The 204,826-nt window shown below is 50.9% G+C and overlaps 1 protein-coding gene across 5 annotated transcripts; it reads right to left on the bottom strand.

Moving 5' to 3' along the window:
• Positions 1-628: 628 nt before the first annotated feature.
• Positions 629-202,769, bottom strand: TSPAN9 (tetraspanin 9). Of its 5 annotated transcripts, none has more exons than XM_042945530.1 (9): positions 202,692-202,769; positions 197,900-197,965; positions 83,691-83,770; positions 4,956-5,147; positions 4,507-4,581; positions 4,080-4,181; positions 3,300-3,431; positions 2,786-2,869; positions 629-1,147 (listed from the first exon to the last, which is right to left on the bottom strand). In XM_042945530.1, exons 3-9 carry the CDS (start codon positions 83,751-83,753, stop codon positions 1,076-1,078), a joined length of 720 nt encoding a protein of 239 aa, XP_042801464.1. In that variant the 5' UTR covers positions 83,754-83,770; positions 197,900-197,965; positions 202,692-202,769; the 3' UTR covers positions 629-1,075. The 5 variants fall into 5 exon arrangements, with proteins under 5 accessions (XP_042801464.1, XP_042801463.1, XP_042801465.1 ...); XM_042945529.1 differs by lacking the exon at positions 202,692-202,769 and adding an exon at positions 201,526-201,655; XM_042945531.1 differs by lacking the exon at positions 197,900-197,965 and having other exon boundaries at positions 202,692-202,744.
• Between the last annotated feature and the right edge of the window lie 2,057 nt (positions 202,770-204,826).

The following is a 204,826-nucleotide window of genomic DNA, read 5'->3' as shown; positions in this document are numbered from 1 at the left end:
ACTCCGGTGCCAGCAGAGGGCAGGAGGAAGGAAGGACGGGAAAAAGAAAAGACTGCTCATCGGTGAAGCAGAAGGACCCACAACGGCCCTGGCCACGTTCCTGGCAAAGCACTTTGCCGGCCCCCCATGGACCCCCAACTGTTCGGGCCGCTGGAGCCAGCATCAGCAAACCTATGGCCCCCGGGCAGGGTGCCCCTCCACGCTGCTCTGTGCCTTTCTGTTGCACACGCCTCATCCAGGCTCCTATGCCACCGACGCGGGCCCCGCACACCCTGGCCCACTCTCCCTCCCACTCAGTGCGTCCTGAACACAGGCCTGGTGCATCTCCCCGGGGACTCCTGAGAGCTGCACAGTGGTTTGTCCTGATTGAAACCTGACGGGACATCCTCTCTCCCCGCACCTGTCCCCCACCCTCAGGAAAAAAAAAAAAAATCAAACCATTACAGAAATCAACGCAGTAAAAAGTTATAAATCAGAAAGCTAACCCTAAACTTATCTGGAAGATAATATTCCTGAATAATCAGAATCAGAGTAAAATAAAATAAAAAAGTTACACTGTAAGGTATAAAAAGCCTGGGCAAGATGCTCCTGGGGGCCTTGCCCAGAGGCAGTCAGACCCCCGCCCCCCCCCCCCCCCGCCAGCTTTCCCATGGATGGCGGTGGGCACCTGTGGCTCTGTGGACAGTCTCTCCACCAGGAGGGAGCACTCTGCACCCCACCCACATGGGGACCAAGTGTCAGCGTGAGGAAGGGCAGAGGCAGAAACGCATCAGTGCTGGAGGGCTCCTGGAGCATGAACCCGGCCCACCCTGTCTTCTTTGGCAAATACACAGATGCAGGAATCCAGGCGCCCCCAGCACCCAAGGTCTCTGTGTGCCTCCTCCACGCCTCCTCCTCCCTGGCCCTCCACCCACCAAGAAGGCTGAGGCGGGGTGGGCTGGGGGAGGGTGGGCTGCGGGGGGAGTCGGGTGCAGGGGTCAGCAGTCTGGAGAGCGCGGGCAGGCAACACAAAGCTCAAATCTTCTTCCCTGGCACAGTGTCTGCGTGGGGGCTGGGGTGCTCCCGGCCAGCCCGCTCAGGCATCGTACTTTTTACCAGTCCGGTGGATGTGCTGGAAGAGGGTCATGGAGAAGGCCATGCCCAGAATCTGAAAGACATGGGGGAGAGGGTTTTGGACAGAAGCCCCAGGGCAAGCGGGGGTACCCACCTGTGTGCCTGAAAATCACTGGTGGACGGGAGCCAGTGGTGGACAGAATAGGTCACACACAGCTGAGCTCAGCCCCTCAGAGCTGTTTGTACAGAAGATCATAAACCTCTCTGAGCCTCAGGAATCTGCCCATTTCAGGGTTCTGTTGTGAGGACCCAAAGCACAAAGGACCCGGCCCTAACTGGTAGCTACCACGGGACTGAGGTGGGGGCAGGAAGGGGACAGGAAGGTTAAAAACCCAAGCCGAGTCCCTCCGTTCGGTTCTGGAATACACGACATGGATACACCCAAAACGGTGCAGCCAGTGTGTCTTCACCACCGATGTGCTTACGACAACATTAACACTCCTCTGTGTTCCCTCAACTCCTGAATCCTGAAGGGGGTGGTGGCCCAGAGCAGTGCAGGAGGAAGCCAGCCTGGGGCCTCACTGTCACTATGGGTAGCATGCCGTGGGCACACACCACAAAGCTAGGGACCGGGAGACGCTGCGTGCCTCTCGTGGTTTGGCGTAACTGGAGGAGACCCTGGCTGGTGATGCTCTGGCGTTCTGGTCCAGGCCTGAGCAGTCAGCTGAGAGGTGCTCTCCTCTCAATACTGAACAGCATCTTGCCCCCGTGTGCTCATCTCACATCAGAGCTCTGCAAAAGTGACAGCGGGCTTGTCTGCTGAGCGGGCTTGTCTGCTGAGCTTGGATGAATCAGACACGATCAGACCCCAGACCCAAGAGTTTAGGGCAAGAAAGATACAAGATGTCAGCCATCTTCCCGTGGACCAGCCAGTCAAGTTCAAGCGCTCCAGGGAGAATCAGGCACTGAAGACTCTTGCTCGCCTCAGGTTGGAGCCATACATAAATGGACCAAGGACGGAGCCCGGAAATGCGCATCCCCAGAAAGGTCAGGGGACTCTTGCTCCCCACCGGCCATGCCACCTTCATCTTTAGGAAGGGAGGCAGGATTCCCTCCTGGTCCCCCTCCACCGTCTTGCAAAGCGCAGCTGGGCACCGAATGCTTGCTAGGAACAGCTCACACCTACTGAGCACGTCCTAGCTGCCTGGTACTGCTCTACACCCTGTTCCACGCATGGGGCTCACTTCATGCTGAGAAGTGGCGTGATGATCATGCCCATTATGCTGATGTGGAAATTGAGGCACAGACGCTCAGCAACCTGCCCGGCTCATATACATTTAATGGGTGCCAAGGCCAGAACGGACACCCAGGGAGTGTGAACACCTCAAGTGTTACCTGAGGACTTGGGTTCCATTCAGTCCTAGGGCAAGTGGCCCCGTGAAGTAGGGCAGGCGTGTTGTCAAGCAGACCCACACAGGGGATCTGCGCGGTGCCGGCCCCAGGCCCCAGGCTCGGAACGGATGCCCAGGAAGCAGAGCCCTACTGTGCCTACGGGGTTGGGACAGGCGTTGGGATGGAGGCCTCAGGACAGAGCAGAGCAGGACAGTGCAGGGGCTCCAGGCTGCTGGGATCAGCTATTTAGTGCGTGTGTGTGTGTGTGCGCTTCGTCTTCCACCTCTGGCTTAGGTCCAGCTGGGAGCTCGAGCTGCGAGGCTTCCAACAGCCCTCTTACCTGCATGATAAGGATGCACATCCCCACTGTGCCAAGCACATGCTTATTGTCATCAAACCACGTCTTCACCTTTTCATAGCAGCCCTAGGGAGCAGGACCAAAGGTTAAGGCACCGCAGGACTGTGAGTGCCCCTTCCTGCCCAGCCCCCACCTCACGTCCCCTTCTGTCCCTGTCCTTGCTCTTGTCTCCTGCCCCTCTCTGACCCTCAGCCCCAGTCCTCTAGCTTTTGAGCAGGCCCCGCCCCTCCCCACCCAGGGGTCCACCTACAGGCTCCCACTGCACGGCCTCTGACCCCCACTCAACCTCCACCCTCAGACACTCCCGACTGCAGGCCCAGCCCTCCCACTGGCCACCGGCCTTTTGGCTTCGGTCCTGCACGTCCCCCACCCCACTTTCCGTTAAGCCAGTTTCTTCCTGTCCCAGGCGACCCTCCCCTGCAGGTGTCCTCTTGCCAGATTGTCCTCCACACCGGCTTCTGGGAGGGGGACCTGGGGAAGCAGCTTCCAGACTCACCGTTCTCCACAGAGGGGTGGTGGTGTTGCGCCCACAGCCCTGGGAGTTCTCCATGCAGCAGCGGTCGGGCACTGTGTTCTCCCCCAGCACCGGGTACCAGTCTGTGTAGTCGGTGACGCCACAGCAGCGCATCTGCAGGTGGGAAGGCACGGGGTCAGACACGTCACTGCCTGCGGGCCTCCTCTGTGCCTCCCCCTGCCTAGACCATCCTGGCCCCACGAAAGCTGCCTCCCTGCGGTTCAGCAGAGGAGAGACAAAGGCCTCCTTCTTGGGGCCTCAGCTGGGCCCTAAAGGGAAGTGACGGCCCCTTCCTGGAGGCCAGAATGCAGACAAGGTAACACCCACCTGCCACTCTGAGCTGGGCACTGGACACCAGGCAGGAGTGCTCTCTGCTTGCCCACCACCCTTCTGCTTTGTGGATCGTCCCAAGCTGGCTGCCAGCCCCTTCCCAGGGCTTAACGAGGGACCTCTGGGCTATACTGACTCGTTCCCCTCTTAGAATCAAGGCCTTCCTTCCTGACCCATAATCAGGGCAACAAACTCTGTCATCCATGCCAAAGCTTCAGAAAAGAAGGGCCTGGATGATCTGCTCTTCTAGATTATCTGTCCTCCCTGGTCCCCTGTACCCACTTAGGTACTCGCCACCGCTCCCGCTCCCGTGCCCTGCTCCCCCTCCTTCCCTCAGCTGCATGTCCCTCTCCAGATGCATCCTCAGTCACCCAGGGTGAGTCTGAGCCACGCCCCCCCACCCCCCCCGCCCTGCCAGGCCCAGCCCCTCACCTCAGCCTGGATGATGTTCCAGGCGTTCTTAAGCCCCACGTTGTTCTCTGTGTTGTACAGCAATAGTCCTTCTTTCAAGTCCTTCTTGGCGTTCTCATTTACCTGTCGGGTAGAGGGCAGGCCCCTGAGTCCCTTCTCCGAGTGCTCCACACAACTATGCTTGAATGCTCCCGGTGATGGGGAGCTCACTAATGCCAGAGGATTCCTAAGACTACACAGGTAATAAACCCCTCACACTCCCCTCAAAGTCACCTTCCTCATGCTCCCCCCTACCAAAAGCCTTTCATCTGGACCTCTCCCAGCTCTCCTGCTGCCATTCTCCTTCCTCCCTTCCTCATAGGTACTCTCTGTCCACGCTTCTCCTCTGGCTTGTCCTGACCCCAGCCCACTGCCACCCCACATGCCCCTCCCTTCCTGTAAGGCCTACCTTGTCCATGTAGACAAAGAAGAGGATGAGCAAGATCAACTCTGCTAGGAGGATGATCAACAGGACGATGAAAAACTGCAGAGAGAGTGTCGGTGTGGGCACACGGTGGTGGTCACGGCCAGGGATGGGGTGCACACAAGGGCTAGGGGAGCTGGGGACAGGAAGCACCTAGACAGGGCTTCCCAAGTATGGGAGAGGCCAGCTACGGCTCCTGAGGAGTCCCTGATAGCTAAGGGAGGCAGATGAAGGAGACAGCCAATCAAGGAGTGGAAGGGACAACTAGGGTCGGGATACGCGATTGTGAGGAAGAGGGGTGTGATCGGGCAGAGAACATCCTAGAAGCAGTTTCTGTCGGGCATCTAATAGGCTGGCGGTTGTCTCAGGCCTTGCCTGTCTCCGTGACCCGGATGCAGGGAGTTCAGAGGGCTGCGGGTATGGAGTTCACTTACACTGAGAAGGAGGCACTTGTTTTCCTTGATGGCCCCCAGGCAGCCGAGGAAGCCTGTCACCATGACAATGGTGCCTATGGCGATGACAAGGTTGGCTGCAGACAGCGAGGGGAAGCTGGGGGAGAAGGTGGCAAAGTTGCCTTGGGACACAGATAGCCAAATGCCCACTCCGAGCAGCCCACAGCCACAGAGCTGGAGAGAAAAGAAAGCCATTAGATCAGCACCGCTTTGTGTTCATCTCCACGGAACCCAAAAGGCTGCATGTCCCCACCTCCAACTCTGAGACTGGGAAAGGGGGAGAATGGGGCTATAGGTCAGATAGGGCCATGGGCCTTAATCGTGTCGGCTCTGAGGCCCAGACAAACCCTCAGCCTCTCCACGTCTCAGTCTCCGCATCTGGCAAATGGCACCCTGCCAGCTTCACAAACCTCCTAGGGTCACTGTGAGGATCAAATTTTAAACGACACAGGCAAAATCCTGTAACAAACACTGACGGTCCCAGACACACATGAGTGGCTGTGGTTACCCCACTTGTCAGTGGAGAGGCCCTGGCATTCAGGAAGGAGTCCGGGAGGAGGAGCGCGGTGCCCAGGGAAGGTGAGTAAAGACTCGTCTCTGGGGCCAGGAAGACTCTCTGAGTCCGGTTTCTCAGGGCCAGGCCTTCCGGCGACCACGTTTTCCTGCCCTGTCCAGCAGGGCCATTTGCCCACTATTCTCAGGAGCCTGAAGAACAAATTTCCCACAGATGGAAGGTGAAAGGAACTCAACGGGCTGGCCGACGTGCAGGCTATGAGAATCCATCACTGCCTTCGCCTTCCATCCATGTGAGCCAGCAGCCCACGCTCTGGCCCCGAAAACCGACTCTCCTCCACGGCCCCCCTGGGCCCGCGACGCCACCGCTTCACCTGGGGACGCTTGGGTTTCACTGGCTGTGGGTCTCCACAGCTGCCTTATTTTATGCTCCGTATAGCTGACACTCACCCCGCTCCCTCCGGCAGCTCTGAGGAAATATGCGGAGTCTGAGGAGCCAATCAATCTGTCAACCGATATTTATTGAGTACCGAAGGCTGCGGCATCCTGTGCCAGAAGAGCCACAGCCACTTTCGAGACCTGCCTTCCTGGGACCTCTGTGCTGCATAGACAGGAACAATAAAAAAGCAGCATCGACCCCACGCAGTATACACTGGTGCCAAATAAATAGTTCAGGAGTTCTCAGAGGAGGCAACCACTGTCCTGGCCCAAGATGTCAGTTGGAGGAGGCAGTCTCTAGAGGACGGCTGGACCTGGGGCAGGTGGGGGACCACAACATTCCACGCAGGGCAAAAGCATACACGTAAGGGCTCAGGAGGTACAGATGTGGATCTGACACCCGGCTCCAGCTTTTCCTGGTAGTGCGACCTTGCAAACTCCTTTTATGCCCAATGAGAATGACACCTTCATTCATGCCATATGACACCCTCATATGCCCAATGAGAATGACACCTGCCTTCACCTTCTGGACTGTTGGGAGAATTTAAATGGAAGAAAGCATGTGAAGTGCATGGCCATGACCAGGTGCTGGTCTCCGAAAGGCATTTGCTGAGCAGCTCCCATGTGCCCGGGGCTGTGCCATGACCCCAGGAACCAAGCACATCCCCGCTCTCGAGCTGCTCCGGCTTCCGAGGGGAGACACAGATGGCCCAGCAAAGACAAGGCGGCTCACGAGTAGGGGGAGAGCAGTTCTCACATGCATGCCTGGAGGTTGAGGGGGAGAGGCACAGGCTGCCCCTCAGGGGTGGCATTTTCTTCCCTCATGCAGTCCACAAACCCAAACAGAGCACCCATGTAGTAAGTGCCAGGGCCCGTTCTGAGTGCTGGGGTGGAGGTGGTAGCAGCACAGGCAACCCCCCTCCCCGCCCCTCCCTGCCTCACTCACGAACAGGCTATTCTTACAGAGCACACGGATGCTACATAAGCAAACAAGTGATAGAATCTCAGGTGATGGTACATGCTATGAAGGAAAATGAGGATGGCCACGAGTTAGAAAGTTTCAGGGGACAGAGTGGTCAGGGATGGTGGCATCTGAGTAGGGACCCAAATAAAGAGGGGAAGTGGTGGAAGGATGTTTTGGATAGAGGGAACAGCAGGTGCAGAAGCCCTGAGGTAGGACTGAGCCTGGCCAGCCCAGGGAGAAGCAAGCTTCCCAGGTGGCTGCAACAGAGTGGAGGAGGTGACAGTGGTGGGGGACCAGTAGGTGGGGTGGCAGGGGTCAGATGAGACAAGACCTTGCAGGCATCACTTAAGAAAACCAGGGTGGGATGCCCCTAGGCCTGGAGAGTGACATGGTTTATATTTCCAATAGATCTCTGAGACTGCTGCTCAGAGAAGACCACCAGAGAGCAAAGGCGGAAGCCCAGGGCGCAATCAGGAGGCCACGGCAGGGATCAGGCAAGAGCTGGGGGTGACCTACACCAGGTGGCTCTGGAAGAGTGGTGAACAGCGGTACAAGGAGGTTTATCTGTAAGGTAGGATTGACAGGACTTGCTGGGATTTAAAAGATGAGTAGGATTTTCATAAATGAGGAACCAGAAAGGTGACCCAGATAGGGCATGATGGAAGAAGTGCAGGCATTCCCATGTATTATTAAGCCAGAGATGGTTTAAGGAGCCGGGGAGGAACAGGAGGAAGTGGAGCAGGTTCCCGGGTCCCCCACACCATGGAGTGGTCCTGCACCTCCTGCACCTGGGAGCAGTCCCAGTGGAACTACATCAAGGCTCCCCAGGTATGGGCACACTCAGGCCTAGAACACCCAGCCAATGGGGTACCCGCCAAGCTTTGCAGGGGGGGGATGGTTGCCACCACCCCTGTAACCACTAGGTGGCTCTCCAGGCTGGGTCAGAAGCTCTGAAACTTCCATCCAACTTCTCGTACTGACTTTTTTTCAATCTGGTCAGTTCCTATACTGCCGTCTCAATTTTTCTTTCATTAATCATACCATGGAAATTCATGATCTTCATGCTGAAGATTTATGGCTCTAAAAGCCAGAGCCTGGAATGATTGAGAGGAAACCCCGTGGCTGCCAGGTCACTCACTGCAGGTAGAGGAGCCTGTTGTTAAAGAGACCTGGCTGTGGGACCCCCGGAGCGGCAAGATGCCGTTACCACCCTGCATTGGGGACACCAGGGCCCCCAAGACCCTCCTCAGTCACAGTGCAGCTTTTTCTGGAAGCCAGTGCCCACTGGGCATGGGCCTGGCGGGGGCCCTCTCTACCTCTTTTCTCTATCTCCCTCCTGGGGAGAACTGCCAGGAGGTCCAGGAGCCCCTCTCTGGGAAAACCTCAACAGTTCAGAAATTCCCAGGACCTGGTCATCCCTCTCAAAATGGTTCTATGATCTTGCTTCATATTCTCTGAGTTGGTCGGCAAGCTTCCCAAAGTCCCACCCAGCAGCCTCCCTCTACCACGGTAAGAGAACAGCACTGTGGCTCTGTCCCCATGCGTGCTTCCTTTCCCACTTCCTGTCTGAGGTCCCACCACGCCCCAGGCTAGACCCCAGGTGAGACCTGCTGCCTCCAGGTGGGGCAGTCCCCACACACAGCGTGTACTTAAGCCCTGGGGTGAAGGGGGCTAGCTCAGTGAATGAGGCCTTGTGGGATCTCAGTGCACTCAGGGACAAGAGCCTCCAGGTGGGAAGAAAACATGACCAATCAGGCCCTGAGTTTACAGATTAGGACAGCAAGGCCACGGCACTGCCAGGCTGGACCCAGACCTGGCTCCCTGGCCCGCCTTTGGTGTGGAGCCCCTCCGTACCTGACGCCAGGAGACCGGCCAGTGCATGCCGAGCCTGGGCCGACCAGTAAAAGGCACTGCCTTAGCCCCTGCCTCAAGCCCAGTCCCAGCCTTGCTCCCCTGCCTGCCTCTGGCCTGTTTTTCAGCCCAGCCGACATAGAGCTGCCTGAATCCTTTTTCTAAGATGCTGCTTTCATCATGCTGCTCCCCTGTGTGACCTTACAATTCTTTAGCTCTCTGAGGCCCAATTTCCTTTAAAATGTAGGATTTGGACTAGAGAATTTTTCAGGTCCCTGCCAGCACGGGCTTAGCCAAGCCTGAAACATGATGCTCTCATGTCCCTACCCGGTCGTTCTCAACCCAGAGTGATGTTGCCCCCCTGCAGACACCTGGCAACATCTGGGGACACTTGTGGCCATCACAACTTGGAGTGTGGGGCTCCTACTGCTGTGTGAGTAGAGGCCAGGGTTACTGCCAAACAACCTATAATGCATAGGACAGTCTCCCACCACAAAGAACTACCCAGCCAGAAATGTGGATAGAGGTCAAGAAACCCTGCCCTAGCCCCTTCCCCATGCCAGGGGTCCACCCTCTGGCAATCACCTCCAGGAAACAGCCATCACAGAAAGAACCCAGTGTATTCCCTCCAAGAGTGGGGCAGCGTCCTAGTTCTGAAAGGGACAGTAAAATGTGGGAGGAGTGGAGAGCTGGCCAGACTCTATCCGGGGAGCTGGTGAGAACCAGGGCAGGAACAGGGAGAGGTCAATGTCTGGTGCATGGCAATGGGCAGGAGGGAGGGGATGACAGCAGAAAAGGTTTGCTGGGCAGGAAGGCAAGAAGACAGACAGGAAGCCAGAGCAAGGGGCAGGGGAGGGAGCGGCAGGCAGGGGAGGGAGTGGCAGGCATGGGGGGGTGGGGGTGGGGAGGAGCACTGCCCCATGTGGACGGTGCCCAGCACAGGAAGGAGACAAGGTGTGCAGTGCCAGAGAACTTAGCTGGTGGCATTCAGGAAGATTCCCTTCCCAAAGCAAAGGACCGTCTCAGCTAAGATGACCGAGCTACAGTCAAACCCAGGGCAGGAAGAGACTCCAAGGACTCAGGGAACCAAAATCTAGCCAAGTCAGCACCAACCAACCTGAGGTCACCAGCCAGACAGACCTGGTCATCAACCCTCGCCAAGCAGGGGGGGATCCAGTGACCACCCTGAATAGCAAGCCCTCCTGCTCCCTGCCCCCTCCCCCAACCGAGGGCATTTCTAAATATTCTCAGTTCAGCGCTCCAAATAAATCCACATCCAAATGTGAGAAAACAAGTTCCTATCCTTGCGCTTGCCTGTGGCCTGGATCTCTGTGAGGGCAGGGATTTGGGTCTGTTTTGTTCACTGCTAAATCCCCAGAGCCTAGAACAGTGCTTTACCCTTGGCAATGCCTTGGGGTATCCCTCCTATGGGGCTCTCCTAAGGCCCTTCACGGACTCTGCAGAGGGAGAAAGTGCAGGCCCTTTCAGGGGACCATCTCAGGGTCTTCCTGGTCACCCTTGGGCCCATCGGCCTGATGCACAGCCAGTAAACTGAGGCCCAGCCATGCCACAGCCATATAGTGAACAAGCACTCCAGACTTACTTCAGTTATGAAGCCTGTTGTAATTAGCTGAATATCCCCGTGGCATTTTTCTTCATCTTCAGTTTGAATCTTATTGATTTGTAGTTTCAATATATGTTTCTGCCTTGTGTCCTTATGTATTTTTCATGCAGGCATCCCATTTCTCTGGGGTGGGGAGTCCTGTGATTTCCCCTTCAATCCAACCTCCCTCCTTAGCTTCTACCCCTGACTCAGAGCACAGGACAGCCACTCCCTGTGTCCCCTCCTAGCTGCCAACCGTCTCTGCCCCGTGCAGGGGTGGCCTTCTCTGGGGGTGACCTCCTGTGCCAGGGCTGGGCCCAGAGCAGCACATCGGGGACCTGCCCAGCCTTCTGTACCAACTTGTTACCCGCCCCCCGCAACGAAACACCAGCACTTTGGGAGTCAGGCTCACTCTCCTCCATTCTTCCTCTGGGAGGGCCCAGAACACGCCTGGGATACTTCATAAACATTAGCTTGATGGATGGATGGATGGATGGATGGATGGATGGATGGATGGATGGATGCGGGTAGGAAGGCCTGAGAAGGCCACAGCCTGGAAACAGGACCAGAACCAGACACACAGACCCACCTGAATAAGAAGCCCCCCACACATCCCCTTGTCCCTGTTCCTAGAACCCCCAAGTGCCCCAAGTTACTCCCAACTCAGCCCCCTGAACCCCTTATTTGCCTGTGTGAGTCATCTGTTTGTCTGCCCCTCACAGCCTCATGTGTCTCTGCAGAACCCCCCCCCCCAACCCCCCCTGCCCCCTGCCAGCCTCATCCCCTCTGCTTTGCAGGAGCTTTCCAAACACTAGGTCTCAACACTCCCCAGTGCTCTCTATGAGCCAGGGCCAAGTGCAGCGTTTAATGGCATTTAATAAATTAGTGGATGTGGAGAATAAAAAAGAAAACCAAAATGACTTTAATTTCACAGCCCGACGTGCAGCTAGTAATGGTCCTGCCTGGTCCTAGGAGAAGCCGTCCTGCCAAGAACTGCATCACAGGGAAAAGGGACAGGACATCAGCACCAGGAGTGGGGCCGCTCCAAGGGGCCTGCAGCTCATTCAGTGTCACAGCCATAAAGGGGGGGAAGGGAGGGAGCCAGACAATGTCTTTGCCAAAGTCACCCGGCAGGCAGGAGGATCAGAGCGCAGAGGGGAAGTGGCCACTCAGCGAGAAGTCTCCTTTGTGAGGCTGTCCCTGGTCCCCACAGACCAGCCCCCGCCTGAGCACCCCAGGGTCGTGGCGTTCAGCATCCATCAATAGTCAGTACACGCCATTCTGTCTTTGTCCAATTCTGGGTCCTCAAGAATTCTTTCTTATTAACTCAAGAACGCACTTCCTTGTGGCTGACACGCACATGCATCAGTCCTAGCTTTGCCTAAGCAGCCACCAAGAACAAGTGTGGCAGGCTTTTAAATATTGGAAGGCCTGTATCTCACGGTCCTTTCCCAAGTCTTCTGGTCTATTCAAGGGCTTTTACAGCTTTGCCTCTGAGTCACCCTCCACTGCTCATCCCTGTCCCACACTCAAAATCAGATTCCAGCTACTGAGGGGATAGCACAGAGTACAAAGATACCCCTCTCACCTCCTACATTCTGAGTCCTATACTTCTAGTAATCCAGCCGAAACCCCCACTGGCTTGGCAGGCAGCCCCCCATGGTTTTGGCTCACATAGAGCTTGTGCATAATTTAAGGTGAAACAGCAGGACTCATCGGTCATTCTTTTTTTGACCCCACACTTTTCTCTCAAAGCCTCCAATTTCTTCACATCTTCACCTCGCAGCCCCCAATATCACCAGCTTACATAGGTGACAGGGAGATCACACCCATATTTCTGAGCCGAATTCTCCTCCAAATAAACATTACATAAAGCATTTGCATATCTAGAACCCAGTTACATTTTGATTATCACAGAATGAGGTTATTTTCTCAGATGGTTCTAGGAGAGAGCATTTAAACCTGGCCAAGCTTCAGGGATGCTGTGTTTGGTTTTGCTGCAAGACTCAGAGGCTGACAGACCTCTTAAATTATATGTTTCAAGAGTCCACTTCTCTCCAGAGAACTTTGTGGAGACACTGAGACCGTGGTAACCCCTTGTTAGGGGGTTTTCTGGGGACAACTCACCAGAACCCCCCCCCCCATCAGGTCAGAGTGGCCACGGGTCCTGTCATAATACCTCTTGTGCCCTCGAACCCTAAGATGTACATGATGATGAAAGAGTCCGTGATGAGGGAGACCTCACTGGAGACTTTGAGGACAGCCCCTGGCCACCCTTCCAGGGGTGCAGGCAAAGATGCAGTCACCAGCAGTCCTGGCCCCCAGCCGGCTGCACATAGGGCTTGGGGTCCTCCAACCCCAGCAGGGGAGGAGGCTGGCTTCGCTGAAGCACTGCCCATGTGTTTGGACTTCCTGGCTGGACCTCAGCACAGAGGGCATGTGCCCTGCCCAGGGGCTCACTCGAACGAAGGCATCTGTGGGACTCCAGGGTGACCAGCCCTAGGGGCAGGGAGAGGCTGGGTCTGTCCCCAGGCTCCAAAGGCTCCAGAGGGTGCTGAGAGCAGGCCTAGTCCCTGATACAGCTGATGTCTAGAGAGCAAAGGGCAGGGGCTAGAAATGGGAGGGAAGGGGATGTATCCACCTGGTGCTCCCCCAACACAGCCCCTTTAAACTCCGGTCTTCTGCAACCACTCCTCTGTCTGGGAGAAAGGCTTGCAGAGCACCGTGGCTCACCTCCCCCACCTCCACCTGCACCCCAGCCCCTGAGCCCTCTGGACGCCTCTAATCTGACGGCAGGTCCCAGATCAACTTTCTCAGGTGCTAGCACTCCTCTGCCTTCTCAAACTGAGTGGGGGGAGAGGGGGATGAAAAAGGATGTAGAGACAAGCCCAGAACCCCCTCAGAGAGTCCAAAGTGGCCCTGAGGCGGCCAGAAGGAAGCCTGAGGAACAGCCCCCAGAAGGGCCATGGAACGATGTGTGGCTGTGATGCCAGAGAGCGGTGGATGACACAAACCGCCGCCAGCCTTGTAAAGCAGGAGTGATCACTCACCAGTCCATAAACATCGATTCCCACCTCCAGTGCAGCCCTCCCTGGGCAGATGGAGCGCAGAGACGGGGGTGCTGGGGGGAAGGGACACTCAGGAGTACTTGTAGCCAACGTTTCCCAAGCTGACCCCAGCCCATCCGACTCCCGCTCATTGCTGGCAACGGGAGCTGGAGGCCCTGATAGGGAGATTCTGCTCAAGGACACAGACAGATTTTGCACAGAGACCACGCAGGTGTTTCATGCCCCTCTCTGGGAGCACACAAAAGGAAGCAGGCTAAAGGCTGAAGGGACAGGGGCATGCACAAGAGGGAGGCTAACAGTCCTCTGTCCCCGGCCCCCTCTAGAGGCTCTGTTCCCTGAGCTAGCTGGCAGGGTGCCCTTGGCTGGGACATTGGGGCGGTGGGGGGAGGGGGGGTGGAGAATGACCCTTGGACATGTCTTTTTCCCAAACTCCGGAACTTGTCAACACTCAGTAGGAAGCAGCTTGGAGCCTGAGGCCACCCACACCCAGTAACACACTCAGTCAGGGTGCCAGTGTCAGAAGGGTGCTGTCTATGCTGGGGCGGGGATCGTACATGTAGCTCTCCTTTCCTGCACCCCCAGAGCCATGACTGCCTGAGCTCCCGGGCCTGGAGGGGACCCTCGGGGGACACAGCCTGGGATCACAGTAGGAGACACGGCCTTAACTCCCAAGGTTGCTGTAAATTGGGAGGGAAGGCGCCAAGGACTCTGAGTAGCTCGTTAGAGGAGTCTGGAGAAAGGATTTTCCAATCACCAGCATATTTTCTCCTTCCTGCATTTGCTTTATCTTATGCCTCTGGGGAGAAAGGCCCTTCTGACAGCATCAAAGTGTGGAGAAGTACGTGAAGCCAGGTTGCCGTGGGAGGCAGGAATGGGCTCAGGAAACCAGCCTTCAAGGATCACAGTGATAGCGGTGGCCACCTGGGCTTCTCTGAGAAGGCAGAGCGGCCAGCAGCCTGGCTCTCGGGACAGCAGGCTCGGGGACAGTGATGTGCTGTGCAGCTCTGGCCAGCCACCTGGCCTTTAGAGACGATGCTCCGCTAAGACAGGGAGAGAAACCAGCTCCCCAGCACTTGGAGATGCAGAGAGGATGAATAGGATTACACCTGCCGAGCACTTTGTGTTCCTTGGAATATAAATATCGCACAAGGTGCTGGGCTATTATTCAAACTCCTTGGAAAAGGCAGGGGAGCAGGACAAGGATCCCTTGAATTCCTATCACATCTTTCTGGCAAAGAGCTCAAATGAGACTATAACTCATCCTGGAGAACGGGGAAGGGGGCGGGGACCGTTCTCCTGTCTAAGGAAAGTGCCCCCACCCCCACCAGAGGTGAAGAAAAGCCACACAGTGGAAACATGTCCATTACTGGGGCCTCTCACGCAACGAGGCTCATCCATTCTGCCCATCACTAATGGACGCCCTTTTAATAATCTTCTACAGCTCAAGTTCAGCAAATAACACTCTATAATTACACATACAGATATCCGGAAAGATCGTGGCTGACAACCAGGTCCATCTGTGGCCCCAGGACAGCCATCCACATACACTTCCGCTGTAACCCTGGGACGTGGCCGACACATGACTGGTCTTCTCTCCAGGGATCCTGTGCCCACAGCCTGATTATTTACACTGCCAGATGGGAGCCGTGTCCACCCAGGCCAGGATTTGGCATTTCTGACACGCTTTGTGGGAGACATGGGCTGGTGACAGTCGGGTCCCTCTGCCAGAGATGGTGTCAGCGCAGCAACCTAAGTGACCACCGGAGACCCCTCCCCACTCTGTGCCAAGCCCTGCCTACCTCTTTGTCCTCCTGGCAGAACAGGAGACCACAGCCCACCCTACTATTATTCCACACGTGCACACAATTCAGGTGACTCTGCTGACAGCTGCCTGTCCAAGGTCAGAGAGCTCATTTGCAGGGGAGCAGTGCCTTACGCCTCACCCCTGCCCCCGCCCCGACCTCCCTGCATTAACTCTTTGATACTGTGCCACTGCAGCCAGCAGAGCATAAGCACTCATGAGCACTGACCATGAGCCAGCACAGTCCCAACTGCCTGGTCTCGCCTGCCTCGTTTAACCCTTTCAACCCAGTGGCAGGGAGCAGGGATGCTATATTTACTCTCCCCATTTTACAGACAAAACAATAAAGGCACAGAGAGGCTAAGTGGTGAAGGAACCCAGGAAAGCTGACTCCAGAAACCATGTTCTGACCCACTGTGCCCCACTGCTCAGACCTAGGTCATCCCAAATAAGCCGTCGTCCCCTAGACACGTCTATCTGGAGAAAGGAAGGCTGGTTGCAGTGCTGTGTGTGAGCGAGGCTCTGTGGCCTGGAAGCCTACTTGTGCACTGGGAGGGCAGGAAGAGAAAAGGCAGTGACGGTGGATAATGGCAGTGGTGACAGGGTGGCGTCCAGGGTGACGATGGTGATGAAGACAGTAATAGTACCTATGAGAATGCTAGCATTTATTGACCCCATATTACATGCCAGGTACCGTGTCAACCTCTCTCCCCCAAAACCATACAAGGTAGTTACTATTATTTCCCTCCCCACCAAATTCGCATATGGGAAAACTAAGGATCAGCGATTAAGCATCTTGTCTAAACTCACACATGGGGTTGGCAGGCCTGGGATCGTAATTCAGTGTGATGTGACTCGGATTCCTATGACTGAAACCTCTCTGTGCCTCCTACAGACCTAAGAAAAATCCAAGACCTCATTTTATGAAAGCTTTTCAACAAGTTTCTAGCCCAATCTGAGTCAAGGCAGGTGGCAAGGGGGTGCTGAAGGGGACACACAGCCCCAACAGCCTTGGGAGGAGTTGTTACCCCACTTCATAGATGAGGACATTGTGGCCCACAGGAGTCAAGCCCTCCTATCACACAGTGCCTGGAACCAAGCTGCGTGATACACAGGGATACAAGGAGCATCTTGGCCTGACCCACCAGGAAACAGAGCTTCATGATACCACATAGTAGCGATTCAAAGGCTGTCCACTTTTTAGACAGGAAAAACACGGAGGGCCTGATAACCTGCTTATTGAGGCTTACACATCAGTCTCTCACCAGGTGCCTCCAAGGTCTCTGCCCTGAGCTGGACACCGCACTGGCCACGGCCACATACGAGCCAGAGATGGGTCACTGCCCTGGGAACAACCAAGCCAGCTGGACCAGCAAGTCAAGGTGATAAAAACCAGCCACAATGTAGAACCACACCGGCCAGTGTTGAGTGTCGGGTCAGGGAGGGCTGTGCACAACTCTGGCCTTGGAACCAGGTAGACTGGGTTCAAATTCTCAGTGCCCTCACCTACTATCAGACCGGGGGTAGTGGGAGGAGTCTCTGAAAACAACGTTCCCACTGCTTGTTTTTAAATGGGGGATTTGTGGTACCTACCATGAAGTCGTAGCTGGGATGAAATGAGATTCATGAAAATAAACTTCCTAGCGTGCCACGTACAAAGCTATAAACGGGAGTCATGATTAGTATTTATGGGCTGCAGTCCCCATTCACCCAGGTTACCGAGACCAGGCGGAGCAGCTGTAAGCCAGAAGCCAGCGGCGAGAGAGGTGGAGAGTCCTGCCCAGGCTGCAGCCCTGCTGTCCCCAGGCCCCAGCCCCACCCCTGGCCGGCCTTCGTGGGCCGTCCTCCTCCAAAACAGCACAGCACGTCTGCCCAGACAAGCTTTACTCACCCTGCCGTCCTGCGGCTCCCCAGCCACCCATCTCCGGGAGGCAGCTCCCTTTCCCGATGTGTGAGCTGCTTTCTTTTGGCAGAGAGCTGCTGCTGTCTGTGCTCTGGACCGTAAAACAAGTTTTCATCAATAAATTAAGATAAGCGGAAAGCCAGCTCAAGAGGGGGCGGGCTGAGGCGGGCAGGCAGGCGGGCGAGAAGTCGCTCTGTGACCCAGAAGGGACCAAAGTAAATCCAAAGCAAGACTCGGGCTCACGGCCTCCTCTCCCCAGATCCCAAGGGCCCCATTTGACCCAGACTTCTCAGAGAGGGGGAGACAAGGGAAGTCACCGTGCCTCTCTCGGGGCCCATTCCATACTCGGGGCGGGTACGCAAGTGTCCGTCACAAGTCAAGTCAGGTTCTCAGCAATGCTCTGAACCAAAATAATGATCTAAGTCACTGCGTTAGACAAGCTAAATCTAATCAGGTGCTGGCCTGCCCCATCACTAGCAGTAGAGAGCCACCTCCGAAAGGAAAAACATCGTTCTCGCAGAGCTTCCCCACGCCTCCTCGTGAACCGCTAGGTCCCTCAAACTCACCTTGCACACATCTACCTCCACGCCTTACTCACAGCATCTTCCCCTACCCGGGAAGTCTTCCTCTTTTCATCTTTCTCTATCCAACCCAGGGCCTTCGAGGCTCAGCTGATGCCCACCTCCTCCTCCACGCTGGCCAACCCCACAGGGACCACACCTAGCATCCTGCAGTGGCTCGACGGTCTGACAACCCATCAGCCTTAGGACCTTCTCCCATTTGCCAGTGCTGACCTCTGCCAGGTGTGTGTTCCTGCCCACAGCGGCGGCACAGGCAGGCGTCTCCCACCTCTTTGTGCATCTCCCTGGCAACGAGCTCAGTGTTGGGCACAGAGAGGTCCTCGTTTATCAACAGCCAGGTATGGACAGAATGAGCTCAAGTGAAGCAGAGACGTGGGAACACGGAAGCAAGGCAAGTTTTCGACCCCAACAGGAGTGCCTCCCCAGACCTGGTACACAACCCCCTTCTGTCCCTGATGCTCTTAAACAGGCCAAGCATATGGCAGGAGACGGGCCAGCTGTCTGTCCAGCACCACACACAGAGAGGTGCATGGCTCTGCCTAGGCTTATGGGTCAGTCGACAGGTGAGCCTTTAGACCAAGCGGGGTGACGAACCCGACCACACGGCACATGCCACCGTGCTGCTAAGGGCTGCGAACCTCCAGCAGGTAGATTCCTCCCCGGAGCCTCTCAGCTCCCTCACTCATAACACAAAAGGTTGGACTTGATAATATCCCAAACCCCTTCCAGCCCTAAGATCCTGGGATTTCACTTCTGCTCAACCCTCACTCTAGCTGTGTGACTTAGGGACGATGACTGCACATTCCGTCCACATTCCGGGGGAAGGGGCCAAGGGAGGGAGAGCGCCAGGCCCTGAGCTGCGCCTGAGAAGTGGTATGTGATTTACGCTCACCCCATGATCTAAACCCCCAGTTAAGGAAACGGACGACCCTGGGAGAGACCTGCTCTGGCTAGGGTCCCCCAGTCAAGGGCCCAGTCGGATGCCCATTCAGCACCCTGCCTCAGGAACCCGCCATGTACATATACCCCCGAACAGTGGGAGGAGGTGGCAAAGTTCCAGGCCACACTGACATTAAATCAAGACTGCTAATTATACCCCAACCTGGACATAAATCAGAATCGATTACTTCTGAGCTCAGGCGCTTCCCATACCTGGAAGGAGCAGAGTAATGTGAGGGCTTTGATCAAGTCTGGGCTGCGGGGAGGCCTGGTTCTAAAGCAGATCCCAGTGGGCCCTCCCTCCTCTCTCCCACCCCTGCCACACACGTGCGCCTGTGCACACAACACACACACACACGTGTGTACACACACACAGATACACACACACACACGCACACACATACAGAAGCACTCCCTCCACCAAGACCTGGAGGGGGCAAATGATACCATTTTATAAAGAGCAAACAGAGGGAAAATAACCTACATGTGAAACTGTGAGTTGGCATGGGGTGCTGAGAACAAAATTCAGCCAGTGGAAAAGAAACATATTGACAACAGCAAAAAGAAACAATTACTACGCATTTTCATAGAGATCCCAAGGAATAAATTTGCTCTTGCTTTTGCTTATTCAACAGAAAAAAGAGAACGAGCGAGCGAGAGAGCAGTAGCCAGAGAGGGGTGAGGACACAGCAGAATGCAGGCACTTGCACTTTGCGGTTCCACATTTCCCTTAAGCTCTCAAAAGAGTGTTTTTTGAGATACAGGCTGACACAGGAGTCAAAAGAAATAGAAAAAATAACACTGTAAGTGGAGAGGCTTAGGGTGCTGCCTCCAGGGGCACCCACTAAAGAGACACCCTCAAAATAAGAGGGACAGGTGCTGCTTCCATTCATTTGGCAAAAGCAGAAGATACTTTAAAAAAAAAATCACTGGAAGACAGAACCTTTAACGTCCGTGGCAACAGCTGCTCAGGGGAGCCAGAGCCTGGCTTCACGTCAGGAAAATTCTGACCTCTTTGCAAAAGCGAGCCCCCAGGGTAGCCCCACAGATTCCACCCCTTCTGCAGAAAGCAGGTCACCACAGACCCAGAGAGGAGCGGGGCTGAGCCAGCACCAGAATCGCTTGTGGGTGGGGGGCTGGTCCACGTTAGGACTCACCAGTCTCGTCCATGAGCATGACACTGAACGCTGGAAACACTGGACGCAGGTGAGGACCGTGCACCTGCACCAGGCACCTACACTGCCTCTCGGGTCACAAATGCCCGAGACCCTTTGCTCTCACAGAACAATGGTACCTCTTTTCCATGGCCTGCCCACCATCTGCTGAATCAGCGCATCTGTCCTAGGCTCCTGCAAATGTGCTTCTCCACCCGTATCCCTGCCTTGGGGATGTGCGTCCTTCACCTCTTCTTCCATCCCAGAGTTAAACTTGGACCTGTGGGGCGCCTGAGGGGCTCGGTTGGTTAAGCATCTGACTCTTGATTTTGGCTCAGACCATGATCTCACAGTTCGTGGGATCCAGCCCCACATCAGGCTCCGTGCTGACAGCGCAGAGGCTGCTTGGGATTCTCTCTCTCTCTCTGCCCCTCCCCCTCCTTCTCTCCCTCCCTCTGAAAATAAACAAAAACAAAACAACATGGATCTGTGTCCAGCAGTTACGAGCACAGGCTGTGGCGTGAGTACCTGGCTTCTGAATCCCAGTTCTACCCCTCACCAAATGTAACTGGACTGGCTGACCTCTGTGACTCTGACCCCTTGTATGTGAAATGGAGAGAAGGGAGCTGTCTCCGAAACAAAATCCATGTAGTGTGCACCATATACAGTGGTTGTGAAAATTAAACAGAACAAAGCTTGTAAAGCTCTTAGAACAAGAGCACGGCCTAACATCATAAAGGTTTACCACTGTCGTTGCTACCCTTCTGTGTCTCATCCATCTCAAATCCTTGGACCACATCCCTGCAAATCTCCTGCATCCACCTCATCTCCTCCACACCCGCAGCCCAGATCTGCTCTCACCCCTTTGGCTGGAATCCTGGGAGGTGCCCCTGTTGGTCACCCCACCTCCTCTCTGTCATCACAATCTACACACTCTGCCTGGCGCCCATCGTGCCTCACGTTCCAGCCCCTGGAAGGCTGCTGCAGCCCATACCACATGGCTGGAACTCCTCAGCAAGGCGTCCATTCGAGACCTCCTACAGGGTCATCTTTTCATTATTTGTGCACCACTATCCCCTACAATCCGAGGTACTCGTCCCTCTGTGATATACCCCACGTCGTGGGCCTGTCTCTTTTCTAGCTCCTCCCCCACCAGCCATGCCCTTCCCTCCACCCCCTACCACTCCGCAGTGCCAATCCTTCCCATGAAGGGTCCGTGACCTCCACTCACCCTTCCGTGTCTGTGCACTCGAAGCACCTGACAACTCGCGGTACCTAACACACTTTGCCCTGCAAATATTCACTGTTTGTTGGCTTTGCCCAAGCCAACCTCATTTTGCATCTCCTACAGTGCCTTGCATACAGTAGGCTCCCAAAAGGTGTCTTTTCAAGTTGGAACTATGTTTTCACAAAGGCAAGCTCCCAGCAGGATGGGACGGAGGTGGTACAATTTGCTCTGTGCAGCTATCAGCTGGTACTCCGGGGGAAAGGGTACTTCCACTTACACTGTCCAGGACCGTAACGGCCAAGCAAGCCCCACCTCCATGAAGACCAAATACACCCAAATTCTTCAGCAGCACAGAAATGTCCTGTCAAATGCAGCTACGTTGCCATCCGTACCCCAACGCACATGACCACAGGGATTACCAACGGCCTTCCTTTGTGTGCCTCGTTCACGCAATCATCTTGCTTTCTCTCCTTAGTCATTAGTAGGCACGAACTATGCCAGGAACCATGTCCAGCAGCACTGAGCACCTCCCAGGATCTCCAAGTGCTCTGCCTGAGCACTGGGGCGGGAGAGGACATCCCCTCTCTGGGCTCCAGACTCATGCAGCCACTCGCCTTCTTGTTCTCTCCATCTGAATGTCTCACAGGCATCTCTCACAAAATAGGTTCACAGGAGAAATCCTGATGCCCAAGTCACAGGGAACCTGAGAGTCCCCAGTGACTCTTTGCCCTACCTGGTGTCCCACACCATCCGTCACCACGTTCTGCCACTTCTGCCCCCGATTTCCACCTCTGGTCCATCCACTTCTCTCCATCACCACTGCTACCATCCCTTCTTTGAACCTCTGCGATCATCTTCTGCTTTCTCAGCAGTCACTCTTGCCCATCTATAACCCATTCTCCACAGAGTAGCCAGAATGGTCCTTGTTCAAATTTCCAAGGTCCCCCCTCGTGGGCAGAACAGATTCCAAATCCTTCCCACAGCCTACAAGACCCTACGTGATCCGGCCTCTGCCTTCCTTGCCTGCTCTGTGCTCTGCTCCACTCACTGGTCTCTGTTAGTTCCCAAGGCGCACCACACTATTTTGCATTTGGTATTTCCTTTGTCCAGAATGTTCTTCCTTAGGTAGTCATGTGGTTGGTTTATTCTTACCCTTCGAGTTTCCCTTGTTTCCTTCCCATCTTGTGTGGCAAGCTGTTATTACTTTAAGTGTTTGTTTTTATTGTCTGTTTTCCCTACTAGAGTATGAGCTCTATGAGATAAGAGATCTCTGACTCGCCCCCCATGTATCTCTGGGGTGCCGCACTGTGCCAGGCACATGATAAACGTTCAGTAAATATCTGCGGACAGGAGGGACAGAGGGAGGGAGGAGACCAGGATTTGGAAATCCTCTGTCCTTGAGAACATTCCTCAGAAGTAGCATTTTGTATACATGGATTAAGCTTCTTGGCACCCCCGAGATCCTGGGAGCAGTAGCAGCACACGGAGTGGCAGGACACAGAAAAGGCCACAGGATGTAGAAAGCTGTGGCAAACAAGAACGAGATGGGACACAGGCTGGAAAGTCAATGGACTTGAGTGAGTTGAAATCTTTGCCGAGGCCATGCAACCTTAGGAAAGCAACTTAATGTCTCCAGGCCTGAATTTCTCACCTACAAAAGGAAGACAACACTGAACTTACAGGGTTGTGTAAATATAGTGCCTGTACAGAGTGGATGCTCACGTAAAATTATTTTTCTAAGGACTCTAGGGGTTCAGACCGCACACACTTTTTTTTTTAATTTTTAACGTTTATTTATTTTTTGAGAGACAGAGAGAGACAGAGCGCAAACAGGGGAGGGGCAGAGACAGAGGGAGACACATATTCCAAAGCAGGCTCCAGGCTATGAGCTGTCAGCACAGAGCCTGATGCAGGGCTCGAACCCACAGACCATGAGATCATGACCTGAGCTGAAGTCGGATGCTTAACCGACTGAGCCACCCAGGCGCCACGCCCTGCCCCCCCCCCCCACCACCACACACACTCTTTCTAGTTAAATGAGTCCCATCTTCCTGCTCCCTAGGCACTGGGCTGCCTATGTGTCACCATCACTCATGCATCAGCCACCTTATCTCAGGATCTCGCCTAAAGGACAAGAGGCAATGAGGAGTGATTGGTGAGGCTCCTGGAGAGCACGCCACACTGCCCACGGAGATCAGATGCATTCAGATGCCACAGAACCTCTGCCGGAGTCACCAGGGGAAGCCTGCTCCCGGAAAAACCCATCATTCTCTGTCTGCAGACCCTAAGGAGCAGGCACTGGGGCGCCAGGAGAAAGGTCATGGCGTGGGGTTATCCAAAAATGTTTGGGATCTAGGGTTACCCCATCTGCTTGCAGCCTCAGTGGGAGGGCGAAGAAGGAGGATAAGAACCAACTTGCCTGACACCTTGGTCTCAAAAACCAAACAGCGGCTCAAAAGCCAGGGAAGGGATCAGGCTCCCTCCACCCTTAGTCACTTCTTGAAGGAGAGGACAAGGTACCTGCCCAGACCAAAAATGCTCACTGAGGTCTCCCTCCCTCTAGGAGTGGAGGGCCTGCCTTCTCCTCCCCCATCCCAGCAGAGAGAACACCAGGGAAATTGTGAACCCCAGAATATATCCCCGGTGGAAAGAACATGTCCTGGGCCTGCAGCACTCAGATGCAAAATGAATCTTGCCAAGGCTCTCCCTTCCTGACCCCCTGACCCTGCGGGCTGGGACACCAGGGTGCAGACTGAGACCAAGAGAGTGGCATGCGGCACCTGCAGATGGCTCAACTCTCAACCAGCCCTTGAGACCCCCTATACTTGCCATCACCATCCCAGCATCTCTCTCAACACTGCCCCAATTATTCTAAGGCTGCTTTTTTACACCATGTCATTTCTATGTTCAGGGGCTCACTGGCTGCCCCTGCCTGTGTGAGGTGCCCAAACCCTCTGGCCTAACAGTCAAGGTCCTCCACAAGCTGAACACAGGCTCATCCCCAGTGTACCCATTGTCAGCCATTTCACTCATCATCACCCAAACAGCCCCTGTCCAGAAGGAAGATCCTGCTTCTCCTGGGTCACCCTGCAAGACCAGCTAAGATCCTGTGCTTTCGGAGGTATCTTTCTCGGGTAAAGAGCATGAAGAAACAGAAGAATAAAATCCAATCCTCTCTGTTTCCGGGCACCTGCAGTATTAGTCCTCTTCCCGAAGCCTCCTGACTTGTCACACGTGGTGGTTAGAAAGAAGCCATCACAGCAGGTAGAAAGGGCATCGGAAGGGGACAGCCAGCAGGCAGGCTCCAGAAACCCTGCTGAGATGCCAGCAGAGGGGAGCCGGGTGGTAGCAGTGGAGGGGCCTGGCTTTTAGCAGGAGAGCTTGTTGGGGATAATTTATTCCCCCCGTGTCTCAGCGGGTTTCAGCTAGTTGAGTTTATAATGGAACAAGCAGTTGCTGTTGTTCTTGGACGCCACGGCTCTGTGATGGGGGAGCGAGTGCTGCACAGATACAGCAGCCATAAAGCAGAAGACGGCCCGTTGGGGGCCATGACACTCCACAGGGACCAGGTTTTACAGTCCCAGAAAGAGGAGGTTCCAAGAAATCCATGAGCATGGCCTATCCATCACAGAAGGAAATAGAGCGGCACCCGTGGCTCAGGGAGGGAAGCGGGTCAGACTTGGGGAAGAAAGCTGGGCCAGAACCCCATGCAAGTGAAGGGGAAGGAACGAGTACCTCCGTAGATGGCAGCAGAGAATTGCCCACCCTCTGCCCTCAGAGTCCCCTGGCAGGGGGGTGGGGGTGGGTAAGGGCCAGAAACTTACTCTTACTCTGCAAATAGGGTAAGGCATTGTGCCTCTGGCCGACTGGGTGGGAACAGGAAACCCCCAAAGCCCAGTGCACTACAGAAGGGGAGTTTTGTGCTTCTACTTATGAGAGTCATTGGAAATTTGGTGGCAGGGGTCTCCTAACTCATCAGACTTGTGGGGGCCGTTGACACACAGGCTGTCTACTAGGCGTCTTCCACCCAAGTCACCGCAGATACTCAGCGAAGCCAGGCTCCCCAAGAGGGGAGAAGTAGTTGCTGTCCTCATTAACCACAGGGCTGTCCCAGAACAGGCCTCTGTGTGGATGGCCTGGTTGGAGAGATGGTCACAGGGCAGAGTCTATTCTGTATTTCAGGAAGCAGCTCTCTCTGGGATGGCCTTATCAAAATCCAGCTCTACTCTGTTTTAGGCAATGTGGAACAGTCAGGACTTTGGGGTTCCTCTGCAGTCCCCCTGAAAGGGTTAACCTGGCCTCAAAGTCAAGATCAGGGGCGCCGCTAGGGAGCTTATCTGACCTCCTGAAGGGATTAGCACCCCGCTCAAGAAATGCCAATCAGCCAACAGGGCCGAATTTAACCTCGTCCATCCCTCCTAACCCTAGCCAGGGCACTCTCAAAATCGACGATTACGCTACAGCAGCCCGTCATCCACTATTTATAACCCACTCGCCTTGTGTGGGGAACCAGACACCTCCCGTCACAGCGAGGTGCTGAGCACCAGGCCTGTGGCCTTGGCCTCAGGGACTTGGCCACGCTGGACCCCTGTGGGAGGGCCTCCCCAGGTTCCGAGTGGCCCTGCCCCATCTCCTCTGAGACACTGAGGGCTGCATTCAACAGGGTCCTTACACTTCCGGCACAGCTCCCTGGGGAGTTCCAGGTCCCCTACTGGATGGGGCTTGACTCCCTGGCTTCTCACTAGCTCACTGCTAGGCCTGGCGGTCCTGCCCCCATCAACTGCCGCACCACCCCGCCCCCGCAAGTGTTCTCCTCCCTCCTTCTCACTCCTTCATCACCTCCCTGGCTCCTGACCACCCTGCCAAGGGGAAGCAAGGGCAAAACCACAAAAGAAGCGGGAGTGGAGACACTCACATAAATAAGCCTTGAGGGCGGAATGGGTCTAGTTCGGGGTACACATCTCCCCACCTTCTGTAAAAGAGGTGGTAAATGAATAATGAACTGTGGCCCATCCAGACAATGGAATAGCTTTCAGTGCTGAAGAGAAACGAGCTACCAAGCCATGCATGAAGAGACACAGAGGAGACTTCGATGCATATCACTAAGCGAAAGAAGCCAATCGGAAATCACACTGGATGGTTCCATACGTACTGCATGATTCCAACCATATGACATTCTGGAAAAGGCAAAACTATGGAGACAATAAAAAGATCAATGGTGGCAGGGGGATGAACAGGTGGAGCACAGAGGATTTTTAGGGTAGCAAAAATGCTCTGTATGATACTACAATGATGGATACGGGACATTATATGTCTGCCCAAACCCACCGAATGCACACAGCCAAGAGTGAACCCCAAGATAAATTATGGACTCTAGATGATCACTGGGTCAATATAGGTCGAGTCTTGACAAAAAAAAAAAAAAAAAAAAAGAATTTACCACTCTGGTCAACGACGTTGATAATGGGGGAGGCTGTGGCATGTATGGGAGGCAGGGGGTACACGGGAAACCCCTGTGCATTCCTCTCAATGTTGTTGTAAACCTCAACTTGCTCTTAAAAAAAAAAGAGGTGGGGCACCTGGGTGGCTCAGTCGGTTAAGTGTCCAACTCTTGGTTTCAGCTCAGGTCATGATCTAGCAGTTCGTGAGTTCAAGCTCCACATCAGGCTCCACACTGACACACACACACACACACACACACACACACACACACACACACACACATACACACTCACTCACTCAAAATAAACCTAAAAACGTTAAAAAAAAGAGAGAGAGAGAGAGAGAGAGAGAGAGAGAGATGGGTGACCAACTAACAGCCCTGCCTGCAAGGATGTAACTAGCGAGAGAAAGATGGCCCTTCGGTTCAAGGAAACAAAAAACAGCAGATGCCCGTGCCTCAGAGATACAAAGGGGAAATCCCGCTTTGTTCCTATGTGGTCCACACGTCTGCTGAACCTGACTCTCTTCTCTGGACCCACGCTATTGCTAAGACTTCCCAACACCGCCATATCCTCAAGGGTTCGTTTATTTGGCTGCACAAAGATTTTATCTTAAGCACGTTTACCTAAATGGTAGTTTGCTTGAACTCAAGGGTAACCTAAAGAGAGAGGTTCCACGACTTCTGGGTTATGGGGCTGGATGCCCCAAGAGGTTCCTCCTGCAAACTAGTCATTCCCATCCTTCTGCCACCAAAAAAAGGGAAATCCCAAGGGTGCTTCTATGAAACCCAAACAGCACCCCTCCTGTCCTCCCTATACCGGCCTACGGCAGCCACATCCCCTTGGGGTGGCATGGGGACAGTCTTGCGAATATGGTGGCAGAGGGCTGAGCGGGGAGAAAGTGCTAGAGAAAAGTTTAATAATAGAGCTGGGTTGGGCACAGCCCGTTTCCTTTTTCAGTTGCCCTGACCGGCTGCTCCCATTACGCGATGCGGCTGTGGGCAGGGCAAGTCAGCTGCCGTGGAGATTCAAACCCAGGTCAGCCCAGGGGCCACGTCTCCTCAGGCCACCTCTGCGAAGGGTCCACATGCTGCAGTCAGATGAGGCCCATATGCACAAACTCACTGGGCTCGCCTAACGCAGTCTCTCTATAAAAAGCCCGGAGCTGGCGGGACAGACAGAGCCAGGCCGGAAGCCCCAAGGTTGACTGTCCTGCACCCATCGGCCCTCTAGCCCAGCCACGTGCCTCACTTCTCATTGTCTCTCTTGACTGCAGACGGCTATTTTGGGCTCTGGGGGACAAAGGGGAGCTGATGACTGCAGCAGGAAGCCCACATGGTGGGCAGGTTGGCGTCAGAACAGCTCTCCTGGCGGCGGGACAGCTGCCGCCCTCTCTCCAGCCTCTCCCCTGTCCCCTGGAAACCAGCAAATACAATTCGCTCAACAGTCAACACTCATGTGCGCACAGAGCATCCGCTGCGCAGCAGTTACAGATTGCAGAGAGAGACACAGGATACACGTTTGTCACCATCGATGGGTCATTAATGAAAAGGGACTCGAAATCCATACTAAAAGAACAAGACTGGGGAAAGGTACACTTGGAAGCAAGACCCTTAGCAATTTTCACTTGCCGGACCTGTGAAATGGGTTTGCTAACAGTACCTCCTTCAGGGCTGTCACAAAGCTACAGTAAGGTAAGGCACAAAAAGCACTTAAAGCAGTGCCTGGTACCTAGTACACGTCCCACAGGCACTGGGTAATGTCATCGTCACTGCTGTTTTTATCGTCATCAGATGGATAAGACAGAGCCAAGTCTTTCGCTTTAGCTCTCTTTTTGGTGGAGAAATGTGCTGAGCATTTGGTCTGAGGCCTGGGGCTCAGGCACAAGCTGGTTAAGAAGGTAGCTGTGGACCCGACCAAGGAGCAGGGCAAGGCCGAGGACCGGTGTCCAATTCTCTGTCCCCCATTGTCCTCACCTCTAAAATGAGAAGACCCCTCCCCATTTAGGCCTCCAACATAGGGGTGGGGGGGCAAGGAAGAGGGTGTCTAAGCACTGAAAAGGCATGGAGAGGAGGCTTGAGTCCTGAAGGCAGTCAGCACCTGGTCCAAAGAAGGCAAGGCGGGGGCTGACAGAGGAGTGGGCCCTCGCCAAGCCTGAGCTTCAAAGGTCACCCCCAATGCCACCATTTAGGGAATAGGCCTATGCACTAAGCTCTGGGCTGGGTGTGTCAGATGCATTTTTCGACTTAATATCACACCTGTCCAAGGACGTAGGGAGTATTATCCAAGACTAACTAGTGGGGTCAAGCTCAGTCCCCAGCTCTGTCTGACTCCATAGTCCTTACCCCTCCACTCTCCTGCTGGGCATAGAGTCGCCTGAGAAGGTTTCTGACATCACAGATGCCCAGAAACTGCCCTGGACCTATGCATCAGAATCTCCAGGGCTATAACCACCCATCTGCCCAGCCAGCAGTTGGCTCCACTGGGCTGAGGCAGAGTGGACAGATATATCCCCAAGGATGTGCTGTCCCTTGAGACTTGACATGCCGTAGCCCCTCCCTACATACCCTCTAGAATGAACACCCTGTCACCACCACCACTGGCATCCTAACCCCATGATAGAGTTCCTGGGGCAGCAACCAGATTCTAAGCCTCACCTGGTGCCCTGTGGACCTCTGCTGGAGAAGGACCATTTCCTACCTAAGCTGATCCTGGGCTGATCAGTTGGCATGTCCTCTCCAGGCTTTGGCACCACCACAAGCACTATGTGTCTATGATGATGTTCTATGAATTCTATGCAGGCTCTGGAAGTGCCAGCAGCAGCCACTGCAGTGGCCAAGCTCATCCAGCACTTCCTTGTGGCAGGCACCCACCCTTCAGACCCATTAACCCCTCACACACCTGCTACAACCGATGAGGTAAGTGTCATTATCATCCCCATTCACAGATAAGAAGCCGAGGCTCACAGAGGTTAAGAAACTTGCCCAGTGAGAAGCTCACCAAGTCGAATCTACATTCTAAGATCCTGAACGCCAGCCTCTATTGGATCTTTCATGAGTGATTATTGTTACTTCATTCATTGAGCCAGTAGGCAGCCTCATAAGTAATTGAACAGCCTTTACTGCCTGTTTCTATCATCATTTTATTTGGTTTTCTTAGAAACTTGGGTCTGCTTCGAGTAAGTTTTGCCTGGTGGGGAGGGTGACTTTGGCAAATGAAGCAGGATGACAGGCTCCAGAGATGTCCCAGATGTGTTGATAACCATTCTCTGAGGTCACAGGAGCACTTTGAGAGGAAGGGCAGAGCCGTGTGAGCCCCCTTTTTCCAGATGGCAAGAACAAACAGGGTGATCAAACAGCTTGCCCATACACAGCCACAGCAACACAAGACAGTGGACAAACCGAGTCTCCCAACAGCAGTCTGGGGCTCACTGTGTAATCGTACAAACCCTCTTCTAGACTGCCCCGAAACAGCCCTATTTCCCATCCCCTGTGCCCTCCCCACAAGACAGTTGTCCACTGGCCCATGGAGGGAGAAAGTGACAAGCCCCCACAGGGGAAGGGTCCTCAGCTCAGCCTGGAAGGTACCTCTCGGCTCCCGTTAGTTTAAAATAGGCCACGAGGATGCCTGCCAAGATCCAATGCTCTTGGCAAACGGGAGGGTTATATTTCTGGCTGCGCACGGTGAAATGCTGGACCAGGGAAGGCTTCCCAAACCAACAGCTGACTCCGGCTGTGATGACAAGACGATCCTGAGAGAGTCGGCTGGAGCCCAGCTAGCTGTGGGCTCCCTGCATGTGTACAGTAGGGGGGCCCCGTCCCCACCCCCAGAGCTCTGAGAGCACGGGGACGGCTATGTAAGGGCATGGGGCTAGGGGGAGCCCAAGGGGACTGGGATTTCTGCCTGGCCCCATCAAGAGCTCACGCACACACAGGCATGTGCCCACACCTGCCACGGATGAACATTCCTGCATGCCATTCCCTGGCCTGGAATGGGCTTCCCCATTTCACTGCCATCACCATACCCTGCAAACACCACTCTCATCTCACCTGCTCCAGGAAGCCTTGCCAGAGGCTCCACCTCTCCCCAGCCACACCAGCACCAGAGAGTGTGAAAATCATGTGGCCCATGAGGGACGGGTGTAGGAGCCAGAGGTGTGTGGCTGACATGTGGCAGGGAACATGGGTACAGGTTTTAAGTACAAGAAGGCCATGGCTCACACTGTCTGGACGTATTCCATGAAACTCTGCAGCATAGAACGGGGACCCAGAATTAGAACTTACAAGGTAAAAAGCAATCCCTTAGCCTCACTTGCCCAGAGACCCAGAGCTGACCAACATGGTGGCTGCCACTGTAAGTCTGGATGGAGACTCCACGGCTACCTGCTAGGAACCTCTGCTCCAGGGGCTGTCCCGTGAGTCTGCTGCCATCCCAGTCACTTTCCACTTTGTGTTTCCACATTAGCTAGAAGCTTCCCAGAGCAGGGTCCTCTTCCCAGCTTAGCTCCCAACTCTGAGCCCAACAGTACTCAAGCATGGTGCTAAGTAGCTGCCCTATCCCAGGGGACAGCCAGCTGGTGGGGGGGGGGGGGTGTCAAAGTGGGAGGCCCCAGGCAGCCCAGGGGATGGGGGCTGAGAGGCCACTGTCCTCCGTGTCCTTGTACTCTTTATAACTAAAGGCATCCTTTTCAACAAAAAACCTACACACACACACACACACACACACACACACACACACCTAGAAACTCATCAAAAGGTGAACAGTGGTTATCTCTGGATGATGATATTATGAGTGATTTTAATCTATGCTGTTTTTTCTCTATTTTTTCCATTAATCCCCAATGATCACATACTAATTTTATAACCAGAAATAAACTTTTTAAAGAAGAAGCAACCTCCTTCTCCCCTCTCAGATCCCCAACCCCATCGTTAGTTGAGAGTGGCCATTCAGAGACCTTGACCCTCCTTTTTCCCATACCGCCTGGGACACTCACACATACCAGGGAAGGAAGTCACGAAGCAAGTGGATTTCATCATTGTTGGGAAAGAAACAGCACTAGACTTTCCAGTCTCTCTGGTACTGGATGCCTGTGTGGCAGCATGCAGCATATGGTGCATGCTCCATGTTACTTCCTTCCCGTAGTCCTGGAGGTGGCCTCTGCTGTTGCTCTTTACACCAGCAAGGCTCCCTACCCATCTCCAAAGACAGCCTTCGACACTTAACATGCCTGCAACCTCTTTAAGGAACCTATGATGGTACGGAGCCCACAACCAGGCTCTAACCTCAGCACGGGATGGTACCAGGCCACACCCGTTATTGTGCTCACTCCCAAAACGCAGATAGGAAAGAGAGAGATAGATGACAATGAAGAAAGGGAGCTGAGAAGGAAGGGGAGGCTGAAAGGAGACAATGGATCACGGGTTGGAGCAGGATGCCATCCCCACCTGCCACGCTGTCCACTTTGCACCACCTTTAATCCCTCCCGGGCTCCAAGCCCCTTCGCCGGGCAGGTCGCCGTGCCCATCACGGCCATGAACCTGGCCGTCCCCAGGCCTGGCAGCCTGTGATCGGCACAGAAGTTCGAGAGCCGAGCACTGCATACTTCGGACGCTCCATCATAGCACCCGAAATGGGTTCTGGTGTCACAGGCGTGATGCCGTGAGCCAGCCAGGCTGGCATGGGCCATCTCCACAAATGCTGAGAAGCTGGCCTCAGCATGGGCAGGCTGGGTTCCGGAGTGGGAGCAGAGACAAGGCTTCCCACTAAAGGTCTGAGCCACTCCAGGCAGAGCTGAGGGAGGGGCACCAGAGCCTGGCCCTCAGCATGCCCAACTCTAATGGGTGACTCACTTGCACACATCCAACACACCAGACACCACAAGAGGCAAGTGAAAAGGTGAGGCATGAAGGCAGTTTCTAAAAGCAGTGAACTCCTCATTCTAGAAACACAAAGCTTGCAAGGATTACATCAAAGTTTGCAAAATCCTGAAGGACAATGACAGAGCCAACACAGACCTGTCCAACAGATCCCAAAATAGAACCTCGGGCATCCCTTGAAGCTTAAAAAAAAATTATCTGAGGACAAATAAAAGTCAGTTCAGCATTACACATGGGCAAAGACAAGGGGCTCATTACCATGCGGGGTGGCACTGGACAAAGACATGGCTAAGATCAAGACAGCTCAGATAAACCCAGGGGTGACAGAACCACAGCAGGCCATTAAAGGAAGCAGGGAAGCTGGGCGCTCATAACCTTCACAGACGGCAGCCCTGTGGCAAACACTGCTAGATGAGCCGCTTACCTGGCATGGGTAGCCCTGCCCACATGCCCTGTGCACTATCAACACCACTCACCGACAAGGTGTGGCATGAGAGGAAGGCACAGACGTCCAGAGTTCAAATCCTAGCTCTAGCACTCACTTGAAGGTCGAATAAATTACCTAACCTCTCTGGAGCCATTCCCTCGTTTGCAAAATAAAGATAAGGATATTTCTGTGTAGGTATGATCTGGATTAAACCAAATAACACATGTGAATCCCGAGGCCAGTGCCTGTCATGTGGGAGGTGGGCAGCAAATAGCAACAATCCATATTCACTTCGCCAATATATCAGATGTGGTTCTGCCCACAGGAACATCAGGTGCGTGCATAAATAACCTAGCATGAGTGCAAGTTGGTAAGGATTGTAGGAGAGAGAGAAAGTGGAAGAGGAGTTCAGAGGTTCTACCTGGAGGAGTCAAGGAAGGTTTCACGGGAGAAGAGAAATGCACTTGATATGGAATCTTCAAGGAAAAGGGGATAGGCTTGTAATGCGCACAGATAATTGGTATGGAAAGAACTGTGGGCAGGAAGGAAAGCGTGAGCCACACAGCAGCATAGGAAGGCAGTAGAACAGGAAATGACATCTGAGTACTTTCTGGGGTCACCCAGGGTGCTGTGTGACAGGTGGCAATGGGGACCATGAGGGGTGGTCCAAAGGATGCTTGAGATCATTAAGAGAGTGACTCCAGGTTGGAAGGTCCAGGTGATGGAGATGGGGAGCATGGCCTCCGCTGAATTCTGAGTGCTGGCACCTTGAATGGGAGTGGAGAGAAGGCTGTTAACATGGCCAAGGCACTAGGAAGAAGAAGCCAGCAGTTGTGAAACCAGTGGTCTAAGAGAAACTGAGGATAGGAAGATCAGAAAAGACCCTGATGAGTGGGCAAGGGATGCAGGGGTCCTGACCGAGGGAAGTGGCAATACAAATGGACAGGTGGATGACGGATGGGGAGGGAACAGGCAGAGTTTCTGGTCTGACAGCTGGGCAGGTGGTGGGACCTGATACCAAACCAAATAACATAGGACAAAGGAGGGCTTCTGAAGCAGGAAGACGACATTAGTTTGAGGAACCAGTGGAAGGTACGCGTGGAGACACCGGAATGCAGTGGGAAGCGTGGTAAGAGAGAGCTGCAGACCTGGCACCAGAAGATACGGCTTAGCCACGTACCCTGTAGCCTCAAAGCGTTATCAGACAAAACATGACTTAACTGTGTTGTGCCCGAGTTTTATCATCCAAAACATGAACAAACCATTCCCTCTGGGGGCTTATTGTAAAGAGCAGACATAACGTATGTAAAGACACACCGTAAACTACAGAGCACTTGGTACACGTGAGATGTTCTTATCAGAGTTCATAGCCAACACCAAGAGGCTAGACAACTTTGTCAAGGGAGAGAGAGAAGAACAAGAGGGAGGAAGGACCAGAGGTGTGATTTTCAGGGACATCCGGTCAGAGCAAAAAGCAGCCCTAGAGAAAGCAGAGAAGCAGAAGACAAACCAGGAGGGTATGACATCTCAAATGTCAAAGAAAGAGTGTCTTATCTCCAAAGGCTACTCACCGACCTCCCCTGCAGCCCATGTCGATGCACCCATGCTGCCAGCCCTGGCCATCACTGCCCAACATCCCACAGGGAACAGGTGCCCTTAGTCCATCCTGAACAGGAGGACAATATCAAAGCTGAGTAGAGTGTGTGCCACATGGAACTGTGGCACCTTGAAGGACTAACCACTGCAGATATAACTATGAGGCGTGAGTCCCAGGGGTCAGACAGGTCAGAAAAGAAGCATTCAGCAGCCACTTGCTCCCCCATTACAATGAAGTGGCTGCTGCTCAAATGTGCAGAGCCGAGCGCATCTGTGGGAGAGGGGCTGTCACTTCATTGAGAGACGGTCTTCTACCCCAGCATCCTCCCTGCCCCGCCACAACGCCCCATAGGCACACATGCGCTGGACCCGCACACTGCCCCATTCTAACGACGGGAACCGATGGGCGGTGGGGCTGGAGGAGGCAGGGCATGTGCTCCTGCGAGGTGGTGAAGGAGCTTCTCTGTGAGTCTGGGAGCCAGCAGTGGGAAATGAATAGCCCAGAGGGTGGTCCACAAGGGAAGCAGCAGTGAGGACACCATCTAGTGGGCCGACACCAAGACTGATGGAGAGGGGCCTGGGCAAACACCAGCGTGGTAGCTCACCGGGATCTGAACCTTCCAGACCAGCCGGTCCTTAAAACCAGACAGCCACAAGAGAAGAAAGATGACAGTGGGGAATGAGGTTGGGGTGCTTGTCTGTGGAATGGAGCACCCCATTTCTCTCTGGGTCTCTTTCCTCCACCACATCTGTCTCTGAGGAGGTTTTGAGACCTTGTCAGTCATTTTGGCCTGACACTCTCTCAGGCCTCCCTGTGCTTCCTCTTGCTCTGAAGGCCTAGAGAACTGAAGCAGGAAGGACCTCCAGAGGGCTTCTGGCCCCATCTCCTGCCTCCAAACTGACTTACCCCCCCACATCACAGATGATGGGCCACCATTACTCTTTCTGCTGGGGATAGGTGGGCCAGCAAATCCCATCAGCTGTACCCAGAGCAAGTGAATCTCTTCTCTCTGAATCTGCCTTTAGCAAACTTCACTGGCCTCTGTCGGATTGTTTCTGCTATCTCTCACTGCTCATGGCCAGGCCTAGGTGAGGTCCATCATCATTCCCAAAATGCTTTCTCAAAAAACTCCTCAGCATTCAAAGCAATACACATTTCTTGAGCACCGTCTAGGAGCCCAGCACCTAAGACACTCCTTTTCTGTGTTCTGGACAAGGCCACACCTTCCTTCCACCCATCGCCTAGGACCATGCTCTTTTCTGATTACCCTCACCCCCAGGAGCCAGAAACACACTGCTGACAATCCTGGAAGTTGTCCCACTTTGCCCACAGAGCAGGCTCGACTTCTTCACCTGTGCCCTCAGGAGCACAGATACACACACCGCCAAGCCCCAGGGCCTTCTCTGTGAGCTGCTCTGAGCTGGGCTGGCAAGGATGGCCAACAGCACTTGAAGGGGGGATCAAGGGAAGGTGCCTGGGTTGTTCTGAACAGCCACCAGGCTCTAGTTTTGCTCTGCCCTACCCCAAATGAGGCTGTTATGAGGCCCAGAAATTGAAGGGTCATGGTCAGGAAGGACGTGGGTGTACCGACTCAGATAACAGGGGTTTGGAACAACTGGCCTGTTCCCTGGCACTGAGAAGGAAATAGACTCAGGATCCCAAACTTTTCAAATGGGAAATTTTCCCAGTTGACCATGTGCCTTCCTCCCTCTCCACTACAGGGAGCATTCCCAACAGGTAAATTGGGTTCAAGCCCTCTGTCACACAGTCCTCCTACCTGCCCCCCCCACCCAGGATGGCTGTGATGAGCTCATCAGAATCCTATGAAGGGGGCACTGACACTGGGAAGAGGAAGGGGGCTAGGCTGGGGGTGGGGGTGAGCAGCCCCCATCCTCCCTAGACTTTGAGGAGAATGCCCCAGGCTGCCCCGCAGAAACTCTTCAGCATACAAAACTGGAGCACCCCCACCAATCACAAGAGTACACAAGACAGACAAAGAAACAATCCCAATGCCACTAAGCTTCGTGGCCCCACCCCTTACACCTCCATGCCATGAGCAAAGGATGTTTGGGGTGAGGGGAGATGCAGCCCAGGCCTCCACCACCCACCCCTCTTTTGACTGTTTTGGCAGCTAACATACTGCAAGGAAGCAAAGTAGGGAGGGTGGGGGAGCAGGCCGCCCTTTCCCTACTCAGTTGTAGGCGGTGGGGGCCCCGAGAGGTAGTCCATGGTTATATGGCAAGTCAAGGGCAAATGCTGTCCCATCTCACTCCCCTTCCTTCCAACACAACTAGGCTTCCACTCAACTTGCTCCCCTCCTTTGAAACATTCAGAAGTAGTTTGGGAAAAACAAAATTGAAAAACATTTCTCTTGGCAAGACTCAACTTTCCCTTTCCATTTTCAGGGTGGAAGCCCAGGAGCAGTTCTGAGGACATCCGTCTGTCCTTCCTGCACCCCCTGGGCACCTCCCTTTGGCAGTAGCTTGGGAACTGGAAATGGACCTGGCACCTTCCGGGGCTGTTCCACCGGCTAGCAGGTGCAAGAAACGTGCCTTGGTCCAGGCATCTGCTCACTCGCTTGGCCGCCTCAGGACGGTCCTATCAGAGTGGTGCTGAGTTCCAGAACCAGACGCTGCCAGTGAGAAGCAGAGGAGAAGCACCTGCCAGGGGTTGGAGGGGGGCATGGATGGTACCTGGGACTCAGGGAGGGCTGTTCTCCTCCCTTCAGTAACACCTCAGCCTGCTAGGCTGCAGCACACAGATGTGTCTTTCCCAGAAGCCTGGATGCCACGGAGTTGAGAAAACTAAGGCACCAAGAGGGAGAGAGACTTGGCAGAAGAAGGTCTTTGAAACTCCAACAGCACGCTGCTGGCTACTGAGAGACAAAGCTGGGTCAACTGTCCTCAGGAAAGGGAGGGAAGAGCCTAGCCACACTCATAGAATGTTCCAGAGCCTGGCTAGGGTGGTACAAACCTAGTGAACCACACACCCTCCCTTCTCTGCTGTAGAACTCCAGCAAGATTTGGCTCCACTAACCCTTTCTCCTCCATTACTCGGGCTCTCACACCCATGACTAAAGACACCATCAACCAGATGGTCCCCTTCAGGGGAGCCGCTGGGGGCTCACCATCTGGTAGGACCTGCTGCCACTGATGCTTGCTGTCTGCCTACAGCAGAGGGACCAATAGGGCACAGGGGACGCAGGAGCGCCTTCTCCCAAAGTGGACCTAGCCAGGTGCTCTGCAGAAGCCCCAGCACACACCGCCAGGAGCCTCTCCCCATCTTTGTACCTTGTGCCTCCCTCTGGGGAGGGCTGGGAGGACCGGGACCCAGCTCCAGAGCTATAGCCAGCAGGACCTGGCCCCCTCCCCGGCTGGGGCAAGAACCAGCGGCAGGTGGCTTCCAGACACCTCTTTGTGGGAATGGCTAAGGAGCTCTGGGGGGTTCAAGGAGAGAAAGGAAGGCCCAGGGTGAGGATGAGACCTGCCTAAACTCACTCACCCATGAAGACCAGAATCCCTGTGGCTGAGTCTAATGGAGAGGGGACAGCAGTTTGGATCAAGAAAGTTGAATCACAGACAAAGTAATCTTCCTGCCCCCCGGGGCAGACTATTGAGGTGAAAAAAAACACATCACTGAAGCATCTGTCCCCTTGGAGTACAGTGTGTGGGGCAAAGTGCCCCGGACAGGCCCTGCTGCTAAAGCTTACACCCAGCAGGCACAGTAGGCAAGCTGGGAGGGCACAGCCTTGCCCGGAGCCCAGGTACAGCAAACAGAGGCCACACTCCTTTCGACTGATTAGCCAACACCTGGCCAATAAACCTTCGGTTCTCAGGGGTGCAGAGCCAGAGGGTATGTGGGGACAGAGGAGCCCTCTCTGATGGCTGGCAGGGGTAGCTCAATCATAGAAGGCTTCTCAAAGGCAGCGGTCTTGACCTCAGTTACCTCCTGCACCCGTGCCATCCACCACAGGCCATGAGGCCGCGCTGTCTGCCCACCAGACAACCTGTATCAGAGGAGACAGGAAAGCAATGGGGCGTGCATGGCCCTCTTCAGCCAACCCTGGGCAAGGAGGGCCCAGAGAGAGGGGGCTGGAGGGGTGGAGGCAGGGCCCGCAGCCTAGCTTCTCCCCCTCTCTGGTGCCCAGGACTGACGCCGTCTTGGCTGTGATCTGGTCCTGCACTAAGCGGCTTAGCCGCCCTATCTCCTCAGCTCAAGGCTCAGCTGTCTGAGGACGAGGGGAGTGGAGCTACCCCACAGGAAGTGAGTGCCTCCAGCCAGACAGAGCTGCTGTGACCCAAGCCACTCTGAAAGCCAAGCCAGTCACTCAGCTTCTCTGAACCTCCTATGTGCGAAAGCCCCTCCGTCTGGGGCTATAGCAGGAGCACAACAAGGCAGGAGGAGCAGAGGCCCAGCATCGTGCCTGGCCCGCGGGAGATGCCACATGGAAACATCCGAAGAAGCCCGGGGACTCGCCATGTTCCTACCGAGGTCCTGGTTGGATGCCCTGCCTCCAAGGACAGGCTCACACTTCACTGGTGGGCGGTGGGGGACATACACAGGGTGTGGGGAGCAGCCACCACAGAGGGGCACACGATGCCCAACGGTCAGTGTCGCTGGAAATCCTGTGAGGAAAGGAGGGAGCACAAGGGGTTCTTGGGGATCACACGCTGGGCACCCGGGCCCAGGGAGAGCTCACTCAGACCTCATGGCACATCCGGGGTACAGCCGGGGCTCCCTACTACAGCAACCTGCCCCTCCCTCCAGGGCGTAGGCAAGCGCCAGTGGTCAGCAGGCCTTCTCTGCACAGTCCTGTGCCATAAGCTGAGCACATGGAGAGGGGCAGGAATAGTCCCCGTCCTTGGGAGGGAGGAAGACAGCTGGCCATAAGGGACTCAGCCCAGAGCTGATGGTGGGAGCTCAGGCAGGCCGTGCCCTGCTCCCAGGAGTTGCTCCCCACCTCTAGACCAGGAGCTGCCCTCGCTAGTCGCTAGGATGGGGCGAGAGGAAGCTCAGCGCAGAGGGGCTGGCTGGGCGCAATCTCAGGGCATCAGGCCACCAGGCAGAAGGCATGCCTACCCCAACCCCCATCCAGGGAAAGGCAGGTGGCAGGTCCCCTCCCAGGCTGTCCCAGAGCAGCCATCTCCTCCCCACTCGCTCGGGGCTTTGAATAAGCAGCTCCTAAGAGCTGGGGTCAATGTCATCTGCAGGTTTCTCCCTGCTGCTGAGAAGCAGTCCTGTTGGGATCAAATGAATAATGTGCCCCAGGGGACGGAGGAGGCCCAAGAGGAGGACCCCTGAAGCTGGCCTGAGGGACACCAGAGGTGGCAAGACGGTGGGACAGCAGAGCCCCACTTGATTCGACTACTCCCTGCCCGGAAGAAGGTCTTCAGGAGAAGAGGGGAACCCCTCCTCCCCAGGGCCAGCAGCGCCCCACACACTGGAGCCCCAACTCTGAGCAGCTGCCTCACAGAGGCCGGTGCCCTCCACTGCTCTTCGTCAGGACGTGGCCCCGGCTAGCAGCATTCCATTCTATCCTGGGCTGGGTGACACAGCAGAGCCCCAGGCTGGCAGCCCCACTGGGCACACCCCGAGGCCAGCACCTCCACCCAAGGTCAGGGCCTGTCACAGGCCTGCAACCACACCCACCGAGCAGACCAGGACTGAGGCGAGCGTGTTGGCCAGAGCTCTAGCGCCCCATGTCACCATTTTACAGGCGAGAAACCGAGACTCAGAAAGACAAAGATGGTCTGAAAACTATGCCACCCATACCACCTTGACCATTTCTCTGGATCTCTGTTCCGTGATGTCCTTCTGGTCCTATGCGGGCACATGTGTACACATACGTGCCCTTAAAATTCAGGAGCTTACTATGTACACACTGCCCTTTTTACAGTGTGTGAAGTACGGTATGTTGCATTTTCCCTGTGTCGTATTCAATAATTCCAAATTCGCTCACTGCCAGACGTATCACACGTTATCTGTTCCCCTAATGTAGGACGCTCAAATTGTTTCCAGCTCTCCTTTACTACAAATTGCTCTCTAATGAACACCCTCACACATATTTGACAGCATTTCTATTTTCTCAGGATAGATTCTTAGAAGTACAGCCCCTGATCAGAGGACAGGGCCGATTTTAAGGCTCTCCATACCCCCTGCAAGCTTGTCTAGCGCAAAGGCTGCATCACCTTACACTCCCCCCAGCGCTGTATCGTATTAGCAAAGAGCAGTGTGAAAATCTGGGCACATTTGAAACACAAGAAAATAGCATACTATTATTGTCAGAATTGGGATTTCTTTCATTACTAGTGATGTTATGCCTTCTTTCTCATGCTTATCGATCACTAATATTTCTTCTTACACAAACCTAATTACGGCAAAAGCCAGCAAGCCACAATTCTCAAACGTCCATGCCATTTCAGGGTTATTGTTATAATATATCAAATACATATTCCATCACAGGAGTTCATATTATGCTCGTATTTAATACCACGGTACAGTAGAGACAGGCACGAAGCAGTGTAGAGAGCACCAGATCTGAAGCCAGACAGTCCCAAGTTTAAATGCCTACACCCTCAAGCACCCACTGGATGACCTTGAGAACGTTATTTAGCCTCCCTCAGCTTCAGTTTCATCTGCTCTGGAAGTAGAACGTGGAACCATAGTAACTACTTTTCGGGGTCCCCAGGCAAACCAGGCAAGGTAATCGGTGTAGGACCGCACCCCAGTGGGTGCTCAGCGGGAAGCAATAGCTACCACGTGGATGCTACTGAATGGCCCAATACGCAGAGTGCCCATCCTCGATTATGGGGAGGAGAAAGAGAGGGGCCAGTGATACTGGGCTCCACTGCTCTGATGCTAACTCCCAGCGTGGCATTCCAAAGCAGGACTTCCACTAGCTACACTTTACAAACAGGGCCCTCATCCTTTGAGGGTTATCAGTGGGAAAGCAAGGGAAGAGACCCAATGACCCTAGCTTTTCCTCTCCAGGAGACAAGAAAAAAACTCAGTGTCCCAGTAAGCTTCAGAAGGGAGCAGGAAGTGATCGCTCTCCTACTTGGGGGGTCCCGGCTCCCACGTAGAGGGCTCAGTTCTAATGGAACAGAGCAGCAGGGAGGAGAGATGCCTGGGGGGTGGCTGGCCCGAACTGCTCTGGGTGCAGGCTGGGGCTGGCTGCAGCTATCGCTACCTACCAAGAGGGGAAAATCATTAAGCCATCCTAAGACACAGCCTTATGGCTTAGATGCCTCCCCTCCCTTCTCTAAAGGTTGGCAGCGGGAATGTCTACTCCACAAACCTGGCAGCTTACTAATGCCAGGAAGCCCAGAACCTCCTTCCTGCTCCGCCTCTCACCATGTAAGTGTCATCCTGGGGCCACAGACAGATGAGTCTAACCAACCCAGACACAGGCAGGTGGGGAAAGATGCCACCAGCCCATCTGGCAAGAGAGAGCAGTCAAATCTCCCCTTTAAGCAAGAAAACAAGGCTTTTAATGGGCAAGCCCTCCGCCCCCACCAGAACACTGAGCTACCCCAAAAGCCATGAAGGGGCCAGGTAGAAAGCAATTCTGATGTATCTGCCCACCTTAACACCCTCAAGAGGCAGTGCAACAACAGATAAGAGCAAGAGCTTTGGAGGCCTATGGCCTGGATTCAAATCCTGGTTTCCTAGCTGCCCAGCTGTGTGAGCTTAAGTATGTTACCTGGCCTCTCTGAGCCTTCACTCCACATCCATAAGATGGCAATGCTGACAGAATGGCCCCCACAGGAGCGCGGTGAGGACTGAGCGAGGTAAAGCATGTGAAGTGCCGAGAACAACATCGGACGCATTACAAGCACTCAATCAAGAGGCGGGGAGTGGAGATTACAGAAAACGCCCTCCGCTCTCTTTGTGGGCTGTCCACTTTCCAGATGACCATGATCCTGCTGGGGCTGCTACTCTAGGAAGAGCTGGCCTCCTGCCCTCCCACCTTGTCCACACCACCCACACCTCAGCCTGCAGTGGGGCCTTCTGAATCCAAACGCACCCCTCAAAGGGTTCAAAAAGCACCTATGTGTGAAATGATAGGCTACCTGGCATCCACTTTAAAATACTCCAGAAGGAAGAAGAGGTGGGGAGCAGCAGGCCGTGGAAGCTGCGTGATAGGTACACAAGGGTTCCTTACACTATTCTATTTCTGCACCTGTTTGAAAATGTCCACAATGTAAAGTCAGAAGGAAACAGGAACTATTTCATAACACCTGGCCCCACTCCGTCAGACCTCGTCTCTGTACCTAGGATCCTGGGGATGCCCTCCTTCTGCACACCCTATCATCAGGTTTCTCTTGCCTTTATTCCTTTTGAAAACTTCCAAACTCCTAGCTGTTCTCCTCCCCCCTGCCCCCACTCAGCCCCTTCCTTCTCTCCCTCCTCTGCCCCTCCCTACCAGTGGCTGTCAGAAGGCCCCGATGACCCTCCAAGAAGGCCACATCCAGGGCAGCGGACTCTGAACTGGGACATCTGGGTTTCAGCCTCAGCCACACCATGGTCTGTGCTGACCTATACAACTAACCTCTGCCCACATCAGATCAAATGGACACTCAGCAGTGACAGCAGGCAGATTTTTAACAGTCACTGCTGCTACTTTGAAAAGGCAGAAAAGAGTCCCCAGCCCGCTTCTCTGAGTCTGCTCATGGGCATGAGACTCAGGCAGTGGAGCTGTGATAAGGTGATTTCCATGGCAAACACTCCTCACCCACAGAGGGGCTATGGAAATGGGAACACAGGCACTAGGGCCATATTAACAGGGATAAAAACGAAAACCGAGAGAGACGAGAGGTGCATTCTTCTGCAGACATATAGGAGTGTACACCTTCACAGATGATAAGCTTGAGGCAGGGAGGCAGCGTTCCTGGTAAGTGTGGACCCCTATCACTCACTCCCTATCTCAGCTGCCTTCTAAGCCCAGGGTTTCTTCCTCCTTTTCCTCCCAGGATGGCAGGAATCAGTCCTGGAAAACAGGCTTCTAGGATCACAGGCTGAATCAGAAGCCCTCAAGTCTAATTCCAGGCCTGTCCTGCCATGTGGGTGACTGTGGAGAAACTCCCCTACCCCTCTCTATGCATCACCTGACCCCTTTGGGGAGTACCATGCCTCTGGGGCAAGTGGAGAGAAAACACAACAGGAGACACCTTGGGAGTCGAGGTACTACACAAGCAGAGGGGCCAGGCTGTGTGCCCAGGAGCTAGTCACCATCAGTGACTCAGGTTCCCCAGGCGCTAAGCACCAACTGGCCCGTCCGCTGCTGTGGTCAAAATGGCCTTGGCTGACGTCTCCCAGGGCATCCACACACTGCCCCACTACGGCCTGGGCTTTGAAGTAGTAATAAACTTCACCTCTGTCTTCTGAGTAGGGCAATGAGGGCATGCAACTTTGCCCCAGAGCAGGGGATAAAAGGACAGTTGGCTTTAGGTCTAAACCCAGAAGTCCTGACCCCCAGCCAAGGCTCTCCCCAGGAGACATCAAAGAGCTGACGTTGTTTTCTGGGAAAGAGCACCATTTGGGGCTCGGTTTTCCTGCTAGTGAAGTGAAGGAGCCAGTCCTGATAAGTCAATGACATTCACAAAGGGCACCGTGGGAACAAACAAAAGCCACACACCACAATTCAGCACAAAGCAGGCTGGCCCCCGGCAGCTGCAGACTGTGCTCAGCCCAACATGTCCTGGGGGTGGGGCAGGAAGGATCTCTGAGCCGTGGCCAGGCAAGGAGTTTGCCCTGCCCGCCAGATTGAGGGAGGGAGGCAAAGTGAGAACAGCAAAGGATGCAGACTCAGGACGCGGGTTCAAGGCTCGGCTCAGCTCAGCTGCTTCTAGCCATCAGCCTGAGGCCAATCGCTCCGTTTTCTTACCTGTGAAATGAGAAGAATCCATCTTGGCTACAGGAGAGAGGCAAGCGCCGCGTAAACTGCGAGCAGCATGCAAAAACGAGGGAATATTCTAGACTTCTTGAGGATGAGAGGGGAGGGGAGAGGAAGAAAGGTGGGAAGACAGAGGAAGTCAGAGGAAGGGTCCCCCAGTGGAGCTGAGAGTTTGAAGCCCGACCTGCTGGCTTTACCACCAAGCCCTTTGTCATCGCAGGAAACGCAACCTGCGGCAAATATATGCATTTGCCGAGTTCATAAACATGATTAAAAAGGTTGTTTGCAAAGTTCATACAGGGGAACGAGCTGCAGATGGCAGCGGTAATGCCCTTCCGCAGCAGGCAACAGCTGGCTGCGTGGACTCAGGACAGCTGGGGGCAGGGGGCAGTGCTGATGCCAACTCTTGGCTTTGGAAGCGGAGGGTGCACTGACCCTACCGTCTCTGGGACTGGGGATCGGGGACCCTTCCAGAAAGTGAAACCCTAAGCTATAAAACTGCCATGCATTCCAGAGAGATCAATCAAGTTTTCGGTTCCAGCCGAAAGAGGAGGGCAGCTCAGGGCCAGACAGAGAAGCATGTGAGGTGAGGAGGCTTCTTCAGGTGGGACACAGCCTGGCCGCTCTGGCAGCCCAGCCCCTGGGCTGTCCGTGGCAGGAGGCAGTTAGCCGATCTGAGGTCTCTCCCTGCTCTGAGGCCAACAGGCCTCCCTGGTATGAGGAGAAGGGGTTGGAAATGCAAGGGACCAGAACCTTCTCTCCTGCTCATGGCTTTTGCAGAGGGCTTTGTAGGTCACGTTTCACCGAAGTAGGCGTCAGCCTACCTGTGTTTGATGGTGAGCCACCAAGAGGCAGGGTCCCAGGACTATCTGTCCCTGGCTTCCTATGTAAGCAGCCAACATAGACACTTTACGAATGCAACGAAGGAGACAACACTCATGAGGATAATATGATGAGCCCTTAGCCCCAGTTCGAGGTGCCCCCTCTCTCATGACACACCTACTGCCTCAGCCCCTTTCCCCCACCCACATTCAGGAGCAGCTCCACCTGCCCCAGGAAGCCCTCCCCGATGGGTCATCCGTGGCAGCCCTCACACCGAGCTGCTCTCATGCGCGCTGCAGCTTCATGCGCGCCTGTTGGACAACCGGGGGCCCCCGTGGTCAGCGCCCCTCCTGTGTGACGTTTCTCAAATGTTCCCTGCAGTAGGAGGAACTCGAAGACTTCCATGACTAGGTCCGAGCATGCAGAGCTGTGTCCCTGCACATCACTATGGGCCCTCTGCCTCCTGCTGAGCTTGGAGAAGAGTCATCCGTCTGCCACCAAGAATCTGCCAAGGGCTGGACTCACAGATGATTCCCCTACAAAGGTTGGGGAGCACACACCCAGGCTTACGAGTCTCTTCTCTACCCCCACCCCATTTTTTCCGGTCCCAGAAAGCCCCAGCTAATCTCTCAGTGAATACCATGGGCTGCATCAGATTCAGAGCCAGCCAACTGCATACCAGGCGCTCTTCACATATCATCTTCTTTACTGAGAGAGGCAACATGGCGGTGACGAAGTGCACAGGGGCCAGCTGGGGATGAACGGACTCTGTAACCACCAACTGTGTGACCTGGGACAAGTTACCTGACCTCTCTGAGCTGCAGCTGCCTCCTCTGTAAAAGAGGTCCCCATCACCACTCTCTCACATTTGCTGCCAAAATAATGTTTGTAAAGTGTTTACAAAGTGTCTGGCCCTCTTAGAAAGCACCCAATAAATGGTAATTAATATTACATTATTGCATCAGTCCCCTCAAGGTATTACTGTCTTCTCTCTACCAGAAAAGAGAATAAAGCTCAAGATGTCAGGTTCAGAGTCACAGAGTTGTTGCTAAGGAGACAGAGATAGGGATTTGAACTCAGGTCTTCTGACTTAGGGCGCACTGTTCTTGCAATACGATGGGCTTGCAGAGAACACTAAAGGTACAGAGAGGCAGCAGGGTATGCCTGGGGAAGGTCACAGCTTCAAGTGACAGGGACCAAGTAGCCGGGGCCCCTGAGTCGGGTACCTGCACTCCTGACTTCAGCAGCCCCCTGAAAGATGAGCCTCGGCAAGTCTTCAAGAGGCTTGGCTGGCATCCCCCAAGTTAAATGCTGCTACAGCAGCCAGGCCAAACCCCCAAAGCTGATGAGACTGGTACCTGCTCTCCCCACATAGGAAACTGGGAAGGTGCAGCCAGCTGCCAGCCTTCACACATGATGGGAAAGCAACAGTTTCCAACACTCTGGCTGCTGGGCAAACCCAGCTCATAGGGGTACTACCTTCTCCATCTGCAAACAGCCAGCAATGACCAGAGGGTGGGAGATGGGATGCAGTGGGCATTTCGCAGACGACAACCCCCTCGATGGGGAAAACCACACACATGCACCCGTCACACCCAGTCTTGCCAATCCCCTGAGACTCTGGTGACATTAGACACAACCTCAAGGAGAATAGGCACGTTCACAGACACGCTCTCCTTTGGCCTTCTGGGCCACCCCGGGAAGTACATACTTTTGCCCCATTTTACAGATGAGGAAACTGGAAAACATTAGGCGATTTCCCCAACGTCATGCAAATAGTAAGGAAAGGGTTAGGATACAAACGCCACTCTTCAGGTTCCAGGCCAGGATTCTTTCCAGAACAGCGTGCTGTTCATTTGTCCTCCTGTTTATTCATTATTCTCCCTTTGTTCCACTCATTCCGTCATTCACTTGCCTACATTTCTGACCCTCGAGGTCATTTATCCACTGCTACCTTCTCCTGTTTCCTGAGAAACAGTGGGAGACCACGGTGATGTTTTCCTTTCCTGCAGACCTGCCAGGAATGCCCCCTTCCCCAAGCCTTACCCACAGAGCTGTACACAGCCAACAGCGGCTGGTCCCATAGTAAGAGCTGGGGATAGCGCAGACGACTCCATGCTTCATCCCTGACTGCAGCCCTGGTCTAGAACCGGCCCCTCCACTGCACAATGAAAAGCCCCATACAGACGTATTTGAACCTTCCAGAAATCTGGCTCTGTGATTGGTATTTTGGGAGGGGGGCGTGGAGTAAGGAAAGGGAAAGGCAATGGAGCCAGTCACCCAGCTCACAGGCACATGCATGTGGCTGAACTGGATCCAGCCAATTAATTGGGCAATTAATGACAGTATTTACTGAGTACTCACCACTGTGCTCAGGGCTGCAGGGGGCACCAGGTACTGGGAGACAAAGTTCCTACCCTCAAGAGACTGGTTGAGGGAAGGAGGCACACATATCTGGAAAGAGAACTGACCAGACAGGAAGCACCACAGTCTCAGCTACAACACAGACATGTAGAGCTACTGAGAAATTCAGAGGAAGGTAAGGCACCTGCAGCTGGGGACAGAAAGATTTCGTTCAGACCATGGGATATCATAGGGGAGATGTAGAAGGATGGCCAGGATTTAAATCTGGGATGGCATGGAAGGAAATTACCCAAACTAACCTTCTCAACACCACAGCTAATGCAAAAGACTGCCTTGATCTTTCTTTCCCCAATCTTAGCTAAATATTTCACCTTTTTTATATAGGCACTTGGCAGAGGCTCCACGATGGGAAAGCAGAGCAGTAAATTAGATCTGTGAGAACATCTCAGCCACACACAGACACACACTGGCACGCGCGCGCGCACACACACACACACACACACAAGCTCACACACTCCATTCATCCCCACTCTGTTGTGAAGTGACTGCCATTCTCTGTAGCCTGCTGTGGGCTCAGACCTGGGGCTGCTGGAAAAAACCTGGCTCAGGCCACTGGCTTTGGAATTATCCCCTGCAGAGACCAGGCTGCTCACCTGACCAGGACAGGCACAGCCTCTCTACCCCAAAACCCCAGAGAAAACCACACCTGATCGGGACTAGCCAGGATGGCTCCTTGCTTTGAGATCCGATGGTTCTAAAAAGAGAAGACTGCCCTTGCCCCACAACCCAGCACCCAAGCCCTAGGATATGCCCTGGAGACACTCCTAGACACACACCTGGTCAGGAATGCTCACCGCAGCTTGCCCCTGCCAGCCAAAACAGGTATCAAAAGACAGACTACATAGTCACACAGTGAAATACTACAGAGAAGGGAAAATGAGCAAACTACAGTTACAAACATAACACGGGTGAATCTTGGACACATAAACCTGAGTAAAAGAAATGCAAGCTACATACAGCATACCACCATCTCGTACAGCTCAAGTGCAAGTAGAACTACAGAGGTTATGTTTAAGAATATGTATCAGTGGCAACACTACGCAACCAAGGAGAAAGAGTGATAAGAATGCAATCAGAAGAGGGGTTCCCTCCAAAGGGAGAGGCCAGGGGCACACAGGCGGGACGAGCAATGACCAGAGGCAAGGCAATGGTGAGGTCGGGTGGTGGGTTCAGGGGTGTCCCTCCTATTAGCCTTCATAACTTACATGTATATTTTGTCTTTATCAAATACTACTTAATAAAATAATCGAATGAGCTTGCTAGCTTAGGCAATTAATAATTTAATGTGGCTGTGGAAGCTCAAGAAGTCAGTGAGCCAATCTGCCGTTGGTCACGTAATGACACAGAACAGCGGGAGCGGTGGTGGGGCTGGGCAGAGGGCTGCGCACTTGGCCAGCAAGAGTTGGGGTTTGGAGCATGCGGGTTCCCAGCCCCTGCTCCTGGGCGCACCCCCTGGGTTCCTTCTCACTGCTCCCACATGGGAAGAGGAGTCAGAAGCATGAGGAGCAGCAGGGGTGTGCAGACTGCAGAGGACAAGACGGGAGGGATGGGAACAGCTGTCAGCACAGGAGAAGGCCAGCCACAGAGAAGAGGAAGGAGAACTTCTCTGTGTAGCTCTGGGGAACAGAGCAGGGCCAATTGGAGAGAATCAGCCACAACTAACGTGTCCTGGAAGGGAGCGAGCAGTCCGAGGAGGTGGTGAGTGTCCACCGCAGGTGGCCACATGGAGAAGCTGGAGCTGGGCTGTCTGCCCCTGCTAAGGGCCAGGGCCGCCCGAGAGAGAGCATATGAGCACACGGGCCAAATGCCGCTCCCAGGACCAGGGAGGGCTGGATGTGTCAGTATCATGTGGGGCGCTGGCTAGCCAAACCACTCCCAAATTCCTCCTTCAGACCAACAAGGTATCTCCACAGGTGGGAACCCCAAGTCCAAAGTTGCATAAACTTCCCCAGCCACTCTGATGCAACGCTAGGCTCAAAACCACCAGATTTAATGTCCTTTAAGAATCCTTTTAGTTCAAGATTCTGTGGACCAACTGCACCAGTGGTCTGGAGCAGGGAGCGGGCAATCAGGACAGGGGATGGGCTTCTATGTCTCAGTACCTCTGATGATCCAGCCCAGATCCCTCCACTATAGGCTTCTTGCCTCTGGATGGAAAAAAACAAAGAAACAAAGTTAAACTGGCTTCACAGCATCTGGCTGTTGGGAGGATGTTTAAAAAGTAAGTAAATCTATCTATCTATCTCATGGTAAAAAGAGATACAAGCTTATAATGGAAACTGGGGATTGGGAGAGATGTTTTGAGAGGAGATGGCACACATTTCCTGGGATTTACCATTACGTGTGCCGGGAGCAGGTACTTGGGTATACAGGGCACTCTGGTAGCTGAAAGCCTATGCCCACTTCACTTACAAAGCTCACCATCCTGAGGCCCATAAGAATTGTGCCAAAAAGAAAGATCCAGGAGTGCACCTAATGACCAGATGGCAGGGGCTTCTGGAGAAGCTGGGACTGAGGTCCTGCAGATGCCCAGTCCCCTCCCAGCGTACATGTAATTGTGCTGTTGCACTGGAGATGAGCAGGATGCTCCCAGGTGGTTCCTGGCCAGAGGCAGCCCAATGCAGAGCCAGCCCCAGGCTCAGGGAGCTCGCAGTGCCGGGGGCGCAGTGGCCAACTCTCCCGGCTGGGCATGCATGCAACAGTGGGTGGAAAGGCAGTGGTGGGAGGAATCTTGGAGGCCAGACGGCCCCCAAAGTGAAAGGCCCTGCCCAGAGCCAACGAGAAACCTGACCCGGGAGATCATCTGAAGGCGCCGCCCGCCCACGGCCTGGAGCGAACCCCATCCAGGCTCCAAAGCGAACATCTGTTGTCCTGGCACCAAGGCTGGCCAATTCCACGTGAATTTCCACCCTCCCCACCCCTACCAGCTCCAGTCTTTGCCCCTTGAGGTTGACCTCTTTAGGGTGGGCCTGGCATGGGGTATACACAGGTCAGGTTGTAACGCGTGGATCTGGTGAGCTCTCTCCAAGCTCTCACCCATGGCATCTCTCCCTGGTGAAACGGGGCCAACGCGAGGGATTTTGCCCTAGCCAAGGCCAGAGCGAGGCCCAGCTTGGGAATGCTGTCCTTGCTGACGCCCCATCTCACATCGTGTTTAGCATCTGCAGTGGCAGCAGCAGAACCAGAGTCTTCCGTCTGAAGGAATCCGGAGGGGCGGTGCTCTGATGGAAATCCCGGGGGCCAGACAGGGGAGGTGTTTGGCCCTAGGTCACGGAGCCAGGGAACCTGGGACTGTCCCTGCTTCCCTTCCCTCCCATCTGCCTCTCCCATTTCTACACCTGCTGTCCTGTTGCTTCTGCAGGGATAAGAGGCTCCACAGAGCAGAGAGAGAAAGAATGCATGGCATTCCCTGGCGAGAAGTTAAAATGACTTTTAAAAACCCACAATCCTTACACACTCTCTTGACCAAGCACTGTCCCCAATTCGAGGTGTCCTTCACCTCCCGGACAGGCTTATGGAGGTCAGGCTGCGCTCTGATAGCACAGAGCCCCCCGGCCCCACCCCATCACTACACCTTTAGGCAGGGAGGAGTGCACAGAGACCCTACTGGCTTAGGGCCTCCAAATAAGGCCAGATAAGGCCCAAGCCACCCTAAGGAGTCTCTAGGGTGACTAAGGAGTAAGCAAGCCTTTCGACAGGTTGGCACCTGCTCAGGGAACAGAGAACCAGGAGCAGTGGCTGAACAACGAAGAAAAGAGGGGTGCACTGGGGATGAAAGGAGAAGGTGGGGGAAGAGTTGGCAAGATGGGCTGGAGGGACTTCTGCCACTGTTCCCAGAGCAGCTTGGGAAAAACTTCATGGACCGAGAAACCACTATTCCCCCCCCATTTTAGAAGACTATACCCAAAGCGTTGAGGAGCATTCAATAGGCACCTACTATTTGCAGAGACAGGTGCAAGGCAAAATGCCTTAGTGTCCTCTAGAAACACTTAGTTCTGGGCATGAAGGGAAAGCCCCGGTGCACGCAGCACTGCAAAAGAAAGGGCTGCCTGGCTCCGGGCAGTGGGAGAAGGGCCCAAGAGGGAAGAGATGGTGAGACATGGACAGGGGAGTCAGGCCCACAAGGGACAGGGAAGCTGGGCTGCAGGACTACGCATCAGAACACACGCAGGAAGAGCTGGGACTTGACCCTGCCTCCTAATCTTCAAAACTGGTCATCCTCCCAGACATCCTGGGATGTCTGCCACCCCTGCCTGGGTCCCAAGCATCTCTAACGGAAGCCCAAGCAGGCTCAGGGCAATCCTGAGGGCAACTGGGGGTAGGGGTGGGGAGGGGCCCAGGTGGTGTGGAGGTGGAGGCAAAGCAGGGCCCCACAGGGCAGGTGCTGGGAAGGGTGGGAACCATAGGAAGGATGGAGAATGAGGATGGAGGATGAGAATAAGGAAAGGAACCACACTCAACACAGTCAGGTCCCAATCTCCCGCTCAGGGACCACAGGAGGCAAACTCATCTGGCCCAAGGGAGACAGGGCTGGCTCTGATCTTCGCACAGAGCAGACGGTTCATGAATGTCTTTGCAACAGAAGCGGGTACAACAGGGCCTGCCTGCCAGAGCAGAGGCTGCAGAGCTCCATCTGCATCCCACACAGGCTGAACCTGGCAGGAGGGAGATGCCACCACGAGCCTGCTTCCCCCCTCTTTCCGAGGTCAGCAAAACTCAGCAGGGAAACTGCACATAGCTTGACCTTGAGGCAAAGCCCTCCACACTCTTCCAGCACTGTGCACAAAGTTTTCAATCTGGTGTGGCCCTCACTGCGTAAAAAGTTCCTAGTGAAAGCCCCTTGCCAGCAAGCCCCAGACAGGAATACTGCAGAGTGCAATTAGGCCAGGGGTAAGGAGAAAGTGTCTGATCAGCAGAGCAAGACAACCGTGGGTGCTTCCCCCCAGTCCCCCAGTTCCAGAGTTTAAGGATGAGAGGAAAGGCAGAGCAAGGCAGCATGCCAAGGGCAGGTTCAGGGTCAGAGACACGCTTGAGGGCCAAGCCACGATGCCACAGCACGATGAGACCCAGTGTAGGAGTCACCTTCCCCGTTCTACTGGCTGTCCCCTGCTGAGAGGGCAGGTACAGATCCCTGGCCTCTACCATCCCCTAGGTCTAAAATGGGACCAACCTCCCTCCTGTGCCCACTGCACCTGAGGATGCCCGGGGTAGTGGACTGACACACCCATGTCCCAATCTCCAAGACCTGTGAGTGTGGCCTTATTTGGAAAAGGGGTCTTTGCATGTGTGATTAAGTTAAGGATCTTGAGATGGGGAGATCATCCTGGATTACCCTGGTGGGCCCTTAAATGCACTGCGAGCATCCTTACAAGAGAGAGGAAGAGGGAAATTAGACATACAGGGGAGAGTGTGACATGAGGGTGGAAGCAGAGACTGGAGTGCTGTAAGACAGAGAAAGAGGTCAGAGTGATGCGGCCACCGGCCAAGGAATGCCAGCAGCCACCAGAAGCTGCAACAGGCAAGGAAGAGTTCTCCCCTAGGGCCTCCCAAGGGAGTGTGGCCCTGTGAACACCTTGATGTGGTCTTCTAACCTCCAGAACTCTGTGAGAATACATTTCTGTTGTTTTAAGCCACCAAATTTGTGGCAATCTGTTACGGCAGCCACTGGAAATCCTGGAAGGGAACTGTGGTAAGTTTCCATCAAGAAACCTGCTTGGGTAACAACCTGTGCCCAGGTGGAGAGGTGCTGCCACTCAGGAACAGGCCCTGTCCCCTAGGAACGGGCCCTGCCACCTGAGAATGGGCGCTGCCACCAGGGAACGGGCCCTGTCCCCCGGGAACGGGCCCTGCCACCTAGACACAGGCACTGCTCTACAGCTCACCAGCAGCCAAGGCTCAGGGCTGGTGCTAGAGCCAGATGCTCTCCCTGCCAGGGGGACAGGGTGGAGGGAGCATGGCCTCCGGAGCCCAATGGCTTCGGTATTACCTGTGTGATCCTGTTACCTAACATCTCTGAGCTTTAGTTTCCTCACAAAAGATGGGGCTGTACTGGTATTGTGTCCCAAGGTGGTTACAGAAACTAAATACTGTAAATATTGTGAAATATTTTTTACTGTCTGTTGAGCACTTAGCACAGCACCTAGCACACAGTAATTGCTCGGTAAATATTAGCTGCCATCGTTATATCCTTGAAAGGGGGCATGAGGAGCAAAAGGGCAACGTATATGAAGGTGTTTGCTGAACAGGGAGGCACTACATGAGTGGCAACTGTTGTCAGGTACTGTAACTCGGCAGAAGTCAGGCTCTTTAACACCGCAGCCCACGCGAGAGGGACCAATCATCTCTGTTCACGAAGAACCTCACCTCCGCTCGTCTTCAAGCCCACCAGGGCACCAGGCGCCACCTCATGCAGCTCCGGTGCAGGGAGCAAAGGGGTGCGTGGAGAACACTGTGAGACGACACGGCAGGAGGGAGGTTCGGGGTGGGTCTGGCCCACAAGGCGGCCTGCTGCACGGACACTCGCCCACTGGAAAGGGCTGTGTCCCCTCAGGCCTCTGACCTTGGTGTCTCAAGGAACCCAGGAGCACACAGGCCATGGAAACTATGCACAAGGAGCTTGTCAGGAGGCTGAAGCAGCCCTCCAGCCCCTCCCCCTGCAGTACAAAGAAGCCCAGACTGTGTATCCTTGGGGGACACATTCAGGCCCAGAAAAAAACCCAGGACACATGCGTGGCAGACAACTTCTAATGCTGTTCTGGGGCTCTCAGTCTCCCTGTGTTGGTTAAAATTACTGTTGGCCTCAGCTCTCACATTTAATTTTTCACCACTGAACAGTCATTTGGATTTGCCCATGGTGGTGTTTCTCATAGAGTACAGATAGTACAGGGCTCAGTGTCCACAGGGAGAGAGCTGCAGACTAGGGTTCCATTTTGGCCTCCGCCACCCACCCAGGCCTGCTGGGGAAGTGCTTGGTGTCCCCCTCAGCCCCTCAGTATCTCACTAATCAATGGGAAGAGGACCTTAGCCCCCTCTATAGTCAGGGCCACCATGTGGAAATCCTCAGAAGGATTCAGGTCACAAATGAGGGGGGAGCCCTAAAATCTGAACACACCTCCTCTTTACCTAGAGGTGGAGGCTTGGGACTCTCTACCTCTAGGTAAAGAGCAGTCAGTGTTCTACCCAGAGAGAAGGAGAGACTAGGTGATCCCTAAGGTCCCTCTTGAGCAGAGGAGTCAAAGGTGGGCCCTCCTAACGCTGCCGACATGTGAATCTGACCTTTCAAGAGCTGACTGCTCCCTAAGAAATATCCTGGCCAGTTTTCCTTGAACTTGTGGACCAACTGGGAACATTCCTCCTTTCAAAGCCCAAAGACCAAGAATGGAAGGTTATCTCCTCTGGCCTATAAAGAAGTTTCTCCTGCTATGTGCAATTCTGGGAATAAAAAATAACCTCCTTTCTGATCCCGCCATCCCCCTCCCATACCACCCTCTTCTCCTCACATACAGATTTCCTCCCCCCAACACTCAGAGCAACCTCCTGCACCCTCCCTCACCCATTTACACTCTGCTCTGGTGCCCCCCAGCACTGACGTCAGCAGGAGAGACAACAGAACAGCGCCTCTGACCCTCCTCCTGCCCACCATCCACACTGATGGGCCCTGTCGTAGTTTGCTGTGGTCAGAAGAAAGGAAAAGCAGTTCCCAGCTGGCTCCCAATTGGGCCAGTGGGAAGGAGCACAGAAGAAATGTCCCTCTGGGTCCCCCGAGTACAAGCTTGTTCTATGAGCTGAGAAAGAACATGTCTACCTTTCCCAGGGATTAAGCCTGGTAGCCCAGGACAAAGGAGTGGCCTGGTCACAGCCCGTCTGATGAGCATAGCCTATTTAAAAACAATCCCCCTGCTTCCCCAGACTTAAGGCAATCACTCTGCTCCTGTCTTCCTGTTATTGTAGAGAGGAGGGGGCTGTTTTCCCACCTTTTTAAAGCTCCGGAACCAAGCATGAGTCAGGCAGTGTGCAGGGATACATTGCTCATCTTCTCATAAGGATGCAACAGGCCAACATCCCACAGAGACCTGCCCTGCTCACAGCTGCCAGCAAACTGCCCCCAGACCGGCACCACACACACGTGACTCCTGCTCTGCTCGGAGCTGCCGTGCCCATCTTGGGTGTGACACCCTTCCCACCACCTGGCCCCCACTTCAATGGAAGGTGCAGAAAGTGCTGCTGACCTCCCCAGCCCAGACTCCCTTCACTGCTGGGTAGGCCTGCAGGCCGGGGAGGGCCCAGGGATGCGAGAAGTCAAAGCCCTGTGTGATCTGAGGTCACTCACTTCCCTCCACCTTGGGTGCAGATGAACGCATTCCTAGAGTCCCCAACATTAGGCTGGGTGCCTCTCCTGGGTGCCCTGCACAGAACTAGTAAAAGGTGACACACTCAGCTGTGATTGAGTGATGGCAAATGATTGCTGAGGTCCTGACTGCCACATGGGGATGAGCATCACTCCCCATGGCCGCCTTGTGAGTTTGACCATCACTTGCCCCCCCGCCCCCAGCAGCCACTCCCCCCCCTCCACAATGGGCTGATCTAAGGCAGACCTGCTTTCACCAAACAGGAAGCATGCTGCTAAAGCGAAGCTGACAGAACTGGGGAATCTGTCAGGGGGCCTGCAATGACGTCAAACCAGACCCGACAGCTGTCATTCCCCCAGCCCATCACGCGGCCATCCTGGCGCAATGCGTGTCTGTGACTGAGCAGGCACTCGGCCTTGTCTGAGATGCAGGGCTGCTCAGAGCCATCCACGTGGATCCTGCCCCTCCAGGCACAGCCTCCCCAGAGACAGGGTCCAGAGGCCGCTTCTCCCCAGCCCAGGGCTGGGACAGTGCAGAAAAACAGCCCTGAACCAGAGCCTGAGCCTGGGGTTCTAGTCCTGCCTCTGCCACCAACTTGCTCTGATTCACAGGCCAAATGCCTTTCCTTCTCTGGGTCCTAGCTCCCTCGTGTGTAACAAGAGAGGGATGGGCTCGCTGAGCTCTTTCCCTCCCATAGCCTGCAAACTCCGGGGCTCAGAATTTCACCTCCCTGGCTTGTGAAGGTGCCTGGCACACCACCTGGCAGAGCGGTGCAACCTCGGTGAGGCCCAGCCACTCCCAGTAGAGAGCCTCACTGTCCCATTTATAAGTGTGCAAGGGTCCCAGGGAAAACCAGGTGCTCCCAATGAAGACAGTGCTGCCTGACACCTACCATACAGAGAGATGGACAGGCCAGGTGCACACATTCAGCCAAGGGTGGAGTGAGTAGGTTGAATTTGAAGCAGTGGGGACTCTGGTAAGATAGGAGGAAGAATTTCCTGCCTGTCAATTAGAAAAACTTCGCTTTCTTTTTTTTCAGAGATCTTTTTAAGTAGGCTTCATGCCCAGCACGGAGCCCAGCACAGGGCTTGAACTCACAACCTGAGATCAAGACCTGAGCTGAGATCAAGAGTCAGATGCTTAACCCACTGAGCCACCCAGGCATCCTCTTTCAGAGATCTTGAGCAATAGTTAGTATGGGTTCTACTCTAAAGAAGCACACACCCACCTACAGATAGAGAAACAGACAGGTAGCAGTTTTCAGCCTTGGCTACACATGCGAATCCTTTGGGGTCTTTCGATACCCAGATGCCCAGGACAAACCACAGCGCAATTAAACCAGACTTTTGGAAGACGGAAGCCAACACCATTATTTCATTTTCAATCCACTGTTCAACTCCAATGTATGAAGAAGACTGAGAAGTGTCCTGACGTCTGGCTGCCTCATCAGTACCGGGTTAATCATTCTCCTAACAAGCTACTCCTGCCACTAGTGCTATATCCGTGCTCCAGCGTTAAAGTGCTCGGACTCCCATTCTCTTTCCAAAATTTCATAACAGTGTGAGAGCAGTGCTATCCCCCCAGGTGAGGGGACGGAAGTAAGGATAGGAACTGCTAGGGAGGCAGGGTGCAAAGTGACAAGTGGGCCTCACTAGTACATTTTTTTACTCTAAGGCAAGACAGACATGCAGACACACACACACACACACACACACAGACATGCACCCACATATAGGCACGTACATTGATACACACAGACAGGCACATACACATAGGCACGTACACACAGGCAAACATGTACAGGCATACTCACAGGCACACACAGACACACACCCACAGGTGCACACACACAGGAACACACACAGGCAAACAGGCACACAGACACAAGCACACATGCAGACACGCATCCACAGGTGCACACACAGGCACATACACACAGGCATGCACACACAGGCACACACACACACACACTCAGGCACATACACACAGGCAAACAGGCACACGGGTGCACATACACACAAACACAGGCACATACAGGCATGCACACACACTCAGGCACATACACACAGGCGCGCGCACACAGGCACACACACATGCAGGCACATACGCAGGTACACACACACAGCACATACACACAGGCATGCACACACAGGTGCACACACAGGCGCACATATATACTCACGCACATACACAGGCGCACACACTCAGGTGCACACACACAGCACATACACACAGGCATGCACACAAACACACAGGCATCACATACATTAAAGCTCTTAGGGCTGTTGCTCCAGGCCTAAAGCATCACAGCAGCAAAGCACACAGAAAACATGCCACAAAAGCTAGGGGGGCTGGAACAGACAATGACACAGACGAGGGCCCCATCCCACACCTCCATGGGACGTCAACATGAGCATTCCCAGGCCCACTCCTGACAAATCCCTTCGTGACATGTCTCCATCGAGAACTGGCCATGCCGGGGGAGGGCTTGGCAGTGAGCTGTGTTCAAATTAGCCAGGGAAAGGGCGCGGAATTTCACTGTAATTGGTCATGTTTGTTCCAAGGATGACGACTACAGCACATTTCTCATGTTAATGTCGTCCAACTACCCGTGTACTGCAATTACTCTGCATCGATTTTAAAGCCGACTTAGCACAATAGCAGCTTCTAATTTGTAAGCAAAACCTCAGTGGCATAAATCAAACTGTTAGAGGCAACGCCACCGTCGCATGCTAATGGGGAGTTAATAGACAGGGGAGGGCAGCTGGGGCACCGGGCCCCCGCGGGTCCATCTCCACCAGGTGCCCACGCTCCACCTGTGTGTCTGCCTTGGCCTCCATGTGCATTTCCGGGGCAGCTCCCCAAGTCTGAATAGCCAGAGCTGTGACTAATGCCCCCCTCTGCTCTCAGCTATAGGACAAAACCCACAGTGCAGAGAAGTCAGTTGGTCCTGTGTCCCAGCATGAGGCCTGGGGATGACTTAAGGAGAGAACTATAAATTGTGGGAGAACAAGGACCCAGAGGCCAGCATTTGGTGAACTTGACTCTCTGGTCCCTACTACCAATTAATATTTCTTGAGGACCCACTAGAGAAAGGGCCCTTGGATTTGGCACGCTCTTGGCAGGAATGTGGGCCTCCAGAGCCAAGACACAAAATGAGCCATCCATCACACAGGACCCCACACACCATCCGATCAGATCACCTTGGTGGCATCAGGCTCAGGAGATACAGCCAAGAGCCAAGACCCCTGTGACTCCTCCCAGATACAGATCCATGGGGTGCTGGGGTGACCTATTAGCCTGGCAAGGGACAAGCCCTGGGCCTGGAGACTTGTGCTGGTAAATGCCCAGGAGGAACTTTTGACCTCTCCCTTTGCCACCATCATCGTCCAGCCTGGGCAGGGTTTGGAACCCACCAGATGCTTCTGCTCCCCACTGTGGAAGTGCAAGTTACACCAAAGCCAAACAGGCCTCACCTGGGATGGAGCCAGGGCCCTATGTGCAGGAAGTGGGGGTCCCCACTCACACACCCTTCTCTTCCCAGGACAGTCATAGCTGTGCCCCTCCCTCCAGCGTCTTCACAGAGCCAAGCCCAGGCTGTGCCTTGGGTACAGGAGAAGTTCGATAACGTTAGAGGAAGAACTGTCAGGAAACGACAGCGCAGAACCCTGCACAGCTCCAAGGAAATGTGTTCATAACAGAGCACCTGAGACAGCTGCTCACTTTCTTTCCAATATACTCTCGTTCGGGGTTCTTTCAACCACACATTTTATGGTGTCAAAAGAAAGGCTTCGATTAGGTGCTCAAGTAGATTTAATATTTCTCTTTAATACAAAATAATGTCTCAATATGTCAAGGCAGTCTAGTATGACAAGGTAGGGACTATGTTCCATCCCTGTTTTTGTCTTTCCCGGAGCAAGTATGTGTTTAAATGAATGAACAAACAAGGGGAAGAGCTAGCAAAGGAGACAGTGAAAAATCTAGAGAGCGGTCCTAACAAGAGATCATCCTCCCACCACCAACAGTGAAGGGAGCCCTGGAAAGCTCTGACTGTGTGTTCATGGTGGTAAACTAGCCCCCTCATCCCCAGGCTTCTCTCTCCCCTCCCCCACCCATCGAGAGCCAGCAAGCCTGCAAAAGGTCGACCTGATACCAAGTCTCCAGAGCTCTCCTTGCCCCAGAGCCATAAAAGGTAACTTGAAATATCTCTTTGAATCTTTGGAAAAGAGCAACGGGTGAAGGATGGCTCCAGAGTCAAGAACCGTCTCACAGGAAAAGGCCAGTGCATCCCTCATCTAAGATCTATGACCAGCAAGGCCCTGTCCTTTGAAGAGCAGAACCTGGAAACGGCCTGCCCTTCCCACCTGAGGCCCCTCGGCTCATGGCCTGGTGTGCCACCGTTGCCTCATACTGAGACAGCTCCACCAGGCAGACTAGGAATGTCCCCCACAGGCCAGGAGAGCAGCGCTAAGCTCTGCGCTTGGGCCCTCCTGCCCATCCAAGGAAAACACATCAATACCAGTTTCTTCTGCGGATATCCCCCATACTTCCCACTCCCCAGGAAACGGCCCAGGTTAAGCCTATCAACAAAAGCATCACCTCTGGCTACTCCAAAGAAACACCTCTGCCCACATTTGCTGAGCTACTCTGTGACACAGCGTGTTCTCCTGGAGGGATGGACGAAGTGAGGCTCAGCCCCTGGGGCAGGGGCACCTGTCACGTGGGTTCCCAACCATGAGGCCCGCAGTCTACCAGCGAGGTGCCACCCTCCCACCCCAGACCCACTGGAGAGCATGTGGGGCGACACCCCGGGTTTGCTGATCCTGGCAGCTTTACTCGGAGTCATACTTCCTTGGTCTATTACCAGCCTGGAACAGAAAAGGCAATGCAGGTATCCCCCTACTTTCCTGAAACTTTGCACTGTGCCACTTTTACACAAGATGTACATTAATACCTGTTTTCGCTGGCTGAAAGAAATCCGAAGAGGATTTTCACTTTACACACATACACACACACACACACACACACACACACACACAGAGCAAAAATACCACTCAGCGTTTGTTTTGCAGCCAGCCATTATAGAGGTGGCACACACCCTGAGCTGTGAGAGTGGCCCCACCGAGTTCTTTCCCTGGAAACTATACTCAGCGTCTCAGCACCAAGCTGCCATAGCTTTGAACTGTATCTGTGAGCATCTGTGCTTTATCTCCACTTATTTTGTGCCTCTGTTAGCTAGATGTGCCTTAAGGTATCAGAAAAGCCTAAGAGAGGTTATTTTTTGTATCTGGGAATGCTCAAAAATTATTTCCATATAAATTAATGGTAATTGCTTCTTCACTTTACACCATTTCTGCTTGTGAAAGGTTTCATAGGACGACTCTACTTTTGGATAGCAGGGGAAACCTATTTGGTGGTTAGGAGCAAGGAAGGCTCTGGAATCAACCAGATAAGGGACAAGGGAGGCGAGGCGCTCAGACCACAGCCCAGCACAGGTGAGCTCCCAGAAGTGGGGGCTGCACAGATAACTAGATTCAGGCCTAGTCCAAGAAACTTCCTTGATTTATTCCCTCTATTTAAATCATCCCTTCTACCTTCCCTCCATTTGTCCCTACTCCTCTATATTCCTAAAGCCAGAGTGAAATATACAAAACTTTAGAGTCTTAGAAGAGGTCTCAGTTTAAGAGAGCTACCTGTCCAGCTGATCCTTTGCTCCTGGCATGAGAGGTATGGACAAGTGTCCCTCCATTCTCCTGAAGGTCAGTCTTGGTCAGGTGCCCAACCCAACACAGGCACTGCGGTTGAATAAATGCAGTTCCCTCTGTAGGTGCTACTCAACAGAGGCAACGTAATAATGATAATAATAATAATGACAATAATAATGGAGACAAAGTAGCAGGAGCTATCCTTCCTTGTGTGCTGTGCTGGGACATTCCCTGTTCTCCCCCCTCAACAACCCCCTGGGGCAGGCTGTGTGTCACGGTCAGTGTTCACAGTGGAAACAAAGTGAGTCCAGAGAGACTAAGGAATCTCATTAGATCATCGTCAAACTGAGGCTGTGACTCTGGGCTCATGTCCCCACCACAGCCACTAGACCATCTGCCCCCTGGCCTGCCAACAGGAAGGAAAACCACCTGTAAAATCCTTGTCCCCAGCACATCACTCTCCATTTAAGGCCCGTGCTTCGCAACAACAGAACCTAGACAGCCAGGAAGGGTGGCTGTCTGTCTGGCTGAGTGGCCCTGACAGCCAACACGCCCACCCTGGCTCCCTGTGCCTCTGGATCCCTCCTTTGGGGGTCCCAGCTATATTCCAGGACATGGATTGCCAGGGGGTGAAGGAAGAAGAGAAATATCAGGTTGTTTTTTTAATGACCCAGATTCCAGCCAGATGCATTTGTTATTGGCAGCGGAGAGCCAGCGGAGCTAAGAACACAGGCAGCTGGCGATGTCTTAATCACTGCGGAGAGGAAGGGACAGGCAGGCTCAGCCCCTGGAGCTGGCTACCTGAGGCTCTCTGCCCGCGTCTGCCCCGCCCCTCCAGCTGTCCCTGCGCCTTTTCCTTTTGTTCCCCTTATTCCTTTTCCTCTCCGTCTCCCTGCTTAGGTTCTGCTTTTGTCTTTCTTAAGTGGGGCACCCAGTCTCCCCATAGGCATGCCTCGGCCCCACCAGCAAGGCCAGGTGGGACATCTCTGCCCACCCAGGTCCCTGGCTGGTCTGGCTAATGCAGACCCCAGGGGCCTCCTCCAGGGCCTTCTTTTGTGAGCTCAGTAAGAGGTTTCAACTCTAGTTTAAACATTGTGTCCCTAGAGACCATCCTAAAAGCATAGAACAGCCCACCTTCGATTTTCTCCCCCATCTCTGGCTGAGAGAGCTCCAAGCACTCAGCAGCTGGGAACCCGTTCCTCATCTGTCCATCTCTCCCTGCCCTGCAGGAGGCTGGGGGAGGGGGAAGGGGCGAGAGGGACCGAATGACTTGCCTCATTCCACTGAGGAGAAAGCCAAAACAAAGCCTAGAGAAAATAAGGGCCCAGCTGAGGAAGTGGGGGCTGAGAACAGAAACAAAACACCTACACCCTAATTCTGAACACATGTTCCCTATTTCGCTCTGCCAAGGAATATGGCTACACTACCCCAGCCAGCATCAGCTGTCCATACGAGCCTCACCTGACCTGAAGACACCCATCACATACCATACAATGGGCTAAACCCTCTTCATTCAGTGCTTCCATTACTCCATGAACCAACCTAGAGAGTAGACCTATTATTGTCCCATTTTACAGATGAGGAGGTCAAGGCTCAAAGAGTTAAGCATCTTGTCAGGTCCATACAAATAGTAAACAGTAATGCCAAGAGACAAACGCACTGCCTCCAGAGCCAGTGATCTTTACACATATTACCTTTCACTTCCCAAACCAGGCAGCCTGAGAAGCCTGGCAGAAGGGAAGGGGCAGGGAATCGCATGCTGGGAGGCAGGAGTGAAGGGTGGCTACAGGGATGCAGACAGGGGCGGCTGAAGCCAGGGGCAATTAGTCTCTGTGGGGTCTGATTTTCATCTCCCCTCCCAAAGGAAAAGACCTCTTCCGATTTCCTGACATAAGTGAAAGGGAGAGAAACATGTCTGCACAGGAGCACAGTGTCTGGAGCGAGGCTTACCCCTCACTCTCCTCTCCTCTCAAAGACCACTCTCCTCTCAAAGACCAGGCCGTCCGCCACACTCAAAGACCAGGCCCCTCACTGGTGCCTCAGTGGTGCAGACAGACAGTCATCAGGGACATCAGGTGCTGGGTGTGGTGTTGTTTTTACTCCTCCCCCACCTTCCTTCTCCCATCACCTAGAATGCAGAAGCTAAGTCCAACCTCCGACTGAGTCCGTGGACATCTCCATCAGGGGACCTATGACTGCCTCCCCAGAAGGGCTCCCAGGTGTGCCCTCCCTCCTCAGTCCCAGCATTCAATGTCAGGAGGCATCAAGTCAGGGGCAGTGTGGAAGGTTCGTCTACTTAGTCATCTCCTAAATACAGCGAGGTGAAGGGAACCTGGAAGGGAGAGAGGTGTGAAGAGAAGTTTGGGAACACCAAACAGAAAAAGACAAGGAAAAATACTCTAGTAAATTAAATATAAATAGCAAGGCAAGAGGCTGCCCTCTGAGAGGTGTCTCTCAGCCCTCTGCCCCCTTCCCCACTTTCTCCAGCCCTTTCTCTAACCACGTTCAGAAGTCCACTCTGGCAGCTTTGCCTTCCCCAAGATGGTGGGCCCTTCAGGTAATGGCCTGGCCTGGAATTTCACAAGGGTCCTGGGAGCCTATGGTAGGCCCAGACAGAAGCAAGGGGCCACGGGTGTCTGTGTCCAAAGGCTGGAGGTCAGGGCCTTGGCAAAGGAAGTGCACACTTCCCCAGGACACCTGCAGTTCTGTGGAGAAACCAGCCCACAAGTCTACTTGGGAAGCTGAGAAGGGTCCACGTAGCCTGGAAGCCAGGCCACATCCTGACTACACGTAATTCAAATGGGTTACCATGCCCACTCGGGCACTCTGGGTTCCAGTGCATTCCATGACAGCCAAGAAGGCTTTGTTTATTCCCCATGTGACTTGGGCCTTCAATATAACCCCTTCTCTCTCTACAACTCAGTCTCCCTAAAAGCAAAATAAGGCTGTTGACACTCTGGTAAACCTCCCCGAGGAGAAAATGTCCTTTGGGAGACAGTATACAATACTGATCACAGGGAGGACTGAAGCTGCCCAGACCCTTGCCTCCAGGCCGACTCGCCTTAACCAGGCTGAGCGTGGGGTGGGTGGGGGTAGACATCTCTGGCGGAAGCAAAGGAACTGCTCACATCTTCGGTGTGCATCCACAGTGATGTGGGTGAATGTGAGCACTCTGCTCGTGCCCTGCCCCCAAAACCTACTTCCACATCTCCATGCTTAAAGCAGAAACCAGTAGGCTTTGTCCCTCAGAGGATGATTGGCCTGGCTTGAGTATCCCCACAGGGCAGATAAGCCCAAGCAAATTCGCTCAAACTCCTGTCAATCAAAGTGCCAGACTTACAGGCTCAGAGACCAGCCCCACAGGCCAGTGGGGGAAGGGCCTCCCCAGAAGATCCCCGGCCAGCACAAGATTCTTCCTTGGCAGAGCTGAGGACACCACAGCCCTGAGAAAGGGCAAGGCAACGGACAGGGTACGCAGTGGGTCTGACGGATCAGCCACTGAGAAAATGAAACCAGCTCTCTGTGATCTGGAGACACAGGTCATCTTAGTGAACCCCTAACCAAAGGAACGAGCCTGAACAAGCCACACAGAGCAGTCCTAGATGAATCTGGAGGGGCATTTGTAGTTCCTACCCAGACAAGCCATTTTCTCCGCACTGACCTGCTACAGAACTTTGGGAACGCTGGAAGGGGCCCCCTCCTGCCACCACACTCCCTGGACAGTCATGAGTGGGCTTGCCAGGGCGTCAAGTATGGTGGGATGCCTTGGCAGGCAGCCTGCAGGAGCCGGAATCACGCGCTTTAGTCACACACGTACGGTGGCCACCTGGATGGAGAAATATGTCCGGGAACAAACCACTGTGCAACTTTACGGCCCACTCGGAAACGGGAAGGCAGGAAGGTGGTGGCAGAAACAGACACAGAGAGCAATGGGCGTTAACAAAAAGAAACGACACAGTAATCCCAATTTACAGAGCGCCACCCTACACAGACTTCAGAGGACTGTCTCAATGTACCCGCCTGACAGTTCTTTGACAGGTTCCTTGACCGGTTGGCCAGCCAAGTATTCAGGTTTATCCCCATTTTACAGATGAGAAATTGAAGTCAGAGATCGTCACAAGGGGAGCCGTGGCAGAGCTGTGAGGGGCACCCACACTCCTGGTACAGGCTTTTTCCATGCTGCCCCAGGGGCCTTCTAACAAAGTCAGAGTAAAGGACAGGCCCAGGGGCTCTGGGCCAGAAGGGGAGATACAGCCGGAGACGGCAAAGAGCACCCAATGTGTGCGCTCTCCAGTTGAGGACACCCACCCTGCTGACCCTCACACCGCAAGGGGAGGGGCAGACCGGTTCCTGAATTCATGATTAAGCAGCCCATTGAAGGGACAGCATCCCCAGCTTGGAGCCTTGAGTTTAGTGGGGTTGGTGGGACTGCTGTTTGTTTTCTCAAAGGGTGGCAGCTGGGGGCACAAGGTAGGGCCACGGGGCAGGGAGGCAGCTGGTGTTGGGACTGCCCCAGATAGAGGTGGGCGGTAAAGAGGGGAGAGATAGAGGCGGGAGGCATCTTGGTGCCAGGGAACAGCGAAGACACTGTTCAGGGGACTTAGGGGAACACAGGAAGGGAAAAGAAAGCTCTTCCTAATGATGAATGCTGGAGGGCGGAATTGGAACAATTGTAATTAAGGCTTCTAACAATAGGATGGGAGCCGAGACAGTTCTGTGTGTCAAACAAGGTGCTGAGCTCCTCTCCTGCAGTGAGGGTGCTTAATAAAGCGGCCCACCCCTCATTACCTGCTTGGTGGGTGACAGCCCTCTCGGGTGGGGGTGGGGGCCAGGCAATACCAGCTGACTGCTGTGGCTGGCCCCATCTCCTGCTCAGACCCAGCCACGACCCTGAGGCGGGAAATGGGAAGCAGGGGAGATTCTCTGCCTGCCACTGAGCAAGGAAACCAAGGTCCAGGGAGTCAAAGCCCATTGGGGAACATTCCGTCTGGAACCCGGGAGCCCCTGTGCCTGCACCCAGCATGTGAGCCTCCAGGCAGAGCAGAATCTGGGGCAGTTTTGTGAGCTTCAGGCAGCGAGTTCCAGCACACCAAGGACACACCCGGCCCTGCTAGGTGGGTCCTCCCTCACTCTGGACTGTTTCCCCACTTGTGAGATACAAGGAATCCTCCTTGTTCCCTCACTCTACCAAGGCTACTGTGAGGAAAGGAAAATAAGGTATCTCAAGAATCATCAGCTCTTTAAAAACACAAAGGGAGCAAAAGAAATGTGTAAAAACGCAGGATGTCAGAGCCCAAAGGGACCCCAGAGATGAGCTGGTTCAAGTCTGTCATTGTCCAGATGTGGGAACTTAGGCCCAGAGAGGGGGAGTAATTTGTCCAGGGTCACACAGCCAGTTAGCAACACAGCCGGAACTAGAACTGAGGTGTTGGCGCCCCATCCCCTGCTCTTTCCCGCTCTGCCACCTTCATCCCAAAAGCAAACTGAGAATTAGCTGGTGTATGTCTTGCGCGAAACGGGATTCCAGCATTTCTACAATGGGGAGGAAATGCAGGATCCATGGCTGGACACACCAGAATTTTGCAGGCTGCTGGAGGGGCCATCCAACCTACCCTGCCCCCCAACAAGTTCTGAGGAGCCCCCAGCCTAAAAGGAAGAGAGAAATCAGCAATGCCGAGAATCTTGTCAATCTTCCTCCTACAGCTCCTGATTCAGACCCGCCACCCTCTACAGAGCGGCTTTTATGAAACACGCACTTTTCACACAGACTCCCCTCCTCCCACCAGGCAGGCTGAGAAAGGGGCAGATGAAGGGGGGCTTGAGGCAGAGAGAGGGAAGGGGGGCCTCGCGCCCTTCTCTTTGGCTGCCATAAATGGTAACAAATCAAGCACCTTGTGCACTCAGCTCTTCCAACAGCATCAACTTCCTCCCCCCCACCACCCTCCTGAGGGTCCCCCAACTTCCTCCCCACCAGGCCCCCAGGCCTCAGGGACCGGTCATGGCGGGTGTCCTAAATGGCTCAGACATCACAGAGCTCTGGCCCAGAACCCAGGCTGACACACTGTCACTCTGATTTGGGTCTCATGAGCTCTTGCCCACAGGCAGGGGAAGCCTCCCTTGAGTGGGTGGGGGGCACAGTCAGGCCTCAAAACACACCTGACCTCCTGGAGAGAACACACTGGGGGCTGCCCCTCAGTGAATGGAGCACAGAAGGCTCTGGGTCCTTCCGCCAGCCACCGCAGTCTCCTTAGACCCCCCTGCCAGTACAGCCGGGTTCACCATGTCCTCCACACCTCAGGGTGCTACACAGACCTTCCACCCAACGGTCTCTACACTCTGCCAGGTACCACCCAAAGTACTGATTTTTTTTTTTAATTTTTTTTTTTAACGTTTATTTATTTTTGAGACAGAGAGACACAGCATGAACGGGGGAGGGGCAGAGAGAGAGAGGGAGACACAGAATCGGAAGCAAGCTCCAGGCTCCGAGCCATCAGCCCAGAGCCCGACGCGGGGCTCGAACTCGCGGACCGCGAGATCGTGACCTGAGCTGAAGTCGGACGCTCAACCGACTGAGCCACTCAGTCGCCCCCAAAGTACTGATTTTAAAGGGGTCCCCAATGATCAGCAAACTTCTCTACCAAAGCAATTCCTTGCCCACCACAATCTGGCTCAAAACTCTCTTGCATTAGCCCCTTTCTCTGGCTTCAAATATCACCTCATTTTTCCTGCCCTCACCTCCTCCATCATCCCCACCACCCCCTCTGCTCATCCAGAAGCCCTTTGCCTAGCTGTCCTCTTGCCCCTTCCCTGCCGTCTCCCCAGGCACACATCTTCCATCGCCTGGGCCCTCGGGTCTTCTCCTCTCTGCCCTCAGATACTCCCTGAGGTGCCTGCTCTGCTCAGAAGACAGACGGCAGGTGCTGGACACGAACATCCTGACACCGCCCTCCATGGTCAGGACAGCACTTAGCATCGTGCGGGGCACGGCAGGTACTCAATACGTACTGTCCCTTCCATCCCAGGGAGGTGCCCTGATGCGCACCTGTTGGAGGACCACCTTCTCCTCCACGCTAGCCTCATTCATCAGGTCTGTACACGTGGCCACAGGGAGCCTGAGGGCTAGGTCCTGCTCCAGGCCCTCATCGTGCTGACCACATTCAGGCCTGCCTGAAAGGCCATCCCGCCTCCTCACCGTGTGGCTGAATACCATTCTTTTGTCAAGGATCAGCTCAAGTGCTGTCTCTTGCGCAGAGCCCTTCCTGTCCACCTGGCCTTACACTGGAACCACTTGGGGCTACCACAGCTCACACTTTCCGGAAGCCAAGGCAAACAGGAAGCACGTTTATGTGATTATGTAAGAATATATACCATTTATAAGTGCCCACTACACGTGAGAGGCCATGCACAGGAACTCTGATTGACATTAGTTATTCAATAAGTCCCCACTGCCTTGTAATACTGGATGGGGAGCCCACGGGTCGCACACTGATGATGTCCACAAAATGCACGAAACTTGGTCTGGCTGACTGCACATGTGGGCTCCCTGTGGCATGCTATACTGCCTTATTGTACACCCTTGTGACAGTAGTTGGCTCTTCCCAGCTAGACTACAAGCCTCTCTAGAGCAGGAACAGAGGGAGTTCTTGTTCCCCTACAATGTGAAGCATGAGGTTAGCAGACCATAAGCACAACTCAAGACTCACTGGCTGGTCACGGAGAACACATTTTTGGGAATTCAGAGACTTAGGACTTAGGACTTAGGACTCCAGGGCAGTGCTGAAAAGTAGCCGCAGCACCGTGGGCACACCCTCCCTAGAGCATCAGCAGGCCCTTCCAGCAGACCCAAGGGCACTCACCAGGGGTGGGCATGGAAAGGGGCTGACACAGTGGAATCCATATGCATGGTTTGCTGGGAGATGCCTCAAAGGCATCTTAGCTCTGGGGAAGCTGGAAAACCAACCTACCTACCTACCCCTGAGCAACTCAGACATACCAAGATGACACAGCCAGGCACAGAGAGATCAGAGGAGCCCCACGGTTGCCGAATCTCCCCCACACAGGCAGCCAGGATGGCCACACAAACACAGCAAGAGCTGCTGGATGGGGGTGGGGAGGTCTCAGCCTCCCCATCTACTCCTGACCTCTCTCCCCAGGAGGTGGGGAGGACACTTCCAGGGGATGAGCAAATCCTAGCAGTGGCATCTGGCATTTGGGGGGCCAAACACTTTAGCACACGTCTACCATTTCTGCCTCTGCCCCTTCTTTTAGTGTCAGCTCCCCTGTTCTCCTTTGGGGAATTCTCTTCTCCCCACTGCATACAGCCATGTCCCATCAATCAAGGTGCTCTGCTCAACCCTGGCCAAGGATGGGCTCATGACCAGTCAGACCCTCTATCCTAGAAGTCAATTCCTGAGCAGTGGGCCCCAACGGCCAAAAACTGACAGAGTCGACATGACCAGGGTCATTGTTACCTCATGGTAACGACACCCTAGAGCAGCTCTGGCTTCTGTCCTTGTGTGTGGCCTGTTGCTTGGCTTTCCTTTTAGCCTGTGAGCTAACCTTGTCTCTCCATAGATACTGAAAGATCCGCAGATAGAAACACAGGAGTGCAGAGAGCAGAAGGGAAAAGAAAGCTGGGCCGGTGCATGGCCAAATGCTAAACAACTGCTGGGCCGAGGTCACAGAGATATATAGGCAGGTCTCTGTGTTCTGGAGTTTGCCATGGTTGGTGTGTGATGCTTGCAATCTATGAGCCCCACAGTCTATCCAGGAAATGGGTTGCTTAAAATGAGGATACCAGTTTACACCCAAGGTCACACACACTTGCGGGGAATCTAACTAAACTGACATATTCATTTACAATGGACCCTTGAACAACACCAATCTCCCCACAGTTAAAAATGTGCATGTACATCAATCTACACTTATTCAAATATGCTGCCAGAACTCAAAGATCTTCCACGTGTCTTTCCAGGGTGTATTAATTACAGTACATTGTGGTTATTACTTTCTTTCATAGAAATATTACCCATATGGAACAAAATGCTATTATTAATAAAAATGTATTTTACACATGTGTAAAAAAAAATTCTGCACCTAACTTTTGACTCCCACAAAACTTAACTACTAATAGCCTAATGTTGACTAGAAGCTTTACAGATAACATACACAGTTGATCAACACATATTTTGTATGTTAAATGTATGTATCATATACTGTGTTCTTACATTAAAGTAAGCTAGAGAAAAGAAAATATTAAGATCATCATGAGGAAAATACATTTACAGTATTGTACTGGAAAAATATCTGCTGTGGACCCACACAGCTCAAACCCATGTTCAAGGGTCAACTGTATATATAAATATAGAGACACGTATTCACACTATAAAAACATTTCTAAACATTTATGATGTATATTCATACACATTTATATGTACACGTGTCTTACGTATGTCTGTATACACGCGTGCACACATACACGTATGTATACATGTGTGTCAACATGTGTCTGTTTGTGTGTGTTTGGGGCAAAGGGGCGCTCTGAGAACTTACAAGTTATGTACCTAACAAAAACCTTTAGGTCCCACAATCCGTTCTACTCAGGGACTCCTCACACAGAGACACACGCCTTTCGACTGCCCCCAACCCCATTCCTTCTGGCTTTGACTGGCAAGTGTCTCTCCTCTGGCGTATGGGGTCCCAGTCCCAAGACTCTGAAAGGGCACCCCCAGCCCTGATCCTGGGGGAGGACGAGCAGTGGGCAGGGCCACATGGAACCCCTGGTTGGGTGCACGGGACCGAGCCCACCATGTTCAAGCAGGGTTGCATCTTGGGGTTCTGTTCTGAGGTGGCTGGCAGCTCCCCTCACATACAGCCACAGGCTCTGACACAGAAATACAATTAAACCCCGCTCCCTGTGGAGAAAGAGGAACCCTCTTGCACTGCTGGTGGGAATGCAAACTGGTGCAGCCTCTCCAGAAAACAGTGCGGAGGCTCCTCAAAAAATTAAAAATAGATCTAACCTATGATCCAGCAATAGCACCGCTAGGAATTTACCCAAGGGATACAAGAGTGCTGATGCATAGGGGCACTTGTACCCCAATGCTTATAGCAGCACTTTCAACAATAGCCAAATTATGGAAAGAGGCTAAATGTCCATCAACTGACGAATGGATAAAGAAGATGTGGTTTATATATTCAATGGAATACTACTTGGCAGTGAGAAAGAATGAAATCTGGCCATTTGTAGCAATGTGGATGGAACTGGAGAGGGTTATGCTAAATGAAATAAGTCAGGTAGAGAAAGACACATACCATATGTTTTCACTCATATGTGGATCCTGAGAAACTCAACAGAAGACCAGGGGGGAGGGGAAGGAGGAAAAAAAAGTTACAGAGAGGGAGGGAGGCAAACCATAAGAGACTCTTAAACACAGAGATAAACTGAGGGTTGATGCGGTGCGGGGGAGAGGGGAAAATGGGTGATGGGCATTGAGGACGGCCCTTGGGATGAGCACTGGGTTTTGTATGTAAGCCAATTTGACAATAAATTATATTAATAAAAAAAAAAGAATAAATGTTAAAAAAATTTTTTTAAAAACCCACTTCCTCATCTCCTTTTCTGCCAAAGGACAAATCTAATCATACTTTTCCCTTCACAGGCTCTTCCCACTTCTCCCTCACATCAGAAATCATTTCTCAGGCCATCCCACTAAATTTCTAACTCCACAATAGGAAGGGAAACTGAGGCGTAGAGAGACAGATGGAATTTTTCGAGTGCTCATCACTCATCACGCAGTGACCAAGAAACAACACCAGGGCCTACCTAGAACCAGATCACAGGGCACCAAAGCCCATGAGTCCACAGCACCTCTGGAAATGAATGCAATGGAGGCAACAGCATTTTCCAGAGTCCTGGGGGAGAGTGCTGTGTGTGCTATAAAAAAAGCACTGATAAACCACTGCTCAGGGAGACACCCACCAAGGGCTTGCTGCAATAAGGCTGGTGGTCACAGAGCCGCCTTCCAAGGTAGTGAGTATGTGTGGCTGTATGGGTCCTGTTTGGCTACACGGGATACTCCAGGTGGGGGGCCAGTATGGCTCCCCCCACAGCATGGGGCCTTTCCTTTAGATAAACCCCAATCATATTTAAAGGGTATCACCTGCCAAAGGCATCCCATGATGAGCCCACCCAAGCCCCCTTTACCTAGCACTTCTGGGCCGTTCAGCCAGCCCACAGACCAACACACATTTACTGAGCACCAATCATGAGCAAGCAAGGCACAGATGATAAGATGAAGGCCCCTCACGCCCCCCTCCTTCTGCTCATGGCCTTGGATGACAATGCCTTTAGCCTCAGTGTCCTCATCTACACAGGGGTACCACTGCCCGCTCGAGGTAGCTGCAAGGATTTCAAGTTCCTAGAAGATGCTAGCAGAGTGGGGGAACAAGATACAAAATATAAAAGCAGGGCCATATGGTTAGAACAGTAAACCCTGCCAGAGGGCCTGGGTGGCTCAGTTGGTCGAGCGTCGGACTTTGGCTCAGGTCATGATCTCATGGTTCATGAGTTTGAGCCCCAAATGGGGCTTGCTGCTGTCAGCACAGAGCCCGCTTTGGATCCTCTGTCCCCCTCTCTCTCTGCCCCTCCCCTGCTTGCACTCTCTCTCCCCCTCTCTCTCCTTCTCAAAAAAAAGGAAGAACAGTAAACCCTGCCATGATGAGATGAGTAGAATCTGAAATATTTAATAGCACAATGGAGGGTCATGCTTTTGGGAAGCTGTGAAGAAAACAGTCTTCATCCTGGGGCACTCGCATAAAAAGCACAAAAACAGATCATGAAACCTAGACTGTACACAACTGACTACCCACTAATCTGAGAAAGGCCCTGACAATCACTAGGTGGTCATCTCCTGACCCATTTCTGTTGGGGCTGGGACTGGGGGAGGGAAGGCACAAATCACCAAGGGGTCACATCCAAATATGCATAACACTGGTCCTGTTATCGCAGGGTTGCACCGCACCAAATTGGAAGCACAGATCCAAGAAAAACACAATCTGAAGTTAACAGAGGAAAGAGCTGGATCAGGATGACCTCCCAGAGTTAGTCATAAAAAGAATATGGGCTCTGAACCCAGGTTCAAATCCCAGTTCTGTCACTTTCCAGCTTAGTGATCTGGGGCAAAAATCCCTAACCTGCCAGAGCTTCCAACTCCTCGGAGGCAAAATGAGTATAAACCTACCTCTCCTCATCAGGTGCTGTGGAGGGCAGATAAGGTAACAGAGTAAGTTAGGGAAGTGTCCAGCACAGCACCTGGCCAACTGCTCAGCCCCACCACACCGTGAGGAGGAGTGGCTGGAAGGTGCTCCCTTCTCCATCCTCGTGTACATAAGAGTTCTGCTGGACTCTGAGGGGAGGAAGGGGTGGTGTTAAAGGACGGAAGACCAAAAGTCTCGACATAACAAAAGCTGTGTAAGAGCTTCATGGAGAACACTATGAGACTTTACAGAAAGACATTAAAGAAGGCCTAATATATGAAGTATACCATGTCCATGAATAGAAATACATGCCTAGAATACAATTTATATTCATAACTGGAAATTAAAAAATAGTAATTCTCCCCAAATTGATCAACAGACTCTATGCAAAGCCAATCCAACTACCAATAGGGCTTGCATGAGGGAGGGTGGGGAGAAGAGGTGACTGATTGATTGATTTTTGGTGAAACTAATCAAACTGTCCAAAATTTATGCAAAAGGACAAAGGGCCAAGAACAGCCAAAACATTCTTGAAAAAACATCAGATAAGAGGATTTGCCTTACCAGAGATCAAGACTTATTAAAAAGCTATAGTAATTAAGACAATGTGGCACAGGGATAAATAGTGCCATGGAAACGGCACAGTTGGCATGACTCATCTGAGGGGAAAGTAAGACTAGCCAATCACTGGAGGCAGGACCACTGATTTGTATATGGGGAAGAAAGAAACTGAGCCCTACCTCACACCACATGGAAATACGCATGCCAGACATAATAAAGACTTAAACGTTAAAAGAAAAACTTACAGAAATAAATACAGGTTGTCACCTTTAATCATTCACTCATTCATTAAAAAATTCATGAATGCCTATTATGTTATGACAAGCACGGTCCTATTACAAGCGATGCAAAGAGATCCATAAGATACTATGTATTTCTTGAACAATATGTAAAAAGTACAATCTAACAAAGAAAAGAGACTAATACATTTGACTATATTATAATAAAGGATTTCTTCCTCTCAAAAGGCCCTATGAAGAAAGTGAAAAGCTAAGCTATAAACTGGAAGATATAGACTGTGTTTGTGGCACACTTAATAGACAACACATTAGCATCCAAAACATAGTAAAACTCCTAAAAAATAGGAACAAGCAAGCAATTCAATAGAAAAATGTACAAAAACATAAAACAGGCATTCACAGAAAAGAATGGCTAATAAACCTATGAAAGGATGTTCACTAGTAATCAGAGAGATGAAAATTTAAGACATAAGATAGCATTTTACACCCACAGTATTGGAGAATGCCAAAACTTCCCATTGTCAACTGACATTCCACTGGTGGAAGTGTCAACGATACATCCACTTTGGAGAACAATGTGGCATTATCTGGAAAAGCTGAAATGTGCAAATCCTAAAACTTGGCAATTCCACTCCTTGCTATGTACCCTAAAGCAGTTCTCCTGAAACTCTGGTCCATGGAAATGTTTAATACTTCGGAACTTTATAGCAATTTGATGCTTCCAGAACATTCACATACATTGTCAACGACTGTCTGGATGTAGGTGAGTCACCTGTGGTTTGAGCTGAGAAACCCTGGCCTATGCACACCAGGAGCCTTGTACGAGAATGTTCACAGAAGCATGTTTTTAAAAAAGGAAATAATCCAAATGCTTATTATCAGAAGAATGATAATGGAATACTTTAGAACAATAAAAATAAGTGGATGATGGCCACACATATCAACACAAATGAATCAATAAACACAACACTGAAGTCTTAAAAATTCAGATGATTCCATCTATCAAAAGTTTAAAAACAAGCCAAACCAAATGATGTGGTGTTCAAGGATGTTTACGTATGTGGAAAAACCACAAAGAAATAGACCTAACACAAAATTTAAGGATCCTGGTTCTCTCCAGGGGACAGGTTGGGGGCACACTCAGGAAGGGGCACACAGAGGCTTTGTGGGTAGAGCAAGTGTTTTCTTTTTTTTTTTAATTTTTTTTTTAACATTTATTTATTTTTGAGACAGAGAGAGACAGAGCATGAACAGGGGAGAAGCAGAGAGAGAGGGAGACACAGAATCTGAAACAAGCTCCAGGCTCTGAGCTGTCAGCACAGAGCCCGACACGGGGCTCGAACTCACAGACCATGAGATCATGACCTGAGCCGAAGTCGGACACTAAACCGACCAAGCCACCTAGGCGCCCCATAGTGTTTTATTTCTTAAGCTAAGGAACACATGGGTATGTGTTCCTCATGTAATTGTTTTAAACTATATGCATTTACATATGATTTATTCCACAATTTGAAGAAAACTGTTTTCAGTGACTGTTTTTCCGGTTAGTCAAGTGACCTGGACCTAGAGCCGCTCATCTGCTCAGGTCACAGGCCAACTGCCCAGCCAGCAGAGTCCAACACTGAGTGACCTGTCCTCTGAGCAGCCAGGGCAGAAGGCCCTTAGAGACCCTGCAATACAACCACTGGCCCAGCTGGCCGGCTCCCGGCCTGATTCACCATGCCAGCGACAAAGGGAAGCAGAAGGGTGTGGGCCGCCCCACCTGGGAAGGCCAGAGGTAAGTGTACAGTGAGTGTGGCAAGTGCGGCTGCCAGCCCTGGGGTCTGAGACCACACCGCACCCCTCCTCCATTGCCTTCCACTCCCACCCTCCATCCCAACAGACCTGCCTGAACCTCCCGGCTTCTCCATTTCTACCCCACATATCCCTATGATCAGAAGACACTCTGAATGCTCCCCAGCCTAAGGAGATACCTGGGGCCTCTTGCAGGGCTCCAAAGCCCTGCCCACCTCTGTCACTCTAGCCCCAGGGCGTGTGACTCTGTTAGAGGGGTTACCTGTTCACATGCTCTCACCGAATGAAGCACAGTGATAGTAATATAACCATAACGGCAGCTGCTAGGCATTATGTCCAGCATGGTGGCATCCTGCTAAGCAGGATCCCTCCAGGACACATAGATGGCCTCAGCTGGGCCTCATCACAGCCCTGGAAGATAGCTGATACTGTCAAGCATGAGGAAATCCAGGCACCTCCAAAACACAGGACCCGTTCCTGGAGACTCTGACTCAGTAGGTCAGTGAATGGGAGGCGGGGAGGTGGGGGGGGGGGGCAGGCAGGGGACACAGCCTCTGTTCATGTAAAAAGGTATCTGGTTGATTTGAATCTGTATCCTAGTGAAGAACCACCAAAGCAGACAGAAGCCACGTCTCTGTTCTCCTCGGCCAGTCACCCTCCAACAGCCACTAAACGGGACCCCCACACGCACCAGTGCACTAAGCCACCCAACACAAGGAAGAAGCTCTGAAACCCCGCAGCCTTCCCTTCCAAGGGCTTCTCCAGGACTCCTCAGAGCCTTCAAAGCTTGCTGGGGCCCAAGGGAAGAGAAGGCAGAACCCTTCCCCGTGGAAGCACAGACTCACTACCTGAAAAGATATTTCAGATATCACCCGAAGCCCCATGACTAGCTAGAGAAGGGTAGGGGGTGAACCTGATCTCTGCCCTGCCCTGCACCCCACCCCAGCCACAGATCTGCTCACCCTCGGGCTCACGTGCCATTTGCAACATCCCTGCCCCAACCCCCCACTTCTGCTGGCAGATTAGCTTTCAAATGTGAGCAGGGACAAAGCTGGCTCAGAAGACTTAACTCTGCCCGACGGGTTTAGCTCAGCTTCAAAGCTTCCTAACTGGAACCAAATAAGCGGGCACATCGCAGCTGGAAGGGAGAGGCCGGAAGGGGGGAGAGGACAGGGGCATCTCTGTAAGCTGGATTACCTACAGCAACAGCTTGCGGCCTGAGTCACACAGCAAGACCCGTCATGGTGCTCACTGTCGGAAAAACAAAACAGCCCTTTCCTCCAGGCCCTAGGGACAAAGTGAAGAGCGTCCACAGACACTGGTGCACACGCCACAGCAGGGCAGGGCCACCTCCTCCTCAGAACCCACGCCTCACTCACTGCCCTGGAAGCTGTTCTCAACCAGCACCACCCAGGCAGACACCAGCCTTTGTTTCTCCGGGTTCAGCCCATCTCATGTGTGCAGGAGGCTCTGTGTCTCTTCCCCTGGGCTGCAAGCTCTCCCGGGCACGGCTCTGGATCAACTCGAGTCTACCTCTCTCCACCTCTATCTGGGCCTGGAACCCCACCCTCATCGATCCAGCACACTCTTCTCCATCCTTCAAAAGCCAGGTGTCACTGGCTCTACTCGGTTATCTTTGTATCTTTTCTCTACTAAGCAGTATCAATTATTCTATTAAGTAACTCTACTGAACACCTACTGCTCAGAACTGCAACTGTTTACTATAATTGTTTGTCACATAAGTGCCTGACTCCTCCCCCGGCCTCTGAGTAGCTCCAGGGCCTGGCTTACAGCAGGTGCTCAATAAATGCATGCAGTACACACTAGCCACAGTGCATCCTGTCAGCCCTCTCAGAAGAAACGGAAAAAGATACATATTTCACTAGTTCTTTTTTCTAAACTAGAAAACTCCTAAAGGAAACTCAGACTTTTTTCCTCCCCTTTATTTCTGATGGACACAAACATTTTAGAGAGGGAGAGTCAGACAGCCATCATGCGGGGGCGGGGAGACAAAAGGACAAGTCAAGCCAGGCCACCTGGAGGCTGGGTCCAGACCTGCTGCTGTCCCTCCCTAGAACGCTGGGGAGGGGGAGAGGGCCCAGCTCTGACCCCTGCCTCGGTAGCCCTGTGTTCAAATGCTTGGTGGAGGACAGGCTGATGACCTCCCGATTCCACGACTTCCTGGCCCGAGAAAGCTGATCTGCTCTATGCAAGCCCAGTCAGCCTGTTCTCACCAACTAGAGGCTCCTGTGCACGCAGCAAGCATTCAGTAAATAGTTGTGTCATGAGTGAATGGGCTCGATTGGGACCCCAACAGCCCAGCAAGCCCCAGAGCCCGCTGCCAAGTTCAGCCAAGGGCAGTCAGGCACATGGAGGCACAGCACGGGGAGGGCGAGGCCCCCCATCCTCAGAAGAGGTCAGTGCGGTTTTCTGTGCTCTCCACTGGCAGGCCAGCCAAATGGAGGGCAGAACCATGGCCATTTCCTCAAGGCAGCGACAGCATGCACCCTGTTTCAGCTGGGACTCTCTCCTTTCTCTCCTCTTCCACCCCGCCCCCTCTTGATTGACACCAGTGCTGGCTCTGACACGATTTAAAAATAGATATTAAGACAAGGAAGTTTAATTTTTAATGCTTTGGAAAGGAAGTGAACACGGAGCCGGCATTCATTCCTTCATGGCCATGCTCTGGGGTCTCACCAGGCCCCTCTCCCCCAAACAGAGCCATGCCTGACCCACTCCGAAGGCCTACTTGGAGCCCTCTGGGGAGACAGCCTGATGCCTCACACCTGAGCACTTCAGGAAGCCTCTAAATGCCTCTTGCTGCCCAGCTTAGCTAGTCTCTCGCTTGGAGAGGCCAGGCGCAAACCTGTCTGGACCCTGTTGGGGTCCCCTCAACCCCTCAGCCCACTTCCCACACTTTGCTTTCCAGACAGAAAGCACCACACAGACCCCTGAGACACGCAGCCCATCCAGCATCGATTGTGCACAGACCCGTGTCCTGGGCCACCATGGACCAACAGGGAGCCCGCAGAGGAACTCATAACACAGCCAAGCCAGTAAAAAAACACATGATGTGACAGGAGAGCCTTAACCCAGTTGCCTGCACCCAGAGGCAAGTGAATGATCTGTGAGGGGCCAAGCCGCCAAGACCTGACCCCACTTAGGGGAGGTTAATCAGGGCCTCCACCCGGCACCCTACCCGTGGCAGGCCGGCCCCAACCTTTCTCCTGCTCCAGCAGGCACACTGAGCACTGCCTCTTTGGCTAATTGGCCTTTATTAAGGGAGCGATCCACAAGGAATAGACTTTCCAGTGGAGCCAGAATGTCACTGCTCTGCCAGCCATGATTTAAAGTGACAGGGCAGCTCGGCTGGCAAGCATGGAAAGTGACCATTATCCTGAGTGGCAATTAGGCCAGCAACCGCAGGCCCATTCCATCCCTCCTTATCAGATAGGAGCTGGATTTGGTTTGGGAGGGTCTGGCAGGGATCATGATCTGCTGTCCCAAGAAGGGAACACGGGCCCCAGCACCCAAAGCCCACGCCTACACTCTCTCTCTCCCCTACTCAGAGTTTAAAGCATCGAGCCTCCTTTGCCCTCCTGGAGGGGCTCCAATTCACTTCATCTCTCCCCAGGGTATTCCACCAGATGGCTCCCGGAGGGCTCAGAGATGGGGCTGACAGAGGGAGCTGCCCCATGGTTTCCACTGCTGGGAGAAAGACCCTGGGGTGGGTTTGATTACCAGTGTACAGGCCCCTTGGGATGGAGAAACTTCTGTCCCAACTCAGGCCTCCTACTCCCTATCCACCAAGAAGCCAGCATTCTCTTTGGCCCCAAGGATCAGGGTGAGGGGCGCCAAGGAAGAGGAGGAGGGGCTCAGTCAGGCATGACCCCTGACTCCTCCTCCCCTAGCCCCACCATCTCTAGCAGGCCCTCAGAAATGCTGCCCTGGGTGCCAGCATGGCTAGCAACATCTGGGTGAGGTCGCTGGTGCCAGGAGCAGACCTGGACACCACCCCCTCCCCTAGCGGCCTACAAGTCACCTGCCCTTTTCTTGGTGAAGAGGAGGAGCACAGGCCACATAGCTCTGCCTCTATCCTGCCCCCGGTGATGTCACCCAGGCCCTCACTGATAGCAATACTCTAGAAGCTCCACCCAGTGGCAAGGAACCAGGATTCTCACGCCTGGGGCTGGGGGGTGCAGTGTGACAGGTGCACCTCTCCTCCACGCTGGGAATCCTCCCAGCGGGCTCTGAGAAGGCAGGGGGGTGTGGCGGCAGCGGTGGGTTTGGAGAACTACCAGGTAGGCTCCAGGATCTATAGGAAGATCTCTATCTATTGATTGCAGACTTCGGTTCAACTCTAATGCCTCAGAAAAGTCTTCTTTTGGGATCTGAGCCACAAGACTAGGAAAAGCGATGGCTACACAATTCCTAACAATTGCTCTGGGTCCCACGGGCCTCGGGCTCTGACCAGCCTTGCATCCCTCCTCACCCTTACCATCTCACTGACCTCCAGCCTTTCTCTTCCTGTATGCATTGGAAGTAAGCAGAAGTCTCCCAGGGGTCCTGCCTCATCAACTACCCCACCTGCCTTGGGCCTAGACACCTTCATTCTTTCTCTTCTGATTTGGCTCTTTCCTCTACTTCTTCTCTATCAGGCCCAAGCACCTGCCTGCAGGATGTCTTTGTTCAAGTACAGTCACCCCATACCCAAATCCTGGCTAACTGCCTGCTACACCTTCTCCACCTCCCAAAGAACCCAGTGGCAAATATTCTCGCACATGCAAGCATCCGTTTCTCTTCTGCTAACTTTCCATCTTTCCTAAGGTCTACATTTTATTTTGTAACTCACATGCTACCAGCATAAAAGAACTGGGTCTTTGAGATTCAATTTCTCCCAGCTCCTGGCATGTCATGGGAATTCTGAAAATATTAAGTAATCAGAAAAGTCAGAGATTCTGAGAGAGAGAGACTCCTTGCCTGGTGAAAGAGGGGTGGTGGGTACCTCCTAATTAGGAAGAGACGGCACGTTCTCTCACTATAACCAAAGAAAAGAAAGCCATTCCATCAATCAGCTCATTAACCTCTGCCAAGCTGTTAAGGGAAGATGAAAAGAGCCCTTGTCACCCCACAGTTAAGTTGCTTAGGAGAGCCTTCATCACAGGCAAGTTGGAGAACTAACTTCTCTTCCCTATCAAGTGGGACTCCGTACCGCACAACAAGATGTGGTTTCACCACCCTGGCCCACCATTCATTCACTCACAAACATAATGAGTGCCTACTACGTGCAGCACACAGCCCACTGTGCCAACCTGTGAGAGAGGAGGTCCCTAAACCAAGCCGGGACCATTCTGGAGAAGGAAGGAGCCACCAGCAGTTATATCTACTTCGACCAGCAGGTGGCGGGGTGGGGGTGGGGAGGAGGGGGGCTGAGTAGGAGGAATTGTTGGCTGAGGCACTGAGCATCCCCACCAAGGTCTTTCTAGTAAGTGTTAAGATATACAGAGTGGGGCAAAGAAGAAAGGTAGGTTGAGACTATGAACAAGGACAGAGAGGGAAACTCCACTATGAAAGCGAGGCAGCATTCATGTAAATCGTAGGTACTAGAAAAATACACACCAGTACTTGGCTGACACAGACACTGGCAAATGAGTCAGAGGACCAGGAGCACTTGCCCAAAGGTGGCCACAAAATCATTCTTGACATTCCAGTGGCTCTGCCCCAATTTCCACAAAACCCTCACCACAAGACAGGTAACGTCCTAACGGCGGTGGCTGGAGGGCCCAGGACCATGCAGACATCCGGGGAAATCCAACTCAAATGATCTCAAACCAGGCTCTTCAGAAGAAAAGCAGCAGCCTGTGCCCCAGGCCAGGAAGGGGGCTCCCCCCACAGAGGGAAGGCAAAGATGCAGGCTGTCCCATAACTAATGGGATCAGACATGAGGGAGACCATCACAAGAGCCCCCCCCCCCAGACAGGAAAGGAAATCCAGTCCTTAAGCGATAAAGCGATTTGCCCAAGGTCACACAAGAAGCTAACACAGAACCAAGACTAGACCCAGTCTTCTTCCCGCCCAGTCCCGAGCTCTCCCCTTCTATGGGAAAAGTCACCCCCCCACACACACCCCCAAAAAAGTTGGTCAGTTAAAGCAGATCACTTCACACGAGTGTTGAACATCAAAGCACAACCGCTTCTACGGAGCTTCACTGTGAATGACTTTCTCCTGCCCCCAGGGCTCCTTCTGGACCATGGGCAGCTGACAGCCTCCAGCAGGCAGGACAGGCCCTGGGGCAGAGCCAAACATCTGTGCTGACTACATTGGGGCTCTAGTGAAGAAAGGAGGAGGCAGCAGCTGGGATGAACAATTAGATGTGAATTTAAGAAGTTTTCAAATGTGCATAACTAATATTTCTTCTGCACACATGCACACGTGTGTACACGCGGCCCCCAGAGTCACAGAGGATGGAGAACAATTCCAAGCTGCCCCACCCACGGATAATCTCTCACCAAGGATAGGGGTGCTCCCTTTGTCCCTTCTAGCCTCTGGGTCTCCTGGAGCTGGAGAGGGCTGGCATTCCATGGTGGGAGCACATGGCCAGCCTGCTCCCTGCCCAGTCCACTGCAATCCCTCAAAAGCAGCTGCCCGCCACCCGATGGCAGCATCCCTCCCACACTCTCCTTTTCCATACAAGCCCTAACTCAGGGGCATATCTGCAGGCTACCAAACGTGTGTCTCTACACTTGGGATAGGGGCTCTTCTCCTCTTCCTGGGACTCACTGAAGGAGTCAGAGGAAGTGACTTCCACTACCCCTCCCACTCCCACCTCATGCCCACAAAATGCTGCAGATTGTATTCTTGTGTATTCAGGAAAAATACAAGAAGAAACTCGAAAACCATCCACACTTGTGCCGGTCTTCCACTCAAGGTCACAGCTGTTAAAAATTCTGGCCCCACACCTATTTCTGCAGGTTACCCAGCTGGAGGCACTTCAGCATGGGTTTCTTACAGGGGAGGGAGGTGGCAGCAAACTTTGTCAGCCACCTAGGAGTAGAGTATCTCCTGGAAGACAGGCAAGTTAGAGCCTCCATTCAGCCACCACGGAGAGAGAAAGGAAGAGAAAGATGAATGAAAGGGGGGGGGGGGGGAGGACAATTTTTTAAAACCCCCACACTTACCGTTGTGCAGAAAGCAGGGCAATGCAGCAGCCAGGAGGAAGAGGGTATCACGCTAGGATAAGCAACGAAGAGGAGAGGTGGCAAAGGAGAGATAAACGCAAGGACTTACCCAGAATATCAAATTGAAGAGGAACATCATGTACTTCAAGCAGCAGAGGCAGCCTCTGGCCATGTTGCACTTCTTAAATTCTAGGAGAAAAACAAAGGACAGGTCCAGGTAAAACACCACGTACTTGCTGCCTTTGGGTGCATTGTACTTGTCAGTCTTAACGCCAGCCTCGGCGCGGCTCTGGCCCCGCGAGCCCGCGGTGCCGTAGAAGGCGCCGGCCGTGAAGCCGCGGCCGAACGGGCGGCCGGAGGTGGACGGCTTGGCAAAGTCCGAGTCCTTGCTGTCCAAAGATGGACTCCGGTGGATCGAAGAATCCTCGCTACTCGACTTCTCCATGCTCGCGTCGTTCCCGGGGGGCGCAAGGGGCGGGGGGCATCGCTCCCGGAGTGGGACGGAGGGGGCGCCCAAGTCGGGCGCGGGCTGCGGGCGGGCTGGCGGAGCCCTGCACGCCCCCTCTCTGTACCCGGGCGCACTCCCGGCCAGACCCCGTGCTCAGGGGCCGCTGCCTCTCGGACGGCGCCCCGCTCCCAGCCGCCTGGCCCGGGAGGGCTCTGCGGTGCGGCGCGGCTCGGCTCTACGCGCGCTCGCGAACGCTCTCCGGGAACCCGCTGGCCTGCGTAACTTAACGTCTTTGGGGAGGCTGCAATTTGATTTCTCTTTCCAAAGCGTCAGCTCGCCTCCCGGCTGCACCGGCCGCTCCACGCGCGGCACAGGGCGCCAGGATCCAGGTCCCCGGGCACACCTCTCCCTGCCCAGCCCCAGCGCTGAGCCCGACCACTTCGCGGGCGCTCCGCCTCCTCTCGCTCCGCGACTTTGCGGAGCTGCTCGCCGGCCCTGGGCTGCCCGGGCGCGCGGCGGGCCGTGCCGAGGGATCCGCCGCAGCTGCCACCGCTGGGCTTTCCCGGCGAAATCCCAGCCCCGACTCCTGACTCCGAAATTGCCCGGAGCCCCCTCCCCGGGCCCTCGGCCCCGCCCCCTGCTTTGCATTCGACCAATGAGCAGTAGCCCTTACGGGGGGCGGGCAGCCTCCCCCTCCCCAATGACACATTATCTTTAATAGGATTAGCGTTCTGCTGTGTGCCTATACAAGTGCGCCGCGAGCCCTCGCTAAATGTCAAGGGCTCTGGAGCTGGGGGTAAACCAGAACCTTCATCGGAAGGCGCTGATCTCTTCAACAGGAGAAAGGGGGGCGGTGAGAGAAAGGGAATGGCTGGAGGTACCAACGACCCAAGGAAACCAGAGGAAAGGGCTGGGGAGGACAGAAGGAGGAAAGAAGCGCGGCCACTGTCGAGGTGGCCGCCGCCCCCCCCCCCCACCGTGCACACGGGGGCCTGTCCGACCCCGGGCACACGGTCTCCCTGCTACACACACACACACGCTTTTGCACACGTGGGTCTGGCTACAGCTTGCAGGGAAAAGAGACCGCAGGGGAGGCGCGAGGTGTGGGAAAGGCGCTTGGGGCCTCCGCGGGGCGCGCGCCGCCCTCCCCGCCCCCTCCGCGCGCGCGCGCACGCTCCAGCACACACGCGGCTCAGCGACGCTCCTGCAGCTGCGCGAGGCCCCCCAACCCCCACCGCCCCCGCGTTCCCGGGTGGGATGCGGTGCTGGCTGGGACCACAGCCGCGATGAGAAGAGTAGGTGGCAGAAGTAAGGTCCTGCCTTGCCCCTCTGAATCCTGCCTATGCCAGGGTGACGTAGGAGTGCTCTTGGACACAGGCAGAGTCCTCTCCCGTGAGGAGGGCACGAAAGGGGCTGGTCAAGGGAAACAGCACGAGGAATGCTCTAAGGGACTTGGGGAACATCCAGGAGGAGCCTTACATCCCACTGTAAAAAAAAAAAAACAAAAAAAAAAAAACAAAAAAAAAAACTGCACGTGTGTCTCCTGGGCTCGTGCAGAAGTCTGCACTGCTGATCTGGGGCTCCCATACTTGGGAAACAAAGAAAACTAGAAGACCTGGGGGGCAAGAAGTCCACCTCTCTTTTCTGCCCCGAGGAAGAGAGTGCTGAGAGCCCCTGAGAGCAGGGCCAAGTATTTTACCAAGCTCAGTATCCCAGCACCTAACACCGGCCTTGGCCTCTAGGAGGCGCTAGACAAGGATGGCTGGAGAGAGGAGAAATTCCGGCCCCTCCGTGGGAGTGGGAGTGTGAAATGTCCACCCTGGAACCCATTAGACATTTATTCCACCTTGCTATGTGCTGAGCATGGGGCCAGGCCCTTGAGGAAACACATAAGGTGTGCTACTCCCTGCCCTTCAGACACACACAATCTAATCAGGAAGACAGAAGGACATTAATCACCAAGGCGATGGGCAGGAACATAATTGGCTGTGGCCCAGAGGGAGGAGGGCATTAATTCCAACCACAGGGACAGGAAGACACTCATCACAGGTTGGCTGTGGTGGTCCCATGCTGAGTCTGCACTCTCACTGGCTCACAGCCAGGGGTACAAGCACCCCACTTCTCTAGAGGGACCTGCAGTGGCGTTACTATTCTAAGCCCCTTCCCCACTCAGATGGCTGCCCAGCAATGAAAGCTAATGAGCATCACAGCCATGACACCTTGGTCTCCTGGCTGGGCACAGTGGTCTTCTGGATGCTTTTTACAGATGAGGGGCACGTGTCTGGCTGGCTCCTGACTGAACCCACTGCCACCTGACTGGAATGGCTAATGTCTTTTGTCCTCTTCAGCCCTGACCGGCTCCCACGGGCTCCCGGCTGCCACTCCATTCTCATAACATTACTTCTTTGATGCAGGAGAGATCATTTACCAGCTGGACTGCGAGTCAGGAGACCTGTTTTTCACTCTGAGCTCAATTTTGAGCTGTGTGATCAAGAACAAGGCAGTTTGCCTTTCTGAGCTACCATTTCCTCCTCTTTAACATGGGGATTAATAGAGCCTCCCCCCAAGAGGAGTTGCGAGAATAAACTGAGCTGGCAGGTGTGAGACCAATCTGAGCACCATAAGTAAGCCCTGAGCAAATGCAAGAGCCTGTTATCACTAGTCTCAGAGATTCGGTGGTGTCAGCTAAGGTGCTCCCAGGCTGGCCCCTCTACCTTCTCAACTCTTTCCCCCTTGATTCACACCTTGTTCAGTGAGAATAGCCTCTGCGTTGTCTCTGGATCTTCACCTTCACTTCTAAGTGGGTTTAGGCCAGTAACTATTTCCTGGTGGGCCAGGGTGAAGGACAGGGTAAGAGAAGAGGAGGCTGCCAGTTAACAGTTCTGCTCACTCCTGGTCACCCTTGTGGGAAGGGCATTGAAGTCCAGGTCGTCTGTCCATTAACAAAGTTCAGTGATGTCCCCTCAGGGCACCTGGCTCAGCCATTATAAGAATAATCAGAGCTTTGTAAGTCCTCATTATATCCCAAGCACCCAGCTTCACACACACTGTAACTCACGGAATCCTCATGACAACCCTACAGAATAAGGATGTTATTATCCCCATTTTAAAGATGAGGAAACAGTATGATTTCAAAGCCCATTTCTTTACTCTCTTGAGCTCTAAACCAAGTTCCCACCCTTGGGAATCTTCCAGTCTAAGAGACAGAATCTAAAAGCACAACAGGGAACCTGAAATTGCATGTTCTGATGAGAGGTCATTAGATAAAAGGATCTTAGGTCAGGGGGAAGCCTTCTGCCCCCACTCCAAGACCATGCCTAGAGAAGCCCAAAGTAGAGCAATATAGCACGTTCCATGACAGGACCAGCAAAGAGCGTCCCTTATGTCCCCTGGAGCGAGTATGGACAGGGAAAGAGGAGGCGGGAGGGCATGTCAGGAAGGCATGGGTATGGTACATGCAGGGGGTAATGAGGAGACAGGCCTGCCTGAAAGTCAAAGTGAGCTACTGTGCACGGCCTTGCATGACACAGGAAAAGTTTGGACTTCATCCTGGAGCTTCCCAAGCAGTGGAGGCACATGACAAAATTGGTGCCCTAGGAAGCCGGGTCTGGCAGCAGCATGGAGAAGTGAGAAGATCAGCTGCTGTGGTTGTCCCGATTTCTTAATATTTTGGGTACATAAGTAACCACCAGGGATCAAAGGTGGTCTGAGACACCATGTCTCCTGCCCACCCCCGATCCTCAACCACTTGCCATGCGCAGGAGAGCTGGAGCCCTTGAGGATCTCTGAGCATGTGAACAAGACAGAGCTGCTTTGCCGTGCCTTTTTTTTTTTTTTTTTTAACAACAAAAAACGTGAAGCAAGTACAGAATCCCCAGAGGGGAGAAAGAGAAGTGAATACGTGAAATCAACATGCAACATCTCCACTGACTGGCAACTGGGGAGATGTGGGCTCCGAGTAAATGTCAAGCTCTCTCTCCCTCTTCCCGAGTTTCTCAGGCTTGCAGTGTGAGACACAGCTCAGCGTTGGTCACTCACTCACCCACACACAATCAGAGCTGATGGGCCAACACAGATCCCCTTCCTGACCTGCACTGAATGTTTCTGTATTTGGCAGTGTGTGCAGCTCATGAGGTATCCTGTACCTCCAAGCTTCAAATAGGGCAGCCTCATCGAGAATTTAGATTAGACACGAGGTGACACTTGCTATCCTAAGGAACGTGTGAAATGGACCACCTCTGATGAACCTTACCTCATCCCAATTTTTAAACTCCAAAATTGGGATCTTTCTAAGCAGTATAGAAAATGCTTTAATTGCTAAGCAAACCATTTACCCATGGTGCCAAAAGAAAAGAAGGCTGGGGAGGTCCCTAACAGGGGGCAATATCCCACAAGGTTTACAAGAAGGTTCAACAGACAAGGAATGGTTAGAAGGGTCCAGAGGCAGGGGCAAGTCTCCCCTTTGCCATGAAAATTAAACAGCTACAAGGTCACATGTTACCATACTTGGCCAGGATTCAGGAGGATGGTAACAATGCCAGTGAAAGGTCAGAGAAAAAAAGAACTAGGGGTAGTTCTGGTTTTTATGCGTTAAGTTTCTGAGACTAGTAAGGAAACACTGCTTGGCTGCAGTGACCAGGTTCACGGTTAGACAGGATTGCTCCAGACAGTCTACCAAGGGTGGTCCAGGTCCCTCGCTCTCTGGGAAGAGAGTCCCCAGCTATTTGTTCGGCCTACAATTATAGTTTGCCCACATGCCTCTGCTCTGGCCACCAGGCTTCCCCAAGGAGGCAGGGGCTGGATCTGAGCCATTCCATCACCCCCCAGGGCCTGTCACAGTGACCACCACGGGGCTGGTACTCAGAATTCGTCAATAGGTAGAGGGGAAAGAAAGACCACCATGCCTAAGTCCTGGGTTCTCTCTAAGGATAGCCTGAGAGCCCCAAGTTCATTAACCAGAGGATGGGACACAAGCCAGAAATCTATGGAATTGTTCCTGGAAAGCAGGCTATCTGAGGCCATCAGAACCTGACGAGGGAACTCAGGAAATGTAAATTTCCCATCTACAGATAACAGGGTATAAAGGCCACAAGGTCAACCATTTTGTTCACAGTCATATTCCCAATACATAGAGCAGCATGGGATGGGTGAGGAAACAGACACATAAATAAACTTACAGATCTGAAAGCCATTTTGGAGGAAGACTCAGGAAAGGCAGGAAGTGGAACACAGGGAAGACAGAGGCCAAGCTGCTCATGGACCCCTCCCCATCCAGGGTGGGGATAGAGGTCCTTTAAGAGGTGCTCTAAGGACAATGCACGTTTGCCTCCACTGAGCCCCTGGTGAACTCGTGCAGGCTCCCTAGTACTGCAGTCACATCTCAAAGCTCAAGAGCTGGCCATGATCGGCCCCTGTCAGAGGCCACTCCTGGCTACTGAGAAGCCATGACTGTGAAGAGACCCTCAGCTGTGCATCCACACTCCACAAGTGAGAGGTGAGCACACTGGTCAGAGCATATGCTGGTGATACTGTGAGTAGTTAGCTCTGAGAAAACTGGGTTATGGCTATAGACCAACTGGACCGCTCATCAGGAGTACTAAAAACAAGGCTTCTAGATCATGAGGAGCCAGGTGAAAGTATGTATGGATCGTCAGAAAACCAGCACCCCTCAGCACATACCACATGCCCTTGTGACTGTGGGGCCAGAGGGGTCCGGGTCTATGAGAAACGATGGCTCAGATGCCATCAATAACCCCTGCCCATACCCACCGCCCGACCCAACCTCAGAGAACAGAGTTCTAGCAAACTAATGTCAGGGAAGTGCTCTGAGCTTTGGGACTAGATGGACCTGCATCCAAACCCCTTCTGGAGCAAGTTATTCTAGAACTGCCGAGAAACCTAGAATGACCACTTACCCACATGTATCTCAGTTTCCACAACCACAAAATGGAGATGATAATGCACACCTCCCCAGACGGTAAGAAGCTAGAGATTAGGGGCGCCTCGGTGGCTCAGTCAGTTAAGCGTCCAACTTCAGCGCATGTCATGATCTCACGGTTCGTGAGTTCGAGCCCCACGTTGGGCTCTGTGCTGACAGCTTGGAGCCTGGAGCCTGATTCGGATTCTGTGTCTCCCCATGTCTCTCTCTGCCCCTCCCCTACTCACACTTTGTTTCTCCCTCTCTCAAAAATAAAAATAAAATAAACATTTAAAAAAAATGAAAAAAAAAGAAACTAGAGATTAAAGGTTAACACTGTAATGCACACAGCACAATGTCTGAAACAGAGACATTCAAAGGAATTGAGGCGCTATTATCATTATCAACATAATTATTATAGTAAATATGGTCCCAGTCCCCATCTAATTACAATGCAGTTGAACAGAGATACAACACATAATCAATACAAAATGTTCTGTGGCTCCAATTCTAAGGTTGAGCCCTGGCAGTTCCTCTTCCTCAGGCCCTCAGTTCTGGGCCCCCTTGTCCTGGGCCCAACACCCCTACATTTGGCCAGCCCATGGGTCCCAATGCCATCCACCTGCCAATGTCACCTAAATGTTTACCTGGATCTGCCCCATCTTCTGAGCCCCAAGTGCACATACCCAGCTCCCACTTGCTGCCTCACAGGCAGCTCCAATTTCACATGCCCCAGAGGGACTGACCTTGCCCTAGCCCTGCTCCCCAGGCCGAACCCTCCCCTTCTCAATAAATGGCCTAACACTCAACCCATTCCTTATGCCAGGAGCCCAACACTCACCCTTGACTCCTCATTAGCACTGCCACTTGCTCCCACCTCCAATCAAACACAAGTCCTGTCCAATGAGCCACCTTCTACTTCTGTATCCATGGGCACTGCCCTGGTCCCATCTGACACCATGTCTCACCTGGGCTCCTGCCTCAGCCCGGGACAAACTCCCGTTCCCACCTCAGCCCTAGGTCCTCTTCACAGGGCACCAACACTGTCTTGTCACACACGGTGTTCCCCTACTTTAACCCCTCCAGAGGCTTCCCACTTCCCTGAGATTAGGGATGTGTGTGTGTGTGTGTGTGTGTGTGTGTGTGTGTGTGCTAGTCTACTTTCAGTTGGCACCACTGGCCCCAGCCTACTTGTCCAGCACCATTTGCAAGTAAGTATTCTTCTCTTGCTCATTATGCCCCAGCCAGCAAACCCTCTGAGCTTGCTCTCTCCTCAGAGCCTTTGCCCATGCTGTTCCCTCTGCCTGGAATGCTCTTCCTCAACCCACTGCCTGACTTAGTTGTACGCACTCCTGAGCTCTTGCAAAAGAGTTTCTTCTGGTTTGCTGGCTACCCCCACAGCCCACACCGAAGCTCCCCTGCCCATCAACAATACAGCCTCAGCACCACCCACCTCTTCTTGCCTAGCACAGTTTGAAAGTATGCATTCATGGGGCGCCTGGGTGGCTCAGTCAGTTAAGCCACTGACTTTAGCTCAGGTCATGATCTCGCGGTTTGTGAGTTTGAGCCCTGCGTTGGGCTCTGTGCTGACAGCTCAGAGCCTGGAGCCTGCTTCAGATTCTGTGTCTCCCTCTCTCTCTGCCCCACCCCCGCTCACACTCTGTGTGTGTGTGTCTCTCTCCCTCAAAAATAAATAAACATTAAAAAAATTTTTAAAGAAAGTACACATTTATTGAGTGACAGTTTGCCATCTGACTCTCCTATTTGACCATGAACCTGAGGGCAGCAGGGATTGGGTCTGTTTTTCTCACTGCTGTATACCCAGTACAATGCCTGACCAATGGTGGGGGCTCAATAAATACTTGATAAATGAATGGGGGCTTAATACAGGGTGTGCACAGGGCAAGCCAGTGTCATTAGGAAGGGCCTTCCAGTTGTATGGTCACTTCAGGCCACCTAAGGAACAAAACCTCAAGATACTAGTTACCTGTATGATCTCTAGTTTCTCAACTACAAAACAAGGATCTTGGACTAGGTGGTTAAAGGCACTTTCCAGAGTTCCAGCCCTGAAATTCCCACTTGTGAAATGGGAAGATGGGTAGGGCTGGACAGGCAGAGGGCAGGAGGAAGAGTGTGCTGGGAGGGGAATGGCTAGGCAAAGCCAGAGGGCAGAAGAGTGCCCAGTCAAAATGAAGCTTTGCAGAAAGTGCATAAGGGAGAGAGGTGGGGCTGGAGCAGAGATGACCCGGATGCCAATTAAAAATCTGCATAGGTGTTTCCCCACCTCCTCCTCCCCCTACGCCTCTTGTCAACTCCACCTTCCTCCACCCACACTCCCACCAAGATGAACACATTCCAAGTTGCCATTTCCTCTGCCTGGAACTCCCTCTCCACACTTCTCTGACTGGCTAACTTTCACAGCCCAGGTGGCATCCGGGTGGCCTCCTCCTAAAGTCTGTGCCCCTCCTTGGAGCTCCAGAGCCCGTCGCAGCATGGCACTGCCCATTCGCCACCTTCCCCGACCCCAAGACTGCACTCCTTGAGAGCACGGGCTGTGTCCATCACCTTTGCAGACCAGCCCTTCGCAGTGTCTCTCACATTGTACTCTTAAACACACAGGCACTCTTAAATACCACCAAACTCTTGAGTGAGGCAGTGAGGGTCTTTGAGGGGCTTGTGAGCCAGAGATAGTCGCTCTTTAGAAAAATGCCCCTTGGCTTAGAGCAGGGGAGGCTTAAGCAAAGAGCAAGAATGGACACTCCCAAAGGACAACAGTCTTTTCTCTGAGGCGGTTTATAGAGTAAGAGGGAGCAGCGGAAGCTGAGCCCTGGAAGCATAGGCTGGTGGTCCACCCTGTGCGATGCCCACCTCTCGGGCCCTTTTTCCCAAGAAAGTCCCAAACCAGCACCGTCTTTCATCCCAAGCCCAATCAGCATCCCGAAAGGGCCTGGTGTGCAACACATTGTGCTGGACAGACGTACCCAGACCCACAGATGCACACACACTGAGCCATTCACTCCAGGGAGACAGAGAGAAAGAAAGGATTTGTTATTAGTACTTATCAAAGAGGGCAGGTGGCTTCAGGGAGGATGAGATAAGGCCAGACCGCCAGGCACAGGGACGTGTGATGAAGCCTGAGGTTTATTGCCATGCACCAGTGGAAATTTACTGACCCAGCAAATCCAATATTCCTAAACCACTCCACAGAGGGCACTGACTTGCCGGCTGGGACCGCGCTCTCTGACCCAGCATCCAGCCTGCCTGCGAAGCTGGCCCTTGCAGCTGGGACCCTTCCGCTGATTCAGGAGCTGCTGCCTGCTGCCTCCCCTCTTCCCTCCGTCCCTCCGCTGAGCCTGGAACCACCGTCAGGAAGGGTAGTGCGTGAGTGGCACCTGGGGATGCTCGAAAGAAGATGGAGAAAACACAGTGCCCCAGGATCCACCAGCTCTGAAGTCCTCAGGGGAAGGGAGCCCACACTTGTTCTGCCCCAGCTGAAGACAATGAGAAGCGTGTGGGTGAGCGGAGGGGAGACATATTTGGGCATCCCTATTGGGTACTACCAACTTGGCTGTCGAAGGACTCCCAAGTCTCAGGGCGCATGAAGCCACTTGTGGTCTCTGAACTCGCACCAGCCATTGGGTAAAGTGCGGCAGCAGCACCAGCCAAAACCCCACTGCATCTCTCTTCCCTCTGCCTGCCTCAGGCAGACCCACATCCATGCAGCTAAGTCAGACAAGGTGCCTCCGGCTGAGGGGGCCTCAGAGAAACATCCATCCCAAACCTGGAAGCATCTTTCTCATGTCATAGTAGTTAAGATGAAAATGGTCACCAACCACACCCTTCAGTCTGCTATTTGGGTTTCCAAAGCTCTCACGGTCCTGCTATGTTCTTCCAAAGCCTCCCAGATTGTGCCACAGAGCTGTTGTAACCCAATCTTACATGACGCGTACCCAACCATGTTCCCCTGACCCAGACGTGCCCAACACATGCTAGAATGCAGATGGCATGCACACACGTTCCCTGTCACGGCCCCCCCTCCTTAAGACTGCCAGCCCTACTCTGCCTCCCAGCTGCCACAGTCTCCTTACTGCCTCCAGTACTCCTCCTAAACTCCCCCTGCCATAGGCTGCCACCATCACTGTCCAGAGACAGGGCTCAGGGATGCCACACTGCCCCTCTCACCGGCTCAAAAGCTTCACTGGCTCCATGGGGGATTTAACACAAACACTCAAGCTTGGCATTTGAGACCTTCCACACTGTACTTTGTGGGCCTTATTTCCCACGAGTCCCTGACCTGTGCCCTGTGTCCCCAGCAGTCAGAGCTCCTCACTGTTCTCTGGACACGTCCCCACCTCCCCGCCTCGATACGCTGGCTCGTGCACTGCCCTCTACCCATGAAGGCTCCCTCACCCATCTCTGTCTTTAGTAAATGGTTCTGGACTCACCTCAAATGCCACATCCTCCATGAAGAAGACTCTGATCCTAAGGGTCCCCCAAAACTTAGAGGCCCTCTTCTTGTTCTTAACCTCTCTTTGAGGCACTAAGTTCACTCTGCCTTGTATCATGGCTGTTTGCATAAATGTCCTCCCACAAGACGACAGAAAGATCTGAGGGGATGAACTCACCGGTATGCCTCTTGCAGCAACCAGTCGGATGTGTGGTGGACACTTAAGAAATCTGAAGGCAAATTAACTGAATCCCTCACACAATCCCCATGGCCCCCAAGCCTCACCCCCACCTTCATCATATGTACTCACCTCAACCCATGAATTGGACACGCCTGACACTGCCCTCAGCCTTTCTGGTAGGTGCTCCCCTTGCTAGATCACTGGCATTTGTCCTCCCTTCTGGAGGCCCTTTCTGGGGTCACCCACCAGATGTGGCCATCTCCTGAACCACCGGAGAGCTCAGATGTCCAGCCTGGAGCTCAGTGTGGCTGTGCTCCGTGAGGCCCCATGTGCCTGGGTGGCTATGTGTCATTCATCCCCCAAGCTCTGGCCCCAAGGGGCGCTTCTATATCCCAGTCGGGCCAAATGCCAGGGCACACCTGCTCTTCCCCTCCCCCACACCACTGCCAGAGGAAATGCTAGCCCGTAGCCTCGGCCGGACACAGCAGGAACAGGCACTGAGCACTGGCACTGCCCCACTCTCCCTCCACCCCCAAGCCTGAGCCTGACCAGCATCCAACCTGGCTTATCCCCGATCCTTCCACGAATGCACGCTCAACCATGCGGCCCTGTCTGCCCGTAAAGAGAGCACAAGACAAACACTCCTGCCGCAGGGAGCCAGGCAGAATAGGGGCTGGGGCCCCGGTCCCAGCTCAGACACCTGCTATCGGTGTCACCTGCGTGACCAGAGGCATACTCTGAGCACACATTTGTTAACTGGATGAATGAATGAGCACATTTTCTTGTGTGTAACCTGGGGCTGGGTATGGTTGTGAGGGACAGATGAGGCATGGTCTGGGAAACTGCTTCATCAAATGGGCAGTTCTACACTTCGGAACCTTCCAGCTACACACACACCGTAACCATCCAAGTTACATGAACTCCATGTAAAGTCAAAGGACACTATACTGGTTACTAATCACTGAAGATTTCCTGGGCTCACTACCGTGGGTGTTACTGAGAAGCATCAGATCTTAGGAACTAAAGATCCATTTGGGGGAAGAGCAACAAAATGAAAGGACAGCAGGCGACAGAGGCCCACGCGCATGTGCCAAAGCAGGTGGTACACACGGAGTGCTCAGGTGACCAGCCCGAGGAGGGTGGGCCTATCTGGGAAGTCTTCCTGGAAAAAAACAGGATGCATGCTGAGCTCTCATCCTCACTGAAGGAGAGCAGAGGATGGGGTCCCACATGCCCGAACACTGTAAGCAAAGACGTGTGACTCAGCTTGTTCAAGGGGCTTTCGTACCTAAGACTGCATGTGATATTCACCACACTCCTACCAGATACATGAGGAGGGCTGTCGTCTCAGTATATGAACGAGGAAACTAATCACCAAAGAGAGGAGAGGGCTTGTCTAAGCTAGTTAGGGGCAGGGGCACCTGGGTGGCTCAGTCGGTTAAGCATCTGACTTCAGCTCAGGTCATGATCTCATGGTTTGTGAGTTTGAGCCCCACATAGGGCTCTGTGCTGACAGCTCAGAGCCTGGAGCCTACTTCAGATTCTGTCTCTCTCTCTCTGCCCTTCCCCCACTCGCACTCCATCTGTCTCTCTCTCTCTCTCAACAATAAATAAACATTAAAAAAAATTTTTTTTAAAGCTAGTTAGGGGCAGAGTTGGGACTGAACCTATGTCTCCTGACTTCTAAACCAGAGACCTATCCTTACACCAAGTGGTTTTACCTGGTCCCAGCACTGGAGCCTGCTTTTATGCACGAAGCAGACCCCTACTGAGGCATGCACATGGCGTGCTACATACACAGAGGGGGGTGAAGGAAAGGGAAGGAATGAGATGAGATTCATCATCAGGATGCCCAGCCAGGAGTGACAGAGAAGCCCCACACATGGCACCAGGGACCAAGCCCTGTCACACCAGCATTCCCAACACCAGCTTGCATCACCCCCTCAGCCAGCATGTCCCTCGTGCTCTTTCTGACCTCACACAGTAGGAACACATGTATGTGCTTTGCCAAATGAAAGCACACAGAGGCCCTACCCTCCAAAGCCACTGTCCACGCATAGTAGAGATAATAAGCCAGTGGTGGGCTGCTAAATGCTTTAACAAACAGCTCTCCAGCGGAAAAAGCCGTGATTTGTAGTGCTTGCCAGTTTCTACAGTGTAGATACTCCCACCATGGCCAATTTCAGGCTACCAATGGCTTAACAAACAGCTGACAAATTTCCTGATTATTTACTAATAGGCTCTTGAGAGCAAGTACCCATAGGCTCCAGCAAACCACTGTAAAAGCCCAGCTCCCTTCCCTCCAGAAGAAATTCCACAGCAAGGAGAAGAAACCCAGTACCATCCTGTCCTCCTGCCCAGTAGAAGAAGTCTCATGGTTAGGGTGTAGGAGTAGGAATGGAGGCCAGACAAGTCCTGGTGAAGGCATGAAGCAACCCTCTGTCTGGTCTCCTGGGGTGCCCCACAGGGGCCTAATAACCAGAGAAAGCCCACTGACATTAGCTCCTGTACTACAGTGACCCTGTAATACAAGTCAGGCCAGGTTACTACTCGGCTCAGAACCCTCTAATGGCTTCCCATCTCTCTCAGGGTAAAAGACAAAGCTCATACACACACACACACACACACACACACACACCACTCACTGTCCCCACTACAGCCACACTGTCCGTCTTGCTGTTTCTTCCAGCAGAGGTCTTATGCTGGCTGTTCCCTCGATTGGAACAGTCTTCATCTAGATCTCTGCATGGCCAGCTCTCTGATCTCCTTCAAACCTTCATGCCAAAGCCACCTTCTCAGTGAGTCCTTTCCTGGCCACCCCATTTAAAACTGTACCTCCCCCCTCACACTCAATCTCTCCTACCCTGTTCAGCTTTCTCCATCGCACTTATCCCCAGCATACAATATAATTTACAGGCAGACCTCAGAGATATTGCGAGTTCAGTTCCAGACTGCTCTAATAAAGCGAATGTCGCAATAAAGTGAATATCATGGTAGTGCAAGTATTGCAATAAAGCAAGTCAACTGAATTTTGGGGTTTCTCAGAGCACAGAAAAGTTTAAACTACTGTAGTCTATTAAGTATGCAACAGCATTATATCTTTTTTTAAAAAAAGTACAGGGGCGCCTGGGTGGCTCAGTCGGCTAAGCATCCAATCTCGGCTCAGGTCATGATCTTGCGGTCCGTGAGTTCGAGCCCCGTGTCAGGCTCTGTGCTGACAGCTCAGAGCCTGGAGCCTGTTTCAGATTCTGTGTCTCCCTCTCTCTATGACCCTCCCCTGTTCGTGCTCTGTCTCTCTCTGTCTCAAAAATAAATAAACGTTAAAAAAAATTTTTTTTAAAGTACATGCCCTTAATTTTAAAATATTTTACTGCTAAACAGCGCTATCATCTGAATCTTCTGCGAGTTGTAGTCACTGATCACAGGTCACCATAACAAATGAAAATCGCGAGAATTACAAAAACTTGACACAGAGACCAAAGTGCACAAATGCTGTCGGGAAAATGGCGCCCACAGACTCGCTAGATGCAGGGTTGTCACAAACCTTCCGTTTGTAAGCAATGCAAGGTCTGCAAAGCACAATAAGGAACAGCACACTAAAACAAGGTATGCCTTTGCCTTTTTCTTAATCGATTATGATCTCTCTCCCCCACCAGACGGAAGTCCTGTGGGAGTGAGGATGTGGTGTGTTCATTCCTTGCTGACTTCTACAAGCCCAGAACAGAGCTTTCCCTGTGGCGGGTACTCAGTAAGCACTTGCTGGATGAATGAATGCTGGAGGACACCCCTGCCTCATCCTCGAGGTGCCATTTTGGCTTCCCAAGAGGAGGTAACTGGGGAGCGAGGGAGCCCAGTGGTAAGTGCCCACCTGACTAGGACTCAAGATACCTGTGTCCTCCTGCTGACCTGGCCCAGCAGCACCCTCCACCCTCACCCCCACCCCACACCTCACTTTCTCTCTTCATTTGGGCTGGAATGGGACCCTACATAGCTAACCCGGGGCAGTACCAAGGGCCAGGGCTAGAGCCAGACAGGACACCAAGCTGAAGGCCTCTGAGCTCAACAGTAGGAGGCTCTGGAGGCAGGTTCAAGGCATTCCCTTAAAAGGGCTTCAGAAAGACAAGCTCTTTGCTTCTCCTCTGCACCACCCACACCTGAGCCTCCAACACCACACACCACCCCCCCGTTCCCCCAGCCCCGAGCCTAGAAGAAACCCCCAAAGAATACTCTCCACCCCAGTAGTTAGAGCCAGTGGAGCCCCAACTCCACGCGGCTGCCCCATCATGCCTCAGGCGGGCTCCCCACATGCAAAGCAGCCAGCTCATACTGCTATTTTAAGCTCTGCGGGCCCAGCTGTAGCACGTAGCCACAGCGGGCCAGAGGCCCGGGCTGGAGGTAGGAGAACTCGCTAAGAGTGCTGACCTGGGGAGCTCAGAAAGGGAGTGCCGGCCACCCTGCATAACACCAGCCCTTCCTTGGTGGGGCCGGAAACTCCCAGTCCACACCCTCAAATCCACCAGCCATGGGGAAAGTGAATCAAGAGCTGCATTGGGCACACCCAGATTCCATTTCTGAATGTGACCCCCTGAGTTTCCACATTAAAATGACTCCTTGCCCCACCCAGACAACCTCAGAAATTCCAACAAAGCTGGAGCTAGCGGGGCACCCATCTTCCAGGACCTGGCCACACGAGCACACACCACAAATGCAGAGTGAATGAAGGGAGCTGGCCCACTCTTGTCTGAGAACAGTTTATTCACCGAGTCCCTCTCCACCCCTCTCCCCGACTCCAGTCCCCCCTCAGTGACTCTGCACACTGCTAGGCACACAGCCAGACTCAACAAATACTTGTTTACTAAGTGAGTATTTCCAAATGTATTCTGAAACCAAGTATGGTCAGGGGACAAGCTAGTCTTGATTACTTTTATCATCTTTAATGTATACATTTCGGGGGCACATGAGTGGCTATATCGGTTAAGCATCTGACTCTTGATTTCGACTCAGCTCATGATCCCACTATTCATAAGATCAAGCCCTGTGTCTGCACTGACAGCTCAGAGCCTGCTTGAGATTCTCATTCTCTCTGTCTCTGCCCCTCCCCTGCTCGCACACACTCATGTTCTCTCTCTCAAAATAAATACTTAAATATATATGTGTATATATACACACACATGTACATATGTGTGTGTATGTATACACACATGATTATGTGTGTATACATATATATATATGTATACACACACACACACATATATATATATATATATATATATATATATATATATATATGCATTTCTACTGCCATCATCAGGCACCAAAACTGAGAATAAAGACTATAGGACCAAGGAACCAGTAGAGTTTAGTAACAAAATAGGGATGCCCCAGGCCGCACCCCTTCCAGGGAGAGCTGCCACCCCTCAACTCCTGGGGGATAGTTATACTGTGTTCTCTGGGAAGCATGTCCCCTGAAGTTGTGCGACATGGAGGCCCCGCCCCTTCCATCAACCACAAACTGGCTTGAGAAACAACTCACAGAACAGAAAGTCTGAGTGCAGGCTATTCCCACCCCAACCTGATGCTACAGGACATCAGTAGACCCTCCCAGGGCAGGATGGGTCACATGTGCAGGGAGCTCCCGGCAGCAACCCACAGCTCTAATTGCTCAGTTTAAGCAACATCAGCACCAAAGAAAAGGGAAAAGCGACCCAGAAGTTGCTCTAATTAGGGAGCTTTGGGACCTCTCTTCTTGCTACCCATCTATCTCAAGGCTGAAGCAGCCACCCACATGGTAGAGCAATAGATTCACCACCCAGTCTAGGGGGATGGAGGGGGAAATTCCTTGAATTTTCTTGTTGGAAGAAGATCCCAGAAGCTATGGGTCTTCAGAGATGGTCTGATTCACTTCTCTCCTCCCCTCCCCTTCCCTGGCTTTAATCAACCTAGACGGATGCTTTGGAACATTTCTATTATAATTGTAAAAGCAATGACGATTGCGTGCAACTACAGAAAAGTGTATACTGTTCAGAGATTTTGCATAAGGAAGGGTCTCGCCTCACGAAAGTAGGCTGCAGCACACGCCACTGTATGGGAGGTGACGCGATTTGCACCGAGCCAGTCACTGAAGGGCCACAACCAGGTCTTCACAGCCCTGATCCAGTGCCCTTTCCAAGTGCTGAGTTCCCTCCAAAACACAGTTCTCTTAGTGTGGCTCCCAAGGCCACCTACTTCCAAATCCTTGAGTGTCCTGATACCAAAGGAAAATTCCTGAGCCCACTCTGGCCTTCCAGAGTCCCTACCATGACAACCTCCCCTGTTAATAAAACCTCCAAGGGACTCTAAAGTGTGCTCAACTTGGAAAGGCCCCGCCAGCCCTTCTTTTCACTACACACTAGCAAATCCTCCAGGCCTAGAGGCTGTTTGGGTACAAGACCCCCACTGCTCCCTTTGGTTCATCTCCTGAAGATACATCTGCACATAATCACCAAAGTCACCCTGAGACATTTCTGTCAGTAATCTGAAGTCACACCAGCTGGGAAGACAATCCTGGCCAACAGCTCCCCTCTCCAGCAGGAACATATCTGCCAAAATCACTCTGTCAGCCTAAGCCCATACTCACAGACGTGCCTAATGAAGAGGGACACGGTGGGGTGGGGGGGGGGCGGTAGGAAGGGAAGGAAGAACAGAATGGTAGGATTAGGTCACTCCAGGGCTGCTTTTCTTTCCCTCCTGCATGTGTCATCAAAGACATAGCACTCTGCCTCTGATTGTTCACTTTCAGATATGCTCTCACCCTGGCTTTCACCCTGACAAAGTGGATACCCAGCTCTCCCTATGTCAGCCCTGGAGTCGGCTTTCAACCCGCCCTCCATCATCTGTTCTGACCTTGGATCCACCATTCTGTCTTGGACTGCACTCCTGTGTGGCTATTCCAGCCTTAGGGAGGGCTACATGGGCTGGCTCAGCTCTCCACCAGCCTGCCCCAATTCTGGGCTTCAATTAGCATCCCCTCCCTTGGCATGGAGGCTCCTCAGGTTGATGGCGCAGTTACAGATCTCCCCGTCCTCATGACCCCAACACACACCTGCTCCCCCACCCTCCCTGCTCGCCACCCCCAATCATGAGTCTCCTTGACTCAGCCCGGGCAGCCCGAGCGGGCAAGTCTTGTCTTTGTAAATGGACTGTCAGCTGCAAGAGAGCAGAGCACGAGTCAATTCCTGCTGTGTCCCCTTAGCATCCAGTCATGTGCCAGTGACTCAGTAACCACTTGTGGAGTGAATGAATGAAGTCTGAAAATCTAGCCCAGCCAGCTCTCCTGGTGGTATCTGGTGCTTACAAGAAAAAAATGTGTGTGTGTCGGGGGGGGGGGGGGGGCGCGGGGTGGGAACCATGGGGTGAGAGAAAGAAGAGAAAGAGACATGCTCACTCACATAAGGACAAGAGCAAGGCAATCAGCTCAGAGGGCCACAGGCCTAAGGGAGCCTGGTAGGGTGTACCGACAGCTTCCATACCTCCCAATATCCTCTGTCAGTAACCAGAACTGGCAAATTAGCAATTTCCTCGTTCCATCAGCAGAGCATCTCCCAAGCAGAAAGTCTGTCTGATCTGGGTGAATTAATTGAGTAATTAACTTCCCTAATCTGCTCCCTCCAGGCCTGCCTTCCAGAAAGGGATAGCAGCAGCCCAGGGGAGGGCTGATAAGGGCCAGGAGAGAGACCACTTGCCCCCTCGGGATCCTGCAGCCTTCTCCACCAGCCTGTGCCACAGCACACACAGCCCGCCAGACTTCAAACCCTGCTCATGGCAGTGCATGTGCTCTGACTGTGGTACCACCTCTCAATCTGCTTGGATACGGGCTATTTTGAGCTCAAACTGAGGCTTCTGTTTGAGGCCAGTTTTGAGCTCTGGTGCCCAAGGGACATCATAGGCAACCTGTCGGATACAGCAAAGGAGCAGGGAGGAGCAGGTGGAATGAATCTGGGCAAAGACTAATGCAAATCACAAGAGGTATATGACTGCTGTAAAGGGCTGGCTGGCAGAGTGGGCAGCAGGAAGGCACATAGGGCGAGGCCACAAGACCCAGGTGTGGGGCCCAGCTTTGTCTTTGAGAACCGTGTGACTTCGGGCAAGCCACTTAATCCCTGTGAGCTGCAGTTTCCCCATCTACAAAATGGGCATAATGTCTCCCTCCCTCCCTCCAGGGCTGTCCTAGGAGCCGGTGAGCCCAGGAAGAGTGGCTCGCTGATGTCCAATCTGCACCCCTCTACAGAAGCCTCCTGAAGAAGACCGTACAAGGCAGCCAAGTGACTGTGCCTGAATGCGACCTGGGCATCACCTCGCAGCTCTAACTACCATAAAGCCGTTCCTTATTCTGAGCTCTCCACCTTAGAGACATGGATGGGGTGTGGGGAGACATGGGCCATGAACTCAGTCACATCAGTATCAAATCCCAGCTCTGCCCCTTGACAAGTTACTTAACTGCCCTGCACCTCAGTTTCCTCATCTGAATTATGAGTCCCATAAATGCCTAACAACACGCCGAGTCGATGATCTACATACAGGGCCTGATTCAGTGCCTGGAACACCCTATGCTCAATAAATAGTAGATAATATTTCTTTTAATTATTATCATCATTATCATTATTCTGGCTAATAGAATTAGCTCTTCCCTCCGGAGCAGTAAAACAGAGGCCTCATTCCTCACCCAGGGGCCTAGCTTTCCCATGTAAGAAGGCAGTATCACGTGCCCCTGAGTCTTCTCTTCTCCAAGCAAAACATCCCCACTCCTTTCCGCTGGTACTCACTCATGCAGCAACCTACAGATCCTTTGCCTCCCTGCCCACTTTCCTCCCGGCGTGTCCCGGTCTGCCAACGCCCTCCCTAAGATGCAGTGCCCTCAACTACTGCATCTGATCGATACAGTACCTCCAGCACCTACCTCAGCACCCAGCACATAGCAGGGGTGCAGCAACTGTTGGTGACAGAGCAGTGATGAAGGGGCTGGACACTATGCTCCATGGAGTCTGAACATTGCAAAGGGCAACAGGCTGCAATAGCTCTTGATCTGGACACTCTGTTTCCACCAGTGCAGTGGTGCAGGCACTGAACTCCCTTCATACTGTGTGTCAGACCGTCACAAACGTAAAGCTCCGAGCAGCACCAGGGCCTGCCTGGGGGTGTCACATCAAGCATTTGAAGCCTGAGCTCCCCCTTCCACATTCCTGCAGGTTTCTAAATCTAAGTATAACTGTAAACATTCGCCCCTCACCTTTCATCTTGTTAGTTTCTCTCCATTGTTACAGCACACTTGTTAAAGTCCTGATTCTATCAACCAATGTATTGGTAAATTATTTCTCTTAACGTTCAGAAGATCACAGAATTTTTGCATTAGAATGGATGTTAGAGATCATCAAGCTTAATCTCTGCCATATCCAAATGAAGAAATCCCAGACCAATGAAGTAACTTGCCCAAGGACATCTGTAATTTTGCAAAACTGAGACTTGAGCCCTGGATCCTTCCTTTCAGCCCAGATCACTAATAGTAATGCTATAAAAATCTTAGTACCTACCTTGTGCAAGGATTTCAATAGCTATTTTCCCCAATCCTCTTAACAAGCCTGAAAGACAAACACTGCTTTCCCTACTTGACAGATGAGAGAGCTTAGGTGATTCATCCTGGACCACATAGACCAGGAGTACATGGCCAAGCTAGGAAAGGAACGTGCTCTTTCTCCAGAAGCCCTGTTCTAAGCCGTCAAGCACTGGAACACTTCCACCAGGATGTCCACCAGGAATGCAAAGCATCAGGCCTAAATCTATATTTGTTACTTTTCTCCCCGCCACCTACCTGTTCCTCCTTTGCTATTTAATACTCCTACTCTGTTAATAGCATCACCACCAACTTAGTCACTTGATCTAGAAACCTAGAGAGGTTCCTCAGACTCTGTTACTTTATCTCTTCACCTTGCAGATTCAAGCGAGCCTCTGTGCCCCCACAACCCCTCCCCCTCCCCCCCCCCCATGCCATTCCCTTGGCCAAAACTCCTCAGTTGTATCTCCTTCTCATAAAACCAACAAAAGGCTATTCCCAAAACTTCCTGCCTGGTTCCCCCTTCCCAGCTTGCTCCAGTTCCTGAACACCTTCTACAGTAGCCCTCACCAGCATCTCTCGGAAAGAAACTGATCTTCTGTTGCTCCAGCTTAAAACCTTTGTTGATTCTATTCCAAATTTCTTTTATCACAACCTCGCAGGCCTGTCACTCAAACTCCTATGCATCCTGCAAGACTCAACTCAACTCTCATTCTGGTTCCAGCCCTCCTGACTCCCCTGAGTCAGTCAGTCTTTCTGATGAAGGCTTTGCAAGCACCTCTACCATGGTGCCTCACACACTGTACTTCCTTCACAAGCCTTTCACCCCTTTGGAGGTGAGCTCCTTGAGGGCAGGAAGGTGACATCTCTGAATCCCCGGCTCCAATCCGTGGATTTGCTAATTTACTCAACCTTGAAAACACTCTATGAATAACTGTTGAGGAAATTAGCCATTTTCATAAGTCAGGGCTCTGTTTATGCTTTTAGTATGAAAAACAACCCATTAGGTTAAAAAAAAAACCTGTGTCTTAGGATCAAATTTATTTTAGAAAGATGATGTTAATATACTGACTGATGGGGTCCTTGTTAAAAGATGTGTGAAATCTAAGCCTCCTGGACAGGAGCTTGCTTTGAAGGCATCGATGACAATAAGGAAAAGAAAAACCCAAACCGCAAAAATAAAGAATCTGAGCTGTAGCAGATGTGCGACTATGACCCAAATGAATTAACTTGCTAATTGTTTCCATTTGCTTTAATCTATAGCAACTCCCAGATTAGTGTTTGTTCCAAACTGCAGGTCATTGCTCATTAATGGGTTATGAAATCAGTTTAGTGGGTCAGGAAGAGTATTTTTAAAAACTAAACAGAAAATGCTAGAATGAGATATCTCACATGGTAATTTCATGAAACATTTTTTCAGATGTAGCATGCACATGTATGTGGGCATAGATGCACACACACGTGCATACACACATGCGCATGCACGCACATACATGCGTGCACACATGAGAACAGGGACTTTATAGGCATGAAGTTCAGAGCTGGCTACTTTCTGCAAGGGCCACACCTGGTCAGGAAGGTTTACCCAGCTACAGGAAACACCCTAGATTCGTCCTCTGAGATGGAAATGTGCTTAAAGATGCCAAAATGTTATGTGCACCATGAGAAAACACAGCAAGTTTTGTCATTGTGAAAACTTGTCCCTGGCTCATTTGATCCAGCGACATCATCTGCTGGGCAGAGTTCTGGCTAGAAATGTGGGCACAGGGTACTCGCTTGCAAAACTGGGAGAACAGAGCCCACCTCCAAGTGAAGCAAAGTCTCAAATGGACAATGTATAATATGGACTCTTTATTCATGTATTCCTCTCTTGATGGCTGAAACAAAGTTGGTTTAAAAAATGCATGAAGTTAGCTCAGCACAGAACTATACCTTCCTACCCCATTAAATGAGAGCAAACCAATTCTGAATTGAGCCAATATTTTATCCATTACAAATTCTACTCAGCTGTCTTGCATCATGTGTCGAAAGTAGACACCATCTCCCACTGGTTCTCCAAAACAGAAGGAAGACATCATACCCTCATGCATTTAAAGGCTCCATGCAGAGGACGATGGCCTCACGTCTTGCTTCATTTAGGGCAGTATGAGGGGACTGGACTCAAAATGCAAGGGGAAGCCTTCACAAGAAAGCTGTTAAGGACAGGGGCAGGTGAGCGAAGCACGCGCCAGCTACCACCCTGGGCGGGCTGAACCCTGGTCCACCTGCAGTCCGAGCGGCCGAGTGGCGGGTGTGTAATGCGCCCAGCATGGAAGCAGCAAGGTCCCTTCCTTCCTAGATGACTTTGGGAGGTGCCTTCCTGTCTGTGGCATCCATGGTTCCAGGATGAGGCGGGATGGTGACTGTGGGGTTGCCACAAACAATCGGCCCTCCCCCCGGGGCCCCACGGCCTATTTCCAGCTCCTGATAGTTCCTGTCTAATGCCAGCGTGGACTGAGGAATCCAGGGCATCCTGGGCTCAGCATTGTTCAAATCACACATTCCTCTTCATGAAAAGCTACTGAATAACTCTCATTCCTCAACCCTCCCAGGAGAAACCACATCAGAGGATAAGCAACCAGATCCCGTGTGTGATGGGAACAAAGGGGGACGGCGGGAGCCATAGGGTGTCTCCACCACTGTCCATCAGACCCTCTGCAGCAGATACACAGACCGCCCAGAAGGTTCACCTGCCCCATCCCATAGGCTGACCCCACTCTCAAACCTTGGCAGCAGGAGCAGGTGTGAGCTGCCCGAGCCAACCTGTATCCTTGGCCCAGACACACTGCTTTCCAAGTGTCCAAGTTTCTATGCCATCCTTCCCCCTGACTTTTTGTGAATACCCCCATTAAACCCTCAGGGAAAGGAAGAAGACTGCCCATGTTTGTTGAGAACCTGAGTGTCAGGCACTGGGTGAAGGACAAGGGGTCCAAAACCTCTCTATCTCTATAGGGCAACAGGCACACTGAAGACAGAAATGGCAATGGAGAAAAAAGCACAACAGATTATGCTACTGTGGTAGCAATGGGTAAGACAAAGCAGAAGGAGGGAGAGGTGAAAAAAAGCAGAGGAGAAAGAGAGAAAGAAGTGTGCAGTGGGGAGAGGCTGAAGCACACCCTGGCCTACCTCCCCGCTCCCCACTGCACCTGCTGCCCGCAAAAAGTCGAGCAAACTGCCTGGAGGCCAAGCAGCGGGCAAGACCCCTTCCCGAGGCAGAGCCCGAAGGACCCCACACTCCCAGGTGGCACCCAGCCCACCCTCACCAGCCACGCCTCCAACCAGAGAAACGCTCTGTGTGAATCACTTCCGCGACAAGGGATTTCACTGCTCTGGCTTCTGACTTGTAAAAAAGACTTGGGAACACTACAAGTCACGGAAATATAAATCAAAGTAGCCAAACTATCACTGTTTACACCTATCAGGTTATATATATATAATATATATATATTATATATATATTTATAATTTTTATATAATGTAAGTACTGATTTATATATTTTTTCAATGCTAGCAAGAATGTGGCACATCTCCTCGGGGCCTCCCACTCCCCAGTGCCTAGCCACCTCCACTGATTGGCCTTGGCTCTCCCTCCTCCCCAGGGCTCTCCTCAGAAGACTGACCAGCATCTTCCTAACACTCAGACCTGCTCATTTGGCTCCACTGTGGAAACACTTCAATGGCTCCAGTTTTTATGGAGTGACTAAGAAAAGCTGGGTTGGGTCATTTGGAGAAGACCGGACAGGACTCCGCAGGGCCTCCAGGATGCACAGTTCTGGGCTGAGTGGCAGTGGGAAGGTGGAGCTGGGTCAGGCAGGGGAGCAATGTGGAGATGGGAAACCTGCTGGGAGTTTTCCAGGGATTTTCTCTAACACAATACCTTCTCCCCTGTGACTAGGTCCCAGGATGGAGTGCAAATCACCAAATGAAAAGGGAGGAAGTCTTAGTGGTGGTGAAGTTATTCAACTCTTTGGTCTTTTTTTCACTAAGTTCTTCACTGGGACTAGACAAGAGACAAAATATTTTAATCACCCGAAAGACACAGCGAGGGAGCAGATATATTAAGTGGACATCACAGCCCACTGGTAACTGGTAACTCAGGTGACAGTGAGGAGATGCCTGTTACATGCCAGCTGTTTGTGCCCTTTGCACACTCTGTTTCCTGTGTTGAATGTACTTCCCTCTCTTGGCCACTGTTTTCTCTGTGGCGCCTCTCCCCTCCCCAACCCAGGCAAAACTGGATGCTGTCCTCATCATTCTCTGAACACCCCCCCCCCCACTAAGATTCTTGCTCTGCACACTGCTGTGTGAGTCTTGATGCTGAGAATGGGGAGGAGAGAGGGAACAGGAGGTGATTCTCGTTGAACTCTGAATCCCAGAACCTACAACAGTGCCTGCCTCATAAGAGGTGAAATGCATTAATGCATGAATGAATGAATGAATGAATGAATAAGCAATGAACAGATGCACACCAGGCAGAGAATAGCCCCAGAAGTAAAGGGACACAAACCCCAAACCCGTGACCCTCCAGGCCCTCTGAGGATTAGGATGGCCCATGAGTGTTCCCGAGAGGGGACAGGAACAGAGACAGGGCTGAGCAGAACCCTGGGAGCCAGGCTGGGTCTGTTTAATATGCAGCATGTAGATTCCCAGCAATCAATGCTCATTTTTAAAAATTTTTTAACGTTTATTTATTTTTGAGATAGAGAGAGACAGAGCATGAACAGGGGAGGGGCAGAGAGAGAGGGAGACACAGAATCTGAAACAGGCTCCAGGCTCTGAGCTGTCAGCAGAGCCCGACGCGGGGCTTGAACTCACGGACCGTGAGATCATGACCTGAGCTGAAGTCGGACGCTTAACCGACCAAGCCACCCAGGCGCCCCTCAATGCTCATTTTTAAAACACGGTTGCCCAGAGCCACCCTCCCTGCTTGGTTCCATGGTCAGTATTAAGTATCTTTCTATTTATAAAGTGACTCTCACTGCAGTGGTGCAATGCCGGTCCTACACCCAGCCACAGAGGTGGGGCAGAGTGGGGCAGAGGGAGAAACTGAGGCCCCAAAACAATCTCTGGACACACCAGAGAGAGACTCTCCTCCTACCCTGGGGCCTTCTCAGTGGAGGGCCTGCTGGCCAGCTGGGAGGTGCTGCTCTCTTCCTCTCGGCTTTCGTGACCACCGCCAGATAGGCTGGGCCTCTCACAGTGAGTCTACGAAGCACTGAGGGAAATGAGCCCAGAGGGACAGGGAGCTCGAGCAGCCTGTCCCTCTGGACAGGACTTTCCAAGTCCAGACTTCTGACCTTCCCCGCATCCGCCAGCTCCCCATCTCATACCTTCTCCAAGGCAGTCACGCTCTGGCTCACAAGAGCCAACCTCCCAATTCCTTCTCCATCTCTCTGTCCTCCCGCCCATCTCCGGGAGCCTGGACGTCCTGGCGCCCTTATGATTAAGGCCCAGGAAGAAAGACACGAGAGAATCGTGTCACCGTCTTGGGCTTCTCCCTCCCAATTTGGGCCTCAGTTCTGAGGGACTGTCCCTCTACCCAGCCTCGCACCTCGGCAAGATGCTTCCCGGGTTCCAGCACATCACATTTAGCAGGGCTCACGTCTCCAGGAGACACAAGAAGTCGGAGGCTCGGCCCAACACTTCACATCGTGCAGGGCACAAAGCCGGTGACGGAAGCCTCATGAGTGCTCCTGGCCACCTCCTCAGAAAATAAGGAAGGAAAGATGACAGGTGAGGCAGGGGAGGCTGAACAGCCAGGCAGACTTCTTATACCACCAAATCAGGAGGCTCCCGAGGTCCCGGCCACGTTGGTTAACACCACAGCTGAACCACCACTGCATGCTGGGCCTGTAACCAGACACCCCAAGGAAGGCGCCAGGCCGAGCAGGATGCACACACTTGTGAAGGCGGACACACAAACCCCTCTCCGTTTTCTAATGCACAGAATCAGGAAATGTCCGAACCAGAAGGTGACCTAGAAGTCATGCAGGTGCAAACACTCTTTAGGATTAAAGGAAAAATGAGCTTCCAGAGGAAAGAATTAACTCTTCTCTGGTCATCCAGCAAGGCCATAACAGAACTGCTAGGAAAACCCACATTCCCTGACTGTGTGATCAGTGTCTTTTCCACTATACTCTCTTCATTCAACAAACACTGGCACAAGCGGTTGATTTAAGACATAGTTGGTCCCTATGCTCAAGAAGCTTAGAATTTAAGACAGAGACAGACAGAGACAGAGGGAGAGATATATGAAACAAAATCTTTAAAACAAAACCAACCCGTTGAGCAGCACAAGAATGTGCAGGTGGTATGATACCAATGGAGCACAGAGAGGGAGGTGACTGCTTCTGCTAGGGGGCAGGGCACAGAGCTGGGCCCACTGGGTGAGCAGGAGTCTGCCCGCGTAGCACAGAGAGGAGGAGAGTGTCACCATCCCAGGGACAGCAAATGGCACGGGTGCTCCCCAGAGACTGGAAGCACTTGGCAAAATCGAGAAGGACCAGAAGAGCAGTGTGGCTGCTGGGTGCCACTTGTGAGGGCCACACAGGCAGGGCCGGGTCCCGTGTGCAGGGCCTGGAAGGCACCCCCCAGACTCTGGACCTTCCCCCAGGACAAGAGGGCACCAATGTAGTCAATCCACCCAACAGAAATGAGCATCCTGCACATATCAGGCACAGGTAACCAGGTGAGCAGGTATGGCCACTCTGCTGTATGGCAGAGGACAGCCCAGAGGGGGCTAACAAGGAAGCTGTTATGACATGGGGTAAGACACCTGGAGCACCTCAACCGGGAAAGTGGGGTCCAGAGGCAGAGTGGAGGTGGAGACAACAGAGCCCAGGTGTGGGGAGGGCCAGGATAGGTGGTAACGTCCTTCGCAGGGACCGCCCTCTTCATTTAATAGACTCACCTGCCTTGTGCAGTTAGTTACTTTTTGTGCCTACATGCCTTGGACAGCTTTGTATTCCCCACAGGCCCAATCGATCCCTGCAGGTGGACGTTGATTACAAAGCCAGCACGACTCCACAGCTGGAGAAAGCCTTCCTAAGTGACAGTGCTGATGGATCTAGTACAAGAGCGGGCCACGCGAACCAGCCCCTCTCGCCACCCAACCCGCCACCAACCTCACCTCCTCCATGTGTCCCCAAATGGGGTCACACGGTCAGTGGCTCCCACCAGCCGTGGGCACCAGGAGCCCCCATGGGCAGGGGACGGTCCACGGAAACACTCCAGACTAGACTCCCATGATGCTGATTCTGTGCACTATAGTGAGACTCAGCAAGCTGCTTTTAAGTTCCCTGGATGACTCAAATGCTCACTCCAGATACCAACCAGTTGTAAAATTCTCTCATTTTAGATATAAACAGGCTTGCGAGGCTACATGGCGGTCCATCGCTTGATGGAGAACAGCCACAGAGGGGAGACCTGTACCAGTGCAGTCTGGCTCCCCCGTGCCACCCTGGCCGCAGAGAGGCCCCAGCACCCAAGCACCAATCTGCATCCCTGCCTCTACAGCAGTGCATGGAGAGCAGAAGCTGGGGCTGGGGGCGGGGACACTAAGATGGATGGATCCTGCTTTGCCAGCTGCTGCCAGAGGGCCAGGGAGGAAGAGGAGAAATGAAAAGCCTGGGAGATATTTTCCCCGTGATTTGTGCCGCTCGAGATGCCCTGTAGCAATATTTATCCTGCGGCTCTGTCCCACTTTCGTTTATTATCCAGCTTAGCCTGAGTTATCACAACCAGGACGGGACCCATAAACTAGCTACCTGACACCATCGGGACCGTGCAGCGTATTTTAAAATCTCAAGGAGCAGCTTCGATCCTCCATGGAAATTTAAAGAAATAGGTGCACTCCTCATCCTCTGGGGGCCGTGGGCATTCTCAAAGCAGACACCAGGAGAACCCGTCTCACTCCCAGAGATGCATCCTGGACACTGCACCATCCACACCCTTCCGCATCCTACCTCCTCACGCAAACTACCATCCGGTCACAACCCCTTGTGTGGGACTGTATCACACGACTTCCAGGGGCCCAGGTCATCTCTAGGCTTCAGTTTTAATCATCTGCCAACAGTATTTCATTAAAACATTTGCCAGTCAACAGATGAATAATGAATTTATTGAGCACATTCCATTGCATCTTAGGTCTGTGCTAGGCAAAGGGGGTTCAAACTATAAAACCAGGCTCTCAGTCTTATCTAGCAGATCTGCTCGTAGAATACACAGGGCTGAATAACTAACAAGGCAGGAAGGATAAGGGTCCCGTGGGAGAGGGAGGGACAGCAGGGGCCACTAGGAGAGGTCCAGGGCTCAGGGATCCACAGGGTTGGGGCTGGCATCAAGAAGAATTTGACAAGAGAGTAGACAATCAATCCCAGACTGACAGCAAACCATTTCGAAAGATCACAGATTAGTTGTGTGATCTAGTTACTGGGTTTATGGCAGTGTATAAAACCAGAAGAAAAAACAAATCCCTTCTTATGGCTTACATTCTTATTTGAGGACAAGGGGGTGACAATAAAGAAACACAAGAAAGAAGTAAAAAAAAAAAGTATATGTCTGATGTGCTGTAGAAAATAAAGAGGGACAGGGGTACCAGGAACACAGTGGGTGGGGGAAGGGAAGCTGTTTTGAGCAGGGTGGTCGGGGAAGGTCTCAGCGATTCACCGGAGAAGACAAGTGGGGAAGCCATTATAGTAATCCAAGCAAGAGATGATGGACGGTGGCTTGGACCAGGGCTGTAGCAGTGGAAGTAGGAAGAAGAAAATGGATCCTCGCTGTTCTATAAAGGACATGGTGGGGGCGGGGGGAGACCAAAAGTCCAGTTTTAGATACATTAAGATGCCTACTAGCCATCCACGTGGAGATATGACCCCATGATTTTATGAGTCAAAGAACTTTAGAAACAGAACAGACTTGAGAAGAACGACCTGGCGTCCTTACCCAGCAGGTAATGATGGGAAAGTGACCACGAAGCCTCACCTGGTAGCTCTCCCGGCGGGTGCCACTGCCATGCGGTCCTTCTACCCTGCTCTGGGGTCTGTGGCATCACCCCCGGCACTCCTGCCTGGCTCGTTGGGAGGACCGACCTACGCATCTGTCTCTTTCTATAGGTGAGGTGCTCTGAGGCCAGGAGGAGCCAAAGGACTTGTGAAGGGCCTCTATTACCCGACTGCAGGGCCCAGCTCAGTGATGTCTTCTCTCCGCTACACATACCCACAAATTAGGCTTTGTTTCTAGACATGAAATTTTGATGACAAGGAGTGAAAGATCTCTGCTCCTGGAAGATTTTTCATAAAAGTTGCTTATGAATTTGAGTTTTTCCCCCCCAAAATAGACGTTAAATACCAAATCCATGCTACCTGATGTCTGGCTGCAAAGTGGACATAGTTAGGAATGACACAAGACTATGAAATGTGAAGTCTGCCTCCACTGAAAGGAAGGAAAATCCTAAGCCCTGGCATGGACCAATGTGGATGTATCAAAAGGCTCTAGAATACTCCCTGCAAACACCATAAAGGAGATGGATGGGAGAGAAATTCAGATTTAAGTGACATTTATTGAGCACCTTCTATTTCCAGGCTGTTCTTTTGCTTCATTCAATCCTCACAGCAACCCTGTGAGACAGGTATTAGGATTCCCAGATGAAGGACGCGGAGCCTAGAGAAGTTAAGGGACTTGCTCAAGGTCACAGAAGCTAGAAAAGGATGGAGATGAGATTCAGGACGACACCTTGCTCCTTCTCCAAGACATTTTGACTCGTAAATCAGAACCCTTCCATTGCCACACAGTCTCCCAAAAATGAGGAAAGAAAGCCTCCCCCACCCCCCGCAAATCAGGATTAAAGGGATGGCTTAGCCTAACTCAGGGTACTGAGCACATCTCAAGGCTCCCCTCATCCTTCCCCTCCACCCTCTTCTCCAGGACTGGCACCTTCCTAGACCCAATTACTTCTGGCCAAAAGGAAGTCATCTGCCCACCTGGATGCCTGACATAGTCTTCTTCCTTCCTTCAAATGTGTTTCAGAACTGCCTCCTCGATCAAGCTCTCCAAACTAATGCCATGCCTCTACCTCCCCCAATGAGCTAACAGAGTTGGAAAAACATCACAAATGTTGGGCTCTGCATGCGTGACCAAGACCTCTCTCCAGCTATAATTACTCACAACCCTCACTGACACCTATGGCTCTGAGTGTTTACAGTATTTATTATTAATAATGATATCATATTACTTTTGAACAGCACTTTTCACTCTTCCTAGGCTATCATATTGTTAATTCCCATGGTCCTTACCACTACCCTGGGCAGTAGGGAGGGTAGGTACGCCTACTGCTACTTGCCACAGGAAGAAATGGAGATACAGGGGACAGGGACTTCTCCAAGGACACCAAACTAATTAATGCCTGAACTAGAAAGCAGAGCTTCTCAATCCCAGATCAAAGATCTTTCTGCTAGACCAGATGAACTCTCTGGCCTGACTTCCTAGAGCAGGGTCTTCTCCCACACCTCCTCCCTGAGAGTGCCAGAGTCCATCATACCTTCCTCTGGCCTGAAGCCAAGCTGTCCCTAACCACCAGAGTGTCCCCAACCGCCCAAGACAGAGTGAGCGCCTTGTGCCTGCCACAGGGAAAGGCAGAGCACCCCAGAGAAAAGATGCCCCGCGTGTGGAGGGCCTTTGCCGCTCTCCGACTCCCCGTCCAGAAGCTGGAATGGTCAGAGGAAACTCATGAGCACATGAAAACAGGGCCAGTCTTCTCCACCTGATGATATCCACAGAGAGTCCCATCCAGGCAGACGGCTGCCAGGGGCTCTGAAAGGGGGAGAGAGATGACAAGCAGATACGCATGCACACACTTCATGTTCCCAGCTCCATTTAATGCCACATGAGATCACCACCTCATATTTCTCCACTACCCTCCTCCTGAGTCACATCCAAACCTGAGCTCACCCATCAGCATATGCTAGCGCCGGCCAGGAGCGGAGGCGGGCCCGGCAACGGACCACATCTTATTCTCTCATTTGCTCAACAAGAGTTTTGTTGATGGAGACACACAGGGAAGGAGGGGTGGGAGGCCACCTTGGCTTCCTGGAGGGGCAGGGCCTGACCTGGGAAGAGACGTGAGATTGACCAGATCCTCCTCACCCAGAGCCCATTCTTCCCCAGTCCCTGTAACCCTTCTTGAGACACTTGTTGGTAAAGATATTGGATGGAGCACTTCACCAGTAAGTAACACTAGTTCCTAGACAGAAAGGGGGTAAGAGAGAGGCTGGGGAATGGGGAGGGGTACGGAAAGACACAGAAAAAGTAAGTGGGCTGTTGCCTGCTCTGGCCCCTCTCCTCAGGGCCCTCGTATGCTCTCGTACCCTGTCCCGGATCTGTTATTTGAGTACACGCATTCTGCTCTGTGTGCTGGATGCTGTGGAACTGGGGGGCTTCAGGCAGAGCCCAGGGCTTGCTCTTCCAGCCCAAAGCACCTGGCACATACACACTGGGAATGACACATACTGGCTCTTGGCGTTAAATTGAAGGAGGCATAAAGAAAAAGGCCAGAGGGAAGATTTTATGAAGACCTTATCAACTAAATAGGTTTGAAGCATCTGGAAGGAGTTGGTGCAGCATAGGGAGATGACTTTTTTTTTTTAATGATAAAAAGTGAATGGCTCTTTGTCAAGAATGGTTGATGCTACCCCTGCCTTGTAGGAGACTGAGCTAAATGGTGCTGTCGGTTCTCCCAAGCCCGGACTTCCATAGTGCTTTTTGGTGCATTACATATGACATGATGGCAGCCTCCTGGGGCTGCTCTCCCCCCTGAACCCTGGGGCTCCCTAGGACCATACAGGGAGAATCACCCCAGGCTGTGCCTTTATCCACAAAGGGCTAAAACCCTTGCTGACTTCACTGTCTCCAAAAGTATATGCCTGTAACCTGAGCCAGCAAAATCAGGCCCAGAGCTCCCCAAGGAGCCAGCAGCATGGCTCTAAGGGGGTGGTCAGCACAAGCGAGCACACTGCCCCAGACAGGGACTCCACAGGTCCAGTAGAAGGTACCTCACCCACCACCTGGGTGATGCCGGTCAAGGCCACAGGAGGAAATTCAGTCAGCCCTGGTCCCTGCATTCCAGGCAAGCAGCTACATCTGTCCCCAGCAGCTCCTGGTCCTTGCCATCACCAACTTGCAGAGGTGACCCATGTTCACAGCACTTAGGCAGCAGCTATCTGGACTTAGAGCCTCCTCTGAGGGGCTTATGCATGCCCTAAATCCAACCCATCACAGGCTCCATGCCCCCACAGTCACCCTAGCCTGTCTCCATCATGCCCTCCAGCTGAACCTTGGGTCTATCTCAACACATGTCTTCACTGAGCACCTACGTACATGCCTGGCACTCTCCCAACCACTAAAGGAGAAGGCAGGTGCAGAAGCATACAATATAACCCCAGCCTCAAGGGGCTTGTAGCTCCTCTATCCTAAGCTGACCAGTACTAGACAGCAGTTATAGGTTTATTTGCCACCCCCGAAATATGTCTTAGGCGCTCTGTGTCCTCATTGGCTGGCCTAGAGTAACTTCCTTAATGGAAGAGCTAAAAATTCCAGTGCATGCCCAAAGCCCCATTTCTAGTACTCAACTTCACTGGTCACCAGCAAAATCAAACAAAAGCCATCCTCAGATACTACCACACATCTACCAGAATGGCTAAAACAAAAACAACAGAAAATACCAAGTCATCGGATAAATACAGGCTATCTGGAACTCTCAGACACTGCTGTTGGGAATCCAGATTGAGACAACCACTTTGGAAAACTAGTAATATCTATGCAAGTGCGCTATTCCCATATTCTATGTCCACCCTTTACTACAGACCTATACAAATTAGATTTAATGATAAAGATACACCTGCATACCCAAAGAGGTACTAAAAAAAAAAAAATTCTGGAAGCTACCAAAACGTCCATCAGCAGAACAGCTGGATCAAAAATGGCATAGTCAGTTCCATGACAGAATGCTACGTAACAATGAAAATGAATGAACTATATAGCCACTCCAGTAATATGGACAACTCTCAAAATTAAAAAAAAAAAAAAAAAAACCTAGAGGAAAAGAAGCCAGACACAGAGGAGCACATACAATATGATCCTACTGATGTGAAACTCAAACATGAATCTATGCTATTAGAGGTCAGGATGGTAGTCACCCTTCACTGGGGGTAGTGGCTGGAAAGGGGCATGAGGGTGACTTTTGGGTGCTGTAATGTTCTGTTTCTTAATGTGGGAACTGGTCCTATTGATGTATGCTCTTCGTACGAATTCAATTAATGCTACATTTCCATGTATGTATGTTCTACTTCAATCAAAGGCTAGAAAAGTTTTCCACTTCTGTTCCCTTTTGTTCACCCTGTAGCCCTTTCATATTAAGGGACAAAGCTGTTCATGTAAAAGAAACCACTGATCACCTGTCAGTGTGTGTAATAAGCTAGTCGTTTTTCATCTCTAAAATGAAGAATACAAGATAATCTCTAAGGAACCTTCCAGCTCTAGATAGTCTGATGCTTTGATCCTATTCTTAGTAAAACCTCATTAATCAGTAATAAGAAATTGTTCCCAAATTAGTGAAAAATAAAAAAAAAATGGAACCTTTGTTTAAAGAAGGCAGTGTGACAGCTTTCAAGAACTAAGCACATTACAAATTGAAATATAAATGTCCACTAAATTGAAGTTAATGAAAAAAATTACAATACACATTAGGCTTACACGACTTAATACTGCTTAGATATTATTAAAGTCCTGTGTCTTGCCCATGTTAAATCTTCCCTTCAACCATTTTAATCAAGATGAGTCGTGAATGCCACAGTACTGCATCTGTGATATTATAAGTGACCAAATTAGAGCATTTTGATGGTAACACAGACCCAGACATCTATAACCTCCAAGTCCCAGCCACCTCCTTTTCCATCCCTGTTGGATGAAGCCTCTGCCCCACACCTGGGAAAAGCTGAGCCCGGTCTGAGCCCTGTGCTGATCCCACTCCTCCAGGGCTGTCCTCTCATATGAGGCTGCCCTCGAACATGGCTGACACACAGATTACTGGGGAGACTTAAGACACCCCTGGGAGCCTAGCAACACCAATGATGGCAGCGGGACGGGAATGCTAGGCGCCATCATAAATAAAACCTCTGCTCAGTAGCTAATCTCACGGGCGCCTCACAAATACACAAACAGATAGACTAAGGCTCCCTCGCAGCCTTGAGGGCTTACAACCGGAGGCACCGCCCTCCCCGACTGCCCGCAGAATCACAGCCTTGCTGGCAACTCTTTGGGCTCAGCACCTCCTTCTATACAATGGGAAGAAATTCTCCCATGCCCCTCGCCCTGCTTTGACAGGATGGCACAGGAACTTGTTCACGAACATTCCAAATATCTCTGGACTCCCCCGCCAAATAAGAAAGTATGGAGGAATCATGGCTCAAAGGAAGTAATTTCCTGGAGGCCTTGATGCAAGTCCAAAGAGCAGTGTCTGCCCCAAAAACAGGCATCTCACAAAAGTTTGCTGAAAAGTGAGTGAGTGAACCTGACTCCCAGCTAACTCCCCACTGACAGCTCTCCTTTCCCCCCACCAACAGAGAGTGGGAGATGGTTTTAGTGGCAGAGTACTTGACTTGGGTCAAGTTAACTCACAGGATCCAGCTTCTTTGCTAAAGATCTAAATGCACTACAGAGGACTCTGTCTGAAGGCCTTCATTCCATCAGAAAAAAGGGCAGCTGAGCTAGGCCTCCCTTCCCCCTACCCTGGGGCTGTGAGTGCACTTCCCCTCCTCCAGGCTCCACCACCTGTCTCTGGACCAAATACGGATCACAGAGAGGCATTTCCTGAGCTCTGCAAGCCTGCTGACCCTGGAGGTTAATCCTACCCCTCTGTGGCCAGGCTACGCGATGATGATCCTCTCCCTCCCAACCAAGGGAACCACAGAATCCTAGAATTTCAGAGCCATAAGGGACCTGAGAAACCATCAAGTTCAAGGCTCCAAAATGTCCAGGCATTAGCCCAGTTTCCCAAAGCAGAACGAAGAGGGCAGGGTTCAAAGCTAGGTCTTCTCTCAGCCTAATGCTCTTTTTACTATACCGAACTGGACATCCAAGTGCCACTTTGGCCCTTTGGTGGTGGCAACCTGCAGTGCTTTGCTAAAAAGGATTGAGTCGGATGCAGAAGAAAGACTGCTGTGATCAATTAGCAACATCCACCTTGAGCCAAGGAGGAGGGTTTTGCATCAAGTATTTGCCAGCCTGCCACGAAGCCACATTGACTCCCAGGGTGAACACTCTGCATCTCCCTATCCAGAAACTCTGACTGTCATTCCACAGTCTGGGACATGTGCAAGGGCTGGGCAGAGTGACTGTCCCTAAAGGGAAGAGAAGAAACTGAGTCAAAGAGTGAAAGAGACCAGAATGGGTTGAGAGTAAAATCCAGAAAACTCTGCTTTTGTCTCAAATCAACTATTTTTATTGAGTGCCCCCTATGCATATGTTGGATAAACATGCATCAGATGCCCACTGTGTGCAAGGTATGGTGTGGCTTCCTCACCCATGCTACATCCCACAGAGAGCAAACCTGCCTCCTGTCCCTGCTACTAACTTCAGGAAGAAGTCAACTTCCTTTCTGCTCTGCGGACCCTGTGTCTGAAAACAGACATCAAAACGTCTCCCGGGATTCTTGTAAGATTCATCAGCGAACATCTATATGAAAGTGTGTTAGGGAACAGAAATCCCCTTCCACATAAGTACAGAGGGTCTCCGTCATTTCCTCCTCTCTCTCTTCTCTCATTAGGGACTTGGCACCCACCAACCCTGAGCCTCCTCACCAGTCAGTCTTCCCCCAGGCCCTCAGTAGCTCAACAGTCTTCCAGATCAGGAACTATTGGGGAGCACTGCAAAGAGATGAGGACAGAGAGACAAGAGCTGCCTGAACAATTGGGAGGGAGAAATCCAGCCGCTACATTAAACATAGCAGGTGAGTCTCTAATATCCACAGGCAGCAACTCACACCAGAGATTTTCTGTATCCTCCAGGGCAGAGCAAGGGATTACCACTGATGTGTTATCTGCTCCAATTCTTCCTGCCAGGAGTCAAGTATCATACCTTAGTAATACGGTCTCTTGGACGCTCCCTACACGGAGATATGCAAATTATACACAATGGATAGAGAGGGCCACACACTGGCATCTGTGCCTCACAGATACTTCCCACTCCAGGATGTGAAACCCAGGAAAATTCACTGGATAACATAAAGCTTGGGTCAACTGTAGGCAGAACACTCACCTGGGGGGAGGGGGCGGGCTGAGACCTGTACTAGTCATCTGTGACCTAGGCACTGTAATCAAGCAGACTTTGCTGAGTGACCAATGTCTGTAAAACATAGCACTAGGTGTGGTGGGATGGATGCAAGGGAGAAGGAATACAATAAAATACAGAACGAGAAAGCATGGTCCCTATCTCACGCCCTGTGTTTCAATTCTGGGGTTAAGACATAAAGATATTTTGCCACAGGGGAGAGTATGCCAAGTGGCAAAACAGAGGTAGAAACATAATGAAGACAAAAAAAGAGAGAGAGAGAGAGGAGATCAACGTATTCAATTATAGGGACAAGAAGGAGTAGCTAACTTTTGTGGACAAAATATATAAGCTATACTGGGAACACTTGATAGGCTCTGGAAGTCGGCCAAAGGGCAGTGGGGAATGAGGTAAAAGGAAGAGATTGGGCACACAGTGTAAAAGCATTCGTTCATTCTTTCATCCATCCATCCACTTATTCAACAACTCTTTATAGCGCCAGACAGTCTCTACATGCTGGAGATGTAGGCATGGAGGTCTGTGCTGACTGGAGACAGCAATCCTGGAAGAGGATGGGAATGAGCCTGGAGAAGAGAGCTGGGCCTTACTGGAGAGATCTGCCAATGACTGGCAACAGAGGGAAGAAAGAGAAGGCCTGTGCCCTCTGAGTCCCCCACTGCCTTCCCATGGGTACTCTACTCAGCAGGCTGCCCAGTGCCTCAGCGCCTACTTCAGCTTTCCTGGTGAGGAATATGGTGCTGGGAGGCCTGGGAGAGAGGGGTACATATAACCCAGAGCCCGATATAACCATAACTTGTCTTACTAACTTCCCTTAAATCCACCCGGGGGACCTATTAGCTCTGTTGAAAAAGTGCTGAGGGGAAAGAAAATGGTCCTCCCCTGGCCTGAAAGCAGAGTCAGATTAAAGGATCCAAAAAACTGAAAATGCCCTCTTTCCTCTTTTCCCCAAACATCCGTCACCTCTGGCCTCAGCTGTCACAGTCATCTCCTCCTCAGCCTGATGGAGGGCCTGCAAGGGTCCCACCAAGTGGACTCTGGGACCCTCAGGTACCTCTCCAGGTAGAAGGAGAGTGGCTAACTTCTCTGCTCTTGGTTCCAGCGGGTCTCACAGGCCAGGGACACCTTTGCTGAGATAGAAGCCCTCAACCTCTTGTTCTGACCTTCACCATCATCAGAACCAATTATTTAGCATATGCAGGTGCACACAACACCATTCTGAAAGTTGTGAGAAGCAAGGTCAACAAACATCGAATTGTAAAATCCCAACACAAAAGACTGTCAAGCAGGGCCTGGGCAGCTGAGTGTTGTTGCTGCTGCAAGTAGAAAGGGAAAGGCGACAGAGAGAATTCTCCCCAAGCCAGGCTCCCAGGCTAGTTGTTCCCCACACTGTCCCCTCTGATGGCAGGCTGCTCCAAATGACATTTAAGGTCCTAGCCATTTCAACACATGCTGCTGGACAGCAACATATCCACACGCAAAGAAATGAAGTTGAACTCTTGCCTCACACCATACACAAGAATTAACCCAAAAGGGATCATGGACTTAATGGAAGAGCTAAAACTATAAAACTCTTAGAAGAAAACACAGAGGGTAAATCTTTGTGACCTTGGGTTAGACAAGGGTTTCTTAAGACACCAAAAGCAGAAGTAATATGAGAAAAATTAGATGAACTTGTACTTCAACAAAATTAAAAGCTTTGACACTGCAAATGATACCACCAAGAAAATAAGAAGACAACCCACAGAATATAAAGGAATATTTATAGACCCTATATCTGATAGGGGGCTTATATCCAGAATATATAAAGAACTCTTACAACTCAGTAATTAAAAGACAAATAACTCAATTTAAAAACAGGCAAAGTGCATCAATAGATATTTCTCCAAGAAAGATACCCAAATAAATACATGAACAGATGCTCAACATCACTCACCATCAGAGAAATGCAAACCAAACCCACAATGAGATGCCAACCTACACCTACTGGGTGGGTGGGTGGGTTTCTACAACAAGACAGACAATAATAAGTGTTGGCAAGGGTGTGAAAAAATTAAGGTCCTGTACACATTGCTGGTGGGATGTGAAATGATGCAGCCACTTTGGAAAACATTTTGGTAGTTCCTTGAAACATTAAATACAGAGTTACCACATGACCCAGCCCTTCCTCTCCTGGGTACTGAACCTAGAAAAATGATACCATGTCCACACAGAAACTTGTACGCTGATGTTCACTGCACTATTAGTCATATCAGCCCAAACTGGAGGAACCCAAATGCCCATCAGGTGATGAATGGATGAACTAAAGGGGATGCACCCATACAACAAACTATTATTCAGCTATAAAAAGGAATGAAATATTTGTATGGTCTGCGACATGGATAAACCTTGTCGTAAAAGATCCCATAGTGTAGGACTCCACTTACAAGAAATCTCCAGACTAGACAAGTCCGTGGACGCAGGACATAGTTAGTGGTTGCTCAGGGCTGGGTTGCGGGAGGAGGAAGTGAGGAACGACTGCTCGCGGGTACAAGGTTTAATCTGGGGGTGATAAAATGTTCAAAAAAAGACTGCGGTGGTAGTAATACTGCTCTGTGAACATACTAACCCCCTGAGCTGTACACGAAATGGGTGTGTCCACTTGCTGGGGCTGCCACAACAAAGTACCACAGTCTGGGGGCTTAAACAACAGAAATTTCTTTCCTCACGGTTCTGGAGGCCAGAAGTCTAAGATCAAGGTGTCAGCAGGTTGGCTTTCTCCTGAGGACTCTCTCCTGGGCTTGTAAATGGCTTTCTTCTCCCCGTGTCTTCACATGGTCCTTCCTCTGTGCGTGTCTGTGTCCTAACCTCCCCTTCTTAAAGCACAACAGTCATATTGGATTGGGGCCCACCCCAATGACCTCATATAACCTTCACTACCTCTTTAAAGATCCTATTTCCAAATACAGTCACATTTTCAGGTACGAGGGGTTAGGGCTTCAACATATAACTATCTGTAAAATCCCATCCACAAATCCTAGAGATCAGCAAGCCCAACCCCTTGTTTTGCACATGGGGAACTGAGGCCCAGAGATGAGGAGCTATTGCCCCCAAATCACAGTTGGTCAGAGGCAACCAGGAGTAGAATTCACGGCTGCTGCTACAAGTCCAGTGCTCTTTCTCCTACATCTTCCTTCCACCTGAAACTCTAGGGCTTGGAAACTGAACAGACAATTGACGGGAAAAGGAAGAGAACTTTAAACTTAAGGAAAATGCCTGAGAACTTAGATCATGTGCGATCGAGAAATAAATAGGCCCCGCGGCTTGTGGGAAAGGGGGCCAACAGCAGAGCTGTAAGGAGGCCCTGGGAGAGACCTGCACAGTGCCAGCAGAGGCCGTGAGCAAATTTGACATTAATTCTGTATCTGCTGTGTGCCATGTGAAATAGAAGCTTATTACCGAGCAAGATGTGCTCTACAGAAGAGCTGGCACTTCAGCTAATCCTTGAAGAATGGGCCCAATTCCACCGGGTGAGGGCTTTCCAAGCAAAAGGGGCCAGGTGACCAAATGCAGGTAATTTCCAGACCTGTTCAGGAAACAGTAAGTTGGCCCGTGCAGTGGAAGCATATGCTTTTGTCCAAGGAGCAGTGGGGGGTTACAAAGCAAAGGTAGGCTGAGGTCAGATCCTAGAGAGCTTTGCATACTATGCCTCAAAGCATGAACTTGAGATGAGTAACAGGGAGCCACTGAAGGTTCTGGGCCAGGAGTGGGGAGCACCCGAGGAGTGCTAGGGACAGGTGGCCCCACTACAGCCAGACTGGGATGCTCTTACACGAAACATTCATGGGACGGGAGAGGATGGTAACAAGGAGAGCTGAAAGGAAAAAGCCGATGGGATTCAGGGAAGAGGAGAGCTCCCTGCTTCTAGGGGAGCTCGCCCAGATTTGTCTTAATTAGACTCGGAAAAGCAAGAAGTTGAGGCAAGCAAGGAGAGGAGGGAACTCTCTGCAGGCACTGAAAAGCCGCCAACTCCCGGAGCCCATGTTGTGATCTGGTGCTGACAGCCCTTCATCTTTTCTGCGGTGGGTTGTTTTTTTTTTTTTTTTTTTAGGAGCTAGAGGGAGGGGTGAGGAAGGGGAGAGAGACACAATGGAGTTGCTTAGTGAACAAAAGCCTGGTACGTTTTTGCTCTTGTATGCATCCGGGTGTGTCGCTCTGTCTGCACCCTATAATCATACGCAATGCGGGGCTACAGCCCGTGCCTTGCTGCCGAGGCATGGGCAGCAGTGCCGCCTGCCCGCCAGTGTGTGCCATGCACCAGCCTGATCAGGGAGGGGGAGGAAGGGTCCAGGTACACGCAAGAGAACGGGGAAGACAGCATAAGAGGTTGAGAGAGTCCTTGGTTCAAGTCCTGGATGTTTCCCTTTCCAGCTTTGTGACCGTGAGTCAGACACTTCCCCTCCCTAGGTCTCAGTTTCTTAGACTTCAACACAGCAATAGCCACTACTATTAAGTGTCTATGTGCCAGGGACTATTTGGGCTCTTATCCCTTACAAAACGCCCTATGAGGTAAGTCTTAGTCTCCCCATTTTACAGATGGAGAAACTAGGGTCCAGAAGTTCAATTGGTTAGTCAAAGTCAGAAAGCTATGCTTAAACCCATATTTGTCTAGCTTCAACATCCACACTCTTAAACAATATCACACTTAATGTAAATTAAGTGGACATAATAAAACCTGCTCTTCCTTCCCCTCACCTTATGCCATGAGGCTCAGTGGGGAGAACTCACTCTCAACACTGTAAGAGTATTGTCTTTACTGATACTGTAGTTACTCAAGGTTCAAAGGTTCATGTCAGCTAGAACTCACCTCAACTGGGCCCTAGCCCCAGGCCCTTCTCCTACACAAAGCCCTCCAACCAGCCCAGCCTTCCACCCTGCTGACCCACTGTCACTTTATCCATGATGCTCTTGGTCCCTGGATTCCATTCGACCCCTGGAAGCAAAGTCCAAGTCTCATCTGGGTTCCAAACTCCAACAAGAGTCTACCCTATTGGAAGATGGTGCATATCCCCATGAGTCCCCCAGTCCTGCTCACTGGGGTTCCCCCACAGCTGCCCTTCACTAGCCCCAACCCTGGAGGAGATTATATGAGAGGATTCAGATAAAGCATCCAGTACAGTGCCCAGCACCAAGATTTAGCCATTCTTTACTGTTCACAAGATCTGGGCCCAGGCACCACACAGCCTTTTGATTCTTTAATAGCATGTTCCCTTCCCCTTGGGTAGTCATCATATGCCAAACGTACACCCAGACACACATCCTGATGCTTCTGACACAAGCTGGGAAGGATATCGACCTATTATTAATAGAGGAAAATCGGACCTGACATTGTCAGTGATCTGAAGCCTCCCAGCTGAGGAAAGCTTTGTTTTTTTTAATAAATAATATATAACACAGGGTGTTTATTTCCCTAGCAAGTCGTACTTCTTAAGTATCACTCAGCTCGTACGTCAAGGCTGTCATCTGGGGAAACCGTAGAGTGATGCTGGCGTCTTCCAGTCCCTTCTTCTTCCTGAGGAGTTAGAGCACCACAGAAGGATCCCTCCCACCCCGCCCTTCGTCTTCTCTACAGCTCTCGGAGGGTACTGGGGAGAGGGGCCCCTGGCAACACTGCCTCCAGAGAGCCTACAATAAATATTTGCTAACTGCCCAAAGGGGATGATTTTCCTCACCGCACAGATGGGAAGATGGAGGAAAGGCAATTTACTCAGCACCCACCTAATCCAATTTTCCCAGTTCTGACTGTGCACTTCAAGCCCTCTCTCACTTGAGACCTAGCTCCTCGCAAAGGCCTTGCCGGAGGGACTAGAAAATTGAATTGCAGTCTCTTGCTCAAGACGGACCAACAGACACAGATGCCCAGTCTCATCGCTGACCAGAACGGTGTAGGGAGAGTAAGTGAGGATGGCCCAAACCCTCACAACAGCACAACCCATGCCTGCCTGGGCGCTTCTCACTGGTGTCACCAATTGTGTAACGTTCCGTGTTGTCGCTGTGTATGCGAGGTGCTCCCCTCCCCATGATTTTTATTAATTGTACAGCTTTATGCTCCTTGTACCCTCCCCTGAATAACAACTGACATAACACAACTGCCCTGCATAACAATTGACCCTAACACATAAAGCAGGCTAACAAACTAGCACCCTAAGCCACAGATATGCTTTGTTTGATCTGTACCATGTTTTTAATTTTTTATCAATTGCCAATAGTTAAAAACCAGGAGACTTTACTCCAAAATCAGGAGCTCAAGCTTCCTTTGAAAACTGGAAACCCTGGCAATAGCAGGCTCACATTCTAGCATGGGAACCAGTAGCTGCAACCGAACCACAGGAACAGGGTAACAGGGTCTTCAATCTGTCACAGACCCTGGCCCACGCCGCGCCTCTGAGTAGGCAGCTTTGCCTATAGTTTGGTTGCATGTACTTGAATGGGTGGGCCTGTGGTCATTTAAGACTACAAGATGCCTGAGGGGGAGAGCTGGATCTATTCACATGCTTTCAATGGGGTCCCATGGGGACATGCACTTAGAGAATCACCGAATGAGTTAAACATGCGTAGTCAAAATCTGTGTGCCCAGGCCGGCAGGCTTCAGAGCCAGAGCTACCACAGACATAGAGTTCCCAGCCTTTAAAACTCTGCTACCTAACTCACTTCCAAGGGTATTTTGTAAGGCCAGACTTAGACCAAGATCTGAGCTAAATCCTGTGGCTGCTCTCAGGCACCTGACTTCCGGCAGGCATTTAACAGCCCAGAATGAGATCTCCCATTACTCTAGGAAAGAATGCCTGGCTTCTTGACTCATCCTAAACAATTATACAAAAAGGGGGGGGTGGGAGAAAGAAAGGGGTGGAGAGAGAGAAAAGAGACACATTCATAGACACACATGTGTGTAATATTAATACATGGTTGTACATCAATGCAGATTCCTACATTAGGTAAGCTAAAAAAGTGTGAACAAAGTAAATGTTCGACAATGGGGAAATTGATAAATACTCAAAGATTGCTATGTAGGCACTTAAAAGCCTAATTGTGATGATTATGTAGCTTGTGGTAGAACAGTAAAGCAAACAGAATGGAAAATTCTATCTACACTACGACTATAATCATGTGAAAATTATGTCTGCAAGTAAATACAGACTGAAGGCATCATAGAAAATGGAAAGTTGATTTCTCATGGTGGCAGGTTTGGGAGGCTATTTTTTTCTTATTCCTTTGATTTGTACCCTCATTGTACAGCATTAGTTATAGGATAACTATTTGTTTTTGAACTTCCAACCCACTCCTGACCCTAAAATAAGCTAGCACAATCCGAAGCCAGATAATGATGAGGGCTAGGTAGAAAATGTCTCCTTGGCTCAGGGCCTTCCAGGAGTCCCACAGGGGTCAGGCACGAGGCAAAGGTTTTGCCACAGATCAGTCTGCAGGGTTGGGGGGCACTCTGTGCACCTTCTCCACCACACATACACTATAAAAAGGAAGCTCAGCACTCCTCACTGAGGTGCTGTCTCCCAGGGCCCCCCTTCACATGCATGTGGCCCTCTATGGCACTGTCACCCAGCTGTGGTCTCAGAATCCCCATCTTCTGGATGCTTCAGGAAAGGAGCAGGCTCCAAGGCTTCCAGGCTGGAAGCAGCCACACCAACAGTCCCACTCCTCACTCCTTTTCAATACACTTTGCATTGTATCCATCACTGGGGACTCAGGAATCAGTCCAGGGAAGAGGCTGCTGGCAGAGGCAGGCAGAGCATCAGGACAGGAGGACCGCCAAAGCGCCTGCTAAATGGAGGGGACCCACCATGGCATCGAGCCAAACCCCACGTGAGCTGGGGGAAGACAAGGGAGGAGCTGAGCATCAGGGGCCATGTGGACAACCAGAAGACATGACCCCACAGTGGCCTCCTGGTGGCCAGGAGCTGAGGACTGTAAGGTAGCCTTATTGTAAGCGGTGACAGAGAGCTGGTGCTTCAGAAAACAGAACAAGACATGTTCTCACATACACTCTCCAAGCTGATCAGACTCCCCAGGGAGAGATTTCCTGCTATGAATTCCCCCTGGGACTGAGAGGCAGCCGGAGGAGGAAAAAACCTCCTCTGAGAATCACACCCCAAATCCAGCAGGGCTTCCCATTTTCAGGGAAATTCACTTACACTCGATGATTGCACTGTTACTTTTCAATTCCAAAAACTGGCTTCTTTTACAAAGGGGGCTGGGGTAAAGGGGGGGGGGGGGCGGCAGGGAGTGAGGAAGAGGGAGAAAGGCATTTATTGCTGCCCCATCCTTTTCAGTGTCTGGGGTTCACAGAGGGAGTCCTCAGGAACAGGGGTGACAGTCCCGACAAGCAAGGGTGGGAAGAGGGCAGCCCAGCTGGTCAGGTCATTAAGACCCTTGAGGGGCATCTGCAAGCCAGGTGCCTACTGGAGGGGAGGTGGTAGGCAAGGGCAAGAGAAGGCCAACGGGACGGAATAGACGCCGCAGCAGGCAGCCGGTCCCTCCTCCTGTAAGCAATCCCCACCCCAGGGTTATTTCCAGGCACTTTTTCCTGTGAGAAAAGAATGGGAGGCATGCAGCCCAGCCATTACCCAAATCCACCCCACCACGGCTCCGTGCCCAATTACGTCCAGTGGGGGGGAGCCCTCCAGAGCCTGTAATCAGCAAATCCGTTTAAGAAATGCAAACTGGCAGCCAGAAACAAGTGACAGAGGCAAGGCAACAGAGAGCCTCCCTTACAGCTGAGTGCACGCATGCTCATGAGCTCCGCGGGTGTGCGAGAGCGTGCACCGGCCACTCCAGGCTCTACAAACCACACGGAAAGGTGGCCAGAGACACTCCTGGACTTTTATAGCTCTTCAGGGACCTGATCTCCAGGAAGTGCTAGCAACTGCAATCCAATTGTGTCCCTGGCTAGAGAAGCCGGCTGGAGACTGGGGACTGCAGGGGGAGGAAGAACTTCATTGGGAAAAAATGTTGACAGAGTTGAATGTCGAGCGGAAGGACAAAGGCTTGGATGAAGGAGCCTTACTGAGCAATAAGGCATTCTGAGTGCTCCAGCAATTTGCATGGGGCTGTACAGGGAGTACTGAGTTCGTTCGGGGCGGGGAGGCTATGCTCCCCAAGGCCAGGCCAGGCACAAGGTGAGGAAGGGGTAGCATGGGCTCTCCTGCAGTGCCTGGGACTTAGCACCCTGAATCAGCCCTTAAGTGGGAACTCGCTGAGGGCAATCCCCAGCTAGAAGGAGGACCCAGAAAACTGAGGCCAAAGAAACATGCTACCTTCACCCAAGAGAAGCTAGTATCTATCGAGCACCTAGCGTGGACCAAGCACATGATACCTCTAATCCTAAGAACCTGCAGCAAAGTGGGTATATTATTCTAATACCGCAGACAAAAAATCTAGGAATCCAGGAGATACACCCTCAGCCACGTGGCTGGAACCAAGACTGAAGCCATACCACACTCCAGATACACCACACTCCATTGGGGGTTTCATGGTCCAGTTTTCCCTAAAGTGAACTCTCTCCACCCCAGACCCCTCCCTCAACAACACCACCACCTAGCTCACCGGCTGCCCCTTTCTGTTCACGTACACATGGAAAGGGTAAGTCAGCCCGTAACTCTGGAAGAGGAACTGAAAGAGACGAAGGAGCCTTCAACATGGTTCTCTGAACCCTAGCTAAAAGTAGTAGCCCCGGTGAGTATCTGCAACACTCCAGCCCTCACGCCTTATTATAATTGTTAGCATTCTTGCGTTCCTGTCTGTCTCCCCCCACCCCAGACTGTGCACTCCCTGGGGGAAGAACACTCCACCTAATTCTGCCTGCACCCCTCTGCCTACAGCTGCATCTGGCACGCCACAGACACTCATTCAATGTCAGCTGGTTGAATGAGTGGGTCGATGAATGAATGCATGAACAAATGCTCCTTTTTAAAGCCAGCACACTTCAGAAGAAAGCACTCATGAATATCTGTTTACCAGATTTCTCCTCAAAGGTAGAAAAGTTGGACCTTCCCAAACCTAACTTTGCATTGAAATCATCTGGAAAGCTTTGTCAAAATACAGATTCCTGCCCCACTCCCAGAGTTTCAGACTCAGAAGAAGATCTGGGCTGGGGGCCCAGAAATCTGAATTATTAAAAAGCTCCCCAGATGTCTCTAGCTCAATGCCAGGTCTGGAATCACTGATGTATATTACTTGGCTAACACCCATTCAGTCCTGCACTGGGACCGGATGAAGCTAAGAAATAAAAACAAAACAAGTGACTCTCTCCTACAGCCTTTTCTCCAAAGAGCTCCAACTGACTTTTTATGCCGTGATGCTGTTACCTACTGAACTAAACCATAAAATAGAATGGCAGTGCTCCTCCCCATTCTGTAGGTCGGCAAACTGAGGTCTGCCCAAGAAAGGGTATTAATTCCTCTTTTCACCTCTCCTTTGAGTTCCAGTAGAATGCAGGGTACTCCAGCTTTCAAGGACTCGGCTACATTTCCAAAAAAACAAAAACAAAAAGGAAGAACAAGGCCAACCACACGCTTGGCTGCAGGACTGACATACCTACGCCTCCTATACAGACTTGAAGGACAAAACATAACTGTTGTTTGGCAGTCACACACCCCAAGTCAGCCCCTCAGACACAGCACCTCTCGAGTGTCAGGCCATCAAGAGGGACAGAGCCCTGTGCCCTTCATCTCAGGCCAGCCCTGGAGGTGGGGGAAGGGCCGTTCATTCATTCGTTCGTGAAAATTCCAGCACTGCTGAGATGCCAAGCAGAGGAGGTTTGGAAGGTGCTGTGTCCCAAGCAGAGGTGAAGGAAGGATTTAGCTACCCCTATTCTTTTCGGTAAAGGAGCAGCCCTGCTGGAGGGCCGGCCGACAGCTGAGCTGCCCACAGCCCACTGTTTATGCAGCAGTGGGGGCAGCCTCTCTGACTAGAGACACCTCTTAGAGGCTGGAGCCAGAGGCACCTCGGCGGGACATGCCTGAGAGGCCCCCTCTTCCCTTCCCCTCCTCCTTCCAGCCGGCCCCGGATGAGATTGATGGAGCTGGGGCAGCTGCAGCAGCGGGAGGTGCAGGGGGGACAACAGCTGGACACAGGGAGGGCCCCTCCCCCGCTGGAGCCGGCCAGGAAGGAGGGGACAGGTCCCCTCCACGTACTTCTTCAGGAGCGGAATGTGGGCCTTCAGGCCCCCTCTCACCGCGCTCCCCCTGCCTCTCCTCATCCTCCAGGCAGGCGGGTGTCTCTGGGTTCCACAAACAGCAGGCCACTCAATGGCACAGCCGCACATTCTAGGCCGCAGAGGGGGCGGCCCCACGCTGCTACGGGCCACACTCCCCGCAAACATTCTGCCCTCCTCCACTGGTGGGGGACCTGAGCACCTGCCCCCACCAGCTATCCCACAGATCACAGGTGCCACAGGAAGGAGCCTGGAGTCCTGCCCCCGATCCCGACGTGGTGGAGGGCAACGTAGTGCCCCACAATATGGAGTGCTGGCCTGTCAGCGGACATGGATTCTGTCACAAATTAAGCTTGTGACTCTTAACAGACTTGGAATCAATACTGGTTCTACTAAAAAGCTTCATGACTTTGATTTCTGGTTGCCTTGTCTGCAAAATGAGGATGATAATACCTACTTTATGGGGTAGTTCTTCTAAGGAGAGAAACCACATCCTGTTCCCTGATAGGTACCTGATGTGTGATGCGCCTCAGGTTGTTCATCTGTAAAATGAGTGGGCTAGCCTGGATGGTCTATCAGGGCTCCTCCAGCACCTATAAAATGGACTCAGCCTCTGGCCAACACCCCGGGGGTGTATCTCCTTCATCCCTTTCCTCTAAAGAGAATTGCTCCTCAAAATCCCTTCCTCAGTTCTGCAGTTTCTCCCAGATGGATAAGGCTGAGGTTTCTCCCCTCCTGTTCCCCCATCCAGGCCCTACAACTCAATCTCCAAACGTGCCAAGGGCCAGCCTTCCATCTGCCAAGCCATGCCCCCTACACGTACGTAAACGATTCACACAGTTCAGTAATTTCTTACCAAGAGCAAATTACTCCTAACACAGCTCACACCAAAGGTGACCCACCAAGTGGAAACTGTTGGTGCAGAACAGTACTGTCCAACATGGCAACCACTAGCAACATGGGGGCACTTAAATTTAAATTGTAATTAATTAAAACTAAATAAAATTAAAAACTCCATTCCTCAGAGCGTCTGGGTGGCTCAGTCAGTTAAGCGACCAACTCTTGATTTCAGCTCAAGTCATGATCTCACCATGAGAGTCACGAGAGCGAGCCCCATGTCAGGCCCTACATAGACAGCACAGAGCCTGCTTGGGATTCCGTCTCTCCCTCCCTCTCTGCCCCTCCCCCGTTTACTCGATCTCTCTCTCTCTCTTTCAAAATCAGTATTTTTTTTTTAAAATAAGGGGAAAACAATTCTGTTCCTCAGGCACACTAGCCACATTTCCAATGCCAGATAGCCTTGTACGACTAGTGACTGCTCTACTGGACAGTCCAGAACAGAAGATCTCCATCACCACAGCGCTGGTCTAGAAGATGCTCTCAAGTCAGGGGCAGAACAGGCCCCAGGTGTCTCAGATGAATCTGGAGGGGGGACAGAAAGGGAGGGGGAGGGCAATCCTGGAGGAGGAGGGGCTATTCCCCATTGCTTCAGCGGGCATACCACCAGAATGGGGGCTCCCACAGGCCCACCCACTCAGGGCAGGCCCCCCGGGGAGGGCTCCCTGGCCCCAACACCTGGCAGGATGCACAGACAGCTGTCACACCATGCTTCATTTTTGGGATGCATGGGACGCTTGTCATTCTCTCCAGCCCCTGGCAGACTCCCTGGCCTTTCCCAGCTCATGGTGTACACCTTGTTTCACAGCAAGGGGTGCCGCCACCCTCCTACCACCCAGCTTCAGCTGGGGTTCGACCTCAGCTCCTCCACGTCCATCCCAGGCTCAAACTATCTGGCTGCTGGCCTAGACAGAGGAAAAGGAAGATGAGAAAGCTACTTTCAATCAAGCACCTATTATATTCAAGGGACCACCTGAAAGTACTTTCACATTTTCCAATTGGGTCCCCGCCCCCAAAACGCTTCAAGGTAAGTGTAGTTAAACCCATTCTCCATATGAGGAAACTAAGGCTCAGAGAAGGAACTTGAGTTGTGCAAGCTAGAAAGTAAGGGTCACAGTCTCTGTGCAAACCCAGAAATGTCGGACTGAGGAACTTATTATCTATTACCCCATCCGTGGCCATGGGGCCCACGGACTACTGATGAAGGAGGAGTAGCCGCTGCCACTCTCCCTCCCAGGGAATTCTCCAAACACATCAGCACGACAGTCAGGACCTACGGGCCTTTGGAGTTTCTGGCCTGAGAGAGTCTAGAATCTCAGGAAGGTCTTGGCAGTGGCGAGGCGAAGAAAGGCCATAGACAAAGCAGGTGGAGCAGGATATGGAAGAGAAGGAAGAAGGCAGTAGGGAGAACAGAAAAGCAAAATCATGGGAGGGGACAGAGCACATGGAGGCATTTGAAAGCATTCCAAGCGTAATTAATACCTGTCTTCCTCCATTAGACCTCAGCCTCCATGAAAGCAATGCCCTCGTCTTGCTCACTGCTGTGTTCCTAGGACTACCACGGTGCCTGGCACACAGCAGGTGCTCAATAAATGCCTGTCGGAAAGATGGAAGGGTAGATGGAAAAACAAACAGAATGTCAAGGAACTGTGGAGAAAGACAAGTCTTCTTTCTGCCCTTTCAGAGCCCAACACCTCCAAGAAGTCTTCCTGACCTCAGTGCTCACTCAGCTCCCGAGGGCTCTAAAACATCCAGGGCAGCCAGCCTCCTGGGCTCTGTCTGCCCCTCTGCATCAGCCATCACCCATCCCTACTGTCCTGGCGACCACAGGTCATAAGTCTAGGCTATGTGAGGGCTGAGAGAGACTGCAAAGATCATGCGGTCCCATCATCTCATCCTCTAGGTGAGGAGACTAAGACTTAGGGGAACTGGCTTGGCCGGGGCACAACCTCAAAGGGGAGAAAGTTTCTCGTGACAGTGTCAGCAGGAGCTTGATAACAGAAGCCCAGTGCTGAGCCCCAATGCTCTGTAGCTCACTCACAGGGCCAGGCAGTGCCTACAGCCCATCTGTCTCTACAGCCTGCCAAGAGGCCTTCCTTCCCCTGTGCCCATGTTGATGAAACCCACTGCGGGTGACTTCAGAACATTGCACCAGGGGGAGGTTTTGCTGGCCATGGCGCCAGGCCTTTAATTTCCGATTTCCCAGCCTGATACCCCTAATCGTCCGAGCCCTCTCTGCTCTGAGCCCCATGTGGTCATACATCATCTTGGCTGATGCCAGCCATGCCTTCCCCCAGCCATCTGGACAGAAAAATGAGGAAAGAGCAGGACAGGATGATTTTGGCAAAGAGGACCGATGGGAAGCTAAGGACACCTGGTCCCTACCCTTCCTGACCTCACTGTGTATATGCTATTGGAATGCAGGGTGATAAGCATGCTTTTCTTTTCCCGGGACTCAGTTTCCCTATAAGTAGTCGGGACTCTTTAGCCTCAAACTCAGCAAGATGTGTTGAGATGGAGATTCCTTTATATCTGCCCCCAGGTATAAACAAGGATATGCATCAGTATAAATGTGTATCCATATAAATCCATAGCAAACTCAAGTTGGGCACTTTCTAGGTATGGTAGGGTCTCTGCCCTGGAAGAGCTCTCAATCAAGTCGGAGAGTCAAAACAAGTTCACATAAAAAGCTACTTTCCAGGGGCGCCTGGGTGGCGCAGTCGGTTAAGCGTCCGACTTCAGCCAGGTCACGATCTCGCGGTCCGTGAGTTCGAGCCCCGCGTCAGGCTCTGGGCTGATGGCTCGGAGCCTGGAGCCTGTTTCCGATTCTGTGTCTCCCTCTCTCTCTGCCCCTCCCCCGTTCATGCTCTGTCTCTCTCTGTCCCAAAAATAAATAAAAACGTTGAAAAAAAAAATTTAAAAAAAAAAAAAAAAAAAAAAAAAAGCTACTTTCCAAATGAGAGCACTGGCACATGAAGGACACAGGACAAGGCCAGGGTGGACTGGCACAGTTAGGGAAGACGCAACAAGAGACAGAAAAGCCAGCACCAAAAGATGGGCATGATCTCAAGAGTCAAGAGGTGAATGCAAGAGGTTGTGGGCCCTGAGCACAAGGCAAGCGTGGTCCCTACTGAAGGACCTCACTGTCCAAGCAGAGAGCAAACACATCACCCACCATGGATATGGCGCCCTGCTCACATGGGGGAGGCGGGGAGCACAGGAGACTCTGGGATGAAGCAGGGCTCCTCAGGGAAGGGGCTGATTCCAGGGCTGGGGCAAGAAGAATAGACCATGAGCCTGGAGTACCTTAGGGTGCCAGAAAGTAAGGATAAGATGAGGCCACGTCCAAAGGGCACAGGAGCCAAAGTGAAAGTGCTTCCAATGGTCAGAGGTGGAGTAATCTGAGCCACAAAACAACTACATTATTGAACTGTAACTATAGCCAATATGAACACATATCCATGATATTTATTACACAGCAGATATCCATACATTTGTTATATACTATACATTTTATAAGATAGATACACTAAATATTCATGTGTTTGTAATGACAAAAGAAATAACTCAATAATCAAATAAATAAATGTGGGAGAGGGGCCAGCTCTTCCTACAGAAGAATTCCAATTAATAAACAGAGGAAATGAAGGAAATAGAAATTACCATGAGGCAAACACTGCCATAATAACTCACTACAGGCAAGAACCACTGATGGATGCTAAAATTCGTGAGTAACATTTAAGCAAAACTTGGATATTTGCATAGTCTCAAAGTATCTTCCCACAAAACACTTATGAATTACCAAAAGAAAAACAGTACCTTTATCGAGGAGATACCTGGCCAACATCACCTTCTCCAAGCAACCAAGGTGAACGTCACCGGTAATAAGACATATTGACAGCATGCACCCCTTGACACGATGCACTGAGAAGGACACAGCATCACGTCTGTGGTATCCTTGCCAAAAATGCATAACTTCAATCTAATCATGGGAAAACACCGGACAAACCCAAAGCGAGGGACATTCTACAAAGTTCCTGATTAGTAATCTTCAATATCGTCAAGGCCATGAAAGTCAAAGAGAAACTGAGAAATTATCACAGGTTGGAGGAGACTAAGGAGACATAACAGCTAAATGCAGTGTAGGATCCTGGGGCATAAAAAGGACATTAGTGAGGAAAACACCAAATAGTCTGTAGTTTAGTGAATAACATTGCATCAATATCAATTTCTTGATTTTGACAGTTGTACTATGGTTATGTAAGATGTTAACAACAACCCAAGAAAGCAAAAGGGCATATGTGCATGTGTATGCCACACGCATACAAGCTACAGGGCACATGCGTGAAGGAATGCAGGAATGTCAGGAAGTGTGCAAGAGAATTGGGGGGGGGGGGGGGAATGGTCCTTTGCTGTTTCAGGCAGCGTGCTGAGCCTAGGATCCGATTTTCACAAAAGGATTACTAGATTACATTCTTTACCACAGGCAGCTGTCCCTGTCAAATAAATAATCACCGCCTTACATTTATATATCACCTTTCACCCTGCAGCCCTTTTCCTACAGCCAGGACCAGCCTGGGAACAGTCTCAGCCCTTCACATGGTGGGGAGGGGCCAACCCACACCAGAGAGATCAACCCAAACCCCATCTGGTTTCTAAGAAAGGAAGGGCCAGGACCCCCAGTCAGAGAAGGAGAAACTCAGCAGCCAAGAGGGGAGAAGGGTGTGGGCAGATGGGTGGGGTGCCCCAGGATTAAATAAAAGCCAGCCCAAGAGAGAGAGAGAGGCAGGTGGCAGGCTCCCCTGAAGGGTATCCGTGTCAAGCAGTGTCAACCCAGGAACAGTAGGGCAGAGTGGCTACCAGCTCTCAGCCTCTGAAGTGTGTGTGATGTTGGGCAGTTTCCTCATTCCTGAGATGTACCTATCACATAGGATTCCTATAAGCGTCAATCCATGTTAAGCACTTAGCATAACAGCTGACACCAAATCTTGCTAGTCACCTGCTGGCCATTTGGGAAAGGGCCAATGCAAGGGCCAGATGGGCAGAGTAGGTGTGGGCATGGTGGAAAATATAGGGACTTACTAGTCCCAAGGAAAGAAGCCATGAGTTTCCCAAGTGGCTGTCACCAGTCCACTGCGGAGCAGCATGGAGTAGGGTCCTTACATCCAAGTCATAGGTAGCTGCCTACTCAGAAGAGGCAACTTGTTCTGATGTGGGGGCTGTCCCAGCAAGGGAGAAAGGCAAGAGCTTCCCTGTAAGATCCACAGAGCAGAGTTGGCCAGGCTGGGGAAAGAGGGAGGGGAGAGCTAAGGATGGGCAGCTCAACTCAGAGAAAAGCCTTTAGACCAGTGTGCCTATGTTTCCCAAGCAACTAAGACACCATGCAGAGCCACCCAGACCCTGCTGGATATTTACAGTCCAGCTGCATTCACACACCCACTGAAAAGTCAGGTCAAAACATGAGTGCCGTCACCACCCGTAATGCAAGCCAAGGGCAAGTGAGAGGACCAGAGAAAATGCCAGGCACCAGAGATGAAAGAGGTCACTCTGGGTAATAGCATCATGCAGGGCTTCCTCAAAGAAGCAGGGCTCTCTCTAGACCTCGAAAGACAAGGAGGGCTCCAAGGAGCAGCGACGGGAGCAGAAAACTGGCACGGACACCAGTGCCATCACAGCATGCTCCAGAGGCCGGCAGAACATCGGTCACCGTCATGGTGGGGGCCGAGGGGGGTGGGCTGGAAAAGCCATTGGGAGTCAGACTAAGAAGGGCTGGAGCTTCAGCCTCTGAGTGAAGACACCTCTGTGTGCTGCCACAGCTCTTGTGCTGAGAGAGCTGGAGAAGTTGGGGGAGAGAGAAGTTTTGGGCATCAAGGAGCAAACTTTCAGTGAACAGGTTGAGTGATTTTTTTTTTAAGTTTCTCATAACACAGGATACTTAACAGCTGATAGAGACCATGGAAGCTTAGGCCACCTTGTGTAAAACAAAACCCAAGCTTCTCCTTTGGCAAGGACCCCATGGTCCACATCAACTGAATCTCCTGGCTCCCCCTCTGGCCTCCCGCATAGAGTCCCAACCTCTCCGTTGGCCTCTACTGTGAACTCCCACATTTCCCATGGCCTTCTCCATGAAGCCCCAATGCTTCCCCTTGGCCTTCTCCAATAAATCCTGAACTCCCTTGGTCCTTAGCCAATACACATCCAAACTTCCTTCTAATACCCTAAATAAAACCCCAAGTTTCTCTTTAGCCTCCCCCTGTCTACCTCCAAACTTCCACTGGTCACATGACTGAACCCATTCTTCTCTTTGTCCTGTCCCAGGATCCCAGTATTGGGTATCCATTCTCACCCATGGAACCTCACACCAGTCATCTGCCTTCCCACACCTAACCCCAAAACATCCCCACGTCCTCCCGCTGCAAGCCCAAACTACCTTTGAACTTCCTGTGCCCAACTACAAACCCTCCTCATTCAAATTCCTCAAGAAATCCTGCACTTGACTTCCCTTGGACCTTCATCAAACCCCCAAACTCTCCTCAACTTCCCCCACCAAATCTAAATCTCCAGCTTCTTCTAAGAAACCCTCAAGGGGTTTCCTTCTAGGGACTCTTGAGCAAGCCTGGGATGCTGACGGCAGCACCTCCCAGCCAATCCGAGGCAAATGCCAGGCATTTTATTCCCAGTCCATCCTGGACCCATGGGTGGGCCTGCCATCCAGGATTAGTACACACTTCACACCACACGTGAATCTTATGGAGATTTTAACAACATCCTGTTTGACAAGACAGGTCCTTCAGCTCTGACTAAAAATCCCCAGGGGTGCCTGGGTGGCTCAGTTGGTTAAGCGTCCCAACTCTTGGTTTCAGCTCAGGTCACGATCTCACAGTTTGTGGGATCGACCCCCACATCAGGCTCTGTGCTGGTAGCACAGAGGCTGCTTGGGATTCTCTCTCTCCCTCTCTTTCTCTCTCTCTCATAATAAACAAATAAACTATAAAAAAAAATAAATGAATGAATGAATGAATGAGTGAATGAATGAATGAATACCCTTAAGAGTTCCCTAACTCCAAACAAACCTAAGAAAGCTATGGCCATGTCCCTCACTAGAAGTGCTGCAAAATGCTTACTTTCCGTTTCCGACCCTGCCTGGTCACCACCGTCCCCAGACCGCACTTCAAGGAGCACTTGCCTAGATGATTATTTCCTCGGAGACTGTCCTGGGGCTGCCCGGAGACACCCTTTGACGGCCCAAACAGGAGGCCTTCCCAGGTGTGCAGGTAACCAAGAGCTAAAACGGTAGAGGCAAGTTCCACACAGAGGGAAGCGTGGGTATGCCCCACAGGACCAGCTGGGGTCTACTGTCCCTGTGCTTCTACCTGGGCTGGTGTGGGTGCAAGGGTCTGAGCCCCAGGTGGGTCAGCAGCGGGGGCTGGAGCCCGCCCACCTGAGATGCAGGAGAAAATCCACCTGAGGGAAGCCCTGAGGAAAACTGTGTCTATGGACTCCAAGGCTACAAACTCTGTCAAGGGATGTATCAAGGGGGGGCGTGAGGCAGGCAGCTGGTCCCGGTGGCCCACTACAAAAGCCAGGCCCCAGGGAGAAAGCCCATCTGACTGCAGGTAAGGGACACACAGGCAGGCTGGCCTCCGGTAGGAGGAGGGAGGAGGGGAAGGTGTGAACAGAAAAGGGGAAAATCTAATTAAAACTGGTTCCTGCTCAGCCACCTGCTAAAAACCACAGCTCACCCAAGGCTTGGACAGAGGATCGCTGACAACACTGCCAAAGGTTTCTCCCCGTGGCCTGGAGCAGAGAGGGGAGGGGGAGGAGGGAAGGAGCAGCGCAACGCCGCCGTCCTTCCGAGAACCCCCCCAAAAGAAAAAGGCTCAAAAAGCTGAAACCTGAGAAGATGCCAAGGGGCAGCGGGAGGCAATTTACAGCCGAGAAAACTGAGCACTCCGGCCAGATGTGGGCCCTGGGGAGGAGGGGGGCCTAATGCCGGTGTGCGCCAAGAGGGTGTGGCAGAGGCCCGAGGGGGTGGGGCAGAGGCGCTGAGGGGGTGGGGCAGAGGCCCGAGGGGGTGGGGCAGAGGCCCGAGGGGGTGGGGCAGAGGCGCTGAGGAGGTGGGGCAGAGGCCCGAGGGGGTGGGGCAGAGGCGCTGAGGGGGTGGGGCAGAGGCCCAAGGAGATGGGGCAGAGATGGCTGCCCTCCCTGGGCTCAGTGGCCAGAGCAAGGCCTGGTGACAGGGCTGGAGAGAAGGAAGCAAAGGCAAGGAGGCAGAAGGAGGAAAGCCAAAGAAGAAACCGAGGAGGGGTGAGCCCAGAAAAGAGGTCCATGAGAGAGGTCTGCAGGAGCATGGCACAGGCTCGACACCTGGGCCTCCGCCCTCTGTCCCATTGGTCCCTGGACTAGCTCCTTCCTCTGACATCTGTGACTCCAAGAAGTGGTGAGTGAGAATCAGTGAGGAGACAAAGCTGACTCTCCTTCCTGGCTCAGCCCTGAACTACATACATATACACAGTCACACACACACACACACACACACACACACACACACACACACACACCACAGGGATCTGGTCTTCCCAGCTTGCTGCCACACCTGCCAAACCCCTCCCCAGGCGGAGGGGCCAGGCCAGGGTGGGGACAGGATAGGAAAATCCATTCCAGAGTGGGAATCTCTGGGCCGCCTCACCATTGCAGATGACAGATGTGGTCCTAGGTGCATGAAGGGGCAGCTGAGACCCAGAGAGGGGGAAGGCCAAACCCCAGGTCACACAGCAGTGAGGGGAAGCCAAGCTCCAGACACCTGACTCTCAGCTCTGTGCTCTCCCTGCTCCCTATACTACCTTCCTTGTTCCCAGAACAAGCAGCAGCCCCAGTTTAAGGAAACAGAGCTGCCCCCTCTCTTGAACATCAAGGGGGTTGGGATAGGATGTAGGGAGGAAGTCAAGCCCCCTAAAGAGCTGAACACAGAAATTCATGTGACAAGAGGTGGAATTATTTCCCCTGGAAAAAAAATTAATAGAAAGCCCTCCCTTACCAGACCCCAGGGGTATTTTGCTGGAAGCTGACGTAATATAGAGAGGAGAGGCCAAGGGGAAAGGAGCCCCCCAACCCCCAGCAAGCCTACTGCCAGGAGCACAACAGGGAGACTGCAGCTGGAGCTGGGGCGGGGGGGGGGGGGGGGCGGGGTTGAGGGGGACAGGACACGCCAAGCAGGATGTTGGAGCCGGAGATGCAGTCCTTGGCGGGTGTCTGGCTGGAAAGCAGAAGCCTTTGAACTGGCAATCCAGGGGGTGATGCTTCCCTGGGGCCCAAAGCCAGGCTAACATAGATGTGGGGTGCCCAGAGAAGGGTGTGTCAGAGGTTTCATAGTGGTTGTGTCGACCAGCAGAACCCACTGGACGTGAAGCCAGGTGGGAGGTGGGAAGCAAAAGGCAGGGTTCTGGGAGAGCAGGGACTCAGGCTCCAGAGGCAGACACTTGGATCCTCCAGCGAGGAGGGGGTGGGAGGCCTGTGGTGGCCAGGAGTAGGGGGCCCAAGGAAAAGTAGGCAGGGCCAGTGTCCATCTTCCCATCGACTCCTGTCACTCAACCACTGCAGTTCTGATAAAGCTGACATGGTTTTGTGGCCAGAAAGAGTGGAGCTGAGTGTAGAAGACCAGGACCTCAAGAAGACCCATCTTGGAGAGGGAAAAAGACAAAGGGGAGGATAGAAGCCAAACCCATGGTTGCTGCTCCAAATTTGGAAGGTGCTGCACCGGGGGAGGGGGGGCAAATGGAAAGGGGGGCTGAGCAAAAGCCATGCTTCAGAGAAGCCCAGAACAGTATTGGTACCTCAAAATGCTGGCAGGAGCTCAGTTCCCAGCACATAAACACCCTCCTTCCCAACCTGATCTGTGCCCTCATAGTACAATGGCCAGTGGAAGGTTCTAACAGCTGGGGCCACCTGGCACTCCCACAGTACAAAGTGTGAGCTGGGGCTGAGTCCCAGGCCAAGCTGCCCTCCATCCTGCCTCCCGCTCAGGGTGCGAGCTGGCGGAATGCCTGAGCTCTTGCTTGCAGGCTTGGGCTCTTTGACTTCCCACAGGGCACCTGCACACACTTTTCACTTCCAGAGGTGCCGGCTGTGACTGGGGTAGGTCTTCTGACAGTCATCCTGGTCCTGAGAGTGAGTGCTTTTCTTACCTCACCCCCGCAACCCCCAACACACACACCTGCTTCGCTACAAAAAGAGAGGCAACACAGTGTGGTCAAACAAAATGCCACCGGACGTGGAATCTGAACACCAGGGTCACCATCCTGTATTTGAAGTGTTGGGCCCATTCTTACTTTTCTATATGCCTCAGTCTCCCCATCTGTAAAAAAGGGGATGTGCCAGTACCAAACACAGGGTAAGACCTTTGGAAAGACCATGGGAGACCACGGGAGATAATGAAAAACCACATAAACTGGAACACAAACTGTAGAGTAATATGCAAAGTGCTTAAGAATGAGCACAACTCTGCCTGGGTGCCTGGGTGGCTCAGTTGGTTCAGCGTCTGACTCATGGTTTCAGCCCAGGTCATGGTCTTGTGACTCATGAGTTCGAGCCCCACATTAGGCTCTGTGCTGACAGAACAGAGCCTGCTTGGGATTCTCCCTCTCACCCACTCTCTCTGCCCCTCTCCTGCTCACTCTCTCTCTTATCAAAATAAATAAATAAAAGTTTTAAAAAATTTAAATTTTTTTTAATGTTTTATTTATTTTTGAGACAGAGAGAGACAGAGCATAAGCAGGGGAGGGGCAGAGAGAGAGCGAGACACAGAATCCAAAGCAGGCTCCAGGCTCTGAGCTGTCAGCACAGAGCCCAACAGGGGGCTCGAACCCACAAACTGTGAAATCATGACCTGAGCCAAAGTTGGACGCCTAACCGACTGAGCCACCCAGGTGGCTAGTTAAAATTTCTTTTAAAAAATGAGTACAATGCTTAGGTGGTGTGTGACTTATCATGAGAGCCAGCCTGCCGGATTCAAGTCCCAGCACACGACCAGCTGCATGGGAGGGGTGGAAGAGTTCAGGGTGGGCAGAGCATCGTCTGGCTCCAACACGTGCTTTGCAAATGTCTGCCACTCCTACGGATCACTGTTAGCGTGGCCCACATCTTTGGCCTCTGTGCTGTGGTCCCTTCCTCAACCACCACTGCACCCGTCAGTGTGTGCATAGACTGCCAGGCTGGGGACTTCGCAGAAAGCAAGTGACTCTGAGTCTCAGCTCCTAGTCCCTTTAAGGCACAAAACCCCAGCCTGGGACATATGAGAAGACTTCCCCGATCATGGGAGCTGTACTCAAGAAGTGTGGGTCACACTGAGGGAAGGCTCCTGAAAAGCCACCCCCCAGCACTGAGGCTGTTTGAGCTGAGACAGCCACTTCTCAAGAATGTTGTGGGAGAGTCCAACATCAGGCTGCCTCAGCTTCACCCCAGCCTTTCCTCATACCCATCCCAGAACCAGCGAGACATGGAATCTGAGAGTCCGTGTGCCATCCAAGAAACGATGGCTGACCACCTAGAGCAAAGGGCTTGACCTAAATAAAATCAACATGGAAGAGAAATTGGTAAGTTTCCTGCTGCCATCTAGTGGCTGACACAAATAAGAGCAGGCAACGAGCCAGCAGGCCACCAGCCAAGGGGTGACCAGTAAGCAGTCAGCCCTGCACCCCTGACCAGGGGTGAGTGACCAGCTACGTGAGGAAGCACCTAGCAGAAGACAGAGGGTGCAAGAAAAATTATTAAAGTGCTGGAAAAACGCCTGCCGGTTAGCCTCCAGAGATTGAGGGAGGAAGGTTCATTCACCCATGTAAGAAATAAAAATGGTGGTCTGCCGGGTGAGCAAAATAAAAACTTAAACAATTTTTAAAAATATTTTTTAATGGCGCTCTGTCTCTAGGGCAAGGAACCACATGGGCACTGAGAAAAATCAGGTAAACAAGGTGCTGGCCCTGCCCTGACCATGGAAAGCTTCCTATGTGGCCTCTCCTCCTCAACTCTCCCAGGCCCCATGCAGCCTCACTCCTGTCACACACGTCTACCAGCCCCTGACTTTGCCATGTCTTTCCCCATGCTGGTCCCTCTTCTCCCTGCAAATGTCACCACCCCTTCCACATCGCATCATCCCCTTTCCTTAGGCTCTCACGCTGGACTATGATTACCAGATTGCATGTCCCACCGGATCCAGCCCCCCTGTTCTCAGCTAGCTGTCACATCAACAAAGCTGCATGGCTGGCTCCACAGACCAAACTGGATCCCAGAGCCCTCAGATACTTCTCACCTCCTGTCTTGAAAAATATAGGACCCTAACCCTGCCATGCCAAACCCCAGGGCCACTGTCCAGAGACCTCCCTCCATCCCTCCAAAAGGACCATCTGTCTGCTGGCCTGTCTGTGAGCCTCCTGCTACAGGCTGCCTTCTACCTGCAAGCAGCAACCCTGAGCAGAGGCAAGCAAGCCCTCACAGATCTTAGGTGTTCCCCTTGGATTGACAGAGTACAGACCAGAATCAGGAGACCTGGGTTCCAGCCTCAATTGGCCCCTAAGTGGCTGCAATAATACTCTGGCAAGTTTCTTCTTTCCTAAAGCCTTAAAATTTCCCCTTAAAACTGTAGAATGAAGGCTCATTACTTGGGTCCCATTACTTGACTACAGGTCAAAACATCTATGGCACTAATTCATACTAAAGTGTCAATGACCAGTAACAGCTAATTGTGTAACTGCTCCCACAATACTCTCATCTTGAGAGGGGGGAAGGCCTTGACCCATCACCCATTCATTCATACAGTAATTGAACACCCATGTGCTTGTGGGGGGATCAATATTTTCAGCAGTGTGACTTGCTTAGGTCTGCTCCAGACACAGGAGAAAGGCTGATGAGGAAGGCAAAATGTCAATGCAGAGCTGACATGGGCAAAGTGGAAGGAAGGAAGGAAGGAAGGAAGGCCCTCACCCTTACCTGACCTGCTCTGCAGGCACTGTTTCTTGTACTCACCCCTCACAGCAACCCTGGGAGCTGACTGTGTTTATAATTGAAGAAACTAAGTTACCCAGTGAGCGTGGAGCTGCGAGCTGAGTGCTGGTGGGTGCTCATAAATGGCCCTGCCCTCTCCTGCCCTCCATCGACATGTGTTTGTGGTATCTGAGCCCTGAGGTTCCCCCACTCCCCATTCAAGGTTGTCATTCCCGTGGCCCCTTATTCAAGTCTGCACACCAGAGTCAGTCAGAGCTCCCAAGGGGGACCCCCAAACGCCTGCCCAGCTTTGAAGAAGCATCATTCTGGGGTACATCTGAACGCATTCTGTTGGATATGCTCAGCCTGATGGCATCCATTGTTTTGGAACTGCCCTTGGATAACAGTTAAAACATAAATGGGAATGCACTGGAAAGAAAGGCCTGGAAGGACCCAGAACCCACAGTAAGTTTTACCTGATTTCCCCTGGGAAGGGATCTGAGGATGGGGGATGGCTATGGGGGTGGGGTCTCTCACCTTTTACTCTATCACTTTTACATTACTTCATTTTTTGCAGCAACCAAATTTTCATATAGTAACTGAGTCATTATTTTAACCACTCTATGCAGATAGACGGCAGGTCTACACCCGGTACTTATAAGGAAAGTGCCAGTGGGGTGCACCAGGTCTCGCAGGACAGGCTCCTAGAGCAGGAGATGAGTCCATGGCTTTTTCCAGGATGGGTGGGGTCCCCTGGGCACAGGCAGATGGTGGCATGGTTTCTGGAGCACAGAGACAAACTCTCTGCCCCCCAAAATACCTCATCCATCTGCTCATTCATGCCTGGAATTCCTTCACTGAGGGGCAGTCTTTGATTCCTTGGTCAGAAATAGGTCTGAAATCGTAAACCCACCCAAGAGAAGCCAAACAGTGCCTTCAAGTCATACTCAGAGGGAACAAGGTCACTGGTGTTGGGGGCACAAGGCTCTTCCAAGGCTCTTAGAATAATCCTATGGCCAAGATGGGGATGTCAGGCTGGAGGCAGTAATAACCTGGTGGATTAGTAACAGCCCAAAAGTGAGAAAGAGGACTTCTTTGTCAGCCTGCAGAAAGGCATGTGGCCTCACCCTGGCTTAGGTGGAAAGAGAGAGCCCACAGACCAGGACTGGGGAGGACAGGCTGAAACAAGCGTGACCACCTGGGCTGAAAGAACCAGACCCTGAGAAGCTCCACAAGCTGGAGGAAGGGATGACACCCTCAAGGAGAGAGTGGATAAGAGAAAGTAGCAGATCTGGAGCAAGGGAACAGGGAGCCCACACCATACTGCTCCCAGCCTCGCCGGAGGCCTGTCCAGGGATCTGAGCATTTTAAACAGGATCTAGACAAATGGGGCCACACACTGTGGAAAGTACCAGTAGGGTGGCAGAAGACCTGAGAACTGGGTCAAAAGAAAGCGGGAACATTAACTCTGAAGGAGAATGCTTCAATGTCACTGATCATCAGGGAAATGCAACTCAAAACCACAATGAGATAGCACTTCACATCCACTAGGACGGTCATAATTATTTTAAAAAATGTTTTAATGGCAATAACTGTTGGCACGGACATGGAGAAATTAGAACCCTCCTACTTGATGGTGGGACAATGTAAAATGGGGTAGCCACTGTGGAATAAAGTTTGGCAGGTCCTAAAACGTTAAACACAGAATTACATATGACCCAGCAGCTCCACTCCTAGGAATCTACCTGGAAGAACTGGAAACAGGTGTCCAAAAGACCTGTGCATGACCGTTCACGACAGGTACATTCACTATAGTCGAAAGGTGGAAACAGCCCAAATGTCTAACAACAGATGAATGGATAAACAAAATACGGTCTATATGATGACTTTGGGGATGATGGTGGGAAGTTCATGGGGTTCAGAGCTGATGACCCGTTACATACTATGAAGTTGGGGGAGGTAAGGTCAAAAGGGAAGCCTCCAGAGGGACTTTGATATGCTAAAGAGGACTCAAAGATACCTGAGGCCTTGCTATTGTCAAGCTAAGATTGTTTTTCCTCTAGTAAGGCATTAACATTAGGACAGTAGGGAGTTCCTGGAGAAACTAGTCCTTTGCCTCAAGTATTTGTCAATGGGCTATAGGTTATAAGGAAATTTAATTTTACCTGCCATTGTCTTCTTGCCTTGGTTCCCTATATCACTATGGAGGAGTGATGTTGGGGCTCCAGGAAGCTGAGTCTATGGGTTTCTGGAGATTAGGCTATTGATAAGATTGCCTTTTCCTTGTAATTTACTAAGATATTTTTGTAAACTGATGGAGACTCATGTCCTGTAAGACTGTGATCTCTATCAGTTAACCATTTATTTTCTTTCCTTTCCTTTGTTTTTGGGCAGCCAGGAGTGCCTGAGGAATATCACACATATCCCACCTGGGGACATGGGGGGGGGGGGGGGGCCCGCTTTGCTAGCTTGTACTTTGCCCTCAGCTTGCCTTATGCTCTCTCATCATATACATACCAGGGAATACTATTTAAGCCATAGAAAGGACTGAAGTACTGACACATGCCACAATATGGATGAGCCTTGATAATACTATGCCAACTATTGAAATAAGCCAGACATAAGGGCCACATTATATGATTTTATTCATACAAAATGTCCAGAATAGGCAAATCCATAGACATCAGATCAGTGGTTGCCAGGGGCTGCAGGGAGGGGAGATGGGCGGCAGGGGAAGGGATGATGTCTCAGGGGTGCGGGATCTGTGTGTGGGGTTGTGAGAAGCGAGATGGTTCACTTTCAGAAATACCAAATAAAAGCAGCACTGTCTAGTTAACAATAGGTTTACAACCTATTGGAAATATGTACGAACCCACCCCCCAAAATGGGAGTCCCAAATCCTTAGACACTTCACTTCCTGGTTCTTCCCCTCTCCATTCCATGGGCTTATTTTTGTGGGCTTATTTTCATGGGCTTTGCAATGAGCATGCGCCAAAGAACTGAAGTCTCTGCGCCACCTCAAGGAATGCACGTTTGGCCTTACATGGGCATAGGTGACACCAGGTAAGGCTGTGACCTCTGCAGTACTCAGCCAATGAGGAATCCAGGGAGGGGCTTCAGGCTAGGAGATAAATTGTCTGCTGGAACTGCCCCAAGTGTGCCTGTCCATTAGACACCTGCTCTTGCAAGAATGTTGATTAAAGCTTCATTTCACTGTGCTCCGAGTCTCGGCATCCCTCCTTTGATTGGGTCAGTGGGCTTATTTCTCACAGGGTGATAAAAAAGTTGTGGCTCTAGATGGTGATGATGGTTTCACAACACAATGAATGTACTTAATGCCGATGAATGGTCCACTTTAAAATGGTTAAAATGGGGGCGCCAGGGTGGCGCAGTTGGTTAAGCGTCCGACTTCAGCCAGGTCACGATCTCGCGGTCTGTGAGTTCGAGCCCCGCGTCGGGCTCTGGGCTGATGGCTCGGAGCCTGGAGCCTGTTTCCAATTCTGTGTCTCCCTCTCTCTCTGCCCCTCCCCCGTTCATGCTCTGTCTCTCTCTGTCCCAAAAATAAATAAAAAACGTTGAAAAAAAAAATTTTTAAAAAAATAAAATAAAATGGTTAAAATGGTAACTTTATGTTATGTGTGCTTTTACCACAATAAAAATAAATGTTTTAAAAAATGGAGAGCACTTTAGGAGGGACATGATACCTGATGGAAAAATCGTGAGGGTCTGTCCAGAAGAGATCAGAGGACAGGACTTGTTCTGTGAGTTCCCACAGTAAGGAACCTACCAGAAGTCAAACTCTGACAGTACAGTGTGCGTGGTGGCACATTTGATGACGGGGTGCGGGGCAGGCTGAGGGCAAAATACAGGCTAACAACACCCCTCTCTCAGGTAGGATATGTGTGATATTCCTTAGACACCCCTGGCTACCCAAGAACAAAGGAAAGGGGTTTAAGTGCTTGTCATGGTGATGTGGGAAACAAAGGCAAATGAAAAATTAAATTCCCTACTGCCTACAGCCCATTAACAAGCCCTTGAAACCGGCAGAGTGACCTCCCTCTAGGAGCTCAGCTGCCTCTATGATGACACTTAGCTAGGGGCTAAAGAGAATCTTAGCTTAACATTATCCCAACCTCAAGGATCCTGTAAGTCTACTTTAACATATAAAAATTCCCCTGGAAACTTCCTTTATCTCAACTCCCCCCAAGATATATGCTGGCAATCATACCCCAAGCTTATGGCCCCCTGATATACATCTGAAGGGTCTCATGACTGATTTATTAAACAGTAATAAGTGGTGTTTCCCTAGCAACAGCTAGCCCCTCAAGGTCCTGGAAACCTTCTTCCAAAATTCCTTAGAGACTTACTCTATCCCTAACCCCCTCTCAACCTGAGGGTATATATAATCAGTTACCTGCCACAACCCCAGTGCAGCTCTTTCTCCCCACCGGTCCTGTCCCCGTGCTTTAATAAAATCACCTTTTTGCACCAAAGACATCTTCAAGAATTCTTTCTTGCCATTGGCTCTGGACCCCTCCACCATCACCCCAAAACTTCATCACATTCACCGCGTGATGTGTCAGGCACCGTGCCAATGGCTTTACCAGCACAGATACTACTGTTGTACCCATTTTTAGGTGAACAAACTGAAGCTCAGAGAAGCCTCAGTCACACAGTTAATGGAGGAGCTAAGCACCTGTGCTCTGTGCCACCATGCTCTACGCCATCCTCAGTGGAGAGGACACAGCTGCAGCTTCAGAAAGCCTTAATCGAGCCCCACTATCACCTTTCTGCATGTGGCCTCTGGCTATCACCTTTCTGCGTGTGGCCTCTGGCTATTTGCTCAGCCTCGCTGTACCCAGCTTCCTCCATTGTAAAAACTGGAACAACTGCCATCAACTGGCTCCAAGGCCTGTTGGGACAATGAAATGAGATAATGAAGGTACCTAGCAGCTCCCGGCACATAAAGGGACTCCATAAATATTCAGTTGCTTTCCCCCGCGCCCCCCCCCCCCCAACGTACAGAAATTTACAAAGGTAGAGTAAACTCTCTTAGCAGGTGGAGAAGGAGGTGAAGAGGTGAGAAGAAGCAAAGGCCCCACTCAGCAAGGACAAGAAGCAGACGGGTGCCCCAGGTGACTTTGAAGCTTCTACCCTTCAAATCTGCTGTGGCTACAGCATGAGACCTTTTCCCAAGAGCAGGCTATGGCAGAGGAAGAAAGGGAGCCATTCGAGGACACTGAGATCCTACAGGAATCCGAGTTCTCTCAAAAAGAAAAAAGGTGAGAGAGACGGGCGGCTGGGAACAACAAAAATAAAGTTTGCCAATAAAAATAGAAGGAACGTACACTTTTAGAGCATCCCCATGTGTGCCAGACACTATGCTAAGCATTTTATATAGATTATCTCACTGAATCTTCACATATCTGCAGGGCAGATACTATTATTACCCTCATCTCACTGATGAGGAAGCTGAAGCTAAAAGAGGTAAAGAAGCTTGCTCAAGGTCACGGAAGTAGGAAGTGCTTGCTCTGCCACCGGCCACAGGCCAATCCTAAGTGCCAGCCTCCAGAAGCCCTATATCACCTGACATGAGAGGTGATGGCCTTTGGGCTTCATCTGCCCAGATCCTGCCTCCTGCGTTCAGGCAGAAGTCTATCCAGAGCAGAAAACTAGCCCCAAGCAGAACCTTCTTCCTGCCTATCTATGGGCAGAAAGCCAAAGCCAGAAGCTAATGCTAAGAAGAAATTGTGAGAAGATCCGGTGAATATTTAGGAAAATTTTGTAAAGTAGAGGGGGAAAAAAAAAGAGGAACTTCTGTTTTCACCAGCTCAGTCAGCTTTGGGAAGAAACCACAGGCCACTTGGGGCGGCTGCCAAATGCTCAGCCCTATCCTGCTGGTGCGTTGGCTCTGTTGTGAGAGGGGTTCAAGTTTCCTGAGCTGGCCGGGCAGGACCAGCCACAGGCACACGGCTGACTCTGCAGTGGCCGGGGAAAGCAAAGCTGCAGGGACATGACCCACGGGCCATCCTAATAGCACTATCCTGAAGGAGCCAGAGTCCCTACAGCCTCCCCCGCACCCCGCACCCCCCCCTGCCTAGTCCATCCCATGGATCAGCGCCCCTTTCAGAAAAGAGGCTGCAGGGAAGGCACCGGCGGTGACCCAGGGCCCAGGGCACGCTCAGGGTCTGCACACTACCTGAATGGGGGCCAACAGCACTGGAAGGAAACATTAGTGACCAGCAGTAAGCAGGCTCTAACGCTGCCTGGCTCTGACCCTGCCTGGGACCCCAATCCACGGTGGAGGCCATTCATCTTACTCGTGAGCCACCTCGAGAAGAAACTATGAGGATAAAAGAGACAGATTCTGAAAAGGATGTTGAGATTCTCATTTGTTCATAAGCTAACTTTTAAGGGCTTATGATGTCTAGGACACTGTGCCAGACCCTATACATGGACTATCTCATTTCATTTTCACAAGAGCCCCAAGAGGTGGTAATCACCATCATCGCCATTTCAAAGGACAAACTGAGTGTTGAAAAGGGGCCTGTGCAATGACAAATTAGTAGGTGGTAGAATTAGGATACACACCCATGTGGTCTGACCTCAGAACCCACACTCTTAACCAAGATCCTTTACCACTTCCTAAAACAGACTCTCAGGAGCTAGTAAAAAGAATTATTAAACAAAGTTCCTGGCCTCAGAGCATTTACAGCCTGATGAGGGAAATGGATAAATAGATCCAATGCACAGGGAAACAGCCTACGACTGCATATATTATTACCAAAGGTACTCATTCATTGCTTCCATTATATAAAGGCACGAGCTAGAGAACCAACGGAATGACTGAAGGAAGACGGTGGGAATTTACCTTTAAAATATGATGTGCACATTTGAGGCTCCTGGGTGGCTCAGTCAGTTAAGTATCCAACTCTTTATTTCAGCTGGGGTCATGATCTCACAGTTTCTAAGTTTGACCCCTGCACAGGTTCTGCACAGTGTGGACACTGCTTGGGGTTCTCTCTCTTCCTCTCTCTCTGTCCCACCCCCCTCCCAAAATAAGTGAATAAACTCTAAAAAACAATAATAAAATAAAATAAATGAAATGAAATGAAATGAAATGAAATAAAGTAAAATAAAATAAAATAAAATAAGACGTGCACAATAGCCATACAGTGGAAATGACCCAAATGTCCATCAACAGACGAATGGATAAATATATGCAGTCTATACATACAATGGAATAGATTATTCCACCTAAAAAAGGGATGAAGTTGTGGCACAGGCAATAGCACGGGTGAACCTTGAGGTTGTTATGCTAAGGGTACTAAGCCAGTCACACAGGACAAATGCTGTGTGATTCCACTTATATGAGGAATCTAGAGCAGTCAAAACCATAGAGACAGAAATTAGAACGGTGGTTGCCAGGGCCTAGGGGGAGGGGGGAAATGGGGACTTGGGGTTTAATGGGAACATAGTTGCAGTTTGGGATGATGACAAAGCTCAGGAAATGGATGGCAGGGGTGGCTGCACAAGATTGTGAATGTACTTAATGCCCCTTTGTGAAGGTAACCTCATGTGTCACCTTGACTGGCCCAGGGGCGCCCAGATGAAACATTATTTCTGGATGTGTCTGTGAGAAGGGATTAGCATTGGAATTGGTGCAGTCAGTAAAGCAGACCACCCTCCCCGGTGCAGGTGGACATCAACCAGTGCGTTGAGAGACTGAACAGAACAAAAGGCGGAAGGAGAAGGAATTCAACCCTTTTTTCCTGCCTCGCTGCTTGAGCTGGGACATCTCTTCTCATCTTCTATCCTTGAACAATCAGCTCCCCTGGTTCTCAGGCCTTTGGACTCAGACTGAATTACACCACCTGGGTCTCTGACTTGCAGATGGCAGAGGGTAGGACTTCTCAGCCTCCCTAACTGCATGAGCCAATTCCTCCTCAATCTCCATTTACATGATGTGTATATCATATTATCCTATGACATCATATGATAAAATACATGTGTGTGAATGTTTCTCCTATTGGTTCTGTTTCTCTAGAGAAACACTACTGAACTGTACACTTAAAAATGGTTGAAATGGGGGTGCCTGGGTGGCTCGGTCCTGCTTCAGATTCTGTGTCTTCCTCTCTCTCTGCCCCTCCCCTCCTTGTGTGCATCCTCTCTCTCTCTCTCTCTCTCTCTCTCTCTCTCTATCTCTATCTCAAAAGTAAACATCAAAAAATTTTTTAATTTAAAAAGATGGTTAAAATAGTGAATGTCCTGTGTACTTTGTCACAATAAAAAAATTTTCTGAAGACAAGATAATATACCAGTGGTGGTGGTGATAGCCTGCTAGCTTAAACGTTTTGTCTTTGCTCTAATGAGTGAGAAACCCAGAGTGCAATCCAAGCAACCTTGTTGTGGGGTGCAGGGGTGTTGAGTGGTCATGAAGCCAGGAAGGCATCTCTTGGGGGATGTGGGAAATTCAGCCTTTTGTCTTTAAGGCCTCCTTGAAGATGACCTGAAAACTGGGCCTTCTGTATTTTGAAAGCTTACTCCCCACTGAGTGCAGAAAGCGAAGGAAGCAGGTGGGCTCAGCCTTTTTGTGTCTGCAGGTCCAAAAGGTCCAAAAGGTCCAAAAGGTCCAAAAGGTCCTGAAGGTGGAGTCTGGGGGTTAAGAAAGTGGTCAGGGCTCTGGATCCATAAGACAATGAGCCACTAAACCCACATTCCTGGCACAGTGTGCCACCCCACGCAAGTTGAGAACTAAGACCAGGATGGGGGTGGGGGGGAGCCTCTCCTCCAAAAATAACAGTATTACTACCTTAATATTAGTTGATCAATATTAGTTGATTAAAATTAGTTGATTAATTAGTTGATTAATATAAGTTGATTACCTTAACCAAGCATTTTATAAGCATTCTCTCATTTAATTTCTATAACATCCCTATAGGGTTTTAGCATTATGCCCACTTTACAGAGGAGGAAAGTAAGGCTCCAAGAAGCTAGGGGCGGTGCTAACAATCACTGGGCTGGTAAGCCAGGATCTGTATCTCTCTGATCCAAAACGTGTTTTCTTAACCACTACAGGATACCATTTTCTTTGTATACTTGAATACAACACACTCTCACTGTTGGGAGGGAACATTGCCACAAAGGCCAGAATTTATACAAACAACACATATGGGAGCCTTAAATGCCACGTGGCATGCTAAGTCGTCATCAATATCTACAAAATACAAACAAAAAGGCAGTTGTTGAATTCGGATCACAAGTCTTCTCAGGGCTCACTTGGGGGTCGGTTTCAAACCTACTATCAGCCACAGAACTCTGTTAAGACAAAACCGTGCCTCTCTCCCATTCCTCTGTGGTGAAACCAGGCAGGAGTGGTATTACCTAATAGGCCATGGGAACGACGCATCATTTTAAATTGGGCTTTCTGAGGCCATTTAAGGCAGGAGCAGAAAATTCTTCTATCTGACAAAGGCCATCTGAACTACAAAGGGAAAATCAATTGGGATCGCATGAGTGGAAAGACACTTAAATTAGGGTTTTCTTTTAGAGGGGAGTATAAAATGTCTCTCTTGTCATCGTATTCAAGAAACACAAACAATAAAAAATAGTGCATATTTTTAAAAAACCCTTCTCCGGTTTATAAATTTATGGCCAACTAAGGGAGAAACCTGGTGAGGGGAGAGTATAATAGGGAAGAAAGAGGGAGCTCAAAGGCAGAGGAACCACCTCCCCAAACACAATTAATGCCATGCTCTGGAAAGTGCTAGAGACCGCCGTGTTCTGCAGGGCACAGTGGTACTACGTCCATGCAACCAATACCCTGGGTCCTGGGAGATGCCTGAGACATGGATGTTCTTGCTGTTATTACTGTAAAGAAACTTTAGGAACTATAAAAGAACATAAAAAAGAAAATAAAAATCACTAATAATCAGTATCATCGTTAGCATTTGGGGTATACTCCCTTGGGTCTTTTTTCTTCACATGTTTAAAAAATTAGGATTTATAGCAGATACAGTTTTAAATCTTACAGTATTTCCTGACATATTCTCATAAGCATTATTTTGAGTCATATATGATTTTTGAAGACATGACTGTTTTTTAATACTGTAAGACATCAGATGAATATGTCAAAATTTACATAACTACTCTATTGTTGGACATTTGGAATGTTTCCAATTTTAACTATCTATTATAAATAATGCTACAATAAAGATAGATTATGCACATCTGTACATATACATACATATATACACACATATGTATATGATTACTTCCTCAATACAAGTGCCAAAAAACAGAATGACTGAGTCAGAGAGAATGAATATTTGATATAAATTTCCAATAACCATACTAAAAATAATTGTAAGTAGTGTTGCATTTTTGCAACTCTAGACATAAATGGCATCACATCTCAGTATTTTTTACATGGACCAATTTCTTTATTTTTAAGTTTTTATTGATTTTGAGAGAGATAGAGATGGTATGAGTGGGGAGGGGCAGAAAGAGGGAAAGAGAAACCCAAGCAGGCTCTGTGCTGTCAGTGCAGAGCCTGACACAGGGCTCAAACCCATGGAATTGTGAGACCATGACCTGAGCTGAAATCAAGAGTCAGACGCTTAACCAACTGAGCCACCCAGGCACCCCTACATGGACCAGTTTCAATCACGGTGACAACTGAGTCAGTCCTGTGGGCTAGGAGTTTCCCACCTCTGTTTTGAAGTGTCTCTTTATCCAGGAGCTCATACACCAGACAAAAATGCAGTTCCAAATCACTCTGGCAGCCCACTGTTAGCACAAGTCACAACATGTCTTGCATCAGAGGTGGGTGATAACATGCCTGTTTCCTTCACTTTCCTATAAACTCCAAGGACACAGGGACTTGGTCCCACTCACTTTTGCATGCTCTCTGCACAGCTTCTTTCAAACCACTCATCATTCACCAAGGGTCCTCAAACTGGTTTCCATACTCTTCCACATACCCCATGCTCCTCCCTAGGAAGTCATATGTCACAGGACTTTGAAATGAGAAGGATCTGAGATCTTGGACAAGCTCCTTGCCTTCTGGTGCATCAGATGCCTTGTCTGTAAAATGGGGGTAAGGATACATCCCTTAGAGAGCTACCAAAGGACTGTTAGATAAATTATGGAAAGTGCTTGTGTGACAGGAACCTCAAAAACACTCAATAAACAATCATTTTTGTTTAAAAAAATCATAATGCATGAACACAAACCCACCAAAAAATTGCTTAATCCTCTGCCCACTGGAGGAGATTAAAGAATCCTACAGCTGTCTTTCTCATCTGAAGCTTATCCAGGTCCTGGATGCCTGGGTAGAGATTCAGAACCTTCATGGATTGTGCCAAACCCACTTAACCTCAAACCCATTTAAGGGAGGTCTGGCAAAGCCCGACTTGGATGGCAGGCAGGCAGCTGGTCAGCACGGAGCCTCTAAAGCTCTGGTCAGCTGTGCACAATGACGGAGTGAGGACAAGCTATAGGGAAACCAAAAAGCAACAGCCTGAATGCAACCCATCCAGAACAGGACTTTGGGGCACCAAGAGCAAGAAGGGAGATGGTTCAAGGTGCCACTGGCTCCTCCCAATGGGGAGCCTGGAAGCAGGTTGACTGGTGTAGCCGCCACTCCCTCGCTGACCCTGGACAGATCTGCTATTGTTCATCGACAGTGCTGGGAGTTGAGTCACTGTGACATTGTCCAAATGCTCTATCAGGAGGAAACAGCTGGACAGACCAACATCAAGTGCAGGAAACCTCCACCTCCACCAGGGCTCCCCTCAGAGCCCCCACCCTGTTTGGGAGGCCCAGCATCCTGCCTGCCCATCCCTCAGGGACCCCTGACCAATCCCAAGGCCTCCACAGTCTGAATAGACATCTCTGTTTCCTGCCTCTATTTGCCTGGGGCAAAATACATGTTCTTTGTATGGCATTTTGGCAACACTCTGAGGCGTGGGGAGGTGGGGTCTCCTGGGTTCAACCTGCCAGTAAATAGAAACCAAGATGGCTCAGTCAGTGAAGCATCTGACTTGATTTCAGCTCAGGTCATGATCTCACAGTCCTGAGATCGAGCCCCACATCTCTCTCTCTTTCTCTCTCAAAGAAGAAGAAGAAGAAGAAGAAGAAGAAGAAGAAGAAGAAGAAGAAGAAGAAGAAGAAAGGGAGGAGGAGGAGGAGGACGAAGAGGAGGAGGAGGAAGGGGAAGAGGAGGAGGGGGAGGAAGGAGAAGGGGAAGAGGAGGGGGAGGAGGAAGTGGGAGAGGAGGAGGGGGAGGAAGGGGAAGGGGAAGAGGAGGGGGAGGAAGAAGGGGAAGGGGAAGAAGAAGAGGAGGAGGAAGAGGAAGAAAAAGAAGTGGAAGAGGAGGAGGAGGAGGAAGAAGAAGAGGAGGAGGAAGAGGAGGAGGAGGAGGAGAAGGAGGAGGAGGAGGAGGAAGAAATCACTCAGAAAAGCCGCTGGGCAGTTCATGGTTTAAGGTCAAAGACAGCCAAGTGTGACTCCTGCCTCTCTAACAGTGAGTGACTGTGTGACCTACACGGTGTGAGTTATATCACATCCTTAACCTGAGGCAGGTAGAAAACACAAGTTAATGACACCAGCTGGGTTTACAGGCACGTTCCCACACTGTGTCAACAATGAGGGGGTCGGGAAAGCACAGGCCCCATCTGAGGGTGGTGGCTGAGACTCAGGTCTGGCCAATTGTTGCACCTAGCAGTGTGGACTCCATGTGACCAGAATTTTCATCTCTAAACCCCAAATCTCTATTTTTGTGAAATCTCTTCAGTGTTTAAGTTTAAATAAATAAGCAAGAACACCAAAGGGGCCCAAACAAAACACGAGTGGCCTGGACCTGATCTAGGGGCCACTGGATTGACTGCAACCTCAGCTCTCAACATCAGGTTCCTCATCTGCAAAACGAGGGCAAGTGAAAGCCTGGTGTCGGGAGGATTTGATGGGTTTAGGCCCGTCAGGCTTCCCACAGGACGGCACACAGGAAGCGCGTGACAAACAGGGACTGCTATAACTTGGCAGAGCTGGAAGGGCCTCGAGAAGACGTACCCAACCTTCTCATTCTATGAAGAGGAAACGTCAGAGAGGGCCTGTGGCTGACCCGAGGTCTGTGAATGAGCCTGTGGCAATAAGGCCTGGGCCTGGGCCTCTCACCAAAGATGCACAGGCCCCCAGCAGCCCCTCCCAGTTATAGACTCAGTTTATCCAGATGGCTCTGCAACTGTCCCTCACAAGTGCCAGCCTCATCAATATTTGTGGGCCACCGGCTGCCAGGCCTGTGATGTCAGGACACTGCGGCTTCCCCCACTCCCCCGCTGCTCCACGCTGTCACCTAGAAACATCTCCAGAGCACAGCAAACACAGCCATCTCACCTCCCCATCTCCCCTCTCCACGCTTCTCACAAAAGCCCAGGGTCACTCACACCTTCTAGCACAGGTCTCTTTCACCGGCTGATGGCTCACTTCCTCCTCAAATCTCTGGAGGTGACAGGCTGGCCTGGTGTGTCACCAGCCACCAGGGGGAGGTTCTCAAGTTAAATACCCCAAATACCCCTCCGGGTTGGAGTGGGCCAGAGGAAGGAGAAGGGAGAAAGAGTGAGGGAAGGGGAGAGGGCTGAGACTACCAGAATAAAAAAGAACACACAAACATCATGTGGCTGAGAGAAAGGATTTCACACCAATCCTCCAGAAAAGCCAGAAGAGAGATGTGGAGACTCCAACAGGCCTTGTGGGGCTCAGAATCAAGTTTCCCCTCCTGGAAAGACCACAGACTTTGGAATCCCCCGGAGAAGAGTTTAAATCCTTCTCTGGCATGTCCCACTGTATGACCTCAGGGGGCAGCTAATGAGCCCCTCTGAGCCTTGTTTTCCTCATCTTATAAAGTAGATGTCTAGCATAGTACTTGAGGCATAAAGGGAAAGTAACAACCACTGGTTATTCATGTCACTGAGGCTTTCTTCCCAGTATTAAACTGCCCCTAGCCCCTTCGTGAGCATCCTGAGGGCAAAAAGCATAGGCACTTGTCCAGGTGGGGATCAGAATGAGCTGGAAGAACATTCACTTGCGACTGATTTTCTGAACAACATCCCACACACTTGGGATGAGCTCTGTGTGTTGTATAAGCGATGAACCACGGGAATCTACCCCCAAAACCAAGAGCACACTGCACACCCTGTACGTTAGCCAATTTGACAATAAATTATATTTTAAAATTTTTTTTTAATAAATAATAAATAAACAACATCCCACATACGTTCTCTGCGGGCAGTGTAACCCATACTGTTGTGCTCACGGTACCCCAAGGAAGGTACTCAGCTCCAAGTTCACCCCCCCTCCAAACCCTGCCCCAGGGTTACTGAGCCCTTGGCCCTGTGCCTTCCATCTCTCCCCTACCGTCCACCAAAGTTCTGTCTTTGTAACCTGTCTGTCATGCTTAATAATGGTGCCTGAAGCCTCTTCCCATCTCTGGAGGGGACTGGGAGGAAGAAGAGGGAGTGGTAGATGTGTTTCCACAGGTTACAGATGAGGAGACAGAGGCAGGGACGTGAAATTGTCTCCTGCTACTGGGAGACCCGCCTCTGGCAGATTCTCACTCAGAGTCTGGGAGCAGTGAAGGCACCGGTCAGCGGTGGGAAGGAAGGGGAGCAAAGGCCTCTGAGGGGGAACGCCATGGGGTTGAGCTCACACCAAAGTTTTCCCATATGTGTCAATAAATATAAACAAAAGGGAAAAAAAAGAGGGATCAGGTAATCCAGTAGGAAAGAGAGAAGTCATCCTCACCATCCTGCTCACCACCACTAACAGCTGCACCATGCTTTCTACGTGCCGGGCAGGTTCTAGAAGCTTTACACGCGTTAACTCACTTCATAGTCACAGTAACCTGCTGAAACGTGTCCTTTAGTGTCTCCATTTCACAGGGGAAAAAGGGTCTGGGAGAACTTGTCCAGGGCCACGACAGGGAGCAGCGTGGCTGGTGTGTGAACTGGGAGGTGGGCCTTGGCCATTCACTTTGCCGCCTCTCGCCTCTAGGCTGCCCTCACCTGCTAAGCCCTGAGATGACAGCTTGCAGGCAAGTCAGACCCCGCGGCTCCAGCACCTGTAGCAACTGCCCCCTGAGGTGCTTCCTTCAACTGGAGGAGCCAGACCAGGATCTGACGGCCTCGACAAACGTCCTGGTCCTTGGCCTCTACCTCTGCCTCCAGGCAGGGAGGAGGAACAGGAGGAGGCAGGGGCCAGAATGTACCGTAGTATTCTGTTCCCACTGACTCAGAATCCCAGAACAGATGGACAGGGGAATTTCTGAATGAGTAACTAACCACAGAAGAATAAAGTTATGTAAATCAGCCTGGAACACAGGAAGAAATGTAGGCATGGGCTTTCAAAAACTCAGGCCTAAGGAAGTGGGAAATGCCCAAAATGTGTGCTCCCTCACCGTTCCTGCCTCGGGGCAGAGCTGGGCATATTGTGGGTTTCTAGACTATTCCCAATTCTAAAACTACTAGGATTTTACCCCACAGGCAACAGTGCAGGAATTGCTAAACATATTTGGATTTCTCCTACCAAAAAAAGAAAGAGGCCCTAGGATACAAAAATCAGACAGACAAATGATAGAGCTCTGATTCCTCCCCCTTCCTCGTGTTGTTTTTGCTAAAGTGCTTTTATTAACAGGCTGCTTGTCACCATCTCCCTCCAGCAGCTTATAAAACGGAGACCAAGAAATGTATCAACAGCTCTGCCCCATCAGGACAGGAGGTGACAGTGGGGAACACTCAAACTCTCAATCACAAAACCTTTCAGCCAAGCAGGTTGCCCCTGCAACGCCCATCAGGAGCCAGATGATGAGGGCAGTCTGTGCTGCCTTCCTATAGACTGAGCTTGGCAAGCAGTAGGGGGAAATGGACAGGCTTTAGCTGGAATTTATTTTTTCTGTAATCTTGAATGAAGTTATCTTTCCTTCCTGAGCACTTTCTTCCATAAAACCATCCTGCTGGTAAAGGTGAAGATTTGTCACCCTCATAGGCTTACAACTCATTCTGGCGCTCGGTTTGTGTGGATCTCCAACGGGGAAGGCTCAGGCTGAGTCCAGAAAACAGTGCTGGAGTGCATCCAAAGGCAGCCACCGGGGCAGTGGGGTCTAGAAATGAAGTTATCTGAGAGACAGCTGGTGGAACTGGAGAAGAGGTACAGGGGTAGCTGTTGTCAAATACTCCAGGGTTGTCATGTGGACGAGGGAGCAGGCGTGCGTTCCCAGGCTCGGCCAGCAGAGACAAGGCCAAAAGACGGCTCCAGAGAAGCAGATCTGAAAACCAGAGCTGTCCAGTGATCAGAGGGGGTGCTCATCACTCGAAACGTCCAGGCAGAAGCTGGCTGCTGGACTGGGATCCAGCACAAGCCACGAGTGAGAAGGACACCCACTGAGGACCCTTCCTCCTCTGACAAGCTATCTTCACCTGACAACAATTACAAGCTATGAGGAGCCAGATGACCTCAGGAAGGGCAGGGTCTGTTGATTGGTTTTGTACTATTATCATTTATGCTCAGCACTTCATACACATGACTCTGTTTCATCTTTACCATGACCCATAAAGTGCATGCTAGGCCTGCCACATAGTAGGTGCCCGAAAGAGACGTGCTGAATAAGGTGAATGCATGAGTGAATCCCTTTTGCCAAGGGGAAAACGGAGGCCTACAGAGACTAAGCACCTTGCCAATGTCAAGCATCTGGGCACAGCAGAGTCAGCCTGTGCCCCGCATTCTGAGCCCCCAGGCCCGCATCCTGATCCACTGCACTGCTCACTATGGCAACTGCCTTGGTCTTAGGGGACCTATTAGAGTTAGCGGGCTGTGACCAAGTGCCACAAGGACATTGCTAACAGCCATCAGGTTCTGTCTCCCAAATATGCTCTAATAAGCATGCACTGCTCTTACAAAAGAAAATGATGGAACTTATCTAGGTGCTCAATTCAGCCTACTGTCTCACAACCAAAGGTGTGTGCAATGAAAAAAGAACTGGCCAATCAAAAAGACAAGCAGTAAAAGAGTCGTTGAAACAATTAAAATAGGGGCACCTGGGTGGCTCAGTCGGTTAAGCGTCTGCCTCTCGATTTCAGCTCAGGTCATGATCTCAAGGTTTGTGAGATTGAGCCCCGCGTGGGGCTTTGAGCAGACAGCACAGAGCCTGCTTGGGATTCTCTCCCTCCCTCTCTCCCTGCCCCTCCCCCACTCACACATTTTCTTTCTCTTTCTCTCTCTCTCTCTTTCTCTCTCTCTCAAAATAAGTAAATAAACTTAAAAATTTTCAAACAAAAAGTCGTCGGCAAGGATGTGGAGGAAATGGACCCCCTGTACACTGTTAGGTGGGGTGTAAGACGGTGCAGCCGTCTTTGGAGAATAATTGTACGTGAACAATTGGAAAAATTGTACGTGAACACAGCAGCTTTATTCACAGCAATCTAAAGGTGGAAACAACTCAAATGTCTGTCAGCAGATAAATGAATAAGGACAAACAACATGTGGTATGTCCACGCGATGGAATATTACTCAGTCTTAAAAAGAAATCCTAACACAGGCGACAACATGGATGAACCCTGAAAATACCATGCTAAGTGAAAAACTAGTCATAAAAGACCACATATGACATGATTCCATTATATGAAATATCCAGAAGAGGTAAATCTATAGAGGCAAAAAAGTACATGAATGGGGCTGTTTGTGGGGATGGGAATGACTACTAATGCATACAGGGTTCTCTGACAGGGGATGAAATGTTCTAAAATTGATAGTGATGATAGTCGCATAACTGAGAATACGCTTAAAACTACTGAATTGTTCACTTTGAAAATGGGTGAATTTTATGATATGTAAATTACTACTTAATAAAGTTTTTTTCAATTTTTTTAATGTTTATTTATTTTGGAGACAGAGCACAAGTGGGAGAAGGGCAGAGAGAAAGGGAGACACAGAATCTGAAGCAGGCTCCAGGCTCCAAGCTGTCAGCACAGGGCTCGACACGGGGCTGGAACCCATGCACGGGGAGATCATGACTTGAGCCAAAGTCAGTCACTCAACTGGCTGAGCCACCCAGGCACCCCAATAAAGCTGTTTTTTAAAAAAGAACCAGTTGCGGGGCGCCTGGGTGGCGCAGTCGGTTAAGCGTCCGACTTCAGCCAGGTCACGATCTCGCGGTCCGTGAGTTCGAGCCCCGCGTCAGGCTCTGGGCTGATGGCTCGGAGCCTGGAGCCTGTTTCCGATTCTGTGTCTCCCTCTCTCTCTGCCCCTCCCCCGTTCATGCTCTGTCTCTCTCTGTCCCAAAAATAAATAAAAAACGTTGAAAAAAAAAATTTAAAAAAAAAAAAAAGAACCAGTTGAGTATCTTCTTCGATTTTAACAGATCACGGGGAATCTGATAAGGAATAGAGATTATGGAGTAGATCAAGGGAAGGCAGCAGCTCATAAACTCATTACTTCTTACTGTGTCCAAGATGCCATCCACTTGTTCAACAAATACTTACTGAACCTACTATAAGCCACGCATGATGCTACATCAGAGGTCCATAAACTACAGGCTGGCCGAATCCAGCCTGCTGTCTATAAAGCCTGCAAACTAACAATCATTTTCCCATTTTTATAAGGTTAGAAAAAAATAAAAAGCAGAATAATATTTCATGACGTGGAAATTACATGAAATTCCATCATTGATGTCCATAAATAAATTGGGAAACAGCTACGCACATTCGTGTATGTATTGTCTATGGCTACCTCTGTGCTTCGAGGGCAGAGCTAAGTAGCTAACACCAGAGACCAGACGATCTGCAAAGCCATTTATAATCAGGTCCTTTACTCACAAAATTTGCCAACTCCTGTGCTAGATGCTGGAGGTGCAGGGGAGGAAAAGGGATGAGCAACAGCAGTTTAGGCCTCTGTCTCCTGGAGTTTATGGCCCAGGGAGAAAGACATTCAGAGTCTGAGGACCACACAGGTAAGTATACAGTTATAAATGGAGAGAAATGCTATGAAGGAAAGAACCAACAAGTCTATGAGAGCACAGAACAAGGGGACTGACCCGGGTTAGGGATCAGGGAAGGCTCCCCTGTAGGCAAACCTGACTAACACGTGAAGGAGCAGATGGGAGCCACGTGTGCAAAGGCCCTGGGGAAGACAGCATATGCCCTGGTGAAGGGCTCAGAGAAGCCCAGCACGGCTGCAGCACAGAGAGGAGGGCAGGCCTTGCAGGCAGCGATGCTCCCAAGTCCGTGCTCCCCTGGAGACTGTGGGAAGGGGGCTGAGAACCATCCAAGAGTGGTGACTATGTACAAACCCTGTGCCTACATAGGCACTACCCAACTGCAAGTTAAGAAGACATGGGTGGGAGTGCTCATCAACCAAAAAATATTTCTTGATCATCTACCAAAGTGCCCTCCACTTTCTTTATCCAATGTCACACAGGACACAAAACAGAAAGAAGAGGCAGTCTTCGACTTCAAAGAGGAAGCAAGGAATTGAGGAAACAAGTTCACGTCCTCAGCTCTGCTACTCACAGTCGCACTCACTGGCCCCCAAGACCTGGAATGTGCTTCCCCAGACACTCAAGAGGCCTGCTCCCTTGATTCCCCCTGAGGTCTCTGGATCCCCATATGAGAGGAGCTCTCCCTGACTCCTAACACAAATAACTCTCCCCATCGCCCTCTCACAGTCCTAGTGGGTGCCTAGTGCTGCCCCATTTTCACCTCCACGCTCGCTCTGCCTGTTACACAGTGTTTGTTTGTTCACTGACCCGCTCTGACACAAGAAGACAAGCTTTATCAAGGCAGGAACTTTTGTCTTCTCACTGCTGTGTTCCCTGCACCAAGACCTGACATGGAGTCAGCTCACAGATCAGTATCCGTGGAGGAAGTGCAAACACAAAAACACTTAAAGAGAAAAAAAAGCACTTGATGGGGCACCTGGGTGGCTCAGTAGGTTAAGTGTCCAACCTCAGCTCAGGTCATGATCTCACAGTTCGTGAGTTCGAGCCCCGTGTCGGGCTCTGTGCTGACAGCTCAGATGGAGCCTGCTTTGGATTCTGTGTCTCCCACTTTCTCTGCCCCTGCCCTGCTCGTGCTCTGTCTCTCTCTCAAAAGTAAAAATGAACATTAAAAAAAAGAAGAAGAAAAGGAAAACACTTGAAAAAAAAAAAAAGGTGAATGTGCTTGATTTGTAACCTTTGGCAAATTATTTCTTTACAGCTCCATCTCCTCACTGGAAAAATAAAAATAATAGAAGTTTCTACTTTGTGAGTAAATAAAGTAATGCACAGAAATACTGATCATTACTGCTGGCACCATCATCTTGTGTGATGGGGCTATTTTGTGTCACATGTTAACCAAGGCACTTTAAATACATACCATATTCAATTCTCACGTAAACTCCATGAGATAACTTTCAATACAAATTCCCTTTGAGAAGATGAGGAAACTGAAGCTCAGAGAGACCAGGTAAACTGTCCAAGGTCACATTATTAGTAAACAGCAGAATTAAAATCCAACCCAGCACCATGGGGCTTCAAGGTCTAGGCTCTTTCCTTTCTACCCAACTGCAAACTAAAAAAGCCAAAGGCTGCTGCAGAAAGGGAGACTGGCATATCCTGGAGCAGCGGAGGACTGTTCAGGAAGGAAGGGAGACTCTGATTCTGTTCTGAAGGTTGGAAGGGTCCAGCTGAGCAGAAATGCAGGCAGAAAAGGCATTCTAGGTCAGAAAAGAAAAAAAAAAGGAAGTAGGGGCAGTTCTTTTCCACAAGAGACCTACACTGTCATAACAGGAGCAAGAGAAGACAGTACTGGAGTCACAGGACTAGCACTTTGGAACTTCGATGCATCTGGTCCAGCCACTTGCTTTACAGAGGAAGACACCAAGGTCCAAGGCAGTAGAATGACCTTGAAAGGCTGCCAAAGCCCTAGATGGTACCTAGGTTCCTATGTGCCTAGGCTTACATTCTAAACTAGACACATTCTTATTCTTCTTCATTTAATTCCTCTTCAAAAATTACAGAAGTATGGCATGCTCACTACGGCCAGAGAAAATAAGCCAAGATGAGGAAAAAGTCCACAGTGTCCCCACCGCTAGCCATCAAGTCTGTTAAACAGTTTGATATTTAACAGGTGTAGAGTTGTGTTAAGTTGTTTGCCTTTCAGTGCAAATGAATTGTACTTCTGCTTCCACTTTTGTTTCCAAGTCTCTTTGCAATTCATTCGCGTGTTCACTCATTGATTCGGCCAGCGACTGCTGAGGGTCTCGTGGGTCACTGGCACAGCTCTGGGTACTGGGGTTCTGCAATAAGCATGCATAATAAAATGATCTTTCATTCCGTTCCCACAAAGGCTGAAGGAATACACCCCCTGCTCCATGAAAAACAACACAGAAGGGCAACTAAACATACCAACTACGCTTTGGCCAAAGCTCTCAGAGAGAACACGTGAGTTCACCGGGGCTGGTCCCTGACACCTCGCTAAAACAAGAAAGAAGAGACTTTTGTTGCAGGCATAAGCCCCCAATTTCGAAGAGAGCAGAAGGGAAGATGGTAGCCACGCAATTTTAGAGACTGGAGGGCACAAGGGCAAAGGCTAATTCTCTTAAGAAACCTGATAGCGCTGAATCCCAAAGCACTGGCCCCCCAGAACCCCCAGAAGGCGTGGGGACCGGCAGCACCAGGGAAGCCTGGTTACAGGTCTGCCTAAGAAAGAGTCCCAAGCCCCCCGACTTCCTCCCCAACTTGCCTCAGACAGGTCAGTGTCCCTCCCCATCTCAAGGGTTTATTCTTTGGAGAGGGTAAAGTGGAAGGTCTGCAGAATGGAGAAACTGAGCAAAAGGAAATGCTGGGCACCGTGCTGGAAACGGCTAAGCTGAAGTACAAGAAGGCCCAAATCCCTGCCCTCTTCCCCATTAGGTTCCTGGGCATAGAGGGTCAGCCTTAGGCTTTCCAGGTAGACTAATAGAAGATTCCCCTCTAGGAAATCTTAACAGCTCAAGAGAAAATACCTAAGATACTAACTTACTGGTTCCTAAGTGAAACAGGCCCACCAGGTCACCCCACATTAGGCCCAGAGTCCACAAGGGCCTGCCACATACAAACACACAGAGCTTAATGCCCCACGCAGATGTAAGCAGACTACCAAAGGTCTGTCACAGGAAAAACAGAAAAAGCATACGTACACACACCTTATAGGCATTGGTAAGGAAGAATACTTCCCCCCAAAATAAAACTATATAGCACCAGAGAAATAAGAGGTGATATTGCATCTATGAAACCAAAACAGAATGCTATTTAAAAAAAAAAAAGATATATTCAGAAAACATAAGAACTCTTAAAAATTAAAAAATATGCTAATTAACATGAAAACCTCAATAAAAAGCTGAAGAAATCGGGGCGCCTGGGTGGCTTGGTCGGTTAAGCGTCCGACTTCGGCTCAGGTCATGATCTCATGGTCCGTGAGTTCGAGCCCCGCGTCGGGCTCTGTGCTGACTGCTCAGGGCCTGGAGCCTGTTTCGGATTCTGTGTCTCCCTCTCTCTCTGCCCCTCCCCTGTTCACTCTCTGTCTCTCTCTGTCTCAAAAATAAATAAAAATGTTAAAAAAATTAAAAAAAAAAAAAGCTGAAGAAATCTCCCAGAAAGGGGTGAGAGTAGAAAAGAGAAAGAAAATAAAATTATAAGACCAATCCAGGAGACTTAGTATCCAAATTCTAGGAGCTCCAGGGGAAAGAAGAAAGAAAGTGGCAAGAGAAAAATCATCTATGAAGTAATTTAAGAAAACTTCCCAGAACTAGACAATGTATGCTTCAAGAGTGAAAGGTTCCAGGGTGCCCTTGCATGAACGTATATCCACACTAAGGAATGTCACTTGTGATATTTCAGAACGCTAGACCAAGATGACTTTTACACAGGACACTGGCAACTCCAGAGAGAAAAATCCTTTGTGACCCACAAAGGATCAAAATTGGAATGGCATTAGACTTTTGGACAGTAACCCTGGAACTGAAAAGAAAACTAAGCAATATTTTGCACACATACACACACAAAAATCCCTAGCCTAGAATTCTACACCAAACCAAGTATCAATAAAGTGTGAGTACAGAATGAATACTTCTTCAGATTTTTAAGGCGAACACATTTATAGAGCACCTCTGATGTGGGCCCCTGCACTACCTGTATAAAGGCAAGATGCCTCACTGTCTATCCCACTAGGCTCAATATGGAAACTGTCTTATTCCTCTCAAAACCTTCACCCAAGGCGCTACAGGGTCACAAAGGAAAGGCACCCTCAGCAAAGGGGAGGCAGGGAACACTTAGTGGAGGGAGGGGACATCTACAATGGCTCCTCAAGACTTTGTAAAGAATGTACAGCCCAGTGTTGTTCCAGGAAGGATGAATGAGTGCAAAGCCTTGGGGACCCATCACAAACCATCAATTTGCTGACCACAGATAAGAGTCCTAGCCAACAGGTGAAACTCAAGCCAGGAACAAACGGACCAGTGATATTGCCAGGTATTTGGGTTTGTTTTAATCATCTTTTCTGGAACAAGGTAATATATAAATTAAGAAAAATACCATTCTGAGTGTGAAGAATGGGGACACTGAGGCAGGAGGCTGGCTCAGAGTATGACCTAAGAGTCTCTGGAGCATTTGGCAGCCAGACAGGGCACAGGCCACCATGAAGCCAGTGCCCTAACAGAAAAGGAAAGCCAGACCTAACAACCACCATGCAAAGGCCTTGGAGGAAGGGCACCTGGCATCTGGGGGCTGGGCAGGGGCAGGGGCAGGGAGGGTCTCTGTACCTGGGTCCTCTCTCCTCACCCTGACCTGAGAAAGCTGGAGCTTTAAGGCTCAGAAAGATTGCAGGTGGGAAGACTAGAAAGAAGGCCCTAGTCACCTGGCTGGTCAGCCAAACCAGCTGGGAATGCAATCCAAGTTTCCAGACCACTTCCCACCCTTTACTGTCCTGCCTCACCACCCTCAGTCTTTGAGGCAGATATTCACTTGCTGGCTTGTGAGGTCAGGAGAACCGGCCAAGGCCGAGGCACGTCTGGCCCCTCTCCCACTCTAACTCGAATTGATGGAGGCAGCGGTCTAGATAGAGCCCCCACCCTCAGCACCCCCTTCCCCACCCCCACTGCAGGAGGCGGCTGTCAGCTCCATGGCCCTGTGATGATGCCACGTTCTGCGGTGGTGGCCTGTCAGCAACAGTGAGGTTTCTGAAATAGAAACAAAGTCAGGGGCCTGTTTGCTCTGCTTCTGTGGCTGCTAACCCGCTGGGATCTGAGCAGCCAAGAAGGAGCCTTTCCTTCCCAAAATGGTCCTCTCTCTACCCTGCGGAACAATGTACCCTCCCCTGCCTGGCCCACCAAGGTCTGGCGCTGTGGGTGGTGGTGTGTATTCAAGGTTGGGAGAGTGCCTCCAAGCCCCAGCCCCAGGGCCCCCGCTGACGCTGAAGCTGAGCAGCCAGGGAGTCTGGCCTGAGGCGGCCACCTCCTCTCTTTTCCAGAATCCCCCTCACTTCACGTGGCCAGGGCCGCATCAGCTCTCCGAGACCACTTGCTAGGTAAGGGCAGGGAGTCCCAGCTCAGTCCCACCTCCCACACACTCAGACACCAAAGGTAAAGCTAAAAAGAACAAACCCAAGTCAGTTCAGCTCTTCCCTCCCTGCCCCACTCCAGGCAAGCTGCACCCAGGCCTGGGATTCCCTCCCTTGATCCACCCCAGCCTCACTCCCCCAGTTTTCCCACCCGGCAGCACTTTTTTTTTTTTTTAAGTAAACTCAACCCCCCAACGTGGGACTCGAACTCACATGCCCAAGATCAAGAGTCACACGCTCTACAGACTGAGCCAGCCAGGGACCCCCAGCACTTTTTTTTTTTTTTTTTAAGACAAGGCAAAATCTTCCTACTTCCTTAGGGAGCAATAAATATGAGGATTATGGAAGTGACATTCTGAAAGTGACCTAAGCTACTTGGAAGAAAAGGGGGAGATAAAATACAGGGCACTTTGGCCCAGACTTCACTCAGAAAGAGAGGGAGGCTGTGTCTCCAGGGAGGGGGAGACCATCTGCAGAGGTCTCCCGCCCACCTGCCTCGGGGCGCTGAGCCCCAGTCGGTAGCAAAAATTCCAGGTCTCTAAGTACAAGGGCTTGTCTGATAGGCCAAACACAAAGACACAAGGCCCTCTCAGGCCCTGAGAGGCTGCTGTCTGGAGACAGGGCACAAATTCCACTCCCCAAACTGCTTCCCTCATCTGGAAGCAATTTGCCCCAGCCTCCACTCAATACGAGAGTAAGAGGAGAGAGCCTGCCCCTCACCCCTCTTCTGGGTGGCCCGCTGAACCCCCGAGAGCAGCCAGAGAATGGGTACACAGTCCACCCAACTGCCACACCCAGATGTCTGTTCACTGCCATTCTAAACGAGCCATCCCTCTGCCACTGAAAAATGGATGACAGTCAAGAGCACAAACTTTGGAATCAGATTGTCCTAAACTGACAGCCAGCTCTACCAGCTGAGTCTAGGTTTCCGCCTAAGGAAGATGGAGATAAAGTAGTCAGGAGGATTAAATGCGACCATGCCTGGCACTCAACAAGCACTTGATAGAGAGCAGTTATTATTATTGCTGCTGCTGCTGCTGCTGCTGCTGCCGCCGCTACATATATACGCTCAGTCGATTTTCTACATAGTAGCCAGTGATCCTTTTGAAATGGGAGGCAGGTCTGTCTCTCCTTCATCAAATTCCTCCACTGGCTCCCACCTCACCACCAGAGAAGCTAAAGCCCAGAAAAAGACTTCCAAGGCCCTATGTGCTCTGAGGACCATGACCTTTCCCTTGCTCACTTCACACCAGCTATACAGGCTTGAACAAGCCACACACACTCCTGCCTCAGGGCCTTTGCACATCCTATTCCCTCTGCCATGGGATGCACCTTCCCCAGGTATCTTCAGGGTTGGCTCCATCACCTTCTGCCATCTCTGCTAAAATTTACCTCCTCGGTAAGGCCTTCCCTAAGTGCCCTGTGTAAGCCGTAATCCCTGAACCCTGCCCTATCCTCCACCCCTTCCCTATTTCACTTTTCTCCATAGCTTCTGTCACTACCCAATGTAATACAGAGCTGAAATTATTTGCTTATGGTCAATCTTCCCCACCAAAATATAAGCTCTTGAGGACAGGGATTTTCCTTCTCTCCTGCATCCCCTGGCAGAGGAGCCCCTCAAACATTTGTGGAATGAGAGTCTCAGAACACTTAGGGTGAACCAAGCTGAGGCCAGGATCGAAATCACAAGTCCTCAGCCCCACTTACACGCTGTCAGTCCTCTGAGGCTCAGTGGCTTCCTCTGAAAAAAAAAAAAAAATCCTCATTCTAGCCACTTCTCAAGGTCATTGTCAGGGGGAAACGACAGTAAAATGATGCCTGGGAGTATGCTTCAGTGCTTTCCTAGCAGAGTGCCCTATAGAAAAGGAAGACTCCACAATGCATCCCCCATGCTAACTTTCAGTCCCAGGGCAGGGACCCTAGTGCTAAGGGGAGCCTTAAACACAGAGGGATTTACACACACAGTTCTTGCCTCGAGGAACCAGCTAAGTCATGTCTGAGGTCCTCAGACAGGTGGACACATCAGGTGCTAGTCCCCACCGAATCCCTGGTGCCCAGGACCTGCTTACATACAGTAGGTGCTCAATAGATGACCGGCAGAAGCACAAATGAGCAAATCCCATACTGATAACCACATAAGGAATAGTAAGATCACCAATATAAACACCCCCAATAAACCATTAGTTGACCTAAACAGCATGCAGACAACAGCTACCATGGATAGGACTGACGAAAATAGTATCTTTTTCTTTTCTTCACATCGAGGGCAAATGTGTTCTAAGGCGGACACTAGGGCATGGGTACAGAAGGCCACGGGGAAGGGTGAACAAATTCGGGAAATCTCTTTTCAGTGAGCGCATTTCAAGAATTAGGCCAAAACACTCCCCGTCATGACAGAGCGCACTCCGTCAATATTAGCTGTAATTATAGCATTGTTTTTATTATTGTCTTGGCAGCCTTCCAGTGGAACAAGCAAGCAGCTGGGAGACAAAACACTGAGGTCTCCCATGTGACAGCGAGGGGCCTGGGCACACTACTGCCCCGCCGAACCTCATCTACCTCATCTGTTAAGTGGCAGAGGCCAGGTGGAGTGCTGCACAGCCCTGGCCATACGACCCTGGCCACACGAATGCCGGGACTCCTTCCTCCCAGATGCTTTCATTCAGTCGTCAGACGTCTACGGGGTGCCCACTTTGTGCCAGCTGCTGTCTCGATGCTGGACGTATAGAGCAAATACAGAGAGAGGCACGCCTTCTCCCCTGGAGCTCCCTTTCCAGTGGGGGCGCCGACTTTGTGAGCCCAAATGCACTTGCACTCCAGCCCTCCTAGCAGATCAGTTTCCAAATAACATTCCCTTTGCTTCTATGGGAGAAAGGACTCCCATTTGCAAGGAGTGCTGCGCTTTTGCTGAGGAAGAGGCTAAGCCCACACTGTCCAGGACGGCGAAAGCAGCTCTGGGAGCAGGAGCCTCGAACATCAGTCCTGCAAACGAGCTCACCCCCCGCTCCCCAGTGGAGCCCTTGTTCTTCCCATTTGCAGAGGAAGAAACAAGACTTCCCCATGTCAGACCTGTCTGACCAAGGCTAAGAGGACCAGAGAACCCGAGTCCGAGTTCAAGAGTGCTCCTCACATCCATGACCATGCGTGGCCCAGCGAGCTGAAGGAAGATGAGCAGCACACTGGGAAGGAGGCTCTCGGGAGCTCAAGGCCACTTGGGGTCAGGCCAGGGCACTCAGCTGCCGGGAAGATTTCTCACCTCAGGTCTGCTTCCTATAAAGCCCTTGCCCCCAGAGCCTGCCCGGCTGTGACTTACCCCCTGGGCACAGCTGACTGCTGCAGACACCACGAAGGAACAAGGGAGGTACCATGGATCCCCTAGCAGACAACCTGACAAAGGTTCCTTCCACTGAGAGGTTGGGCAACAGCTTTAGGGAAGCAGAAGATCGAGCCCTTGGCTTTTTGCCCCTTCTGAGTCAGCCCCCTACACTCCCCAGCCACTGAGCTGCAGACCTGCCCTTCCTTCTCTGGCTGGAATCTTATTTGGAGCTCCCTAAAGACCACCTTAAAAATGGCAAAAGGCTGGGGTGCCTGGGTGGCTCAGTCAGTTAAGCATCCAACTTTGGCTCATGTCATGATCTCACAGTTTGTGTGTTCGAGCTCCATGTCGGGCTCTGGGCTGACAACTCAGAGACTGGAGCCTGCTTCGAATTCTGTGTCTCTCTTTCTCTCTGCCCCTACCCTGCTCATGCCTCTGTCTCTCTCTTTCTCTCTCAAAAGTAAATAAACACTAAAAAAAAATTTTTTTTAATGGGGAAAGGCAGGTCCTTGAAGATTCTCTTGAAAATCCTGCCCCCACCACCATTTAATGGGCCTCCACAGTGTGCAAGGTACCATCCCAGACCCAATGGGGTGGCACCTCCCTGGGAGCTTTCAGTCCAGGGAGGGGAGAGGCCGCACAGAGGAAGTGACACGATCCCAGAGAAGTAAGTCAATGAACAGGTCAAGAGCAGCCGTGTCTGTTCAGAGCGACGTTTGCGAGCACGGAGAATGGCCGCAGCAAGGCTGCCAGATGTTGCTGTGTGGGCAGGAGGGAGAACAACGGGCTAACCAGAGTCCTGCACCGTCTCAAAGGCACTGTGTATCCAGACACAGGAGACACAATGGGACAAGGCACTGACATAAGGCACCAGCCCAGATGGATGGGGTGCCAGTCAGGCTGGAACTGAAATGATGGAGATGAGCACAGACGGCGAGCAGCTGGTCTGCAGGGCCACCAGAAGGAATCCACTTTGGGCAAGGATGAAGGTGTGAGGAGTTCCACAAAACTGTAGTAAGGAGGGCATATTCAGGTGTGCACTGTTTGGGGGGGGGGGGGCGTGTTGGGGACTGGGAATTTCCAGGAGGGATGGATCATTGGGCTCAAAGGGAGGACAAAGATTTAGAATCATTGAGTAGAAAAGTATCTTAGAAACGATCTCATACAACATCATATCTAATCTTACAATCCCAAACACAAAATCCCTGATCAATAAATATCAGTTTTTACTTAAACCCCAGAAGTGATGAAGAGCTCACTACCTCCCAAGATAGCCTATTCATCTGCTAGATGGCACTAGCAGTTAGAAAGTTCCTCCCAGGGCACCTGAGTGGCTCAGTTGGTTAAGTTTTCAATTCTTGATCTCAGCTCAGGTCATGATCTCACAGTTACTGAGTTCATGCCCTGCACTGGGCTCTGCACAAATGGTGCAGAGCCTGCTTGGGCTTGTCTCTCCTTCTCTCTGCCCCTCCCCCGCTTGTACTCACTCTCTCTCAAGATAAATAGAAAGAAAGAAAGAAAGAAAGAAAGAAAGAAAGAAAGAAAGAAAGAAAGAAAGAAGAAATAAGAAAGAAAGAAAGAAAGAAAGAAAGAAAGAAAGAAAGAAAGAAAGAAAGAAAGAAAGGCAAGGCAAGACAAGTTCTTCCTGGAACTGGATCCACATCCAATCTTCTGGAATCCCCTCATCCATGGGTCCTAGGTTTGGCCCTCTGAAGCTACAGGACACGTTTAAGCCCTCTTCTTCCCCATCAATCCTGCACATGTTAGAAAACAATTATCATGTCCCCCTTACCACTCCATAAAAGCAATTCTAGGACAAAACGAACATTCCTAAATCCTTCATCCAACTCCCATGTGGTATAGCATCCAGCACCTTAGTCGCCCTTCTCTGGATGAATTCAGATTTGCCAGTGTCCCAACCAGAATTAACAAACCCGAAAACTACAGATGTGGTGGAAGCTCCACAGAGCACAAAGAGAGTCTGAATTCCATACCCACTGAGACAGTGTTCTTCTTAGATAGTTAGCTTACAGTTTCTTTCATTTCTCATTCACTCATGCAATCAACAAATGTGAGCTGCCTACTATATGCCAGGCACTGGACTATGTACCAGGGAAACACTACATTTTCTTTGACAACAAGAAAATACCATCTCATCTTTGTGTTCAGGGAGACAGCCTACTTAGAGAGATAATAGACCCAGATAAAATTATGAGGAAAAGAATATCCTGCTTATGGGGTCTCATAAGAGTGCTGACTAGAGACACATTCCCCAGTGGGGAAGGAAGTGATGCCCGAGGTAAGTCTTCCAATAATGCTGGACTTTGGTTTACCACCATGGTGAAGTCATGCAGACTGGCTCTACCCTCCCACTTTAAGCAGCTAGAAATCCGAACAGAATACATGAGACAATTCCTTCAGATATGAGACAACAGGCCGCACAGGACTGTAATCCCTGAGAAGAGGAAAACGTAAGAGTGAGTCCTATGGTTACCCAGCTGACTGCCTGGAGGTGGTTTGCACACAGCTGCACAGGAGAAGGAATACAAATGGAGTCCAGTGGGGCACCTGGGTGGCTCAGTCAGCTGAGCGTCCGACTTCGGCTCAGGTCATGATCTCACAGTCTGTGAGTTCAAGCCCCGCATGAGGCTCTGTGCTGACAGCTCAGAGCCTGCAGCCTGCTTCAGATTCTGTGTCTCCCTCTCTCTCTACCCCTCCCCCACTTGTGCTCTCTCTCTCTCTCTCTCTGTCTCTCAAAAATAAATAAACACTAAAAAAAAAATTTTTTTTAAACACACAAATGGAGTCCAGTGGTCTCACCAAGCTGAAGAGACAGAAATCAGAGTTCATGGAGCTAGAATTGAAGGTAGAATAGTAGAGACGAAGGGCTGTGCAGACAGGGTGCTCTAGGAATGTGCAGAAGAGTCTCCTTGACTCTCTGGCTAATCCACACATGTGTGAAGTGAGCTCCACAAGACTGGGAAGAGAACCAATGGAAAGCAATAGGCCAAATGATTGTAGCACACAGGGCCAAAAAGAGGTCACATTCCCCCCTGGAGAGTAGAGAGACCTCACTATACCCAGGGCACTGGGCAGAGTCCTCAGAAGGGTGGTGCCTTAGTAGTGAAGCTAAATTAGCCCTGGACTAAAAGCTGCTCTGGATCCACCCTCACAAAGCTTAAAGACAAGCCTCAAATATTAAACTGATCCCAAGCAATTGAAATGCATGCCAAAATAAAGTCCAATACTATTTAAAGAAATATAATGAAATCCAGCAACATTAAATCTACAATGTCTGGCACTCAATCAAAAATTAGCAAGCATTCAAAGAAGCAGAAAGATATGACCCATAACCAGGAGAAAAATCAGTTAATAGAACAGACCCAAAGATGGCAAAGATGATGACACCAGCAGACACAGATGAAAAGCAGCGATTGTAAGTATGCTCCATATGCTCCAGAATGTAGAGGGAAACATACACATGATGAAAAGAGAAAAGATATAAAAAGACTCATACCGAACTTCTAGAGATGAAAAAGATAGTATCTGAAATGAACGATACACTGGATAGAAAAATTTAACATCAGATTAGACCCTGCAGAAGAAAATAACATTGTACCTGAAGACATAACAATAGAAATGATCTCAGATGAAGCACACAAAGAAAAAAAACTGAAAAAAATTAATAGAGCATCAGAAACCTATAGGACAATATCCAAGAGGCTAACAGTCATGTAACTAAAGCTCTAGAAAGAGAAAAGAGAGAAGGGGGAACAGAAAAATTCTTGAAGAAATAATGGCTGAACAAATTTTCCTACCTGCTAAAACAATGCATATAAGAGAAAACACAATGCAGGGTGGGAGAGGCATTTCAAGCAAGTAGACCACACCGGGAACAATGAGAAATGAGAGCTTGCATGGTGGGAGAGGGAGGAAAGGCAACAGGTAATTTAGCCTTACAGAAACACAAGGGGCAAAGTGGCTCCAAGGGGGAAGCAGTAAGGCTGGCCAGGGCAGGTGCAGACCCCATCTTGTTGGCCAAGGGATGATCACCTCATCCTGGACAAGGGCAACTGATTTTTTAAACCTAACGTCAGATTTTGCAGTTTTCTTGAGCAGAAGTGTCCAGAGAACAGAAGAGAGGTTTGGGGCCCAGCTGTGACATCTGAGCCTTCAGCCTGCCCCCCATGGGGATGACCAGCTGAGATGCCCACCCTTGGACCCCATATGGAACAAAGAGCAGAGGCAACACAAACACCCCGCCCCCATCTGAGAAAGTTTTTCCTCCCTACAACCCCCGAAATCAGATCATTCTTAAGCCAGAAAGGACCTCAGGGATCAGAGACTCCTCATTTTACAGATAAAAAACTAAACTAAAGCCTAGAGAAGTAATGTGACTGGTCCAGGACAAGCCAGGTGTCCTGCCTCCTGGTAGCCTGCTCTGTCTACTGACCCACTCTGCCTGTTACAGTTCCACCCGCCCCTCCAGAACTATGGACTGGTCTGGATGATGCTTCTGAGTCTGAATGTCTACACACAGTCGTCTCTACATGTTCAATCTAGCTCCTTCAGGACAAGGGCAGATTCCTGAACTTCTGTAGGATAGATACTCAGTACACATCTCCCTCCCGTACACTGAGCAAAAGTGACTCTGGACCTGGCTCTGGGGAAGAAAGGAGGCAGTAAGCCCCCCTGAGAATCCAAGGCCACAGCTGCCCCAAGCCTGCCTAAGTCTGAGAGGGACAGAGAAACAGAAAGAGGCAGTTAGAGAGACCCAGGAAGCTGGACCCACTGACCCTGGCCATGGGAGCTCCCAGGCGACTCCCCAAGAGGCCGGGATGGTCTAGTGGGAAGAGGGACATTCCTCTGGCCTCTAAATCCTTCTCTCTTATCAGATTGGCACTGAGCCAGACACTGAGCTTGCCACCTCCTCCACCCCAGGGGAGGAAGAGGAAATGGTCTTAACTCTCCTTCTCTACTCCTCCCCATACCAGCACCCACCCCCAGCCCCAACTTCACTGTGGGCTCTGGGTTGGGCGACACCTCTTTACAGAGGTTAAAAATGAACAAATTCTTGGGCTATTCCTGGAGCCTTGATTTTTATCATCCTTCCATTCTGGTCAATTCTGAGAGGCCAGCGGCCGGGAATGCCAGAGAGATCTGAGCCCGGCCCACCAAACCCAAAATAACCCCACACGTGCCTCCCTCAAGTCCTCACGGATTTGGCCATTTGGGGTGCATGTTTTCCTACAAAGCTGCCCTCAGGCCCTGCAAGGTCACCTCACACACAGGGTGCTAGGAACTCAAGAGGCATCCTTGGGTGAACTGAGGAAGATGGGAGCAGGGGTGGGGGTGGGGATGGAATAAAATAGAATCCGGGGTCAGCATCTAGAAAGTCTGGCTCCAGCTTCCTCCGCTCAAAAGAACCTGGGAAAACCAGCCTCAGTTTCCTCCGCTGTGAAATTTTTGAGCAGGGCTCCCTGTCCACCCCACCTCGGGAAAGGGAAGGTTAAGTCTCTCAGGCAGAGCCACGGCTCCTTCAGTGAGGAGCTCCTGATCTACAAGTCCTGCCCTCCCCAGAGACATTTCAAACCCCTGCGATTATGAAGATGGATGGTTTATTTTTTAATTTTTTTAATGTTTATTTTTGAGAGAGAGAGAGAGAGAGAGGGAGAGAGAGACAGTGTGAGTGGGGGAGGGGCAGAGAGAGAGGGAGACACAGAATCCAAAGCAGGCTCCAGGCTCCAAGCTGTCAGCACAGAGCCCGACACGGGACTTGAACCCACAAACTGAGATCATGACCTGAGCCAAAGTTGGACACTCAACCGACTGAGCCACCAGGTGCCCGAAGATGGATGATTTTAAATCAAGCAAGAGCTCTAAATGTCCAGGGGTATCGGCTAGATTAGGGATACATTTCTTTTTATATCACAAATGCAGTATTTGTTCCGTTCATTCAACAAATATTTGAGTGCCCACCTGGTTGGTACCAGACAATGAGAAAACAGGCAAAGTGTCAGTGGAGGGGAAAATCAAGGGCTCTGCTCCTCAGAAGGAAGGAAGAACCAGAGATCGAGTGGAGCCGTTAGAAATGTCCCTGCTCATCAGAAAAGAGCCGTGGAGGCTGCAGAAGTCCTGAGTCCGAGTCCGTCCCCTGGCAGCACTAACCCTACTTGGAACCTGGGGGATGTGGGGTGGTGGCCGCAGGGGCTATGGAGATCAGTCCCCTAGCCCACTGGGACCACTGGGTTTACAATGTGGCAGCATCTAATGCTTTAGTCCCTGGGGTGGGGACCAAAGAAGAAAGGCCCTGCAGAGTCTGAAGAATCACCTCCTACTTCCCCTCTGCTCCAAAGTCAGGGTGGCCACACTCCCGCACCCCAGCCCATAAAGAAAGGGTCAAGCAAGGCTTCCTGCCTGTGGTGATCAACATTCGCCCCAGAGCCAGCTGCACTGAGGGCCCAGGAAACCGGACTGCCAGCCATCGCCCAGAACTGGGGACAAGTCTGTGCTGTAAGCAGGTCCTACAATCAGTATTAGCATCCCAAAAGCCAGCGGCCCCAGAAGTATTCCCAGAGAGAAGAAAATGTGTCCAATTCAGGTCCTCCAACTCCGGGACTCTGCTGTCCCACATGCATCGGGCTTAACTGGAATGTCAGAACGGGAGCGGTGTGGAGAGAGAGGCCCACTCTGCCTGATATTCCAGCCCCCAGTGTCCAAGCCAGAGTGGGCTTGAAGCATCTACCAGTCCACCCAGCCCCAGGCATGGTGGCACCCATTGTTAACCTCCCCATCAGCCAGTAGAGTGTGGCCCCTCTGGGGAAGTCACACCCATGTTTCAGAAAGGCAGCTGCTGCTGTTTTCTTGAAGAACAGTCCTCAGAGCCCAAGACCTAGTCCACTGAGCATCCCCAGGGGACATCCATCCCTCTCCTACAGGGACACCTGAACTTGTTAAACCACCGAGGGGCATTTGGATAAGAAGTGAGGAAGGTGGGTGCTGGAGGTGAGGTAACATCACTTTTATTCCACATGAGGTGTGGGTATAAAGCAGGGAGACTTCAGCTGGGCCAAGGCAGGCATCTCCTTTCAGCCCTACATAGAGGGCTCTGGCTGCATCTACAGCAACCTCTTCCCTTCCTGGCTGGCCTTCAGAGCCCACTCCTGAGGGCTGTGGATGTGGCAGGACCAAGCCCTGGGTAGGGGGGGGGGGAATGGGAAAACCCACATAAAACACACAAGAAAGTTGGTAGCCAAGAACAGAAAGGGTTGGGGACTCACCTAACCCTGCATCGGTGAAATCAATCTCTCTCTCTCCCTCTCCCTCTCTCTTTTAATAAAGCATTGCGCATAATTTATACCCTATTCAAATAGTTTTTTTCTTTTTTTATTGAAGTATAACTGAGACACATTGCATTAGTTTCAGGTGTGCAACATAATAATTCTACATTTGAATACATTGCTAAATGATCACCACAATAAGTCTATCTACCATTTGTCACCATACAAATTTACAAACATTGTTTTTCTTGATAGGAACCTTTAAGATTTTTCCTAACAACTTTCAGTTATTGACTGCAGTCCTCATGCTGTATGTTACATCCCCATGACTTACTTATTTTACAAGTGGAAGTTTTGTTTTTGGTTTTGGGTTTTTGTTTTGTTTTAAAGTTTATTTATTTTGAGAGAGAGAGCACATGGGAGTGGCAGACAGAGAGAAGGAAAGAGAGAAAATCCCAAGCAAGCTCCACACTGTCAGCGCAGAGACCGATGTAGGACTCGAACTCATAAGCCATAAGATCATGACCTCAAATCAAGAGTAGGACACTTAACCTACTGAGCCTTCTAGGTACCCCTATGAGTGGAAGTTTGTACCTCTTGATCCCCTTCACCCATTTTGCCCAACCCACACACCCCTTCTCCTCTGGCAACCAATTGTTCTCTGTATCTGTATCTGGTTTGGTTTATTTGTTTTGTTTTTTTAGATTCCAGATATAAGTGAAATCATAAGGTATTGTTCTTTGTCTGACTTACTTCACTAAGCATAATACTCTCAAGTTCCATCCATGTTGTTGCAAATGGCAAGACTGCATCTTCTTTATGGTTGAGCAGTAAGTATTCCATAATATGTGTATACCACATCTTCTTTATCCATTCATCCATTGATAGATATTTAGGTTGTTTCCATATCTTGGCTATTATAAATAACGCTGCAATGAACATAGGAGCGTATATATCTTTTCAAATGAGCATTTTCATTTTCTTTGAATAAATACCCAGAAGTGGAATTACTAAATCACATGGCAGCTCTATTTTTAATTTTTTTAAGAACTTCTATACTGTTCTTTAAAAAAAAAAAATTTTTGTAACGTTTATTTATTATTAAGAGACAGAGAGAGACAGAGCATGAGCATGGGAGGGGCAGAGAGAGAGGGAGACATAGAATCTGAAGTAGTCTCCAGGCTCCAGCTGCCAGCACAGAGCCCGACGTGGGGCTCAAACTCGCAAACTGCGAGGTCATGACCTGAGCCAAGCAAGGTCGGACACTTAACTGACTGAGCCACCCAGGCGCCCCAAGAATTCCTATACTGTTTTCCACAGTAGCTGCACCAACAGTGCCCAAGGATTCCCTTTTCTCCACATCCTTCCCAACACTTGTTATTTTGTCTTTCTGATAATTCTAACAGGTGTGAGGTGATATCTCATTGTGATTTGATTTGTATTTCCCTGACAATGACCGAGGTTGAGCACATTTTCATGTGCCTGTTGGCCATCTCTATGTCTTCTTTGGAAAAATATCTATTCAGATCCTCTGCCCATTTGTTAATCAGATTGTTTACATTATTGCTATTGAGTTATAGGTGTTCTTTCTATATTTTGGGTATTAACCCCTTATCAAATATATGATTTGCAAATATATTCTCCCACACTGCCTTTTTATTTTGTTGATGGTCTCCTTCACTGTACAGAAGCTTTTTAGTTTGATGCAGTTCCATTTGTTTATTTTTGCTTGTGTTGCCATTGCTTCTGGATTCAGATACAAAAAGATATCACTAAAAACAGTGTCAGAGAGCTTACTACCTATCCTTTCTTCAGACAGTTTTATGGTTTCTGGTCTTATATTCAAGTCTTTAACCCATTTTGAGCTAATTTTTGCGTATGGTGTAAGATGCCAATCCAATATCGTTCTTTTGCACATGGCTGTCTAGTTTTCCCAACACTTATTGAAGAGACTGTCCTTTCCTTATGGTATGTTTTTGCCTCCTCTGTTGTAAGTTAATTGACCATATATGTGTGGTTTGATTTCTGAGCTCTCTACCCTGTTGCACTAATCTTTGTATCTGTTTTTATGCCAATACCATACTATTTTGTTTACTATGGCTTTGTAGTATAGTTTGAAATCAGGGAGCATGATGCCTCCAGCTTTGTTCCTCTTTCTCAGGGTTGCTTTGGCTATTTGGGATCTTTTGTGGTTCCATAAGTCTTAGGATTGTTTGTTCTATTCCTATGAAAACACCATCGGAATTTTGATAGGAATTTTGATAGTCTGAATCTGTAGACTGCTTTGGAAAATATGGACATTTTAACGATATGAATTCTTCCAACCCATGAGCACAAAATATCTTTCCATTTATTCGTGTTTTCAATTTCTTTCATCAATGTAATAGTTTTCAGTGTACACGTCTTTCACGTCCTTGGTTAACTTTAATCCTAGGTATTTTGTTCTTTTTGATGTGATTTGAAATGGGAATGTTTCCTTTTTTTATTGGTTTTTTTTCCCAATGTTTATTTTATTTTTGAGAGAGACAGAGCACGAGCAGGGGAGGGGCAGAGAGAGAGACAGAGAGAGAGACACAGAATACAAAGCAGGCTCCAGGCTCCAAGCTGCCAGCACAGAGCCTGATGCAGGGCTTGAACCCACAAACCACAAGATCATGACCTAAGCCAAAGTCAGACACTCAACCGACTGAGTCACCCCAGGTACCCCATGAAATGGGAATGTTTTCTTAATTCTCTTTCCTATAGTTCATTCTTAGCGTATAAAAAAACAACAACATATTTTTATATATGGGTCTTGTACCTACCCTCCAATTATATCAAACTCATATATTAGTTCTAACAGTTTTTTGGTGGAATCGTTCAAATTTTCTAAATATAAAATCATCTCCACTAACATTGACAGTTTTACTTCTTTCTTTCTAATTTGGATGATTTTTATTACTTTTCCCTGCCTAATTGCTCTGGCCAGAACTTCTAATACTAAGTTGAATGAAAGTTAAAAGAGTGGGCATACTTTTCTTGTTCCAAATTTTAAGAGAAAAGCTTTCAGTTTTTTTTGTCATTGAGTATGATGTCAGCTGGAGGCTTGTCACTTATGGCCTTTATCACGTTGAGGTACGTTCCATCTATACCCATTTTGTTGAGACCTTTTATTGCAAATGGATGGTGAATTTGTCAAATGCTTTTTCTGCATCTATTGAAATGATCATATGATTTTTGTCCTTCATTTTGTTAATGTAGCATTGACTGGTTTGAAAATGTTAAACCATCCTTGCATCCCTGGAATAAATCCCACTTTATCATGGTATATGATGCTTTTAATGTATTATTAAGTTTACTTTGCTAATATTTTGCTGAGGAATTTTTCACATATGTCCATCAGGGACACTGGCCTGTAGTTTTCCAAATTTTTTAAAATATGTATTTATTTTTGAGAGAGACAGAGACAGAGCATGAGTGGGGAAGAAGCAAAGAGAGAGGGAGACACAGAATCCGAAGCAGGATCCAGGTTCTGAGCTTGTCAACACAGAGCTTGACACAGGGCTCAAACTCAGAAACCGCAAGATCATGACTTGAGCCAAAGTCAGACGTTTAACCAACTGAGCCACCCAGGCACCCCTTGGCCTATAATTTTCCTTTTTTGTGGTGTCCTTATCTGGTTTTGGTATCAGAGTAACACTGGACTCATAAAATGAGTTTGGAAGCATTCCCTCTCTTCAGTTTTTTGGAAGAGTTTGAGAAAAGGATAGGTATTAAGACTTCTTTGAATGTTTCATAGAACTCACCAGGGAAGCCTTGACTTTTTGTTTGTTGGAAAGTTTTTGATTACTGATTCAACTTCCTTAGTAATCTATTCAGATTTTTTATGATTCATGAATCCGTCTTGGAAGATCATATGTTTCTAGGAACTTATCCATTTCTTCTAGGTTGTCCAGTTTGTTGGCACATAATTGTTTGTAGTAGTCTCTTACAATCCCTTGTATTTCTTTGGTATCAGTTGTAACCTCTCCTCTCTTATTTCTGATTTTATTTGAGCCATCTCTTTTTTTTCTTAGTGAGCCTAGCTACAAGTTTGCCAACTCTGTTAATCTTTTCAAAGAACCAACTCTTAGTTTCACTGATCTTTTCTATTATCTTTGTAGTCTTTATTTCAATTATTTCCAGTCTGATCTTTATTATTTCCTTCCTTCTACAATTTGGGGCTTCATTTATTCTTCTTTTTCGAGCTTCCTTAGGTATAAAATTAGACTATTTGAGATTTTTCTTATTTCTTGAGGTAGGCATTTATCACTATGACTGTACCTCTTAGAACTACTTTTGCTGGGGCGCCCGGGTGGCTCAGTCAGTTAAGCTTCCGACTTAGGCTTAGGTCATGATCTCGCGGTTCATGAGTTCGAGCCCTGCGCCAGGCTCTGTGCTGACAGCTCAGAGCCTGGAGTCTAGTTCAGATTCTGTGTTTCCCTCTCTCTCTCTGCCTCTCCCCTGTTCACATTCTGTCTCTCTCTCTCTCTCAAAAATAAATAAACATTAAAAAAAAAACTACTTTTGCTGCATCTCATAGATTTTGGTATGTTGTAGTTCCATTTTCATTTGTCTCAAGTAATTTTTTTTATTTCTTCTTTGATTTCTTCATTCACCCACTGTTTGTTCAATAGCATGTTGCATAATCCCCATATATTTGTGATTTTTCTTTTTTTTTTTTTTAGTTTATTTATTTTGAGAAAGAGACAGAGAGTGAGTGAGTGGGAGAGAAGCAGAGGGAGAGACAGACTCCCAAGCAGGCTTTGTGCTCTCAGTGCAGGCCTAACACAGGGCTTGAACTCACAAACCTTGAGATCATAACTGGAACTGAGATCAAGAGTCAGACACTTAAACAACTGAGCCACCCAGCACCCCTCTAACTTTCTTTTTGTAATTGATTCCTAGTTTTATACCATTGTGGTTGGAAAAGAGTCTTGATATAACTTGAATCTTCTTAAACTTATTGAGACTTGTTTTATGGCTTAACATGTGACATATACTGGAGATGTTCTATGTGCGCTCCAAAAGAATGTGTATTCTGATGCTTTTAGATGTAAAGTTCTATACATATCTATTAAGTCTATGTGGTCTAATATATCATTTAAAGCCAATGTTTCCTTATTGATTTTGGTCTGGATGATCTATTCATTGATGTAAGTGAGGTATGAAATCCCCTACTATTATTCTAATGCTGTCAATTTGTCCCTTTAGGTCACTTAATATATGCTTTGTGTATTTAGATCCTTGTACGTTGGGTGCATAAATATTTACAAATGTTATATCTTCTTGCTGGATTTACCTCTTTATCATTATGTAGTTTCCATCTTTGTCTTTTATTACAATCTTTTTTATTTTATTTTGAAAGAGATTAGAGACAGCATGAGTGGGGAGGGGCAGAGAGAGGGAGAGAGATTCCCAAGCAAGCTCCGCACTTCCAGCCCAGGGCCCAATGTGAGGCTCAAACCCACGAACCATGAGATCATGACCTGAGCCAAATCAAGAGTTGGACACTTAACTGACTGAGCCACCCAGTCGCCCCTACAATCTTTAAGAGTCTATTTTTCTGATGTCAGTAAAACTACCCCGGCTTTCTTTTGGTATCCATTTTCATGAAACATCTTTCTCCATCCCTTCACTTTCAGTCTCTATGTGTCCTAATATCTAAAGTGAGTCTCTTGTAGGTAGCTCATAGCGGACTACTGGGTTTGTTTGTTTGTTTGTTTGTTTGTTTGTTTGTTTTAATCCATTCAGCCACTCTATGTCTTGATTGGAGAATTTATCCAATTATTTATATTCTGTGTAGAATTTATATTCTGTGTAGAATTATTTATATTCTGTGTAGAACTTGTTGACATTTTGTAGTGTTTGTTTATGGTTTATTGTTTGTTTTGTAGCTCCTCTCTCTTCCTTTCTTCTTTTCTTAGTTTCTTCCCTTGTGGTTTGATGACTTTCTATAGTGTTGTGCTTATGTTCCTTTCTCATTATCTTTTGCATATCTATTATGAGTTTTTGCTTTGTGCTTACCATGAGGCTCATATTTAACAGCCCATATACATAGGAATCTATCTTAGGTTGATAGCAGGTTGTTTGAATGCATTCTAAAACTCTATGCTTTTACTCCACCCCTGAACATTTTATATTTTTAATATCACATTTCACATCTTTTTCATGTCTATCCTTTAACTAATTATAGTAGTTACATTATTTTTAATACTTTTATCTTTTAACTTTAATACTAGCTTTGTAAGTGATTAGTCCAATACCTTTACTAAATAGTTGCCTTTGTTGGTTACCATTCATATGCTTTCTTGTTACCAATTAGTCCCCATTCTTTTTAGCTTTAACATTTCACGTAGGGCCAGTTTAGTGCTGATGAACTCCTGTAGCTTTCAGAAAGCTCTTTATCTCTTTTTCAATTGTGAATGATAACCTTGCCAGGTAGAGTATTCTTGGTTGGAAGTGTTTTCGCTTCCCTTTTGGCACTTTCAATATACCATGACATTCCCTGCTGGCCTACAATGTTTCTGCTGAGAAATCTCCTGATAGTCTTATGGGTGCTCCCTTGTATGTAACAAGTTATTTTTAAGATTCTCTCTGGGCATGCCTAGGTGACTCCATTGGCTAAGTGACTGACTCTTGATCTCAGCTTGGGTCATGATCTTGCAGTTTGTGGGTTTGAACTCCACATCAGGCTTTGTGCTGGCAGCATGGAGCCTGCTTGGGATTCTGTCTTTCTTTTTCTCTGCCCCTCTCCCACTCTCTCTTTCTCACTCTCTCTCTCAGAAATAAATAGGTGAACTTAAAAATAAATTCGCTCAGGGCGCCTGGGTGGCTTAGTCGGTTGGGCATCTGACTTCGGCCCAGGTCATTGAGCCCCGCGTCGGGCTCTGTGCTGACAGCTCAGAGCCTGGAGCCTGCTTCGGATTCTGTGTCTCCCTCTCTCTCTGCCCCTCCCCCACTCAAGCTCTGTCTCTCTCAAAAATAAACATTTAAAAAAATTCTCTGTATCCTTAACGTTTGACATTTTAATTTTTTTTTTTTTTAGAGAAAGAGAAAGAGAGTGCAAGCAAGGAGAGGGGCAGAGGGATTGAGAGAGAGAGCAGGATCATGACCTGAGCAAAAATCAAAAGTCAGTCACTCAACCAACTGAGCCACCCAGGTGCCCTGACATTTTAATTATAATGTGTCTTGGTGTGGTCTCTTTGGGTTCATCTTGTTTGGAACTCTCTGGGATTTCTGAATCTGGATGTGTGTTTCTTTCCCCAGGTTACAGAAGTTTTTGGCCATTATTTCTTCAAATAAGTTGTCTGCCTCTTTCGCTCTCTCTTCTCCTTTTGAAATTCCTATAATATGAATGTTAGTCCATTTGATGTTGTCCCATAAGTCCCTTAGGTTACCTTCATTTTTTTAGTTCTTATTTCTCTTTGCTCATCTTTTGGGTAAGTTCCACTGCCCTGTCTTCCAGCTCACAGATTCTACCTTCTGCTTCATTTAGTCTGCTTTTGAAACCCACTCATGTCTTCTTCAATTCAGTTATTCTTCAGTTCTACTATTTCTGCTTGGTACTTATATTCTCGATCTCTTTGTTGAAGTTCTCACTGTGTTTAACCATTCTTCTGAGTTTGGTGAGCATCTTTTAACTATTACTTTGAAATCTACATCATGTAAATTACTTATCTCTATTTCACTAAGGTTTGTTTTTTGTTTTCTTTTTCTGGGGTTTCATCTTGTTCTTCTGTTTGGAACCTATTCCTCTGTCTCCTCATTTTGCTTGAGTTTCTGTGTTTGTTTCTATGCATTAGGTGAAACAGCTATCTCTCCCAGTCTTGCAGGAGTGGCCTTATGTAGGAGATGAACCTTACTGTTCAACCATGCCCTAGCTCTTGTTTGCCTCTTGAACCTTTGTGATTATCTAAGCAGCCGGTTTTTTTCCTGGTGGGTCCCTGTTGTAGAGGGTATGCCAAGATTTGTCAGTGTTCCAGAGGGAAGATTTCAGTTAGCACCTGGTTTCAGGCCATTTGGGAGCTAGATCCTCAAGTAGCAGGTTTTAAAGCATGCAAATATATGCAGTCCTATGGGAACATAATCACAGACCCTGCTGGCCTGCAAAACAAGCAGTCTAGAGGAGTCCCCTCAGTGACAGTTGTAAAACGTGAGGCTCCTTTCTGGGAGGGACTAGCAAACTTTCTGAGAGGTATAGCAAGGCTGAGGATCAGCTCAAAGATGGTATCCTATGTTCCCTGATAGCACCTCTGTAGCCTCTAGATGTGTTGTAAATGTGAAGCCTGCCCCTCAGGCTAAAGCTCCAGGGCAAGTAAATAGGCCTTTTACATCAGATAACTGGGAGTGTGTTTCAGTCTGCTGTCTGTGCAGTGCTCTGGGGATGGCAGTCTGCCAAGAACTGTCTCTCCAATTGTTTCAGACCCATTTGACCCAGAAACACAATCGCTCTTGGTCACTGGAGCCAGGTGCTCAGGCATCCCTATGTGGGCTACATCCATAGGCCAGCTTTGTTGGAGCTGTAGTCAGACAGCAGGTAGTGGCGGGGCTTTTGTCCTGCTGGCTAAGGCACAGTCTCAGGGAGTAGCGCACGGGGGCACCCACCAGTGCTAGCAGGGTAGAAGGAGAGTGACAAAATGTCATCTGCCAGCACCACCACTAACTGGGCAGAAGGAGAACACCAAAAATGGCACCCACCAGCATCTCTGTCCCTGGAGACAGTCCCAACAGCCTCTTGTCCTTCTGGCAGACGCCTTAAGAATAGCAAACGGAGGGGGCGCCTGGGTGGCTGAGTTGGTTAAGCTGCCGACCTCGGCTCAGGTCATGATCTCACGGTCCGTGAGTTCGAGCCCCGCGTCGGGCTCTGTGCTGACAGCTCAGAGCCTGGAGCCTGTTTCGGATTCTGTGTCTCCCTCTCTCTGACCCTCCCCCCGTTCATGCTCTGTCTCTCCCTGTCTCAAAAATAAATAAAAATGTTAAAAAAATTAAAAAAAAAAAAAAAAAAGAATAGCAAACGGAGGCACCTGGGTGGTTCAGTTGGTTAAGCGTCTGGTACCTGATGTCAGCTCAGGTCATGATCTCACAGTTCGTGAGCTCGAGCCCTGCATCAGCACAGAGCCTGTCAGCACAGAGCCTGCTTGGAATTCTCTCCACCCTCCCCACCCCTCCTCCACTCATATTCTCTCTTTCTCTTTGTCAAAAACTAAACTAAACAAACAAATAAATAAAAGAACAGCAAACAGATCTCTTTCACTTATGGTCTAGGCACTTTTCAAACTGCTGCTTCTACACTAGGTCCGAGGACAAGCGAGTCTGCACACGAGCCCTTTAAGAGTGGAGTCTGGGTTCCCTACAGCCCTGTGGCTTTTTCAGACACATGCCCCATTGGTCTTCAAAACCAGATGTTTTGGGGGCTCGTGTCTCTAATGCAGGTCCCAAAGGCTGGGGTGCCTAATGTGGGGCACAAACTCCTTGCTGCACAGGAACAAGCTCCATGTTTGTGAGATCCCTCCCAAATGTGGGCCACCGTGCCAGGGGTGGAGTCTTTGGCAAGACTATGTCTCTGCCTAACCTACCATCTCGACGTGGCCTCTTTATCCATTGTGAAGGAGCTTACTGCAGTAGTTTTCAGGTCTTTTTCGGAGGGAATTTTCCCCTAGGTAGCTGTAGATCTGTGTCTATGGGAAGGGGTGACTTCAGGATCTTCCTACACCACCATCTTGAACAGAAGCTCCCTCATCACCTGGAGCACCAGGACCAAAAGATGCCTCAGATCTTAAAAGAATCAAAGTATTCAATAATCGCTTGTTGATGAATTGATAGTATGACTATTGAGCATGCTGACATGTGAATCCATTCTCACAGCTGTAGAGAACCGGAAAGGGGGGTGTAGGCATGGGCAGAGAAGTTAGGAATCCAAGACAGGCCTCTTAGGTCTCTACTGATGGGGAATTTACCTAGCAAGCAGTGAACTCTCAGTTGAAGCAGGCCGAGGTCCTCCATCCAGTTTTTCCAATTCCTTGGCCAAAAGGAGTTGATGAGGTCTGTCTTGCTGTGATGCCAGCTTTCTCAAGGTTTGCAGACAAGGCTTCACGTTTTCCTCAACCCTACACATTGGTCCGCAGTAAGCCCCATGAGCTGATCAGATACCATTAACCCTGCAGCAGTAGCACAATGCTGGCCCCCAAGTCACCCAGATGTAGCAGGGTGGCTCCAAGCATAGGGCAGCTACTCGCCCTTCCCCACAGTCCTCGCCAAGTCCTCTCTCAGAGCTGGGTCAGCTCCCCCATAGCACAGTCGAGAAGGAGGGGGGGAGAACGACCGAGAGGCTGAGCTGTGCAGCATGGACTGCACTTTCACAAAAAGAGAAGCCTACAGCCACGAAACATCTCTTTTCCAAGAAATGCTGAGAGGGAGCAGGGAGAAAATAAAACACCGAGGCATTTTCAAATGTGGAACCCGCTCAGCCTTTGTTCTTATTTGATGAATGCACCAACCACGAGGCAGATGACAAGCCAAAGAACATTGTTGTGCTGAGAAAGTGTATTTCATCAAGTCCAGCCCGAGATCTCCAAGGAGAGGTAAGTCTGATGAACGATCAGTGCTGGGGAGGACTTCACCAGCAGCCCCACTGCTGCATCCTCTAAACTGGCACTGGGGATTCATAAATGACCCGGAGCTGGCTCTTCCCCTGTTTCTTTCTGCCTCTCTGCCATTTGTGACATTTCACAGGAGAGAAGAGCTACCAAGGCAGGTGAAAAGAAAACTTTAAAAACAAATACATTGTGGGAAGTCGAAATGTTAAGTCCATTGTGCTGCCTGAGAAGGAAAAGTGAAATCTGTGAATCACACAGGCCCGGGTCTTTTTATTTCACATCCGCAGTTAGAAGAGGATGGAGAGAAAGTCTAGGGCTTAGTAGGTGCAGTATTTGCTGGGTGAATGAATAAAAGAATTCCCAGCAGAGGCTTGGATCTGGAGTGACCAGCTGGCTTTCTTAAAGACCTGTCACTCACGGACTCACATTCTTCAGAGACGTCATGAAAATTAGCAAGGGGTACTAAGCAGCCAAGCTCTTGGCAGCTTCTAGAGTGTCTAGCTCTACTTCTACAGCTCCAGTCGCCCTAGCAGGAGAAGCAGTCTGCTCCAAAGCCCAAATTCTGGATTACACTCAGCACGAGCCCCACACACATGCAAACACAGAGAATCCACCTCAAACAGCACTTCTTGCCCAACAAGATTAAGTGTCCTGTCCATGCCAATTTCCCATGTTGACCCATATGGTAAAGAGGGGGCTGGGAGGGGAAGAAGCCTTTGCTATCTTCCAAAGATCAGTGGGTCTAGGGGCACCTTGGTCAGTTAAGCATCCGACTCTTGATTTCGGCTCACATCATGATCTCATTATTGTGGGATCGGGCCCCACATCAGGCTCCATGCTGGGCATGGAGCCTGCTTAAGATTCTCTCTCTCTCTCACTCTCTCTCTCTCTCTCTCTCTCCCCTGCCTCTCCCCTGTGCACACCCATGCTCACTATCTCGAAAGAAAGAAAGAAAGAAAGAAAGAAAGAAAGAAAGAAAGAAAGAAAGAAAGAAAGAAAGAAAGAAAGAAAGAAAGAAAAGGAAAAGAGAAAAAAAGAAAAGACAAGACAGAAAGAAAGAAAGATTGGTGGGGTCTATTCCCAAATATTCTAATTCTCCTCCTTCTGGGCACATGAAGGAGGCCGCCTTCAAGAGGTGGAGTTTTCCCCCAACCCTGGAGTTCCAGCTGGGTCCTCTGACTTGCTTTGATGAAGCAGCAGATGGATGTTACCCTGTGAGATGTCAGAGCCTAGATCCCAAGAGGTCCCAGAGATCCCATTTCACCTTAAAGGACAGTTTCCTTGAGAATGAGAAATCACATGGGGGAAGAGGGGTCCAGATGAGAGGCAACACCAATCACCAGACACCTGAGAGAGGCTCTCAGACTGTCCAGGCCCTGCAGGGCCACCAGGTGACAGTCACCACATTAATAAGCTTAGGTAATGAGACCAACTGGGCTGGGCCTCAATGGCTAACCCACAGAACTGTGAGAAAATAAAAATGGTTCTGCTAAATTTTGGGGTGGTTTGTTATACAGCAATAAACAATCAATACAAAACTCATCCAGCAAGTCTGTGCAGCTATTCACAAGAATGAGGTCATTCTCTATGCACTGATGTGGAAAGATGGCTGGAGAAGTTGCCAGTCAGTATAATACAATTCTACTTATGGAAATTGTTAAGTTAGTAGGTAGACAGCTGGATGCCGGTCTATCCTAAAAATACCTGGAAAGAATAAAAACCAAAGTATTAACAGTGATTATCTCTGAAGGGCAGGATTATAGGAGATTTTCCTTTTATATAATGCATGTAATGTTCGAATATTATAATGAATCTGTGGGGTTTTTTGTGACAACAACAAAGAAAGGTATATTTAAAAAATTCACCTTGAATTCTGCTACAAGCTGATTTTTCCTAAAACATCCCTTTCATCCTGTCATTCCCCCATTCAGGGACCAGCACCTGCTCCCCACTGCCAGCCTCCTACAATCTGACTCTCCTCTGGATGACATTCAAGGTGCCCCCAGGCCGGAGCCCTCCTCCCCCTCCCCCGTGTTCATCTCCAGGTCACACCCATCTCGACCCCCACCTCCAAGCCTGCCACCCACCACCGCGACCACTCAAAGAACCCTCGACCACACAAAGATTGTGCCTCTCACAATCCCACCCCTCCCACAAGGCCCAGCCCCATCTCCCCTAGGACCCTCTAGGGGTCCTCAGAGAAAGTTCCACCCAGCCCTGCCCTGGATTGGATGGTGTACTATATTATGATCTCCCTGCACTGCAGGAATTGACTGTCCCTCAAGGGGCACCTTCGTAGACACAGGCTGACTGACCACCATCATCTCCAGCTTCTCTGGCTAATAGTGGGAGAGGGAAAGAGCACAGACAGGCAATTCCAACTCCCTTCCCTCTCTGTGCCCACCGGCTGGATGGTGGGTAATGACCCTGGACTAGGGCTTCCTCCCCATGCACCTCGTCTCCACAGGCAAGTGGGAGCCAATTTGCAACGGCTGCTAATTCACAGTGACTCATGCCTCCTGGGCTGCTCTAGGGGCTCTCCCTCCCCACCCTCCAGGTCCCACAAGCTGTATTTGGATCCAAACTCTGGCTTCAAACCTAATTGCCTTCCTGGGGGGCCCAACGGCTCTTCCTCCCTCAGGTCCCTGCAATCTGCACGTCCAGTTTTTAAACAAAGCTGTTTAGAATCTCTCAGGATTAAGTGGAAAATTGCAAGCCCAGACCTCTACCTCACTTTCTCTAAAACACAACATGTCATTCTACATGTTCATACAGTCCCATTCAAACCCAGCCAGTCACCCTGCCCCTCTGAGCCCTTCCATAGGGCTTGGCCCTATTGGGGGCTAGAGACTTGCTCAGGCAGGCTCTGCTCCCACTGTCCCTGGCACCGCCACCCCCAGGGCTTGTCGGAGAATATCAGCCCCCTAAGCCTCCGTTTCCACACTGTGGCAGGTGGCCAGGTAAGAGGGCTTAGGCAGGGCTGGCAGGTACTGTGTTCAAGTCTTACACCGCCCTCTAAGGAGGGGGTGTTCCCACCACAGGTAGACAGTGACGTATTGAAAGGGCTCAGGTGGGCCTCTCACCTGAGTCCCAGAACAACACAAGAGAACTCCTTCCCACACAAGCCCACATGGGCACACCCAGCCACACACACACTAGGTCAAACACATGCATACTAACCCACATGCACACAGACACATGTGCATGGCCACACCCTGTCCCAGCCTTGCTCTGAGCACCCCCCCTGAGATCACTTCCCTCACCTGTCCACTGGTCTCAGAGACCCGTTCCCACCCCCAAGCCCTCTCCCTGACTCAGAGCCTGGCACATTTCCCTCACTGGGAGGGGGAGGAGCACGCATGCGTGTGCCGCCAGCCACATGCGCCCCGCATGCTGGTAGGAGGCCGTGGGCACGGGTGGATATACACAGCCAGGACTCCAGGAGAATTCCCAGGCAGAGACAGGCATTGTTCAGGTTTTACAATCATGTATTTGCTTTAATGTTTCTTTTTAACCTGAGAAACAGCAGTTTTTTGAATCTGCATGAAGATGCTATAAGGGTTAGCAGTGGCCTACGCTGCTAAGGCCAAGGCTAAGAACGCACCAAGCTCCCGTGCCAGAACAGGACCCTCAGCCCTCCTGCAGAGACAGTCAAGCCCTCCCAGTACGCGAGAGGATTCCAGGGGTTCTGCTGAGCTGTCTGACTCTCCAGACCCCCTGGACAGTTCTCCACTCACATCCTTTCCTATCACAAGGTCAGATATTTGAACAAACACTGACCATTGAGCATAGATATGGTCACAAGACTCTCAAAAAGTGAGTATTCAAAATACAGTTAATTTCCTACCACTGTCTGAGGAGTGGGAAGGAAGACTAAGCAGAGAAGAGGTGTGATAAACCCAAAAGCACAGACAGTATTAAACAATAGATACTCAAAAAATAATCTATATTTCACTCCTGAGTATAGACTAAAGCACACAGGCTGTGACACTCAAAGCCAGCAGAGGTGCTCCTTCTGGCTCTGTCATATTCACAAGGACCTCAACCCAGTTCAGGCTGAGTTTTTGGTTCAGTACGAGGGAAAGGGTTTGGAAGTTGGACTACACCCAGGCAGATATTCTCGCTTCATTATGCTATGGCTATAACTGAAGTTGAAATTGTCAACTCACCAGGCTGGAGTGCAGCCATGGAACCTTCTAGCTCCTAAATGCATCGGGCAGGGGCAGGAGGCAGTTAAAATGAAAGCAGCAGCAGGGCCACCGGCACAGGACGGAAGTCAGGCCTCAAGACCCTGCCACTAACCGGACAGGCAACCATCTCTGTAAACAACCTCCGCCCCATCCCACTTCCATCAGAAACCAGGGCCTCTGTTTTAATCATTAACTTCACTCTTTCCTCCTCCATGTACCTCTAGGCCAGAGGCAGAGAGGGCCCTTGTAAGAGGAGGAGGTATTCGGGAAGCCCCAGGACTGGAAGCCAAAACCCCCTCGTCCCACTCAGAAACCACCTTTATCAAAGCTCAAGGAACCTTAGCAAAGGGCGGTCCAGACTCCCATTTTTCAGGTGAAGAAACCAGCCTGATGAAAGCAACTAATTTGCCAAAGGTCACAAAGCCCATTAGAGGCAGAGGCAGGAGCCGGGTGAGAGCCTCCATCCAGGAGCTGACCATCATTCCAGAGGCTCAACAGCATGACAAGAAACGACACAACCAAAGCCCTGTGAGGCCAAAACCATAGGAAAGGATAAACTTCCTGTCTGGAGGTCCTTCCCTCAGGTCTCCCTCCCAAATGTACAGAAGGACGGTCTTCTGGCTAGAAATGACTGGTGTCAGGGGCCGTCTGTCTCCCCAAGGCTGTGCAGGCCTCCTGGGAAGCTTGCCACCATGTTCTGCCCTTGCAGGACCCCCCAGGAGCAGGCTGCACAGGATCTCCATGATGGGGCAGGCCATACTGTGTGGGGCCAGGAGGCGCTGAGTGGCAAGGGGTGACCTAGTCCTCAAGTCTTTCCCTCCCTGCTGCTTGCTGTCTGCCAGATTGGTTTCCTTGGGCTCAGGCCACTGTGCCTGGCTGCACTGCACAGTCCATCCACAGGCGGTGCTCCAAACCCCACAGCGCAACAATGAAAGCAGACACCCCACCCGAGCCCCAGGGAGGAGGGGGGAAGACTTAAAATGGGAGCTCCCACATTCCTGCCACGGGAGCCGAAGGAGGGACCTGGAGGTGATTCTCGGGAGCCACAAGAAGGGGCTCCTGGCCTGTGGTAGGAAAAGCAGGCGCTGCGGGCCAGGGTCTGAATCCCCGCCTCACCTCCCACTACAGATGTGGTCTTAGGCCAGGCTCCGGCCAGCCCTCAGCCTCACCTATGGCCACTGTAACATGGGGGCAAATGACAGCTACCTTGTAGGATTCTTGTGAAAATTCAAGGAGATTTAAATGAAGATTTAATATGACTTCAGTTAAATTCGTCGTGGACACAGTCTGAAACCATGGCTACTGGTGATGATGATAAATGTGAACGCTGGCATCCTAAGTATGACGTGCAAAGTATGGCAGGACAATAAGAGGTCCGTGGCCACTCCTGGGACACCAAATAGTCTCTGCTGCAACTCACAGAGAAAGGAATCTTTGGGCAAGATAAGTTACCAGCCAGCACCATCCTTCCAACCACCACCCCCATCCCTACCCCCATACTGCTGAGTTCTTGGAACGTGAGAGATTTACCAATCACCCAGGAGGAGAAAGCCACAGGATAAAACACACATAAATTAAAACATAAAAAGACCCAGGTCTTTAAGCAGTACCCCCAGGGAACCTGAATCAGCACCATCCACAAGGGCTGCCTTACTGCCTAAGTGGCTTCTGCCTGGCTCCAGTAGGGCAGGGACCTTGATGCACAAGTGCTTTGACAAAGAAGCTATCAGCAAGACCCCAGGAAGCTGTGGGAGCAGAGATTAGGATCCTGGAGAGGGTCCTGGCAGAGGGTGCCCACCCGGAGGGCCAGGGACATTGCTGCGGCGGCCAGGATAGAGAACTATAGAGAACAGAGACAGGTAGGATTGGCCAGATTCCCTCAGATTCTTTTCTGGCCAGCTAGTGGGAGGTCCTCTACCCTGGCTCCCAAGCCTGCTGGGAGGAGACAGGAAGCAGGAAGGTACAGGCCTCTCCTGCGTCCCTGGATTTCCTCCCTGTAATCAAGGTGGCCAGGAAAGAAATTAAGGACTACCCCAGCCATCAATCAGAAATAGTGGGGAGGGAGTAACTGTCTCCTTACCCCCAAAGCCCAATTTTAGGGGCTTATCAAAATGCAAAGTCAAAAGCCACGACAGAGAGACATCTAGCAAACATCAGCATACCATTCATTCTATCCTCCCTCCCCAAGAATGACTTTAGATAGTTTATAACACAAAGATTTTCAGAGACCCCATCACACGATGGACCCAGACTGACCTGTTTCTTTGAATTTCCTACAAGCACCTTGGCTGCTGACTGAGGGGAGAAGATCCCAGGATATTCCTGCAGAAAAATAAAAAATTAAGTAATTGCTTTGCTGTGAAGCCACTCTAGGGTGAATTCCGTCCAGCAGTGGCCACTCTTTGGAGAGGAGGCGTCCCATCTAGAACCTTGTCAATCAACAGACGGAGAAAACCAGAAATGGTAAACTGGTTCCAGCTGCTACACCAAGTTCACTCAGCTAGTAGTGGGTGCCTAAAGCATCATACGCAGAACCCAAGCCCTGGCCTGGTGGTTACGACAGCTGTGATCTATTAGTAATGTCTGCTGTGGGCAGAAGGAACAGAATCCATGCTATACATATTTGCCATCTGTGAAGTAGACCTTGGCATCAAGGGCTTAACGTTTGTCATTTTGACCACTCACAAAATGACCCGAACTTTCAAGATATGTAAAACTGTTGAACTTTACTGAGACCTGAGTGTAACACACATCCCCTATGGGGTTGATGTAAAGGAACAGGACATGTTGTTGTTTTCATCTCTACCACATCCAAACTTTCTCTTGTGGAGCAATAAAAACGTGGTGGAAAATGCCCATCAAGTGAGAGAGAAATCCGCAGCAGGAGTTGAAAGGGTAGTTAACTCGGGGTATGAAAATATATACAGGAAACACTTGGCTCTCTGCAGAAACATGACACTGGAGAAAGCCAGGCCCATGTACAAAGACTGCTGCAGATGCAAATCTGGCATTCTAGAAGATACAAGATTCATTTCTTGAGGACATCAGAGGTACACACTGTGCCCACTCTGTGATGCTCAGCAGTGAGTAGTGGGCCAGGAAGAACACAGAGGGAGTCAGAATCCACCCCCTGAAGGGGCTTATCATCTACTTGGAGACATGATGGTACACAATGGAAACAGTAAATGGCCTTGCACATTCCCAGTCACCCAGCTTAGAATCACCTTCAGTGCCCCTTCCTCCTCTCCTCGCCACCCCCATTCAATTAATTCACAAATGCTCTAACCCTGCTTCCAAAATGTCCCAGGTCTAGCTCCACCTTGCCATTCCTCACAGCTGCCCAGTGCTCTCCCCACCATGATTTTCCTCCTTCCTGGGCCCCAGACTCACCCTCCTTAGACCTCGCCCTGCTTCTGCGGCCCCTGCTCGAAAACCTGCCAAGTTCCTGTCTCTCCAGCAGCAGCCCAGTGCCTGCAATGGTGGCACTCAGCTTCTTATGACGGAACGGTCGGACGAATGGATGAGATTCTTTGGCTGTGCATTTGCGGCCACCCACAATAGGCCCAGTATCTACCTGGTCCAGCCTTCTATTTCTCTTCATGCAACCTACTCACCAGCCCACACTCTCAGCGCCTCTCTACAGGCTGATCCTTCCTCCCTTCTGCTCAACTGCAAGCCACTCTTCAAAGTTCACATCAAATGCCACCCGCTGCATGAGGTGCTTCTCCAGAATTGAGGTGGTTATTCTCCTTGTTTGAACTCACATAATGCCATGGGCCACTCACCTTGTACCTTGAATTGTCACTTTTTGAACCCCTTTCTTGACCTTTTACTGCATTATACACGCCATGAAAACAAGGACCTTTATCTTTTTCATTTTCGTATCATCAGAACTTAACACAGACTTTTGTACTATGACACACACACCAAGTGTTGGTGGATTTCACTAAAGAATCACCCCCAGGCAGTGTATAAAAGTCAGGAGAGATGAAAACAGAAAATGCCACAGGAGTTCCAAGGAAAAAGAGGTGCTTTGATGGATGGGTGGACAGAGAAGCCTCCAAGAAGGAACTCAGGCATGAGTAGGGTCTTGAAAGAGGGGGAGGTGGGAGCAGGGAAGAGCAATCCAGAAAGGTGGAACAGTGTGAACTCACGGACAAAGGAGGAATGAGCAAAGCATGCTTGGGAGATCAGTTTGGCTGGAAAATCAGCATGCTTGGGAGATCAGTTTGGGTCCCTGGGTGAGAAGGGTGGGAGATAAGGCTAGCCAGGCAGGCTTGGAGATGGATAGGAAGGATGCTGAGTGCCAGACTAAGGTACCTGGATTTGACTCATTCCCTCTTAGTCAGTGAGGATGACAATCACACCAGGCCTAGGCCTTAATGGTAGAAGAAGTCTTGTTTCTCTTGTTCTGAGCATATTAGTCTAGTCTCCTTAGCTAGGTTATAAATAACAACCACCATTTACTGCACACCTGCTGTGTGTGAGGCCCTTAGCTACGAGCTTCACATACATTATCTCATTGCTCCTTCCAACAGCCCTGAGAGCTTCATATTGTTATCCTGGTTTTGCAAGCAGGAAGCTAAAGCTACAAGAGGTGAAGGCACTTGCCCAAGGCCTCACCCACTCACTCACTTACTCACCAATACAGTGGTACTGGAGTTAGACACAGGGATGGGGCCAGCACTCCAACCAGCTACCACAGGCCCCAGGACTTCCCTTTGAAGCCCGGCTGCTTCTTCACAACCCTCCTCAATAATTGCTTAAAGCCAACATTTATTAAGCACATAGCAGGAGCAGAATAAAGCACACAAAGAACGGTGGTTTGGGGGGGGGGGGGGGGGGGGGGGGAGAAATGGAGAGTTATTGTTTAATGGGTGTACAGTTTCAGTTTTGCAAGGTGAAAAAGTTCTAGAGATCTGTTGCACAACAACGTGAGTATACTTAACCCAAATGAACTCTACGCTTAAATATGATGAAGATGATACATTCTGTTATTTTTTTTTACCACAATAAAAAACTTTTTTAAATAAAGCACACTTATTATTTGACTGATCGGCTATCCCTGGCATCTTATTTTGTTAATCATCTAACTCAGGAAAAGACTCTAGAAACATTTTAATCCAGTGACCCTCCAAAACACAGAGCTGAAAAGGGGAGGTAACATGTCCAGGGCTGCACAAACAGATGGTGTTAGAGCTAAGATCAGAGCCCAGCTTCCACAGACTTAATAGGGAAGAATGACAGAGACAGCAAAGCATAATGCAAAACACATGGCAGGGGGGTGGTCAGAAGCCACAGGTTCAAGTTCTGCTTCCTTCCACCTAATGAGTTCTGTAACCTCAGAGAAGTCATTTATTCTCCTGAGCTTCATTTTCCTAATCTATAAGAAGACAATTAAAAAGAACATATACTTAACAAGATTAGGTGTGAGTCAAATAAAATTATATACAGCTAATAATGCAGTGAAAGCACTTGACCAACTACGAATTACCTTATAAACACTGGTTATTGTGATTAATACTAAATATCTGTTCATAGATTTAAAGACTAAAATCTGATTTAGTCAGATCAAACAAAAAACAATCCCATTCCATTCTGGTCCACTCTCAGCTGTTCAGAGCCTTGCACATAGCAGGTCTTCAATGAGTGAGTGCAGAACTGAATTACTCTTCAAAGTTTTCTCCACCCCCATCCTGTTCCCTCCCTCACCCCCAACCCAGAGCCCAGCTGCATCAGCCATGCCAGGACCAGGTGGAAGATAGGAAGCCCCTGTGAATGTCTGCCTCCCTGGCTGCATTCCTTAGCTAAATATAAATGATTTGTCCAGTCCATTGTTTGAAATTATCCATAATACCTCACCTCCCCTCCCCATTACTTACGATGACAAGCTGACTGCACATCTTTATAGCAGAACATACATACAAAACATTCTCTGCGGCTATTTTTAGTAGAGAGAGGGAAGCTGGTGGGTATACAGGGATCAGAGCATGAGTCCTCAGTTTTCTCCACTAGTCCAGGAAAGCTTCCTGGAGGAGGAAATACCTGAGTCACTTCAGAGAAGGGGGCAGCTGCAGGTCAGAAAGACACCCTCACATGAGTGTGCTTCTCTGGACCAAAGGGAGGTGAGCTGCTGCCTTCTAATCCCCATTTTTGGGATGGGGAGGAAAGGTCGACACAACCCGGGGAGCGGGGGGGGGGGGGGGGAGGGATCCCATATTACTCCAATACTTCAAATTGGCCCAGACAGTACACGCATTTGGGGAGGGGTTAGGGAAGAGGCCAATATCTTTTTCAAAAAGAGAACATCCAAGACTGGATCCAGTTCCGAGATACACAAGTACAAATACTGTTCACATAACAAGCCAGTTTCTTGTTGGGACTTTTTTTTTTTTTTTCCCCAACCACAAGAAAGTTTTTTAAAGTCCCAAACTTGGATACACAGATGGACTACATCTTGGAACTCGGGATGTGCCAAAGCCCTGTCACTGTGAGTGCCGATCTGCCAGCGGTGGCCCAAGGAGTGGTCAGGGGTGTCCGGCGAAGGGGGGAGGCAGGCAATATCCCAGCCCCGCCCGAGCTCCCGCCCTCCCTGAGGGCGCGCTATAGACTACCCCAAGCCAGTCCACGGAGCCACACAGTCAGAAAGCCTTGACAGCTCTGAGGCTCTCTCTTTCTGCTGCAGCCTACAGCCCTCCCATCCCTTCACTTGGCATTCCGCTGTCCGCTCTCCCGCAGTCCCGTTCCCAAAGGGTCTTCGTCCGAGCCTCTCCGCCTGCAGACCCCTCTTCGCTCTGTTACGGGACTCCGCGCACACACACCCCCTTCCCCGGCCGCTTCCCGCGTCCTCACAGGGCGCCTACCCCATCCCTCCCTCGGCTCGCCCACTACCGCCCTCCCGACACCCCTCCCCGGGACGCCCCGGAGTCGCTCCCCTCGATGGAGATCCGGGCCGGGGCTGGCGCGGCCCGCCTACAGCGGGCCCGAGCCCCGCAAGGCCGCGCGCTCCCGAGCCCCCGGGCCCGCCGCCCGCCCCGACCGCACTCACCGCGCTTGGGGAACGTGGAGTCCCGGCTCGCTCCCGCTCCCGCACCGCCGCCGCCGCCGCGGCCGCCAGCGGAAACGGGGGGCGGGGCCGGGGGCTCGCGGCGGGGGGCGGGGCCTGCCCGGGAATGGCGAGGCCGCGGGGCGGGGCCGACGGCGGGGAGGGGCGGGGCCGAGGGGCAGCAGCCCGAAGCGCGAGGGGAGGGGGTCCGGAGCGCGAGGGGAGGGGGGGCCGGGGCCCTAAGAGGGAGCTGGAGCGGGTCCTGGAGGCCGGGGCTTCGGACACCCCCTGGCCGCACCCCAGCGTCCGAGCCGGAGGGAGCCCGTGGTGAGGCCGGGGCCGCGCTGGGCACCGGAGTCCAGGGCCAGGCCTGGCCGCCCTCTGGGCTTCCTTCCGGAAGCCTTCCTCCCCTCCCACCTCGGGGCTCCGACCCGCCGCTCAGCCGGGGCGTCCGCACGACGCCACCCCCCTGCCACCGCGGGCCTGGGCCGCCGCCGAGACCAGACGCGGGGAGGGAGCGGGAGGAGCCCGGGAGGCCGCGCGCCCGCCCCGCCCCGGGGGCTGTCGCGGCCTGGGTCGCCAGCGTCCCCCGGGAGCCAGGCCAGCCGGTCTCCCGCCCCCGCCCCCACGCCTGAGAAATCCGTCTCCGGTATTTCGGGCGGACTAGATGTTGACCACGCGGTGTGTAGTAGGTCCTGTCCGCAGATACCCTGGAGGAGGAGCCGCTATTTGCCTCCCCAGGAGCGCAAGGCCTCCAAGTGTTGGTAAAGGGCACCGTGTGGTGGAGGAACTGAATTGAAGCAGGAAGATTCAAGTTAGGCATCTCTGGCCCAGCGCTTCCTATAGGCCTTTCTGGGCCTGGATTCTTGAAGGCCTGACTCTTTTCCCAAGTGAGAGCGCCTGCAGTCTCTCCTCTCCAGTATTACTGTCCTCAGGCGGGTTCTTTGCTCCCCACGTGCAACCATGGTGTGTTGAGTATGACTTGAGACAGATTTTTTTTTTAACCTGACTGTAATTACCAGGACCCCTTGACCTCTCCTAATTAGACTGGCAGTTTCTTCTCATCTCCAGGGCCCCCTCCCCTTATACACTCAAAGTCTTGCTTTTGTCTATTAACACTTAACCAAATAATCCACCTCCTTCTGACTCCCCTTTTCCTTCCTTCAACACCTTGTTCACACACACAGCCCCATAAAGTCTTCCTACACTAACCCCCACCCACCCCAATGTCTTCAGTCGCTGTGGCAATCCTTTACCCTTGAGCACAATGCTGCTAGTTCTGCCCAGCTTCCAGAAGAGGAAATAGACCCAGGGAGGGAAAGGGACTTTCTAGCAATATCTGCCTGGGAGTGGTCCTACTGTAAAAACAAAGAGAGGCAACCTGGTATGGGAGCAACCATGGGGCTTTGGAACCCATCAGACTCTGAGTGTAATCCCAGCTCTGCCTCTTATGGGTTGTGACCTCTCTAGACCTCAATTTCCAAACCTGTGAAATATGACTTAGTAATATCAATGCCACAGGGCTGATGGGCTTACTAAGACCATGGAGGCCAAAGCACAATATCTGATGCATGCTGGATGTTTAACAAATGTTAGTTTCCCCCTGCCCTTTAAAGGAAGATACACAAATCTGAAATAATAGAATTATGGAGCCTTAGGGCTGGAGAAACATGAGAGGTCCCTAAGCAATACCCCAGAAAGTGGTTGCTCACCCTTCATCTACACATCCAGAGATGGGGACTCAGTGCCCCCAAAGGGGTTTGCAGCTGCAAAAATATCCTGTGGGGCAAAGCTATAGAGGATGTGGGATTACTCACCAAAAAAGTCACTACAGTGACTTGTAGTCTGTGAGGCAGACACACACGGGTCGTATCCATTGAGGACAAAATTCAAATAATTGGACTAATGAGGAGGAAGATGTACTTAGGGCGGGAGCTTCCAAAAGCACGGGGCCACGGTTTTCTGTAGCTGACTTCTGAGGAATGTCATCGAGTTTCTGTCCTGGAGATTCTGGACATGCTGAGGAATAATTCCCCTAGTGATAGGGTGACTATATCCAGGTGGTCAGGACACAAGCCATTCACTCTACTTGTCCTGACAGAGTTATTAATAGTCCCCCTTTCACTCTCAAAATAGCC

The sequence above is a fragment of the Panthera leo genome, chromosome B4 (genome assembly GCF_018350215.1).
Source record: "Panthera leo isolate Ple1 chromosome B4, P.leo_Ple1_pat1.1, whole genome shotgun sequence".
Taxonomy (NCBI): Eukaryota; Metazoa; Chordata; class Mammalia; order Carnivora; family Felidae; genus Panthera; species Panthera leo.
This window is presented reverse-complemented; position numbering and strand designations above follow the sequence as displayed.

Excerpts from the sequence above, each read along its gene's own strand:
- TSPAN9 (XM_042945528.1), bottom strand. The coding sequence starts at position 84,026 with ATGGAGAAGTCGAGTAGCGAGGATTCTTCGATCCACCGGAGTCCATCT. Across the intron at positions 4,182-4,506 it reads TCTTTGTCTACATGGACAAG|GTAAATGAGAACGCCAAGAA; the intron begins GTAGGCCTTACA and ends TCTACCCGACAG. Across the intron at positions 1,148-2,785 it reads TGTGCATCCTTATCATGCAG|ATTCTGGGCATGGCCTTCTC; the intron begins GTAAGAGGGCTG and ends CATGTCTTTCAG.